General features: G+C 44.5%; 4 protein-coding genes and 2 long non-coding RNA genes across 8 annotated transcripts; 4 read left to right on the top strand and 2 right to left on the bottom strand.

The window, feature by feature from the left end:
• The first annotated feature begins 31,536 nt into the window (after positions 1–31,536).
• On the top strand, positions 31,537–53,204 carry MINPP1 (multiple inositol-polyphosphate phosphatase 1). Its single transcript, XM_064513553.1, has 5 exons — positions 31,537–32,138; positions 32,444–32,632; positions 33,529–33,626; positions 35,493–35,626; positions 49,304–53,204. Exons 1-5 carry the CDS (start codon positions 31,592–31,594, stop codon positions 49,701–49,703), a joined length of 1,368 nt encoding a protein of 455 aa, XP_064369623.1. The 5' UTR covers positions 31,537–31,591; the 3' UTR covers positions 49,704–53,204.
• Positions 53,205–67,208: 14,004 nt separating this feature from the next.
• PAPSS2 (3'-phosphoadenosine 5'-phosphosulfate synthase 2) lies at positions 67,209–100,487 on the top strand. Of its 2 annotated transcripts, XM_026097372.2 has the most exons (13): positions 67,209–67,366; positions 84,396–84,501; positions 85,588–85,823; positions 86,553–86,691; positions 86,966–87,084; positions 87,207–87,320; positions 87,773–87,884; positions 90,294–90,314; positions 91,938–92,143; positions 93,563–93,698; positions 96,213–96,481; positions 97,567–97,796; positions 98,345–100,487. In XM_026097372.2, the coding sequence occupies exons 1-13, from the start codon at positions 67,346–67,348 to the stop codon at positions 98,484–98,486; spliced, it is 1,851 nt and encodes a 616-aa protein (XP_025953157.1). In that variant the 5' UTR covers positions 67,209–67,345; the 3' UTR covers positions 98,487–100,487. The 2 variants fall into 2 exon arrangements, with proteins under 2 accessions (XP_025953157.1, XP_025953158.1); XM_026097373.2 differs by lacking the exon at positions 90,294–90,314.
• A 2,438-nt stretch (positions 100,488–102,925) lies between these two features.
• Positions 102,926–122,881, bottom strand: ATAD1 (ATPase family AAA domain containing 1). Of its 2 annotated transcripts, none has more exons than XM_026097374.2 (10): positions 122,746–122,881; positions 119,296–119,471; positions 117,495–117,593; positions 117,073–117,193; positions 115,231–115,431; positions 113,954–114,060; positions 110,559–110,648; positions 108,073–108,123; positions 104,948–105,084; positions 102,926–104,407 (listed from the first exon to the last, which is right to left on the bottom strand). In XM_026097374.2, the coding sequence occupies exons 2-10, from the start codon at positions 119,455–119,457 to the stop codon at positions 104,287–104,289; spliced, it is 1,089 nt and encodes a 362-aa protein (XP_025953159.1). In that variant the 5' UTR covers positions 119,458–119,471; positions 122,746–122,881; the 3' UTR covers positions 102,926–104,286. The 2 variants fall into 2 exon arrangements, with proteins under 2 accessions (XP_025953159.1, XP_064369622.1); XM_064513552.1 differs by lacking the exon at positions 122,746–122,881 and adding an exon at positions 122,699–122,717.
• Positions 122,882–122,934: 53 nt separating this feature from the next.
• LOC112981628 (uncharacterized) lies at positions 122,935–131,870 on the top strand. The gene is made up of 2 exons (XR_010389632.1): positions 122,935–123,291; positions 124,184–131,870. It is a non-coding gene; the product is annotated as an uncharacterized LOC112981628 (long non-coding RNA).
• On the bottom strand, positions 127,799–133,017 carry LOC135328677 (uncharacterized). The gene is made up of 2 exons (XR_010389633.1): positions 132,823–133,017; positions 127,799–129,520 (listed from the first exon to the last, which is right to left on the bottom strand). It is a non-coding gene; the product is annotated as an uncharacterized LOC135328677 (long non-coding RNA).
• A 392-nt stretch (positions 133,018–133,409) lies between these two features.
• On the top strand, positions 133,410–183,009 carry PTEN (phosphatase and tensin homolog; the record flags this gene model as incomplete). The annotated part of the gene is made up of 9 exons (XM_026097371.2): positions 133,410–134,187; positions 149,914–149,998; positions 153,532–153,576; positions 158,746–158,789; positions 162,226–162,464; positions 167,736–167,877; positions 170,069–170,235; positions 178,271–178,495; positions 179,449–183,009. Coding segments are annotated over 9 exons (1,911 nt in total), but the record flags the coding sequence as incomplete, so codon positions are not given.
• Positions 183,010–261,216: the final 78,207 nt, after the last annotated feature.

Genomic DNA, 261,216 nt, shown 5'->3' with positions numbered 1-261,216 from the left:
AGGGGTGACATTCGCATGGAGGTGGCACTTTGGGAGGAGCTGGGACACCTGGGTGAGGGGTGGCACTTGGTTGGGGAGGTGACACCCCTGGGCATGAGGTGACACTGTGGTGATAACATTTGAGTAGGGAGTGGGACACCTGGGCAAGGGGTTGCACTTGGTGACACTTGGTGGAGGGTGACATCCCTGGGCAAGGGTGACACTTGCAGGGAGGTGACACTTGGGTAGGAGCTGGGACACCTGGGTGAGGGGTGGCACTTGGCTGGAGGTGACACCCGTGGGCATGGGGTGACACTTGGTGGGGGGTGACACCTCTGGGTGGGGGGTGGCGCATCTGGGGGGGATGACATCCCTGGGCAAGGGGTGACATTCGCATGGAGGTGGCACTTTGGGAGGAGCTGGGACTCCTGGGTGAGGGGTGGCACTTGGTTGGGGAGGTGACACCCCTGGGCATGAGGTGACACTGTGGCGATAACATTTGGGTAGGGAGTGGGACATCTGGGCAAGGGGTTGCACTTGGTGACACAGCTGGGTGGACGGTGACATCCCTGGGCAAGGGTGACACTTGCAGGGAGGTGACACTTGAGGAGGAGCTGGGACACCTGGGTGAGGGGTGGCACTTGGTTGGAGGTGACACCCGTGGGCATGGGGTGACACTTGGTGGGGGGTGACACCTCTGGGTGGGGGGTGGCGCATCTGGGGGGGATGACATCCCTGGGCAAGGGGTGACATTCGCATGGAGGTGACACTTGAGGAGGAGCTGGGACACCTGGGTGAGGGGTGGCACTTGGTTGGAGGTGACACCCGTGGGCATGGGGTGACACTTGGTGGGGGGTGACACCTCTGGGTGGGGGGTGGCGCATCTGGGGGGAATGACATCCCTGGGCAAGGGGTGACATTCGCATGGAGGCACTTGGGTAGGAGCTGGGACACCTGGGTGAGGGGTGGCACTTGGTTGGGGAGGTGACACCCCTGGGCATGAGGTGACACTATGGCGATAACATTTGGGTAGGGAGTGGGACACCTGGGCAAGGGGTTGCACTTGGTGACACAGCTGGGTGGACGGTGACATCCCTGGGCAAGGGTGACACTTGCAGGGAGGTGACACTTGGGTAGGAGCTGGGACACCTGGGTGAGGGGTGGCACTTGGCTGGAGGTGACACCCGTGGGCATGGGGTGACACTTGGTGGGGGGTGACACCTCTGGGTGGGGGGTGGCGCATCTGGGGGGGATGACATCCCTGGGCAAGGGGTGACATTCGCATGGAGGTGGCACTTTGGGAGGAGCTGGGACACCTGGGTGAGGGGTGGCACTTGGTTGGGGAGGTGACACCCCTGGGCATGAGGTGACACTATGGCGATAACATTTGGGTAGGGAGTGGGACATCTGGGCAAGGGGTTGCACTTGGTGACACTTGGTGGAGGGTGACATCCCTGGGCAAGGGTGACACTTGCAGGGAGGTGGCACTTGAGGAGGAGCTGGGACACCTGGGTGAGGGGTGGCACTTGGTTGGGGAGGTGACACCCCTGGGCATGAGGTGACACTATGGCGATAACATTTGGGTAGGGAGTGGGACATCTGGCAAGGGGTTGCACTTGGTGACACAGCTGGGTGGACGGTGACATCCCTGGGCAAGGGTGACACTTGCAGGGAGGTGACACTTGAGGAGGAGCTGGGACACCTGGGTGAGGGGTGGCACTTGGTGACACAGCTGGGTGGACGGTGACATCCCTGGGCAAGGGTGACACTTGTATGGCAGTAACGGGGGGGTGGGACACCTGAGTGACCTGGGCAAGGGGTGGCACTTGGGGGTGGGGATGACACACACCTGGGCAAGCAGTGGCTCGGGGTTGGCAAGGAGACACCTCTGCAAGGGGTGACACTTGGGGTTGACACCCACCTAGGCGAGGGGTGACACTTGGGTGAGGGGATGATGCTCAGTGGGGGGTGACACCCCTGTTCAAGGGGCGGGTGGCTGAGATAAGACCCCTGGGTGAGAGGCACCTGGCCACACGGAGACGTCAGGATTGCAAACATCCCTCCTGCCTCCTGCTTTGCCCTACGCAAGGGAGATGCTTTTTCTCAGGGCAGCCATCCTTTTAACATGACAAAACATAATATTTTTCTTAAAATTATTGCGCTATCCTGAAGCTTTTTTGAGAGTATGTAGCCAAAAAAAAAAAAAAAAAAAGAGCACCAGACATCAACATAAATAATTTATTCCAGGCAGTTGAGGGAAAAGAAATCCTCATACTGGGATGTGCCAGGCACCTTACTAGTAAATCTTGCTGGAATTGCAACGGAGCTTAACCAGGCTGGGCTTGTTCGTTCTTTTAAAGGTGGTGCTGATCTGCACATACCGCGTGGGAAATCCTGCCTTTTAGCAGGGAAAATGCAGTGCAGATACCAGGGCACAGGACACATCACTCGTTTCCTACTCTTGCCACTTACAAGACCAGACGCGTTGGTGTTGGAGCCAACTCTGCAGTCTGCTTTTATTCCACTCTCATGGGGCTGTTCCTAGGCATTTGGCTTCTGCTCACCTTTTTCATTATAATCCCAAGATCTTTGGAAGATGTGAGAAGTCAGCTGCTGCTAGAAAAATCTTAGTTAAAAGAAAATCACAGAGTATTTTAGGTTGGATGGGACCTCCAGAGGTCATCTGGTCTAAAACAGGTAGGAAAAAAAAAAAACCCTTAGTTTAATGAACTCTAGTACTTCACACCCTATTTCAAATCTGTACTTCAAAAATTGCTCCTTGCTAATATGACAAAGAATGGTTTGGGGTTTTTTTTCTACACAGAAAAATAGATCAAAACCATTTTGCAGTGACCAAAGAGGCAGGCAGAATACCAAAATGAGTAAAACCTGGTTTCCTGCAGATTTGTTCCCCAGCATGGGAAGATCTGCAAGTTGTGATTACTTTTCCTGTACTTCAGGCATTTGTTACCTGTCAAAGGTGGTTAAGTTAGCCAAGATTGCATAGATAGTGGAGCAGCATCACATCCCTCTATCCCTCTCCCAGTCATTAGAAGGATGAAAACACCAGGGAGGTACTGGATGTGCCAGCATGTTACGTTAGCATCAAGCAAGAGGCATTTTTTGCTGATCCTGGCTAGTGAATATACAAAAATCTAAAAAAAGGTCGATGCCTTATCCCGGTTCATCAGGGATTGCAGACATTGCCCATGTGAAATCAAAATAAAGCATGTATAAATACTGTTTTATGTTCTCAGGCAGGTGAAAAAGCTTCTTCCCTCTCTTCTGGCTTTTCCACGTTGAGCTTCTCTCCACCTGGTGTCCTGCTCCTCTGTAAAGAAATGCCGAATAGTGCAATTTCTTAAAATGTAGTTTAACTGTTCAGAGGGAAAACTCAAAATTTACAGCCTGTGTGAAAAATAAACTTTGAGCTCTGCCATGACCTGAAGCTTTCTAAACCTTTGCATCATTGCTGGTTAACAGCGAATGATTATTGTTCAACTCCAAAATCCAGGCAATAGCTTTCACCCCCTGCAAACCGCCCAGTAGTTAGGAAGGGAAACAGATGCAAGAGGATGACTTAGAAGAGGGGCACTGGGAAAAGGGAGGAGCTGAGGAAATCCAATGCTCCTCCATGAGCCCAGGATCCTTCAGCATGAGAATGCATTTGACTTTCCTCCCAGGCAAACGATTTACAACACGGTAGCTACAGTGGTCATTTTGTGCAAGAGTTGGTTTTCACCCTGTTATGTGTGCCCCACACTCATGGGCTAGTTGTAACTGTGTCTTTTTCTTCTGATAGGAAAATAAAGTCTGAGCATTGTATTGGCCATTATTTCACCACTTCGCTTAGCATCGCCTGGATGTCATCACGGTAAATCAGGGAGAGAAATGCAAGTACGTTGTTTGTCTCTGGAAAAGTCTGCCTGCTCAGATGCCCAGCTCTGTGCCTGCTCCTTGCTGCTCCCAGGGTCTCTGCAGTGCTGCCCACGTGCGTCCTTCTCCATCTGTCTGTGAGCAGCAGCTTTGCCCCATCCCCACCCCACTTGCTTGGTCTCCTGGGAGGACCTTCCCTTTGTGGCGTAGGATTTAGAGTAACATTAGTTTCGTGTTCATTGGTGTAACACCAGGCCATCTCCCAGCCAGGCCTCCTGGTGTCTTTTGCTTAGGAGAGGGGCACACCGTATCCCCTTGCCCATCCTCAGAGGTGAGGTGACCTACCAAAGCCCAGGTCTCCATGCTTTTAATGCAGTAGCTCTGTCTTGGCTTTTGTCACTGAAGACAACCCACGTGTCTACTGCTTATATGAGTTGACCAGTGTCATCCCAAAGAAGGGATTTTTTTTCAGTAGATTTAATACAGTCTGCTCAGTTTCTTTTTTCCCAGGTTGACCAGGCTTCAAATCTGATTCTTACTAAAGCTTTGCAGAGTTGGCTTGCATGAGTGTGATCAAGTTAGGAAGAGTTTTCTGCTACAGTCATCTCAAAGGTGACAACGGTGTTTTCGGGGCTCACTGCTCTGCCTGCAGCTCTAGCTCAAGGGGTGAGAGAAAGGAGGACAGTTCTGCTTGCCGTTCCCATTCACAGTCTAGCCTGGGCTTTGCCACATGCAATCAGCTGTCTTCTCCACCACTGCATTACCATTTGCCACTGTGTTTCAGCTCTCCTGCAGTCTGGATTTCTGCTGCTAAGTTCCCCTGTGAGCCCAGGAAAAAGCCATGCCTAGTCCCTCTTACACACTTACCTTGGGGTACTGGGTATCACCTGAAAACAAGGCTCACAGAGGAGCTCACACAAAAGATGCTGCACTGTTGGTGAAGGAGAGCCCCATTCTCAGGCACACGTTAAATCAAGGCCCTCTTCTCCGTCAGTTTGCTTCCAGGTGGGGATGCTTCGTTCTCCCCCATTCCTTGGTACATGTGCTTCCCCTTCAGTACATACAAAAGCAGTGGTTTCATGGGACGTTGCAGAGAGAAAACTGATTTCAGCCGTTTCAGAGACTGATCAATATGGTCGCTATCCAGAGAAGGTGGCTGTGGATGCAAAGGGGTCCTGGTGGCTTCATGTGCTCAGGACTGTCTCTCGGTTGCATCCTTTGGGAATGGGCTCACATCAGACAGCCGGTTCCTCCCAGCCACGTGGGCTTCCTTTCCAAGGGTCTCTCTGAGGGTTACAGCTAGCACACATGAAGCCTACTAATCTTGTATATTAAAAAAGGATGCTCTTAGCTGTCCTTCAGAAACCGTGACGTGTTCCCGCCTGCTTTGGGAAATACAGAAGACTCAGAGCAAAGGCAGAGGTGACCTGCTGGAAGCAATGCCAAGGCATGCCATCACACGAAACACCACGTACCCGCCCAGCCACCAGCGATGACGGGACATGTTGGGAGTGCTGGTGTGTCCTCCGTGTGATAGCTGAGCCTACGGAGGACTTCATAATCCCCACCGCAATGTATCTTTTTATTTGCTCCTGTTGTGCCACTGTGATGCTATCAAGACATGTATGTTCTTATCTGGGGTTTCTGCTTTTCGGCAGGACGCTGTTTTCTAGTTGACTGCCATTTCTTGTGACCCTCTCCTACTCATGCTGTAATAGGATTAATGTTGTAACTGACACTTTCCCCAAGGGTAATCATATAATAACCTCCCCCTTTCTGGGACTGTTCCCCCGGCACGGACATTTTCCGGCGAATAATACGAACCTGAAGGCTGTGCAAATTGATTCCCGGGGAGCCTGACCTCCCCGTTGGGAGTTACAAAGCGCCGTCCGAGGGGCTTAGAAAGAGCTATCCCAGGCTGCCGCCTGGTCTTAATCCTGCAGAAACAAATCCGTTCGTTTCTGAAAGCAGCCTCTCCCGCGAGAGCTATAACCATTCCCAAAGCACCAAGGGCAAGAAAGAAGCTGAGAGATTGCACTGACAGCAGACTGTGCACCAAGAACATCATTTTGGGGGGGCTTTCTGAGGACTGGGGACGTTCTTGCCCACTCGTGTGAGCAGAAGGAGACGACCTCCTGCTTCACTCACCGCTCTCCTGTCCGCGCTTTGAACGCCGCGTTGGCCCCAGGTCTCAGTCTCCATGTGCCAGGAGGCAGATGATGCGTGTGTTAGCTCTGACTCTCATTAAGTGATGATAAGAGAGAAGCAGCAAAGCTATTTAAATCATAATCAAAGGTTGGAGGCATTGTTCCATGCAGATATTTATTATTAGCGTTGTATACTCATGGAGATCAGGTGACCATCCACCTGAGAGACCAAAAAACAGGAGGGATCTGAGTATTTGCACTTTCCAGCGGCGACAGGAGCTCATAGTCTCCCTCAAGAGGAGAGCTTCAGGATGCTAATCGGGTTATCAATTTTGAAAGAGTTCATTTGTCTGAAATCCTAAATAACATTTTACTTAGATAAATCATACTGAACAAAATCCTAAGGAAAGCTTTTCTTCCATTTGTCGCACTTTCAGATGCTTATTTTCAAGAGCCTGCCAGGTATGCGCATGTGCTAGAGTAAAAAAATGGGTCACATGTAGGGATAACTCAAAGGAAGGTCTGATTTTGCCTATACCCATAAGGGTATATATATGACATACATCTGGGTCATAGGCCCACCTGGGCACAGCAACATCCACGCCTGAGTTGTCACCAGCTCTGGTGTCACAACAGGGGTGTGCCAAGAGAGCGTTAGTTTAATTGATGACACTGTTTGAATTTGCTAAACTTAAAAGCTCGGTTCATACAAGCGGCCCTAGGAATTGCACTGCTTTCACCCCACAAAATTCACCATAGGTACATTTTTCAATATTACAAGGACCATTTACCCAGTGTCATCATTCACGACATCACTTGATACTATAGGACATTGTTTACTCACTGACTTTATTTATGATGTCACTTGATATCAGGTTGCATCATTTACTTAGGTTGCAGCATTTGTTTAGTGACTTTATATATTCTATCATCTGCCATTAAATGACTCATTTACTCAGTGGCTTCACGGTATCATTTTGATATCACTTGATGTCGTATGATGTCATTTATTAGCGACTTCAGGCTAACCATCAAGGAAGACAGGGTTGCAGGGACTGTGACAATTTAAAAGTCCTTAGAAATGTGAGTGGCAGACGTGGTTGTTGCTCTGAACTCGTACAGCAGGTAGCACAATCCCACAGGGTATTCGATGTCCCCTGATGTGGGAAACGCTATTAAAGGCAACAGCAGCAGCAGCACAGTGACAAAGAGGAATTAAATACCCCATTAATGTCGTCAAACAAAGGGCACGTTGCATTCAGATGCCATGGTTATGAGATGCTGCGGAATAGAGTCGTGCGCTCTTAGTGCCATATAAATGCTAAAACACAGCAAAATATGTTTCCAAAGAATGCAATAGATTCCAGTTCAGCTGTTTTTGTCATTCTATCAAATGATTAATGGTGAGATGGTGTCATTATCTCAGATCAGCAGTGGTATTATCCAGTGATCTGTTACAGACAAACAGCATTATAAGTGGAAGATTATAGACTTTTCCCCCTGCTTGTTTCAGATCATTAGAAAAAATATACAAACTCAGATCATTAGAAAAAATATACAAACTCATTTTTTTAACTAATCTGGCTTCAATGGATGATTGCTACTAATTAAAAACAGCATGTGTCTTTGGGGGAAAATGCTTCAAAATTTGAAATGTAAGGAGAAATGCTTAACAGAGGCAGGGCAGGAGCAACCACTTCCTCAACTTAAGAGAGAAAAAGAAGAGGGAAGAAAGATGAAAAAGAGAGGAAAAAGACAGGTAAAGGAAGAAAAGAATACTCAAGGGAGAAAACAAGCAAATAACTCAAAAGAGAGGGCACACGGGGTTTTCGACAGGCCAGCTGTGGTCTGTGGAGAGCTGTGACTGACTTTCCCAGAGCATCCCTGCATTTCTGAGGCACATCTGGGAAGACCTCCTCCCTAATCCCGCACAGAGAAAATCGGGCTCCAGCATGAAGATGCCACACTTCCACCGACAAACCCACATACTCCACCGCTCTGCTCCCTGGTGTGGCCAGCCAGGACGTAAGAGCCTTCGCCCGAAATAACTCCAAGTGATGCTTTATTCACTTTAAGCCCAGTCCAGATCAATGGCTGTTGTAAAAATAGGTTCTGGCTTCAGCAGGGGAGAAGATAGCAAACCTGGTGTTTGTTTTGAACATGCATTTAATATTACCTGTTCCTTTGCAAGTGGAGCATCCAGGCTGGACCAGACCTGGAGCCACTGCTCTCCCTGGGATCTTGGGAATCGGACGTGTCCTCAGGCTTAGGGAGCAGGCAAGTACGAGAGCTCAAGGGCACCACCGTATTTCCCCTTCTGTACAAAACATTTTCTGTAGAAATACGCTACTCATTTCCCATTGCTTAAGAAATGAGGGGACAGAGGATCAAGTAAAAATGTCTAGTACATAAAAGCTGCAGCTCAAACTTGCTGGGTCCATCCCACCTCCTCCGTTTACCTGTGTATTACCAGAGGCTTCGGGGTAAAGACCTTGTGTTTCTATTTCCCCACTGCCGACTGTCAGAGGAACAGGACGGTGGCTTTTAATCCGGCGAAGCAATCGGTGCTCCCACGCCTGGAAAAGGAGGCTGTCTGTCCCCTTATCAGTAAGCACAGGCCCACGCGGACAACACTAAGCAGCCATGGGGTTGGGAGCAGTGCTCCTGCCCCCATGGGTGTTGCCTCTCCAGGTCTTCTCCATCCATCCATCCATCCATCCATCCATCCGCTTGGTGCTGCATCCCGAGGCCGCAGCGGGTTGGGACCGCCACTCTGCAGAACAAGACAACCAAGGGAAGTTATTCTCCTTTTTTTAGGTTGTTGCTTCTGTCATTGCTAAGTGGGTTTGCTGCTCTTGCTAGGGGAAGACATTTCATCCTCAGGCAGCGGTTGTATTTCCTGAGAGCAGATGCTCCCAGGCTTTCAGTAACCGTGTTGTTACGATGGGAGCTCTACAGGGGCAGTTATATTTATGCTCTTGCTGGCTGTGGCAGGAGTTTTGGTCTGATTTTCTTTGAAACTCTTACAGAGGCTGCACTTCACATGCTGGAGCCTTTATTTTTCCAGCGGTGCTAGCATTGCTTATTCAAACAGCATTTTCATAGGGACCCCTAACACCAGCGGGTCAAAGCTACAAACGAAGGTAAAGGAGGCTTTAAAACACTGCTGTGTTGCATGGCGCAGGGCAAACTAATCCGAAAAAGTCCGTTTCTTTGCAAAACCCTGTCATCATCCCCAAAAGGGCAAATCATATTTTTTCCATAAGCGCAGGCAGTCGCCCACCTCAGCTGAGCCCGGGGCAGAGCTGACCCGCGCAGAGCTGGCGCGGGCACCGTGGCCCTCTGCCCCGTCCTCCTCCCCGCAGACAGTGGCTGCGTGCTCAGGCAGGTCCTGCCAGCATGCATGCGGCTTTGTATCAGCTTAACACATACTCATTTCAGAATGGTTAAAACTAAATGATCTCGATCAGGCTTCAGATAGGAGTTAAAAGAAGAAAATGTTACCCTAAGCGCCCAAGTGGTTTCCCAGTTGAGCACAAAAATCAAAATGCTTTTCCTCTGCTCCGCAGGATGTGCAAGTGCCGGTCACGTCTATTAGCGCAGGCAGGCTTCTAGGTTGCACGCACAAATGCTGACGCTCCACGGAGATCACATAGTTCACGAAACCCACTCTGGATCAGACAGGAAAAATGATAAAGGTGGAATTTCAGGGGCAAAGTTGCACAGTTACATCTCTGCAATGACTCAGTGAGTCATGAGTGCAGTCTCGGAAATTCCTCTCCGATGAGTTCCCGGCTTTCAGCAGAGCAGAAACTACACTGCAGATATTACTAATATTCATTTTGCCGGCAGGTTTATTCTCAGAGCAGCGTGCCAAGCTCTTAGGAGGACAGGAGGAAGCCTCTATGCCACGCTTAAGGCTGAATTTGCAGCATGGCAGGAGGTAGGAGGAGCTGCTTTCATGAACCAAAGCGGTGTAACAGCTACATTAAAGGAACACTAATTTTGACAGCGCTTTAGGAGTTTGCAAAGTGCTAGTGCTCAGGGTCCAAGGATGCAGAAGCCGTGAGGTCTCTGCCTCATCCCACCATATGCATTAAGTTCCCAGTCCCATGATGCATGTACAAGGAATAGCTCCTTCTGAGCACCCTTCCTGATACCACTTCCAGCTCCATGCATGCCCTCAGGCCGGCTACCATCAGCCACGGCCTGCCTGCGGGATCATGGAGCTCAGAGCCCACCTGAGGAGGTGGGTCAGTCCCCTGCAGCCAGCCCTGAGCTCTGGGCACTTCAGCGAGTCCCAGGGCTGCTTTCCTTGAAGCCAGCGTCCCACCACAGGGTCAGATGTGCTCTCACAGCCAGGCTCAGGCTGCAGGTACCCCTTGGTGGGGGTCTCTGGTCAGCTCACAGCAGGGCCAATGTCGCAGCTACAGCAGGTTGCTCAGGGCTGTGTCCAGGCGAGTCTGGGCAATCCCTGAGGATGGAGATCCTCCAGTGCTACCCACCTGTCCCAGGCAGCAGCACTCACACGGGAAAAGACTTAGGGCCAACTGGGATTTTCCATGTTGCGGCTCATGCTGATGCCTCTGGTGCTTTCGCTGTGCTTCTCCGAGCAGAGTCCATCCCTGTTGTCTATGTCACCCCTTTGGGCACTGGAGGATGCAGATGGATCCCCCTTTGCCTTCTTGTCCCCTGGCTGAACCAGCCCAGCTCCCGCAGCCTCCCATGCGCCCTGGCCTCCAGCCCCACCATCGCCGTGGCCCTGCATGGGACTCACTCCAATTTGTGGATGTCTGTCTTGTACTGGGGACCTCAAATCAGTCACAGGATCCAGATGTGGCCTTGCCAGTGCTAAGCAGAGGGGAGGGCTCCCCTCCCTCAACCTGGGTCATTTACCCACGAGGCTCCTCAGACGCTGTGGATGCTCAGCGAGATGCCAAGCTCGGTGCCGTGATACAGAGGAGTGCTTGGCCCAGCGCAGGGGAAGGCCCATAGCTGCATATAGTTTAACTTCAGAGAGTTTCCTCATTCTCCAACCAAGACAACCCAAAGACAGTCCAGAGGCATCATCCCCGTTTCCAACTTGAAAGCACTGTGGGGTCTCCCTTGGCAGCACCCAGACCCTTTGCAAACCCACCTCACCTCCCTTTTTGCTACACAAGGGAAGCTGTGACTTCTTCTGCCTGGGTTTTTGTAACTAAAAAGTAATGCAAAGCCCATTGCCTGTTTTCCTCCTTCCTGTGCACAAAAATTACCTTCCTTTTTTCCTTCCTAGTCAAGCTGCTGTGTTATTTTCTGCTCTGCCCAGAAGTTTTGCAGTCTCACAACGACAGCTCTTGTTCCTGTTCATTTACAGCATCAGATCCTGGAGGCTTTTTCTGGTTTCACTCTGTATTTATTCCTCGCTTTATATAAGTTTTGGAATTTCCATGTCAAAATGATTTTGGGATTGTGTCTTCTCGTGTTCGTAGCACCCCAAGAAGGCAGAAGTTTCTTTCTCAAACCGGATTTTCTCAGTCTTCCCTGTAGGGGCAGCACTTGCCTTTGAAGCCAATCTAAAGAAGGAAAAATATCTGCGTTTGAAAAAATAATTCCTGTTCCTACAGAATGCCAGTCTAATAACAGTAGCAACATCAAGGCATCAGCACAAGCCTGTACTAAATGGGTTTAGTAGCTATCATTTCCCTTTAGTGTTTACCTCACTGCTTAAAGTTGCTTAGTGATTCATGTCCTCTGTTGCCACACAAGCTGTATTCCTCGAAGTAAGCTAAGGTCTGTAAATCAAACATCCTTTCTTTTGTAAGAGTAATAAAAATAAATATTACGACTGCCCGATCTAGGGCAGGAGATAGTCTTGCTGTGAGCAGGAGGCTGGATTAGAGACCTCCAGAGGTCCCTTCCCACCACTGCTGTGATGCCACAGGCACCACTTCCAGGAAAATTAAGGATACAGTTTAGACAGAATACACCTCTGCCCAAATTCCCCTGTACCTTTTGGGGAAACACTGGGTCCTCTCATAAAACAGACTATAAGTTCCTCTCACCAACCTGGTGTATTCAAAGAAGTCTACAGGGCACCAGGTGATCTACATGAGGACACTTTGGGCAAGCACCAAACTTTATTCCAGTCTAACTGCAAATACAGTCTTTACTGTAAAAACCTCCAGACATAATAACCTGACACTGCCCTTATGGATGGGAGAAATGAAGAAGCGAGGGCAACAGCTGATGTTTAGGTTCTCATTTTGATGGCATATTTTGGTAACTTGAAGATTTACAACCAAAATTAAAGCGTGGGTAATGTACATTACTTCAAGACGACCAGATAATCATATAAACCGTATAAAACACCACTCCGTATCAAACCACTAGCTATTGCCAAGCATGGCACAGTTCCTAATCCCTTTTGAGGCAGCCACAAAATTTATCACCGTAAAAAAATGTTTCTTGCGCCTCTGCTAAATAAAGAAAAAGCAACCAAGAAAAGCAAAATTGTCTGCTAGATGGGTTCAAACCTTATCGCGTCTCAGACCTCCCCCAGCCCTGGGAGGACTTGATGGGGCTGACGTTTTGAGGGAAGAATGCAGGAACCGAGGCAGCTCCCAGTGAATTCAATGGGAGTTTTGTCCCAGAGCTCAGGTCAGATGTGTCAATCCTATTATCAATATTATCCACGGGTCGCGGCTCAAGGGCTGAAGGTTGAATGTGTTTGTTCTGCAAATTGGACTAACGTTGTGAAGACCGTAAAAGAGGATATGTATCGTGTTTGGCCTCTTGCTGGTATCTAAGATCTCAGTGTATGACATTTCCTTGAAATTACATTAGCTGAGATCCAATTTTATGGTAACTTACAGATAGGAAAGACTCCAGTTTCATTAGTAATGGCCGCTATCTTTTTAACATTTAATACAGCATAAATCATAGTGAGCAAGATTTTTTTCTCTTGATTCAGAACGAGACAGAGTAGGAATTAAATTATATCTGAAGACTCCCAAGCCAGCCAAAGCAAGTGTTTGCTCCTGAAAGGTGTCCGGAGCGAATGGAGCGGTGCCGTGACACCCAAGTAACCCGAGAGCCAGCAAAGTGAGAGGCTCCAATAGATTTTGCCAAGCGTGGATAAAAATGTAGATCATGGAGACAGCATCATGACCGTGTCCAAATTTCAGGTCAACAGGTAAACCCAGTCCTAAAGCTGTGAGTGCCTTAAACGCCTCTTGATAAATGGGCTGCCCACCTTGGTCGCTGGAAAGTCAGGGCACAGCTTGGCACCGTTTGCTGGGGGACGGATGCAGAGCAAGGGGCTGTCACATCAGTATAACAAACGCCACTAAAAGTACAGTTGCTTTGCTGTCAGACCTCACGGCAATCATTTTTTTGCTGCACTCACTTTGCGGTGACATTGCTGTCATGACACATTTGAGTCTCTCTGCAGTCACGGTCTAGGAGAATTACTCTGCAGCAGCAATTTGATTTCAAGGCTTCTGTGTCACCAGATGTGATATCTCAGACCTACAGTATTTGCCTCCTTGGTGCATTAGACATCACAGATCACAGTGCAGTAGTCTTTTTCCATTGGCCAGACCCCAACATTTTAAAATGCCAAATTAGGATTTTTTCTAGCATTTTACAGCATAGCCTCTGCTATTCATAATGTACAGATGCCATACTCATGCTGTAAAGAAGATAAGGTTTGTCCTACTGGTTTCTTCCCTTTATAAAGGCAAGGAGGAGAGGAGAAGATAAGACTTACAGGACTGCTATCTCCTGGATCCCCATAACTGTACTGTTCCTTGGACCATGCCTTTCTGAAGGCCAAAGATAACTACTAGGCAAGATGGAAATTGCATCCCTATCTTTTTCCCAAGGGTGATCAACCAAAAGCGAAGGCAGGACAGGAGACTAGGCTGAACTGTATCCGTGAGCAGCTGCACATCTGACCAGAGAAATGGGATGAGGCCTGCATTTGTGATGGCTCGTCTGAAACGGACTTTTCTCCTACATCGGGGATTGCCATTTGCTTAAAGACAGCCGGGTAATTTCACAGCAGGGAAAACCAAGATTATGTGGATGAACAGCTACTACAAGAACAGCTGGGCATGCCATTCCTCTGCTCCTGCGCCAAGGGCCGGCAGCCTGCTACCAAAACAGGGTTTACATGACAATTAATGGCCGTATAGATCCTGCGGACATATTCTGAATACTGCTGAGGGAACAAATGCACTGAAAGACATAGCTATCCATAAGCCTCACCCAATCCACCCTTCTCCACAATGAACATGAGCCAGTGAATGGGTCATCCTGCTTCACCCGCTGCCCTGCACCACGCAGAGTCCAACCTTGTGTAGAAACAGTTGAGAACGTCCTTCAACGCCTGTTTAAATAAACAGCAGTAATAACACAGTGCTAATAAAAATAGTATTAATCTGAGTGTTAAAACATGGTAAAGCTGTTTTTAACTAAGTGCGGCACGGTATTTTTGAAGTAGGAAGGATGTTTGATGTAAATTTTGCAAGAATAATTCATGTTCGATATGTACATGAATACAGATGTAATTTGGATGGAACGCACAGGACATTTAGAAATGGAAATCTCATTATCCTAGCAGTAATTCAGGACTATTAGAGGGAAGCTTTGGGTCTTTAATCAGTAAGACTGTATTAGCATAACAGAGTTAATTGCAATAAAGTAAAAGATGCTGATTAAAGAACATTTTTCTCCACATAAGACGGGCTAACTACTATATGCAAAAACACCAGCGAGCCAAATCCTGCCTCTGGTTTGTTGTGCACTTTTTCTTCTCACTTAGTCAATAAGAGAAAAGGTGGTTTTGCCTCCTGTGGGACCGTCCCTTGAATGTGTATCTTCAGCCTGATGTTGCACGGAGATGAACACATGATGAACACAGACCGCCCTTTGCACTCGCACAGCTTCACGCTCAGGTTGGTGGGGCTTGAGGAAGTGCAAGCATCCCTCCACTAAGGTCAGTCTGCAAGACCAAGCCTATTCCATGTGTAAAAATACCTTACGCAAGAGAATTAGCAATCATTGCAGTAGTGGAATAAGCTACTAGCTAGGAAGCTTAAAAATAAGTCAGCTTTCTGGTTTTAGTCCGTAGGCATGTCCATAACGCTTGCTGGAGCACAGCATGGAGAGTCCCAGCCGCATGGACCTGGCTGCAGACCTGGAAGTGGTACAAGGACAGCGCTGAGCCCAGGCTAAGGACCCCTGTCTCCTTGTCTGGCAGCAATATGCTCTTCTCAGAGCTCATTTGGGTAGGAATCAACTGCTTGTGGCGTAAGCCCAAATGCTGCCTTTGTGCTGTTGCTTTTTAGGAGAAAACTACAGCGATACAGATGTGCCGACTGAGCAAACTCCTTTTCAGCACATATGGGACTAGGAGGGCAGAGGCTAAAGCTATGGGTGAAAATGCACAGTCAATGCGATAAAACCCCCCGTGGGATAAGTATGCTGAATGCTGCTGGCATGGAGCTCGTGAGTGGAGTGGGTTGCTCTTTCTGAGTGACTTCTGGAGGGCTTGATGCCGACGTGCTCTGGACGGCAGTGCATGCATGGTCACCAGCCACACGCGTGATGGTGCTGACAGAGCAGCTACGGTCCAGGTTGTTCCCTCACACCTCCTTCTTCTGCGTCCAGCACAGCAAAAGCACGGAGCGCTATAAGACAACATCCTCAAAACTGGGAGTGCTCGAGCTCATTTTGCATTTAAAACAACACTCTTGCAGTGCTGACCAGCAAAGAGCACTTGTGACACCAACATAAAGAAACAGAAGGACTTGGCCCTGCTATTCAAATTCTTTGAACAACTGCAAGAAGGCAGTAATGTAATACGCAGCCGGGAACTGCTTTCTGTTAACCCAGGGATGTACCCAGCCTCGAGGACAGCTTGAGCTGTAGAAATAGTGACACCTAGTAGCGCAAAAGCAACCGGCTGCAAGGTGAGCGAGGGAAGCAACAGCCGCAGGGCTGTACCTGAGACCAGGAACACTGCTGGCCACACTGGCGTTCTCCCATCCCAAAGCAAAAATACCATGAACTTAAATTTGCAGTAAGTTCTGGTAGAATAGCTGTCAATTTTTGACACAGCACTTGCAAAAACAGGATTAGGGTTTGAAGTGAACTTGTTTATCTTTTGTGAAGTTGCACTGTGAGGGGCCATGTGCTGCAGTCACAGTGGCATTACTTATATTCATGCAGAATATCCAAGAATGAGACACAGTTTGTTCTAGACTGTCTGGTTTGGATGAGAGTCATGCATCTAACAGTCTCCTTCATAGCATTACAGCATCACCACGGACTCAAGAGGTCCCTACTCCACCTCCCGCTCACAGGAGTCACCAGCACTGGGTCAGGGTGCCCATGGCTTGGCCCAGCCAAGCCCTGAACCCCCAAGGATGGAGATCCCCCACCTCCCTGGTGACTTGTCCCAGGGCTGCTCCCCTTCCCGGTGCATCCCCTCCGTTCCTGCCTGTCCCACCGTCGGGGGCTGCTCACAGACCCACCCGGCCTGTTTCCAGACCCGACAAGCCCAGCTCCTTCTCATTTCCTTGTGGGTTGGGTGCTCCAGGCCCTGACCAGCTTGGTAGCAGGAAACAAAGCAAAAGACACTTCTTCTCCTGTTGGAAAACACTGTATGGCTTAGTGGTGGCTCAACAACTTATTGTCACACGGTCAACTTAATGTCAATTGGTGGCTCAATGTCAACTTAAAAGCTTGTGTCTTTTCCTTATAAAGGCATTTCTGTAGGTGATTTTGAGCACCAATAATCTTGAGATGTCAACAGCTTTATTATCTTCATGCTTGGGGGCTATTCTGCAAGAGGTGTGGCAGAGATTGGTGCTGTAATTCAGAGTTCACCATTGCAAAAATTCCCTTCAAAACTCTGTACAAATAAAACTGCATCTCTTCCTTGCCCTCAGTAGGAAGCCTCCTTAAGGGCTTGATGTGCATTTTCTTTTCTTTTGCTGCCTCTTGAAGCCTTCCTCAGTAGTCATCTGAGCCAGTTTCTGTATCCTCCTCTGCCAGAGACACGAGCCGTGCTCTGAGGAGGCAGCTCTCATGCCGCACTGGCCAACATCTTCCATGGCTCAGAGTCACTCTTTGCCATTGCGGATACCAAGGACATCTCGAGATTAATCAGTCTATTTACTGTCACTTGTCCTTCAGACCCCATCCTCATGCCAGACTCCTGACTTGGGAAGATCCGTGGGTTCCCATCGGACCAGGCATTCCTGCGAGGGTCTAAGTCAGCCTGCCCTCCTTGTGATTCTCTCAGCTGTGTCACTCGGTTCAGTCTTAGCTCATTTCCTCGGAAAATGTGGCTCATAACTGTAACATTTCCTACCTCAATGACCACACGTTTTTCAGGGTTGGTCTGTTTTGCAGATGCCTTCAGTTCAGTAGAAGCACCAGCCCTGTAGTCATGTGTCCAGCTGCCCTCAGCTATTTCTGGGCTCGCCACCAAGCTTTATATATAACCTTTAGAAAATTGCTTAGAATAGGTTCCTTTTTCCTCTTTCTGGAAAATAAAGCTGTATATAGGTAAGATGGCCATTTCTATGGAGAACAGGGAATGAACTGGAGCAATTTTGCTGACTCCTAATTTTTTTTTTCTCTTTCGAGAAATATCTCCCTTTTTTGTTTCCAACTACTTTGAAAAAAGGTAATTAAAAGGGATAATTTGTCTTCCCTGGGTGACACAAGTGTGTCTAGTTTTGCATAGGAATGGCCATACAGAGTCAGACGTGAAGTCCTATACGTGTCTCCAGTGCCTAAGGAATAAAAGCTGCTATAGCGAGACTTTCCTGGTGTCATGCTCGATGCCTCAGGGCCTCTCTGCGTCTCAGGTTTGCTTTGTGTTTAATAGCCCGTGATTATTTTCAGCTAAAAATAAGGTGCTCTTAGGTCCTGAAAGAATTAGCTGGCTTTCCCAAGCCAAGAAGAAGTGCTGACTTTCTGTGTCAGTTCAAAGTTATCCTCAGTAATGAATGAGCCCTTGTTCAGACCACACATATTTTAATGGGCTCCTTGGTTCTGCCTGCCCTGCTCACAGCATCTTCAGGAGCCAAATGTCAATATACACTTACGAGTCAAATGCTAAAGGTGGAATGATTTCAGAAGGGAAAACAAAATAAAACCTATCCACACTGCAAAATTATCCGAGAGGACATTTCAAACCCTGGCTGACCTATTCAAAGCTTTTGCAAAGTGTGGTCTTTTTACACAAAATTCATGCAGGCTCAAAATCAGTCTTGCAATAGCGTGATAGTTTCAAATGCAATCATCATGTTTCCATATTAAATAAACAACTTATGAGAAGATACTTGTGCATTAGCTGAAAGATTTAGGATGGCTACACTTGCTACAAAAGGATATTCCAGCTGTCCTCAACAGCTTTGCTATAACCAGAAAAGCCTGGGCAGCATCTCGAAATACATATACCACAAGTGTTTTGTTCTGTTTTACTTAGGTCAAAGCAAAAATACACTGACAACAGAGGGAGAAAACTGATTAAAAAAATTATCCTCAAGATACTCCTCAGCTTTGCCTGTGTACAGCTGGCTTATTTTAAAATATAACCTGACATGATGTTGTTGAATTTTACCTTGCAGAGATTTAAAGGTCTTTTTCGAGTTAAAGGGTGACGAAAGTGAGGCAGAAGTCAACATTTCAAACGAGACGGTTCGGTAAACTTTCGCTGCATGAACAGGCGAGGTCTGTGTGCAGTAGGATGTTCTCCTTTGACCTCAAGATTCAGGTGGAATTCCTCAGGCCAAAATTACGGGAAAGCTAAAATGGAGTTTTCGTAAAAGGAACAAGTTGCAACCTTGTCTGTGGAGAAGGGAATATTTTACAGTTAGCAACAAAATCAAGTTCACGTTTTTTATTTTAATCTTATTCCAACCTCATGATTTCCCAAAAATAGACTCACCCTCTGAATGAAAGGTTTACAAGGAAATGTCACATTTATCTTGATTCAGCTGATGATATTTATACTCTTACACTGGATGGGATTAATTCTCCTATCCTGTTAATGCAGCACGTGATTATTAAATCTCTTTACCTTGAGTACAGACATATATTTTCTGCATCAGGAAGGGATGCAACTGGCATTTTAAGCTACTGAATGAGAACTGCAGGTGGCTGTTCTCTTCATAAAAATTAAGGAATTCCTTTTAATATGATAAATGTGTGTAAGACTCTCTTTTACACTAAATCAGTTCACAAGTAAATTTATTCTATAGCCACAGATCTATTGAAGAACAGTCTGCCACACCCAAAGGTATAGGTGTTAACGGAGTGAGTGTGCGTAACATCATATTATGCAGCAAAGATATTGAAACCTGCCAGATGATGGTTTTCAGTACGAATATTAATCTCTAAGACTTTGTACAACTCATGTTACGGATCAGATCTAGCCAGATTTCAGCAGCTCTATTTTTGTAGCCATATTTAAAGAAGTGCAGTCAGTTGCCTTAGCAAAAGGAGAACCAATGACAAATATTTAAGCAAAGTAAATTATTATCCTGGCATTTTAAGTAAAAGGTTCTGCAAAATCAATATGCAACCATGAGCTGTTGACATACTGAATTTGAATGTGAATTCCAGTAAGGGAAATCTGTCCTACAAAAAAGATTTTAGGCTAACAGGAGTGAATGAATCAAAGACACATTCATTCAAAGTGAATGTGAACAAAGCCAAAAGAAATAAGAACTCCTGTTCTGCACAGTATTATTTCACCAGTCATAAAAACAATGACTTAAAACTATACTTTTGTATCAATCCAAGGAAAATGAGACTGTACTATTTATGAAACTCTAAAGCCTGACTTTGAATGGACCAGCAAAAGTTCACTGGCTTTAATTAAAATACGACATAGACATTTGAAAAATATTTATAGACCTTTGAAGAAGAGATGAAGAAAAATGTTCAAGTTTGACCATGTTATCAAATAGCCATCCACCACTTGAAGCTTGTTTTCTCTTGTAAGAGCATGCACAAAGACCCATTACTCCAACCACCTTAAAAATAACAAAACCTTTTCTGGGTTGTTATTCTTGCTTGTGTGCAATCTGAGTCATTTGAGTAATATCTTCCCCTGCTTTGCTTCAAAAGAAGCTTTCACTATTATATTTATCTTGAAAAAAGGGAAAATGTTAAGGCTAGCAGTGTTTTGGTAGCCCACGACGTAATGCCCAGCTGCACTGTTTCCCCTGGGAAACACAGGCGAAGGTGATCCCCAAGGGGCACAGAGATGCAAGGGAAGCATGTACCCTTCCGCTAACTGCCACCAGCATCTTCAGCAAGTCAGGAGCTTGGTTTCTGTGGCTGCTGAAGCACTCAGGCTCCCTTGTGAGGATTTTAAGCAAGTTATTTAAGATAACAGGTATTATGGGGTTGTATGGGTCACTCCTTTCATTGGCTCTAACGGAGTGTTACGCCAGTCCCTTCCAAAACAGGGCGCTTTGGAGAGCAACCTAGACCTGCAAAATTTCCTAAATCATTAATATCTTTTATTAACAATATCATGCTATCACAGCAGCACTGGTAGGAGAAGCCATCTGGGGGTCTCTAGTCCAGGATCCAGCTCACAGCTGGACTGTCACCAACCATGGCTTGGACCAGCCGAGCCCTGAAATCCTCAGGACAGATATCTCCTACCTCCCTGCTGACCTGTCTCAGGGCTGCTCCTGCTTTGGGGGAAGGAGGGCTTCCTCACATCCAACCTGAAAACAGCACAGGTTGTTGCAACTGAAGACACTGGACAAACTCTGCAAGCAGATGGGAACTTGAAGAAAGGTAAAATATCCCAAGCACTTTCCAGATTAATTCTTCCTTTTTTCCTTTTGAGTGTAAGTGGATTCCTTATAAATGTATAAACAAAGTAAGAAGACTCTCATATTTTCTACCCGTTCAGCACAGGACTCAAAAGGCATTTTTTTAACAGGCAATGTTAGCCCTATTTCTCTACTCTCCTTCTCTCTCAGCCCATGCCCCAGGCACAGTTTTTGTACAGTGCAGCAGTTTTCAGCCCTGTATAATGACTGGTAAATGAATCTAGCTTAATGAAGGGTAAATCCAACTTTCGACTCCTTTTTTCACATACAAACTACAAGCATTACTGACGTGAACTAATTCTGCTGGGAAAGTAGACAAAAGTTTTTAATTTGTTACAGTGGGTTTCAATGGGGAAGCTGAGGATTTTCTAGACAAAGGACTAAGACTCAGCTAACCAAATGTGAATGCCTCGCGCTGTTCATTTTCCTTTTGTGTTGCAACTGCTAGCTGTGGTGAAAAGAGACCCTGATGACCAGCACGCTGGTTCATTGACGTTATTGAAATCCACATTCTGAAATGCAGTCGGGATCAGCTGAGCTCTGTGAAAAGCTGCAGAGCAAATCACCATCTCTCCTTTGCAAGGAAAGCCTGCTTTTGGATGGAGAAAACATTTCCAAAAACGCTTACGGATTATATGATTTGTTTGCAACCCATGCTTAGCTGGAAACATCAAAACAGCTAAATACACAAGAACTAAACCTAAGCAAACCATGAACTTGGAGAACAGATTTATAGTCTATATGGGTGAGCTTTACAACAGGCTAGGATCTTGTCCATGTTTTCAGGAAAGTTCAGATCTTGATTTGAATATGAGACCCACCAAACCAGAGGATATCCCTCAGTTCATTACAGGGTACTTCAGTGCAGATTACTGGGGGTACAAACCCCAGTACAAGAGAAACCTCTGCTAACTGGAGCAAGTCCAGTGTAGGAGCATGGTGATGGTGGGGCTGGAGGCCGGGGTATACAAGGAGAGGCTGCAGGACTGGTTCAACTGGGAGACGAGAAGGCGAAGGGGGATCCAACTGCATTTTCCACTGCCCAAAGGGGTTACAGGGACAATAGGGCCAGACTCTGCTCAGAGGGGCACAGTGAAAGCACCAGAGACCATGGCACAAGATGCAACATGGGAAATCCTAGCTGGTCCGAAAGAAACCGTCCTTTCCCATGTGAGCAGAGCCAACTGGGACAGGCCTCCAAACGATGGGGGATATCCATCCTCGGGGACTGCCCAGACTCACCTGGACACGGCCCTGAGCAACCTGCTGTAGCTGCGACGTTGGCCCTGCTGTGAGCTGGGGTTGGACCGGAGACCCTCAGGGATGACTCCAGCCTCAGCCTGGCTTTGATTGTATGAAAACAAAATGTTAACATGAAAACCACTGAGCTTTTAGAAAACTCACAGCAGATTTATTTATTACTCTCCGGATACCAAAGATTCTGTTTTCTTTTTAGCAATTCAGAGGAGGATTTTCTCGTACCTAGTGATCATGCATGTACTTTAGGGAGGACTAATTAACAGTGGCATGAAGTCTAGCAAAATGCTGTTCATAAGAAATCAGCAAGAATAAACCACATTTACTAAGAGGGGAATGTAAAAGAAAAAGAGCCTTTCACAAGAATGGCTTCTTGTTTAAAATGGGTGTTACCTTCACATTTACAGACAGGGATCTGCAGGCTCAGAACTCCTTGCAGCTGGATCTAAGGAGGCAAGAAAGAATATCGCAATAAATCAGTAATCAGACTTCCAAGAGCAAGGAAGGTTAAGAGAGTCATGAACACCTGAAAATGGACATCAAAAATTGGAGAGGAAAGGGATTTCTCAGTTTCTGCGAGGCCCTGAATGACCATGTCGACGTATCTTCATTTATCCTCCTGCCTCTCCTTAACAGTCTCAGCAAGGGAGAGAAAAAGCAGGAAATAATCTAAGGGTGAATTTAATTAATTTTAATATGCATATGATGGAAACCTCCATATCAACACCTGAGCCACATACAGTGCTCTGTCCCGTGTCTTGAAGCTGCCACCAGGACCATCCACATAGCAAGGGGACAGTGGTGAGTGTGTCTGGCCTCACGGACAGTTGTGCCGTGAGCTGTTCTTTCAGGGGTTCCCTTTGCTGTGGAGGGCTGAGATGGAGGAAATGAGAAAGCTCAGGCCTGCTCAACCACATCTTGCAGCCCATGGTGCAGACATAGGACAATCCCCAGGTTGTTTTGTAGCTCCTTCAGTGGCACCACAAGGATGAAGCACCCAGAGCGTTTGCAGTCTCCCCAGAGGACCTCACTTCTGCAAGACCCACCCAAAATATTCTGGAAAGATGTGCCATGTTCCCAAAGAGGGCAGCTCTTCTCACCCGGCTCCCGCAGCCTCTCCCAGTACATCCCAGGCTCCAGTTCCACAATCTTAGTGGCCTTTGCGGATCCCTCTCCAGTTTGTGGAGGTCTCTGGGGGGCCCAAAACCTGGGCACAGTATCCAAATGTGGCCTCACCAGTACCTAGCAAAGGGGAAAAAATCACTTCCTAAGACCTGCTGGCTATGCTCCTGTTAATGCCATCCTATCTGGAAGAAAGCGAACTTAGTTGCTTGGACTATTCAATTTTTAGCCCATCCACCAGATTTATCAACGACATCTATTGACTGCCCTTGCTACTGTGACCACGATGTACTTCTGACACTGCTGCAGACTTCGGGCAGGGTAGAACAAGTACCTGTCTTCATTTTCACTCTGAAGTGACCTAGGAAGTAATTATGGCTATTTGCTGCTTGTCCTCCTCTGTGAGTATATCAACAAGTAAATAAACTGAGGCTTCCTAATGTCTGAAATCTAGATGAGAAGCAAGCTAAACTTCAGGTCAAAATAGGGCAGTGGAGAGCACACAGAGAAGAAGAAATGTGAGACAGCTGTGAGTTATTACTTTTCTTTGTGAGGAAAAAAAAGCTACTGGATTTGGGCTGACTACATTAACTAGTCCAGATTAGAAAGAAGTTTTGAGTGGAATTTAAATTTCCTCCAAACCCCTTGGAGGCTTTAGGAAATGTCTGTAAAACAGCCTCTTACATCCACTGGCAAGTAAAAGTTAATGTGGCATACCTTTTTCTTATGATAATGTAAGTGTTCAACACTTTTGTAAGGAAAGACAGTTTACAAGAAGTACTAGAAAATGTAGGGGTTGAGGAACTTAAAAGCAATATCATAGGGATGGATTTGGCGAAAATGTTATTGGACAACATTTTATTTACTGAGTCTACTAAAAAGTTGGGTTGATCATGGAGAAAATCTGCCTTCAGAAGACTGTTCTAATTTTAGAAAGCTGCTAAGCAGCCCTGACTGTACATCTGCTGAATAAACTGGCGAACTGCCCCGTCTCCAGTTCTTCAAACTGAATGATTTAACGAGATCTGGCTTTGGAGGCCATGTGGTACAATTGGATTTGTTTCACACTGACTCCTGACGCTGAATTTTTGTGATGCTCTTCCAAAGCCTTTCCGCCACTCCTTTCAAAAAGGGTTGACTAACACTGGTCAGAGGAGATCCCGCTAGCAGCATTCTCGGGATAAAATCCAGGTTGTTTTGCACAAGAAGCTTGTCTGTAAAAGCGCACTGTGGGCTTGAACCAGCCGCTTCCTCTCTGGTAGGAAGCAGACTGGGAGAACAGGACACAGGACTGAAGGATCCTGTCTCACTGAGCTCAATGCCTACCATCCCAAGCAAGAAAATCACCTCATTCCTTTCACAGAGCTTGATAAATTTATCCTGAGGTTAGCTAGGTCATCTACACCCACTCCTAGAAGGCTGTTCCCAAAGCTGCCATTTCCAGATTAGAAACTTCCTAACTTCCAGACCACATTTATTGGTGCCCAGTGGCCTTTTATAAGACATGTGTGCTGCTCCCAGCAGTACTTCTGTGCAACTTCGAACATCCATGAATACGACTGTGGATGGCCAGCACTGTATACAGATGTCCAGATGTGATCGCAGCAATACCCGCTGTGGACAGCATTAATCTTTCCCCATCTATACTGCTAACACCTCCTCTGACCTAACTTAAACTCACATTAGCCATGACATGGCCACACTGCAGAGATGGCTCACAGCTGCCTGAAGATCACCTGGGCCGTTCAAGTCTTTCTCCTCCTCTCTCATTTTGAGCTGCTGAGTTTATAGCAGAAGTTCTTGTCATTAGCTTCCAAGAGTACAGTCTTCACTGTTAAACTTCAGCCCATCTCCAGCTGTCTTGTTCTCAGCACTCGTGTCACTGCCAAGCTTCGTGCCACCAGCAAGCTTCATTATTATGGTCTACTTTTGTTTTTGAACCAGCGTCGTCAACAAAACTATGACATATGGCCAGGTCAAAGACCAGTCCTTGAGAAATCCACTAGTATTATTCCTTTGTGCTACTACCACCGTTTTAGCAATAAATCTGCCTCCTTTACCCAGCCTCATTTCCTCCTTCCTAATAATATAGGGTACCATATAAAAACTATAAAGTACATAAAATCATTTTTTGTGTTATTCCATTCTGCAAATACTTCAATTATTCTTTGCTTCAGAATTTGCCAGAGAACTCACTGTAGAGGACAGAGGAACAGGGTCTCAGGCCCTGGCAACTTTTCCCTTTTGCTTTATTTATTTATTTTTTTTTTATGATTCCTCAGCCATCCAAGGCCAAAACCAGAGAGAATTACTAAAAACCTTTGCCATTAGATTATTTACTACACTTGCTAGTTCTGTCAGTGTTCAGTATTCTAACTAACACCTTGCCTTGAGCACATTAAGATCTTTGAGTTTTGTTTCTGCCTTTGCTTTGGTGAAAACACAACCCAGAAACTTACCTTTTTGATTTATTGATCACACATCCGCATAGTGTAGTTTCTCTTCCCCTCTTATGTATATGGAAAAAGATTTATTTTGACAGCCTTTGCAAAATCCAGCTCTGGATTTTGCTCTGCCGGATCCAGCACTGCTGAATCCAGCTCTGCTGGATTTTGAGGGCTTCTGAATTTATCTCTGCATTTACCAAACTCCAATACCTTTTATGAGTTGAATGTGTGTTTGATGGATGGGATCATGCTGAGATCTGAAAGGGCTTGACACATTCCAGAAAGACAAGCCACATAATTATGAGGTTGTAATGCTGATACAGTTGCCTACACAGGCTGAAACCACAATGCAAGATCAGAAACTCTACTTGCCAAGAGGTCAAACCACGTAAGATCCCAAAGCTCTCTATATTTTCTGGGAGAACAAGCCATATGACATACAGCCTCATTACAACATGGTCACACTGATCAAGCTGTTTAAACAATATACTGCCAGAAGGGAGAGACCTGAGCCATGACCCCAGGCACTTGGAGCTTCAAAGAGCTCCATGTCCCCCCCTACATGATCAAAGAGGGCTCATACCCCAGTTGCTGGGCAGCTAACTGCAAGAGCAGAATGGCAAAAGGCCACAAGAACAGAGACATAGGCAAAGTTATGGAGATATAGCCCTACTTGAGGTTAATGAAGGTCAAGGATGGTGTTTCCCATCCACAGGCAGATGGTGGCTCCACCCTAATTATAGGCCATTCAAACAAGCTAGACCAGGCTTGGGGAGCCCTGGCAAAACACTTTGATCCCAACTTCAAGGAGATCATACTGTGAGCAGCTCTAAAATAGCCACCCTTGGCAACTGGAGGGAGGGACAGGAAAGGTGATGCCCAGAACATGCGGCCCACTCACAGACCTCCAGCCCACTGACAGCTGGTGACAAGCTGCAGGGCTACGAGTCCCGTAACTGAATGATGTGAAAGTTAAACAGCAAACCAAAGTATGAGGAGATGGTCCCTCTCTCTATTACAGTAGAAAAGATGAGATCAGAGTTTGACCCTTTCTATGTAAAACAATATATCAGTGCATGCATCATTCCTTTTCCAGTTCTCAGATTGCTAACCAAAATGTGGCATCAGCTAAAAGAACCTCATCAGTTTTCACATGAGTGACAAACATGCTTCTGCTCCCTATACACAGCAGGCAAAGGACTCCCCAAAAGAACAGAAAGTGTCTCTGAAGAGCCTATGCTTCAAAAAGAAGCAGAGGGGATCAGGTGATGCCCTCAAATTACAGCTATGAGTAGCTATTACAGCTACTTAGAGTGCAGAAACATGCATCTGAATTGAGCACGGCTCTGCTGACATGGTTTCATGCCTGAGGGCAGAGACCTGATGGCGAGGGACAGAGGATCAGTGGCCAGGATTTCCAGACACCTCCAGCTCACTCAGCAGTGGCAGAACGATGAGTTGCTCATTGCTTGAGGAGCACAAACACAAGGACCTGCATGTGAACCAGAGAGGTTCACAAGGAAGAGGGTCATCCTTCTCATGGCAGAAAGAAGAGTAGCTCAGTTGCCACTGACATTACAGAGCACACAAGGAGCTCCTGAAGCTGATGTGCCAACGTGACATCTCTAAGTGTGAAGATGTGACCCAAAGGCAGATTGAATTGCTCCAAACCAGCAGCCTCTGCCTGCTCTGAATCCCCACCATACTGCTTCATCTTTCTAACCCACTTCACACTGTATCAAACCCACTGTCAGCTCATCCTTATCCTCCCCTGCTCCTGCCAAGGCCAAGAGCCAGAACTGTGACACATCTCATATAAATCTTCATATCTGGGCTGCCTCTCTGCTTTAGCATCTGAGCCTGGCCCTAGCCTGCAGCCTTCAGCCACTGCCAAAAGCCAGTCACAACCTATCCCCAGGTTTCTTCTGTTTGAATAACACAGAATTTGATTGTTTGCAGCATGGTTTGGATCTTGTGCCTTTGGCTCTTGTTGGTTTTGCTTTTATCCTTCAAAAGTTGCAAGGGTTCAATTACTTAAACAAGTAAGGAGAGGAAATAAAGAAACGCCAAATGAATAGTGGAGATCTTTCTGCTCTGAGCTGAAGGTTTGCTGTGCTGAGGCCTATGAAGACCTTGTTTTGAAGATGACACCCATTGTTGAGGCTAGTGTGTCCTTATTGCACTGTTCCTGTTTCTTATATCCCCATTACTTTGGGGCTGTGGAGCTCAAAGGTTGACAACAGCTTCTCTTGTCTCTCCTCCTAAAACCATGCTTAGCCATCTGACAAACAGGAATAGTTGGCAATAAATAATGAAATTAGAGGCCAATACTTCTTCCACCCCGGACTGTGTAATTAATATTGTTGGTTTTAAAAACACTTTAAGGAGAGCCAAAACTCAGAACCATTCTTCAACAGCTTTTACTGCAGGCAGTGAATTCTGTGTTACTTGGAGGGACTGCTCAGAGCGGCAATAGAACCAGTTTCTTCACTCCTGAAAAGACCAGCTAATACAGTATACCCAAATGGGACCACCTTGAAAGATTTTTTGTAAGTCCTTTGGCTGCTAAAGAAATGTGCTGCCACTAATGTTAATTACAAGCCATCAAAATGAGGAACAAGAAGCTTTCGTAAGAAAAAAGTGTTTTCAGAAGAGGTTGGTACACTAACTTTCTAAGTTGCATTTCAAATAGTTTTGGTTTTGAAAACTGATGTGCTTCTAAGGCAAATCCATAAAATAAGCAGAAATAAGGAAATTGTTCTGGACAGTTCTTTTTAACCACCCCCACAATTAACCACAAGCATCACCATACTTTTCCCTGAAATGAAACACTGTGTGAAAACTAAAGGAGAAGAAAAAAGGTAACATTTTGATATGGTTATAAAAGCATCTGAGACAAGCATGATTGCATTTTTTTGCTTCCTGTTTCACTATAAAAGAAACAAAACAAGGACCAAAAAGAGACCTCACAGTAATTTTGGAGAGTGAAAATGGTAACTTGATTGCGAGGTGAATACTTTGTCCAGAGTGACTGAGTATGAGAGTACGACCCGTAGGTGTTCTCAGGAAAGAAGATAATGCTCTATGAGATGGTAGTGTAAGGTGAAGATTTGAAGGAAGAAAAAGCAGTATTTTCAGCACCCACAGTCAGGTTGCACTTGACCAACTGGTCTACCCAAATTCCAACTCGCTCAGCCTGTTTGACACATCCTGGAGCCACTTGAGCAATGATGTTCCCATACCCGGACTTAGACGCGCTATGTGTCCAAGTCATCTGGTCTTTCTTCATTTCTAAAGGCAGCAATCTCCTTGCACAGAGGTTCTAAAGAGAGCTCAGCTTCACCTTCAGCCATTTAAATAATGCAACATTTTCAACAGAGATCAGCACTCAGATGTTTCCTTTGGGAGCCCATGGGCAGCTTTTCCAGAGATCTACATGACCTATCCCAGGGAACAGAACGGGCCTCTGTGGACTTAGACTTCATCAAATATGCAACATAATAGCAGGTCTTTCTCTCAATGTTTTAAAAAACATAATAAGAAGGGGAGAGAATTACAGGTTACTCTTCAAATACAAAACAAACACTCCTTAGAAATAAACATAGAAAAAAATCATGTGAAAGCCAGCCAAAATATACAACCGAACGTTTTAAAGCGATATTCCCAGAAGGATGCAATAGGAGCAAGTAAGGGATCACAGTGGAATGTAACTGTCTTCATTATGAATTCATGACACAGAACTCCATTTCCAAAAAGGAAATTGCCATCGCGAATCAGTTTTTATTTAATTACCTTTTAAATTCCCACCTGGTATTGTCAACCTTTGAAAATCTGAAGCATATAGAAAAGCAAGCCATAGAGAAAAACTCGGTGAATTCTCCTTTTCTGTTTCACATGCACAAATTCATATGTACCCCACTGTAATATGCAAAGTCACTTCCCAGCTAAAACCAATTACACATTGTTACACTAAAGAATGATGCAGGAGAGAGAATTTATACTTTTTCCTGGTATTTTATAAAATATCCACAATAGGTTTCAAAATAACCTCAGACAGTATTTTCTGAAAACTGTTCTGTATATAGCTTCGTGCTGATTTGACTTGTGGTTAGAGATGCATAATATAAACTAAAGAAGATAATCTGAAAAGATGACAGAGGATTTGCATTTTTCTCCCTCTGGATTTCTTTCCAAACTGAAAGGCACATTACTGCACTAGTCTCGAAACGCTTACTTACAAATTTGGACCAGCTCTGTAAAACTGGAAAGCTCCCAGGAACAATTTTTGAGGAATCATTTACATCGAAAAGAGCTGTCCTAGACAAATGATTTTGTTTGTCTTGCTGATTCTGAATTACCATTGTGTTATGGAGCAGACAGTGTGGGTTTCGTGTTTGTTTTTTTAGTAATAACAGCTTCTGTGCCTCACCTTCTCGCACAAACCGTGTTTAACCTGGGCACTTTGCAAGGCACTTCCATGACCAGCGAAATGCATCCGTGAGCATTAAGAGTTTGTTTACCTACTTAATGTGCAAGCAATTAAAATGAAGCGCAGTGGGTGTTCCACATTACTGGGGAGCTGCTCTTCTGAATCACCATCCGGTTGCTCGTCCTTCTTTCAGGTCCTGTAAGAGCAAGAAAAGCAGCACACGGTATGAGACTCAGGTGAACCGGCCATGAAGTGCCGTGAGCGACGACGGAGATGCAGCTGGCGCAGAGGCCCCGCCAGAATAACTACCTGCATTACTGCTCGAGCGAGGTTGACTTGCTGACAGCTGACATACTTGCTGCTAGGTTTTAAGAGACCACAAATCCGACCCCTCGGGAGACGAGTCTCTACAAAACCCGCAGAACGCAATCCGTGCCGTCAACCATTTTTGCTATATACCCTAAAAGTCTCCATTATGCTGGGTGAGAAGTAACCTTTCACTCTAAAGAGATAACCCAATTTTGGCCCAGCCAAAGTCTTCGACGTGGTAATTTGCTCCGCAACACTACACTATTTCTTCCTCCGAAGCCACCGAGAAACACGCTGAGTGGCCCCACACAGCATCGCTGAGGAGCATCACCCTGGTTGGACACCGAGAGGCCAGGACTTAGCCCAGACGCTTAAAACACTTGTTTACCCCTATGCTTTGCTTTCCCCTTTATCAGTTTTAGTCTTTGCTTACCCCAACTGTTCACCCCTTTGCGCGTCATTATATCAACACATTGTTTCGCTTATCCGTGAGGTGGGAGACAAGTCAGATAAGCACTTGCCAACAAAATTTCACTCGTTGACGCAATGTACCATGAAAACCAATTTACCCAGGGAAATTTCTCAACTGCAGTAAGTACTATGCACATGAAGGCAAGGGGGGTAAAAGTAACGTAAAAGAGCTTTTGGCACATAAAAGGCAGGTCTCCACAGGACACGTGCTGGGCCAAAACATGAGGCTTGAACCGGTTTTGTTGGCCTCACTGCTTGGTTTTGTTACGGATCGTTCGCTTTCCTCAGCTACCTACTGATGCCTCTTTGTAGCGACAGATTCCCCGGGAATCACATCGCGTCGGTGCTGGGAGATGCTTTTTGCGTAGGTCTTCGCTCTCCTCCGAGGCGTTTCGCAGCCCGCTGCGCGCTCAGAGCTTCCCGGCGGCCGCCTCCTCTGCCGGAGTCAGCGCGGGGAGGCCCTCCCCACGGGACGGCCCCACACGCACGCTTACGGCCCGCATCCCCCCGCGGCGGCGGAGGGGCCCAGGCGAGGCGCAGGCCGAGGCGAGGCCCAGGGCGGGACATGGCCGCCGGCGCCTGAGGGGGCAGCGCGGGGCGGCGGGCGGCGGGCGGGAGCCCGCGCGGGGGCGAGGGGAGGCGGGCGCCGCCCCGCTCCGCCCCTTCCTGCCCCGCCGGCCGCGCCGCGCAGTTGCCGCCATGGCGCTGCGGGCTGCGGCGCCGCTGCCGCTGCTGGTGCTGCTGGTGCTGGTGCCGCTGGCGGCCGGCGCGGCGCTGAGCGGCTACTTCGGCACCAAGTCCCGCTACGAGGAGGTGAACCCGCACCTGGCCGAGGACCCGCTGTCGCTGGGGCCGGCGGCCGCCGCGGCCCGGCCGCCCGCCGCCTGCGCGCCGCTGCAGCTGCGCGCGCTGCTCCGCCACGGCACTCGCTACCCGACGGCCAAGCAGATCCGCCGCCTGGGCGAGCTGCACGGGCGGCTGCGCCGCGCCGCCCTGGCCGCCTGCCCCGCCGCCGCCGCCCTGGGCGCCTGGCACATGTGGTACGAGGAGAGCCTCGACGGGCGGCTGGCGCCGCGGGGCCGGCGCGACATGGAGCACCTGGCGCGGCGCCTGGCCGCCCGCTTCCCGGCGCTCTTCGCCGCCCGCCGCCGCCTCGCCCTGGCCAGCAGCTCCAAGCACCGCTGCCTGCAGAGCGGCGCCGCCTTCCGCCGCGGCCTCGGCCCGCCGCTGCCCCTCGCCGACGGCGGTGAGAGCCCGCCCGCGGTCGGGGGGCCCCGGCCTGCCCGCGCGGCCCCGCCGCCCCCCGGTCTCGGGGTCCGCAGGGTGGTGGCCGCCGGCGCCGGCCCCGGCCCCGACGGAGCGGGGAAACAGCGCGGGGTCAAGTCGCATCTCCCCTTTCCCTTGAGGCTCCTCCGTCCCTTGGGCCCGTCCCGCCGCTCGCCTTCCCCATCCATCCCCCTGGCACCCTCTTCCCCGCTTTCCCCGCTCCCTGTTAATTCCTTAACCTCACAAACAGAATTTGCCACTGAGAATTGTTTTTCCTTCTTTCAGAAATGGAGATCGAGATCAACGATTCCCTAATGAGGTTTTTCGATCACTGCCAGAAGTTCGTGGCCTTCGTGGAGGAGAACGACACGGCGATGCATCAGGTGGATGCCTTCAAGGAGGGTCCGGAGATGAGGCGGGTTGTGGAAAAAGTCGCCGATGTTTTGTGTTTACCGGCGGACGAGTTAAACGCAGGTAAAGATGGGCCTCTTTCAGGTTACTCCTCTTCTGCGTCTGCATGGAAACAGTTTCCTGGACGCCTTGTAGGTGTGTGGAGTTAATTTAACATGCGCTCTAAATTAGAGAAGCAGTCATGAGGTATTACATACGTGAGGTTGCAAACATATATCGATGCTATGATAATGAGTACTTGTTACTTAATGGTCAGAAGAAAAGCACGTTTGAAAGAGTCTTTCTTACTGTAGTGACGCGGACTTTGCCGTTGCTTTGAAGGATATAAATAAGTTACTTTTTTAGCTCTGACTTGGAGAGTACGCGTAGCTTTTGTGTCCGTGTTGTAGCTTCGCTCGTCCAGAAGAGAAGTGCCAGGTTTCCCTGTGTTTGTGTATGATCTGGAGGTTAAGTATTTGGGGACACGGAAATAGGTGCTGCTCTTGGTTCCAGTGACAAGCGTTCCCTTAAAGATGCAAAGCTGGAGCTGCAGCATGCTGCCACTCATATTCATCCCGTAATGCGGAGGCTGAGTAGTGGTAGTCAAAGAGAGGTCTGCACTGAGCAGAGACGTCTTGATTGTATTGACTCTTCTGTCTTTTATAGTTAACGCATTAAAAATCAGAATCTATAGCACATACATCAGCAGATGTATAGCATTTGATATGATGTTTCTTTCTGTGCACCAATGTAATGTGAAAAGCTTGCAATCCAAAACTTCCCTTTTGCACACTAATTCTGTTGTTGAAAACTGTTTATTTTCAGTGCTTGGCCTTTGGACGAGCAATTATTTATTGGATCACGCTGGTTGTTTTCATCATTAGATTCTAATTACCTCTCATCTTAGGGGAAAGTTGGGAGAAAGTCGTTGGTTCTGTAGTGGTTGTTTATCTTTTGCATGTTTCTTGGATTTATTGCAGATCTCATTCAAGTAGCTTTTCTCACCTGCTCATACGAGTTGGCAGTAAGAAATGTGACCTCCCCGTGGTGTTCGCTCTTCAGTGAAGAGGATGCCAAGGTAAGTGCTGGATGTTAAGGGGGGAGAGATTTGAGAAACATTGAAAAGGTGGCTTGGTGTTCAGATACAACTTCCAACCGTGCAAATAATAATTATTAAGTTCTGTGCCTGTTATTCTTCAAACTAATGAAGCACTTTGTCTGGTCTCTGAAGAGCTCTGGATTAATCAAACAGCAAGAGAATTAAATACTGCTGTGGCCTTGATTTGTCCTGATTAAAATGGTCTTTTACTGTTGCGTTTAACTCATATAATGCTTTCTTTTCCTGTAACTTCTGAAGTGCCCTGGACACATCTGTTTCACATGTAGTCTCATATGATAAAGTACATTGATTCCTGAGGATTAGAGGATGGCAGATGAGGTCTTCTAGGCCCTCTAAGACCCTCCCCCTGCCTTTTTCTTTTAGAAACAGCTCCAGGGCCCAACAGATCTCTTAACTTGTTAATAAAACTGGTCTGTTCATAGAACTAATAGAGCCTGGATAAAACTGGATTCTCCTTTGTTTAAAAAGTACCTTTCATCTTGGAGTCCTTTGAAGGGTTCAAGAGAGATAGGGATTTAGGATGTTTTCATTAGTTTGGCTTCCCAAACTGTGTTCAGTGAGACCTCTCAGGCTTTTAAGGAAGCTTGGTTGGCTAAAGGGTAGGTGTTGGAGTTAATGGTCTCCTGTCAAAGTGCTAGAGGGTCACCGTGGAGTTCTGCTGAGACCTGTGCTGTTCAGTATATTCATAAATAACTTGGAGAAGGGGTTAGCAGTGAGGTGGGAAAGTTTGCTGATTATATGAAGTTACGCAGGGTATTAAGGATATGGGGCGCTTGAGAAGCTTTGCAGAAGGACCTTATGAGATTGACCCAGCAACACAATGACAGATGATGTTCAGGGTAGGAAACTAAAGCGATGCACGTGGGATAAGTTGAAACTTCGCACGTGGGATAAGTTGAAACTTCGCACGTGGGATAAGTTGAAACTTCGCACGTGGGATAAGTGGTGGGCTCTGAGATCCATTGTGTCCCTTAAGAGTGAGATTTTTGGTGCTATTGATCCATGAAAATGTCAGCTCAGTTACAGTAAAACTAATAAATAATAATAATAAAAAAAACTTTAATGCTAGGACTTGTTAGAAAAGGAGAACATCAAGGAGAGCATCACTGTGCTGTTGTATAAATCCAAGGTACACTTCCATCTTTTTGAGATGTGTGCAGTTTCGGTCTGTCACATCTCAAAAGGATAGAGTTTCCTAAAAATGTGATTAAGGGTGTGGCATTGCTTCCATTTGAAGAATAACTAAGCTAAGGATCTTGGACCTCGAAAAATGTTTTCAAGTATGAAATCAGAAATGACACAGAAGTAGTGGATAGTGATCTTTTTGTTCTTTTTTGTCACATACTGTAACTAATGGGTACCAAATGAAGCTAGCAGGAGACAGGTTCACAACAAACAGATTGCTTTTTACACAGTGCATAGCCAAGCCGCAGGATATTATGAATGCTAAAACTTGATACGAGTTCAAAGGGCAAGTTGGATGAATTTGTTGGAGAGAATCCACTGAGGTCTATTGAATTTGTAGAAAACCACCTTGGGGCTCAGAGTCCTAACCTGAAAATTACTGGAGCCTGGGAAAATGTGTGCGTTGTCTCTTCTCTAGGCCTGGTTATGAGCATGATTAGAGACAAGATGCTGAACTTGGATCTTTGACCTAATCTGTTGTGTCTGCTTTTATGCAGCACATAGCAGAAGCCGCTTGAGCTGGAACCTTAATTTTTTTGTCAAAGAATTGTTGATTTCATGCTGTAGCGTCCTTGCTTCGGGTTGTGTTTTTCTTTTCCTCTGTGCAATAGTAAAAGCTTGTGAACTGTGTAACTGTAGGTACTGGAATATCTGAATGACCTGAAGCAGTACTGGAAGAGAGGATATGGCTATGACATCAATAGTCGCTCCAGCTGCAACTTATTCCAAGATATCTTCCAGCAATTGGACAAAGCAGTGGAAGAGAGCAAAAGGTAAATAAAAAAGCTTTCAGGCTTTGGCTGGAAGCTTTCTGTGGTTGATCTTGAATTGGATTTAATGTGAATGGAAGTTAAGCATTTCACTTCCAAAGATAACTGAATGGTTGAGCTCAGCTAGAAGAGTTTGTAATAGAGACATTCCAACCCTTGATAGAGCAATATTACTCGAAAGAGCGTGGTTTTTCCTCTGTTGATGCTCTTGTGCCCAGCTAGTTCATTTCCCTATTTTAACCTATTGATCCACACAGGCCTTCAAGGGGCAGCCAGCTGCTGCATCTGATAATGCTGTTTTCTTCCTGGTCAGTCAGAGGAGAGACAGTTGGGTTAAAACAATTAACTTTTTGTTTAAAATGCCCTTGTTTTAAAAACTTCTGTGATAAAACAGAAGACTCTGTGATGAAAAATTCTCCGTGATACGTTCTATTATCTGATTACTTAAAAATCTTGCCTTCTTTCTGCGTGTGTTTATTTGGAGTCTATTGCACTATTAAAGCTCTCTTTTCACGCTAACGGTGCTGAAATGAAATTCTGGAAAAATAATTGTTCCAGATTGGTCCAAACACTTAGTGACTCTAGACCTAAAATAAGTGTTGCAGAATCCAAGAGGCCTGTAACAGCAAATCAGCCTTCTTCACTGTAACTAAGGAAGGGCAAGCTTCAGGTGGTCTACGCAGTTCCCTTTACAAACTGGGGACGGTAGACACTTCAGTTAAGAAATTGTTTTAAGTGCCTTGTTACATGAATCCCAGATCAGTGGTTTGGGAGAGGCGGTTTAAGAATACTGCCTAGGATATTTGATTTTGCATTCTTCTGCAGCAAAAGTGTAGTTTTAGAAACAGTGTAGCAGCAGGAAGATCTTAGGCCTTAAAAGTAACTATTAGTAGACTTGAAGATAACTTCACCAAGTGTCTTCAAGGCTGACGATCTGACACAGTGGTTTGTATTCAGCTAGTTGCATCAGCTGAGAACAGTCACTGGTGGAATAGTGACTGGTTGTTTAGTCCTCAGAACTGCTTTTCTAGTGTCATGGAGATAACCGTACCCATACCTCCTTAAAAGTAAAAGATGAGATGCCTGTGCTGTTTTTCATAGTTAACTCCGATGAGCCGACGTCAGCAGTAGTGATTCAGTATCTGTTTGGTCTTGATCTTGTCCTGTGTGAGCCCATATGATGGGGAGAACTAAAACGGAAATGAAACTTAAAGGATCTGTTGTGGCATGGAGAAAATGACAGAAAAAACAAAGGCGTCAGTAGAATTACAGGATGGGACGTTTTTATGTTGCAGAACTACGTGCATGTACTCTTGTGTGCCAGTTATCTAATTTTTTGAAAGCTGCTTTTGGCTCAAATACAGTGTGTTCATATGAGGATCAATTTCTAATTCATGTGAATGTTCCTCATGCAAATTCAGCAATTGTAAATTCATAGTTTAGCAATTTATCACATGGATTAAACATTTCCATACTTATCTGCTAAGGTTTTATAAAAGAATACAAAATCAAGGTCATGATCTTCAGATTGTATAGATATTGTGCCTTTAAATATTTGATAGAAACCATTTTTTAAGTAGCTAACTTATAACCAGCAAATTCAGCTTTGATGTTAATATGTAAACATCAGTTATATGTGGTGGATCTTTGTGCATTCCTAGCATCCTTGGAACTTCACTTTTATATTCAGTATATTAAAGTGGATCTATGTAACACTCAGCAGAATGGTATTAACAGATTTTTAAATTTCAGAAACAAAAGTATGACTCATTGATGCTCCAGGCTGCTTAGAATGATTTTTTTTAACTTGGTTAGCTGTTTAAAAACGGTATTTTCCTTTCAGTTGGCAGACCAAAATTAGAAATAGCATTCATATTTTGGATCAGAGGAGTAACTTGTAAAGTTGGTTTTTAGCTATTTGCAGCAGAGAAGACGTCAAAGAAGTTGTGTTCCTTAAAGGCTTGCTGAGCGAGGAGGATCTAACTTAGACATTAAGAGTGATATAAGAGCTAAGTATTGAGACAGTTAAAATGTAATTCTCAAACACTCGTGCAAGTACTATGTATCTTAAAATTACCTTTGGGGGTTTACCTGGAAAATCAGACTGATAAGTCTAGTTTTGACAGTATCAGCTCAGTATGTGAGAAGTTAAATGCATTTAACTTTTGCCTTTTGAGGTTTACATGGAACTTGGAACAAAATCAGTTGGGATGAATTTGTCAGCCTTTACAGAAATCTTCTGCCAAAATACTGCATAGTAAATGGGCGAATAAGAGGAATGGCAGTTCAATTTGTCCATTTTTCATGCGTTTAAGCTTCTGCCCTTCATATCTGCTTATTGATTTTTGCCTTGGGCTTTGCGCAAATACCAGTGAGACTGCGTGGGAAATCAGGCTGGAGCGTAATGTGAGTTGCTGCTAACCTAGTGTGTGCCTCCCAGTCCCCGTTTGCAAGGCTTTCATCCAGCCCAGCTCCTTGGTCCAGCTCCAGTGGGGCAGGAGGTATCCGGAGTTGGAAATGAGAGCTGAGGATGGGAGCGTACGGGACTGCTGCGTTGTGTGGCAGCACTCTTCGCTGGCATTTCTGAGTCTGATGTGGCATATGCCAGCCAGCACAGAGACAACTCTGCTTATTTTGCCATGAATGAGTTAAAAGCTGGTGGTTGCAGACACTGAGTTTGGCTTTGGGGAGGAGTTGCTGTGAGTGAAGGGTGGGCAGGAAGAAATGGCTGGTGATAAGAACCTCTCCTGCAGCCAGGTTGGCTTAAGAAATGGTGCTGTGAAATGATCACATGGGTTTTGGGGAATTTAAGGCAGTCCGGGGATGATTCCCCCTCATTTTAGCAGTGTTAGAGCTGTAGTTGTGCTAGATTGTCCTTTAAATTAAGGTCCTCACTACATCCTTTCTTCAGCCTACTAGGGAGCTAAGTAAAAAATATATTAGGCCACAGGTCATTAACACTGAACTGTGAACAGACTGTCAAGCACATTGCTGTGATTGCCCATCATACGCTCTGTCTATCTCTGCGTAAGTAAAATGAATACAGAAAATAAGAACCGTGAGTGAGAACAGAAATAAAAGGTTAAAAGAAGCAGACAAGCAAGAGCCCTAAAACCCCTCTGTCCTTCTGAAATCTGAAAAATAACCTGTTAGTGTAGCTTGACTCAGGGGAAGAGATTGATGTTTTCAAATTTGTTTGCTTTTAGTGTCTTTGCTGTTTGAGCAGTGATGGCCTTGCAGGTTTTAATCCCTATATTTTATAGCCTAGCCGGAAAGCTCTGTTTCTTAACTGTGTATAAGATATCCCTGGAAGTTTAATAGAAATATACAGTGGTTGAAAAAATCCATACCTGTACTTTTGAGTTAATGAGAACTCGTTCAGCAGTCCTTAAGTTATAAGGTGGAGCGGGCTCCTTGGGAAGAGCAGATGCTGGAGGCAGGGTACTGAAGGACCACGGTAGTTTCATCCTGTCTCTTGGCTCTAGCCCTAGAAGTTCAGCTCCTAAGTTGTAGAGGGAAGCAGGTAACAAATTTATGCACCTATAGAAAGAAAGGGGACACTAAAAATCTTGCCAAGTTTGGAACTGCGTGAGCAGTGTGTTCACACATGTGTCTTCCTAAGCAGTAAATAAAAGCTCGCAAAGTGTTTTGCCTTGTGCAGGAGGAGCGTGCTAGTCCATCCCACAACGTAAGGTGGCAGTCTTAAAGCACTAAAGACCGAGCATAATCTGAATCGGGTAACCTGGTGCATTTAAAAATAAGTGGAGATCTGCCACTGCCGATCGATTAGAACAGCTTGCGTCTCGTGACCTAGTGGGTGGAGGTGCAACTAATGCTTTCTTGTCTATAGAGAGACTTGTCCTGGGTCTCTTGGTAACTTAAGAGTACAGCTGAGAATGAGAAGCCATGCAAATGACAAGTATACCTTGTTTATAAGACTAGAAAATGTTTGGTCATGCATATGTGTGTACATGCATGTCTTTTTTTTTTTTTAATGGTGTAGCACAGCTCCAAGACAATGGGTAAAGTGCTTCTGCAGCAGTTCGTTATTCAGAAAATCAACCTTTGCGATGATGGAACGTCTTTTAGTTGAATGTTGCTTCAATTTATGTGTGTTTATTGTTGATTTGTTATTGGCTGTTTTGTTCTGGAAATTTGAGGAGGACAGATTTACTTATAGAACCTTATTTTTGGTCCAAGTGCTCCTTTCTTTTTGGAAAGTTTAGATTGGGCTATCCAAAAGCAGAAAGGGGAGCATTTGTTTGTATGCTCTTTCGTCATACCAATTCAGATGGAAATAGCTAATTTAAAGTACTAATAGCCTCTTGTATGTAGATCTTGCAGTACAGCAAGGTGCTTTTGAAGGTGAAAGGGATTTTCTCCTTGTGTTTGCTTTTTCCAGAGAACCAACGGGAAGGTATTGGTATCAGTATTCAGGAACCTGGGCCTGACATTGAGTTTAGCCATAGTTGTATTAGTGACCTCTTACTGCTAGCACACCCATTCATGGACCCTGTCCTTCTGAACCCACTGCAGCCATAAAATGTAAGTGTCTAGTAAAGGTTAATTTTTAGGTAAAAAGCATCTCTTGGACCTCACGATAGGTGCAGTGAGCCTTCCAGGACGACTGTCTTCCCTACCTTCTTGCCTGTCTGATGGTAAATGTAGTGGTCACATTTCTAGGGAAAGGTGGGGGCCTCATAGGCTGCACTAGCAGGACTATCTTGTATGTAAAAAGTTTCTTAATTACAAAAAAGAAAAAAAGTATCAAGAAGAGTTTAATATGTTAAACCAGGTGATTTGTTTTACTGAAACGGCATACTCAGGCAGTTGCCTGAGTCCAGAGAGCACTTTATTTTTGTGAAGACAAAACAATTGAATTTTATCTCAGTCTTCCTTTTATGGAAAAGGATCTGTGATTATGGAATAGGATCCATGCTTATGGGCAAAATACAGTCAAGCTATGTAACTATGTTGCAAAGAAGCTAATGAGGAGCTCATCTTCCCCAAACTGATGTTTCTTCCACTGGAACCTAGACCTTACTGAAGTTATCCCTGCTCTTCGTTGTACTGGTAAAACTGCCAGATGACAGTGCGTGCACGCATGTCCACTTGGCATTGTGCTAATATGGAATAACCCCTGAAAGGCTGCTCTTACCAGTCAGCACTTGTTTAAACGGATAGAGAGGATCCAGTTTCCCAAAGCAGCACTGTTTATGGCAGGATGTAGAGGAGCGATCAGGGAATAGCACCTTACCTAAGAAGAAGCTGGAGTTCTTTGAGACACGTCCATGTGCCACAGCGTGTCTCCTGTCCTTGCTGCTGCCTACTGGGAAGGTAACGGAGTGGGTCTATCTGTGTTGACATTGTCTGGAGCCAGAGTCTTCGAGAAACGCCAGTGAAGAGCAGTGTCTGGAGCCCCACAAGTGCTAAGATAGGTGGAGAGCATCAAAATAGTAATTACAAGATAAGTAATTTTTTGCTTGGGGCATACTTTGAGGATATCTGCTATTCATTAAGCTACTTTAGACTTCTAGCTGCAAATATCTAACACGTCTGCCCTTTTTGCTCTTGAAAGAGAACATGAAAATACCTGTTTTCATTTGTGCTGGCCAAATGGTTTACTAGATGGATTGAGATGGCCCTTTTTGTGCAGTCATCTCGGTATTTAAAATACTTGGCTAATGATTCAAAATATTAAACTAGCTGCATATACATATTGCAAAATACTTAGTGGTTTCCTCTGAAAGCATGCAGATTCTAGGTACTAAAAAAAAAAAGACTAGTTGAATTTGAACTTACTCCAAGATCAAGTGAAGGTGAGCTTTGTAGCTTAGCCTAATACAACTATCATTTAAACATTCTCCCTTCCCAATTTATTGCTAGCTTTTATTGTTTTACATAATTTGCTTTCCTCTCTGCGGTTCAGCTAACAAAACAATTGCTAAACTTTATGTAGTTGTTCAGTAGTGAATAGTGTGTCCTAATCATTCCTTTCAAAACTATGATTCAGCATACAAGAACTCATGTATGACCTAGAAACAATTAACTGTTCAAAACTTTCCTGTTGTGGTAAGTACAAAGGGAACAAAGCAAAAGGGTTTCCACGTATTCAGAGGAAATTATATGATTACTGTATAAAACCTTTGCTCAGATCAAAATCTTCTGGTCATTTCTTTTATCAAAACTTCTTTGTTAACGCTGGGATCCCATGTTTCCACAGTGCACGTTCTTGGCTTTCTGCGTGCGTCAGCAGGTTCAAGGCATCCTGCATCCCTTTCTGGGAGTCATAAACCAGTGTTTTTGATCACTCACTGACCAGCAAAGCAGCTATCACGTGCAAACGTAATGTTTCAGACGTGATTGACATTATTGGAAATGCAGAGCAGTTTACAGCCAGATTTGTATTATGGGGGGTAACTTTAAGGTGTGAAGTGCTCTTGCAGAGCCAGATCAGAAGTGTCTGTACTCCCCAAAGGGTCCCTGTCCTGGATCCATCCATCCATCCATCCAGGTGCAGGTGACTCCATGTGGCTTTGTCTGGGTCGGCTTCAGGGGTATCCTCACCTTGTTCCTTTGCTCTTTGGGGTTTTGGAAAAGCCTCCAGTGAAAGCTTCTGGACTGGGTGATTGTCAGCTAATCTGCTAACAGCATAGTGATATATAATTTACCAAGATAGAGTTGTTTGACTTCCAGTGCATCTGCTCAGAGAGGAGAACAGGCCATGTGCATTTGATGGGTAAACTTATCTCTCTCAGAAGATGTTCATGTATTCACAGAACAAAGTGCCAGCTCTACAGTTTAATAGACCATAAAGCTAGTATCTGTACACCTAAAAAATATGCAGGTCATGTCTTAGTTTCCAGATGATCAGAGAAAAGAGATGACTTTCACTGAAAAACTTAAGCATCTCAGACAGCTTGACCTAGGAACGTCTTCATACCATGTTGTATGTTTGTTTTGATAGCTCCATCTTCCAAGGATGGGCCTTCTGACATGATTAAAGAGTACTTTAACCAAGTAGGAAACCAAGTAGAGCCATGAGACAGAATTACACAATTCTCTAGAGGTCCTTGCAGCACATTTTAGTGGCACAGCTGTGTCTGGATTTCTGAAGCGTGCATGCGTGTTTGCAGACTTCTGCCACATACCTGGGGATATGTGCTTAGGGATTTCCTCTGCAACGGTGTGTCTTTTTGTGCATTTGCCTAGAACTTGACATTATTGTCTGTGCCCTTCAAACCTCCCAGAAGGTAATTAATCTCAATGTAATTGCCTAATACTCGCTTACTTAGAATTGCTCTGAAAAGATAGCTCAGCAATTTTTATAGAGTCAATATCATTTTATCTAAAGAATTAAAAAAAAAAATCAAGCAAAAGAATACCTAGACAACTAACATACACCAGTGAACTGGTCTAACCAGTATCTAACCTTACCTTGGGCAGTTAGGGTTTAGCAAATGCAGTGATGAAGTACAGTGACTTTCTTGGTATGATTTGTTTCTAGCTTATAAGAATTACAACATTTAGCATCAGTGCCTGAGCTGCTACTGTGACGTATTTAATTCTCTGAAATCGATAAGAATGTAAGAGTTTGGCTGATTCGGAAGGGAGCACGTGAAACTGCAACTAGGAAGTTAAATGCAAACAAATCTAGGTATCTTTGGGTAATTAACTCACGTGATACTGGATAAGAGCTGTGGCCTTTTAATCAGGGTTTTAAATGAGTTTTGCTTGTTCTTATCACCTTTCCAAGTTGACCTTTACAAACAAGTTGACCTTGTTTGGAAAGGAAGAAAATGTTGTTTTTGTCAGTGTTTGTGGGGATGTACTGTTTTGTTGATACTGATTGCGGAAACTAATGAGCACAACTGGGGTCTGTTGTTTTACCGTTTAAGGTAGAATTTTTGACACATGAGTTCTTAATACCATTTGGCAGATTTATTTTCTTCTCCCCACTGGTAATACACTGAGCAGCAACACTGCTCAGTATTTCTACTGTGCTCTGAGTCCTACCTCGTAACACCATATTCCTTGACCTCTGCTGTTTCCTTGCAGATCTAGGGTTCCTCTGCCTGTTTTCCCAGAAATATTTCACTGGACAAGCTGGGGGGGAAGCAGAATTCGTTCCATAGCCGAAAACGGAGATTTTTAAGTCCTCTGTTCTGGCTCTTATCTCAGGGAGAAAGGACAATGTGCTCTAAACTTTGTTGTTTAACAGTTGTTAAACTTCTCGTCTTTGAAGTTCTCAGAGGGATTTTTACCTTAAGTGAGAAGGTGCTGTTTGAAGGTTGGCCAGTTAAGCGTTGCTGTAGGATATGTTTCTTTTTATCCGATTATCTCTTGAGGTTTTGGTTATCTCTAGCTGAAAGTCATTTTAGTGCTTAGGAAATAAACTTTGGTTAAAAGAACGTGAATTTCTTCCATATCTGGGGTGATATATCAGTAGTCCTAAAAAGGTAGGAACGAATCCCCTGTTGAAGATGGATGTGCTGGTGCAGGAGGTTCAGGGTTAAACCCAAGTCTACAGAGATCAGGGAGGACTAGAACTTGGGTGTCCGTGCTTCTCTGTAGTGCTGCTTTTGCGTGATGAGACTTAATTTTTGGGGGTCGTGCTGAGGAACACTGAAAATAACTTCCCCATTTTTAGCTGTGGTCAGATTTTCTTAAAAGGTTACAGCTGAAATGCACACATCTCTTGAATGAACTCTGCTGCATCTTCTGCCTGGTGGCAGCCACTTCTGCTCCTTTCCAAGTGTGCCATAAAACAAATATGAAACCAATAGCCAGCAATCATTTTCAGACAAGTGGTTAATATTGCATGGTGAAGTTTTATGCACAGTCTCTTCATCTCATTTTTAGGTTGGAAATGAGGTTTCTTTTTAGTGGTCAGTATGTTTTTCCTAGCCATTTACTGCTGCTACAAAACTAGGTTAATTGAAATATCATTAGCAGTTGTTCAAGTAGGATATCGAGAACTTTGACACTCCTGTGCAAGGCTGAGTCACACATCTTTCATGAAGATTGACCGTGGAAGTTTCAGGCCTTTGGTTTAATATTTTATTAGCTTGTGCTACTGTTTTGAATTTATCAGTATTTTGTTGATTGTGTTATGTGCTCCCAGTTTGAATTTATCAGCACTGTCTGAGCAACAACAACCTTTGCCTGTGTCCATGCCTGGAGGAGGCAATCCGTCCCAATTTCTCTGTAATTAAGTGGTGCTATTGCTGTTTTAACCTTGATGGTAATTTTTATGGTCATTACTGTATGATATCAGACTTCAAACTGGAGTGATGACTGCAGAGACTGAACAGAGGGTGCTTCAACAGTCTTAGACAGAAATCAAATATCTGGCGCTGGTGAGAAACCAAGCAGGTTTTCAATATATTGTGTTAAAGAGACTAGCAAAAACTTGTCTGTGTATCGTATAAGGAAACAGTCTTAATCCTTATGAAAACAGTACGGTGGGAGAGATTTCACTCTTCCTTCTCCGAAGTGGTTTGACCTGTCAGCATTAGGATTTCAGGAGACTAAAGAAATAAACTCGGGTTTTCTTTCCTTATTCTTTAGAGCTTGTCTGTGTGTGTATGCTATAACACGTCTTCTGTTCTGGAAACACATGTTTTGCTGCTCTCTTAACTAAGTTAATCATGGGGTTTTTTGTGATTTACTTCTACTCTAAAATTCCTGCTAGCATCAACTGGAAAATAAAGCCAAATCTTGCTGTAAAGTCAGCACCGATGGCCAGAATATTAAATCCATCCTTTTCCTTAGCATCTCTGAATCTTTTGTTTTTAATTTTATGGGATGTAGTCTACCTGGCTGTGGAGTGAATGATGCCTGTGTGCTATGTAACACTTCTTTTGGAGACTCCAGTGGTACATTGACATTAGCTCCCTGTTTAATAAACCGTAAGATTAAAAACCACCCCATTTAAAAGCTGTTTGATTTTGGTCTAAGTTTGTAATTAAATGGGATATACCAGGGTGGTGCCAGTATGGCTCTTTTAAAGGGAAGCATCTCTTGGAGCTCTTGAGAAGGATCAGCAAGCATACAAATAGGGTGATCTGGGGTAATATGCTAGATTTCCAAAACTCTTTCAGCAGGTTTCTATGTGAAAAGAAATTGAGCAGCCCTGGATGAAGGGGGAAGGTCAGTAGGTGGGTAAATGGTGAACAAAAAGAGGGGAAATGGAGGTGGGACTGGTTGTTTTCATTGCAGGTCACCACCTGCAAGGATCTGGGCTGCTCAGCATGTTGTAACTGATGGAGAGAAAGAGGTGAGCAGTTAGATGGCAATGCAAATGCAGCATATTTATTCAGGGCAGATAAGATAAGTAAATTCTTCCAAACAGTCTCATACGGTCTTTCTACAATTCACCCTAACTCGGCTTGAAAATTGCAGATGGACACATCCACGAAGTGATGCACATGGAAAAAGTGATCTTAGTCTGTCAAGTGCAATCAGAGATAACTATTACTGCTCAGGAATGAAATTTTGAGGTTCTGCTAGTTCTCCGGAAATAACTTCTGATTTAAGAAAATAGAACTGACAGCATCATGGATGTAGTATGGATTTGAGAGATGGCTTAATGTCTTGAATTCTGTGCATTTCCCATACTCTGATCTTAAAAAGGATATAGTTGAGCTGGAAAAGGGTGGCAAAGTCATGAAATGAGTAAGCTAGGATTTATCAACTTGGAGAGAAGATGACTCTGAAGTTATGAGTAAAAAAGATCAAATTGTAGGTGGCCTCTTCAAACAAAAAAATTAAGAGCTAGCCAGAAAGCAGTGTATGAAGCTGTGGAACTCCTTGATGCAGGATGTTGTGAATACTAGAAGCTTATATGGATTCAAGGGGAGATTTGGCAAATTTGTGGAGGAAAGATGCATTGAAAGTTCCTCTCTAGAAAGAAGCCATGTGTGACCTAGGAGATCCCTGAGCTGGAAACTGTAGGTGGCCAGAAGAGTATCCCATTCTAGTTGTCGTCTTCTCTTCTTTTCTAGGCATCTATTTTTCCCTGCTGTTCCTATTTGTTGATTGACAGGAGGGATATGAACGTGTCCTCAAACCTAAAAAGACTTCCCAAAACTTGGTTGGGGGGGGGGATAGAAAGTAATTCAATCAAAAGAATAAGAAGAGAACAAAGGATGGAGGGGAAAGGAAGAGGAGTCAAAGGATCCAGAAACTTTGCAACTTTAAAATGAGGGAATCAGAGCAGGGAGATTATATATAAAAGGGGAGAGATGCAGCCAGAATCTCTGATTTTGGAGGAGCTGGAAGAGGGGCTAAAGTGTGGTGCATTTGATGTGAATGCAAACCTCTCGGCGCAGCAAATTTATAGGGTGAAAAAAGTGTAACGTCCTCCATACAGAACCTTTTGGTGGTTGTAACACTTCTTTTGGCTTTTTTTGAACAGGAGACGGATGCAGGTTCCTAGGGGTTTTGAGGGGTGGGTTTTGGGTTTTTTTTTGTTTTGTTTTTGCAGGTGATGTTTTGCCTAAGGGCAGGGAGGAGTATGTGTGTATATGCACATATGTGTCTAAGGAGTATAGTCAAAAGACTATAGGCTCCCCAGGGACCAGGATTGTGCAGGGCGTATTTCAAACTGCACAAACACTGTGGCTATACGGAGCCAGTAATACAGTACCCGTCATGTGCTTGTACTAAAATACTGTTTATCCGAACAAAGTTCTTCTGTACAGGTAAGTCCCTGGGTTAACTATTTTTCAGTTGTTTCGGGCTTTAGGTTCAAGCAGAGGAGACACCTCCTTTTCAGACCAATCAAGATGTGCCGCATCTGTGGGTGGACTTTACTTGCCCCTTGGTGAGCGCGGGTGTCGCTAAACGTCGCCTTTTTCTCGGGAAAGCTAAATGTGTATTTACACATCCTGGAGTGACCTGGGAGAGGCGCCTGGAGATGGTGCCAGGAAGCCATCCTCCTCCTCTGGAGCAAGGGGCAGATAGATACTCCTCTTGGCTGGTGCTTCCTCGTGCAGCAAGCCAGCTGTTACGTTTCCTTTGGTCGAACCATTCTTCCAATGCGTAACCTATTGTCCGAAAAAAATAGTCTTGCTTTTAAGCCGCGTTAGTGATGCGAATCATTGGCTTAAGTTGACAGGAGTCACCACATTTATAACTTGAACTAATCATTTGTGGAGGGAAAGCTGTTTTCTCCACCGGCTGGATTGCTGGTTTCAGTCTAGCCTTTGGTATAAAAATATAGTGCTAATGTACTTTTCAAACAGATGCACCTTATTATTATCAAAATACTTCCAATTATTATTTTATCAAAACATGATTGTTGTTTTAGCATGATGCACAGCTCAAAGTATTGGTGGTCCTAGGGACAGGCAAGAAAAACTCTCCTTAAAATTCTGCGCTGGCGATGGTGTGCCAGGGAGGGAAGCAGTTTGCACGTTAAATCAGCAATTTGTTTGCTGTGCAGGTAATCATGTGGTTGTGGTTATGTCAGAGGGTAGCAGCGTTTGCTGTAGCTTGTTAATGTGCCGGTAAGTTTGTGATTAGACTTAATTTACATCTTGAAACTGAATTGTCACCTATCCTTTATTACAGCAGTTGAAAGAAGTTTTTAATCCTCAATTTAGTAAAATTAATGCTGAAAACTTTAAAACTTCCCAGGTCGAAGAAGGTGACAATTTGCGGCCTTCCCTTCACCACACCTTGGATTAGTTTAAGCAGAAACTTAATAAGATGACTCAAAAAATTTTTAAGTCATTTGATGTATTTAGAGAGACTGGAGAAAAAGAGTGTGTTTTAATACTAAGTCATTTTTCTTTGTGAAGAGGATTGAGTCCTGAATGAGCTCCCTTAATCATTCATTATGCTTTGTCATTCGGATGCTTTTTGCTTTTGGTAGGGAATAACCAAAAAAAAAAAAAAAGATTGACTCTAATGATTCATATTAAATGCAACTCTGAATTCTGGGAATAGCTATGTTGTATTTTAGTCATAGCGCTGTACTGAAGCAAGTCTATACCTCTAGTGCGTATTTGGCAAAAATCTCAGGGAGTTTTCTAAACACAGCCCACGACGGGAGAATAACTATATGTATTTGCAATGGATCTGAGTTATGGGAGTTATGAGTTAGCAGGGTGTCCTGATGCCTTCCCAGATGCCGGCAGTGGAAGAGAAGTCCAGTCATATAAGATGAAGGGCTTGATTTGGTTTGTGTTTTAACAGAGCCTTGCAACTGGCTTGGGGATTTGCTGCTCTTACCTGCTGATGGGAGGAGGCAATGCTATTTTTAAAAATGTTATGTTTAATCCCAAGCCAGTATATTAATTTTAACATGTTTATTGGCGCTTTCCATAACTGAGACTAGTACAAGTAATTGGGTTCACACAGGATGTCTGAGAGGTGCACAGGGTATGTGGGTGCACACCATGAATCTGGTCTTTGCTTTTGTTTGCCATATTCCTTCGTATCTAGCTATATTTATTACAGCATATATTACAGGTTCTTTAACTTGGATGCTTTTAAAAAGCCCGTTACATACTGAAATTCCCAAATAGGCTTTTATAGGGCACCAGAGTAAAATAAGTTCAAAATCTACTTCTTTAAGCTTTTGCTACTGACCGCTGTGCAGTATGTTGGTATGCTGGTTTTGAAGCATGGGCTCTTCCTGATCCTTTGCTGTTGTTTTGGTTTTTTTTCTAGTTCAAAGCCCATTTCTTCACCTGTGATTGTACAAATTGGACATGCAGAGACACTTCAGCCGCTGCTCGCTCTTATGGGCTTCTTCAAAGATGATGAACCTCTCAGGGCAAACAACTACGTCAGACAAATGCATCGGAAATTTCGCAGTGGCCGGATTGTGCCTTACGCAGCAAACCTGGTATTTGTACTTTATCACTGTGATCAAGCGAACAGCTCTAAAGAAGAGTATCAAGTGCAGATGCTGTTGAATGAAAACTTGCTGCCGTTTCATCACTCAAATAAGACCATCTCTATTTATGCAGACCTCAAGGACTATTATAAGGATATCCTTCAAAACTGTCACTTCAAAGAAGAATGTGAATTACCAAAAAATAATAATACTGCTACTGATGAACTTTGAGGAAAATAGAGTGGATTTTGTGCAAATAGATCTCAGTTCTGTTCAGAAGATGTTGTGAACAAGCACTTTTGATTTGCTGCTGCTGCCTTGACTTTCTAAACTTGCAGATTTGATGGTCGTGACTTATCCGGCTGTCTCCGTTAGCTAAGTGAAATGTTTGCGTATTACTTAAGCAGAATTACAAAAGCACATGCAGTAACAGGGTTTTTGCTTTCTAACAAATACGTGATGCAAGGTAAAGCGTGCCTGCATGTTTACATGTGAGAATAAGTAATTTTGTAGGTCATGCCTCTTACGAATATGTAGTAGATGGATTTAGGAGCTGAGGCAACTTGCATTTTATCAGAGCTGGAGTCGATTGGACTGATTCAGTGTTGCTTTGCGCTGGCTGTTTTGCTTGCTTTTTTTTTTTTTCTTAGGTCAGGCATGAGATAGTTCCTGCTGACAAGTTTGGATTTTTTGTTCCCTTTCCTGAGCGTTGAGGAGGGAGAGGGTGCATATTCCTTCCCTGCAGCTACCCATCTTTTGCATGGACAGTACTGCATGAACATCTCTCGTCTCAGGCATTTAAAGCAGGAGGAGTTGCAATGTTTCTGTGTACGTTATCTGCCTGAAAAGGGTCAAGGAGTTAAAATTCTTACAGGCATCAACTCATCCAACATAGCCAGTTAGCCACTGAGGTAAGTAAATTCTCTTTAATTAAAAAAAACAAAAACAAAAACAACAAAAAAACCCCAGCTACTCTTCCTTAACGGCGCTCTGGGAGATGCTGCGGTTCTCTGAGCTATCTGGTGTGTCTTTTCCCTTGATACCATCAATTTCTTGTGTTAATAGTTTGGGCCAGGGCATTCCGGTCAGGCTGTGTTGTAACTTTGAATATCTTTGTCCTCCTAAAGTGCTGACAGTGTTCCTAGAAGCACTGGTTGGAAGGGACCTCTGCAGATCTCTAGTCCAGCCTCCTGCTCGGAGCAGGATTATTGCCAACCCAAAATGGGAGTAGGTTTCGGATCGTAGTAACTGTCCAACTGAGACTTGACTTTTGCTAGCTTTAAGGCACTGACCATGGTATGACTTACATAGGCCTTAGACTTTTGACGTGCTAGCTTGTTCTTGAAACAAAGCTGGTTTTAAAGAAATGTATTGCATACAAGTGCTGGTGTTTTAAAGCAACTGCACTTAAAGTAGGTTTTTTTGCCACTAAAAGAGGGCAAGTATTTTAGAGAGAGCTGCAGTGTAGCAGAAGAGGGAAGAATGAAGATAATTGTCCAAAAATGTATGAAATACAGTAAGTCAAATGAAAATCCTCCCTTGTCCAAAAGGGAATGGAAAAAAATTGTCCCAAAGCAAATGAGGGTGTCGTTTACAGTGTTGGCAGCTCTCGAAGCGTGTACTTGCACCCTCTCATGAGTGCTCTGGAGCTCACCCTGTAACGTGAGGGGTGGTTTGCTCCATTTATTGGGAAGGGGGTCCAAGCCTGGTATAAGCACTTACACTGTGTATCTTACGCACTATAAACATTTATACCCTTGTTTGCTTCAAGGTAAGTAGTTCTCGTAGCCTCACCTTCAGGCAGGTTAGACTGACAACGTAACTGCTGCACATGCAAAAAAGGAAAGACAGACCTGGACTAATTTGAAGCTGAGAAATAAAACTGTGAGTCTGTAATTGATTTTTATTGAGGATTTAGGCTTCCGTCACTTCATTGTTTCTTTAACACTGCTTGTATAAAAAAATATTTTGGGTCTGTATACCTGGACGTTAAGCAGAAATGAAAAAAAATGTTTCTTTAGGATATCATAGTGACATGAAATCATTGCGACAGCTCTCTTGATGGAGTTTGATCTGTTTCTTCTATGGAGGCAGATCAAAACTGGTGGTTATTTTAGCATTAATGCCTTAGTGAAATGCTTGACTGTGTTAACTATTGCTGCCAGTCTTTTCTGAAACTTATGAAACGGATAGGGAGGAGTATCAATACTGAAACAAATGCAAAAAAATATGTTCAGGATAACTGTCAGCACTAGCACATGACTTTTACTGCTATTTTATATCAGCTTTGCATGTGTCCTTTTTTGCGTGATCCTATCTTGAAAGGAAGTCAAATGATCATAAAGCCCATAATAAGCATCTGTCACAGAAATTATTGTAGGACAATAGTAGAGGCAAGTTATGAAGAAATCGGCCTTTGCTTAAAGACAGTTAAGTTTGGTAAATAGCAAACATAAGGTTGTGAAAATTCACCTTTGAACAAATAATTTTTTCCCTGGGAATGAGTCACCTTGTGTTCACAGGATCATGATTTGAACATAAGGGATGAAATCCTGACTCTGTTGGAAATGAATGAAAGATTTTGTTTATCAGTGAGATTATGATTTTACCCATCATCATTATTAAAAGATATTCCTCCATACAGAAGGAGGCCATACGTTGCCCTTAACTACTTTTTTGATCATGTGCCGGATGAGCTGGAAGAACCAAATAGTTCATTTTTGTATAGTGAAGCATCATTTACTTCTGTGTTACCAGGTTGATTGTATTATAAATAAAATCTGTGCAGTGAACTTCAGGGATGACTCTTCAGAGATGATTTAATATTTTGCTTTGGAGTACAGTTCAGTCATTTCCAGCACGACAGATATATCTTCAGTGGCTGTCATCAATTAACTTAAGAAAAATGTGCTATTTGGTTTCTGATCTGTATTTAAAGGATGTGCTGATTCACTCAGTTGGCATAATTAGAGGCTGAATGTGGAAACTTTGCACAGTTGTAGCAACAGAAGTGTTTGCACATGTATATGTGCTAGGCACGCGTTACATTAATAATGTGACTAATTCTTACCGCTTGGGAGGTGACTTTAGTATTACTTGCTTGTTTAAAAAAAAGAAATATATATATGTATTTGTGTATGTACTGGAAAGGAAAACCAAAACAGATGGGAACACTTCCATAAAGTTGGGCACTAGCTCAGTGAGCGGTGCTTGGACACGTGGCCCCATCTCATGGTATTGCAAGCTACCATATCCTGAAAAAGTCCTGCAAAGAAAATGATGCTTTCTCTGTTCGTATGGCTCTGGACAAACTGCCTCATCTCAGTCATCCACTGGAGACTCCATACGTAATCTTTCTGCAACTGGAAACTCTCATTGAAAAATACTGACAGTGTTCTTCGGTGCTGGCATTAAATGCATTTGATATGTATTTTGTTTTGTTAAATGTCTGAAGCTTAACTGATCTCTCTGGCAAATTCATTTTTCCTCTGTGTGGGTGCCATAGCTATAATGCTGGTCAGCATAAAGCTGCCTAATCATGGTATGTGATACAAATGTGTGACAATACAATCCTAACGGGATGAATTTTGTGAACTTGTTTTGGATTTTGTGCTGTGAAATGTGAGAAATTGCACATTTTCTTCATCTCACTCTTGTGTACAGTAATAATGACATGATCTTTAGTAGCACAGCTGTGTTCTGCTTCAAAATATATTTAGTAGCTTGCCATTACTTGCACTGGTGTCTCTGATTATTTTAAATTCTCAAATTGCTCGGTAATTAATATAAAATACCTCGATTGGGTCAAGACTTTCACTTTTTTGAGGTGAGTGAAAATTTATTCGTGTTTCCAGGAGCCTTGATTTTTTTAAAAACAGTAGTCATGGTCTGATAAGCTTCTAACAGCTATAACAATAGTATACAAAACCTCCAGAAATGATGTGCATTTTGAAGTAGAATGAACAGTACACACATGTTTTTGAGCGATCCAGAATCGATTGCAATAGTATTTTCTTGAACATTATCAATTTCTCAATAAGACTTAAGTTTTTGATTTCTAAAAAAGAGTTAGAAACATGCATAATGCAATACTTTCTAACCTGTCATTTCTTGTAGGTATTTAGCAATATGTCCTCATTACTGAGCATCCAGTAATTACTTAGTTACCTTTAGTTTGTTAATTCTGTAATTACCTGTACTTACAAGTGAAGCTTTGCCTACAGTATATTCACGTGCTGAGGATGTAGCACTTTGGGAAGTGTGTTGTGACTAGATTGACACCATCTTTGATGACGGGCTGTTTCATTTTCAGATATGTTGGTCTCCAAGACAGATTAAAGCAGAAAAGGATTGATGCTGCTTTGTTAAAAATACCTGTACATGGGAAAAGGAGGGAACTGTCTCTAAGATACCATGGTTTATCGTTGAGCTGTCGAATTCCTTGCTTTCTCGCGCTTTAAATTAGCACAATTCCTCCCGATTCTGAGTCCTTTCAAACGTGGCCGTCCCAAGAACAGACCTCGCTGGATCAGAGTGAAGGTCTCTCTTGCCCTCCATCACCTTTGAAGGGTAATCAGTCACGGATAATGAGCGAGAGGTATAAAACATGCAAACCATATGCCGTGGCAAGTCCACCAAAGTATGGTGCCAGCACTCGGCACATCAGGAGCTTGTGAGCTGGGGAGAGCTTGTAACCTTGTTCAATATATTTCTGGAGAGATTTTCCCCACCTTTCCTCCTTCTGTGAATTTGTCATCTAGAGCCCAGCTGAGCTTTCATCACCCATGCGATGGTGAGCTCAAGGTTTGTATATATGTATGATGTAGAAGTGGTTTCGTTGTTTTAAACTTCTCTGTTTTTCTTTTTTGTTGTTGTTGTTTTGGTTTGGTTTTGGTTTGTCCGATGGCAGTGCTGTTTAGCTGGAGCCCCTTTGTACGCTGGTAATGCAGAAGGGGAGATCTGACCCTCTTGCACCAAGAGGGCACGTGTGCGTTTTGTCCTTTCAGTGTGCTGCTGTCTTCAAACTCAGCTTTGTCAGGAAGACTCAGCGACTCCTGCGTATCAGTTTTAGCTTTTGAGTGCTGTTTTTTGCCTGACTTATGAGGATTTGTGGTCTAGTAGGTAGAAAACTTTTTTTTCTAAATTGCTTTGTTTCTGATGTTGATAAAGTTTTTGCAGAGGGTTTTTTTTTAGGTTAATTGTGGAATATATGCCAGGTCTAAACTAGATCCTGCTTCCAAATCTCATTTATAGTGGATGTTTTTGTAAAGGCAGTAGGGCTTTTTCCTCTACCCCCCTCCTTTGTTTGCTTCCCTAAGTGGAAGATGAAGATTGTATATATGGATTAAGCTGCATTAGGGTTTTTTCAAATGAGTCTAACACTGTAAAGAGATATTTTTATATATATATTTTTATACTACAGCTCAGCTATAAGCTTGATGAAGGACCCGCTCCTCTCATTTGATTTGAACCTTCCACCTGCGAGACTGGAAATGCAGTCGTGTTTCTAGGAGCCTTTCTGTCACAGTACAAGACAGGCTTGTTCGCATCACGATGCGTGTCGGGCAGTCCACGCAAGCTGTTACTCATCTCATCATTGGCTTCTTCGTGCCTACAAATAACTTGATAAATTGTTCTGGTATTTTTCTGGAAATTAAAACCAAGCTGCCCTATCTGTAATCCCTGTTTCTTCTTACACTAGGTACTTCTGCTAAAGCACAGCCAAAATGCCTGGCTCTTAATCCTCTCCAACCAGTCTGTTGCGTTCACTTGTTTCAATGCTTTTAATTAGGTGTAGTTATTTAATGTGTTTTTGAAGCATCACTCTTCAACTTTCAGAAATATATAATACTCTTACTCAGACAACATGCTGTTCTGGAGGACGCTGCCCAATTGTCATGACATTGCAGAGCAGGAGATACCATAGGCTGTCACGTGTCCTCTGCAGCCACCATTTTACAGAATATCTTTCGTAACCATGTCCACCTATTGATTAAAACAAAACAAAAACACCCTAAGCTACTAGTTCCTGGAATATCTGCCAAAAAGCAATTTAATAAACCTTTGTCTTTTGGTTTCCAGCCTAACTTTATACCTGGCCTTTGTGTACCAGTTCTGTTTTCCAATGTATACTTACCTGCCTGCCTGATGTGTTTGGAGCCAGCACTTACATCCCATTTCAGTCTTTGTTTGCCAGGTTTAATAAGTCAATCTTTTGGTCTCTCTTCTCACCTGACTGATTTATTAATTCTTCTGTGTACTGACTCTTGCTTCACTTCAGTTCTTTTGAACATAAATTATAACAATTGTGTTCGGTTTTCCAGATGAGGACTTGCAAATGGCTCACTTGTTGGCAGAGGCATTTCCCTTAGTTTCCCTATTGGGAAAGTTAATCATTATGCGAGTGAGGTTTTTATATTTGCTGGTTTGGTTGAGGCCTGTTTTTGTGGTGCCACAGAGGTTTTGTGCTTTGACTCCCATCTTCTGCTAGATAAATTTTCAGTAGTTTTCACAGATCACTTCTTGTGCAGGGGTTTGGGTTTGTGTGTAACTGCACATCCCCTCTCCTGGGCAGAGTGTTGCTGGTGACATTCTGCATGTGTGAGTTGGAAATTTGTCCGTTTGTCTGCACGTCCCGTCCACTGATGATCCAGGGCCTGCTGGATGGACCCCAGTGCCTGGGGCCTTGTGCCTCCGGGCCTCGCAAGCATGAAGCAGATGCAGAATCCTCCTGTGGTTTGGCCTCACAGAAATGCCTTTGGTGTTTGCATTTCTTTGCACGTACTCCTGAATTACAGGGCTATCACTGGCCTTTGCGTGGTACTGAATGGCAGGTCTTTCCTCTGCAGTCTGTGCAGGCTGTCCGCCTAGTCAACCAGCGTAGACGTTTGGGTTTACAGCCAAGCTCTGCAGGGTCTTTTTACCATTTGAACAAGTAATATCAGAACATAACCGCTTTCCACCTGCACCATTCTTCTTTCGGACCTGAGTTCAGGTGAGATGGGTACTTGTGTGTTACCTTGCAGCGGATCTCCCGCTCCCCTTCTTCCATCCATGGGTAGCATGTGTGCTTTCTGCTTCTGGAACCTCTGCTTACCAAATCGGTAGTGAAAGCTAGCTCCAGCATGACATGACAGCTGTCCCGTGCCCATGTGCCTCCAGTCATGTGGCCTACTTCCCTGGTAAATCAGTAAAGAGGTGGTAAATCAAAAGAGTTCTTGGTCAGTTAGTCGTCTACTGTGCTAGTTTTTTGCAGAAGGCGTTGCATCTGCTGATGCAAATCGGCTCTTGGCATGGGACTCAAGTTGGAGGTAAAATCCAAATCTGGAGGTTACTCTTTGAACTGCAGGCTTCCGGTTGAATGAGGCAAGACAAAATTAACCTCATAGGCTTGTGTGACCTATTCCTTAAACTGTCGTGTAGCCTTTGGATAGGAAAGCTAAACAGGAGGAGACAGCTTTCATAGTAAATGAGAAATTATTTCCATCTCTTATGACAATAGGGAGCTTCAGATTGTTTTTAACTGTACCATGGTTAACGGGGCCACTTAGTTTGCTGTAGCCTGAACATCAACAGATGTTTGATCCTGCTAAAATTTCAAGGGCTGTTAACCCGTTTTGAGAAAGAGGCTTTTCTTTACCTCCTGAAGTTCTTCCTAAGCAGTTCTGTCTGACTGACCAGGTTACCTGGGTGGCACCAGGTATCATCAGTGCCTGACAACTCTGTTTTCTTTGTCAGCAGAGTAAAAGGGTAGCTCAGGGTGGGTACAGGGGGGCTATGGGCCTCAGCTGACTTGCCGTGCAAATCGGGTGGCTGTGTGTGCTCTCCAGGGTGAGAGAAGGTCACTGGAGGCCAAAAGGTTCTTCAAGTCTGGGTGACCACTTGGATGCAGGGTGCTTCATAAAAGCATGGTAGAAGGTGAACTTTGTGTCCGAGGAGAATGGAAGAGTCCACTGTGGCCTGCGCTACTTCCCGTTGCCTTGGATGGAGAAGGGATGAGGTTTGAGCTGATATCTGCATGCGTGTCTACTGAAATCCAGATAGGAGACTAGGGATGCAGAAGAGGTAATGTCAGCACAACAAAACAGAGGTAAGAGAGCTCTGTCTTGTTTAAATACGCACAACTTCCTTCTCCATCTCCCTGTTTTATACTGACGACAGGGCTCACGTGGCTGGTTCGGCAGTGTAACTCCAGGCAAGGTGCTCTACTGAAGCCTAACTAAAACAACTCAAAGAGCAGGAAAGCTGCTATTTAATCAAGTCTTTCTTAGTCTTCCAGCAAGCAGAACATGCCTCATAGTTTTTGCTTTGGTTCAGTGCATTGTAGTCTTTTTACTTACAATGCCTTTTTAAAGGTGAACTTGAATAAGAGCAGATCACTGGAGCATACCTAGAGTGAGCACGTACCTCCTCAAATGCCACCCTAGACAAAACTTCTAATTGCAGCAGCCCTCTGCTACCCCAGCATGTTCTCTTTAGAGAACTGAGCTGGTGTGGACTGCTGAGCTGCTATTTTGGTTGGCGCTCCACCTGGATGTGGGGTGAGTTAATCAGTAGAAGTGTGCTCAGGACATGCCTTCAGCCGGTTGCACAATTTCCTGCTATAATGTTGATTCTGTTGGGTTTGGCCACTACAAAAAAAAAAAGCATTCAGGGTGTCTTTTCTCCAGTGTGACAGCTGCCAGAAGAAATGTGGTTGTTTGGTCAACTCCATTGAGTTAAAGGTGCTGAAGAGGTGCTTGTTCTTATGGCTCTTCGCTTGTGTCTTCTCTTTGTTCCATTGATTCATTCAATGTTTGAGGTTAACGGGATGGAAGATCATTTGTGGTCCCTTTACCAATGGACTCCTGCAACACAGCTGGCAGTGTAGGCTTGGGCTGTTTCTTAGTGACTTGATATGGGAAGAACACAAAGCTAAGGAAGAAAGAAACATTCTTTTCTGGTATGTCCTTGTATGCAATATACATTTTGGAAGACACTAATTATCTAGTGGAAAATCCATGTGTTATGGTGTTTGGATAAAACTTTTGGTTTAAGAACACCTGTTTTTCAGCAAGTACCCAAAATATGTTTCCCAACAAACACTGAAGTTGTAATTTCTTAAGTTAAAGCATTTTCTCCTATAGTTAAAGACTGCTGTTCTAGGAGACTGTTAAAATAATTCTAAAAATTAGAAACTTAAGATAAACCTCCCCAAACCTGAAGGCTCACAAAAAAAAATTTAAAAATCTTCTTTAAGATGGTTTCCTGTAGGAGTAGTCACTTACCTTTTCTAAGTTGGTGGCAATGTATGTCCTTCATGGCTAGGCAGCCGCCCTGGTAACCCCTGTACTTAAACTACACTAGAAAAGGACATGGAGAGAAGGTATGACTACAGTGAGGTGTAAAATTCAGTAGTGAATTGCAGATCCTAAGTCATCTATCTTTGCACAAGAGTGAAGATGGATGAAAACTGGTGAGAGATGAAGCCAGCAAATACTGTGGGGTTGTTCATTTTGTATTTATTTGGGGCTAGCTGAAAAAGTGCTTGGTGCTAGAGAGCTTGTGTCCATAACCGCTCTGAGTTAGGAGACTGAGGGCTGCTATCTCGTAATGCTGATTTCCTTGCAAGACAACTAGGATGAACTGACACTTCAAAATGTTGTGGTAAGGGTTGACCTGCCTATGCTTGCCCGGCTGTAACACTAGCTGGCCCTAGAAAGGCTGGGTTTGCTTGGCCTTTCTTTAAGATCTCTCTGACTCTTCTTTGATTGTGACTACTTTGGTGACAGAGATATCAGCCTGACTTTCTTGTGCCTTTCTCTGTGTTAACTTTCTTTTAGAAGATGACATTTGTGGCTTGTAGTGTCCTCACCTAAGCTCCCAGATTGCAGCAGTCAGTGGGGAAAAAGAAGCTGTGAAAATGAGCCTTTGGGGTAGTTTGGGAAACTGGTATCTTTATTCCAGCATGGTGGAGGGGACAAGGGGAGGAGTACAGGCCAAGGTCTGTGATGGGGACAAGAGATCATGCAGGGCAGAGGCAATGGATCTGGGGCAGAAAAACACCCCCAATAAAAAATGTTTACTGCAGTATGACACATCACAGAATGATACCAGCCCTTGCCTTGCCTCTAAACAGATTTATAAAGTTGATTGTTCCTGAATCGCTATTCAAGGTGAGAAAAGGACACGCTCCTATGAGCAGAGCAAACTGCAGCAGTGAAGACTCCTCACAGCTGAACTCCTCCATGATTGGATTTACTGTCTGCCCTGGTGACCAGCTGTGGAAAAATCAGTTAGACAGAAATTGTTGACTATTTCTGCTGCCGTTTTGTGGAAGAATACCCCTTATCTTGTAGACTGTTGTCCTAGCTCCAGTAGGGATATATTTGTCTTGCTGAGATCCCACCTAAAGATGAGGCAGTGCCAGCAGTCTCCCAGGCAAATGAAAGCCTTGCCAATTCTCATTCTGCATTTGCTTAGTAGCTTTTTGCTAGTACCCTTTTTTGCTGCTGCCCGGCACCCAAGTTGAGACATCGCAGGCGGGGGTCACAATGCAATTGAGCCATTGGGATCTTGGTCCAGAGCCTGGCTGGGTGATGGTTTGGGTCTTTAATGCACGTTCTGAATTGCCTGTTCTTTCATGTGAAATCCTTGGCTCGTGTGGTTATATCACCCACTCCTCTCACCTCTGTACGACCGGTAGAGCAATCTCCTAGGCATCGTCGGATTTTTTCTAAAAACAGACAGAGGAAAAAGAAATAGGAATAAAGAGGTCAGTGTGAAGAAACAAGGCTCCTGTCAGAACTGAGTTTGGAGATCTGGGTATTGAACAGTGCTGGAAGGATGAAGCTAACATTTGTACCTGCTCTAAAAAGGAGGAAGGAAGAAGCAGCTGTGGTATTCCACATATTTTCTTTATCACTGTTTCTGTACTGACTGGGGAAATTTCCCACACGTGGCTAGCTGTGTGTGGATGCATCCCAACAGCTGGACCAGTTGTGCTGGGAACCTTCAGAGCTGTCGGTTACAAGCCGGAGAATGTGTAAGAGAAAGTAAGCGTGTGATGATCAGCGCTGGTGAGCGCATCACCAGGGAGCAGAGATTCAAAACCATCCTGGAAATCCCAGAACCTGCTTCATTGAAACTGAGCTTTTTAAAGATACAAAAGCCTACATCAGTGCAAACCTTGCTTTCTGGCTCCAGCTGATTTCTGCCATTGTGAAATCTTGGCAAACTGGTTTTGAATATATAATTTCTGCCTCTCTGTAGCAGTCCTCAATAGCAGTGGGTGTTGCTGATGCTGGAGGTTTCTGTGGCTGATTTGTCATAACTTCAGGTGCTTTTGTTTATCTTGAAAAACTTTCCAAAAGTTGGAGATGTTTCCGTATTTTCGAATTACAGAACAAGAAGAGGAAAAAGAGCATTTCCTCCTTTCATTAAAAGATCTAGTTGCTTATGAAAGCAGCTAGTGCCATACAAGCCTGTATCTGTGGTCATGATTCTGACATTCTGTGGTTTACTTTGATTTTGTAGTTTTTAAAACCGTTTCTGATTTGATGTTTCATGAGGGGTCATGAGGGCTACAAATCCAGACTTGGCTTATATATGGGATTAAAATCTGCCTATTAAAAGCCATGGGTGAAAGGTGAGGTAGATGAGCAGGAACAGCTTGTTGGGGCAGTTCAGTATCGGAGTTGGTATCTCTAAGGGTATAACAAATCCGGGGGTTGATGCTGAAGGTAGTATGTGTGTTAATTTGGGAGATATTAATTTTGAAAGGTGCCAGTCTAATGCATTCATTGGTGATTGAATGAAGCTCCGTTAATTGGGGTGGTAGGCTCCCTTCGGACCTCGTTGTCTGCGTTCTTTCTTGGATCCAAAGCTGGTGAACCTGAGTCTGCCTTTCTTCTGCGTTTCTTCAGTGATTTCCCCTGTGTGCTCCCTCCTGAGAGTTGTCTTTATGCTGTTTGTCTTCTGCATGATCTTCTCCTTGCTGCTTCCAGGCTAACATGTCTTGCCAAGTACCAAAACCACCTCACCAAAGCCGTACTTACTGTGCTTTCCTCCCTGCTTGCCTTAAGTTGACCGTAGTACTAAGTGTCTATGAATGGCACGGCAGTTCTTCACGGGGCAGCATGGAGCTGCAGGCACTTGACTAAGCACGTAGGGGATGTGTCACCTAAACAAACCTAGAGAAGCCTGGAAGAAAATGGTGCTGACTACGACAACTTTTTGTGTCTTTGCCAGCTAGAAACTCAGCAAGCCACTGAATTAGTGAGGCCTTAATTTGCAGGTTTCCTGATGTTAGGGAAGCAAATAAAACAGAGAAGAGACAATCTAATAGCAAAGTAGTTTGAACGCAGGGAGAATCGCTCGTTTGGCTAACATAACCCACTGCATGTGGGGATGCTTGACTTTCATGGCAGGCAAATTCAGGCTTGGCAATCCGTTCTGTTTTGTCAACCCTTTGCTTCTGCTTTCATAAATGTATAAAACAGTTGTGAGGGAATGGTGTCAGTAGTAACATTGCAACTGATCTTTGGGTACCTTCCCCGAGGTTGCAATGTTAATGTGGACATGGCTTTTCCAGGCAGATGTCAGCAAGGTAAGGAAACTCATGCAAGGAATTAAGAGTATATGGTTAGTTATGCAAAGTCAAGGACAGTGACCCCCTTCATAGCTTTTATGTGGGAGAACAGTGTAAAAGACACCCATCTCCTTCTGTGCCTCTTGCCAGAAGGCTCTAGTCCATGTAGGGTTATTACAGTCCTATGAGCAGAAGTGATGTAGCCTGCTCAGTTTCCACCTCAGCCATCCTGGAGGTGGGCAAGGCCTGTGAATGTCAAAATAGTTCATTCTTGGTGGTGAACCTGTTATGCTAGGCATGTCGACATGGGTTGCATCTCTTCATGGACTTCAGGAAAGAAACGGTCATACTGGGCTTGTTAAGAACAAGCAAGCATTTGCTTAAGTATTGTCACTTTTGGTTAACTTCTTGGGTTAGGCTCGGATGGGATTTCCAGCTTGGAAGATGGCTGTAGCAAATGCCTCTCCAGCAGTCTCACACCTGGCCTGTTTTGTAGGGTTATATATAGATTTTCCTCTCTGTGGGTCCTGTTAGTGTAACAGTAGGTTGCACAATAGGCTCCTAGGAGAGCTCTTTGTCTAGAGATTTATTGCTTCTTTGAGATCAGAGTGTCGGGGCAATATAAACTTTCCAAGGGAGTGCTGAATAATCCCCATTCGGTGTTCACAAGGACAGATACTCAGTAAATAACTTTCTTCTGTTGCTCCCAGTAAGGAGAACAACAAAAGTCTGATTCTGTAAGCAGAGGCAGTGTGAGAAAACCCATAAATATAAATATTCCCTTTAATACTTTAGCCTGCCTATGTAATGGGGTCTGAATGTTGCCAAATCACTCATGAGGCTGCTTTTTGCCAAGCAGGGAGGCTGCTCAAGTGCCCTTTCCTCCGTCTGGAGAGATTTTTGACCTCCTGTCTGCACTGCTGTGGTGCTGGTTCTTTCACTAGCTGGGGTAGGCTGAAGCTCTTAACAGCTTGTTAAATAGCCCGAGAAGTCCTTTAAGGAAGATTAGTCAGAGTGTTGCTAACCAAAATCTCTCTTGAGGTAAACTTATCTCTCTTGAGGTAAACTTTCTTTTTGCTTAGAAATTCTATTTCTTCGATTATTTCCTTGAAAAGGCGTACATAAATTAAAACTTGAAGCATTAGCCAAATACTTTTAGTTATTGGAAGTTCATATTAAAGAAGTTCATATCATTTTCTGTGTTGTGCTTGGGCAAATGGAGGAGAAAAAAAAGAACTTTGAATCTTTTTTGCACAAAATAATTCTTGTGTGTGCAAATTCTCAAGCAGGTTACCAGCAGTTAATTTAATTCCTAGAAGGGAGCTATCTTTGATGAAGCAAGTGAAAAATGATGCAACAAATGCAGATAACATTGACTCATTTTCTGTCTCTCTGATAGATATCTAGGGGAATCATGGAGTTATTACATACACCTGATGCTACTTTTTCTGTAATGAACTAACGTACGTGCCATTTTGCTGTGCACTCCCTGAATTTCAATTGTGTAAAATGTCCTGCTCCCCACGTCCTCCACGGGAAGAGGAATAACTTGTGTTCTGGCTTGGCAATGGTTGCAGGAGAGTTCCTTTAGCAGTGCCATTGTACCAGGATGTGCTTTTCCAATGGATATTGTGTTTGTGCCTGTTTGTCTGTTCTTCCAACCATGTTATATTGTTTTTATGTCAGGAACTTAATTACAACTGGGCAATTGAAAAACCAATCTGAAGAAATGCATGAAAGATGCTAAAATGTGACCCTGGTATTATTTAGCCAAGTTAATCCCAAATGTAATACTGTGGATTTAATTGGAATTACACAGGGGATTCGTTCAGCTGATAATGATCACACTAATAGCTGTGTGGCTTCAGGAGGTGGCTGAATTGGTGCTACTTAAGTCCTTCCACCCTTCCAACCCCCAGGCCTGTTCCCTTACCTCCATGTTTTACCTGCTCCTCCTTCCCCACGCTGGCCCCCATTTCTCCTCCAACAGAACTTCATTTGAGGGACTCTTTCTTCCACTGTCTCTCCTTTTATCCCCTCCCAGGGTCTCCTATTTTCTGTTTTGAGGGTCCTTCTCCTATTTATGTCAGGAGCTCTGCAAAATCCCACCGTCTCTTTTCCTTTTCTGTCTAGGGGCTTCATTCAGGACGCCAGCATTTTAAACTCCACAGGAAAGAAGGGCAGAGATGACAGGAGTATTTTACCGTGAAGGACACGAATAGCTGCTGTTGACTGTGTGATAAACAGTTTCCAGGAGATGCCCACAGCTCCCGCTACCAAAGCAGGCTCTGCTTGCTAGACCTGGGGGAGGGTCCTTGCTCTTCTGGACATGATCAGGAGTTATCTCCTCCAAAGGGAGAAATAGCAGTGTTTGCATAGCCGTCCTCACGGCAGTTAGCTAGGTTTGTGGATGGATGAGTAGGGATCAGAAAATGGGAGGACATGATCAGAGGACAAGTGTAATGCTGCATCAAGCTGTGTTTCAGCAGAGGCAGATAAGAGCCCCTGACCATGATGGACAGAGCTGCACACCCATGGGGCGCATTTCTTCCTTCACAGCTGGTTCGCAAGTCATCCCAAGGATGCTTTATGCTTTCCCTCCACATGAATTTTCAGTCCATCTTCCAGTTCAGCAAAGTCCTAGGATCTAACTTTTCTACTAGTGGAAAATTCCATGGGTTGTGGATTTTGTGAAAAGCCAGAAGGCTTTAGTCTGTGCGTGAAAAGCCAGAAGGCTTTAGTCTTTCCTCTGCAAGTCATCTGATGAATTTTATGTGCTGGTGGACGCTGTATTTCTTTTCAACCTTCTTAGCATTTTTGGAGCAAATTCACCAAACAGTTGCAGGCTACCCTGCAGGGCCGTTTGGTTTTGGCAGTGTAGTTATCCTTCAGAGATGATCTGTTCGTTACGGACTCTTTTGTGTGGAATCCCGTTCTCTTTGGCTTCGCCTGTTCTTGAATGTACACGTTGTTCCTGGATGTGAGCGGGAAGCGTCGTTACTATAGAGGACAGGTCGCTGAGGGGAGATGAATTTTACCCTAGAGGCACAGTCGGGCCAACCACCTATTTAGGCAGCAGCAGTGTTTCAGTGAAATAGATCTTTTGTTTCTGTGCCTGGGCTACAACTCTCTGACAAGTCAGTAAAGAAGCCAGGCTGTGTACTGGATCCTTGTATGAAGGGTGGGTTTGATGAATGGAGCCAGAACTAGCAGGGTGAGTCCCAAACAGTCGACCTGAGTTTATAAATAACTAGGCTTCAGGGAATTTCAGGTTTGCATCTTAACTTGACGTTAAAGGCCACAAGTCAGAGCACTTAGATGTTTTGTGCAGCAGTACAAGTTTTTATTGACTGTCACAAGCTACTGAAGGGGTCTGAAATGCTCTTTCTGTGCTGACACATTCTTCAGACATGCAAGGTAGAGAATTGAGCTATTGCTTAGTCTGAATCTAAGATCTTTACTTCATTACTTTACTTCAGTGCCTCATAGCAAATACTGTTGAGCTGAAAGCTACTGTTAGATGGGGAGTTAACATCAGAAATGCCCAGCTACTTCATGTGGAAAGTAAAAGGAAGGCTATCGGCTCACGTGAAATTATTTTAATTTGCAGGTCATTCGCAAGGTTCGTGAACTAGGTCATGGCTATCATGCACTATGAAAAACAAGCTCCCAGCCTATTAACTGATTAATTTATCATTTTTATATGGGCAATTGGAAGCTATATGGCCCCTAATGGGTCCGGTTCACCCATAAAAACTATCAGACAAGATTGCTACTGTTGGCAGTGGGCCTCCCCTTTGACTTGTACTTTGCCATAGACCTTTTCACCCAAAGGAGATGGTGAATGTGCTCCATTTCTAGCAGCTCTGCCCCCAGGGCTCCCTTATCTGAGGTGCTGCGCAAGGCACAGCACAGCGCTGTCTTGTTGTTTTTCTTCTCTCATGCACAGAAACGCGTGAGAGAAGTATATGGAGGTGTGTGCAAAGAGACTTCTTTGACCCGAGCGGTTCAGGCTGGGTTTCAATGCCTTTTCAGTGCTCTGACCTCTTTCGTGATGAACAACTGAGGCCGTGGGGTCCCGAGATGAGAATGGGTGGTAAAAGCTGACGGGGCCTGGCCTTGGCGCGGGCTGTACGACCCCCTGTAGCTGACACAACCACGGCTTTGTTTTGGCACCAGCGTGCTCGTGCGCCCCATCCCCGCGGAGCGGGGGGCCAGGGCCTTGCCCTGTGTGGCCCCAGCGCTTGTGGGACCGGCCACTGGGCTGGGTCACTGGTCCTGGAGCAGAAACATGAGGGGCTGGTGGTCCCAAGGGTTAGCAGGGGGATAGGGGGGAGCTGCTGGCCCCTGAGGGGAGCCAGGGCCTCGGGCAGGAGCACTGGGTGGGGGGTGTGGAGGCCAGGCCCTATGGCCACAGTGCCCCAAGGAGCTGTTGGCCCCTGAGGGGAGCCAGGAGCACTGGGTGGGGGGTGTGGGAGGCCAGGCCCTATGGCCACAGTGCCCCAAGGAGCTGTTGACCCCTGAGGGGAGCCAGGAGCACTGGGTGGGGGGTGTGGGGGGCCAGGCCCCATGGCCATGGTGCCCCAGGGAGCTGTTGACCCCTGAGGGGAGCCAGGAGCACTGGGTGGGGGGTGTGGAGGCCAGGCCCCATGGCCGCGGTGCCCCAAGGAGCTGTTGTCCCCTGAGGGGAGCCAGGAGCACTGGGTGGGGGGTGTGGGGGGCCAGGCCCCATGGCCGCGGTGCCCCAGGGAGCTGTTGGCCCCTGAGGGGAGCCAGGAGCACTGGGTGGGGGGTGTGGGGGGCCAGGCCCCATGGCCACGGTGCCCCAGGGAGCTGTTGGCCCCTGAGGGGAGCCAGGAGCACTGGGTGGGGGGTGTGGGGGGCCAGGCCCCATGGCCGCGGTGCCCCAGGGAGCTGTTGGCCCCTGAGGGGAGCCAGGGCCTGTGGCGGGACCCTGGGCACGGCGGGGGGGGCCGGGCCCCATGGCCGTGGGGCTGCGGGGAGCCCGGCCAGGGGCCGAGCGCGGCCGCCGCTGTGGGGCGGCACCGGCCCGTGAGGGCGCCGCTACCGCCGAGGGCCCGGGCGGGGCCGGGCCGCGAGGGGGGCTGCGGGCCCGCGGGCGGCGGCGGGGCGGCGAGGGCGGCGGGAGGAGACGGAGGAGGAGACGGAGGAGGGCTCAGGGCGAGAGGGGCCGGTCCGGGGACGTGCTACGTGTCTCCGGAGCCCTTAATAGCGCCTCGCCGGCCGCCGCCGCCGCCGCCACCGCCGGAGCCGCGCCTGACCCGCTTCGCCGCCCCGCAGCGCCATGTCGAGCACCGAGAAGACGGTAGGGCTGCGCCGGCCGAGCCGGGGGGACCCGCGGCGGCGGGGCTCGCCGGCCCCCGCCTGAGCATCCCGCCGGGCGGCCCTTTCCCCTTCCGCCTCGGGCCCGGCGGTTTCGACGCCCCGGGTTGCGCTTTGGGGGTTTGGGGAGGTTTCGGGGGGTTTGGGGGGGTTTCGGAGGGTCGCGCCTCGCCGCCGCCACGGCTGCCGGCCGGAGGGTCAGCAGGCGTCGCGGGGCACACGGGGAGCCGCCGGGGCGGCAGCCGTCGCGTCCCCCAGGCCGCGTGCGGACAGCGCGGCCCGTAACCGAGTTCGGCAGCTGGGAAGGCGACGGGAGACGGTGGCACGCGGAGAGCCGAGCCGCGAGGGACCGAGCGTCGACCGCGCTCCCGCTCTGTAGATCCCGAGGACGTTGGCGGCGGCGAGGGGTCTTTCGCGCTCCGTTTTCCCCGAGCTGGGAAACACGTAGGTACGCGCGGGGCGAGCGGCTCCGCAGCCGGCGCGGGAGGCTCTGCGCGAAGTCCAGGTGGCAGCAGCCCCGCTGCGCTCGCCCCGTTTCACCTCGGTGAAAACGCATCCGTGAGTCTTTTTTTTTTCTTCTTTTTTTAAACCCTGTCCTCCGATCCGCGTCCCAAGGGCCTTGCTGGTCCTCAGAGTAGCTAGACGTCCTCCTTCAAGCGCTCGGCCAACGCGCTGCCTCTACGCGGTCCGTGAGCCGGGCCGCCGCACGGAGGCCGAGTCGTCGACTTTGCCGCTTTTCCTTGCAAGGAAACTGCCGTCCTGGCAGCTCCTGCGGCGAGGCCAAAGGCTGAGGCCGTGAGACCCGGCGACTGCTTCGCCCTCGGCTGTTCGGGCTTCGCCTGCCCCGATCCCACCTGGAGCACGTGGAGGGAGAAGGCGAAACGGCCGCCGATGCTTGGCGCGCTCCGCGTTGCCGCAGAGCTAGTTTTCCGGAGGGAAAAAAAATCCATGAAATAGAAAAAAAAAAAAAAGAGCAGAATTCAGTTAGAAAGTGGAGTTGCACAACGCAGTCATAGACAGAACTCATTTTCCGCTTGCCAGCTGCACTTTATTGTTTCTGGGAATTGGGGTTTGAGGGCTGAGTTGATCTGACTGCACATACGTTTTTCTAGCTTAAATCGGAACCATAAAAAAAATCTTGGTGCGAGTCCCTAGGGTTTATTTTGCCTGTTGATTTTCACCTCCTTGTAAATCCCGCGTTTTTCAAAGGGGTTTAGTGTATTCGTAATACACTGCTAATCTGTTCAGATGGGAATGTAACCAAAACCACAGAGCGCACCTATACAGCTGTGTTTTCTTGGAAAACGTGAAAATGTTGGTTTATGGATTGTTTCAGGGAGGGGAGGTGAAATTTGAGCGTCGTCTATTGGAATTCTGCTTCTTTCTGTGATAGGAGAGAGGTGTTACTAAACTTTCCAAAATAATGCCTGTGCTTTGCTTCTGCCTTATGCTGGAGAAATGACCTTTATAAACAGGATTGTAAATGACCTTTGTACCATGGCTGTCAAAACAAATGGTATCTAGTTGACAGTAATAGTCAGATTTTTACGTGGTTATCTGCCCGGTGTGTTACGGAATGAAAAGCCCCGTGTTTTCCCTCAGGCTTCCGATTATGAGATTCCCTCGTTGTGCTGAAACTGCGGTATTATCCCACTTGTGATTTTCCCAGTATATTGCCACGGAAGCGCGTCGTTGTGTAAAGCATAAGCTGAAGTTCAGGCTCATAAAATGGATTCGGTGGCCCCTAGGTTTCAAACATATCAAATTGATTACAGGTGTAGGGTAACGCATTTCACTTTGATAAAGGTCCTTTGACCAGCAAAAGATATGAGGAGTTACGTACTAACTTGAGATTATTTTCGTACGTACATGGCAGGTTGGATTCAGCCTCGGTGAAATTACCCAGCGTGGCTGAGGAAAGCTGAGACGGTTGTAGTTTATCAGAGATTTTGTCTAACAAAGAACAGGCAACAGCAAAATGCGCCCCGGCATCTAGCAGCCTAAATATTGCAACTCAGAGGAGGTTTAACACAGTGATCAGGTTTTCGTGATATCTTTTGAAACCAGAACGGCTAAGACAGGTCCAGGTGGAAAATGAAGACGAGATGCAGAGAATAATTGACCCTTTTGCCTCTCACTTACTCCCCTTTTTTCTTTTTCCCGGTAACATCGATCCTTGTTACTCCTAAAAACTTGGTTTCTGCCATTTCTTCTTGATGTGGATGATGCATTAATCTTTTTCCTTCAGACAATGTTTTGTGAAGCTTGCATGATGCACTCCTGAAGGAGAATGGACGTTTCCAAGGATATTCAGTGTCAGAGAATATGTCAGAAATGGATTTTTTATGTGACGTTGATTAGCTAAGAATTGTCCCCTTTTGAAAGGTGCGGTAATGCTAGTTGCTAGCAGGTGAATTGGCTGTATAGTTTGATGATGCTCCTGATGATAAGACCAGGATTGAAAACTCAAATTCAGCCTGAATGTTCTCTAAAGCTCTAGTCTGAGGATATTTTCACTTAACGCTCATGTATTAATGTAATCCGTGGTAAGGCATGAAGAAGAAAACTTAAGATTTTAGACTTCTGCATATATTGTCCTTAACAATTAAAAATGTGCCTTAATTCCAAATAAGACGCAGGACTTGATATGCAGAAGAAGACAGTCTCATTCAGTTCAAAGACCTGATGGAAAGCAGAAAGCATTTATTTCTGACAGCGTTCAGAACTGACTTTTTTTTTAAGAAGAATACTCTTTAGTGATGACCATAACGCTTAGCATTCCTTACATAAATCATCTGTGTCCGTATGGTGAAATCGTACTCTCAGGAGCAAGTACACTTTAAAATAATTGCTGTGAGTAACGTGTAGCTGTGGGCCTGCCCTTGTTTATTATGTGGACTATTGCACAGTGAAGCATTCATTACCGAGCAGTGCTTTCAGCGCCATCAAAATACGAGCTTGTTCTCTGTACACCTGAGGTGTCACTGGCATTTCCTCAGGTCGTTACCTCTCAGCATCAAGCAGGGTTTTTCTTTTTTTCTTTAACGAGCAGAAGACTACAGATGGTACAGTGTGCTCCTGAAAGACAGCTGCTTGTAGTGCACAAACCTATAGATATGGCCCTGTTCTTAAACGCCGGGCCCCTCGCTGGCCTGGCTTGCCTCTAGCCCTCATTTGCAAATGTTTTAACAAAGCATGGGTTAGTGGAAAAATGCCGCTTAGTCGAAACATTTCATGAAATCAAGATATTTGACAAGTGCTTCTTTGTGGGAGATGCCCAACCCAATGCAGTCTGGTGGTTAGGATGCTCATCTGGGACGTGGGAGAAGAAGACCTGGTTGCGAGAGCCCTGCCTCTGGCAAGGGGTGGATGCCTGTCTTGCTGGCTCTTGGAGTGAGTATCTCTCTGGATGTACTTTCAGATGCTTAGGGCAGAACGAAAGCCCAGCGCCGAAATCGCCTCTCAAGTTAAGTTACAGCTTTGCTCTATCATCTATTGTAGCAATATCTCCAGAAAAGTGGGTGCTGGGGCACGTGGCACAACTCTGTTTTGTGGAGATACTGTTTCAGTAGGTCAGTAGATCACAAAGCTGCAACTTCTCGATTATGTAGCACTGACCTGTGCGCAATTGCAAATTATTGATCTTATTCAAAGGCAAATCAACATACAAAAAATATTTTTGATATGTTTAATTTTTTATTTAAAAAAAGAAGCAACACCCAACATTAGAGGACAATGCTGAAGAAATATGAAGAGGCATAATTTCTTGTCTAGCAAGTATGTTAAAAAGGCTGCGACCACAGGGCAGAATTTGGATGGACTGTGATATCGCAAGCTGTGCAATAGCTTATATATAGTTTCGCTATTTTATCTGCAAAGCAACGCAAGATAAAAAAATCGAGTGAGTTTTTTAAAAAAAAAATATCCTCTCTGTTCATCTCTCTTGCATGCTTCTTTCTTGTTATTGCCTCGAATATAAAGAAAAAGACTAAAACATCTTTAGGGATGTTTATATTCAAAAGAGTTATGGATGGCTCAGCACAGTGAAGCTTGCACGGGAGATGGTGCAACAGTTGTCAAAACCCTTGTTTTAGTGAATTGGCATGTTTTGGCCTTAGCTCAATTCTTAGGACCATTATTCTCGTGATTTACCAGACTTTTCAGAGGTCTTGGGTTTACAGCAATGATTTATTTTGTGGTTGTGAAATACAGTGCCTTACTCATTGCACCGTGATAGTAAAAGGCGATTGTTTGCTAGTTGCATGTTTGGTATTTCTGATATCTTTTGTATTTTTTTGTTACTATCGCTTTTTTTTTGCTTTATATCACTTTTCTTTGAAAACCAAGGAGAGGTTATCAGGATCAGCTATAGCAATAGGCTGTTATTTTGAGTTCTGTCGTTACCTGTTGTTGTAACGAGATAATTAGCTTCGTGTGGTCCAGCCTCAGTAGCTGCAAGCTGAGGACCTTGTTTTTGGGAAGACTTTTCCGGTGTCCCCCCGGTGTCTTCTGCCCTGGGCCCCAGTCGCAGGAGCAGTGGGGTATGTTCTCCAGAAGGCCGTGCAGGCTGAGCAGCTCCTGGGTCTGCACAAGAGTGCACGCGTCAATATGGAAGCATTTTTTTGCCAGGACCTGTGTTTCCTGCCTCCCTCCAAGAAGAGCATCAGGTAGGTCAGATCTGATCTGTGAACTCCCTGTTGGAGTGCTTGGAGTTGATTTTTTTATTCCCCTAACCGGGCTAGTGACCGTTGGGGGCTTTTCTTCATCTCACAGGGGACCTGTCCTCTGTTTTACAAGCGCGGTTCAACGCCAGGCTTGATAAAGGTGGTTGGCAGGAGTGCTCTGGGCAGGTGGCTGAGATGAGGTGGACATGAAAACTGAACCATCCTTTCTCTAGACTGGAGTCGAAGCACTTTGAATTGGCTTGTTTCGGGAGTTGTTTCCTGTACTGCTGCTTGACTCATGGATAAATCCAGCCTCTGGCCTTGACTGGTTTTTGGGCAGTACCGGTTAAGTCACGGAAAAGTTGCTGGCCAGTAACACATCTATGCCAGAACCCATAACTCAGGCATGGATTTCCATCCGTATTCCTGGATAGCCCTTACAATTAGACACCATTGATTTTAGACAAGGCAGTGACAGATCTTTGAAGAGCCCAGGCTCTCCAGACATACGCACTGCAGCAGTAATTCAGATTTAGGCCACAGGGATTTTGTTTTTCCTAAGGGTTTTCAGGAGAAGCACTGGCAAGCTTGCATTTTTTGCTGGACCAGTGTTGGTCTTGGGAGGTTTCTTTAAATAACCTTTAAAAATGGAAAGACTTTTCATATCTGAAGTCAGATATTTCTTGATAAACTTGTAGCTATGCATACCCACAAAAGGTAAGTGGCATTTAGGGCCCGTGTTAATGCCTCTAATGATATGCTTTGCCTTGAACTTGTACTTTGGTCAGAGTTCTATATCTTAAAAGTCCATTAAGAGAATGGCATGTAATTCAGCTTATTATTTATTAATTCACTATTATCACGAGTGTAGTGAATAACGAATATCTTTGATTTAGCTCTGAATCACAGTTGTAGGAAGTGAGAAATAGTTCCTTAATGGCCTTACAGTTTAATCATTTCTAATTAAATATCTACCTGGAGTGTATCATTAACAAGAGGGGGGATGCAAAGAAAGCCGTTCAAAGCATTCAGTGGGAATGTGCGTCACTAAGTAGGATGCTGGAAAATTAGGATTTTGCCCAAAGGGCTGGTGGCTGGTTGTTAGTGCCTCATGTTTCCTAGCAGAGCAGTCCCTTTTTGTTTACTTACAGCTTGGCTCAATTATAACTATTTGTGGCAAAAGTTTTATCTACTGAGTAGGTGCCAAAATATTTTTGCCTATTTGGAGAGCAGAGCTCGAGAAAGATGCCAGTTTGCTTAACTTTTTTGTTCTTTTTTTTTTAATGTGACTTTTATTTTGAGATGCAGAGCTTTGGAGTTTCTTGAGACGTGTTTTTTTTTGCCATCTGCATGCCAGATTGTGCATCCTTGGCAAATGACCATTCGTACCTACGTTTTCAAGACTTTTTGACCTGGAGAGATCTTCATGGAAGCAAATAAGCCTCTGGCAGAACAAAATGTTTTATTTGATGTTTCAGCATTTTGTTGTGGTGCAAAAAAGTGCATACGGGGGGGAGAGAAGAGGGGAAACGAATCATTTTTCAGGCCTTCCCAGCCCTTTTGATAGGAAGATCTGTTGTTTTTGTGGCCAGAGGCTCTGGGAAGAGAAACAAGCCTCATATTAGGGGAGCTGCCCGCTGCCATGGGGGGCTGCACTGCATATGTGCTTCTGCCAGCAGCCTTGAGCATGATGCTAGACGAGTCACTTAACCTTTGGCGGGGATATGCCTTCGTCCTTGCAAGGCCCATTTGACACCCTATCTGATACCACGAGGATGGATATGCAGAAATGTTGTTGCAGCCTAAAGTCAAGGGAAGCTGCTCTTTGAAGGTGTGTAATTTTTACGAGGCTTAAATAATGTGGGAGCTGAAGTCCTCATCTACCCTTCTTTGCCTTACTCTCTTCTTCTCCACTGTAGCTGTAAAAGTGGTAATTCCACCCTCAGAGAGAGACTGAGCGTTTGCATTGAGTTTTTTGAGGCACCAGGTAATAATCATCACCAAGGGAAAATGTGTAACTGTCCTTCAACCAGCCTTTGAGTAGCATATAATAAATAAGGCCCGTGGTGACACTTGGTTTAGGGAGGAGTGAGTGAAATACTGAATAGCTGCTTGTTCAGGAAGAATCTGTCATTCTTCGTGTTGACTTGGGCAAGGGTCTAGAAAACCCCAGGTGTGCTCACAGTTAAAAGCCTGTATTGCAGCTTGTATGGGTTGGGGCAGGAAACCTTCATCCTGGCATCCCCAGACTTGTGAGTCCTCCACTTGGAATCCAGCTCATGCAGTTCAGTGTGTAGTGCGACGTGTTTAATGGTAGTGTAGTGAAAATAAGCCATTGTTTGGCCAAAAAAATACTGTGGGGATTGTGGAGGTACTGAACGAGTGGGAAGGTCCATTTTGCCTAGTCTGCTCTCTCCAGCAGCAACCGTGAGTGGGGACCAGGGAAGAGTTTAAGGCTAGGATGTGATGGTAGTCCCTCAGTGTCTTGTCCTAGCTTCCACTGATTGTGGCTTGAGATACCAGAGGCTTGAGAGTTTGTCAGGCTGCCAGCAATGTCCTGTAGAAGAGAGGTGAAGCCAGAGGATTAGTTCTTTTAGTGAAATGTATATTCGAAAACCTGATGGAGCTTCTTGAAGCGTAGCTCCTCTGTAGCTCCCACTGCTTATGAAATTGCTAGAGCTCCTCAAAAAAGTCATGAAATTTCTTTCCTGATGGGATATGATGGGCCTGCTAACAGCAGGTATCCTGTCCCCATGTGAATTGGAGTCATCTTTGATCTGTGCAGAGCAGAGCATGGGTTTGTGAAGGCATAACTCATACTGCTTTTCAGGAGAGCGGAGAAGTGGCTGCTGTCTAGAGCCAGACACAGTGGCTTTTTGTGTCCACTCACGGGCTAATGTGGATGGACTGAGACAGGCTCAGTTCAACCTGCGTTAGTCTGGGGAGAGGAGAAAGAATCTGCTTTCTTCTTTATCAGTAGATGAAGCTGGTACTTTACCTGCGTCATCTTATGCACAGTTAAACATTGGCCTCCAAGTTTAAAAACCTATTGCAAATTCAGAGAAGCCAATGAGGACATAAAACTGCTGAATGTGGCTCACTGTATTTTGTGTTTGCAGCATTGCTAACTTGTTGATTCAGCTTTTAAAGATAAGTTAATCGCAGTCCAAAGCCCTGGCTACATTTTGTGTTTTCTTGTGCTTATTGAACTGGTTTCCTGAGCTCTTAAAGTAAATGATTTTGATAAAGTAGGATATTGCTCTGGCTTGTTGGCTCACTGTGTTTTGCTAGACTGCCCTCAGGGTGAGCAGATGACAGGAGTTTTAATGCGGTTCCCTGATGATCAGGCCTGATGCTCTTGACATTATATCTGGCCCATCTGCCACAGGAGACTTGGGCGGCTGGGATGAGAAGGTATGATCCTAGGAAGGTCATTTATTCACTACGTGTCCCTAGGATCAAAACCTGCTAGTGGCTCAGAAATGTGGGGTTTCAGTCTGCCTTCATAGTAAAGCATTTTGCAAACAGAAGATGACAAGGAATTAAGGCGACCTTGAAAAAAAAATACTATGCCTGGACACTATCATTCAGATCTTTGGATATCTATAAAGCTTCAAATGTGAAATTCAGATTTGCTCTGCTGTGGGACAAATTCAGCTTGGGGATGGCTACAGTGAAAAAAAGGTTAAAGCCTAGAAGAGGGTACAGCAAACAGCACAGTTCATATCTTTTTTTGTCTTATAACTGAACAAAATTTAGCTTAATTTTTGATCTCCTGACATTGTATTGCAAGTTACTCTTTACGTGATACTTGCAGGGATCCTGGAAAGGTCTAGTTGCGCGTCTTGCTTGTTCTAAGGGATGGGGCGCGTAGCCATGGTAAGAGATAGGATGTCTACAGTGGTTTGTTTACCTCAGAAAGCCACAACCCATTAGTTAAATTCCTAAATCTCACATTCAAGAAAAAAACAAGATTACATGCAGGTAAATTCCTCCCTGGAAATCTTTAGATACCGAAGCTACTGTGTAGTCAAAATACATACCTTGACCTCCTTTCCGTTTTTCCCTGAAACCTGGGGGATTGGTACCTCGTTTGCTCTTTTCATAAGCTGATATGTTCCCCTGAAAGAAGACAGGGAAACCTGGCCGTATGCTTTTGGTGCCTTTTCCTGGTAGGGAAGCAGGTTTCCCACGCTGCTGCAGTTGCAGCATGCAAAGCAGCTAGACCGGCCATCGATCGTGTCTCTGCACCCCTGCGACCTGGACGTGCTGGCGGTTTACCAGGCTGCACCGTCGGTATGTTTTTAACGATTAGTTGCCAATCTTCTGGTTGTGTAATTCCTTTCGTTTTTCTTTTATCAGAGGTTAAATAGACGTGCTTGATGAATTTTTTGTGGATATTCAATCCCGATACTTTCCAGTAATGCAGTGAGAACACGATTTATGTTCCTTATTTTTGCAAGATAACCACTTTTTGCGTTGTCAGTAGTCCTGCGGCACCATCAGGTATCTGTTGGCATGAACCAAAACAGCCTTGGAACAGATCCCAGACATCAAAAGCAGACTGGTTCTCCTTTTTCCATGTAAAACCTATTGTTTGTAAAATGAGCGTGAGCCAAACTGTCAAAACGGATTCATTTATGGGAGGTAATTTAGCAGAACTGCTTTGAGCGAAAAAATGGGGAAAACATGGAAGGGTTTCTTGTTACATTTGTTGCATCTGTGAGTAGCTGAGGAGATGCTCTGTTTGTCAAATATTTGTTACCCATGCAGCTGTCCGTTGTGATTTTTGGAAAGAGGACAGGGTGATCTTTTTTTCTAAAATAACATCTGTCCCAGCTTTCCAAATTCATCATGAGAACGTAGGAGCCCAGCATGACTCACTACTTTTACTGTGTTAATTGGAGTAGCGACATCATCTTTCCAAAGGAAAAAGAAAAGCTTGATTTGGGTGACTTCAGGAAAAGAGATCTTAATGCCCAGTTTTCACCCGCTGGTTTGAAGTCATATATTGATTTTAGAAATCAGTGTCTGATTTGCAAGATTGGGTTTTTTTTTTTTCAGGGTTTTATCGAGCTTGATTCTGGGAACCTGAAACTCGTAAACTCATACCAAAACAAAGAATATTTTAGCTACGCTCAAAATTAGGGTCTCGCTAAGAGCTCAAAAATTCCTATGGGTTTAAAAGAAAAAATTAGCTAACTCCACCTTGAAAACCTCGCGTGTTAGTAATCTTTGGCATCTCAAACCGTCTGTCTCCAAGCTGAAAGACCGCTTGTTTCAGGTAATTAGGATGTCTCTGCTAGTCTCCTTAAGGTCTTCTGTGTTACGTTCCTGGCAGAGGAACGAGGCTGATGCAGCAGTGCCAAAATGAACAAGCGTAGAAGTCAGCGTGTGCCAAGGAGCAAGTGTGGTCTGCTCTGGTTTATTCGGAGCACTGAATGGAGAAAGGGATCCCAGTTCAGCGGAGAAGGGGGAATAGCAAGGGAAGCAGGAAGATCACGTGCGGTGCTGCACAGCTCGACCTGCTCTGTACAAGTGCCCTGAGGCGACTGAGACTTCCTGACAAATACCGGAAAATCTGGGTGCTTGGAAAGTCCTGTCCCTCGTTCCCCATCCAGACCTGCCAGCCCTCCTCCATGTCTTGGTGGGACAGGCAAAGCTTCCAGGGTAACTTCATCTCTTTGGGGGTTTTCCCTGGGCTTGATTTTGAAGCACTTACGGTCTTAGCCCATTCAGCTAATTACACTGAAGTTTGGGAAAAGCCTGTAAGCTTAGGGTTTGGAGAACTAAACTGGGACTTCAGAGACCCTGAGGTTTCTGCATCATAGTTGATTATGAATATAAAGAGTTGACCTTCCGCAGTAAACCCACCCCTTTACTCTCTTCCTCGTTTTCTTCTAATACGTTTAATATTCTGCAGCAAATGGGTGTTCTGCAAAAAGCTTTTTTCCCCGTATCGAAGACGGGCACTTTCTCTTCTCAGAGATGGCAACTTGCCCGTTTTCGAGACCAACCACGGAAACTGCCCAAGTAGAAGAAACTTACTTCCCCTGAAAGTCCCATAAACTTAGTTTTTATGCATTATGTTCAACTGATATGACAGAAGACTCTTTTTAGTAAGATGCCAGGATTTGGGAGGGGATTTTAAAAGATAGATTGGATCAGTCTGTGGAGATTTAAGCATGTGTTTGACTTTAAACTTGAAAGCTTGCTTAATCATTTCAAAAGTCTGCTTTATCATTTGTCAATACAATTGGCTGAAAATGTTTCAAAGCCTCTCTTACTTCTTTTTGAAAGAGGTAAGACTGGAGTACCAAAATAGGGCATATATTAACTGCTCAGCTGGAAAAAACAAATGCTTTCATTCCTAGTGATGGGAGACAGTCCTATAAATAAAAACGCGGCTGGGGGAGTCCTGACTCTACCCTTCCTGTAGGGTCAGAGTTTCCCCAGAGCTGCCAGCCACCGTCAGATGTTAAGTGTATTCTTACAAGGTTGAGCCTTCTGTTAAGTGAGCTAAACGTGTGACTAATGTGCTCTTAATAACACCGTGCTGCAAGACTATTTCTTTGTTGGCATAGTTCTTCGGCAGACTTGTAATTTATTTTCACGAGGGAGTTCCTTTTTGGAGCAGATTTGCCTGTAGTCTGCCATGAGTTGTGTTTCTTACCTCTTGGACTTTTTCCAGGACCAAGCCTGTGCAAGATGCACTAGAAAAAACAGACAGAGATACTCCCCAATGAAGGGCAGTGGTAGAAAGGAGGGGAATTAAAGGGAAGGATAAGAGCATTGTTTTAGACCTTACTGGTCTTTGCAAAGACCAGCAGTGCTTTCTAATGACAGCTCTTTCCTCCGCAGTGGAGGAGAGCTCCATGTCCTGTGGACATCTCAGCAAGTATTGGCCTGAGGAGGTTGTCCACGCTTATGTGATCCCTTAAGTCTCCCATGAGGGCTGCTGCTAGACAGGCAGCCTTGCTCACCTCGTGTCTCTTCTCATTCCTTCCAGCCCCTCTGCTGTGCCAGCCATAGCGTGTGGCACGCACCGGTAGTTCTCCCCATGGTCCTGCTCCTTACGTAGCCCCATGGGTGCTGGCTAAAGGAGTGGGTAGAAAAGGGTAGGTGGGGGCAGGAGGAGATACTGCCTTGTGTCCAAAGATAACTGTCCCGTGCGATTGAGGGAGTTGGAATTGATATATATTTGAATTTCTAACAAAAGATGGCAAATCATCTGTGTAGTTAGTTGGGATGATGACGACCCAGATGTTTGTCTAGTGCATTTTCTGTTAATTGTGCAGTTGTGCAGCCCCTAACAAATGTCAGGTCTGGTTGGAAAAGGTCCTGCAGATACGGTGCTGCAGTATCAGGTAAGAAGAGAAGATAACACCTCTCATTCAGCTGGTCTCATGCAACCTTTGCAAATACCTAAGGAGAGCTGAGATTAATTCTTTAGACCTTGTAGACTGAGAAGTGGTAGCTCTAGGAGCAGAGGACACTGATAGCTCTTGACTCCCAACAGAGCTATGCTGTGATGGACTCTCTTGTCTGAGGTCCCATCTGTTTATTCAAGAGGAAAAGCCTCTCACCTCTGCCCGCACCTTGCTTTCACAAATCGGGAGCATCTTGTCCTGCTGGGGTGGCCTTGACTAGTGCCACGTTTGGAGATGTTCGTGCTGCTAGGACAAGGTCTGTCACAGCTGGCTTGGTGTGCTTTGCTTTGGCTAGTGCTGCAGTACCATTACAGCTAATTTGGTTCATTGCAATCCTATTTGGATACCTGGGTGTTTGCTGTAAACAAGAGCAGGTAAAGGATCTGTGTCCTCAGAGATCCCTTGCTTCTTGCTCTTAGGCTGTGCTGAATTTGAATTAAGAAGCTCCTCTCCCAAATCTCACTTCTGTGATCTCGGTTGCTGCAGGAAATGCTCGAAATTCAGGCGTCATTCTGTTGCAATGAGGATCGGAAGCCCTTATCTTTTAAAAGTATTTTGAGGTCTTTGTCCCCAGGCTCGGTCTGTGTTTGGTTCACAGTTAAAAGATTAAAACTGAGAGCGCTAAAATTATCAGGAGAGCCTTGGGTCTGATTAAAACCCATGCACTACTTATCTTTGCATCACAACGGTCTTACAGTGTATTCTCGTTTCTAGATGAAATCTCTCCAAGGTTTGTTCTCAGGCCGTCCATGATTATTTTTGGTGCTGACTGTTTTGGCTTCGCCCTGTTTGCTCCCGTTTCAGAGCTGGCTTCCCAAGCCACTTGTGAGATTACGACTGCTTAGGTAGGAAGTCAGTGTTTCCTGGTGAACAAACTGTTCTGTTTGGAACAAGCTGTCAGCCCATCCATCAGCAAAAATGTTTGCGTTTCCCTTCGCCTTTTTTGTTTTCTGCATATCTGACCACACGAATTTGAGATAGTGTGTGTCAAACTATTGCGTTGGGGGTCAGGAAGAGTTTCAGGTACGTGATGTGGAAGAAGTCTTGCCTGTTTAACAGTGAGATTACTAAGAACACAGAAAGAAAATCGTAGGGATTTAGTATCCAGCTGGAGTTCCCTGCAGGTAGGGGAGGTCTGAAAGTGCTGCAGGATTTCGAAAATGCATTCGATGATGTTTTCCTGAGCTCGAGCAGCCCAGTATGGGGGGAAAAAAAAAAAAAAAGCTCCAAGATGCTTGCACGGTGCAGATTTATAGTACGCTGACCTGCACTTCTAACATAATAGTCCTGTTACGTCAGCCTCCAAGGAATGTGCTGGTTCCTGAGTCTTGCTCAGGAAGAGACGCTATCGTGGTTGACGCGATGCAGGAGAGACCCAGCAGATTAACGCTTTAGAAAACCGCTCACGAAGAAGTAAGTGTGCTGCGGCACTGAAGCGGGGGGAAAAGGATGAAGAAGCGCGTTTCGTTTCTCCGTGCATAAATACCTGCCTTGTCTCGTGCGGTTTGCAAGCGCATTGCAAAATACCTGCTGCTTGGGTTGGAAAAGGAGCGTTTGCACTTGAGGACTGCGTCGTTATCATCTGAGCCTCATGCAGCAGCGATGATTTTACTGCAGGTCTGAGCAGTGGCAAGCTGTAAGAACGGGGTGAGTTGAGGATAGTGATTTACTACTTGTGCTCTGTTGATTGATGGTCCTTGACCAGTCAACGTGTAATTTCAGAATGGTGCCAGATCTTAATTGGCAGAAAAACATGCAAAACACACCTTTGTATCTTGGGGGCAGGGATCATTCTGGCAGCTGTATCTTCTGCACGTATTCCTTTAATCCTGCTTCAGATGCTGAAGGCTGACTCTGTGGGACCACTGAAAATTAAACTGTGGTGCTGCTGTCTCAGATTTGCAAGCTCAGCAAGCTAAAACAGCACATTCGACCTTCCCCCTGCTGCCCCCTCCCAAACCTTGAGCTGTTTATCTTTGCCTTTTATTTTCTGAGTCGTCATGATGCGTTCAGCTCAGTCCCATCTCCACTTTCCTCTGAGGGTCAGGCCTGGAGAGGTTTTTGTTGTGCAGGGTAAGGTTGGGATGCTTTCCTAACCATTTGGTTCAAGGAGCGGAGGCTTTGGGGAAACGGCAGCACGTCGCAAAGCTCACGGTAGGGTGGCAGGATTTGACGAGCGCTGTCAGGGTACACTGGGGTCTTGTATTTCAGACAGAGTCTCGGCTGTCCAGCTAATGGTTTCAGGTCTCTGAAGGGCTCTTTCTTCGCCTCGGAGAAAGGCGGTACTGTGTCGGTACTGGCGTTATGAGAGGTGATGCTGGATGAGAGGTTATTACGGGGAAGGAAGGTGTTTCCTGGGGGCGGGAAGCAGTTCGGCGCTGGGACTTCACCGTACACAAGCACGGATGTGTTGGGACTTGTCGTACAGAGATGTTTGCAGTCTCCTGCTTCCCAAGGGGCAGGGAAGGGCTGCCTGAAAAGAAAGGGAAAAAGAAACAGAACTACCGTACCCGCATAGCAGCAACCCAGGAAAAACCCAGACCGTTGATTTTATCCTCTGAAATGACTGTGGAAGGGGGAAGCAAAGTCTGGGATCCACTGCGCTGGCTGCAGCAGCGAAAATGGGAACCGAGAGTCCCAGAGCGGGTAAATGCGTCGCCTGGGATGAGTGAGACAGTAGTCCTAAAGCCCTTTTTAGTCCGGGACTTCCCGTCAAGTCATAAGGTGATGACACAAGTCCAAGGATGGGAATCAATCACATTGTGGTAATTCTGGAGGAATTATTTTTCCATCCCAGAGCGTTTTCAGTCCAAGTTTCACAGTAGGGCGACTGACTTTTAGGCTTGCTTACCGTTAATCTTGGAGGCAAGATTTATGCTAATGAATCTTTGGACAGGGCTATTCTTACCAGGACATTAAAACATCCTTAAATTGGCTATCTGTTCAATGTGCCCACAAGCCATTGCAAAGGGAAAATTACACCTCTCGCTTGCAGAGGTGAAAGAAGAGGCTGGTTTTGGAACATTTAGCTGAAATTAAATAGAAAACGGGCATGAAATTCTGAATATAATAGCTAAATCTCTGCGATGGGATCTGTTGGGATGCCGACCTTTCTGAAAAAAGATAATAAAGGCAGGATAGGAGAGGCAATTATTTTTTCTTGTTCTGTTTGGGAATGATTTTTCGCCCAGATTTCTGTGCAGGCAGAGCCCTCCGTCGCATACAAAATACCAGTTCTCTAATGAACGCTTGTTCCTTCGCTGAATCCTAAAAATGTTAATGGCCCAGCAAGCACAGGAAAAAAACATCGGGCTATTTTGCTAACACAGTTAAAAATGGCCTTTTACTTTCTTGTCTCTCCCATTCCTCTTTTTTCTTTTCTTTTATATATATATATGTATATATATGGTGCTGGTGAATTAGGAGAGGTACGCTGGAGCCCTGAATCCTGCTTAAGAAGAAACGTGTAAATGTTTCGCGTGCAAAAAGTCTTTATTATAGTAACGTTATCAAAGCCGAAGGGAAAAGGAAGCCTGTTTTAATCCGTGTGTCGCTGGCCAGCGGGGAAAGCGGGAGCTGCTGTGCCGGCGCAGCAGTCGGATGTCCGGGAGCGCCGAAATTCAGGCTGCCGGTCCAGCCAGCGTCAGGAAGTTCGGGAGTACAAGTTGCCTGTTGTTTTCTCTGCTTCCCGCCCCACCGTCTTCTCCCAGCAGATCCTGGCATCGTTCGTCCCGTGGTCGGCTGAGGCCGTGACTCCTGGTCGCCTCCCAGTTCCCTCTCTCTTGCCCCAGCCTTTTCCTTCTGCCCTCCGTAACCTGCATCTCCTTGGCAGCTGGGCTGAGTCCGGGGGCCCCTCTCCTACCTCTTATTCCCTGCTCCTCGCTGGCTCCAGCTTCTCCCGACTCTTTTTCCGGTCCGCTCTCCCCTCCACCCTCCGTCAGCACCTTGTGTCCAGTCGGTCCCTATTCCCGACCTGCGGCTTTGAGACAACCGTGTCTTTCGATTTTAAAGAAGCAGAGCACACGCGAAGGGCCGTGGAGGCGAACTCGCAGCCGTCTCTGTCCGGACTTGCAGGCTCCTCCGCGCGGCACAGCCGGCAGCTCGCTGCGGTAGGGTTGTTCGTTGGAGCTGGGGGGTTGGAGCCGGAGAGGGGGCCCAGGCACAGCCTCGAGGCCCGGAGACGCTGCCGGAGCGGCCGCGGGGAGGTCACGCTGCCTTCGCTCTCGGCGGCAAGAGCGGGCGCTTTGTGTTCCCGGTGCTTGCGTACGTGGGACTCACAGGCGAGGTGAAGCTTTCCTCCCCGGCGAACACGGTCACGTCTATTAGTAGCAACGTTACGTTCAACGCGGCAAACAACGAGGCTGGAGTTGCTTTTGTTTTGCAAGTGCAATTAAAACAATGTGCAAGTCTACCTGTATTTTAAAATGTAGAAAAGACAGGGAGGGTGCTGTCTGTATCTCCACTCGGATTATATGTCCTTCCCCGGGTGCCCGAGGGTGTATCCGTCACCTGACAGCACCCCTCCTCTAGCAAAGCGAATGCTCTGTTGCTGTCAGCTTGCAGGAGAGTCTCTTCTCCCTGCAGCAGCAGCGAGAGATGCAGAGGCAGTTTTGCAACACAGGCTTTGAGCTGGGAAGAGAGAGTCAGAGGTGAAACCTGTCTTCAGAAAATAACCCAAAGACACATTGTGCAAAAGTAAATCCAACTAACGCCAAAGACGAATCTCTTTATTTGTTATTCTCCCTTTTCTAACAAATTACCAGTGTTTGCCGCTGTGGTTTGCACTGAGAGCTTTTTGAATGAATTTTTCCCTCTCTCATATTAATCCTTGCTAAAATTTTCTTTCGTTCATAGTGCAAGAAAGTAACAGAAGTGTTTTGTGGGGGGTGTTTTTTTTTTTTTGGTTTATTTGCATCAGAGAGCAACCAATGTGATTTACCAAGCCCACCACGTCAGCAGAAGTAAGAGAGGACAAGTTGTCGGTACCCGAGGTGGATTTCGAGGCTGCACGGTTTGGCTAACAGGTACTGTCACTTACCACGGGAAACCCACTTGCGTAAAGGAGTAAGACAAGGCGAGAAGTTTAGATGTGGAGATCTGGGGTTTGCAGGAAATGTCAATGTTCCCTATGAACTGGAAATTATAATTTTTTTTCACGCGGGAAATACTGATGTATCGTGTTTATGAGACAAATTATTCTCCCTGACAGCTGCTGTTTTAACATTATTTCTGAAGCCAAAAATCTATCCAGGCCAATTTCATTCTCTTTCTAGTATCACTCAGAGATCCCACGTGTGAAAGGTTTGAATTTCTCTTGCCGATAATTATTCTTTAAAATATACAGTTGTCTCCCAACTGTCTGTTTAATTTTAAGAGACTATTTGGAAGGAGATTTCATTTCGTGGGCTATATGGGCTAAACAGAAGGACACTTGAGTGCTCTAGATAGCTCAGGAAAGCTATCTGTTAGTCTATCGTGCTACGAAAAGAAAAGGCAGAGCAGCAGGCATCTGCTCCAGCCAGGTTTCCTCTCCAGCACAAATGTGGCTGTTCTACATTAGACCGAAAGTCCACCCAACTCAGGGTGCTGTCTCCATCAATGATCAATAGTAGGTGCCAAGGAAAGGGTATAAAAACGGGCGAGCAGAGGATGATACCTCCGTAGGATTTTCTCCAAGACTAAGTGTTTCCTGGGACAGGCAGGAGGTGGTTGGAGGTTGCTTGGAGGTGGTGTCTCTGCTCAGTCAAGAGCCTCTTGTATCTCGAGCAGTTTTCAAGACATGGATCCCCACCTGAAAGAAAGGAGTTTGGTGCCTCGGGTGCACTTGCCTCTCCCCAGCACAGCCAGTAGGCATTTTTTTTTGTGCAAGCAGATGGAGCTGGGATATACCAGCTTTTCTCAAGGCATTAATGTCACCCCTTGACTAAGAAGGGTTGGTCAGAGCTCTGTGGCAGTAACTAAAAAGATGAATCCAACTTCCCTACCTCACTCTTTTATAAAGAACCTTAAGATAGGAGTTTTGTTACCAGTGTCCCTTGAGGGATTATGTTACAGTGTCATTTTCAGTCTTTTGAACTCTAACCTAAGCCTCGCTTTTCTGTCTCCAACAGGTCTTTCTGGAGCTGGTAAGACAACCATTGGCTTTGCTCTGGAAGAGTACTTGGTCTCTCATGGCATCCCCTGCTATTCTCTGGATGGCGATAACGTTCGACACGGCTTGAACAAAAACCTGGGTTTCTCGGCTGGGGACCGCGAAGAGAACATCCGCCGCATTGCGGAGGTGGCCAGGCTGTTCGCTGATGCTGGGCTTGTCTGCATAACCAGCTTTATTTCTCCTTTTGCAAAGGTAAACTCATGGCATCATACTTTGCCCTTTCCTGGGCAGCCTTAATCTCATGACTTTTCCTAGGCAGAGGTATTTATGTAGGGGAATTCACATATCAGACCCTCCTTTTAATTTTTCTCTATTCTTTTGTAACATACCACAGCTGTGCAGAACTAAACACCATCAGGACAAGCTTCTGGAGTGCAGTTTGGCATGACCTTATTGCTTTCAAATGTATTAGAAATTCAGAATTGGTTAAAAACTAAATGAAATTTAAAATCTCACTGAAGAGCCTCCTACCATTAACTCTCTAGGGGGCAGAGAAGAGGCATAAGAACAATATCCTTTCATAGTGCTATAAATGCTCCATTTGAAGAAGTATTATGTTTTTATGCTTCCTGAGAATACCAAGTAGCTGTCATTATCGAGCCAATGCAAACACTTACTTTTTTAACACAGGGTAGATAATTATTCACATTTTAAACTTCTGCTGTCCTACTCAATGAAGATATTTTATTGCTGTTTCAGATGAAAAAGCTGAAAACAGATCTAAGTTGTAGAAAGGGAGATGGGAGATAAAAGCCCTTATTAGAATGAGTTTAAACTTAATTCTGTACCAGAGATGAATTTGCCTGTGTTGAATTCCAGGGGGTGTCATGCAGTAGGAAGGTGCTAGCTGCAAGTCAAAGTCTGCTAGGCAGCCCCATGAACTGTGGGATTCTTTACAATTTCTCTTCTTTCTTCTAACAGGATCGTCAAAATGCACGGAAAATTCATGAAGTGGCTGGACTTCCTTTCTTTGAGATCTTTGTAGATGCTCCTCTAAATATTTGTGAAAGCAGAGATGTGAAGGGCCTGTACAAAAAGGCAAGAGCTGGAGAGATCAAAGGTATGGAAGAGCAAACTCTTATTTTGCCTTTTGCTTTCAGGAGCATTAGATAGCTTATCTTTGCAGCTCTGCAGGTAGAAAAGCTCTGAAGGTGGGTTAATAAAGACTGTTTGTACCACACAAGAATATCCTGTTTCCCTAATCTTACTGGCACAAGCGTCACTTACAGTGCTCAGTATGACTGAATGCTTCCTGGCTGTTTGTACGGTGTTGTCGGCTCTAGGACACTGAGTATTACGTTAAATAAACTTAGTTTGGGTTTAATTGTCCATAGGATTCACGGGGATTGACTCAGAGTACGAGAAGCCTGAATTTCCTGAACTAGTATTGAAAACGAATGTTTCATCGGTGTCTGAATGTATCCAGCATGTTGTGGAGCTCCTACAAACACAAGTAGGTCATTTTTTTACCGCCACTGCTGGCACCTTGTAAACCTAATTTCAGATACTAACTTTTTGGTGTGTGTTTAAAAACCAGTGTGTTACTTAAAGTTGCTATCTGTCTTTCTCCTTCAGAACATTGTCCCGCGGTCGTCAATTAAGGATGTTCTCGAGCTGTTTGTACCTGAAAATAAACTTGATTTTGTCCGAGTTGAAGCAGAGATGCTACCATCCCTAGAGATCACTAAGGTATCATCGCATGCGAACACCGCACAGTGATTTGATAATTGCTTTGCCATTTGGAGGACAGACGCTCCAACACGGGCAGTTTTAAAGGGTGTCCCGTTCCTCTGATTGCTGTGTCCTCTTATGGCTGGGTTGTGTGTTACGAAGAGCTGAAGTATTGTCCTGATCTTCAGCCCTTTCCTCCTGCCTTGTCTCTGCCCTGTGCTGTAGCAAGGCATCTCCCTGACTGTGTTAGTGTGGCCCCACAAACAGTTGTGCTGCGAAAGGATCCAGAGCTGATCCGGCTTTAAAAAACAAAACAAAACAAAGCTTTTTTTTTTCCCCTTTATGAATCTATTATTTTTAAAGCAAAGCAGAAACAGCTTAGTGAGACTACTGTTGTAATCTAGGGGAAGGAAAAACAACGTCTGAGGTGTGACCTAGTAACAGGAGTGCCGTCTGGGTTTGTTTTGCAGCTGGATCTGCAGTGGGTGCAGGTGCTGAGCGAAGGCTGGGCCACTCCGCTGACCGGCTTCATGCGCGAGGCAGAGTACTTGCAAGCGATCCATTTTGGCACCTTGCTGAATGGTACGGTTCCCTTCATTTTGTGTTAACGCTGGCAGGCAGCCCACAAACACTGTGATACATGATGTTTAATTTAAATCACTGTGTCCTAGCAGTCAGTGGTATGGAAAAGGTTCATGCTCAACCCTTTTTTAATCCTTCTTTCCTCTCGAATGTTAATTACAAGGCCTCATAAAGGACCAAAGGAATAAGGAAGCCATGCTCTGAAATGCTTTAAAGAGTATGAAAGGTGACAAAGTTCATTGTGCTGTGGCCAGGCACCGTGTCACAGGTTAGATATCCAGCACAGTGCTGTTCAAACATTTGAGCAGCCATTATGTAACTCTTTTCGTGCCCGGTTATACTAGAGTAAATACAGATGCAAAACCAAAGCCAAATAAGCAGGGAGATGCCAGACTGGATTTCTGGTGGGAGGAAAGGGGAACTGCACCTTGGAAACAGGAGCAGAGTCTGATTTAACATTTTTTTCCTATTTTCCTGCTTACTTATTGCCATAACTTGAAATAAATCAGATTTAGAGATTTACTAGCAACTTAATAAAGATCTTTTCATCCCTGGCCATGGCAAATAGTGTTCAAGCAATGACAGTGAACAACTGAGACTAGAGCAATAGCTATTTCTGTCCCATTTCTCAGATGTAGATGTTGACACTGTGACTTTGAAGCCATGCATGCAGCGAGGCTGCATGTGTTGGTCTCTGTAGACCTAAGAGCAGCATCTAATCTTCAGGGTTTGGGATCTTGGTGAATGACTCCCTGTGGTGAGTCTCATCTTCCTTTTACAGGATCCTGATTCTGCCTTGCTCACACAGAGAAGTAGCTCTCTGCTGCTGTTTAGGACTCAGACACTACACAGTGTGCATAAAGCTAGTGCTTAGCTCGGGAGTGCTTGCTGTTGGGCTGTAGCCCTGTCTGTATGCATTCTGTAGTGCTTCTACGCTCTCTGACACATGGTAGCCCTTCTACCACCTTCCCAGCGTGCAAACAATGTTCAAAAGTCCATTTCCTTGTTATCAGACCCAGATCTATCATCTCTGAGTTGTCTGTTGTGCCTGGTAAGGTCTGAGAGGTGCCCCGTCAGGACTGTTGCCCCAGAACAGGATGCTTGCTATGGAGGGCATTGACGTCTGTCCCAGGTGCACAGTGTCTCCACGGAGCTCCTCAGACTCAGGATCTGCTCTGTTAGTTCCACAGGGAGATGTTGGATAGGAAGTGAACAGCTCATTTAATTTGACAAGCTGTCTGTCTCTCTCTCTTAAAAAAAACATGAAGAGTTTGGTGTCATCTGTAAGCTCGGGCGTGGATACTGGGCTGGAGACACATTGCCAAAGAGAAGTTTGACACTGATCTTTCCAAAGTCGGTGGGCAGTCATTCTGCCTCAGTAACGTGGAGGATGTTAGGCAGCTCTGCAGGGACAAGCTGTGTCTGGAGCGGTTGCAATCCGTTTTGCTGAAGCAATGCACCTATCAGCTCCTACTTGTGGTAATACAAGTTAAGCGTTCCTGTCACGTGGTGATGAAGACCTTTTCCATGCTCTCAGCAGTAAATCACACCATGGTATTGCTATTAGTTGGCTAGGTACAAGAACATTAAAAAAAGTTATTCTTATGGACATCTTCCCATCCAGAGTGAGGTGCTTCAGTATGATGGACGTGGGGAAGAAATGTCTGTGCTCTGTTGTATGATGCTCATGTCATGTGCAGACAGAAATGACCCACGGTAGGACTGAGTCTATCGGTGCTTCTCAGGTGTTGTATCATCACCACAGCTCTGGTGGAAGGGACCTTATGGGGTCCCTACTCCACCTCCCACTCGCTGCAAGAGTCGCCAGCGCTGGGTCAGGGCGGCCATGGCTTGGCCCACCCGAGACCTGAACCCCCTCAGGACTGTCATCCCCCACCTCTGTAGTGACCTCTCCTAGGGCTGCTCCTCCTTTGCGGGAAGAAGTGTTTCCCCATGTCCAACCTGAACCTCAGTAAACAGAGGCTGTGCAGCTGCTGTCTTCCTTGCCTGCTCCCTGAGAGGTACCGAGCTGCAAAGCGATCAGGTTATGTTGGAAAACAAGAGCCCTAGTTCAACTGATTGAGCGTTTCAGGAGAAAGCTTTGGCCGTGATACCTCTACTGCCCCTCGGGACACCTCCCAGCCTCCACCCTTGGTGGGTGCTGAGGGCACGGGGCTTTGCCTGTCAGGTCTGCTACGTGCACCTTCGTCAAAGCCCGATTATGGAGAACCTCCATCCTGTGGAGGTTCCCGTCTGGGATGTGTCGTGAGGGCACTCGAGGAGACGCCCTGCCTCCAAGTGCGCAGCGTTCGCCTGAGGTGCTAAACGAACAGCTTTGATTCTTGGAACTGTTACTGTAAATGTTGTTTGCAAGAATTAATTATCTTAACTGTGTTTGTATTCTCCCAGGAAAGAATCACTCCCTAGTTGGTATGTATATAACTGTTTTCGAGGTTGTGTGGCAATTACTACAATTATAGATATACAAAAATATACAATTATATTTTCCTATACAGTAATTTTTTTGCCATTTTTAAATAATGAAAATACTAAGAGTAGAAGCAACTGCTGCCTGTCTATGATCCAATCAGTTAACCCCATGTCCTATGGACGGGTCTTCACGATAATCCTAGTAGTGTAATTTTGTTACTATTCACCTTCACTGAAGCAGTTGCTACTCTGCATATTGCATTTAGAAATGAAATATGGAAATCCTCAGCTTCATCATCGTTTGTTGGCTACACAGTCTGTTTTTCCATGCTGACTTTATTGACTGATTACTGGTTAATATTATTTAAATATATAAAGTCGATGATGATTGCATTCTAATCTTTGTGATTTGATTCATCACACATTTGTAAAATTAATGCACTATGAGATGGAGTAAAATTAAGGAATATTTTACCTGATTGGCTCAGATGTGACTATACTTATAGGTATCTGATTATTCACGAAGGTGCTTGAAAATTGCTCTCTTGCAGATGAGTGATACCTAGTCATGAATTGGAAGTAAATATAAACATTTTAATAAAAATGGAAAAATCTACCTCACAGTAAAATCATCAGATTAAGAATCTCAAGGGTCCAAAATGATTTCAGTCAGATCAGAGCAAAATGAATCAGTGATTTGTTCATTCTTGCTTATGATTGGAAACCCAGGAGAAACTGATTATTGTATATTAATATTGGGATGTCCCAGGAGAAATGGGAAGATTTAGTCACAGAGTGGGAAATGGGGGAATAAAAGCAACATATCTTCAAGATATTTAAAGAGAACACTGAAACAAGAAACTACACATGCAAATATAGACTCACTCTACACACACACAAAATAAATTAAAAATGGACTCCACAGAGATAAGCTAAGAAAAGTAACAGTATAGACATCAAGAAAAAAAAGAAAACAAAGCAAAACATGACTGTTACTTCCCTGTTGGAAGAAGCAATTCAGGAGAAGTGCAGACAGGAAAGGGCAGTGAATAGTCTGTGTTGTGGGAGAGGTCACTGGTGAAAATCAAGCCAGAATGCTCTTAACAGAGATTATTGTCTTGGAGGAGAAGATAGGGATTATATCCGTGATTATATTTCCGAAGCATTTTTCAGTTTTTCAAAGAGACTTTAAGAAAAGTTAATTGGAAAAGAACAAGTCTTTCTGGGAGATAAACAGTAGCAACCAATGAGTCCAGAGAATAATGAAATATTCCGAGTGTCTTTGAAGCATCTCTGGGGCTAAGATGTGGAGCTTTCTTACTCCACTACCATCAGTATTTACTAGTGGTGAGAAGAAAATTGGGCAGTGAATAAATCTACGTGACCGATGGTGAATCCCTGAACTAATCATGGGAAATTTGGCCTCTTATTCCCCAAGGAAAAACTTTATGCTACTGAAAACCCCTGGTTGATGCATCAGCTGTGCTTTGTGCCCTGCCCCATCCAGCCTCTTTCACCCTCCTCTTGCAGTCAGGCCAGAGTAGTGTCAGGGTGCTTTCAGAAGTGCCATTTACCTTGCTTTAGGTCTTTAGAGAAGGCTAAAATCTGACCCTCTCTTTCCAGATGGCGTTATCAACCTGAGCATCCCCATCGTGCTGCCCATTTCCGTGGAGGATAAGCAGCGCCTTAGTGGCTGCAGTGAATTTACGCTCACCTACAAAGGGCGGAAGATCGCGATCCTGAAGAGTCCCGAGTACTTTGAACACAGGAAGGAGGAGCGCTGCGCCCGGATCTGGGGGACCACCTGCACGAAACACCCACATGTCAAAGTAGGTTTGTTCGTTCCCCCTTCTGCCCTCAGAAACCTGGTGAGGATTAGAAATGTCCATAGGGGGTTGAGGAATTGAGCCTTTTTCGGGAAAGTGCCTCGGGTGTCCTGTCTGCTCTGAGAACGGCTCTTTGAGAGCCACCACTTCCAAAGTGTGCAGGAGAGGTGGACTCTCTTGGCTTGCAGTTGTTAACACTGTACTTACTGCCTCACGAGAGCATCCGTCAGAGAGTGAATGCAGTGTGAATGGATGAAGGGGAAAACAAGCATGGGGCAAAGGAGCTGCTCCTTTCATTCATTTTATCTTCACCAATGTCCAAACATGTTTATGGTGTTGGTTTTGTTTTTTATCGCTTACCTTTTCCCACTTATTCTATATGGCAGTACAAAGGACCTCTTCTCTTGCTAAGTGAAAGGCCCATGTGCTGCAGCTTAGACTGAATGACTTGAACTAGCTGCTTTAAAAAAGCCAAAGCCATATTAATTCTTTTTCCCCGCCTTAAAATTACTGTCTTAAAAATAACTGCTCCACAGTGGTTGCTCTCCTGAAACAGGCTCATTTTCTTTGAGTCATGAAAGTAAAGCAGGTAGGAAGAGTTAATATAAAGCCTTGTGGTAAGATCCTGAGCTGGTCAGTGCAGAGTAATGACTCTCGTTTGTCCTGGATAGGGAGAAAGGCCAGCGTAGGAGGGGATGAAGGGTGGACAGCTGACAGCAGTGGCAACACTGCCAGATCAGTGCTTACTGTGTGGAAAGGCTGCGCAAGAGCAGTGTTAGATGGAGGAGGAACTTGTGCTGTGACTTCTAGACACGTGGCCTCCAGAGTGGGGTCCAGCACCCAGCAGACAGGTCCGATGGCAGACAGGTCCCTCCCCATTAGCCGATGTCTTACTTCATGTGATTGCAGGCTCAATGCCTGAAATCCACTTTGGGCATCCTGGGAGCTGCAAAGCAGAGCTGGTTTTTATCTGGTTTGGTTGTAGCATGTATTTGGTTGTGCTGCTGGGGGTTAACTTCAGCAGCAGCTGAAGCCAGGTTAACCCAGGTTAAGGACGTCATGTTCTCAGCTTTGCAGTCTAACAGGGCCCCATCATCATTACTTGGCAGGAGGCTATTGGAAGGGATCCCCTGAACCCAGCGTTTTGGGTCGCTCCAGCAACATGCCTTGCACAGCGTCATGCACTCTTCAAACTTTGTTGGAGGAGATGGCAGTCCCCACTGCTGCTTTCACCTCCAACACCAGGCTGCACAGCTCACATCATAGATTTCACATCGTCACGTTAACGATAACCATATAAGCAGACTCATGCCTAAATAAAGTGCTTTTCAGAGGACACTGGGAAATTAAAGATGAGACGAGAGGAGATTTTTTGCTATCCTGAAATATTCCCTCGCTAATGCACATGCATGTAACTTGCAGATGGTGGTGGAAAGTGGAGACTGGCTGGTTGGTGGAGATCTCCTTGTGCTGGAGAGGATCAAATGGAACGACGGACTGGACCAATACCGCCTGACACCAAAGAATCTCAAACAGAGGTTTAGAGAAATGAATGCTGGTAAGTGTCTTGCCTTTGCATTACCAAGTTCAGCTGGCTTAGCACCTAATGGCGCTTCTCTTCTTACCAGAAAATCTTACCATTGATGCCTTTATTTTGTGACCGTGCAGCTCTGTCATCACAGTGTGAAGGCAAACTCCTAGGAAGACGGAGTTGTTTTGTGCTATATAATTAGAGCCACATGATGCATCACAGCCTCGTCTATGTTTCTGATGCTTTCCAACTATTTTCCTGCTTCCTGTGCCTGTCTAGTTAGATAAAATGCAGTGTCTGCCCTGCTGCCGTCTTTCCTGACGCAAGGAAATACATGTGGTGTGCAATGGCTCCTCTCAAACACTCAGCACTTGCTAGGATGGTTTTTTATGCTCCCGAACAGGCGATGCACAGGTGGGGAGCCCAGAAACAACACAAAAACTGGTGTGGAATATCCCGAGTTAAGAACAGTGCCTGTGATGGACTGTTTCCGAAATGGGCTTTTCCAGCCACAGGGCTGAGAGAAGGTTGACTCATCTGTCCTCCCCAGCAAGTCAGATCCTCTCTTTCCACACCTAGAGCACTTAAAATAGAGGCACCATCTGCTTGGCCTTCATGAGTGAAAGTAAGCATAGGTGAAGAGCTGATGAAGAGCTAAGCCAGGCTGGGCAGCACTGAGGAAAATTCCTCTGGGATTTGCTGTCACAGCTGCTCTCCTTGCAAGCTTGTCCTGGCCTCTTGTGGTGACTGTGGATCGTGGTGGTGCCTTTTGGGGGGAATTGTAGCCTGGGGATTTTGTGGTCACTGGAAATCCCCTGGCTGAGCTGTTAGACGTAGCCTTGCTGATGACCAGAGAATTGACCAGATGGAGGCATTTCACTAACCCTTAAGATAACTTCCTATTTTATTTTTCTTGCTGCACTATCTTTTGGGTAATGTTGCTGTATGAAGCAGCATCTGCTTTTCTGTTCTGAAGCAGGAGTTTAAAAGACCCAGCGAAGAGTTTCTAAACGTGACCAGCCTTCAGTCTGCTTGTGAAGCAGTTAGTGAGCAGGCTGAAAGACACTAAGCAGTTTACCCCATTAAGTCAATCACTTATTTATGAACTGATGTTTCTGATGACCTCTTTGGAAACAGCTCTCGCTGCCCCGGTCTAGGCTAAAAGGCACTTCTACAAAATAAGGTTTTAAATAAACAAGTGCGATCTGGTGAGCTCAATTCTATAAATCAGTCTGTGTAATTAGAGTCAGTAAATCTCCTGTTACGTGTGACAGCTCCACCTGGCTCGGTTCTCACCTCTGCACACAGGCCAGCATGTAGGCTTTGTAGTGTTCCTCCAGGATCAACACGTTAAGGCTTATTAAGTTTCGTGGGGTGAGTGTGACGTTAACTCTTCTGGCCCTCGCCTCCGAGGCCGAAGCAGTTGCCGTGCGGTGCTGCTGCCTCTTTGCTGCATCCCACGAGCAGGCCCAGGATCGAAAGCAGCAGCAGGGCTGTGCCGTGGCCAGAGGATGTGTCACCAAAAGGTATCAGTCGGGGACTGTAAGGTCCCCCTCCTTCTTTCTTTCTCATAAAAAGATCCCTCGTTTTGAGGCTGACGTGGCTTGAAAGTTCATAACCTGAACTGTGTGACGGCCCGGCCAGAGGCGCAGTCTTCCTCGAGTGTCTGCCACTCCTCCGCGTTGCCTCAGTCTGCTCGTTTCCTGCTGCTGCCGTGGGATTTTGTTTGTCGTTGTCAAGGGCGCGCACACATGGGGATTTTAGATTTGATTTTCTTTCGCAGAGGAGGTCTCCTTAGTCTATCGCAAATCCTGCCTCGCCCACCCAGGCAGCTTCACACTGTTTTGCCAGTTCAGGGACTGCAGAGCTCATGGCCTCTCACGCAGTGACGTCTCTGTGCGCTTGGCTCACTTATTTTGATGACCAAAAAATGACTCAGACGGCTTAGCCTGGGCTCGTAAAAAATCTGTGACATTTCCTAAGCGCTTTCAAAGGAACTTTGAAACAGCTTTGGCAATTCAGGTAACTTCCCTGTTCTTCCCCATGCTCTCACAGTGGCCGGTTCTGCACTGAGTTAAGGAGCAGGGTTCTTGGATTGGAGCTCCACCTCATTACTGGAGCACTCTCAACAGTCATTTCATCTCAGTGCTAGGGAGAAAGCTTTGGCCTCCCTGAAGATGCCACTGAAGTTGGAGAAGTCACAGATCACTTCGGAAGTCAGGGAACTTTCTATAGGTTTAAATTTGTCCTCAGTGACATCCGAAGAATATTGTAGGAGAGCTGATGGGACTGCAGTCAGCCCCAGAGAAGAGCTGTGCAATGAAAATAAATTTTGCAGAGCGATTAGGAGACATCACACATATATTAGACACTCACCTAAGGTATTTAAGGTCCTTTTCATGTGAAGATAAGGTATGGAAGGGATCTGCTGTCTTATGACCACATAAAAATGTATATGGTATGTAAATGAAGCTACTGTTGTTTAGTGCAGTGTCTAAACCTCTGAGCAAGCCTCTGACCTTCTGAATCTTTCCTTTTTAGATGCTGTCTTCGCATTTCAGCTGCGTAACCCCGTGCACAATGGGCATGCCCTGCTCATGCAGGACACACGGCGACGGCTTTTGGAGAAGGGCTATAAAAACCCCGTGCTTCTCCTGCACCCCCTGGGGGGATGGACCAAAGACGATGACGTCCCGCTGGAGTGGCGGATGAAGCAGCATGCGGCCGTGCTAGATGAGCGTGTTCTGGACCCCAAGTCGACCATCGTTGCCATCTTCCCCTCTCCCATGCTCTACGCCGGCCCCACAGAGGTAATGTAGCGTCCGGCTGCTCGCCGTGCGCTGGCACTTCTCAAACCTTCCTGCTTGCAGGGAGTGAACTCAGTCTGCAGGGAGGACCACTGCCCGGTTCCCAGGGCAACTCCAGAAAGCCGCAGGCCAGGGCGTCGCTAGTCATTGCCTTGCTGTTAGCTCCCTCCTCGATTCCTTCAGCAGCCGTCTCAGCTCGGCGAGCTGCCCTGCTTTTGCAAGCTGTGCAAAGAGCTGGGGCAAAGGGGACTGGGAGAAGATTTTTACCCCTATGACCCTTTGCTCTGTTGGGCAGGACCGCTCGTCGGTTTGGTTACTCCCAGTGGTTTCCCTTCTGTCCCTAAACCGGTGGGACAAAAGCAGTTGGCTCAAAACCTCCCTTGCAAGCAGCCCAAGCCCATCACTGCCAGCTCGTTTCACTGCAGCTGTTCACTGGCTGATAAAAACTGAACGCAGTGTTAGGTCCATTCAGCAACAAGTGATCTAAGGAGATGAGCAGGCATGGAGTTAATTTCTTAGATGGCCATTCAACGGATGTTAGTGTTATTCTCACAGCATCTCAGAGGGGTGGGGTGGGAGATTTGGTGACTGGATTTTTGCCTCAGACAGACTGTCTACATTTCTGCTCAACCACAGCGCAAGCAGCAAATAAAAGGAGAAGGGAGTGAAGCTGAGCAGAGGCCACGGGTGCAAGTAGAAATAGGTCAGGCAGATCCTTTGCTGTAGAAGAAAAGAGGGATGCGTGGGCAGTTTTTCCCTGCCTTTGCACAAGTGGGGTTCAGTGGCTGATGGACACTGTCTTTGTGTGCTCAGAGAGAGCAAATCACTGCCTTGGTTCGCTGTAAAAATGGAACAAGATCGGTTCCCTTCCCCAGCCTTTCCACTGAAATACGTGTCCTTAGCAGAATTGCAACGTTACGCAAGGTCTGAGTAGTGGAAGATGAGTGTGTCAGCCTCATCATTAATGAGAAAGTGCCGAGAGGCTGATGGAAAGTGTCCTTCCTGCCTTTCCCCCCTGTACCTCAATGCCAGGTGGATCTGCTGTTGCTCAGCACGTGAACGGTGCTCTCTGTGTCTCTCCTCCGCAGGTGCAGTGGCACTGTCGGGCTCGCATGATTGCTGGGGCCAATTTCTACATAGTGGGCCGAGACCCTGCAGGCATGCCTCACCCGGAGACCAAGAAGGACCTCTACGAGCCCACGCAGGGAGGGAAGGTCCTCAGCATGGCGCCAGGCCTGACGTCTGTGGAAATCATTCCCTTCCGGGTTGCTGCTTACAACAGAATAAAGAAGGCGATGGATTTTTATGACCCAAAAAGGTAACCCAGACAGCATCTACTTTTCTTTTCTCCTATGCAGTGTCATTGGTTTAAGATTGCTTCTGACTTGCAGCTCACCTGAGGCAAGGGAAAATCAGTGTTCCTAGTAAAATAGCTGTGAGAGAAATCAGAGAAGTCTTATCTGTGAAATCCATCCACTTTCCTTTCCAAGACTTGGCACCAGATAAAGGATTGATCACATGGCACGAAAGATACACCGTCTTAGCCAACAGAGAGGATAAGAAACGCTCTTTGGGGAATAAGTGGCAGTAGAAGTACAGCCTCTTGCTGCTGGAGAAGTGTTTTATGTATAATCCAGAAAGAGCAGCTCCTTTCGAGGATCTCATTGCTGCTTTGTGCCGATCATAAATTCACACGTGAAGTCGGAAACTGGTGCCACTGGTGCCTGCAGAGTTAATGCTGAAATGGGGCCAGGAGTTTTCAGACTGCCTTCTTGGCATGGCAGAAGAGCTGCGTTTGCAAAGACTCGGTTTGGTATGCGTGAGGCAGATTGCACTGATTCCATCCCTGTCTCTGTTTTGCCTTAGGCACGACGAATTTGACTTCATCTCCGGAACACGCATGAGAAAACTTGCTCGGGAAGGTGAAAATCCACCAGACGGCTTCATGGCCCCTAAAGCTTGGAGGATCCTAACTGAGTACTACCGGTCACTGGAAAAAAAGAACTAACACTACTTCTCCCTAGAAATGTGTATATTAAGAATGAGCAGTGATTCATTGATTTCCTGTGATGCAGATCAGTAACTTGGCATTTTCAATATTCTGACTGTAGGATTTTCCAAACAAGGTCAGAATGTTTTTTTTACTAATCAGAAATATTTTGAGCCTGATCCTTTTCCCCTTGAACTTGCTGAGAGCGTCCCTGTAGTGCTGGAAGAGGAGGGGAGCAGGCCCTTCGTTCCCAGCACAACGTGGCTCCGGAAAGCAATTACCCCGCACGGGATTCACGTTGGCCAGTTGGATCGCTTCGTGCCGCCGTGGCCGTGCACCGGTCCCTGGTGCAGAGCTGGGACCTCGTCACTGGGATTAAAAGTACGTCCCCCCTTTGTGAAGCAGAAATGAAGAAGTGACTTGCCGTTACCCCTCGCCCCGTGTGGCCCCGCTGCTGGCCAGAAGAGACGGGGAGCAGCTGCTGAAGCGAGGAGAGCTGCTCGTTGCGGAGAGGCAGGCTGCAGCCGGCAGAGCCTGGGGAAGCTGTGGTTGCCGCACCGTGACAAAATCCAAGTGCCAAGTGGGCCCAAGTGACTGTACCCACAAGGAGCCGGGCAGAGAGATGGCTCAAACGCTTCCCCTCTTCCTTATGCGCCCTGCACCTGAGTCCAGAGCCTTAAGCAGGCACAGATGAGCCAGTTTTACTTCACAGCTGCAGGATGGCCCAGGCACTGCTGTGGAGAGGGTGGCGGTGCCCAGAAGTGAGCGTTTTTCCCAGATCTGGCTGATGGAAAGTTACTGCAGAGTCGTGTGGTTTTGTTTTTTTTCTTTTCGACATGGACTTTGCCATCCTGCTTCGTGCTTTTGTGCTGACTCGCAGTTATTGCAGGGAACGCGTACGTGGCCGGACACTGCAGATCTAGTGACACGCTTTACCTGGTCTTATCTGTAGCCTTGCCGTGAGCGTGTCACGCCGGTACGCTGAGGCCTTGCCAGTGCGTTTCCAGGTGGTGCTGAAGGTTTGGGGATCTCAGCGAAAATCCCAGCTCCGCCTGCTTTCCCGTCCCCGCGCCTCGGCGGGCCGCTCGCAGGCGGCAGCGGCTTCCCCGGGGCCCATCCTGCGCCCCCGCGCCTCCACACTCCTGCCTCCAGCAGCCCCAGGGCCAGGCGCTGCCTCCGCGGCCGCGATGCTCAGGTGTAATATTTCGGTGGGGGGGAAACAGCTATGCACTTGTTAGTTATCGCAACAATGAGAATTCGTGATTTTTTTATACTTGTCATTTTTTTAGCCCCAGAACCAGTCAGAATGTGTTTTACATGAACTGGAAATAGTGTTCGCCTACGCCTTATATTTCAGTTTTAATTACAAATGGATCTGCCTTAAGTAAAAAACAATCATGTCGTGCCTTGTCATTTAGCCGAGTGAAACCTTTTTGCTGTGGCCATGGTACAGCGTCCAAACCTATGCAAGCAATTGGAAATATTTTTGCAAAAATGTTTTATTTTTCAATGATGTCACCTGGGGTTTTTCTGGTAATTTTTAAGTATTCAGAGTAAGGAGCCCAAAGCTGTATTATACCTCAGAAAAGCTGCAAGGACAACGTTGTTAGCTGAAAGCATACTAGCAATAGTGCCTTTTATATTCAGCCCTCTGGCAGGGACCTGAAAGACAAAAGCAATACTCCAACTTGTAATTGTAATATTTGCCATTTTTTAAAGTAGTGAAGTAGTGCTGTTGTATCTTAAAATAATCAGATGGTTCAAGAAGATGCAGTAAATCCAAGTGGTTACAGCAGAAGATAAATGTTGTATTATCCTTTCAAAATAGCGTAGTAGGCTGATTACCTCTGATTAAATCAGAATACATCATTGACTAGTTTTTTTTATAGGGTATTTATTAAAGACATGAGACTGGAATCTGTACCTCAACTGATGCATCTCATGATTTAATATATTCTGAAATTGATACTCTGCTACGAAACACTCACTTTTAGTACAAATAAATATTTATACGTATAATTCTTACTTTGCGATTGTGTTGAAAAACGCGACCTTGTACCACCGCAGACTTATTTTCAAGGGTGGTGGCTTCGTCGGTGGGACTCCGAGGGGCTCGGGCAGGGCAGGCGGGGGCTGCTGCTGAGCACGGGCAGGTTCCTCTCTCAGGTTGCCGGTGGCCCCGGAGAAGGCGGCGAGCTGCGGGAGTGCAGCGGCCGGTGGAGGCACGGGCCCCTCTGTGGGCCCTGCTGTCTCGCGGGGGCTCCCACGAGGGACCGTCACGGCAGCCCCTCCGCGCCGTGGATTTTACCGTCGCTGCCCAAGCAGTGGGTGAAGAAATGGTGGGTGGATGGGGAATGGGACATCCCTGCCCAAGCCAGTTTCAAATACGGTTAAAACCCCCTGTATTTTGCAGAATTCAAATGGGGACACGACTTGTAAAGGTGACAAACGGAGTGACAAAACACAAAAACACTTCATTCATTTAGCTGTTACTTAAGACTATTCCAAAGGTTTCTGTTTGTGCTGCAGTATGAGACGGGCAAGATTAGCTGCTTTACAGCCTGAGGACAATTTAGGTACAGGCTGTACTGTACACGCTGTCTAGCAGTGCTGTGACTGAACAGGGCCTAAACAAAGGCTTTGCTTACTGGGCCTGTCTATGCCTTTTCCTGCCAGAAGAGTCAACCTTTAAACCTCAGCAAGGCTCCTTTTCACACTGGGTATTACAACTCAGCGCTCAGGACTGGCACCAGCCTCAACCCACCCCTATGAAAGTCATACTAGATTTGAGCAGCTGGCTCAGATTCTGTGGGAGATTGGGTCAGTTTACCACCGCTTCTCTGCACAAGCCTTTCCCACTCTTACCAGATGCAGGCTCAAGCAGCGAGGGACCTGGGCCAGACTGAGACAGAAATGAAGTTAAGGGTGGCAGTGGCTGAGGTCTTGCATGATAAATCATGCAGCTTCCTCAGCCATTCTAGCAAGCTACAGTAAGTATCCTTGTTTTGAAAAGAACTTGCCGAAGCCCTAGCAGCAGCAGCAAAGTATGGAAGGGGCCTTGAATAGTGCAAATTACACTTTAGCTGCAGTAACTTTACAATTACAAATAATTAATTATGCTTCTTCAGCATCAAATTTATCTCTTAAGCCTACAGTGATGCATTTATAGTGATAGGCGCAACGAAAAGGCAAGATACAGCTAGTATGGAAACAGTCGGTTTTTAGAGAAACACATAAAAAGGAGGTGAGAGCTCAGCTGGTGGCTAGATGATGCCCCTGGCAGCTGCAGTTAGGCTGTTTTCCTATTCCCATGCGTCAGGCTGAGCCTGACATTCAAACCTGCTCAAAACCCCATTTTACAGTCCGTCTGACTGACAAGTAAGATGAGAGATGGTATTCTTCAAATGCCTACGCTAGATCTCTACCAAGCAGCAAAGCGTCCTGAATAAAGGAAGGAGACACAGGACTGCTTACAGGGTGGGTTATTCTACCAGTCTGCAGCTTGGGATTTCTCAGGTGTGACAGCTACTGAGATGTGCTGGGAGAACTTCGAAGTCAAACCTGCAACTGAAAAAGGGGTCACTGCTGAAAGGAACCGAGTAGCTGAAGTACTTAAGCTGGCACATGCATAACTTAAATGTTTTAAGAACCCAAGTTGAAGTAAGCAGCACTGTTCACATGTTTAATTTCAAAGCAAGTCCTTGAACTTGATCAGATTTTCACAGAGCTAGCACTGACTTTTGATTTTCTGAAGTAGTAACAGGTAGTCATAGAGTGTATCATTTAATTTGAATGTGGAAAAAAAAAGGTGTCAGCAGCATAAAATTTCCTCTCACTCAGGACCAAGGGAATGGGGAAACATGTTCTTAAGTTTACCAGAACTGCTGCACTCCTGCTGCATTTTCATCGTTCACTACCATAAGGACAGCTACGCTTTGCTGATAGTTACTCTTTATAAAGCACTGCTCCTTTTCCTTTAGAAACTTTCAAGCTCTCTCACTACTCTTTCAGTTATTTTTGTACAGACTAAATCACCTTCCCTCCCTCCCTGTTGAAAGAATACAAAGTATTAGCATCTGCAGTACTGCTTATGTAACTTTTTTTCTCCTTATAATGAACATGACTTGTGGGATTAGAGTTCCATATCCCAGACCTAGTATTTCTTTGCTGTGCCTAATTTCCTATGTGCTTGTGTCAGACTAGTATGTATTTACCATATAATTACTTCTCTTTTTGATATGGGAAAATTCTAAAGCACAAAACAAAAAACAAAACCACCCTCCTCCCCCAAAACCCCACGTTCAGTACTCAGAGATTAAATCACCTCAAACTAACGTGTATTGTGTAAGAGGCATTACACAGCTTGTGTGCATACGGAAGGGACTCCAGTTACAAAGCTATTCTGTGGCTATAAGCTTAGTGGAAATTGTCATCAGAACCTGATATTGTGCGATGGCTGGCTCAAGATGTCTTTATTTTACTTTGCACCTTGTCTCATTTTACACTGTATCTGGCTTTCAATGCCTACCTTTCTTCTACAGCTAAGATACCTGTGACATAGCATATCGTCTCTTAGGGTTTAAGAATCCTCGTTACATATTTATGTAAAATTAGTCCACAATCCATAGTACTGAGAAGAAAATTAAATTATAAAAACCTATTGACTAACATTAGCAAAAAGCTTTGCCACTTACATTTTTTTAACCCTTTGCCTTTATCACATAATTCTACATAAATTTATTAAACTGCTACCAGCAAGAACAGCATAACATTGCTAAATTACATTAAGTCTAAGACCCATTCCCTTCAGTTTTGCAAATCAGAGCACGTGACAAAGCAATACATCACAAAACATATCCTCTTGCCTTAGTCAAAACTACACATATGACACTTCATGGTACAATGCCACAGTGCTGCAGTGGGTCTTCTAGAGAAGATTAAATAGCAGCAAGCCCTCATTACAATGCATAATAGATCAGAAAGCCACAATTTTTCAGAGAGCTTAAAATATGTGGGGCTTAATGAAAGACCAGTTAAGATTCTACTCTATAATTGCTCATATCAGAGGGGAAAAAATATAAAAATAGCATTAAAGGCATTAAATATCCTCAAATAGCAGGATTCATACAAAACAAAGAGTATTCAAACATTTTTACAGTAGTTTACTATCTCCACTAAATGGCACCAGACTTCAAGTGGTAGTGTGAAAGAAAAATCTGTAATATTTTTAATTTTGCCTGAAAATTATTCTAGAAGCAGAATTTCTATCTTCGTATTTGCTGTTAAAAGGAAGAAGTAAATGTGAATTGAATATAGATGAATCTTTAATCTATACATCTTCTGATTTGGTTTGATTCAGCAAGTAGAAAAGATTTTCCATACTCAAGTTATCTACAGATTATGTCTATATATAAAAAATGTGTGGATATATACATTTCATACATACACACACGCTTGTACATATATACACAAACTGGTAATGGATCATCTCCCCTCCACACAGGTGACCCACTGAACCCATGCACCACATCAGAACCTGCTTTAAGGCTACACAGTGTATCGCTTATGGGACAAAACACAGGCAGTTGCTCTTGGTCTGGGCTGTAATTGTTCCACTTCATGATCTATTGGTACTTTTCTAATCGCACAATACTAAATTTCAATAACTTAGAATTTGTTGTATAAAAACAATTCCAGAAACATAACTCCCTTGTTCAAAGAACATCCCCACTCCCACCCCCTTTCATTGTTTTTACTAACCGATTACAGAAGTCAACAAACTAAATCACATCGGAAACTGCAAAAACACTCTTCGATCTTAATCTAAACTAACATGCATCAAAACATTCTGAAGTGTGGCATCCTTTGATTTTCTCATCTTTTCAATTGCCCTGTGTAGATCCTGCTGCTGCACAGGCCGAATTTCATCTTCATCATGGCTTTAAAAGAGGAAAAAAAGAAAAAAAAAGCAAAATAGTGAGTCAGGTGCTGCGTAACAACTACTCAGACAATGAAAAGCAGTCCTTAACAACAGCAGCTCTGATGGAGAGTCAGCATTACGGGAAACATATGCCTCTATCCATGCACGTGGTTTACCTTCAAGAACGGGAGATAATCAGAGGAACATTACAGCAAATAAAGTTACATGCATACAAGAGTGTTTCCAGCATCTAAGCTTGATAATATAATTTAGTAATACAGCTCTCTTGTTAGTGCATGACATCTCAAACTTGTCACTTTGGAACAAATAATCTTATTTTCATAGTCAGAATGAATAAAGGTAACTTATTGATATTCTTTTGTATAGCGGCAATTTCTGAAGAAAAAAAGAGAACCCACTTGTGAATCACAATGTTTAAAACAACCCTAAATTTGCAATGCAAATCAAAAGACACAAACTCATAACTGCACAATATGTAGCACCAAGAGCATTCACAGTTGCTGTTCAGCTATCATAACACAGAGGATAAAACACCTACTTCTCTTCTTCGCAGGCAGAATTAACGTATTCCCTGACACAAAGGAGTGCTGCATCCCGGCACATTTCTTTCAGGTCACTTCCTGAGAAACCATCGGTTTCTTTAGCAACTTCTAGGAGATCTACATGCCTGTCCACCTGTCAAAAAATAAAAGGTAAGAACATAATAACTTTGAAGGCATTTACACTATTCTGCTAGAGTACTCACATAATCGCCTCTAAATATTTTTACTTGCCTTAAGACTTTTCTTTCAGTCTTGCCTTCTAAAAGGAAATTAATTAATTGTCTTGTGTTTTGAACTCTCCAGGTAGTTCATTTCATTAAATGAAACTGATGCTTCATTTAATAAAACTGTAGCTGATAAAAATGAGCAGGCAACTGAAAGCAAACTGTCATATTGGTATATTCTGTTACTTATAAAGTTCCTGTGGGGTTTTGAGAGTCTACTAGATGACACGAGTGGATCGCAGAAATAATGACCCAGTTCCCTGAATGCCTACACAAGTTTCCCGTAACAGCAAAGTTTTTTTGGCTAAGAGCTATTAGACCCTAGTGCATCTTTAGATCTGTAGACAATGAACACTACCTATTGGGCCTCCTTTCACAGCCACAGCCTTTTTCACAATAATGTTATTTGAAAGAGTATATTTTATTCTCATAAACACTTATTTTCACCGGTAACACATTAAGACTGGAAAAAGTTCCTGTTACATTTACATTTTGCTGTTGCCACCTTTCAATGCAAAACAAGAACTCCAAAAACAGTTTTCTGCTGAGTTACTGAACAGCTGTGCCTATTTTATATGACCATGACATGGGGAACTCAGAGGCAGAATAACATGTTTAACTCCATGCATTGGATCAGAGACAGAACTCAGACAAGCAGCCAGAAGAGCCTATATGTCCAGTCAGGACCCAACATTTATCCAGGTCTTTCCAGTACATTTTCCAATGCATCTGTATTTCCTTTTTACAAAAGTTAAAGCCAAACTCGTCTAATGAAAGTGAGGGGGCATGTTTTCTAAGAGGGAATCTCTTCCATGAAATTCGCTAACTGTTCGCTAAAGGCAAAGTCCCGTATGTAATCCATATTCTTTCTAACTATCAGTTCAATTAATCAGCGGACTCCCAGGGAGAACCTGAGAATGCGCTGACATCCACTGAGCACTCTTCAAATTCCCCACCTTCCCTCCGACTTTTCTTGAAAGACAGGAGTTAGAGTGATACTGTCATGTTCGCTCAGATCCTGGACTTGCACTTGAGCCTGGGCTCCCTGATCACCACATTACAACTCTACATGCAGTGCCCTGGTTTAGGTCTGGAGTGAGTCATCTGAGTCCCCAGGCATGGAAATTCATGCAAAATTGGCACCCGGATTACTCTGAAGTGTTCTCCTACAGACACTACAGCCTCGCTGTCTTGATGTGCTTTGCTATAACAACTCCAGCATGATCCTGCACACAAATGCCAAAGCCAGGGATGGTCAACTGTCAATCGGCGTGTAATTGCCTAACCTGGGGCTGAAGGTCATCAGGAACTGAATGGAGCAATGTAGCTGGCTAAGAATAAAAAGCAGGCACTTTGGATACCATGCATTAACAAGGATTTCCCTTGGAGTGAAAAGGAGAAACAAGATCTTAAGACAGGAAGGGAAAACAGAGGGCATGACTACACCCATCATGGGAAAGAGTCTCCCAGAAAGTTTGTTACTCTGGCTGAAAATAAGCTGAGCTTGAGAGATCCGACTCCTCCTCCTATTGGATAACCAATACAGGCTAATTTGTTTCTTAAAACAAGTTACTTTGTGCTGCTGTGATTCACTGCTGGATGCTTGGTATCCCTCACTTTTTTTAAAGTCCTTATTCAGGAGGTGATTTGTGTCTCTGTTCAAGGCCATACAGCCCAGGTGCTGCAACTCAAAGGCCCAGCTGCCAAGGCAAAGGAGCCACAGCGTTCACTTGTACGCATGGGCTGGCTGTTTGCAGATATTCAGGGAGCCAATATAAAAGTCTATCACTTGGATCGCCTCCCTAACAACTCCTGAAAAGAAATTAAAGTCACCATTTGCAAGAGAATTTTAAGTTGTTTGCAATCTTCTGCAAAGAAGCCAGTATTTCCTGCAGGATGCCTTTGGCATTTAGGTGCAGAACCAGAATTGATGCCATGTCCAGCATTTTGCCAGTCATACTATTCACACAATTCAAAATGACCAATCGCAAAATCATTTCCTCAATATCTCAGCCATTCACAAACGATCAACTCACATTAAGCCTCTTAAAGGTTTAAGTTGGTTTTACTAATAAAAGATATCTACCTTTAGGATAGACCTCAATCAACAAATACTTTACAACATTAACGTAATGAGAATTAGTGCTGCCAACTAAGTTCTGTAGAACTTCAGTGGCAGGAACCTCTGTGGCTCCAGGTTCAGGTCCCCAAAAGACCAATAATACTGGTCAAGTTCCACATTCTGCCAAGATACTTCCACTTGCACGCATATCTACTCCTTCTCCACATCTTGGAATACAGACTGCAATATAAACACCATCTAATATTAGTAGCAACATGCACGGAAGGACTTTTCCTCTAAAGAAAATACGAACTTTGAATCAAAATGCAAAAGCAGCACTGTCAAAAAACGTTATTCTTCCTTTCTTAACTAGAGCCAATAGACTACAGAGTTCAAAAAAATTCAGTATCTCTTCTTCCTGAATGAATGCTTCATGATGGCTTGAAATTTCTTCCACTCATCAAAGTGATTTCAAACATGATTCATCTTTGGCAGCTTCAGGGAGACAAATATATTATCTTGTTATATAACAGGGAAATGGAGACAGAGAAATTAAGTAATTTTCCTCAGAGACAGTGTTTCACCAAGAAATCCAAGACTACTACTGCTCTAATACAAGGCTCGTGCTTAAACCAATACACAATTCTACTGCTTTAATTTGAAGCCACACCTAAAACCACAAAAGATTCCCAAATTATAATCAGAAATACTCTAGTAGATAATATATACCTTGCTCCAAGAAAAACAATTATAAAACACATTTTCCACAACTCCGGAGTTTGCGTTCATGACCACAGCAATTCAGGAGAATAATCATTAAGAGAAGACTACTTACGTTTTCATTTTTCAAAATTAGCTTCAAGATTGCTTCTCTCTGTTTCAGAGCCTTAAACAAAAGAGATTAAAGTTATTAAAGGACAAAAATAAACATATGTAACATTTGTCTCAACTTTGCACTGATTGGACCTTCAGTCAAATTTCAGTGACAGACTGATCCCTCAAACGGGAGACAAGGATACACGCTAAGGAAAGCTATCCGATCGTACATGAGGCAAATCACTCAGCAGAAACAGATCTAGGATACTCTGATTTCAGGAGCACATGAAACTAAACATTTGAGCGCATGCATTTATATTAACGATAGGAAAAGAAAAAAAATGCACTGACAGACATTTAGTCTCGCTTTGCCCTAAGCAATAGCAGCTTTTGTCTAAAGTTTCCCAATCATTTTTAATAGAGGATTGACTCCCTAGATCTAGTGGGTGGTTTCAACACATACTCTGCAAAATCAGATGAAAAGGATAAACCACCCTGCTTAAAAAGCCTGTTTAAAAAAATAAATTTAATTCAACAAATCATTATTGGGAAATTTTAAGCAATATTAATCACACACTGTAATGAGGTTATTAAAAGAAACAACTAAGTCCTAAGCATATCCTTACTAACTAAGTAAACAAATCACTACCTGTGTTTTATTTCCCCCAATACCAAACTTGTCCAAAATTCACTTTCCTTAAAAATGAAAAAAAACCACACAGGGCCTCCCCCCCCCGGCCAAGACTCACAGAAATACTTTGTACCTGAACACTCTATCTCAAAAAAACACCTCCAGCTGTCATTTCCATGTGCCTTGCAGATAACTGAGTAATTCTGGGGTGTTCTCATTTCCTAACCTTACCCTACGTGTGAAATCTGCAAGGCTTTAGCCACTCTACGGCAATACTAGGTGTTCAGGCTTTCAGTCCAGAGCACATACGAATGATCTTAGCCCTCCATAAAAGAGACATAACAAAGTACTACAGACAAGAACAAGAGACAAGCGGGCTATAGCAGAATAAGAAAGTTACATGTCCATGCCCTAAGTGATATGCTTTCAGTTTTAATTCTAGCACTCAAGAGAACCAACTCCTGTGGTAACATTCTGAGGAGTATCTGGAGATCATTCATCCTTTTACTCACAGTTCTTGATAGAAAGATGTGAGTAGGTACCAGAATAAACTGCTATTGCCCTTACTAATTCAAGGAAAACTTGAAGGTGAGTTAAGGTTTGTGCAACCCTATGAAGAGGCATCTCAAAAAAGCAGTTACTAGGTTTTAAACACCGTTTCAGCAAGTATCTGCCCCTGAGGACTGACAGACAGTTCTTACAAGACAGATCTGGGAACATGACTTCTCTCTTGCACAATCAGTACTGAAGGAGTAAAACATGCAAAACATGAATAAACAAGGTTATTTCAGTAGCTAGAAGGGAACACTGACAAACACTACTGAACATTTTACAATACTGATACAAAAACGTCTTGTGATAGCACTAAGTGTGCAAATGCTATTAAAATACTTTGACAAGGATGACAATAGCAAAATTTATAGAAAGAATAACATTGTGACAGCTGGCATAATTGATAAAGACATTAATTACTGCCTATTTGGCATAAGTCACGAAAGGTACAAAACCAGTCTTCCAGACTGACTGTTGTGCCCGACTGTAGAAGAGCTTGAGCAGAATGTAAGCTTTGGGATGCAGATTTCATTCCTCTCTTTTCTTCTTGAAAACTATATATTGTGTATCCAGGAACTATAAACAGTAGTCAACACAAACCTGCTTTTTGATACCATCCAACCTAGGTGTCACTGTCCCCAACAAGCAAGTATGCGCATTAATTAGTGTGCTTTTGTGGTTGTTTTTAAGTTAAAACTAAGCTCTCTTCAAAAGGCAAGTATCTTAAGTGCACTGATGGGGAAGGTGAGTTGCGAAGGGCTGAAATAACTAGCAAGACACCCACACAGACTATGAGAAGTGAGCTGCCCCTTAATTTCACAGTGCCACAACCTCTGAATTTCTGTGGTTTTTTAATATGTTGTTTTCTAAAACACTGCTATGGAATTGGTCCTGATACAGATGATGCACTTTTTCGTGTGTCTGTAGCTACCCAGTATCTCCTCACATAATACAGTTAATTGCATTACCTTGCACTAGCGATGAGAGAGCTAAGGGTATGAGAAGCGCAGTCTGTGTTCAGAAAGGAGACAGAAAGGTCAATGGCAAAGCTGAGCCGGAAAACAAAATAGTAGTGCTATTGACCATGGACAGTATCCAGCACTAACTGCCATGAGCTGACACAAGATACCCCCTGGTTTTCTATGAGAAACTTCACTGTAAAAAACAGAATTATATGCACTTCTAAAAAAAAACCTAAAAACAGATCAAAACAGTACCTCATCTCTATTTCTCTGAGAAACGAAGACATACGTTTCCTGGTTGATAATGCACCTGCTTATTGCCCCTAGGCAAATTGTTTAAGCAGAGCTGGCCTGACTTACAGGTTGGTTGATGTGAAACCGAGTCGGCATTCTTCTCATGATTGCAGAGTCAAGATCCTGAGGACGGTTGGTAGCTCCCATCACTATTACCTGTATATAGCAACAGAGAAAACCAGTTAGCCTGAAAGCAGATTTTAAAAACATCATTGTATTGGAGTTTCAAAAACAAACATGTGACTCTTTCAAACTTTATCAAGCACATTAACATTTAAAGAAGTTACATAAGGCTTCTCGGTACTGATTTCAGCAACTGGATTTAAGCAGACAGCTTAAGAAAGTATTGGTACCACAGAGTACCATCCAGGTACAGACCACATGAGTCTGAAGCCTTCTGAGCCTAATTTCAAAGTTCAAGAAACAATCAGTAACCCAAAACTTCTTTTATATAGATGTTGGTGATGTCTGTTTAGTTCCTACTGGGAACTGGGTATAGGAGGAACTTGAAGGGAAACATTTTGTTAAGGTATGAAAAAACTTTGCATTTCTGTGCTGTGTTAAAAAAAGATGCAACTTAACAGCAGTGCATTAGACATGTGTAAGCCAAATTCAACACAAGGAGAGTATTTACCTCACTTGACTGGAATCCAGTTGTTAGTTTAAGAACACATTTATTTCTAGTACACATCAGCCTTGTGTTCTTATTTGTTATTTTAAGTTATGTACAGTGTAAATAATCAGTCAAGAAAATGAATAATGCCAGAGAAATTAACATCCTATCAATACAGCCTCCTGACACACTTCTGTTCTTTCGTTTTGGATCACTGCTCCGCAACTGGCTCTAGCAGCTTCAGTAGCCTGTGCTCAAGCCAGGCTGCATGTCCTGGATCAGAGTGACTCTGCCATCTAGAGGCCTAATTATATGGTGGCAAATTGCTTCAAAAACAAAAACGAGCCAAAAGGCTCATTTTTTAGCCAGGGCTCCGCAATCTACCAAGGCTCCTTCTAGTAGCAGTTATGCACACAAGTTCTTTGCTCTTGCATGTAACAGATCAAGCAGGGGACAGCAAAGATGGTTTGAAGCTCCATCCACGCTCCCTTGATTGTTGAATCAACTGGGTAACAGGCCAGTCTCTGGGGAAGTTAAAGAAATCTTTATGTTCAGCCTGCTTCTTTTTCCCTACCAAAGGCAAAGGAGATAGTGGAACTATGCAGGTACCGGGGAGAACGGCAGATGCACTGAAGAGGCTCCACATGGGGCCTCAGATGACTGGGGCTGAACACATGCTAATGGTTTGGCCGAGCCTGAGTTGCCTCTTGCAAAGAGACATCACTATACCCATATTGTGCTTCCCCGAGGCCTGTGTCAAGGCCAGTGTCGGATCCAAAGTGTTTTTCCTCTGTACTACTGGAACTGAGGAGCCTTCCCAGAACTCAGGAGAAATCCGCCCAGAACTGGCTCGGTCTGCAGGTTCTGCTAACCCGGGCTCCCCAAGGAATGAATGTAGCTATATACTGCTTCCAGACTTGAACAGGCCCTCAAAGCAGCACAGCCTTTTTTGCCAGGCACTGTGCCTGAAGCTCCTTCTGGACTCAAAATTGTGTCCTTGGCAGGTTTAGCCCACCCACAGACAACAGAGCTGAACACACTTTTCAGGTGCAATCAACACAGGAACAAATAACATCCATTACAAGACTTATTTACAATTTCCTCCTAACATTTGGAATTCTTGTCACAGTAACAAAAGCCAAATTTAATCCTTAGTCGAAAGAAATTTGTTTGGCAAGAATCAAACAAGCAACCCAAAGCTCCCGAGGAAACATTTGTAATTAATAAAAGAGTCAAATGAGCTGGCTGTCAAAAATGAGACAATACAGAAATGTCAAAACCACTGTTTAAAGAACACTTCCTGAATAGCAATGACATCTAAGGGAGGAGCCTAAAAATATGGTATTGAAACAAAACAGCTTCAGTTCTTCAGCTGAACCCCCGTCCAAGAAACCTGAATTAACCACAGTGTCTTCAGCCAACTGTTAGTATTGTATTTTATTTACTCCAGTGACCGCCCACTATGCAGAGACATATGAGTAAGGGACAACGATGACTTGTTCAGGCTTAGTATACTGAACTCAAGAGATGGATAAAACCACATATTGTCTTACTGCAGGGAATGAACAGTTTGACTTGCTCCAAGAAGTTGTTGCTATATCGGAAAAAAGATAACACATTAAAATTCTAGAAGGAGTGCGTGCTTGCAAGATCATCTCAACTTCCAGTTAAGTGTTCATACCATTAGCTTCCTAATAACAGTATGCAAACACTCAGATTTAAAGCCCTTATGTATGTATCTTGAATGTGTTCTAATCAGTCCCCAAATCAACTGAAAAGAAGTATTTAGTAGAAGCTGAAGAGAGCAAGAAAAGCAAATTTTATAAAGAACTGATGTACATCACAGGATCAGAACTCATTCACAGAAAATACAGATTTTTACTTCTCAGGTACCAAATTTAATTCAGAGACTACTGCAGCAGTCATTCACAGATACTAGGTCTAAACAAAATAATTATGACCAACCATCCGGTTTTAAAATCAAAGAGAACAAGCAAACAAAAAAACATAAAACCAGAAAAAACACCCCCTCCCCCCAAAACATGCTTCTGCTTGACACTTGCAGAAAAAGGCTGAAAGCTTAAAACTTGGAGAATGAACACCCTTTTTAAAGGCATTAGAAAAGGGTGCTCCAGGTGATAGCTCAGAAACATACCAAGAGGTATTTGTTCTACCCTAGATTGGAGTCAATTGCATCAGTTTTTTTTTTTTTTTAAGCATCAGCAGCTATATTTTTTCCAAAATATAATATTGCCGGTGAGGCAATGAAAGGGGAAGATAAGCAGAGGGAGGAATACAGAACTGAAGCATGGCTCCATTTAGCAGAATTTGTCTTTTGATAAAATCAGTTTTCCTACCCCTTCAAATTAACTCAAATAAAGGAAATTTGCTAGTCTACTGCTTTTCTGAAGAGAAAAAAACCCTGCAACTAGCATACATACTCAGATCTTTCAATAGCTTTCCTGAAATCAAGGATTCACTTCACCTGGAAAAAATACTGTTGACAAGATTTTTTTCAAAGCAATTTAAAATTCCTAATTTTGACAGCTCAAAGTTTACAGCTGTATTATTCACGCTTAGGAGACTTCTGAAAAGAGTACCTCTTACATTAAAAAGCAAGCAAAAACACTCAAGAAAACCCCACATAAAAACAGTCTTCTCAAGAACAGAAAGATCCATTAAGGTAACTCATCTCATTCCCACAATACATGGTAATCACTAGCATTAACAGGTAGACAAACTCTTGGCAATTACTACATGCAGTATGCTACCCTTTCCCAAATACTGCAATGCACAGTAACTTAGAAGAAAGGATTATATTACTTTTCATACCATCCTCTCTACTTACCTGACAATTATAATCAGTGTCCAGACCATCCCACAGACTCATGAACTGAGCTTTCATCATAGCTGTAGCTTCGTGGTCAGAACTTGAACGACTTCGTAAGAAGGAGTCTGTATTAAAGGATTCAGTAAAGCGGTTTACTTTCAATCAAGCCATAGAAACTGTGCACCGTTTTATTTCTCATGTGCAGACCTACGTTATTCTGTCTCTCATGAATATTTTTTTAATAAACATTGTCAACAAACGAAAAATATTTCTTATGACAAAGGATGAGAATGTGGAATCTTACTACAGTTTTAAACACTTTTTCCAGTCACGTTACTTAAGTATGTACCTATCACAAGAAATTGTCCCAAATCTTGTGTTTATTGCAAGAGCTTCAAATTTTCACTTTCCTGAATTCATGGAAAATTCAACTTTCACCTTAATTGCTCATACAGAGTTTGAACACTCAGCATAGGCAAGCTAGAAGACACCAAAGCACAGGAGAAGAGCAAGTTGCTGTTCTCCTGAACAGCAGTGACATAAAGTGGACTCTACAGTCTGTTATGCAGCACTCTAATTCGCTAGTCGTTGCCTAAAGAACTTCCAACAGCTAGCAAAAACCCACATTTCTCATATCTGTATGAAAGAAAAAAGCATCTGAAGAAAATAACCTTTTCGTGAACTGAAAACAGGGAGAGAGTAAAAGCTTCAACACATTCTATTTCTATAAACTGCATGACTGATTCTAAGAAGAACCAGTGCTAAGGGACAATGAGCAATTTTCACCGAAGTTCAGAGCAACTTAAATAGTAATGTGACAAGTCTACATGCACTGAACAATTGGCACCTTTGCTGTCTTCCTAACTGAAGTTTTCCTGCTATTTCTTCAGCCTTATTAGACTATTACTCCTGATCCCATATTTTCCCATATTTACTCCTAATCCCATATTTTCTTCTCTATTATGTTCCCTCTTGGCAAAAACTACTCAGTGTTAAAGTATATTTGGTGATGAATTTCCTGAATAGACAGTTACCTTTATGGAAGAAAAGCTTCCTGCAAGAACCAGCTTAGCCCAACCAAAAATAAGCAGCAACCTGTTCTACTGTAATTTCCTCCACTGACACTAAAAAGAATACACTATTTTTCCTATTTCGTCATCACTGCTTTTCTATACTATTCATACGACTAAACCTGGTTCTATTATCATTCTTTCTGATGAACAGGTGGCACTAGACAAATACACCCATCAACTTGAGCTTTGTTACAGTTACTTACAAAGCAGATAGATTTTTACCTATTTCGTCAATAAAAATGATGGACGGTTGGAGTTTTATAGCAAGGGAGAAGACAGCAGCAGCCAGTTTTTGAGACTCTCCATACCATTTGTCAGTCAGCGTTGAAGGCTGCAGGTTAATAAATCGACAACCTGCTTCCTTTGCTGTAGCTTTGGCAATCAGTGTTTTACCGCAACCAGGAGGGCCATAGAGAAGTACTCCTGAAAAAGCAATGGTGTTAATGATCTCTCATCACAGTACGCAAAACACACTTTGGTATAATAGACATGATTGTGTATGGGCTTGTATTTTACCCAAGTTTTAAAAGATGTGAAAACAAGTACGTAGTGTTCCATCAAATCAAACACTTTAATGTTAGTTTTTTAAGATACCCTTATGATAAGATAAAAATAAGAATATCTAAAAACGGATGCAATCAAATCGAAGAGAGACATTTGTTTGAAAGATGACTGTTCTATTTCTGTGCCTGTAAATTTAAGATAAAATTGAAAAAATACCTATTTATTTTCTATGAGCGTTTGATAGGCCTTTTTTACAGTCGGCATCAAGCTTGCTAATAAAATATATCCCAGAGGAAAAAAGAGGGAGCCCACATAAATAAACAACCCATTTTTAAAATAGGACATCTCATATTCTTTTAAAATTTGTCATACTGGAACAAATTACACTAGTTCACTTCTAACACAGATGTAAAGAAAACAATTTAAAGAAAAAAAAATAATTCAAACAAGCCAGAAACAGAGAATTACTAGAGTTTTTTTTCTGTTAATGTGACTGATGACCATAAACAACACAATCTCTCTGAAGTGACTTTCTATTAACACATGATGCAAGCCACTAATAAAAGTGGGGACCCTGCCCTGTGTGGAAAGTCTGGTTAAAAATAGATGAATAAATAATAATTTTTTTCCTTCAGCTTATTAGATCATGACATTAAAGTAATTTTCCAGATGGTTTCAATCTGTGACTTAAACAGAAAGTAGTCTGGAAAAACTAAAGCAACTACAAAAGTGCTTCAGTTATTTGATTTAGTACATGAAACAAAGAAGAGATAGTCATGGATATACGTAGTAATTAACAGTATTCAGAAGATTTTCAGAAGACAAAATTCCAAGGATCATAGCAAAAAAATAAAACTTTGTCATTCTGTCCAACAATTTAGGTTCAATTTCTGCTTGTTTTCAATAACATACAGCAAACAGGGCATTCTAGTAGAGATACTCCAACTTCTGTTTTACTATTGGAAAGTTAATGTCACCCTCCAGTTTCCCTCCTGCCTCAATACTGTCCAACTAAATTCCAGGGAAAGTCAAAGGATCTCCAGAATAAAACCGATATCCCTGTCTGTATGAACAACTGGAATTTCCAGGACTAGAACAGAGAGATATCTGCAAGATTAGCTGACAGTGAGTGCTCATATTTATGACTTTTGTTTCTATGACACAATAGAAATACCAACAAAGCGTACAAATATTTCTAACTTGTACAACAGAGTCACAGCTCACCTGAGCCAAAGGGCATGATTAGGTATAAAAAGAAAAAAGCCCGAAATTAAAATCCAATTAAAAACATGGACTACATAGATTAATGCAACAAACAAATTGTAACTTCAATAACTAAAGAACAATTATTGCTTCATTATTAAGATGAAACTTATTCACTAGAATGTTACTTTTTTACCAAGGGAAGAGGGATAACCATGACCTCGAGGATTTTCCCTGGCAATCAGTCCTAACTGTTACTTTGGATAACCGTTAACCCATTTCCTCTTTTCTTTTTGGGTAATCATAACTTTTTTTCTTTTAATATCAATAGATAAGTCTGTACCATTTCCTTCCTACCTTTTGGTGGCTGTAAGAGTCTGGAATTCTCAAACAAATATTTCTTTTTGATGGGCAAAATGACTGTGTCTTTCAAATCTGTAATAACATCATCCAAGCCTGCAATATCACTCCAGGTTACCTGATATGGAAAAACAGTATTAGAAGTGATCTTTATAGTCCCTGCCAATAGAAAATACACAGATTTTTAAGGTGGCCTCATAAAAGCTTCAAAGTAGTGTAAAGCCTCGAATTAAGTGATTAGAAAACCCACTCTGTAACGATGCAATTTTAGTATCAAATTACAGAATTACTTTCTGTATATTTTCACACACATACATATGTATGACACATAAAACCATCCAAGGTCAAAACCAAGATCTTCTATGTCTGAAGTGCTCGTATGGGAAACAGGGACAACTGTGCAGAGAACAGTCTCTTACATGCATACTAAGTGGGTCTACGAGATGTGCAGCAATGCTCATTTCATATTCGGTAAGCTTGACATTTTTCACTCCAATCTGCTTCATTAGCTTTTCAGCCTGGAGGAAGAAAAAAAAAAAACAAAACCAAGAAAATTAGACGAAGAAATTGGTTAGCTAATTCAAAAATTTGTTTTTAAAGAGCTCCTATTTTGAGTCTGAAAGTTAGAAATGAGCTTCTCAGTAAGTCACATTTGAAAATAGCTTAAATCATTCTAAAGTAGAAGGCTCTGCTATTTCCCAATGACTTACTAGTCACTTGTGTGAAACTAAATCACGTCTAAGTTCCCGTCAGATAAGTGTCACACCAACTCCCCTCATCCCCTCAAATCTACAAGTCATATATTGTGACCTGAAAAGCAATCAAAACAAACATTAAAACACTGTTTGCTGTCCAAAACAGGGCTAACATATAGGTAACCCCAGCACAGAACCACTTCCATAAGCTGTGTGGGAGTTTCTAAAGCTGATATAGATATATTATTAAAGCCAATTAGTTCCTACAAACTTTGTATAATATTCAGACAGAAAGCCTGGAACTTGTCATTAAAGATAACTCTAGAGATCTTTCACATTTCTATGTTACCTTCATTCACAACCCTGCAAATAACATAAACACATTTTTAAGGAAAATACCATTTGTGTTATTCTAAAAAAGACTGTATCAAGGAGAGAGTCATATATTTTTAAGAAAAAAAGAAAAAAGATAATACATAGAAGTTAGTCAATTTTTTCCTCTGTATTCAGTATTTTCTTTCGCTCCATTTAAAAGGAAAAGTCATTTGTTGTGTCAACACACTTTCACAATTCAGTTTCTCTTTACACTCAATTTTGCGGTTAAGTCTGACATGCTTTTGGGATATTGCAATCTCTTATATAATTGTTGGCATCAGCACAGATTGTGAAAGCTGACTTTTCAAGCTCGGCCAAATTTTTAACTAAAGATTTCATTAAAAAAAACAACCCCTCTCTGCCCCAGAAGAGAGTTAGGTTGCTCAAAACTGCTGTTTGAATCTGTCAAGTTTGATTCGTGTCAGCCAGAAAACAGAAAAAAAAAAAGTTGCAATGTTTCAACATTTTCCGAAGGAAACACTTGGAATTTTTTCTGAAATGCACCCAAATCTTTTCTCAAAGCATTAACTCCCATGAATCATTCTAGTTCAGTATAAAGGATGAGGCTTTTCACTTTTTTCCCTCCCCTTTCCAGGGCATTTTGACCTCTACTGGGAAAGGTGCAGGCAAGGTGCATGCTACTCTTAAAAAGGAAACTGGAAAGTAGAGTTCCTTTTTGTCATGAGTAACTACAATCTCTGCTTTTGCCATTAACCTGTAATTGTGAAAAAGCAGCACAGAATTACGTCGCTTCTGCTCAAGGTTTTAAAATGCATCCAAGAGACTGATGAGAGCATTATTTAATGCTACTGCTGCTTAGCAAAGCTGTCAAAAGCAGAAGAGACACTGGGACCACACATCTGCAGATGCTTCAAGACAACATCACACTACAGTTGAGCAGTTTTTCACCACTGCAAGCTACACATTTCATCTTATTACAAACTGTAAGCACTGAAAATGCTAATAGTGTAGATCCTGACATTTACTAAGCAACATCTCTTTCTAATTTTTTGATTTCTCCACATCCACATGCTTTTGTTGATTCTTTTGCTGGTTATTCCAAGTCCAGTTTTCAGCTAACAAATTTCTGTGTATAAAGAGTAGTTAATGAGATAGCATTTTACAGAAATATTTATGTCGAAAACCCTACCTGTTTCTGAGCTTCTACTTTTTGCTTTCTGGTTGGATCAATGGCATCTACCATCCATTTAATGGTAAAATACGTTACGGCACCAAATATTGTTAAACGAAAAATTAAACCGACCACTTCATTCCGACTCAGGGGACGTGAAAATGCTTCAGCGTGTACCATTTTGCCTCTCAACCCTAAATGTAAAAATGCAAGATGGAATGAATGAATGAAAGAAAGAAAGAAAGTCATTAAAATTGAGAAAATCTCTGCCTTATATTTAAACATCATTTTATAAAAACTTATTTTCCATGCAGAAAGTGGGCATAAAGTTTACCATGAAGTATCTCAACGGTAGCACAATGCCAAAATATTAAATTGGATAAGATTAAAATGCACAGCACTGAGTATATGATGATGTGGTTTCATTTCCATTTTTCTTAAGCAGAAAGCAAACAGCAGTAAAAATTTGAGGCCTTACCTCTGTGATTGAATAAATTCAAAAAGGTCCTGATTTCAGTCTTCCCTCAAGAAATCTACATTCCTTTCAGCTCTACAATACCTTACTAAGAAAGATTATTTTATTTCAGTGCCAAGTTTATATTCTCATTAAGGCTGAAATTTTATCACTATTATTGACTTCACAATGCAAAGTCACGGAGACAAAGACAACTACATTATTTAAATACGGAATTCTTTTCCCTAAGAGGAAACCTAAAAGGAAAGCACCGAAGTGTCACATTCAAAAAAGATTTATGACATGTTTTTGGGTATGACAAGGTTAAGAGTTGGAATCTGCATCGAAGAGCATGTATCTCTAGTCTTTTGAGCTATTAATATCTCTAGAAAATTGAAAATGCTGGATGTGGCACATAGCTATCAAGGGAAAACTCTGACTGCTGTAGGAGCCAAAACCAGAAAGTATAGCTTCTTCAAATTAAGGGAGCTTGCTAGATGTGAAGAAAAACTCTTTCTAAAACATACAAAAATGAATTAAAAATTGAAGTCCTCTTTTGATGGTCTACTTTCTACTGAACTGGCAGGATCTCCGTTTGAGAATCGCAAAAGCCCTACTCATTCGCTGCCTGATTTTTCTGTGGCAAGGGCAAAATCAGTGACAATTCCTTTGGCAGCTTCAAACATTCCCTGGCTGATCTCCAAACTGAGCTGTCAGCCAGGGAAACGCTGGACTACCTACAGCCAAAATATCCTTGAATTCCCTCTCTCTTGGCTGGCAGTCATGTTATGTTGACCCCACATTCAGATAAATGCAATAGTAATGCCATACCATAGATTTGATTTAAAGGGATTCAGCAGCCTGAAATTAGAAGGAGCACCATTAAATGTTTTTCAAAAGTTTTCAAGAGCTCGCTATGATATTCCAGTGTTGACTGTTAAAGCACTTCTGGTTCTGTATCTACAATTTACAAATTAAGAATGTTTCTGTACATTAAGAATGTTTCTGTGGAATGTTTCTACTTGGAAATTAGTTAATCTGTTTAGGCATCCAAAAAACTAATCAGAACTAGTAGATTCAGCATATTCTCTTAAAATTCATTGGTTAAAATAAAAGAGATAAACATTCACTGACGAAAACAGCTTCAAAAAAATTTCTTTTGCAAACCTTGCCCTGAATGCTAATTGTAAAAAAAGCTTTAACAGAAGAGACTTTTAAGCCTTTCTAAATGTTTTGAAGTTCTGTTTACACTGAATTAATTTTAGCATTCTTCTCTACACAGATCACTGAAATAACAGCAAAGACGGTTAACTGAATGCCAGACTACAGTTCTGTAGAGCTACCGCTACATTTTCATTATATATTAGAATAGTTCATTGCTGTTGTTTTTTATATAGTTCTGCTTGTCTGCATACCAACATTTCAAACAAAAAATGGAGAAGCTGTGCTGGTTCCTTTTCTCTTCTGTAGCATGACTAGAGGGGAAGTTAGGTAACTTCTAAGAATTTCTTGGCTCCCCTTGAACACTTAAAAGCAAGAGCAAACGCTTTGTTTTCAAGTCTGTAAGTACACATAATAGCTGAAAAAGTCCTGGTTGGAAATACTCGCCCTGGGAGGAATCAGAGAGGAGAACTGAGCTGATACAACACTTGCAGTCCCTATCCTAGCCCCATTGCTCTTGTGCACTCCCCGCTGCTTCCCTTGTGCCCGCTCTGGTGCTTGTTTAATACCCTCCCTCGCCTTTTGGCAAGCCAGTTCAGCTCACCAGACTAGCGGAAAAAGCCTGAAAAGGATTACATTTCTGCAAGGTGGGTGAGATGAATCATGCCACCAAGGGTCTGATGAGCACCCAAACCGATAAAAGGGAAGGGGCAGGATGGCAGGGGCAGGAGAGGGACCACCCTTTGTGGCACCTGTGAACACTAGGGTGCTTCCGCTGTCCCAGGGCGCTCTCCCCGAAGGGTGCCTGCGGTTCTCCGGCTTGCAGCCTGCCAGGCCCGGCCCTGGGCTGGAGCACCCGGTGCCAGGGCAGGGGCAGGAAGGGGGTAAAAGAGCAAATGCCCTTTCAGCTACAGCCTCGCAGCCAGCTGAAGGCTGTCAGGCCTTGATCGGGACCGGCTTCTGCCATCCCGGTGACCCAGGGCCGCCAGGGCAGTACGCTGCCCCTCCGCATGCTTCCCCCCCTCGGAGGAGCAGGCCTGAGGCCGCCGCTGAGGTGAGGGGCGCCCGCCGCCAAGGACGCGCAGAGGACGCGGCAACGGCAGAGACAGCCCGGCCGGGACGGGGGGAGACAAGCACGGCCGCCCCGGAACGGCCTGGCGCGGGGAGGGGAAAGAGGCCTCGCCGCAGCCGTTACAGCCAGGGCGAGGGGTCGCGCGCCATTTAAAGGCGGGGAGGGGCGGCGGAGCGGCCGTTACAGCCGGGGGAGCGCGCGCGCCGCGGCCGTTAGAGCCGGGGGAGGGGGGCGGGGGGAGCGCGCGCCGCGGCCGTTAGAGCCGGGGGAGGGGGGGACAGGGGGGAGCGCGCGCCGCGGCCGTTAGAGCTGGGGGAGGGGGGCGGGGGGAGCGCGCGCCGCGGCCGTTAGAGCCGGGGGAGGGGGGGACAGGGGGGAGCGCGCGCCGCGGCCGTTAGAGCTGGGGGAGGGGGGCGGGGGGAGCGCGCGCCGCGGCCGTTAGAGCCGGGGGAGGGGGGGACAGGGGGGAGCGCGCGCCGCGGCCGTTAGAGCTGGGGAAGGGGGGGACAGGGGGGAGCGCGCGCCGCGGCCGTTACGGGCAGGGAAAGGAAGGGGTCGCGCGCCAGCAGAGGGCTAGGCCGGGGGTGGCGACGCGCCGGGGCCGCGCCGAGGCGGCCGGCGATGCGAAAGCGAAAGCGGGCGCTGGTTCAGGGCCGGCCCCGCCGCCCGTGACCTTCCCGCGGCCTGGCAGGTGCCGGCGCGGGAGCGGGGCGCGGCGGCCGGCGGACACTCACTCCTCCTGCTCCTCCCCACCCGCCCCCCTCCGCGCCCGCTCTCTCACATGGACGCGCTAGCCGGCGGGTCGCGGCGGCCGGACGAGAGGAAGGCGGCGGTCAGCAGCCCGGCCCCTGGGCGCCTCGCTCGGCGGCGGCCGCGTCCCTCGTTTCCGGCCTCCGGCCGGCTTCCGCGGCCCAGCACGAAGGTTCCGCCCGCGACGGGGAGCGGGCTGGGGCGCCGTCCCCGCAGCGGCGCGGCCCGCGGCTCCTACCCGCTGCGCGGGGCGCGTTGCCGGCCTAGGAGCTGCGGGCGAGCGGCCCAGGCGGCGGCCCGGGGGAGGGTGTTTGACTCGGGCCCCGCGGGCTCGGGGCGGCTCGGGCCCAGGGAAGGGACCGAGATCGGTGGCGGACGAGGCGCGGGAAGCAGCGGCGGTTGGGGGCGGAGGGGAGCGGGGGGGAGGCGGCGTGGGGCTGCCCTGCCGCTCGCTCTTCACCGTTTCAGACGGAGGGAGGCCGCTCTTCACCGTTTCAGTGAGGCCAGGCTCGCAGCTCGGGGCATTCCTGAGGCGTCGCTTGACAAGCTCCCGCAGATCTCCCTTCTGCGCCCTGCAGTGAGTATTGCACTCTCTGGACTTACTGTTCAGCCTCTTCTTCAGCCTAGGCTAGCTTACCCCAAACTTTAGTTTAGACTAGTCGTGCTGTCATTTGTCTGCTAAAGACAACCAAAAAGCCCACGTGCTACCAAGCTGATGTCTTGGTCATCACAGCAGTGGGTTTGGGACGTGGAAGGTTTGGATCTTTCTCTTTTTGCGCTGGTATCTTGACTGTAATTTCTCATTGTTTCAAGTTTTTAGTTTAATAAATATAAGCAGAGGGATTTAAGAAAATAATTAAGAAAAATGTCTGTTTTCCATCTGCTGCACCAGCAGGTTATGTACTAAGGTTAAGCAGGATAAAAGTTAAAGGATTTAATACATGTATTTATTATATTAGTAATAACTATCGAGCAGGTCTTACCCCAAGTAAAAAATGGCCGTGCTTCTTAGATAAAACTATAGTATAACATTTTGTCAAGGAAATATGACTACCCAGTAAAAATCATCTTTCTTCCATCATACCGATGTCTTGTTCCAGCCTTCTCTGTCTTTCTCGAGCATAACTTTTTATAAACGTCTAACATCCCAAGCCACATAACACAACAGGTATCAAATCACCAAGACACTATAACATAATAGGTTGTGACCATTGTGCACATAATAATAGTATGACTGTTAAGTGACCAATTCTACATATGCACAAACATAACAGTTGGCATGGCCAAAAGATATTTAAAACAATATGGATATTGAAAGGTCCTATTTATCTTCTGGAACTATTTCCTGTTATTTAAATAGATGTTTAATACTGCCTGCGTAATCAATTTTAATGGTAATACAAAGCTGTTTTTACCAGTTGAAATTACATGATCACAATGACAAAAGCTTTTATTTTATTGTTTCTCAGTCACAAACTGTTCTCCTTAAAATTTCAAGCCATAGTGTGGTTCTAAGATGCACTACAAGACTTGTCAATGCCAAACTATTTTAAGGAAAATAAACAGCTGTGAAAACATGGGCTTCCAGCAAAATGTTTTTTGTCTCTATAACGTGTGTAGATATATCTATTAATTACATTTTTCAGGCAATGTAGGTGATGTACATTCACTTTGTATATGTAGTTTTATATGTGTATGAAAAATTGTGTACTTTTTTTTAAGTAAAATCTTAAATACACCTACTTTCTGGGGAAGAATGGTATTATGAGCTCGGGTCATAATGTAAAGAAATATACTTTGAAATGGTAATTCTCAGTTCCCATCAAAGCAAAATGATAGATGAGACATTAAATAGGTCAGTTGCTGAACTGCTCCTACTTTCTCTGTCTCTGTAACATGGAACTATATCACTGTAGATAAACCACCTGAAGTCTGAGATCTACTTGTATCTGGAAAAAATGGCTTTGAGATATCTGGTAACCAGGAAGTACAAAGTATCTACAGAAAAAAAAAATGGTTATGGAATGCTATTGATCTATTAGTCAAATAGTAAGTGTTGAGGAATTTTAGCACTAGGGGAGCATTTTAGTGCAGGGTAGAGACATCTGAGAGAGCTTTAACAAGCTAGTTTGGATATGCAAGGAAGTCTGTGGCATTGCAAATTCCAGTCAGGTTAATATGTGCTGCTTCAGAGAAGTAACCTAAACATTTTACATGCTGAAATGTCATTCATCCATTAAGAAGCTACAATGGTAGATCTTCCCATTTATTCCTGGTAATATGTTTCCAGTTGGTTCCAGGGGAATTACTTTTTATGTCTTTTTTTTTTCTGTTTTTCCTTAATACGTCCTGATTATTTTTTTCCTTTCCTTTACGTGTGTTACTTTATGTTCTCTCGTATATGGCTGTCCTCGCCTTCTCTGACTTCAGGCAAATGGCTTTTTTCTCCAGTACTTGTTTTTTTTTTTTTTTTTTTTCCTGTCTCTTAGAAATATTCTTTCCAAAGGATCAGTCCAAGCTCCCGCCATAGACCTGGCAGAATACCTCAGCCTCTCGGAGCAGAATCTTGTTTTAAAAGAAAACCACATATTTGTCACTAAAGTCTTAAAACTTTCATAGCACAGTTATATCTTAATATTGTAGAAATGTTGATTGGAAGGGACCTTTGGGGGTCCACCTTCTACTCACAGCAGGAGTCACCAGCACTAGGTCAGGGTCATGGCTTGGCCCCCTGAGCCTGGACACCACCAGGACTGAGATCTCCCATCTCTGTGGTGATCTGTCCCAGGGCTGCTCCCTCTCGGGGAAAAAGTATTTCCTTACATCCAGCCTGAACCCCCTGGGCTGTTATCTGTGCTGTTGCCCCCTTGTTATGTTATCTGTCACTGCCGAGAAGGGTTTGGCCCCATCTGCCCCCTCTGTCCCTGCCCATCCCACAGCCCGGGGCTGCTTGCAGGACCCCCCCTGCAGCCTCCCCATGGCCAGATCCAACAAGCCCAGCTCCCTCCCATCTCCTCATGGATCAGGTGCTCCAGGCCCTGACCAGCTTCCAGTGTGGGTGTATTTGGCATCCACCCACTCCAGCACCATGTAGCAGGGATAATAATGTCCTTAATATCATTGAGGCTGTACGGCCAAAGCCTGCATTAAGGAAGGATGGCCCAGACCTCCGGCAGAGACAGGCACACCTGCATGGGAGCACTCTCTGGGCTGTGTAAGGGCAAGCAGGACACAGCAGCCACCTGGAAGGAGGCACATTGGCATTAGAGCCTGCAACAAGGCTGGGAGCACTGACCCACCCGCTCTAAGTTACCTATCTGACATACTGACACCAGCACAGAGCTTGGCCCAACTTGTATGATATATAGAGTGCAAGTCTAGCTGTTCTTTCCTTTAGCTTAGCAGTCATATGCAAGTAGAACAACCCCAATCAAGGGACTGGCCAGGTCTTAACAGATAACTAGAAATACTCTGTACCTCACAGTTATCAAACTGTGATAATATAATTTTAGGTTTTTTTTCTTCAATGATTGCTGTAGAAGAACAAACAAACTGAGCTCCAGCTGAGAAGCAGCAGCATTTCAGAGGCTAATAAGGCAAGTTTGGAAAATACAATAATTGGCTGATTTGGGATGCTACTGGGATCCATCAAAAGGAAAATCATCTAAATTTAAGAATTAATCAGTAGTTTCCTAAAAGATGTTGAGGTAATGGACTTCAAATTTCAACTTACATTGTAAAAGAAAATAGTAACTTCAAACAATACATATTAAAACAGAAAATTGTCCAAAAAAGGTTAAAATAGGGGTTCTTTCTAATTAACGTAATTACTCAGATGTCTTGGCAACCTGTCTGCTGTTTTCTTCAACCCTTCTGCTCTTGCATAAACGTCACTGAATTTTTAAAGCATTTTAGACTTAGCTTTTCTCTGAGACAGACCCTTATGACTTTATTTTATTCTTACTTGTAATTTATATATTGTTCAGGCGCTTGATAAAAAAAAAAATCAAACAGCTCACTTGGGAACCTGCTCTTCAAGAGCAGTTAACTTCTTATGCAACATCAATTTTACTACAGGATGGGACATTATTAAACATGATCCCTTGTCTACATAAGCAGGAGATGCTTCCCCTACAGATGAGTCAGTTGAGAATTTTGGTAGCTATTAGATACAATAACTTGTGGAACAGATCTGCTGCTTCTGATCTATAGTTTCTTCACTGTACCTGTTCCACTAAACATTACTTCGCAGGTAAAAAATAGATACAAAATTTCCTTCTTACACCTGATCTAGCTCATGTTGAAATCCAGACAGTCTCTCCAGTGATCCAAATAGGATCTACTCATTTCTCCAGATCTCTCCAGTGATCTACTCATTATAATCCATCCATCATCGCATCAGTGATGTGGTGTTTTTGTCATTAAATCTATGCACAAAAAATACTTAGGTTCTCAAAATTACAATTTTACCAAGGTACTCTACTGGCAGTTTTGGGTTGGTTCCAGTTAGTGGATTAATATAACCTCCATTAAAAAAAAAAGAAAAGCTTAAAAATGTTTGGAAACAACTTCAGTTTCTTCAGCAGTATTGCAGGTTTCCCCCTTTTTCTTCTATGTGCTTCTATAGCTCTTCCAAATAAAAAATGTATTTAATCAATGAATAAATATGTGTCAATGGCTAAATACACCTATTGATTTATAGAAGGCCTTCCTTTTTCTACTGCTCCTTCAATCTTTCATGGTAAATAAAATTATAACTTTTTAGGCATTTTTTAAATCTATGTAGAATGTGTCAACAGTTTCTCTTTGAGGCTTTATAAAATGAACAAGATATAATCAGCGATGCTGACAGCTTTTGTTATTAATTTGAGGCTTATACTAGTTTTTGTAATCGCCCCTCTGGAATAGAAAAAGAATAATCATTCATTTTACTGTCTGCATTTCATACACTAGGAAAATGCTATTGTGTTTGAATTACCAATGCTTTTGGAAAATATTTAGGACCCTTCTGTTTTTTCTCCCACTCTTAAAAAAATGACATCTGTTTTGTTGCAATTAAGGATAAATGCAAGCACACACACAAATAATAAAAAACTTTAAACCTACATTTTATTACTGCTATTTGACAGCTGTGGCACTAACCTTCAAAAAAAAATCCACTGCTCAAAAATACTTACAAATTTTTTTATGGTAGATGCAATTGTTCAGAAGCCAGACAGGGTCAGTTTAGAGGTAAGGCTGACACTTCTGTTTTTTAACTGTGCAGAATGCAAAACTTAAATTGGGCCTTAAATTCTCACAGTGTTGAAATACGGTTATTTCTTGAGCAAATATTTACTTAAAAATGGCAAGAAATATCAATTTCATCCTGTTTTACTAAATACACAGCTAGTTTCATAACCTTTACATTCTTGAAGGCTTAACCCAGGACTTACAAACTCTAAAACCTGATCCTGCAAGAGTCTCTGTGAGGAAAGACTGGTCATCTTACTGGAGCTTTCCGTGTTTGCATAAATCTAACCACAGAGAGGGGCTGCTCTGCCATCACTGCTGACACACGTGAGCTCATGCTGCCCACACACCATGCTGGTCAGAAGCTGTAGTAGCCTGGTGCTGAGCCATCAGAGGCTAACAGCCAAACTATGCAAACTGTGTACTTGTTTTCAGTGGTAATGTGATTTGTGCCTTAGTTTTCAATTCATTTCTTCTATGAAAGTATCTGTCTGGAAGAGAAAGGTACTGGAAATCATGAAAAGAGAAGGTCTTTGTGGCAGCTGCTGTCTTTGCCCATGAGTTTCTCATGCTTCTGAGTTCCCATATCACAGGTACTGTGGATCTCAGTGTCTGAAATATGAAGAATGTATATCCAGCAGTAAAGGAAGACGAATCTTTGTCTTTTTAGTTATGTTGGTAGTTCAGTGGCTTCATTGCAGTAGTACAGCTTTCTGGCTGCATAGGGCTCACTTTATGGAAGTGCTGCAACTGGCTGGATCACTCAGAAGGCAGCCAGGAATTTGTAGGAAACTGGAAATGTACGATTCCTGAGGACTCCGTTTATGTAAAGAGAATCCCCAGATGAGAGTGAAAACGAGTAGGAAGTGAATCCTCTATCAAAGTCTTGAGACAGAGTTCTTCTGGGAGAAGTGAGTCAGAGTTCCCCGAGCATTTGGCATCCCTTAGCTACTGAAATAAATCAGCCGAGTTGCGTGCAGTTATGCGTGATGCGGAGCATGGGCTACTGCACTCCAGGTGGCAGGGTCAGGGAAGTGCAAAGGTGTTGGAGAGACAAGCTACAGGTGATAGGTATGTTCCACCTGACCCTGAAACCTTGCATCATACATTGTGCTTCCTAGTTAAGGACAGATCTAGAAATTGGCAACATGAATTGATTAAAGACTTTCTGAGCCAGAGGTTATACTGTATTTTATAGGCAATTCTTTCATGAATCTGTCTAGTCTCCCCTTGAACCCATGTAAACTTCTAGCATCCATGTTTTGTAGCAGAGTCCCACAGTTTAACTTTATGTCATATCACTAACTACTTCTCTTGGCTGTTTTGAACCTGTTGCCAGCTAATTTCTGGTGTCCCTACATTTTATATGGAAGAAGATGTCAAGGAAATCAGTCTTTGTCCTACCTTTTCAGTAACTTACGATTTTATACATCTCTTGCTAACTCTGCCAGGATGAAAAGTTCCAAACTTCATGGTTCCTCACCAAAAAGCCGTTCTGTAGCTTTCGTCATCCATGCTTCCCTTCACTGAATCTTCTTCAGATGGGCTCTACACTTTTTAAAGTGGGACCTGAACTGTAGACAGAGTTCAAGATGGAGGCATAGCATCAGTTTAAACACAGACATGATTATTTTCTGTCTCCCTTTCCTACTAATTCCTGGCATAGTCATGCAGCTTGGATAATGGGATTTCAGCAGTGGTTGTCATTACAAAGATTGTCACCACATAGCTTGATGAAAATCTATCCCAGGACTTGCTGACACAATGGCCATTGATAGAATATTTTCTGCTCAGATTGCTTTTTGGTCTTGTTCTGACTTGGACTCAGGAAGCTAGCCAAAGGAGTCTGAGCCATATCAGCTTCCTAGCGACATGTTATGCAGTTGAACATTAGAAAAAGATGGACAGACTTTACACTCGTGGGACCTTTGGAAATGTTTTAAAAGATGGTCTTGATTTGCTAAGCATAAGTGTATTTGCCTATGGATAACCTCTGAGTCCAGGGTCTAAAAGTAGGTGCTGCCATGAAATCTTTTCATGGGTTCATTTCATACATTTGTAGGTTGGAAAAGAACATTGTGTAGTTGATCCCAAAATAACTATGAGCTGCCACTGTGAATAGGAAAACAGGGCCCTAAGACATCTTAGGAGCAATGTTTCTAGCGGAGTTTGGAAGGGATTAATGCCATTGTCCTTGGCTCTGGCAAGATACCATCTAGAACACTGCATGCCATGCTGGTCATGTATATTGAAGAGAAATGAATAAAACTGAAACTGGAGCAGAAAGCCACTACTGAGATGAGGGAGAATGGAAAGTTAGGAGCGCTGAGCTAGCTTAGTCTCAGACAAAGTCAGACAAAGGCTAAGATGGACATTTCTGTCTGTAAATGCACAAAGGGTAAATACGATGGAGTAAGAGCTATTTAAGGCCAATGCTGGCACAAGAACAAATGGATATAAACCAGTCACAAATATATTTAGCATGAAAATCAGAAGAACGTTCTGGGAACAGCTTCTCAGTGGGAATTATGGTGGCAGAGGATCTTAAGATGGAACTTGATACATTTGTGAAAGGAATTACATAATGTAGCATTTGCAAAGGCTGGAGGCTGGAGTGACTCAGGAGATCCTTTTACCTTACATTCCAATTTATTTTGACCCCGATAAGGCACAGCATAAAATTTCATGCTTCAGTTCCTCTATCTGTTCTAACCATCTGCGACTAGACTTCAGCACCTCTCTTAAAAGTCATTTAAAGATTGAACAAGACAATGAATTTATCATATCCTTTGGAGTATTTGAAACATGAATTCCTGTTTGCTGTTCCTTAGAAAGGAAACAGTTTTAGAAAGTATTGTCTAACATATATATACAAAATAATATTTATTATCTTTTTATACATGGAGTATTTTTTATCCAATCTTTCCTAGTTGACAGTGTTGCTTATCAACAAATTTTCCATAGTATCTAACCAGTACGTAAGAGAGGCGTTATGATTTGAGTTTCCTGCTGAAACGTATTTGATAACCATTCCCTAGATAATACACTTACTAAATGAACCATGTAAAAGTTTCCCGCTTCTGTCCCTGGGAGTGCTGTCTTCACTGTGGTCTGATGGTTCTAGCAAGATACAGACTTTCTCAGGCAAGGCATCTGTCACTGCCAGCCTCAGAAACATTTGACTCACATGTATGAATGAGAACCAGGATCTGGTCTTTAGGGACATTTCTGTCTGGCTTACATAATCTGTTTTTCATAGGGAGAGGGAAAAGGAATGCACAGGTTCTCTTCTTCCCATTAGGCTGGTTCTTTCCAAAATGTCTCTTTAATATACTGGGAGTGTTTTCTCTTCTGTTTTTATTCCATGTGGATTTTTGGAGATGTCTATCACTCCTTTATAAAACTAACAACTGCTTTCTCCTTCCTTTTAAACAGGCTTTCTTCAAAGGTATTTTATCTTTGATCTGCATGGAGTATCCCTCAAGTTACTTACTGTCCACCAAAAGAACATTGTGAAGACAGTGTTTTTGAGAAAGGCAAACTTGCTTCTGCCTAGTAGCCCTGTTTCTTCCAAGGCAGGCAGGCTCTCCTCTGTTCCCTCAGTATTTGGGGCAGATGCCCATCTCCAGCAGTTTGCATTCCTGATGCTTCATATGAAGTCAAACATTCTAAGTTGCCTTTAAATGTGTTGTTTTGTATTACCTCTATTACTGTTTTGTAACCTTTGTATTACAGTTCACCTGTCTGCATAACAGAAAAAGACATATCAGTTTCTTTATCATAGTTTGATATGGCTAACTGAGGCTCCAGCCAGTTTTCATACTCAGAAGTCCAGCTTGGGATGGGCAACTCGATGGTCACTGTTCTGCAAATCATGAACATGGGCAATCCTCACTGCCTTAATAAAGTATTTTTCAGACCAGAGTGTGAAGAAACTTTTTGCGATGGTGTTTATCTGTAAAAGTTGCAATGGAATTTTCCCATTCCAGTGAAAGCTGGTTTGGAGATTTAGAGATAGCACTTTTCATGTGTCAGGATAATCATTTTTGATCACCCAGGGTGCGTGGGGTGTTTACAAGTGAGATTTACCCAGTCATCAAGGTAGTGGATAAGCTGAATGTATTACTCAGCTCACTCACCGAATCCTGCAGCACCAGAGCTAGAGGCCTTGTAATGAAACTAAGAGATCAGGTTAAAATGGATAAAAGACATTACGGAGCGGGAAGTGAGCTTCTAGAACTTGCTGCCATTGGAGGTGGAGGAGGCAGCATCAAAAAGGGGTAAGACGAATTCACAGACAACACGTCCACAAATATAACTGAACACCTGCAAATGCCGAGGAGGTACGCGGGGACAGAGCGCAGCAGGCACCCCGGCTTGCGTCCTCCTCCAGAACGGCGCTGCCGCCGCTGGAGAAGCAGCACCGAGCGAGCTGGGCCGCTGGCGTGGCCCAAGGGCCCCGTCCGTCCCCACCTCCGCGCTCGGCAGCGGTAGCGCCGGCAGCAGGTGCCCGAGGCCGCGGCGCCGAGACCGCCTCCCCCGGGACCCGGGTGGCTGCAGGGGGCGGTAGGCGCTCGCGCACTGCGGCTGCGGGTGGAAGACGGCAGCTCCCGAGGGAGCTCGGACGGTTCCGTGTCGCAGGCAGCTACCGGCGCCCCGGCCGCACGCAGAGGGGCAAACGGGTCCCTCCGGCGGCCGGGGCACCGGCGAGGCGCGGCCGCCTCCTGCTCCGCGCTGGCTCCGACCGCCCCGCGGCCCCTCCGACCGCGAGCGGCGGCGACAGCGGCTCCGTCCCAAGCCTCCCCTCCCCGGCGGCGGTTACGCGGGCACAGGCCGCACCGGGCTCCCCGGGCGAGCGCGGCCCCCTCGCACCTACCCGCACCGGGCTCCCCCGCTCCCGCCGCGGAGCGCAGCGCGGGCCGCGGCCTCGAGGGCCGGGGAGGCTCGTCCCCGCCGGGAGCGGCCCGACGCCTGGTCGGTCCCCCGGCTGCGGGAGCCAGGCCGAGGCGCCCCCGCGGCGGGATCCCCCCGCTCCGCTCCGCTCCGGGGCGGGCGGGAGGCGCTGCGCCGCCGCTCCCTCACCTCCGCGGCCCGGCCACTTCCGCCCGCGGGGGGGGGCTGGGGGGGGGGGCGGGGGGAGCCGCGAGCGCCGCGGGCCGCCCACGTGACCCGTCGCAGCACCGCCGCCCGGCGCGGCACCGCTCCCCGCGCCGCCCGTATCCCTCCGCCCGCCGCGGCGGCGCCCCCGCGGGGCGGCGTGAGGCGCGGGCGGCGGCGCGGCGGGGCGCGGCGAGGCGCGCGGCGAGGCGCGCGGCGGGGGCGGCGCGGCGCGGCGGTGGCGGGGAGCGGCGGGCGGCGGCGGCGGTGATGTGGCGGGACTACTTTCTCGGGGCGGCGGCGGAGGAGGCGGCGGCGGAGGGGGCGGGGCGGCGCTTCCTCCCCTCTCGGAAGCTGCAGCCATGATGGGAGTCTAGCGCTCGCGCGGCGCTGCTGGGCGCGGACGAGGCCGGGGGAGATGAGCCAGGCCGGGCCGGAGCCCCGCACGCCCTGAGCCGCGCCGCCCGCCGCCGCCCGCCCGCCCGCCCGCCCGCCGCGGAGCGCCCGCCCGCCCGCCCGCCCGCTCGCTCGCCCTCCCGCCCGCCCGCCCGCCCGGCTGCGCGGCCCCGCCGCGCGGCTCCGGGTCCGCCGCCGCCGCCGCCGCCCCGGGCGGGGAGCGGGGCGGAGCGGGGCCGGGCCGGGGGGGCGCCCCGCGCCGCTGTCACCATTGCTGGGGCCCGGAGCGCCGGAGAGCTGCTCTCTCCGCCTCCGCCGCGCTCGCCTCAAAGACGGCGGCGGCGGCGGCACCCTCAGGGACTCGGCCCGACTCCGAACCCGCCCCGCTCGGCCGCCGCCGCCGCTGCTCTCGCCCCGCTCGGCGCAGCGGCGGCAGGAGGAGGAGGAGGGGGCAGCCGCCGCCGCCGGGAGCTGCCGCCGCCGCGGGGGGAGGCGGGCCCGCCTGCGCCCCCGGCGCCCGCCGCGGGGCCTCGGGCTGAGCCGCGGCAGCACCAGGCCCCGCGCCCGGGGCCGCCCGGCTGCCGCCGGCCCGCCGCCGCCGCCCGGCCCCGCGCCCCGCCGCCGCCGGGCCTCTGCGCGCTGTCCCGGAGCGGCCCCCGGCTCCCAGACATGACCGCCATCATCAAGGAGATCGTCAGCAGGAACAAAAGGCGCTACCAGGAGGATGGCTTCGACTTGGACCTGACCTGTATCCGCGCCGCCGCGCACGGGCCCCGAGCGCCCTGCCGCACGTACAGCTATTGCATCAGACCCCGCGCCGCGGTTACCTAACGCGCTCCCGGGGCCTCTGCGCCGCCGGCCTCCTCTTGTCAGCGCGGCCAGAGGGGCCCGGCGGGGCCCCGGGCGGATCGGCGAGGCGAAGATGCCCGGGAGGGCTCCGGTGCCCGGCCGCGGGGCGCCCCGAGCAGCGCGAGGCCTCCTCGGCTCCGCGGCCGCGCTGGCTTCCAGCTCGGATGGCAAATACGCCGTCCCGCCGGGGCTGGGGCGCTTCTTGGTGTAGTAACTCCTCTTGGATGGCGACTCCCACTGCAGCGGGCCTATGGCTTCAGTCGCGGTTGTAGGGCCTGCGTCCTCTGCCCCGGTTTCCCTGCGTTAGGCGGGATATAGCCGGCGCTCAGCTGCAGCGAGGGGTGGCTAGGTGCGCGGTTACGGGAAGCAGCGCTCAGCGGGGCTCTCCTGGATGAGAAAATACTTCTGCAGCTAGCTGGAGCGATGTGTAAACCGTCCTTTGGCCTAATCTTAGATACTGTAAACATGAGGATGTATTGCAAATGCGGATACATCAGGGCTTGCTGAAGAGGATGGCGAGGAGTGTAATTCTGGAATATGTAATCAGTATGCAATTAGAGCTAATGAGTCAAACCATAAAGAAGCATTAGAAGCGGATAGTTTTGGTGGCCTTCTGGACAGATGTGCTGTAGCAGCAGCAGACAGATGTTGAGCTTTGAATGCCTTGCAGAGGTGATAGTACGTAGGGGCAGTGCTGTGGTTATACCCTTCCTTCATGGTGGAGAAGATCATTATGGTGTTTGAGAGGTTATTGACTGAGGGAAGAGCCTGATGCAGTCTCACTTAAAAGTTGAAACAGTATTAGGAAAAATGGATATTGACAGTAGTATTTGGAGCTAGACTTATGTTCCCTCGCAGAATGAGAGTGTTTCTGCTCTGCAACAGAGTCAGGGCAGGCTTTACTGTTTTTCAGAGCAAGTACGTTTGTGTCATAGCAAATGCTACAAATACAGTCAGATTCTTGGGCAGGATGAAAACAAGTAACTGCTGTAACTGGTGTAGAGCTCCTGCTGTTACTCTGAGACTCGGCCTAAAATTTTGGTGGCTTTAAAATAGCTTGGAAGCTTTTTGACATTAGCAGGTGACTGCTGAGCTTGAGTAAAAGTAGCAGCTCTGTGTAATTCTCGTGCTCTGTGTGTGATATTGATAAAATATAATTTTAGGCTTGTATTTTAAATGTTTTCGGTCGGTCGCTTCTCTGGCCTGCAATTTGGACGGTTGTGACACTGACCTAGGCCAGTGCAGCACTTAGCTTATTGCTGCCTTGAAGAGAGAAGCCTGAGCTAGATTTTTGATTCTCTAAGTAATGTGCTAGCTGGAACTTCTGGCTTTAAAAAAAGTGTTAAGCGGTGACAAAATGATTAGTTTTTGGCTTTTCAGTTGTGGAGCAGTGTTTCAGATATCTTTGCCCAAATGTGCAGTTGGTCAGGAGGGATTTTTGACACAGACAGATCTTCAGATCTTTTTAACTAGTAATCTGCTTGCACTTATTATCTGCCTCTTGGCAAGAAAATTGCTGAATTTTGGTTGATCCTGGATTTTCTTACTCAAGGCTTTTAATGATATGCCAAATAGAATTTATTGCTTTTTTTCTTTTCCTTTTTTTTACTTTTTTGTCTCATTAATTTTATTCTTAGATTTTTGCCTTAGAAGTAGGTCGCTGAAAACTGGACTTAGGCTGATTTTCCTAAAAGCAGTAGCTGGCTGCAATTCTGTCATGAAATTTATGGGAAAAAAAATGTATTTAGTGATTGCAGAAACACCTTTGGAAGAAGCTTATGCTCACGTTGGGTGCTGTTTTTCAGTGTTATTTGTTCATAGATGCGCATTTTGGGCAGATAATTAATGAATGAAGACACTGCATGCATGATGATGGCTGTCCTGGAAGGCCAACGTTGCTACAGTAGTGAAAGTGTAATATTTATCATTTTGTGCAGGCTTCATGGAGATGCTCTTTTCTCATGGTTTTGATGGAATAGTTACTACCTAATTCTTGGAAAATAGCCTGCTTATTTCTAATATGTGTAGACAGAGGACCGAACTTGGAGCTGAGCTTTCCAACCATGCAATGTTAGATGAAGAAAGAGGGAAAAATTGAAACCTAGATGAGCTCTTTGGGGAGGTATTTGGTGTATGATAGGAGAATTGGGGTATAATTTCTCAAAGAAGTTTCTTGCTGTGCGCTGGAGTTCACAGTTCTGAGACCGAATCAAGCTTGCATCTAGATTTCTGCTGCTGGTTGGCTTTGCTTCCCTGGCTTTACGTATCTGTCAGAGCATCCTCTGTTACAGATTACTGGTTATTTCAGGGTGGTTGCTTCTGTCAAAAGAGAAGGTCTGAGAGAACTGTGTAGCCCGGTGATTTGGCCTTTAAGCTGGGATGTGGGAAACTGAAGTGTGAATTTCTTCTTCCAGTAAATATTTTTGTACGGAGTAGGTCAGTGTTAGCAGAGGTTTCCAAAATACTCAGTAACTGGCGGTTACTTAGACTGTAGGAGACGCAGAGTCAAATGTCACCAAACTCTTCTTTGAATTGGGATGCATGATCTGTCTTTTCTTACACCTATTTTTGAGGGAGGGTTCGTGTCTTGGATTTGCAGGAGGACAAAGACTTGTAGTCTTTATGTTTCAGTCATGGCTAATTCTCCCAAGTCATTTTAGGGAATATGAGTGCCAAAGTGCAGGCTAAGTTAGATACTGGAGTGCTAAAGTACCCTTTGAGGACCTGGGCTGGAACATCTCTCTTTTTCTTCTTTTGGGCCATGTCAAGTCCTTTTAAAGCTAACACAGATGTATGGTAGAGTATGTCGTGCTTTCCTGAATGGGACTCAGTTCCTCGAGGCTTGATTAAGAGTTCTTCTTACATGGGCGATGCAGAATTTTAGGAATGAGAAATTCTGACTTCTTGAAATCAGTAGACTTGTCTATACAACATAAAAATATCTGTATATGCTAATCACAAAAAATGCATTGACGGTTTTCGTCTAGTCAGATCTTCTTTTCTTTCTGACGCTGTTTTTATGCACCTCTTGGTTTAAAAAAGAGAGAAGTTAGAAGAGGAAAGGGTTCTGAAGGTAGGGATGTCTAAATCAGCTTTTTAATAGTTTATTTTAGATGCTGTATTTATTCCTGATTTACTTGGTTTTCTTTTTCATTTTTATGGAAATGGCTTTCTTCTGAGACGTCTGCATTTCTTTATGATGCGATGACCATTATGTTTTTTGAGGCACTATCATCTTTGACTGGTATTTCTGAAGTTACGCAGCTCAGTTGTAGATCATTTTACTGCAGGGAGCAGTAAAGAGAGAACACTTGCATGCAAGTCTTAACTTACATTGATTGCATGTGTCTTATGTCTGTACATAACTGAGTTTAACAAGTGAGGCTTAACTACTTAAAGTGAAGTAAAAAAACCACATAATCGTTTCTTGTGCTTGTTATAACTTTGGTTAAACTTTCTCTCGTATTTCCAGGTCTTCTGTTATGCATGAAAATGGCCATCTAGCCTTAGCAGAGGATAGAGCATGTCTACCCTGCTGTTCAATTGGAGCATGATATCTCATGACCTATATAGCCATATAAACTGCAGTAATATTCATTAAAGATCAGATGTTGGATGCTATTATATTTAAAAAATCTTGTGAATGTTTGTATCCTATAATGAAAGGTAGAGAAAGCTTAAGTTGTGAGCAGACATTTCTTAAAATATCCTACTGCTTTATGCTATTTGCAGTCCTAAAGCTTTTTGCATTTTTAATGAAATTTTAAATTATGTGACTTCACTCAAAATGGCTCAGCTTCCAGGAACAAAAATGAATTAGAGGCATGAGGTACATACCGAGTTTAAAAATAGAGCGTGAGCTGGGAATGCCATTTGTTTAAAATACATAGTTTCATTTTAAAATTGAAGTTTGTTAAATGTTTTGTGACAGGAGTTTTTCTTGCGCACAGGCACAGTGAGGGCTTGGTAAAGGTTTAGAATGAGGTAGAAGAAACCAACTGGCAGAGCTTTTTATTGGTAGAGAAATACATTTTTGTTCAGGCCTAAACCTTGTTGCTTTGGGATGTTAAGAGCCCGGCAGACTCATTTTGCTTGTGAAGACTGGGAAGATCTTGGGTTTTGGACAAGAAGATTAGTTTTTTCCTCTGAATTCATTGAAGAAATCTATTTAAATAGATGGCAGTAAAACGGTACTGACTGGGGACTTCTCAGAGTTTGATTCAGTTACCTGCTTGCTGTAGACCTATCTGGATCCCAAAGAAAATCACTCTTTCTGTACTTACACAGATGATAAAAATTTTTGAAGTGTCCAGATAGAGAAAGCAAGGTGTTGATAGATGCAAATGCTTTCGTGCTTTTTCTCTTTTGAGGTTAGAGACTGGCTGGTCAGGTGATCCCTTAGTTTTCCTCACATCCTAAAAAAAGAACATTGACATATTGCCGTAGTACATGCATATTTGTGGCTCGCATTGTTTGACAGCTGAAGCCTACACACAAAAAAACATACGAGCAAGTGCTCTGTTGTGCAACCCTCTCTGCATCCATTCAAAGAAACTGCAGCCCCTTTCTGCCCTGTTTTTCTTCCGTAATTGCTGGAAGAAGGGCTTAAAGATGTTTGACAAATTATAGCTCATCTCTTTGCACTTTCTTAAACGTGGTGCAGGCTTCATAATGAACTACTTGATCTTGCATCATCAGAAAATTTTAATCAATGTGCAGCGTTGCTGGAGACTGTTTGCACAAGCTAAACAAGAAGTTAAAAAATAACCGCTTGTGCACACTTCTAAATCAACAGAAGCTGCAAACTAATTCTCTGTTTCACGTTGCTCTGCTGTTAAGGGATGGCTAAATGTTCTTTTCCAGTTGAGGAAAGAAATGAGTAGAGATAATGCGAATACTTTGTGAAAATTTTCTCAGGTAGTGAACTTAAGAAAAAACAAAAATGCACAACTGAAGCTGATCTTTATTGAAATCTATTTGTAAGTTTAGTTACGTGTATGATTTTTAGGACGTCCAAAGCTTTTCTTTTAAACACTGTTAAAAGGGTAATGCATAAAGTGCAAGGATGACCAGGTTTTACTAGAACAGATGCTGTTTGTGAGCCCTCTGATTTTTAAGCAAAAATCAAAGTACCTCTTCATTAACTCTTTTACCATAACATTGATGCTGTGTTGTCACTTGAGGCCCTTGAAAAATTATCTTTGTTGGTGCTGGTCAGTGAATTTGGTGAGGACAGTTAGGTCAGTGTTGAGCACTTGTGAAAATCCCACTTGTTAAGCCCTTTGTTTAGCTCTCGGTGTAATTGCTTGGCCATGTGTCAACACTGGGTTAAACTTGGTTCTTGAAGGAGGTTGATGAATTTTGAAAGTGAATCTTTCTAGGAACTTGTGCTAGTCATTAAGGCCTTTCTGTCCTCAAGATAACTGCATGTGACTTCCACTGACTTCATGAGATGCTTACAGTGTATTTAGGGGAAGAATATAGCCTTGAGTGTGGAGCTTACGCAACACTTGAAATGGCTATTATTGCCACAGCGTAATACATGCGGAAAGATTAGTTGGCTCTTGGTGGCTGCTAGGGTAGTGATCAGCAGATTTCTTGGGGACTAAAACGTTGCATTTTCTTTCCTGTGCTATCCAGTGCTACGCTTCATACACTTCATTTAAGAACTTCTTTTGTTGCCAAAAGGTTTTCAAGTACAGCGAGTGCTCTGGAGAAAGCTAGTACTTACTAAATGATGCATCAAAACACTGTGTAGGGGAGTAGAGAATTTTCTAGTTTTCCCCCCAAAGCAAAGGGATTGTATTTTGCATTGTTCTCCTTGTAGGATGGTTTGGGCACCTAAATCCTCTTTGTTGTGGTGGAAGCAATTAATACCATTTTCTTTAGTAATAGTGTTACTGAAATAGCGTGTCTTGAAAACCCTTATGCTAAAAAATGTAAAGCCATGCTGAAACTAAACTTCAGAAAATAATAAAATAACTACTAAATTGAAATTTTATATATTAAGTTTCTGGCTACAAAGCTGCTTTTGCCAGCTGTGAATTTCTGAATAGTTTCTTAAATGAAATTATATTTTTAATGAATTATTGTTGTTGCCCTATTAATACTGTGTAAACTGACAAATTATACTTCTTCTACCTTAGCCTAGACTGTTCCATTACAACATGTTTAAACAAGAAAATGGTTCTTGTATAATGATTTAAGGGACAATAGCTGTGTTCTAACAAACTGGAAAAAGGGGAGGGAATAGAGAGTTGGGCTATCAAATCCCTTAGTTATGTTACAGACCCAATTGCTGTCCTTAGTCATAACTAACTCCCCTTAAAAGCCCACCGCTTTTCCACATAGAGTACCCAGCTAGTAACCTTGAAGTAGGAGCTGCATGTGATTTGTGTTCATTTACTTTGTCTAATGTAGGAGGGATATTGAAGATTAATTATTATTCCACAGCTTTTTCAGGGGTGTAAATGGGATATGGTATGGGATTGTGAATTGTGATTGCAGGGTATGTCTGATGTGGTGGGATCTTTTAGTTTGGCATTCCTACGAAGATTTTTGGGCTTAAAGCTGTGCAAGTTTGTGCATCCGTGTGAGCTGCTGGGATGGTGATTCCTAGGCTGTAGGAAGGGGGATTATCCTAGAACATGGGAATGTCCATACATGGCCCTGTAGAGCACGATCTCTTCTGAAACAGGAATGCTGTCGGGGTAGATGACTCTACTTTGGATTCAGAGATTGCTATTAGCTTTTAAATGTATGTTAATCCAGATTGATATTTCAGATATAAACAAATCCTCGTTCCAGTTTCTAATTCAGGCTAGCATCCTCTTTGCTCCTGCAGTCATCTGCCTCGCTTGCTGTCTCGCCTGTGAAGCCATTAGAAAGAAGTTCTGTAGAGTAGAAGTACGTAATCATGCAATTAAGCCCTGTATCATACTGCATAAATCTAGGTTATCTTAATAAAGATTTTTTTAGGCAATGTAGCGAACGTAGTGGGCTCTGTGATTCAAATGGTAATTGGCTGTGCAGCTAAAAATTTAAACTCAACTGCTGTATATTTGGGATGATGATTATTGCAAATGCTGGCACTGTTCCCTTTAAAGATGAAGTCCCAGCTTTGCAGCCCCAACATGAAAACTGCTTAATATTTGGGTTTTGCAGTGAAGTGCTTAAGAAATGTCTTTACAAACTTAATTCTGCCTTTGTGTAGATGTAGTATAATAGCTTTTAATTGCATGATTAATTTTTTGAGAGGCCTGTGCTTAATTCATTGCCTTGCCTGGATACGTATGCAGATAGAACTGAACTGGTTGTGTTTTTTATTCTTTAATTTCTTGAGTGGGTGACTTAGAGAAGTAATGCCCCTTTTTTTTGTGTGTGCGCTAACGTTTAGAGGAGGAAAACAATAGATCTCATTAGAATTAAATGAATATAATCCACTCAAGGCTGGCTGATTGAGAAACAGCTTATTAGGATGGGTCTCCCTTGTATTGCTGCTTGTTTTTATATTCTCGGGGGGGTCTCGGGGGGGGGGAGAGAGAAGGTAAGGTTTCTAATGGGGACAAATTCATATAAATCCTGTTTTTTTAACTTATGTTTCACAAAGCTTTTTGCTGCAACATATTTGTCCTCCAGACTGATAGCTATTTTAAATTCCCTTGTCTCTGAAAGTTTTGGATGTCCTTTCAGACTTTCATAAAGTTGACACCGAGCCATTTTTTACTTCCTGTCAGTAAATATCAAAGTAGTGACTCTCTGTGCTGAATTCTTTTACTGAATAAAATTCTTGTTTTTTTCTGTGGGTGTTTGAGGTTAGGATATGCTTAAGTACACACCAGTGCTTCTCTAAAGGAGATGCTGCAAAGTGTGGCAGTATTCTGAGAGTGTGCACCAGGGAGATTCCATATTTCATCTTGAGTGAGTTCATGTTGAATTTGCTTCGTAGGTTAAAATAGGTAAAGTTGGCAGTTAAAGTATCTCAGATTGAGATGTGAAAGTCAAGCTTCTTTTATATGCTACCTACCTACTGAGAAGATGGTGTTACCTGGAGGACAGCTAGCTGTTCAGCCTAGCACCTATGGTTGTCCTTTGCTGCTGGTGCAGCTCTTTGCATCCTGTGGCTTTCTTGCTGCAGCTGGTTAGGATGCCAGGGTATATATAAGGGGATGGGATGCAGCTTCTTCCAAAGGATGAGCAGAAATAAGTGTTCTTCACTGGACTGCCGCACATTTTCACCTCTAGAAGTTGTTGCGGCACCTTGCTGGGGATGGTACGTTTGCTGTCAGTGCTGTAAACCTGACTTGAAGTGAAGTAAGGAGTTAATGCCCTGTTCTTGGTTTTTGGCCTGGAGAGTTCTGTCTTCCTATCGTATTTTATCTGAATAATGCCATGTGCTGTTGCTTCTTTTTTACGCAGCTGTTTATTCTTGGCTTTTTCTTAATGCTGAGGGCAGCTCTTTTTGTGTCCTGTAACATCATCAACTATTTTAGAGGGATTTGCAGCTCTTCACAACATGCTTGTTTTCTTTACTATCTGCAAGTCTTACTATCTTTGTTTGCAATTCGAAGCCATGTTGAAATGGAAGTTTAATGCCTCTTTTTCTCAGTCTTTGTCAGAACAAGTTCTTCAGTGGAGCAAGCACTCTCTTCCCTGCTTCTCTCTCTATTGATCATTTTATGTATTTATGCCGTGAAGTTTATGTGATGGCTGATACCATGTTTTGCAAATTTGTTTGGTGTCTGCCTACTATGTAGATCATGTTTTTTTTTTTTTTTCAATCTTCTTGACCCTATTAGCTGTATAACAAAGCCTCCGTATGGCTGAGAGCCCCAGAACACATTTCATAAACTTTACAGAGCTGAAGGGAGAGGTGGTTGCTCTGGGAATAATTCCCAAGTGCAATACGGTCAGCTTACCTGGATCCAGCAGCCACATTATGGGATGGGACCGAGTTGAGGGTATAGCTGGTTCCTGTGACAGCTTGGCAGTATCATCTTCTGGCATCTTCTGATTTGCTTCTTCCCACCTCGCTGTATTTACGTTATAAGCTGAAAGATTAAAAAAAAAAAAAAGTTAACACTTGAAATACTGAGCACGAAGGGGTTAAATACATTTCTTCTAAATGATAAAATGTTTCTCTCAGCCACATCTGAGTTGGTCTCTTTTCTTGTTCTTTAAGGCACAGATGGTAGAGTTGGCAAGTGCAGCTGGCTGGCTACAAGGAATCCTCCTTTACTCTGAAGAACTTTCTTCCTGTTCGTTTCCTTTATACTTCCTGATTATCCAGAGTCGCAGAAAAATAGTAAACATATTTGATGTTTCATACTGGCTCGTGGAAATGCAGCCTATTTAAATAGGCTATGTGTGTGTACAGGCTAATAGTATATATTCTAGGAAACTTCTCTAGATTTGGCTGGGCATATTTTCTTATGTCCTTTTTTTTTTCATAGGGATGCTGTCAAGAAAATGGCACTAATAAGAGTTTGGCCATTTGTCAGGACACTTAAATCTGTTTGAGGATGGAGTGTGGACACTTTTAGTAACACTCTCTCTGTAGCTTCAGGCTGTCAAGCTGTCGAACAGCTAGAACAGTTTTTTCTTGCCGTTGCTATACGGCCTTGTTTAAGCTAGAGTTAAAAGGTTTGAGGTTAGCATGCTAACATTTCATAGCTGTTAAGGACAGATGTGCTGCTAGACCACATTGCATGGTTACTGAAGTCAAAGTTCCTGAAAATTGAGGACAAACTGAGAGAACAAAGCGACTTTCAGAGACTTCAGAGTCACGTTGTTCCTCTGCTCTTCGTTGTTGCTGTCAAGTGGGGGTTTAGGTAGCGGTTGGCAGCTTGACCACCTCGTGCTAGAGGCTGGTTTCCTTTGCCCTCTGGGTCTCCAAGGCTGGTGGTGGATGAAGAATAAGGAGGCTTCCAAAGTGGAGCAAAACCAGCAGCAGTTTTCACGCAAAAGGAGGAATGGGCCAATTAGGAGCAGATTGTAATAAGTATATACCTTACTTGCTTAGACTGGAACTGAAATTTGCATTGCTGGCAGGTTTCGGAGCTTTTTTCGGGCTGTAGATTCACCAATTGAACTGTGTTCTTTGTTCAGCGAGCTTCGTATTCAGAAGCTGGGAACTGTGAAGGTCACAAAAATGAGACTCTTGTCCTTATGTTTGTAGGGGGCAGGTTCAGATTTTGCAGAGAAGTCCTAGCTTCAAAGTATAACTTGAACAGTGGCTATCATTCACTGGGGCTGGAGCGTTCAGCTTGTTTTAAACTTCCTTTTTAAAGAAAACTGGAGTCTGACTGGTAGATCTTTCTGCAGCCTTTGATTATAAAGGCCTTTGGAGTAGTAGCTTGAAAGTTGTTTTTTATTTGTGTTTTAATTTAAATCTCTTTAGTGCTGGTTTAAAAAGTAAATCTATATGTAAATTCTTATGCGGAGCATGCTCTTGCATGCTTGTAGGAAGATTAGGTCATTTGATTTTTGTTATTTTCTTATAGCTGCCTTCATGAGTGGAGTGAGGGTAAGGGATTAAATGCTTGCTTTGTTTGAAATGGGACTTTATAAAGTTACTTAGAAATTCTATTGACTGAAGTTCTGGATTTTAATTGAGAATGTTGTTCATTACAGGAAAGGCTTTAGCTGTATATTTTTGCAGCTTTCTTGTGGCTGTTTAAGAACTTGGGAAATATTTCAGTATGGGGTTTTTGGCATGCTTTTGTTTTTAGGAAAAAGCGAATTTGTGAGAAAAATCAGTCATCCTAAAGGACCAAGACAATAGTCATTTGTTTACATAAATAAGTTAAATTAAAAGTTAGTATGTACAGCCTATCCTTTAATTTGATCTTGGCATAATGTGAATATATAGACAACTGTTTTTGAAAATGATTCTAAATGCTGATTTGCATAATATCCAGGATTTTTCTCATATGGCAACTTTAAAGAATGTCATCTTTAGCGTGTGGGAATGATTTCAGGGATTAAGAACAGTATCTTGTTAAATCTACAAACAAGATTATAGACGAGATGTTCTTGAAGTGGTGTATGGATTATTTACTTTGGTGCATCTTAAATATTGAAGAAGCATCATTTTTTTTCATTGTAGTATTTGATTGTTAACATAGCAAACTGCTGAGTGCTTTCCTTATAAGTTTCTTTGGGTATGGAGTACTGTAGTCTTACTCAGTTGAAAGCTGAATATGCTGTTTTGTAGTTAGTAAGAAGTATGAGCTTGTGTAAAGGACAGCATTTAAGTGTTCTCGTGTTGTGTATTATGAATGAATACATCTAACTTTTTTTTTAAATTATAATCATTCACTAAAATCTCAACTTCCATGTTTACAAGGTTGAGAAGGGAATGAGTGCTTTAAAAGCAAATGAAACCATTTCTGCAAATGCGGTTCTTTAGAAGGAGTTAATTTGGCAGTTAACGGTGTTTTTTTGGAAAGTCCGCTTCAAATTCTTGATAATTCATGATAATTTGCTTAACTTTGTCTTGCGTGTTAACCCGAAGGTATTACAGAACTGCTTCAGTAAATGGCTGAGGCTTTATCCGTTTTCGTTTCCCTGTTCCTAAAAACAAACCGACCAAGTCTGGAATTGGCAATGAACTTGTTACATACGATAAATCATCAATTCTTCCAGGTTTCTAAAGTTATCAGTATCATTACCAATTTCACGATGACTCAGAATTCTCGCTTTGAATATAAGCCCGGTTTCCCAGCTCCCTTGTAAGAAGTCTTGTCTTGGTAGTGAAGAGCAGTATCTTAATCTCACCTTTGCAAACCAATTTTTAATTTACTCAGGTGAGAAAAGCAGCATCCCTGAACCACTGGGCATGACTGATCGTAGGAGAACTTGTTACAGAGATTTGCTCCCGTAACTCCATCAGCTCGCTCCTCTTCTGTGCGGCAATCACAGGCTGCGTAACATTGGAAAAAAGCAAGCTGGTGCAGATGTGGCACTTGATTTTGGGCATCTCGTGGGGAGGGGAAAGAGTGGAAGAGCTTGGTTTATAGGGCGTTTTTTTCTATTAAGTGATAAAACTGCTATTTCTGGTCACAGATTAAGATAATCTTTGCAAAGAGGAACAGTTCTTCCGCGCCGTCCTTCCATCTTAGTGCTCCATAGTGCAGAGAGCATCGTGTTTGGACCAGCAAAGGTTTCCAAGCATCGCGCCGCTTCAGCGTGCTCGCCAGAAGCGCGTGTTCAGAAGCCATAAAGCGATCTTCGGCAGCAATACGAACGCGTTTGCTCTAGCTGTCACTTTCTTTTGTTCCGTGCAAACGAAACCCGCGGGTTCACACGCGTGCTGTGCAAGAGGATCGTTTGCTTGCTGCGGCTGCTGTCCTCTGACGCCCGGTCTGGTGCAGACAGAAGCGTGAGTCAGCAGGGGCACGCGGATTGCATTCCAGCGTAATGCTTGGAGATGATAAAGTAAGGTACTTCAGGACACCATTTAGGCGGAGGAGAAGTTGGTTCGCCTGTTTTAAAAACAGTAGTGTTTTCTTAAAAGCAACCCTTTCCCCCCCCCCGCCGCCAGGCGCACTGTTGAATAATTGTTTTTCAGTCACACTTTGGTTTTTATTCTGTCAGGTTCCAAAACCTCAGAACGTACAGTACTTTTATTGAATCAATATCACTTAATTGATGTGTGCTCTCTTCTTCCAGCTGAAAATTGTTGGCTTTACTGCTGGCATTTTCTGAACTTCTCTTGCAGTGCTGCAAATTTAAAAATTTGTGCTTCTGACACGCAGTTAAGCTCCAGCATTAGATTTTGCTGGGTTTTTTTCCCCCCATGCAAAAGAGCAAATGCATGTTCAGTGTGCATGCCCTGCGAGCTTATCACTCTTGAGGAGGGAGGGGGGGGTCACACGAGACACCGGAGCCAAAAGGGGGATCGCGCTTTCCGAAAGTGTGAGACTGCGCTGGTTATTTTAGAAGTTTTTCTCTCTGCCCGTGTGTTTGAGACTTTGGTGTTTGGACCAATCTGTTAGCCTGCGAACTGGAAATAGCGTTGCTAAGATGCTCTGTTCCCTTAGCCTGGTGTCTGCCTGCCTCGTTTCCATCCTGTACCAGCTGGGAATCCTGGAAAGTATCTCATTCCTTAGCCTGTCTTAGACTAAAAGCGAACAGCACAAGGAGAACATCTCAGCATAAACTGCTCTCTCAAATACGTGAGGAAAATGTGTAGTAGAGCTTGCTCTTGTATATACAAAATTGAGCAAGTTAGGTGGCAATTTCGTGGAGTTGGGGCATCTGTGTCATGGATGAAATTATAGTTAAAATTGAATTTTGGTGCAAAGGCTTGGGTTTCGACGTGGTGTGTCAAAATGAATTTATTTTACCCGTGTTGCTAGCTTAAATGCCTGTCCTTTATGGAGAAGTGCTGTGTAAAACAGGCTAATATATTGGATTATTTTGCTATGGTAATTTTATAGCCTTGCTGCTGAGTGCAGGATGCAAATGGAGGTACTTTTGAGCAAATACTCTGAAATTGGCAGTAGATGCAGGCTTTTGAAATCGGGAACAAGAGAGTGATTGGGTGTGCTAGCTTCAAGTCAGGTAATTTGCTGTTAGGTAGTAGGCATAGAGCAGGTGTGCATGATTTATAACTGTTTTCTTATGCTTATGGCAAGTAATAACTGATAAAATAGTAAATACCTAGCTAATTATATGGCACCTTTTACTAATTTAACAAAAAGGTGTGGACTGCTTGCAGAGTAAAATATGTTCAGAATGAGGTTCAAAGTTTAAGATTTATGTGGTTTGATAGTATCTGAAATTATCGCAAGCTCTGAAAGTTAAGCAACTTAATGTTTTTTTTCCCCAAGATAAGCTTTTTTTTGGGTTTGGGCAAGTTCAGAGTAAATTGGAAACCAGTCATAAAACCCCTTTCAGTATTTGTTTTCAATATTTGAATTTCTGAAAAGCTTTCGTTCTAATTACCATCTGCCTAAATTGTCTTTTGGTTGGTCCAAGTAGGCAATGCTAGATTCAGTTTTTAGGTAGGAAACATAAATCTGTGTAGTCAGTTCTTAAAAACTTGTTGCCTTCTGAAGTCTTTTGGTTAATGAACTATGTAAATACAGAAGTCTCGAACTTAGTCCGTGCTGCTTCGATATAAGCACTTAGATGGATTTTGGGGAATTCTGCAATGACATAGTAAAGCAGTTTGTCTATCGTGTACCCTGTTTCAATTTTTTCTTTGTATACAGATAACTTGAATATTCATCTCTTGGAAGCTGCTGCAGTTTCGTCTAGCCTAATGATTACTCTTCTGCATATTGCTATATTGCTGATATTTTAATCCCAAAACTAAAAATTGTCCTTGGGATCGTACCGTATTTAGGTTGAAAGGAACCTCTGGCGATGACCTGTTGCAACCCCCTTGTTCGCAGTGGGGCCGACCTCTCCCTCGCTGTGCTTTGTTCTTGCTCTTTCTAAACTTAGGCTGAGGAGGAGTATGTTAATACGGTTGGGCACGGCCTGTTTTCAAGCTGCTAGTTTCATTTCTGTTTTGCTTTTCAGTGAAGCTGCTTCACTGCACTGCCTTTTTCTAATAACCCTTAAAACTGAGTGTTTTCTTTTTGTGAGCTCTGTTGGAAAAAAAATCAGTGTATTGTGACACCACCAGGGAAATAAATACTAATCATTGTCTGGGAATTAATTGTGCATTCTTTGCCGCATCTGTTTCGGACTTAAACTTTTGATTTTCGCATTTGGCTTTTTTTCTTTTTGTTAGGGACTTTTGCTAAGTTCTTTCCTCAGTTTATATTGCTTTATGGTGTGTGAAATACAAGTAGTTCAGAATAAATAATTAGAAATTTTGGCCAGAAATAGGGAATTGGGGCATTTTTTAAACAAACAAGTTTTTATAATCCTTTTCAGAGCCTCTAAATTCCCATTTCTTGGAGTGTCATACATTTAGGCATTCAGAGCTATCTTAGTAGCTGCTATAACGGTCCAGTATGTAGAAATCATGGAAAGTGGTAAAAGCATTGTTTGTGTAGCATTGCCAGGGCTTGCATGCCTGAAATACAGATTTGTTGCTTGTTTTGCTGTTGTGTGTGGCATACATGTTTTGGGATCATCTGGGGCTTTTGCATAGCTTTTATTTTGGAACATTTTGCAGTTCAATCACATAAGACTTTAGTAAAATAAATTCCCATTGGATTTAATGTCTCTCGGAAACTGTAGATAAAGACCAGTATTTATCAGATAAGCAGTTTTAGTGAGAGCAGTTTAGTATGAGGCAAGTGGGCTATTTGATTTTGCGTCTGTGGTGGATTGCCTTCCTAATTGATGTTAGCATCGACTGTCCAGCAGCACACGCTTCTTATAAGTTATCTGTTCCCGCATTGCAAGGAGGCTTCTATTACAGTAGCCATTTTTTGGAAAAGTTTTTGAAAAGTTGCCCTGCGGATGTTTCTTCTTGACACTTACTGAAAAGTTCCCTTATTACTTTGCATATAAAGCTGAATTGAGTGTGTATGGAAGTTGCTCTGAGCTGTTGCTCTGACTTTGGAACAGGAGTATGTAAATGTATTTTATTGGTGTCCATTTTATACTATTGTAATAATTCCACCTATTTTACCAATGTTTCCTTAACTTGCATATTCAGATATTTATCCAAACATAATTGCTATGGGTTTTCCGGCGGAGAGGCTTGAAGGAGTATACCGGAACAACATCGATGATGTAGTAAGGTAAGGCTTTCTTTTTCTTAACTTATTTGTGTAAATCTTAGGTAGTTTTTTCTGCACTCATTTATGTTCTGCCAAGGAAAATATGTGCGATCCAACTCCTAGAAATAGCAAAGTTTATTCCTTGTAGATACAGCCTTGTTATCTTGTTGGAAGCAACAGAAATCGTGTTTTCCAGGATTTTAGCCCTGGCTGCACTTCTGTGCTGATTTCAAATTCACATAATCTGCTTTTTCAGGTGAAACTTTGACCTCAGCCAGTTGCATTGGAGTAACAGCAGGTTCTTTGGTTTTAGAAAGATGTGAATCTCAGGCTCTGTTCTCCATACAGTACTGAGAGTTTCCTTAGATAGCTGATGGCATTTCGGACTGTATTTTTGCCCATATCCTTTTTTATTCGATTGATAAAGTGCTTGAATAAGTTCATTTGGTTTTAAAGTAGTAAAGGGGGTTTAAGATAAAGGCTTTTGCAACTGGCTGTGTTTCAAAAACTGTGGAAAGGAATTCCTTATCATTGGCCGCATTTTATAGTCCATCTTGTCAAAACCTGCAGTTTTGTTTTTAACCTCAAATTATCTACTCTGATATACTGGATACGACTTTGGGAGGTGTGCTGAGCAATTTAAGAGCATAGTTGTAATTTGCTTACTTAACATCCTACCTGGAACGTGTAGCATGAGGGATTCCAGTAAAAATTAAATACCGAGAGGAAGAAGCTGCCAAGTGCTAGTGTTTCGAGGATCCTAAGTTCTGGGTTTGTGTTTTTAAGTCGCTTGTGATGCTTTTGAGAACTTGGCCGTTAGAGGTCATAACTTCAGGAGCTCTCGAAGGGACTTGGTTTTGGGGATGGAGGGTTGCTGCAGTAGGGGTGTGATTATGCAGTAGCGTTAGAAGTAGCTGGGCAAGAAGATGCTGCTCCCAGATTTGAGATGCCGCAAAGAATTGCCTCTAATCGTTGTCAGGCACAATTAGCAATGCTTGCATTATATTGGCAATTAGTTTCGTCCAACTTTGTACTGGACCGAGTTAAGACCGCTCTTCGGTTCCCACAGTTTGAGGAATCGTAACCTTTGAGAATGAGTCGTGACTTCCTTAAACAGCTGCAGATAGATTCAGAGGAGTCTGAGAGGGTTTCATTTTTGCATATTTAACCAACTTGACGAAGCTTGCTATCCATGAATAGTACTGAAAATGTCAGAGCCTGGATTTGACCACGTGTGCAGCCGTGACCTTGTCTCGCACTGCAGGAAAGAGAAGTCACTTTTCCAGAGCTGGTCATCTCCGTGAGCTCCAACACAGCAATCTGTAGATGTGCCTACATCTCCACTGGGGTCGTCAGTGAGGGCATGAACTCGTGTTTTCTAACTGCAAGGCTGGTATAATTTGAAACAGGTTACGCACAAACTAAGCTTCCACTGTCCTTTTGGGACAGCAAAGGGCTGTCCCACCAACTCAGATTATCTACCCAACTTCCTTTACTGGCTGTCAGTGATGACCCCCCATTAATGACCTGGGCATTGCATTTACTCTTTGATATTAGTGGTCCCTGTTGGGCTCCACCTTGGCAACTGTCCGAGCCACGGGCTGGAGTTGGAATAAGAATGGTTTCTAGGTTGGCTGCAGAGGAGAAGAATCCAAGCAGGGGGCCTGTGATTTGCCCCGAATAGATAGTCAGTCAAAATTAATATATTGGTCTAATCAAATTAATAATAACGTGCAGTAGCCTTTGAAGGTCCTTCTCAGTTCAAAGTATTGATTTCAGTTGCTTGTATATGAAGGAAAACATGTCTTTTTGGTTTTCCTGGTCAAGTGTGTACTATAATGTGTAAATTGGGCTTTTGAAAGGGAATTGCTGGCCATTATTTTCAAGTTGTCCATAAATGCTGTGTTGGTCAAAAGAAATGTCTGTCTTTCTGAGCAATAGCCTAAGAGTGTCCTCAACCAAATGAACGTATGAAGAGGTATAAATTCAGTGGCTATAGGGATCTGGATGCTAAAGTTGTGTAAATGTTGTGTTGCCTGTATTTTAAAACCCCAAAATACACACGGTAAAATTGTGCAGCATTCTGCCTGTTTGTAGTAATCAGCAGGTCCTCATCTGCTTCTGTAGTCTTTTCGTTGTTGGACTGGAATTTTTTTGAAGAGGTTTTTGGGTGGAAATTCAGCGTGTTTGAAATCTGGAGCCATTGGTTCTGAGCCATGGGGATATGCCAGAGAACTTTTGCCGGATAGTTGGTATCCGGATAAATTTGATGGTGATATTGTATCAGAAATATAATTTTGCCTGCCGGTTGTCTTCTGTTACTTGTGCTTTGAGAGGTTTTGCGTGGAATTGAGTCCTTAGAGAAATAGTTGTACGAAAATTCATACGTAGCTTTGTGGATATCATCGGCAGAAGCGCAGTGGTGGTTTTCTCTGCTCTCCAATGCGCTTTAAACAAGTGGGGACATCTCCTAGGATAAATTGCCGTGTCCCCATGCTCCTTAATCTCTCAGGCTGCCAACAGGGGCGCCAGTGGTAGCCGTGAAATATTTTTGCAGACGAAATTGGAGTCTCGTGTTCAGGGCTGCACGGGGAGCGTTCACATCTGTTCTTATTTTAACGCATCAATTTAACCACAAAGTTCTTCTAGGTTCTTCTGGAATATTATGACTGATAACCAGAGCTTGTTTTTGCTTGAGCTTTCCAGGATTTTAGCAGCTAGTGTTTCTTTTCAATTTGAACAGCATGTTCTGTCATGGCTAATTAAATTCCTTCTGGCTGATGTGCAGATACACACTGTTGATGATGTTAAGTGTAAACATTTGTATGTTATTTCTTCTTGAACATTGCCAGGTGACACATCATATATAATCATGGCAATTTTGATGAATCATGTTTGCAGTTTGGCTCTCGGAGGCTTCTGTATGGGAAGCTTTTGTTGCAAAGTTGGCATAAAAACGAAGCGAGTGCAAGTGTGAAGAAGCGGAGTGGTCTCGCGCGTGCTTTCTGAACCCGGGGTATCGTTTGGCACTGTGCTAATAACGGCTCTCTTAAAAACCTGTTTTTAAAAGTAAATGGATGTGGCTGTTTTAACTGACTACTGGTATATATAAGTAATTTTAACAGCTTTTTTTTCATCGGAAATACCACTGTGGTAAAATATTTTGCACAGATGATTAAATTGCAAGTAACTGTTTACAGATACTTCATGTAATCGATGACCTTCTGCTTTAAAAATAAACAGCCCTGCCTCAGCTTAATATATTGATGTGCAGATCTTTTATAAAAGCAGCACAGACTGGTGCACGCAGTAAATATCTCCGTTGCAGATCAGATCTTGCTCTCCTCCGTTGCATAAGTAGTCTTGTTCATGCTAACGGCGTGACCGTAGCAGCGAGGTTTGCAGCATGATGCCTCCTCGACTTTGAGGTATTGCAGAGCCAGCTGGAACTTGGGATGCAAAACGGCCGATGTTGGATGATATTTTAATGATGCTGTGAATTAAGGTCGCTATTGCAATGTATATTAATGTGTTCTTTTTTTTTCCTTTTTAAGGTTTTTGGATTCAAAGCATAAAAACCATTACAAGATATACAATCTGTAAGTATGCTCTTATAGCTGCGCTTTCCAAAATAATTCTAAAATTAGCTTATGAGTGAAAGTGGCTTGGTCCTGTACTGAAGCAGTTAGAGATGTTTTGCAGATTTCTTAAAACAATTAAGCCTGATTGAGAGCACTGTTACTTCATTTAGTGAGGCTGAGTAAGGTTAAATGAAATGCTGGTGTATATTCATGTTACTTGAACGCCTTTAAATGACTTGGCATCTAGCCCATCTAGAGCTTGTGCCATGTGACGAAAAAGTGAAAAGTAATTCACAGCAGGCTTTCTGTTAATGTATTAATGTCTTCAGTGAAGAAATTGCCAAATGAGTATTTTCTGTTTCTTTTGTTTTTTTTGTTTTTTTTTTTTTGTAGAACTGTATCAATACCCAGGTCATTTGCTTCTGGGATAAGCTATTGTGCCAATGAGTAGCTTTATGGTTTCCCACTTTTATAAGTGTCACGTTTTCCTCTGCAAATCCAGTTATGCAGAAAACTGTTCTTTTTAAATAAAAGGGAAATTTTTTTTCTTCCTTGGTTGTCTTAATATGTTTTCTTGGCCAGAATTCTTCTGTACTAAATGATTTGGTGATGTCAGTTGATATTGAAGGGTAGGTTCTGTTCCCTGTCCCCCCCCCTCCCCCCGCCACCCATTTTGCAAAAAAATTTAAGTGTAAGATTTATTGATTCTCTGAACTGTTAAGGCTTTTTGAATAAATTAATTTCTAAATATCTTCAGTTAATAGAAAAACTACTGTAGTATGGAAATACAAGAAATGTATTGCACTGTAATCTGTGATATTTTTTAAAAAGTATTTAAATCTACCTCTGAAGAATTGTGCATCAGTAAATCTGTTTTCTGATGCTGAAGTGAGGTGATCCTAGAAACTGAGAAATGGAATTCTGGTTTAGAAGTTTTGAAAAGCTGTCTGTAAAGACTGGAGTGGGATGGGACAGACAAGGATTTGTAACCAAAATATTCATTCCAATTAAGCAATTAGACGACTTTGATATGGCCCAATAACAAAATTACCTTTTCCAGCCTAGAAACAATGCAGAAAGCTCTTTAATATAGCTTTTCAATAAATGCTATCTTGATGGCTTTCCTGGGTGGAAAGGGTGATATTTCCTGGAATAGCTGACGGTTGCTTTTGCATGTGTGTGCAGCAGTCGAGGGAGAAAACTTTCCGGATATCTTTCACCTCTGAAATCTTCTGGAGCTCCCTGATAGACATCTACAACGTGTAACACCTAACACTGTTGTCCTAGTCCTTCCCTAAAGCCTCTTTGTAGGTTTTTCTTGGATTAGGGAATAATGCGGAATAGCATAGATAAAACTTAATTTCCTCCTGCTTCTTAGGGCTGGGTTCAGCCGTCAGTTCAGTGAAGTATGACTGGTATCGTTTACAAGATCAGAGATTGCTGAGCTGCTTGATACTGAGCTTGTCATTTGAAATTGGCTCAGAAGGTGACAGGTAAAAACAGAGAAGCAAAAACAATAGGTTACTGTGTGTTGACTTCTGGACTCTGTCAAAAAGTAAAAGTTTAATAAAACTTCTCTGCCTCTTAGTAAGCAGCTACTGAAAAAGGGGAGTGATGTTGAAAGGTTTCTGCCTTGCTGTATTCTAGCAACCTCCTTTTGCTTTATTAAATAGAATTAAAAACCCCCATAATCCTGCACAGCAACAGCTTTGGGGTTTTTAAATGAGAAGAGCTGTGATGTGCCAAATACTTTTCTTATTTACAGTGTTGATGCATGTTTTCTCAACTGTGCAAAGACCTTGTTCAGGTGCACCAAAGCGTTTTGTCTTCAAGTTCTTTATGTAAAAAATTCAATTTATTCTTTTCAGTTATAGTGCAAGAAACGCCCTCCTGTACAGCATCAGTTTTGCTTGTGGCTAACTCAATACAATTTCGAGGGAAACTTCCCAAAATTTCTTTATTAACCCACAGATCAAAACTTTCACAAGAGAAAACGTACTTTTCAAGTGTGGGGTTTTTTTTTCTCCCCAAAACAAAGATTACTTGAAGGTGAAATTCAAATTCTCACTCCGTAGGTTGGAAAACATGGTTTGTAAACTTTGGATATCCAGCTAGAGAGCCCAGGCTACCTCTTTTTCCTTACGTGTGCAAAATTTGTACGCATTAAGTAAATAGATGCCATTAAGTGAATTGGTGCAATGTTTGCTCATGAGAGTGAAAGAAATCATAGCCTCGAAGTACTTCAGAGAAAAGCAGCTCTTTAGATTAAGTTGATCTTTTGCAAATAATCAAGTCCTTCTATGTGTTTAAAAGAAGGAGGTAGGCGTTCGTGGGGCGGGCGTTATGTGGTTATATTATTCAGAACTGTATCAAACACTGACATGGGATTTGAGTTCCCTTAAGGTAGTTTATATAAAGTTTATAATAATGTGTGTATTCAGCAGTTTCATTTAAAAGGATTTAGAGACATTTCCTTCTCAACCGATGCTTAAATGATGTCAGTGATGCTTTATCCTAACGTCTGGGCATTTAACTTCCCGGTGAATGTTTGCGCACGTGATTTCGTTTTGTTCCTCATTTATGTTCTTGTCATGTGTGCCTTGAACCCTTTGCTCTTTCTCTGTATTCTTTCTTGTTTTAACATGTTCTTTCACTTTCATCTCCCCAAATTGTGTTCTTCTCCATTGTAATTGCCACTTCTCCATTTTCTCAAGTATACTTTACCTCTCATACAGTCAGGTATTTAAAGGAAGGACCTTTAATGAACAGTGCGGATTTTCTTGTGTGCGTGCTTTGTATATCCGTGTGTATGTGGGGTTGGGCTTTGGCACAGGCTGCTGTCTTGTCCTTAGCCTTTAGTCCTGCCAGCAGTGAGACTGTGGTTATAATCAGAAAGGCGTCCAGCTGGCAGCAGTAAGACCTGAGTTGCTTTAAACTTGCTACCACAATTCCTGCTCACAGGTTACAAGACTCTTGGAGGGGGAAGAAAAGAAGTTCAGGTTTCATTTGGAGATCTAATTGTATTACAGGTCTAATTGTATTATAAATGCTTTTGAAATGCTAAATGTGGGAAACACTTAACACCCAAAATGCATGTCAGTGGGATCTCTAATGTAGACGTACAGGTGTTTGATGGAATGAGATGAAAGTACGTAACAGTGTATTTTGTACAGCAATGTCTGGGGCTCTGCATTTGCCCTGTGTTGCGTAAAGATCCGATACGAGGGCATAAAGTGTGGCATGGCTGTGCTCTATGCTCAGTTTCTACCCCTGGTATCAACAAAACTATTTTTTATTCTTTATGGTATTCTAGTTGCTGCTCTCTCAAACTTCAAAATTTGTAGGCTGTTTTGCCCATATGTGAATTTTTGTGCTTCGAGGAGTTCCATCTCTTCCCATTCCTTTGAACTGCTGTTTCTTCAAAGGGAAGAAGGGAACTTTGTTGAAGAGCACAGTTGGATGAGATGCTTTGTGTTAACTGCTTTGCTTCCTAGCAGCTCAACTTCCAAAGTTCACATGCTGACTAGCTTATAGCAGTCCTTTGCCCAGCATGGCTGATGGCTTTTCCAGGTGTGGTGACTACATCTTGGGTGTTCGCACTCTATCTAATCTTTATTCTTGAAGACTCAAGTGCAGGTACTCTTTTGTCGTTGATTGATTTTTTTTTTTTTTTTTTGGTTTTGGAGAGTTTTTTTTTGGTTCCATCTGCTAGCTCAACCTGTGCTGTATCACTTCTGATCCACAAAAATTGTCAGCCTTGTGATCAGAGCTATAAAGGTTGACTCTGGCCAGACTTTTTCATAGCAAAGGCTAGACTGGAGATAGCTCTGGAATTCAGCAAAAGGAAAGCAGAGAGCGCATGAGCAATCCTAGAGGGTCGACTTCTTTCCCTGGTGTGTGAGCCTGGATGAAGCTGGATGCCATGCAAGTGTGGCTCCAGTTCTGTGGAATAGTCGTGGAAGTAGGCTTCTAAAAACTTGCATGTCTGAAAGTGTCAAGTGAGCCCTATGTGGCCCCAAAGGCTGCGGTCATAACATACTATATTAAGAAAAGATAACTTGGTACCAGTCCTAGTGGGTATTTCGACCCTGTGACAATTGTAGGTTATAATCAGAGCAGAAGACCTAGATATATTTTGTCTATTGAAATGATTTCCAATCATTTTGTTCTAATTTAGAGTTCTGTTGTTTTGAGGAAGAATTACTCTCTCTTTCCTTTCTGAACTGCATTTTTGCTTGCATCATGTAGGGAGACATCGTCTTTCCTGCAGAGAGCAACATGAAGATGACAGAGGTCCTCCTGTTCTTGGCTTCTTTCCCCTTACTTTCCCAGCATCTGATCTAGTTACTTTCCTTAAAGCGTGCCGTTTTGGCAGTATTGGAGCCTTACTGATCTTTATACCTGGTTACTGAAGCTTGTACATAAGTAACACAGCATGTTTTGCTTTGCTGTTAGCTAGCTACAGTGAGTCTCTAATGGGGTGGCAAGATAGACTTTGCAGCTCTAGTGTCTTCAGCAACGTGCCTGTTCCCAGAGTCTGTGTGTGGGAAACATGCTGACTGGCTTGTTTTTTTGTTTTGTTTTTTGTTTTGAGTTGACCTGATTTCAAGAACATATGCCACGTTGGAGAGAGTAGTATCACGATCGTTGTTTGATACAAGTGATATTCTTCACTATGTTACGCAGTGATGCCTCTCAGTTACCTGTAGTGATCCTTGTTGTCCTTGAGGTCTGTTGTCCTTGAGGTCTCTTGACCTGTGGTTTGAGCTCAGAGTCAATTGGATGATGGTCACCGCCATCTACTCTTTATGTGCTTTTGTGGGAGCATAAACCTGCTTGGGCAGCAGGAGTAACACTATTCTGTTAAAAATTGTATTGTATTGCATTAATTGCGTTAATGTCTACATTGAGATCCACACTGACTAAAAAATACTGATGGACCACAGTTGATTGTCATAGGGTAAGTAAATGTTTTCCGGTAGAATCACTGGTATTTTATTGAGCAGCTTAGTGCATCTGCAACAAAATAGTTTGATTTCTGCATGTAACTTCTAGCCATAGTTTTGAATCATAATGGTGATGGGAATATGGGGAATTTTTTTATGTTGATCTGTATGTTTCAAGGTGTGACGGATGTTAGAAGTGCCTAAGAGACTTGTCTTGAACTCTGATTTTTTTTCTTTTCAGATGTGCTGAAAGACATTATGACACCGCCAAATTTAACTGCAGAGGTATGTTTGTACTGTCTAGTGTGTGTGTGTTCATCTCTAACTTTCTCTACTTCTGAATGAAGGAATAAGTAAAGCTGCTAAATAGTAATGTAGGAGAGTTGGGAGTGAGGAATGGTGTCAAATATCTTCTGATTCATTAGAGAAACTTGCTGTGCTCTTGATGCTCTCTAGAAAGTGTGATCCTGACAGTTAACTAGATCAAGGCCTAATAGGGCAATCGTAAGAGAAATCTACTGATTTCAAGAATTGTTAAAGAATGGGTTATATGGAAGTCTCTGTTTAATTTGATGGGCAAACAATGTAAAAATCTATCTGTGAAGTTTAGAGGAAAGCCCTTTTTTATGCAGTAGTATCAATCGCAATAAAGATGAAGAATACCATTAAGCCACTGTCGTTGTTCATATAAGATTTTTGAAGATCTGGAACAAGTCTTCAGCTGGTTTAAAAAAAAAAAAGAATTCCCCACTTGATGCCTCTTTTGAAATAAGTTGATTCTTGGACACTTTGCAGAGCTACCAGAACCTGGGGGAAAACTTTTAGGGCTCCTAGAAATTAGTCCTTTTGCATTATCTGACTATCAGGTGGATGACAGACTTTTGATCAGACCCTTGGGGAGTGGAAACTGAGGTACCCATTTTGTCAGTATTAACTCTCCAGGTAATAAATACAGACTTATCTTTATTCTTTGTGCAGAGGAACATCTCTGTGCATAAGCTTGTAGTTCCTCTTCACATCATGCTTTAAAATGGGTGAGTAGATGAGGAGTACTTGTGCATACGCTCTGGAGTAATTACAGAAGATGAATGAATTTTGGCCTTACCAGTTAATGCTAGGTGATGGCAAGGGCTCAGCTTTTCTTTTCCTTTTTTTTTTTCTTCTGGCCCTTCTCGTTTTAAAAGGGTGTTTACAACATGACCAAAATATAATTGGTTGCTGTAATATAGAGGGACTGAAATTTTCATTTTGAAGTCATCTTCGCTCCTGATATGCTCTTAGGATGTTGAATGTCAGTGTCCTGAAACCCTGCTCAATACACGCAAGCCAGAAAAAAAGTATTTTAAGATCTGCTTGAGCAATTCTTTGGGTAAGAGGAGAAAAGGTGTAAATGAAAAGGACAAGGCTCTAACATCATGTCCAGAATGTATGCTTGCTCTAATTTATGCTTTCTATTGTGGAGGTGCTCAGATTCCTTCACTGTCAATCTCATCCCAAAATGCTGTTTCTTTGACAGAACCTTTCACAGTTCCTCTGTGTAAGACAACACAGTTGTAGGAAGCTACATATTTTGTTTTTCCTTTTCATCCCCAAATTAGTTACCTTAGATAACCAAATTTGTGACTCAGAACTTCTCTTTCCTTAGCAGAAGAGCAGTTGTACTTAAAAATCTTCTGAAGTGAATTAATTTCCAGGGTACTTCTCATTTGTATGCTTAACATGAAACCCCATAGTAGTTCAGTATTCAACTGGAGATTCTTGCATCAAATTCAAAACCAGACAGTGAAAGGTCTTCGTTCTCTTTGGGCAGTACCTTTCTGACTAAGGCTTGTTTAGTTTCTGAAGTACTTCCATGCTGGAAATTGGCCTCTGCTTTGCTACAGGTTTTTGGTTTTTTTTTTTTCCTTATGTGCTTTGAGATTTTTCTTGCTCTTTGTAGGAGCTTGGAGAGAGGGGTCAGAGCAGTTCCTCTTGCTGTATGCTTCAGTGTTAGGAACCTTAATCCATGGAGTACCTGTCTCCTCTAAGCTCAAGACTGTGCAGCTTAACGTTTCCCAAGATTGCTTCCTGACTTTTAGTCCCTCTGCGTCATCGCAGGGGACCCATTTTACAAGCTCCTCATTTGCTCTTTGCAGAAGGTCCTGCAAGGCTTGATTTGGAGGGCATCTTCAACAAGCTATTACTACGTTGGATTTTTCAGGCTGTTCTTCCAGGACTGCTTTGTGTCTCTTCTTCACAGGAGCCTTATTGGATGTAATTAAGGTGGAATCAAAGTGGTATAGACAGATTTGGAGCACTTCCTGAACGGTTTCTTTTCTGAGCCGTTTCTAAGTAAACTCCTCCTTTCTCTACATCTATTGCAAAAAGTGAAGTCTGTGCAACTTGACATACAGTGATCATTTTGGGAGTCTTAGGATCTTCCATGTGGAAGAATTTATTAGTGTGTATTCATATTCGTTAAGCTTTGATTCTTCTTTAATGAAGATTGTTCACTCTATCAGGGTTCCCTTTTTGGTCTCCTCAAAGATGAAGCAGACGGTCTGTACTGTGAGTGAATAAACTGTCCTTGCAGTTCCCTCCAGAAGGCTTCAGACTTCTGCTACAGTGATTTAGCAGTTCCATAACTTCATCTCTCACTTCTGCTCTTTTAAGTCCTTGGGGATTCATCAAAAGGAGCCTTGCGTGTATGACAAGAGAGTAGTACTTACAAAACAAATACAAACACTTGCCAAAAAATGAAATGTATTCATTTTTAGACCAGAAAAGGAAATGGTGTTTCTAGCTGAGAATATTTAAATGAACCAGACTTAAAAGTTCTGGTTCTTGTAAGAGCCCAAGTCTGAGAGTCAAGAATTGGGGCATGTACTTTGTGTAGTGCAGTTCCCCTGAACAGGCCAGTATAACTTTATATAATACTGTCAATCAGCATGGCATTAACTGGCACTTTATTTGATGTATCAGGCAGAGGCTTGTTTTTGGGTGCTTCTGTCTGCTTATTGCTTATTTTTTGCCTTTTTTGAATTTTCCTTTTATGTCTTGCATACTAATCTGAAATTCTTTACATCTCTAGATGGAAACTCTGTGTGTGTGTATGCATATATATGAAAAAAGGACAACTTCATTAGGTGATTTGACATTTAAAATCCATAGGTACTTACAGGTGCCTTACATGAGCTTCTCTTTCTGATTACCGTTTTTTAATACGAAATTTACTGTTTCTTTTCAAAACTCCTTTGAGAAAATTTTGAGAGTTTGTCCCCATTGTGGAGCCAACTGTGCTCAGAAGTTTTGCAGAGAAGTTCCTGTTGTCTGTCAGTGAGTGAGGTCTAGCCCTGTTTTCTCTGAGCAAGTAGTTCAATTACTGCTAGAGTAATGTATTTTCACTAGGCTATTCTTTGTGCCAATACACCCTTAAATTCCAAAAAAACTCATGATATAAGATACAGAGCATATGCCACTCATTTCAGTACCACTGTGTAAAATAGTCTCTTCATGTAGCAGCATGCTTGCTTATTTATTACTAGAAAAATGTCTGTGATGCATTTAATATGCAGTGTGTTGCTAAATAACCATGGTTTCAAAGCATTTACATATCTATATGTAAGATGGGTTTTATTTAGAATGTTAATTTTTTGCATGCTTGTCACAAAGTTGACCTGTCTAGTTGAGCTTGCTGAAATACTCTTCTGAGATGTTGATAAGCTATTTCTTCCCGTTGCAGTTGCACAGTACCCTTTTGAAGACCATAACCCACCACAGCTAGAGCTTATCAAACCTTTTTGCGAAGATCTTGACCAATGGCTAAGTGAAGATGACAATCATGTTGCAGCAATCCACTGTAAAGCTGGAAAGGGACGAACTGGTGTAATGATATGTGCATATTTGTTACATCGAGGCAAGTTTTTAAAGGCTCAAGAAGCCCTAGATTTCTATGGGGAAGTAAGGACCAGAGACAAGAAGGTGAGTATTTCTGTTCTTCCATTCTCCTGCCTGTATCTTAGTGCTTTTCATAGTTGAGGTGAATTTGAATGGTCAAACCTGTTTAGAAGTGCTTTCATCAGTTGTGATGTATGGTTTGATTTAGCTTTAATATTATTGGATCAGTGCAGTTTTTCTGAACTAAAAAGCTTTCTTAGGCAGCAGTAGCAATTAGTCGCAATACTGAAACTGTATGTTTTTTCAGTCTCGTGTTCAAGAAGGTCTGGACAGTTTATTTAGCCAGAAATACTAGTCTGCCTTTTAAAGGGCATTCTGCTTTGTTCTGCGTCAAATGGGTGGTTGATGAGTGAACTTTCTCATTCAGCATTTTCAGCCCAAATAAGAGGATTGTTCTAGCTTGTTTTGCCTGAATGGAAGAGCTGTTCAGATCCTCAGGTTCTCTAACTTCTGTGGTGATGTTACGAGATGCTTAGTCATTTAGGTGCTTGTTACAGCTGAATATCCCTTCCAGAAGAGTATATCTAGTCTGTCATGGGATTCCCTTTTTCAATAAAAGAGTAGTTAAGCCCATACACTGGCTGCCTCAGAGCCTGATTCATGAGGTGCTGCCGTTTAATTTCTTGTGCTTGCATCTCATGAGAAGAAATGGGAAGATCTCATTTCAGAGAAATGATGCTAATGGCTACAAGAACTTTCGGTTAAGGCCTTGTCAGTAGTAAGGACAGACTTGGCAGTAACTACATGTTGAACCTTTTGGGCATGATTAAGCCTTGTTAATGGGAACCTAACTTCCTTATTTCAAGTCCTCTCTAGATGTATCAAGGTGTGCCTTTCAAGGTCGCTTCAGCAAGCTTCCCTGCTCATCTTCCATCAGTTCTTCGTATACGTTGTTATAGCAGCCTAGGGAGATCATCCCCGCAGGCCAGTTTCAGCCCGTTCAAGTACAGAGTGCTCTGACTTCCTGTAATATTTGCCTAAAGTATTAATTTCATAGTGTGTAGACCTCTAATAAGTAGAGTTTTGTGTTTGAAGGCCCTTGAAAGTAGAAGTATCACATAAGGAATTATAGAGTTTGGCTGTCAATTCATTAGGAGTAAATAAATTCTTAGTTTGCTCTCTTTGTAGGATGGAGCTGTTATTCCGTACACTGCATAGAAGGTAATTATGGTGTGATATGGGAAAGGAGACAATGTCAAGGTTTCCCACCAAAACTTACTGGTTTTTGTAAGAGTGCATGATAGTGAGTAGGAATGAGCTATGTGATGAATAAACAGTGTACATTACTATTGCTGATAAAGACCATCTAAAAGGCTAGAAAAGATGTCACAAAAATTACAGAACAAATACACGGTGAAGCATTCTGTGCCTCGGTTTCCCTTTTGTAAAGAAGGTAGTATTTCTTTGCATGAGTGTTTTGAGGATATGGTCAGTTAGGTGTTCTCTGATACCCCGGTGGTACCTCCAGCATGTTCGGGGTAATGGGATTTAGCAAACGGGAATAGTGAGAGCGTTGTTTAGCTTCAGTGTAAATACTCTCTGTAACCAGCAACTTTGTTTTGGTTTCAGTGTCTCTTCTATAAGAGCTGACTTTTCCATCTCCACTTAACCTGGTTATCTTTATTTGGACTATAGGCAGTATGTGATTTATGTGATCTTAACAGTAATATTTATAAACAGGTATTCCAGCGTAGATCCTGAAAGCTTTTTTCCTCCCTTTTGGCCCATATTTCAGTATTATATCTCAGGTACTGCTCTCTGATTTGACTGTACCGTACCTTTATATCACTGACTTCCTGAAAGCACAGTAAAGGAGGCAGCCAGAGACAAGTAAATGCCTTTTTTGTTGCTGGATCAAGATAGGCATGATTAAGGATAACTGGCTTTAATTATAGATACCAAAATTTTCTTTGTTTAAAGCAAGCTTGTGAGTAGCCGCTCAGAACAGCGCAACTGAAGCGTGCGTTCTGCTCCGTCACTGTTGCCGTTAATGTGCATAGCAAATTGATTCTCGGGAGGATTTAGTCCAGGCAGGCAGGAAGTATGAGTCTAATTGCAAGAGGAAGTATGACTAATTGGTCAAGAGAACAACCTCGACTGCTTCTATAGCGAGCGTTTCCCAAACGCCTGATGGGAGAAGAGGCCTTCGCAACATCGAGTGAGAGTTGTTGTACTTTAGGCTGACAGTTCCTGGATAGTCTTTTAATGTACTGCTGCCTGTGTCCTGAGGAAGGTAGCGGGGGAATGAGGCATTCTCCGAACTGGGACCGAAAGTCTGTCTTTGACCAAAAAGTGATCCCCGCCCCCCCTTGCCCCGACTGCCTCTTTTCAACTTCCGTAACTCACAGAGGCAGGGGGAACCCTCAAAAAAATGATGCAAATACTTTATCCTTTTCAGAAGAAGGGACTGGGAAAGAGTAGAAGGTATTGGCTAAAATACTGCGAGTATCAGTCACCAGCACATTTGTAGAATAGGACTCGTTTCTGTTTTCTCTTTGAACAGAGGGAGACAAACTGTTTTCTGAAATTTGGTATAGAATTGTAATTGTACAGTCAGTTTTCAGAGCTGGGGGAAAGGTAAATCCAAAAAAAGTAAAATCCAAAAGTCTTCTTAAAGGTTGCTCCTTCTGCTGAAATTGCTAGCTTATCACCCATTTTTTCCTGAAGATGGGCACTCTGAAACACTGTTGTGATGATGAAGAGTGGCAACATACCTTTCTATGGCTGGAGAAGTTCTTCCCACTGCTGCCTTGAGTTGGTTTATGGTGGAGGGTTAGTCTTGGAAGGAAATCTGTCTTGTGGTCAGCTCCTTAAAGAAAGGTGTCAGTTGGGAATAACTGTTCAAGCCCTTGAGTGGGAGATGATCCATTCCAGACCTTTGTATTGTATTTTAGAAATGGCCTCCAGTAGTGGTGATAGCAGCAGTTAAATGTAACTGAACAGGAATTGAAAACCAATTATTTTCTGCAAGGAAGTCTCAAAATGACTCTTTCAGCGGGGTCGAAACCCAGTGTCTGCTGTGTCAGAGCTGATGGGTTTTGATCCCTGTTTGGTGGACATCCTCAGATGACAATCCCTGTTAAACCTGATGCTCTAAACTTAATCTGAGGCTGCAGCTTTAGCATTGCTCTCCCAGTTGGGCACTTCAATGATATGAATGTGGGAATGCAACTTCCAGAGATGTTTTTTGTTCAAAATACTGCTTGGATGGTGAGAGGAGGACCATGAGCAGCACCTGGCAGTGCTTTTGTGATGGGTATTCAGCTCAGCAGTATACCCCGAAACTCTGGCACAGGGACTGGAATAAGTTATCTAAAGTCCATTTAAAAATGATGAGGTTGTAGTGAGGAAATGTAAGCTTCTCAAGGAGAAAATATTTAAAGTGTTTTCCGGTTCTTTATTCTTCCTTGAATAAAAGCGAGGATTGGATTGCACCTCTGAGTGTGTTACCTTGTTATAAAAGGTCTTTGAAATCAGACCTTTGAAGAATGAAGAACTTTATTTAGTGTGGCTGACTGCTTGGGATTCCCATGTAAAGGCTCTGCCTCTTGGGAGTCAAAACTGTATGGCTGGAGGGATAAAATTGCCCTTTTGGCTGTGCTTTGGAGATCATCTGTCACTTTATGTAGCCACGTAAGTGAATGCTTTCCCTTCGTTCTGGTCCCAACCCTGGTTGCCTTGGTAAGGTTTGCTGGGGTTTATCTATAGGGCACATCCATTCAGGAATGGAGACACTATGGGCGGAGAAGAGTGTTTTCTCTACCTGTATGACTGTATATCTATATGGCTTTCTCTGCCTATGAGGCTCTGCTCATATGACCATCCCGGTTGGCAGCATTGGCTGATTGCTTGCTCTGAGGTTAAGATTGTCTCGGTTGTGAAAGTTAGACTCCAATGAAGAAAACCTTAAAGCTCCCTTAAGAAACAGGTCTGATTACTGAGACGACATGCGAACCAAAAAACATTGTCAGCATAGAAGGCTACTTAAGAAATTGGTTGTACAAGTCATATAGGGAAAAGTCTTCTGTGTAATTTAGAAGCAGTTGAAGCAGTGAGGAGACATAACTATCAGCATTTTTTAAATAAATGCAAGAAGGTATCCAACCAAATTTTTTTCTCATGTATAGAATTGATACTTACTAAAATTAGAAGTATTCTGGCCACTCGGAGCTTATGGCTGCTGTAAGATGAAGCAGACGTTAGAACAGAGAGTTTACAGAAACACTGTGTTCTAGATTTGTGACCAACGTGTTTGTAGATTTATATATGAAAACCTTTCACTATCTCCAGTTTATTGCCATTTCACATTTTGTTTTAATGTGAAAGTGTACCTACTGACTCTGCAAGTATATTGTATGAGCTGCTATAAACCATATAACACATTTCCTAGGGAATAAAATGATTTTTTTCATCTTTGTCACTTTCTCCTGAAAATATTATCTATGAGAACTTTAAAACTATTCCTTCACTTGAAGTTTAAATTGGTTTAAAATCAGTAATAAAAATGTTTTCTGGTTATATGTTCTCACAGCAAGTGTTTACTTCAGAGCTGTAATTCAATGGAAAAGCCCTTCGTATAACAGTTTGGCCTATCGGACCACATATTAATGCAACTTTCCACTTTGGATTTTTTTGTAAAACAGTTCAGAAGTATGTTTTGTAATAGAAAATAGTGTGCCACTTGGCTACAGTGATATTAGCAAACAGAACTGGAATCTTTTGATTTCAAATGTTGTAGAAAGGCGATTTCAGCATCGGTGCTTTAATATTACAGTATATGCAAGGGGTCTGCTCCTAAAAGTGCTGCTGGAGGGACTCTGACCCCCTTCCCAGGTCCTCCCCACCCCTCAAAAGCAGTCTCATGATACCATCTTCTGCATGACCCTCAAAGCCTCCGAGATGTTTATATTTAAGATACGGAAGAGAGAAGCCTGTATTCCTTGCCTCGTCACTTGTAAGATGGATGCAAGGAAGTATGTACAAAAATAAATGGAAAATCCATGTTCTGCTTGTTCCAGCATTGGGACGTGGTTGGTAGTTGCCTGGTTTTACACAGTGCGTGTAAACAGCTTCCTTTGCAAATAAGGTGCCAAACAAGTCAAAGGGATGTGGAAACATAGAGGAAAAAGGGGACACGTACAGAGGGTTTTTCTGGGAGCCGTGCACTTTAGCCACCTTTTTATTCTTGGTTTATTCACCTATAGTTACGTTCCGAGTTAATGGGCAGAAGCTGCGTTAGTGACTGCTAATAAATGGTTTTGATTGCTTTTGAAGTTTGGTTTCCCCTCTGTTTAGGGAGTAACGATTCCCAGTCAGAGACGCTACGTGTATTACTATAGCTACCTGTTAAAGAATCACCTGGATTACAGACCAGTGGCACTGCTGTTTCACAAGATGATGTTTGAAACAATTCCCATGTTCAGCGGCGGGACTTGCAGTAAGTACCAAACGCTGTTGTGCTCTCTGTTCGCCCTCGCGGTGAAATGTTTGGGGCATTTGAACCTGCATTTGGTTACGTGACCGCTTGTGCCTAGCGCGAATAGCTGCACATAGAGCAGAAGATCATATTTAAATACTTCAGGTTCCCAAATCTGCTGGGTTGCTATGGTCTATCCCTTTGCATCCTTCCACGTGTGGTAACTTGAGGCCTGTTTCACTACAGTTTTAAATGGAGAAATACTTAATGGTTTGAAGATAAAAACGATGCCATATGTATTTTTGGATATTTGTTAGTTACAAATGCAGTAACGACATTCTTCCCATGATGGTTTAAAAAAAAGTCCATTCCACTGGGTACATACAAATTACCTCTGGAATAAAGTTTTCTTTAGATGGAGGCTTATAAGGTAGTACATACACATGTACACGATTAATTTCCTGATATGGTGTGCTAGCAAGGAACAGCACATTCCTTGAAACTCATTTATTAGTGTGAAGAAGTATTTGCCTCTGTCCTTGTGTGGATTGCATTACAAAGCAGTAACCGCCTAGTGCTGCGTGCTCATTTTCTATTATTGCGGAAAAATATTTTGTATGGTTTTGCTATGGGCGCTGCTGCAATGTGTAATTAATTCCAGTGCCTCCTGTGGCTTTGGTTAAAATTGCACTCTTCATGTTTTTGTGAGGCAGTACCTGAACACGCAACACACATAAGAAACAACTGAGCACCTTGTCAGGCTAGCTGTATTTACAAGGAGGAGCCTCTGCCAAAAAACCTCTGCCTCTAGGGTAGAGGTGTGGAGGTTAGAGATTTCTGCAATTAACACTTATTTAGTGTTTTGGATAAACTGTGATGTACTTGCGAAATCAAGCTACATGATGTATGGATTTAACTCACATGAGCACTGACCTGTGTATCTAGACTATGCTGTTAGCGTGTTAGCTGTAGGATATTAGGATAAGCAGATAATTGATAAGCATGTGAAAAGATGTAATAACTACCAAGTGGTCAGCACTTGCATACTGTAACATTTTACATTTCTGTGGAATTTTCAGTGACTTTCCAAATGCAAAACCAATGATCACTTATAACCCGCAGTCACTGCGCGTTGACTTTGGTGGTAGTAAATTTACCAACGTGACGTCTTCACATCTTACTTCCTTGTCATGTTCCTTCTGTTTTAAAGTCACTGGCTGAGCAGTCCTGTGTCTCAGGCGAGGAGAAGGGATAACAGGGTTTCACAGCTCCGAGGATTTGTGAGGGATACGTAGCAGCTTTACAGAGCAGGCCGTTCAGCAGTGTGGTATGGATGTGCTAGGTATCGACTTCCACAGCTCTGCAGGGGTGGTTTCAAAGCGGCTTCGCAGGATATGGTTCAGCGGGTATCATCTAGAGAGCGGTCTAGAGCTGATACTAACTGAGAAATCAGGAATAAATGCAGCAAGATTTCTTTTAATCAGTTGCTCCTTTGAAAAACCAGCTGTAATATTTCTGGCTTTTGTGCTAGTTTCTGTTGGTAGCTTCCAAAAAAAGTCTGCTGAAGCTGCAACGAAAACCCTCACAACTTGAGCTGTTACCCCTGAAGATTTAATTCTGAAAGTTACACTGTGGCTGGTGCTTTTTTTCTTTCCTCCTGGTGGTAGGGAATTATAGGACAGGCTTATGGGCTGTGTCTGTATAGTCTGTTGTCAGCGTTGGTTGGTTTGTATGTTAATGTTAAATTTTGTTCCCGTTTTGTTTGTGTAACGGTTCTGTTTGTGTAAGAGGAAAAATCAGTTTGTTGTGACATGACCGCCCACTCTGCCATGCAAAGAAGAGAAGAAAGGGAGAACAAGACCCCTCAGTTATGTCCATAATACAGAGATGAGAGGAATACACAAGGAAAAGTCAAGAAGTTGTCACTTTATGTAGTCATTTTCTTAATATAGCTTTATTAAAAAGATGCAGCAACTCTTTAGGAATCTGGTTGTAGGCTGAGAGTGTTGTTACAAAATACAGAAATCTGTTACGCTGTTTCCAGTAACTTCCAGTGAAGTTTTCTTGATGCATTGCAGTGCTTAATGCTTAATATACCTTTTTTTAAACCTTTTAAAATATTGTAGCTGATGGTTATGATTCTGAAACTGATATTATGTTTTTGACAGTTAAAGAAATTTCTTTTGAAGTGACACTCTGTTTTGCCATGCAGATCCTCAGTTTGTGGTGTACCAACTAAAGGTAAAGATATTCACCTCCCCTTCAGGACCCTCAAGACGTGAAGACAAGTATATGTACTTTGAATTCCCTCAACCTTTGCCGGTATGCGGTGATATCAAAGTGGAATTCTTCCACAAACAGAACAAGATGTTGAAAAAGGTTGGTTTTCTCACTCTTCTCAAAAGTGCTTTAAAGCCAGCCCTGATGCAGGACTGGGATGTTGATTATTTTTTTGGTGATGTGTAATCACAGGATTTAATTCTTTGATGCCTAGTTTTCCCAAGCAGGCTATCTACCACAAAATGAAAGCTGGATGTTTTGAGATTCAGTGAGTTTCAGTACAAATGTTGGATAAAAATTATACTAGATATGTACTGCAGTAGTTAGGGTAGTAGTGAGTAATCTAATTGAGGAAGAAACATTCTCATCCTAAAAATAGACTTGCATACTGAGCAAGTTAACTCCAGATGTTTTCTTCACTACATTTTCTTAAAGTTTTAGCAGGCACATAAGAGCTTGATGTCTGTGTGCTGTTGGCTGATTTCTATCCATCTGTCAAATTTGGTTGAATCTTGGAGATAATTGAGTTCCTACGCACTTTGTGAAAATGTCTTTGCATCTATTCAGCCCTCTCCTGGGTTCATATTGTAGCGTTTCCCCCAGCTGGAATGCCTTGACAGACAGAGAATCCGCTCAGAACTAAGACTTCTATCAGAGTCCTGATTGTGGGGGAAAAAATGAATTTGGAACTTACTTTGGCACCAGGATTGATCAGTTCTTAAAGAAGAATGCGTTGTCACTGGGTTTCATTAAATCTGGTGCTTGCAAAGCTAGTTCACACCTACCTAAATGAAGGCTGTGGATGAAACCGTGTTGACTTACATTCTGCCTTTGTATTTGTCCCTTAATTCTGATCATTACAAATAGTTGTTCACTACTTAATGGATGTTATAAAACTTAAGACTATTCACTGAGCAAGTCTTCTGCAAAAATAACAAAACACTGTAATGGATTAGGAGACAAACCTAAGTGTCTGAGAAGGTCATGCAGTCTGTTATAACCGCGTGTGCAGGTTGTACCTGCTAGATGTGTCTCTATACACATACCCACTCTTTTGTTTGTGGGCTTGTTCAGTTACAAAATTGTTAACGATTTAATGATAAATTTTCGGAGGCTGAAAATGTACTCTTCCATTGTGTGTATTTGTCCTTTGCTAGTGCTCGTGAAAGTTTAAACTGTTTCTCAGTGGGAATATTTTCTTCCTGTCTGTTAATTTAGATGTCTTAGTTGATCAGTACAGCTATGCAGTACACAGGACTGTAAAACAGATCACTTTTAAAATAGGAATTCTAGTTTAAGTCCACAGTAAAGTCGTTTAAATTTAGAACCTCAACACACGTGAGTCAGTTTTGAGAAATGACTTTTACAAGAGCATCCAGATAAGAACTGTGGGCTAGACATGAGGGATGTAGGGAGGAGATGAAACAAAACCCAAACATCTGAGACAAGGTCCTGTTTTATCTGGTCTCTGTCCTATCTTAGCTGGATATTTTGTGGTTTCTTTACTGTCTTCAGTAATGCACGGTTTATGAACAGACATCATAGGAAATTTTCTGCTGCCCTTCCTCCCGTAAGCTCTGAGCGTCAATACAGAGTTCTGATGCTGATTCTCAGCCCTTTAACACCAGCAGCGAACTCCTGTATTTGTTTGCTCTCTGCAGAGAGCACTGAGTTCCAGTGCTAACACAAACTCATTGTCACAAATCCTCTTTGTCATTCCATAAAATTTTTGCGGTGTAAATTCTGTCTTTAAGAATGCATCAAAACATTTGTTTAGAATTGTCTGTGGAAAGCATGCAACTCTGCTGAAGTTTCATTTCATAGTGGTGGATCAGCCGTGGTTTTATTCCTTAAGGAACCTGATTTTACTTGCTGAGGTTTTTTAATCCCTTTTTTCCTAGGTTGGTTTTTTTTTTTTTTTTTTTTTTAAGTACCCTAACTGTTTTGGTCTGGGGATTACAGATATTGTGGAGATGCTCCTTTTCTCAGTCTTTTTGGACAGCTGGGACTAAGAAATGCTGAGATGGTGGAAGTTGTGCTTTGCACAACTGTAGGCTTTTCTGAGAGAGAAAAACTTTCCCTTCTCCAGACAGAAACACTGTCTTTTGTGAGTCTAGGAGAAGCCACCTCGATAATCTGCTTCAAAAATCTATTGGATCGAATTCCTGATTGCCTTCAACCTTGTGTAAGAATTGATGCCAAAAGTAAGTAGGTATATGGTGTAACGCAAGTCTAGTAAGGAGATTTCTGTGAGCACTGGTATCAGTCCAAACACCCAAATTCTAGGGCATCTGGGACTGAGTCTGTGGTTCTGTCAGGTGTAAGCATCTTAGTTGTTAATTTTGTGAGCCCACTACTGAGTTGTTAATATTGAGAATTAGTGCAATACTCTATCTCTGACAACTTGCTTTGGCACCAGAGACACTTCTTCCACGCTGTCTTTTTGACAACTTGTTAAATAAAGTGACTGAGATGAGAAAAGGGCAAAGGGTGAATATTTGTGGCAGAAAACCTGTCTCGGCGTAAATTTGAACACATTTATCAGCACAAGTGTTTCACATCTGCGAAGCCCCCTGTGACTCAGATAGTGAAGTCCATTTCTTTTCTAGATAACCTCACTCTATACTGCCTTTAATCAGAACCCAGAGAGTGCCTTCCACCATGGAGGTTTCTCACGTCTTAACATCACCTCCCTGCGGTGACCATCTAAGCTATGAGGAGTAGCTTAGTAGGAGTAACAGTATTTTTTCTGAGATTCTGGCTTATTCACACATTTATGGAAGTTGGAACTACAGGTCTGTTGCCGATTTCTGAAGTTTTCGGTTGGCAGATTTGTAGGTAGCTGAACAAGCTTTCTTGCACATATGTAGAGGCATCAGATATCTACTACTCAGCATTTTAACTTTCTATAAGAAATCTAATCAAGAAAATAACATGAAACTGTAATTTTTGATCCCTTCTGGGCATCAGGCTGGAGTATGGCTATATCTCATCTCCAGAGATAAAGGTAACTTCCTTGTCCTCTTGCTGGGTCTTTTCTGGTGCTTGATACCACTGAACTCAGCTGAAGCATTCTGGATTGGCTCACCTGTATTTGCTCTCAAACTCTTTAGTCCTTTAAACAACAGTAGCATTGTCTGCAGAGCTCTCTAGTATGGAGGGTCCTCTTCAGCTTCGATGAAGCTTTCCTTGGACAAAGTTAGTTTGGATGAAACAGACTTGAGTGGCTGGGTGACTTTGACACTGCAATGGTAGGTGCTTATTGTAAAATTTAAAATAGTCACGTGTCCTGCTTTATTTAGTAGCAGAACTTAATTTAAGCAAATTCAGTGGCTGGTGAGAGCTGACCTCCATCAAAGGAATTATTAGTGCTGGTGAGATGATGTTAGTAAGAGGGGTGACTGTGTTAGTAAGGGGCTGATAATTTGTGTCACATGGCAACAGCTAGCAAGTCCACAGCTTTTGGTCTTCGCTTGTCTAATAAATTTGTTGATGGTATTCTTGGACCACTCCCTCAGTGTGATGTAGCTGCTTCCTTTTACTCTGCGTGCTTCCTCAAATGAGAACAAGATGGCTTGAGAATCAGGTACAGTTACTAGTTTCGAGTACAAATTTCTGATGGATAGAATTTAATAATTTGGTGTGGGCTTTGCATCCATGTACCTATTTTGAAGCCTTTTTCTCCTGGTTATTGATGATGACAAGATAATTTAAAAGATTTCAGAGTTGTCTGTTTAATAATAATACAGGGAGGGATTCTCCCCGTGGAGCCTTGGGTAGAGGAGATCTTTTTCAGGAGGGTTACAGTGCTGGGCCCTCTCAGTACTGATATGAGAGAAACACTGTTGTGGGTTTTCTATAACAATAATTACTGTTTTATACTCAGAATATAGTGTAGGCATTGCTGACAGCTGTTGGGTATGCTATTTTGTCTCCGAGTCTGTATAGATGAGAAATTATGCTACATAGGGAAAGAGGACTTTGGGTGGTTGCTGTTTAGCAAACACTGAACTTGCTCTGAAAATGTCAGAAGACTTTAACTTGTTGAGCTAAAAATGGTACCTAGGTTCCATCAGCCGTAGTGATGGGAAGGCTGTAAGGCTGACCTGGAACAGGTTGAAACGTGATCTCCACCTTCGGATTACTGGATAGCAGGACCAAAACCCTTAGATGTTGCACCAAAGTGATTAAAAGCCTGTAGGTTTCTCTGCAAAAATGCTCGGAAGCAACTCCTAACCGACAGCTTAATTGATTTTGGTTTTGGATTTCAGGTTGAAGGCAGAGGCAGGGATCGGCTCTAGAGTGAGGGTGTATTTTTTTTGTCAGTCTGAGAACTGAAAAACTGTACAGGATAGGGATAAGTATTATGTGTCAGAGCAGTACGATTAAATCGGCGTTTGTTTCAGGTGTCTGATACTGCAGCGTAGATTGTATGATATAGATTTGGTTATGAAAAGAAATATATCTGTGATTTTTAAGGCAGATTACTGTGTAACTGGAAGTGAAGCAAAACTTTCAAAAAAAGAAAAAAGCTACCAGCTAATACTAATTCTCAGAAGCCTATTAAGTAGTGTTGCTGTGAATGCTTGGTCCAATACACTGATCTTCTGTAGTTTTCCATGTAAAAACTAAGTGAAATTCATGCCTTGGTTTTTAAAATTCCTCTCATTCACCCATAGTAGAACTTTCTTCATCGTCTCCCATGGAATATCTTGGAGCCTGCCATTTTTGCTGAAGCTTGGTAAAGCTGATTGAATTCTCACTTGGAAAAATGGGCTTTGTTTTTCAGTGAAAGCAGTGACACAGTTACCAGCTTTAAGAGCTAATTCCAAAAACGTGACTAAGTCTTCTCTCACTTTTTGTAAGCGTGCCGTGTTCTGGTACCCAAGAACTTAGTTTTTTAACCTCATTAAATTAGTATAGCTGGAAAGGAAGAAAAATAACTGGATGCTTTAGAAAGCTGGAAGGTGATAAGAGCAGAAGTGGCCAGCTCAGCCGAGGTGTATTCTTTGGCTCCAACGCCTGGAGAGCTCTGCAAATTTATCCTGAAGGGAACAGGTTAAAAGATGTCTGGTGAGAAACTCTTCATTTTTCTTGTTTTCTCCAGACAGTATCGGTAAAGCTGAGTCCCTGCAGTTTCAGTTCAGGTTGTCCCTTAAGTGCCAAGTAAATACTTCCTGGTTCTGCTCCACCTGACCGAGATTAAGCTGAGGCATGACAAGACCATGCTTTCTGCCTCCACTGGCATTGGTTTGCATCCAGTTACCTTGTTTGCTTTGGCACTGCTTTCCTGCAAAGCTGCTTCAGCACTATTGATATAAGCTATTTTCCATTTTTTTCCATCAATCATCTGCTGCAGCGTGTTCATCAGCTGCATCCTCTCCTCTGCTGATGTCACTGGAGGCATCATTTGTGGTACTAAGGACTAGCACCAAAGTGCATTGCTGCTTCTGCAGTTTAGTACTGAAGAAGATGCAAGACTTCAGTAGTGCCATCACCCTAGGTACAAGAAGTGGGGTCTGAAATTCACTTTCTTCTCTGAATCCTCGCTGGAATGATGGCCTCTCCACCAGTAGTCAGGCTGCAGGTGGTATGCCTGCCTGCTTGCAGAACTGTTGAGTGCTGGAAACACCAGCCCCAGGCTTTCCTTCTCACCCTGTTTATCACACATTGCACCTGGAAACAGTGTTGTTCCTGTTCTGTAGCTGAAGGGTTGATGCCCTTCGTTGTTTCTCTGTTTCGAACTGAACATGTCTTCTAGCTTGAGCAGGAGGAGTCATCTCATCTCTTCTGAGGACCGTGTGTCTTCAGGGGCTCCATCTTCTGGGCACTGGAGAACTTTAGACCCATTCATGGGGGTTTTGCCTACTTGCACTTTCTCCATCAGGCAACAGTTTAGACTCGTACGTGGCAGACAGGCTGATGACTTGTCCGAGCTGGAACATTACAGAAGAGTAAATCCTCTTGCCTGGGGCATTCAGGCTCTACTTCCAAATCCCAAGGATGTGCATTTTTAGATTGTTTCTGGGGCAGTGTTAGTGAAGAAGACTGCTAGGTATATGAGCAGGTTGTTCCTGACAAGAATCTGGTGATTGCTGTAGATAGGATGACATGAAGGGACCTGGTGGCAGTGGCAAACATCTGTTAGCATCCCAAGACAACTGCATTTACAGCGTGTTCTGGTAAACTAACTGTTGATTCACAAAGGTACTGGTGAGGCATGTGTTGGAGTGGGTAACTGCCTAACCACCATAATTATTTCTGACAGATATTTAACTTCCTTCTTTCCCCTTGGACTTCTTTAAAGGTTAGGCTCCCTGTAGTGCTTATAGAAGTGCACACCAGCTGGAAGCTATTTTGTATGCTTTCATAAAATACTGAAAATGGAGCTACTAAACTTTGAAGGAGAAGACATATAGAAGTTGTTTCATCAGATGCTTTTGAATTCCCTATACTTGTATGCTTACAAACTTCTGTAATTTGTAAGAAAAAGAATGCGTTAAGCAGTAGTCCTTCTCTTTGCCCCCCTCCTCCTCCCTCTGCCCTGACACCCCAGGAAAATGTTGTGATGTTTTGCTGGTGCAAAATTGCCTCCAAGAGGGAGGGATCCTGATGTGATATGCATTCGAACCACTTCTGTGTCTTCTCTGATACTCTCAATTGCCAGTAGAGGTTCATCGCTGGGAAGATTGGGCAGGTCTTGGATTTTTCCAGTAAGAAAATTGGAATTAGATCTGGCTGGCTGGTAAGCACAGTACCTAAATTAGCCTGGATGGAGTTGGTCCACATTCTGTTCCTGTATAACATCAAGAGATGTTAAATTCTGGTATGTGCTAGCTTTGTGTCATCCTCCCCTCGCCAGCTTTAGGGAAAATGTAGAGATACTGAATGATGTGGGAAGACTGGCTATTTGCATTTTGGATCTTTTGCCATAAAACTCAAATGGAGCAAACCAGAAACCTTTATTAGTAAAGAGGAAGTAAATATAGCTGTGATTTTTGGATACAGAAGGGTTCAGTGTGCTAGTCAAGGCCCAACCTATTAATAGTAGTCGATCTTGGAAACATCTGCGCTTGACTGACAGAAGTGTGGCAAATGATAGAGAAGTATTACAGGAATCTTCAGTACATATTATGCAGCTGTTTACCTGAGAGCTTACAGGTGAAGTTCCTGAGCATCTAATCTTCAGCCATTGCCTAGCCAACAGCAAAACATTTATTGCTCCTGCTTCAGCAGCACGTATGAAGATAGCCGTGCACGACAGTATTCAACAGTGGTTCTAGTGGTCATGAAGGATGTGAGGTAGTGGCTGGTATCAGCTAGCACTCCACTGACTTTTTAAAAACATGGATATATTGTATTTTGCCTCTCTGTGTGTGGCTGCATGTGGCAGTATTATATTGGATAAGCTAACTTGTACCTTTCCAGATAGCTATTCACCGTCTCTGGTCTTAAACTGTCAATGCCAGTATGCTTAAGCTTCTGATTAACAACCTACTTCCTTTTGTGTGGAAGAACAACAGACAGTTTCAGAGTCCAACTTTCTCTTAATAATTGTCAGCAAGCATCTGACTGTTAGAAATCGCTGCTGTAGAGCAATGAGTCCACTAAGACAGCACATCTGCGTTGTAGGGTGTTTGCTCAGTACTATTTCTGTATCAAAATAAAAAAGCATTCTTTTATACAGGAAGCTGAGGAGAAAGATGTTCTCAGATAAAAGTTACTCATCCAAGCTCGTTTGTGAAGTTGTCTATTAGGTTTGGCTACTGCTTGGAAGATATATGCAAGAAAAATCTCTTTATGCCTTGCAATTACTGATTTAACACTTGTTTGATTTACTGCCATCTGCTTTTTTGTAGGTATGATTGTTTTAAAACCACCTTTTAATAAGGAGTGACTTCTGAAAGCTTAATGGGTTAAAATTTAGTGTAATTAATGCAGAGTTGTGTGTATTGTCTAGGGGAATTGGTGAAAATGTCTTTGCATGCAATGTAACCAATGATGTACTGTTGTCCAAAAATGTTTCATTTGATATTGCTGGTTTGTTTGTCACCAAACGATATATTAGTCAAATGAATATGCCATTAGTGAGTACTAAAGCAAGCTTGTTCTTTGTGTTTTTTTCTTCCCCCAGGACAAAATGTTTCACTTTTGGGTAAATACATTCTTCATAGGACTGGATGAAAATTCAGACAAAGTAGAAAATGGAAGTCTAGTTGCAGATCAGGAACTTGATGGTATTTTCAGTACAGAGCGCTCAGATAATGATAAGGAATATTTAATCCTTACATTAACAAAAAACGATCTAGACAAAGCAAATAAAGACAAAGCCAACAGATATTTCTCTCCAAACTTCAAGGTCAGTATATATTATGTGTAAACAAAGCTGAAAAGCTGCATGCAGTTGTCTGACTTGTCTGTCTTGCCTTATGGAAGAACCATTTGAAACTACTGTATATGGAGAAACTGAGTTCACATGAGTTTTCCACCATTTAGCAAAGGTTCTACCTTTTTAAGTTTGTTTTTTCAGGCAGTCAATACATGGTATTGGAGTGCTTATGTTAAGATGGTGGAAGGCTGGGGGTAGAGGCTTTGTGGGTTTTTTGTTGTTGTTTTTGGGTTTTTTTTTTCATGTAGTGTCTTTAAAGTTGTTAGAGACCGGTGGCAGGAAATCCAGAGACCCTGGTAGCAGTCTTTGTACCAGCAGTCCTCTACCAGCTGCCTTGTCATTCAGGAAGCTTTGCCATTAGCCCTGTGGGCTCCACACAGTAATTCCTCAGCTGATTCGAAGAGGTGCCTGCTTCAAAGGACTGCCCAGTGCTAGCCTCCTATAACCTCTGCGTTTAGCTTTGAGGAGTGTGAGCCCTTGCCAGCATTGCTTAAAAAGAAAAAAATATGTATATATATATATACACCCACCAAGAAGGAATTTTGGGGTATTCTGACTTGCTCATAAAATATCACTTGTCCACAGCAGTGCTGCATGTTTTCCGTATTCTTTCATTTCAAGGTAGTGGTCATAATTACCTGAACACGTGTGCTATAACTCGGAGTGCAAATTGTTGATGCAGATATGCAGGACTCTTTCTACTGGGCCTAGAAAAACTGTCGTTTTGCCATTTGTTCTTTCTTTTGCTGGGAGTGGTGGAGAGGGTTGGCCACCCTTTCAAGAGCACCTCCTTTCCCGAGTAGAGAGGAGCACTTGAGTGGTTCAGTGTAGCAAAAGGAACCGTGCTGTTCAAAATTGCATTGTTACCTCTGCTCTGTTAATGTTGAGGTTCCCCTTTTAAATGTTGTTTTTTCCTTTCCTAGGTGAAGCTATTTTTCACAAAAACAGTAGAAGAGCCATCAAATCCAGAGGCTAGCAGTTCAACTTCTGTAACACCAGATGTTAGTGACAATGAACCTGATCATTATAGATACTCTGACACCACTGACTCTGATCCAGAGAATGAACCTTTTGATGAAGATCAGCATACGCAGATTACAAAAGTCTGAATATTTTTTTTATCGGAGATAAAAAAAAAAAAAAAAAAACACACACACGAAGAGTGACAAACTTGAATAAACTGAAAAAAGGACCTTTTTAAATGGCAATAGGACATAGTGTCAGATTACCAGTTATAGGAACAATTCTTTCCTGACCAATCTTGTTTTGCCCTATAAATATACAGGGTTTGACACTTGTCCAGTTGGAAAAAAAAAAAAAAAAGGTTACGTAGCTCTGATATGTATATACCTTTTTGTGTCAAAAGGACATTAAAACTTCAATTAGGAACTATAAAGATGGCACTTTCCCATTTTATTCCAGTTTTATAAAAGTGGAGACAGACCTAATGTGTATACGTAGGAATTTTTCCTTTTGTGTTCTGTCACCAAACGAAGTTTCGAAAAAGCTCAAGTATACAGGTTCACATCCTGCCCCTTTTTTTGCACTTATGTGGCAACAGAAAAGTCTGCAGTTGGCTAAGAGAAGTTTCTAGAAGGTTTTACTACATTCTAATGCATGTATTTTGGATGGGGGATGGAAAGTAATGCTCAGAAAGGAATATAGCCTGCTGGAGCTTGGCCTGTGTACCATATCCAGCTATTTACATGCACCTTTCTTTAGCATGCTACCGTAATTCATCCTGGACAATTGAAGAGTTGGCCGCTGTCACTGCTTGTTGTTTGTGCATTTTATTTTTTTAAGTGTAATGGTGCTAGAAAAGGCAGCTAGAGGGAGTGATTCTGTATAGGGGTACAGGAATGAACCTTCACAACATCCTAAAGACCCACAAATGAAGGGATAAAAATTACTGGGGTCACAGAAAAAGAAAACACACAGCAACAATGACTTAACCATACAAATGTGGAGGCTATCAACTAAAATACGGGCTTGAAACAAATTGTTACAAAATTTGACAATGATTTATTAATTGTTTTTCCGAATTGTAATGGCTGCTCCATCTCCTGTGTAATCAAGGCCAGTGCTAAAAGTCAGATGCTATTAGTACATACATCAGTCAACATCTTACATTTATATTACTAGTTTTTCAATCATATTCCTGCTGTGAATACTTCATGTGCTGCCTTGCAAGCTTTCTCTCATTAATATAAAAATATTTTGTAATGGTGCACAGGAAACTTCAATTGGAGATTCTCCAGGTTAATGTTTATTTTGAAGATTTATGATGCATTTATTCAATCAAACCTCTGTCAGCTGTTCCACCCCTTTGACCTTACACATTCTATTACAATGAGTTTTGCAGTTTTGCACACTTCTTAAAAAATGTCATTAACTGTTAGGGAATTTTACTTGAATACTCAGTACCCACAATGTTTTAAAAAGAGACATCGCACGTGATACAGAGGAAACCAGTGTTGCAGTAAGTCCTCAACACTGCACGTAAACGAAGATGTGTACTTTTTAAAACCAGAACTTGTCCCAAATATATTGTTTGCTATTAAAAAAAACAAATTAGATTTCTAACTGGCAATGTTGTATCATTTGTTCCTAGGGATATAGCCAGGAGTAGGGATTTGAGATTCACTTTCAGTATATAATTGACATGCCCAGACTGCAGGTGACTTAAGAGTACAACTACTGTTGTATGTAAATGTGAAGTAGCTGACAAAATTGTTTGCTTTGAAGTACACCATGAATAGCTGTCCCCAAATTTACACTTTCTTTAGGATGTAAACCCCCCCGTTTAATTAACTTATTGGTGCTGACATTGAAGTTCGTTAGCTGTGTTCTCACCTAGATAACAACTGTTTATGGAATCAATAAGAGCCCTGTACAACAGCATTAATGGTAAGAATTTGGGTAAGACAAGGCAGGATTTCCCTTAACTACTCTTGGTTTAAAAAAAAAAAAAAAAAAAAAAAGGTATAAAGTGCATTTTTGGTATCTCTTGGTCAGTTTTGCTCATCAAATTCGTGACTCTAACTTCTAACAAAGCTGGTAAATATTTTCTGACTTGTAGGTTTAATTAGACTTTAATATCGTAACGGATCAAGATCGCTGGTTCCAGCACTCATTATTCCCGTGGTTATTGCCGAGCAGGAGGTGGTTACCTTGAGACGTGACACTTAACTCGTACCCTTTGAATCATGTTTCACCCTGTCTGTTTTTAACAGTTGAAAGTTGTGTTGGCTAATAAACAAAAATGTTCATGCTTTAAAAATCCTTGGATATTGACACTGTTCTGTGTCCCGCTTTTGGACTCATGATAAGAAAATTTGATTGGAGAGGTTCCAGTATGTAACACTGAGGGCCGGATTGGAAATAATGACGTGATGGGCTTTTGCACTGTTATTTTTCCTTTGGAATGTGAAGGTTGGAATGAGGGTTTTGATTTTGAATGTTTCGATGTTTTTGAGAAGCCTTGCTTACATTTTATGGTGTAGTCATTGGAAATGGAAAAATGGCATTATATATATATATATATATTATATATATAAATATATATTATACATACTCTCCTATACTTTATTTCAGTTACCACCCCCATAGAAGTTGACAAGAATTACTATGACTGAAAGGTTTTTGAGTCCTTATTAAAACTTTATTTATGACAGTATTCATAATTAGCTTGAAATGCATTCTGTAGGTAATCTCTCCTTGAGTTTCTGGACTGTATGCTTAAACTTTTGGATGTGCAACAGCTTACATGTCTGAAACTACTTGAAGGCATCACTTCTGTAAGAGCTTACTGTTCAGGCCCTGAAGCATCCCTAGTCATTGGTAGCCCCACTCAAAATATTTGCCACAGCTATTAAAGGGCAGTTGTATAAATAGCATCCGGATTCCTTCCTGTGGCACACGTTGTAAACTGAAGTGGAGTTTACATGCAGCATCAAATGTTTCAGCTTTCAAAAAACATAAAAAAAAAATAGGATGCTAGTGTGCAAGTTCCATGTTTAGTCATAGCAAATGTGTGCAATATGTTAACGATGCCTGTGGTTGCCACGAAGTGCCTCGTTTACCTTTTAAATACTGTTAGAAAGTGTCATGCATGCAGATGGATGGGGTGGAACTGTGCACTAAAAGGGGCTCCAACTGCAGCGTTCGGCAGAGCTGCCTTTCTCTGCCAGTTCAAATTTCCAGTCTGTTTTCCTATAGCATATATATATATAGATACTAAAAGAAAAAAAAAATCAGTCTGTTAAGCAGCCTTACTCTGATTCAGCCTCTTCAAATACTATTGTGCTGTGCAACAGTGGCTCTGTGTGTAATGCTATGCACTGAGGATACACAAAAACCAAGTATGACATGTACAGGATAATGCCTCATACAAATCAGATGTCCGTTTGTTATTGTGTTTAACAACCCTTTATCTCTTAGTGTTAAAACTCCACTTAAAACTGATTAAAGTCTCATTCTTGTCACTGTGTGGGTGTTTTATTGAAGCATTTTGAGCATATGGTCAGATAATCTTGCTTTTCAACCATGAAATTTTGAGCATGATCATTAGAGCAAAGGACACTTCTCTAGAAAGAGCTCCTTGTATGTAAAAGGTGCATCTTAAGAGAGCTGCAGTTTAAAACCCTTTTGTATTCAGAAGCTTTAAACAAATTTAAAACAATGTGCAGTGACTTCTGAAAACTTTTTTTTTTTTTTTACAGCACTGATTCCCTGGGGAACTAAATTATTTTTAGTCTCCAAGTAAGAAAATTCTGACCAAAATGTTTTACCTTACTTTTTTTATATAATCTGGCACACTTCCAGCAAAGTGAAATACTAATCAAACTGAGAAGGCTTTTCTGAATCTCAGAACTCCAGTAGCTTTAAATTGAGAATAGGATATCTCTTTCTCCCCCCTCCCCAAGTGGAATAACATGCTTTACACATTAAGTACCAGGGTTTTTAGGGGGGAGTGGAGCAGGGGGGCTGGGGAGGTGCTTGATTTTTGTTCCTCTTCTATTCTCAAGGTAGATTTCATACCAGCGCTTAAGCAATGCATCTTCTTTCCCATCTGCATTAGGGTTACCGTTTGAGCCTTTAGAGAAGACAAGACTGATAGCAGCCTCAGTGGAGAGCGTGTGCACTTCCCGTGATTCTGGAAAAAGTGGAGATAAAGTAGGGTGCTCTTCTACACTTCTGAGTTCCTGGAAGGTGTTTGGAAGTCACTTAGCAGAACTCTGAATAGTTGAGATAATGAGTTATTCCTGCTTCCTTATCTTTATTTTAACCTTAGATCTATATGGCATCTGACTGAAGGTCTTCAAAACCACATGTGCCTTTTTAACTCATGTATTGGGTAGATATTTGGTACTATGGGCCTTGCTCTTCTTTGTGGTAGGAGAAGTGAAAAGTGTTTTTGCTGCTTGTAGGTGTGGAATTTTTTGCCTGCCTCTTACGTGAATGAGAAGTGCTTAATACTGGTTTAATAGAACAGACAGTCTGTTAATGCACACTTCTTTCTTTGGTACGTATTTTTCATGTAGAAAAAGGGAGTGGAGTGGGCAGCTTTAGAAATGAAGGATGGAAGTTTTAAGGAAAACAGTCTGGACAGCATTCAGTATGTGTTGAGTAGCTTCTTTGAGGAAAATATGTGTGTTTGTAGAGAGAGAGAGAGAGAGAAATACACATATCTCTCCACGTTTGCTTATATATATACACACATATAGGATTCTAGTGTAAAGACAGCGATGGTCTTTCTGTGCCTTTTCCCTTCTGTGTGTGTATCGTTAGACCAGTTCTCTGCGCAGAACAAAACCCTTAAGAGATGTGGTGACGGCAAGCTGAAAGTTTAGAGATGCGTTAAGCAGTCTTTCAAACTTGTATTTTTGAGTATTCTGCTGAACCTTAGGGATCTCTACTGGGTGCTTGGCCTTCGTCTCTGCTATGTTACCGCTGTGCCGTGGATACAGCTTGTTGATTTTGAAGTGCTGTTACTATGCGAATGGAATATTGTATTTGATTTATATTCCTGTCCTGTTGAAGCTAGAAGTTGCATGCTCCAGTACTTTCCAACGGCTAGAAGCTTCTCTATCAGAAATACCCATGTTAATTTTTTCCAGTTATGGCTGTACGCGTGAACGCTCTTGTAACGCATGTGCTAATTGTGCTCTCCAGGACGATGCTGGGTGGCTTGTGTGGAGGGCGCTTGTGTGCTCCATCTCTACATCTATTATTTCTCTGGTCTTCTCCTACTGACTGTCCTGTTGAGAGCTTCGATGCTGGTGGCTTTGTGAGCACCTCTTCTCTAGTGGCAGTAGCAAGCAGCAACTTAGTTTATGCAGATGCTATAAAGCGATTGTCGATAATTAATTGGGTTTGTTTAAACTGCTCGTAGTTATAAATTACACTTTTCAGAAGGAGTTATGTTGCTAGTGGACTCTGTGAAAGTACTTTGAAGTTAGTTGGCATTTTTGTTATGAAATGAGTGATGTGCTAGTCCAGCTGTTTCTATAGACCACGCAGAGGCCACCGCTTGTTGCTCTGCAGAGTGGCCGTCCAAGCCGGCTCTCGGTAGTTCCCCTTGCCCTGTTGTACTTCTCAAACTCCAGAGCTCTGAAATAATTTTTGTCTCAGTTTGGTTTATTTTTTTTTGATTTTCAGCATGGGGACAAAAAGCGGTTCCTCCAGGTTCAGGAGGAACGTTAGCATGGCACGAAGATTGCTTCAGTGTCTGACGTGACATGTAAGATGCCCATGTCTTCACTGATGCCAGCCAAGGCAGACTGGGAATGATGCTGAAATAAAAAGAGGGAACGTCCAAGGGAACACATTTGACACCCCTGGATATTTTATCCCTAATGGGACTAAAATGTGACTTAGCTAAGTGAAATGACAAGCAAGAAACTTAAATATTTTCAGGGCTTTTTTGGGTCTCTTCATGGCCAAGACAGAGAGGAAGCCCTAGTTTGATGGAGCATCCCCCTTGAAATTACAGTAACCATGTTATGAGCAGCCTGTGCCAGTAAAATGAGTGTATTTCTAATGTTGCAATTTGTTTTTGATCATATGTGTGGATGTACGCAGTGAAAGGGGAGGGAAGAAGCGATAGAGAATCTAGGCAGAGTTATTTCTCCAGGCTCGAATCAGTTTAAATTGGGCTGAGGCTATTGATGCAAACGGAGATAAGGTAAAATAATTAACTGGCTTAATTTTTAGAAGATGTTGTTTTCTCGAAAATGTAATTTGAATTGCGTGCTAGCTCTGCTTCCACCTTTTTCTTGTGGTTGTTCTCACCCCCCTCCTCTTTCCACCGCTGTCCTCCTTTGGTAATTCAAGTCCTTATTTCATGCAATTGAAAACATCGTGTGCTAGGCAGGCAAGAAAATACATTTATTTTGAACTGATGGATCTACTGGAATAAAAATCAATACTTGTTTTTTGCCTTTTTGGCATCTCTTGCTCCTTGTGTTCTGAGAATTTTTTTTTTCCTGGCTGAGCTTTTTTGGTGTTTCATTATCTTTTGTGGTTTTTTTCCCTTCATTTTCTGCTTCAAACTTTTTAGCCACTGGTGTCTTCATTGAAGCAAAGACCTAGATAATTCTTTTCTGTCTGTTCCCTATTTCATTTTTTATATATACACAAAAGCTTCAGTCCAAAGACATAGCAAGGAGAAATGCTTTCAGGTTGCTTTTCTTAAAAGAATGGCTCTGAAAAATGTCAGGGTTGTGCAAGTTCAGCAAATGTGTTTGCCTCAATGAGCTGCTGATGCACTGTACAGAGCCAGCGTGCATTTCTACCGCCTAATGGGAATGATGTGCACATGTACTTGACTTGTGTTGAGCAACCTGCACAAAAAATCGTGTTAATTAAATGCAGTCTAGCCCGGGCTATGTTTTCCAGTGACAAATCTGTCTGCGTGGTTTGAACTTCTCCTTATGGCAGGGTAGAAAAGGGTTTAAAGATTTTTTTTTGGCCTTCAACAAACTAGGGATAATATGGGCTTGGAAGATGAAGGGGCTTGAAAGCAGGTGAGAAATGTTAGGAAATTTGAGCAAGCTGGACAGTTATTAGCAGAGAAGAAAGTTTCCCCTTCCCCCATAAAAGTTGCGTGTCAGAAAAAGGAAAATGACAGTTATGAAAATAGGAAGGATTCTGTAATGGAAATATGTGCATGAGTGAACATTTTTTTAATGGAAATTAATGAGTTCAGAGGATAAGAAAGCAAAGCCTTTGATGTAAGGCAGGATTTGGTAATGGGAGAAAGAAATCTCATGAGTGGAGTCAGGGAACTTGTGAGAGAAAAGGGGCGATGGAGCATATTTAGAGAGATTTTTCTGAACTTTTGCTAAGGTGGTAGTAAAACAGCTGGTGAGAGGTGTCTGAGAGGCATCTGGTGAGCTGAGTTCAAAGAGGAGGTGAATTTGAGATACTGGCTTGGGGATAGTTTGTGTTAAAGGTGTGCAGAGATCGTGGAGCAGTGGAAGAAGACTGATAACATCCACTCACAGGCAAAAAGGAGAATTATTTCCGTTCTTGGAATATGAGCCCTAGGGAAAGACATGGCTCTTCTTTTCATATGTATATGTGGATCCACATATACAGCTCAAGTAAAGTACCCTTGGTCTATGATTTTTTAGTATCTAAAGGCTCAATAAGGTGATAATGCTTGGATCTGATTACTGTTTGGCCATTGAAATAAATGCATTTGCAGCAGAGACGTTTGAGAGGGCTGAGGGCCTCATAGCTGTGTAGATAAACTCTGCTGTCATGCTGAAAGATGAACGAGCTTGAAAGGAAGTGAGAAATACTGAGTTAAGAAATATTAAGTAATAATAAAAGGTAGAAGAGGAATTTAAAAAAGAAGTAAAAAAGAAGTAAAGAGAAGGGAGGTGCTTCTGCTAGGTTGGGATTATTTGAACCCCAGAGGGCTTGTCCATCCTGTTAGCATCCAGGAGCTCTTATGTGTAGAAGGGAAGGAGAAGCTTTGTCGAGGAATTCGTGCTGATATCTCATATACTTGTGCCCTGCCTTATGAACCTGAAAGCTTGTCCTTGTAGGGTCTTTCAAAGATGGTCCTCTCCTCTCTGCCTGTTAAGCATGTGGCATGTAACAGGGATCCTACCTGCTGCCATGCCGGTTGCTTTCCATGAGTTGAGTGGGAATACTTTGCTGCTCGATTGCTTCTTGATACGTTGCTAGCTGTTCATGGCCATTTGCTTCCGATGCCGCCTTCAAAGGCCTCTTTTTGAACTTCGTGCTCCGTGTGAAAGTTGTATCCTCTTCCAAACGGCACTCCTGCTGTTCTTCTTGCCTCAGAGACACCTCGGTACCCCAGATCTGTGGCCATTTCCCAAGTGTTAAACAAGACGAGAGCTTAAGCTCTGCATCTTGTTGCTTGAGTGTGATGAGAAGACACCCTGTGACCAGGTCAACCCCAAGCATCTCATATGTGGATTTACCCTGAGCAAAGATGTTCCTAGGGAGGTATCTGCCTTTCTCGCTTAGCACCTGGCGTGGCTCCAGACTGATGTTGGTCCTGGGCCCATGAGGTTGCTGTGCAGTCCCTTTCCAAAGGCCGGCTCCCCAACCTTCCTCCTGCATGACCGTGGTGCACCTGACACCTCATGACAAAAACCAGTGTCATCTTTCCACTTTGCTGCTTCTCCTTTATTTTTGCTCCTCCTTATGCTGCTGGAGACACTGAGCTTTGAGACCAAGAGATCAGGTGTTGTGTACTGTCCCTCTGTGATTTACCTCTGATTTCTTCTGAAGTTTGTGAATAGTCTCCTGCTCTGAGTCCATCCAAGGTTTCTCTTCCAGCAGAGGCTGTTTGGCAGCTGCCAGCTTCTTGACTTGTACTCCTATGAAGCAGGTGAATGGATGGTAGCCAAGGATGAAGGCAGTGTGTCCTCCTCTTGTTGGGTATGTGCTTCGGCACTCCAGAGGACACCCTTGCTTCCCCCAAAGGTTGAAGCAAAGAAGCAAGATGCTTGAAGGAACAAGTGTTACCTTCTTCATCTGGCAAACTCATGTTCAAGGCACATAGAATAAAACCCTGCCCACTTGATAAAATCTTAGATTTGCAGAATGTCTCCTGCCCAATACGAGGAAGATGATTTGATGCTGGTGATGAAAGTATGGACTGCTTTATGCCAGGCACTGAAGCCTGCTGGTGACAACTGCCCTATGGCTCATGGTTGCTACATTAATCTGCCTGGTTCCTCTGCCTTGTTGTAGATGACTGCAAACTGCAGCACACCAGGAAGTCAGGACCTGTGTGCTAGTTCGTACCTTCTGTAAGGGTCCCAACCCATGGTGGACCTGATTGCAGCCAGTGGGACACACTGTGGGCTCTTTCCACTCCAGAGGAAGTGGAAACAACTGCAACTGCATTGCAGTTAGCTGTGGGCTAGCTGGCGTTGCTTGCTCGGGTGCATAGTTTTTGCATAGCATGGTTTGACTACGAGAGTCAACACTGCAGGTCCCAGTTAAATTTTTGGCCTTGAGTTTTTCTGCCTTCTGAAACATAGGATAGCTGCAGCTAGAAGCAGGACGTGTAATGCTCTCAGAAAATATAGCATTCCTGTAGGTGGACATTTTGTAGCATCATAGAAATGTTGTTTAGACAGGCTCCTTAGGGGTCTGTAGTTCAACCTCCTGTTTGGAGCAGGACTAATGTCAATACTGGATCAAGGTATATGTGGCTTTGTCTAGCTGAGTCCTGATAACTTCTGAGGACTGAGGTGTTTCCATCCCCACTCCCCCCTCACCTCCCTCAGTTCTGCTCTACGCTCCTACCAAAATGTGTTTTATTCCCAGTATCAAATAGGCTTTGGATTGGAGAAAGTGTTCTGGTCAAACTGGTAGACGCCGTTGGTGGGGGTATTGCCCTGTATTGCACGGGATTGGCCCCTTGCTGTTCTCTTGGGATATTTGCACCTTGCAAATGCAGGCTGTTGCAGGTCCATCATCTTTGCCTTCGTCCTTGGTCTCTCCTGTGCCGTGTGCTGTAGGTACTGCTGCTGGTCAGAGGTGGACTGGAGTGCTGGGTAGCCCTTGCCGTCATACGAAGCAGGTCTTACGGTTTTCCTGATAAACCAGGCATCTTTCACAATTTTCCGTAGTGGGAAAGGGTCTAGATTCAGGGACTTGAGGAATCCCTTCTAGACCGATGTGCCAGTTGTAGGTTTAGTTTTGAGGAAAGCCAAGATGTCAAGCAAAAGCTTGACAACATAGAGCTCAGGTTTAGTGTGTCCACGTGAAAGACAGTGCTTGCTAGTGGGCAGAGTCCTACCTTACAAACTTATCATCCTTTCCACTCTGAATAAACTTTGGAGTAGGAAATCTTGATTATTTTGGTTCAGAGCAGTGCCGGAGCACAACTTCAGGCTCCTCTGGGGAGATGGGACCCAGGGACCCATTCGTTAAGGACCCGACGCTTCTCACCTAAACCAGAGGGGGGATGAGTGGACGCAGTCGTGTGCCTACGCATTCCCTGGCAGTGGTTGTTTTGTTAGTGCTCACAGCTGGATGTCAGTGAGGAACTAGGAAGATGTGTCACAGGGAGACGGATATGTCCTGGAGCCACTTTTATTGGCCAGAGAGGGGCTGTATGAAGTAAGATGCCTGGGAAAGGAAATTAGTTTGGGATCTAGTAAGCATAAGACAGTCTTCCGAGAGCAGTTTGGGACCCTTTACGTTCATCTAGATTAAGGTATATCATCACTTGTACCTTCATCTGCTGCAGAAATTCTGCATAACAGCAGGATTAGGGGAGAAGTAGCTTGGCTGACAGCTGAAATTACATGAATGGGAGAAACCTGACAATAGTTTTTTCTTAAGTTTAGTGTTTAATCATTGAGTTTCTCAAGTAAGATGATACACGTCTCAGTGACTGGAGAGAAAATGAAGTTCTGGCCACCACGAGGGATGGCAATATAGCCAAAGTAGAAGGCTCAGCTAAGGAAACTGCAGGTATTTGATCTAAGTAATAGTTGTCGAAGAAACCAGCTCCCTTTTATAAGTGGGAAGAGGAGGCAGAGTAGGAGAGCTCAGAAAAGGGTTGCAACTATTCACATTTAAGAGAAGGGGACAACCATCTCCCTCCTTTCACGTCAGATGGAAGACAGTAACATCTGAACATATGGGACTGGGACCCAGAGTAGTGGAGCTGGACCGGGTTCAGTTGCTGTCATCAGAGTGGAAATATGGGGGCATTTGTGATGGTCCTTACTGGACTCAAAAGGGGAGGTAGGTACTGAGTGAACTGTAGAGCTATAGTCAGGGGCTGAAAAAGTGAAGACTAGAGTCTTTGATTTTTGGAAACGGTTGGAAGTCCAGGAGCGGCTGTAGGAGACTTTGTAATAAGAGGAAGGAATGATTTGTTGGAAGGTGCCAATGTGACAAACAGAAGAATGAGGGGGAATTTTTAAAGAAAACCGAGTAAGTGAATAGTAAGAGAAAAGAATTGACCAGTAGTCCTTGCAACCATGATAAAAAAATATATTTATATAAAATAGATGCTTCAGCAGGACAAGGCAACAGTCTATCTGAGCTGTCCACAAAGTATTTTCCATAATCAAGTAACTGTTAGTGTTAAGATGTCTAAGGTATAGTTTGGTGTGTTAGCAAGCAGCAGCTTGATGTTCTTGGTTTGATACTTGAATACCTTAGAAGAGTGCATTTTTTCTAACTAAGTTCATGACCTTTCTTTTCGATGAAGCACTGTGCCCGGTGCATCTGATCTATGGCTCTATCTGAACTTGTTATTTATAACTCCTTCCACTTCCTGTGACAGTTGTACACGATCTGGTTAGGTCGTACCCAACTTTGAGTCTCAGAAACTGGTAGTCAAAGCGTCTGCTTTCTTCCGTGCTTCCAGCGCGATGCACTGTTCTCACTTGGTGCCTTCAGCTTTGGGCGATTTCTCTCTGCAGAGCTGCAAGTAAAAGTGACTCATGGTAGAAATGGGCCTGCTGCTACTTGTCACTTCCTTTTGACAAAACCATCGGTGTTTGGTTTGTTTGCACATCTGTTTGTCAGGCCAGAGTGATTTATTTAAAATCACGCACGGTTATGCAGAGCACAGCTTGTGAAGTGCTGTCCAATTCCTCTCTCGCGTCTTTCCACGTGGAGCACTTTTTTTTTTTTTTTAATGAAGCAGAATTAAGAGACCTTAGGGATTAAATGTGACTTGATGATGGAAAGAGTTGCATAATAGCATGTTTGATTAATGCCTTCTGGCTCTTCTGAAAATTATGGCGTCCTTTAAGCAAAGCAAGGATAAGAAGGTAAACTTGAAATAAAGAACTGAACAGCTCAGTGGTGACTTCTTGCTTAGTCTTAGTTTTTTGGGTTTTTTTTTTCAATCCATGTCTTGCTGTAAAGCTTAAAATATAAGAATATCAGTTCTGATTTTGACTGTGTTAACCATACAACCGTTTGGGTTTTTGGTTTATCTAGCTTAGTGGCCTGTCGCTGTGGCTGTAGATGGGTGTTCAGGGATGAGTAAGAAGAGGGTTACATGTATATGAGAGTAGCCTGTAAACCAAAAACAGTTGGTGGCCAGGGACTTCCTGAGCCCGAAGTGCTTTGTCTATTTAGCAGCCTTTGGTAGATTAAATTTGAAGCACTGGTGCAGTTTCCCGTCAAACTGATGTGTGACCTCTCGGCATCCACTGCATCTTTTGGCAAGGGGGTTTCACAGGTCCTGTTACCTCCTGGATGAAGAAGCACCTCTTTGATCAGTTTTGCTCTGAATTTTAGTTGATCACTCCTAGCGTTTGTTTTGGAAGAGATGGCAAATTGTCGATCCTGCCTCTTCCTTTCTGTCGCTTGTGATTTTGTAGATCTCTAGCAAAGACACCTCTTCTCCAGGCCAAAGCCTTCTAGTCAGAACTTCACTCAAACAAACTGAAAAAAAACAACAAAAACCCCCAAACAAAAAAAACCCTGCCCCCAAAACACACAAAAAACCATTCCAGGCAGAAGAGATGAGGGGGAAAAACCTCTCAACTTTTATGCAATGGCAAAACCATCCTTCAGGGGTTATTCGCATTGCAACCGTATTTCGCCTTGTCACTTAACGTGCAGCTGGGACTACTGGACCTGTGCAGAGTTTACATTTCCCAAGAGATCGCGCAGTTTGGGGCCATCCTCTCTGTGCCCGTCGTTAGCGGCTGAGTAATGACAGTCGGGTAAGACGATGAGTGCAGGTTTTCCCCGTGGGGTTTGCGTGGCAGAAGCCCTGCGTGTTTGGCTGTCATAGGCGCATGGGTTGCCGCTTGTGCCCAGACCACCTATCACGAAGCAGGTGACACAGTAGAGTCTGTTCACTACATAATCAGCAAAGTACTTTTTTTTTTCTATTTGGACGGTGTATTGAATTTAAAACCACGAGAGCGTAATCATCGGTTTCTATCTTGAGCATATGCTTCCTTTTTTTTTTTTTTTTTTTTTTAATTGAAGCCCATTAAGCAGTTTAAATAGGAGACCGTTGCTCTCAAATAAGTGTTTTGAATAATCAGATGGTTTTGCAGTGCTTGGGCTTGATAACTTTTTTGTTTAATCCTGAGCTAGGCCTGGTGCTGACATGTCCTCTCTCTCAGGCCTTTACCGCAGCTGGAAGGTAACCCAGGCTTTGATTCCTGATGAGTTGTGCCTTGGAAGGAGGCACCACCGCAGGACGTGGCTCCTCTCCGGCCGGGGAGATGCTTGGGTGTTTCTGTACCCTTGCAGCCGTCCTGGCTTGAAAAGGCGTCGTGCCCCACCAGCTCCAGCCCAAAAATGGTTAATCCTGCCCATCCCCAAAAGCACGCTTAGATGATGCTGGTTGTGCTCTCTGCTGTCAGTGCCCTGTCGAAGCCCAGCAAGGGTTTCACAGCATCCTTTCTGCTCCAGGTCCCTCAAGGTGCTGTGGAGCGCGTCAAACGCCGGCGTAGCCGTGCTACAGCCCCGAGACGCTTCGGTCTTGCCACAGTTGCAGCTCAGCCTTGGGTTTTGCTCCATTGATTGCTGAAGGCTGATTTTTATCTCATCTGTGGTCTTTCACCACTAGCTGATGTGGCGCCTGCTCTGATTTCTGTTTAACCGTGCAGTGCTTTCCCACTGTGCTCTCTACAGGGGGGAAAGCTGCTGCAGTGCAGCTGGGATGTTGCAAATCTGTTTCCCCTTTTTCTTTTCTTTGCTGCAGAAATAAAAGCAATGCGTGTGCCAGCGACTGCTCTTATGCTCTTTGTATCGATCCTTACCTCTTTAGGGTCGGGAAAAAACAACTGTAGCCTTTAATCTGCTGTCCTCCGCAGCAGAAGTGACTTCTGCCTCCTCCCATAACCACAGGTTGAGGTGAGACTTCTCTTGAAAGATTTTCTATTCTAAATATATCTAGATATTGGGCCATCCCACCCTCGAGGTGGCAGATATTCACTCTAAGGGGTTTTATTGTGGGAGCTTCTACTAAGACTGTGGCCCTATTCAGTACCGGTGAATGAAGAACCTCCACCGCTGCAAACCACGTGCCGATCCGTAACGTAGGTACGAACAATCTGGTGGTCCTCAGCAAACGCCGCCATTTAGCACAAGGTTTTTTGGTTTTGGTGCAACAGCAGAGGCCAAATAATGAAACCGCTTCAAATTGCCGTTATTAAAAAGTTCTCGTCTCCCATTGCATGGTGCGTTCTCCCAGCGTGCCCTGGGAATTTACTCTTCATCGGTGGTTTCCTCTGCACTTTTTTGTCTCCCTCTTTGTAGCTTTTCCTTGTATCCATCTATATCTATATAAAAAATATACTTATATTTTTTGTGTATATATATATATTATTTATTTATTTATTTTAAGCTAGATTCCCGGTAATGTGCCCAAATACAAAGCTTGTGGTTCGTTCTTTCGCACCAGTATGTGTTAACATTACTCCATATACTAAAGCTGCTATTTTTAATATTAAACACATTGTTCTGATCTTGGGCTCTATTTTGGTTTTATGTAACAACTGTTTATGCAAATCAAAGCTTGTAACGTAAGTGGAAGGGAAGGCATTCTGGGTTGAAGAGATAGTAGGCCAACTCTGCTCTTATAATATAACACCCGCATCATTGCTTTTTTTTTTTTTGCAAGATACTAAATAAGCCACAAATCCCATGAAAAATTAGAGGATTAAAAACTCCCACCATTTTTTAATATTAGGGCAATCCACAAAAACATGAGAAGCTTCCATGTTTTAGCATCCTTTCATGGATGCTAAGGTTGCAGCATCTTGTGCATGATAGTGCTTGGGATACAGGTGTCTTGGGTTCAAGTCCTGTTCTTGAAGCAAAAGAGATTTAAACTGAACTTTTTCCTCCGTAGCCCAGAGTAGTGCTTTGACCACCAGACAGCTGGTCCTCTCCTCCTCCTCCTCCTCTCTCTGGTGGGATATGCCATCATGAGCAAGGGCCTTGCATGACGAATCATCAATTGGAAGGGATGTTTTCCCATGAAAAACTTTGCCAAGTCAGTGCTTTTCCAGCAACAAAAAACCCCCTATTATGAGCTGGAAAGATTTCTCACCTGTTCAATTTAACAGCAGTGAGCTTCTAGGCTTTGCTGTAAAATCTGGCTACAAGTATATTTAATAGAATTAGGAAATGATTTCCCCCCTCCCCATGTATGACTGGATCAAGAGGGTATTTTCACCTCTCCAAAAGATCCCACGTGAAAGGCGATAATCCTGGTTTTATCCTAAATTCCGTTCGAACGTGAAGGGACCAGGGAGAACGAGCAGGTGTAATGAAGTTTCCATTGGCAAATGGGTGGAAACCAACGTGGTAAGAGTTTAGCCTAGAATTAAGTTGAACGTGGCAGCTCGGAGGGAGCTGATGGTGTTCGAAATTGCGGAGACTTATCCATGCACATCTGCTTGACCGACACAGAGGTCATGGCGTTGGGTTTAAGGCTGGTGGTTTGTTCTCCCTGTTTGCTCTCCGGAGATTTGAGAGTGATCAAAACCGGGCATCAGGGATTTCTTGAATATGCTCTGCCTCTCTTGGATTAGAGGGATGTGTTCATTTATCTCCGCGACTGTCGAGAAATCCTTTGCTTTCTTAAAGATGGTATTTGTGCTATTTGTTAATGATGTTCTGCCAAACAAAGGACTGGAGTTTTCTGCTTCAAATACAAATCACTTGAGTTGTCAGTGTGGTATTTGCTGCTGGCTCAGGTTTTGTGACCCTTATTTGATTAATGAAATCATCAGTAAAATTTCCAAGTGTCCGAGTCTGTTTTGAGGTAACCAGGGTTTTAAGTATATCTGAAGGTCGATGAAACTTGGGATTTTTCCTGCCTTTTGCTTTCAAAAGAGAGCCTGGAGGCTCCTAAAATACTCTAGATGCCTTTAAAAGTGGAGCTCCCTATTTGCATCAATGTAACCAAAATCCATGTTCCTAAGCAGATTCGATTAAGCTGAGACAATTTCCCAGTGAAATTCAAATTCAGTGGGTTGCAACTAATCCTGTGAATGCTGACATGCTGCAAGAGGTATTAGTTGCAAACCTACTGGGTTTAGTTGCTAACCTTGTAATATTGCCTGAGTATTAGGATCTCTGAAAAATTTCCTGAATAAATTTAAAATTATCAGAACTTCCCCATTGTACAAACCTTTCCTCAACTGTACGTGATTTCATTGTATATATTCGCTATTACATATTACTCTTATACCTGTGGTCATGTGAAGTACTGTGTGTTTTCTAATTGGAAATCTAAAATGTAGGCCTTGCTAAAAATACCAGTGTTGATTACTGTAGATAGTGATGGCAGTATAAGGCTTGTGCTCTAAACTACATCAGACTTATTCTGGAGACATTTCTTCTTTAAACAAACAAACCGGAAAAAAAAAAAATCCCCCTGGAGAGCAGCAACACTTTCTCATGGAGAAGGACATAGCAAGTGGCTTGCCACTTCTGATTTTATTCTGTGTAGTGGTGGAACGGGGCTACCAAACACTTTCCCGCGTCGGAGGACATCAGAGCAAATTTGGGATGTCGCAGACTGTACTGGTGTCTGTTAGAAATCTTCTGACCAACGCTGTTTGTCTGAATTCCCAGGAATGTTTCTTGTTCTTCAGAATGGAAAAATGTTCTATTTTTGGCCATGACAGCTTTTTTTCTGGGAAAAAAAAGTATTAAACAAAGCATGGCAAGGGTTCATGTGTGTGTAGGTCTTAATAGCGTGTAATGGGGACTGAGAGAGGCTTAACAAATAAGCTTCAGACAGATACATGAGGAAGTTATTAACGTTCTAGTTGCGATTTAAGGCTAAGAAAATGTATCATTAAGTGGATGATCATGGAGAGCCCGTCGCGCTGTAGCAGAGGCAGACTTGAATATGTGGGAAAATGTCTCTGACCAGAAAAGATCAAAACAAATGGATAAATAAACACAGACGCATATGTCTCGAGACTGAAAAAGATGCATCGTGGATCAAAACCCGGTATCCTTCAGGAACCCAAGGAAGCCTTAAGTGAGCAAGGGACCAGCAAACTGGCTGATTCCTGAAACGTTTTTGGGCTGGCAGCTTGAGGCTAGAGGTGGCTTGAGCCTTCACTCCGGTTCCTGTGCGTGGTTTCTCCTGGCAGTGGGGCTCCTTGTGCCTTTCCACCCGGCCCTTGGGGTGTCACCGTGGCGGGAGTGACTTGCTTTTAGGATGCGGTGGGATGCTACGTGCTCCCCAAATGAGCAACGGTCCCTTCTTACTGTGGGGCATTGCTCAAGAGGTTGGTTGAGTTGCTCCTTGTTGGATGTTCTTGGGGCAAGAAGTGTTTCCTCGTGCTCAACCTGAACCTCCCCAGGCTGCGATCTGTGGCCGTTGCCTCTTGTTATGTCACTACTGAGAAGGTTTTGGACCCATCTGCCCCCGCTGTCCCTGCCTGTCCCACCACTGGGGGCTGCTCGCAGACCTCCCTGGCCTCCCCATGGCCAGACCCAACAAGCCCAGCTCCCTTCCGTCTCCTCGGGGGTTGGTCCTTCAGGCCCGGAGCAGCTTGGCAGCCTCCACGGGGCCTCACTAGGGTCTCCACGTACCTCCTGAGCTGGGGGACACATTTCGGCAGAGCCACCAGATGTGACCTCCCCGGCGGCGGGTCGAAATGAAGATCAGACCTGAAGAAAGGACTCCAACCAGTGCCATTTAGCCAGCAGCACGTACAAGGTCAGCTGGGTTGAAAATTCAGCTGTGGTGAGTCCACTGCAAACCCCAGTATATGTGCTTTTAAACCACTTCAACCGTTGCGAGTAAACTGGAGTTTGACACCAAAGATAACGTTACTAAGAAGGGTTAAACTCTCTCATACGTTTCTAGGTGATGGTTTGGAGAAGGCTTAGGTTGACTCTGGTTTAATCTGGTTCCTTTTGCTCTGCTGGATGATGCCATGCGTTAGAAATGTTGTGCGGATATAGACTTTTTCCCTCCTTTTTAACTAAAAACAGCGTTTGGAGTAGTTTGAATGCGTTCAGGGTCTGAGACGAAGGCGCCTAAAACCGCTTTCCTCTAGAAACTGCCCTACAAAAACTCCGGTTTGCGATCTCTCAGAAAGACTTTGAAGTACTACTAAAACAGGAAGTTAATTAGAACTGCTTTGATATCTTACGGCGTGTTTTAACAGCTGCTTCGGAGACGGCTCAGGCAGTAAGAGCTAGCGTGGTTTGGTGCACGCTTGTGAAAGTCTGCATTGTCCGCGCTGAAACGGCTCCGCGAGTCCCCGCCGCGGCTTTCTTTTTTTTTTTTCCTCTCTTTTTTCCAGGGAGTTCAAACTAGCCTGCGCAGGGACTTGGGAAAAGAGAATGTCTAAATGTTGCTATAATCATGACCTGCTGCTTATTGCCCTCGTTTGAAAAATAAAATAAAATTCCCTTAATGTTGCGGTGTCGCAGCCACGGTCTGAAAGTTCCCTGTTCCTCACTTCTGTTTTTGGTTGTCGTTCTCTCAAGTTCTCCGACAGGCTAACTTTTTCCATGGCTTGTTTGCCTTTAAATGACTTCCCTGCATATTTTAAGACGAAATCATCGCAGGGAAGAAGTGTGAGCTGTCTGTCCTGGGTGGGGAATCTCTATTTAACCCAAATGCAGAGGTTTGACCCCGTTGGCCCACTCTCTTGGAGAAAAAAATCCCTTATATCTGCTGAACAACGTGAATCCACGCGACAAACCTAATCTGGATAAACCTAATGATAATTAAGGGCTGCAGTGGGGCAGTGTGCTCTGTTGTGGAAGGAAATAGCCTTTTCTAAATTCTGACTTTTTTTTTTCTCCTGCTGTGACTGTTACTTTTATGCTTCTTTTTTTTGTCTTTTGACTGATCTTCAAACTATCCATGACTTTAGTTTTGTTAGGTTTGGTGTGATTTTTTTGGTGGAACGACTGATGCTTTCGAGTCTCCACGCAGTATACATCAAGCCCTGCCTGTTAGTCCTGCTTCAAAGCTGGACGCTTATCTGTGTGTCCTGACACAAAGAAGAAACCAAGGGGAAAAAAAAGATATTATTGTGTGCGTATGTGCAAATCACAGTGTTGCCTCTCTATTGTGCTGCTTTCCTTTTAACGGCTTTATTGTTAAATAAGGATGTAGCATTAAGGCTGACGAGGTGACTTTATGCGAAAGGCTCGGGTCAGCCCTGCTGCCTTACAGAGCCGCTTTTCGCTACGACTGCGTCGTTCTGGGCAGCGTGACAGTCTTTGTCGCCAGCCTAATAGAAAGGACTGCACCTTTTCCCAGGACAGCGATTGCTCGGGGTGGCATTTTACACCGGGACCTGAGGTCAGACTTGCAGAACAGCCCTGGCCTAGCTGGTGTGCGACAGCGTTAGGCTAAACTGGGGCTGTTACATTCTCCCCCGTTAGTCTGCCCACGTTAGGCTGACCTTAAGCAAGGTCAGCATTTGGCTGGGGAGTTAAAAAGCAACGATTTTGCCGACCGCGGGAGGACGGGTGATGCTTTCAGTAAGAAAAGGGGCTTTCCAGAGTGTGTCCTGCAACAGATCATGAAGCGATGTTAAGCCCTGGCATAGAGGCAGCCTACCGCCCTTAGCTTTGTGCATGTGTTCCTAAAATGGGGAAAAACGTCCATGTTGGTCACACAATAGGACTGAAAGGAATGACTAGTTTAATCATGGACGGGGGGAGATATCCGGGCTCTTTCATTACTCTTTGCTCCTCCCCTTTTGGCTTTGTATTAGCTTTTAGGAAAAAATCCAACACTAAGAAGCCTTGGACTGTAAACATAGGAGCAGGTCAGCAGAGGCTGCAAACCTACAGGGTTTCGGCAAGGCTGAAAAATTAGGCTGACCCAGAGCAACAGAAAAATCTGGCTTTATGAAGTTTGCCATAAATACGACGGATGTGTGGTTTAGCTAATATTCTGGATGTTTGTCCTAAAAAGCGAGTCCTTCCAGACTGGAGGCGACGAAACCAAAGCCGTCCATAGCCCCGGCAGCCGTTCCACCTTGCTGCGCTGCCGAGCGCCTCTGCTTTCTCCATTCGCGGGGCCGGATCGGCATCGCTTACGCTAACCCTTGGCCCTGGGCCTGTCCGACTTTGCAGCGACTCCAGCAACATCTGCTTTGCCCATTAGAGTGACTCTCCGCTCCTGGCCTCCAGCCTCTGCCTTTGCTGCAATTGATTAGCAGCAATTTCCTTCCCAAACCTGAGCGTTCGCTGAGCGCCAAGTTGGACCGTAGTCTGCCTGTCGTCTTGAAGCCTCTCCGTGGGCGTGGGTGTGCGTGCCCGGGCGTATAAATAGAACAAACCCGCTGCCCCGCCAGACGTTTCGGGAACGCTTCTGCTCCGTTGGAGATTTGGATTGCCTTTCAGGTGGCTCCTCTTCGAGCCCCTGTGCGTAACTTAGTTAATGCCCCTCCTCCTCCGAGTCGTAAATCCAGGACCATCCTTACTTTCCTCTAATACAACTTCAGGAGTCTGTAGCGCTGAACGCAGTCGCTCAGCACCTACTTCTGCTTCCCTGGAACTATCCCATCACCATGCAAAACTGCTTGGAAGAACTTCCCATTTGGTTCCTAGGTGTAGAACAAAGTTACTTCTAAAGCCATAAATCCTACCGCTGATTTGAAGCTGCGGCGTGGAGCTGGCATTAATTACTTCTGGCAAATGAGTGCTCGTGACCCATCTATTCAGCTAGATGTAGTAGCTTCTCATTTCCTGCACGGGTGAGTTTTTCTGGGAGGAATGTGATCTTTCCGTGCTGTCTGCTACAGGGCTGCTTTCAGGCCAGATGCTTCAGTTAGGGGTGAAAAGCGATGCTTTTCTTGCAAGAGTCAGTGGAGCCTACGTGCTGCGGATGGGCCCCTGCTAACACACTGCAGGGAGTGGGATAATAAAAATACAAAATATCTTGTAGATCATCATCTGATAAAAAATTATGACCGCTGCTGCTGCAGTCTTTGAATTTATTCTTATTGATAGTTCTACTTACTGTTTTATTTGTGTTTTGCAGGAAATATCACTGGTTTCTCCTGCCATGGAAAACTAATACCTGTGCTACCATCCACAAAACGTTTACCTGTCTTCACTGTTGAAGTGTGACAGTGATTTCCATATAAATGATCTCTCGCACCTTAAAACCGCTCTCCCCCCTGATCTGTGGCCCTTTAAAGCTGGAGGAAACCAGGTGCATCGGAACATTTTGAATCAGCTGTGAACTATTTCCTCTGCCGTGAGGCCCCCTTGTATGGTGCAATGGTGGCACGTGTGACGATATTTCTTGTTTCCAGAAAAAAATGATGGGACAGCCCCTGGAAAAGCTGCTACTTTGCCTCAGTTTGTCATTTGCAGGCTATCAGGTGCCCCCGGTTCCCAGTGTGGCCCGGAGACGAACATCAGTGATGCAGAGCTCGCCGAGGCTCTGGTGCAGCCATGCAGACCGGCCCCGTTGCGGTATTTCCACCGGTTCCCACAGGATTTTGGGATGTGCAGTGGGTGGGTTGCTTGGCAGGAAGTGGGGTTACGGCTCCCACCTCTGCAACAGCTCTTGTGCTGCAAAGCTTGGCTCTGACGGCACCGGGAGCCCTGGCGCGCTCCCCACGGGCGCTGGGGGGGTGCAGGTCTGTGGGCCTTGCCCCGTGGCCAGAGCTGGGACCCCGGCTGGGACTCATCCCCTTTCCAGCTCGAGGCTGTAAGAGCCTTCCCGCCTACGGACCACGAGTGGGTGGAAGAAGGGATAGGGAAAGCCAAGCAGGATGCTGCGGGAAGCCGGAGGAAATGAAATGTTCTTGGACACTGAGGCTAAGGAACGTCCCCTGAGGGTGTCAACGCGGGAAGGTGGTGCAGGAATGCTTTTATGCTATACTGGGAGTGCTTTTTGCCTCTCCCACCTCTTGGGGTATGGAATGCCGTCCTTGCTCACCTACTCGCTTTGGGGACCTTCCCACTGGAGACAGCTGGGGAGACCTTGCTCCCTCCCACCCAGACAGCAGCATCGCTCAGCTCCCGTCTCTCCCTAATGCAGAGATGCTGGTGGTTACCTCTGCTTTTCTGCCATCTCTGCAGCTATGCCCCGTGCAAAAATGATGGGGGGGGGAGGGAGTTTCATCAGCTATATCAGTGTCTCATAGTTCCCTCGTCCTTGGGTGCCAAGGTGTAGGTGGACATCGCGGGTGCGGAGGTATAGGGGATGTCGCTGGCATGATGCCAGGAGCAAAAAAGCAGGATACTTGTGGGATGCCAAAGGAAAACAGAAGCAGGTTCCTCCCGAGAAGTTAGACTGCATCCTCAGAACAAGAGTTTCCAGTAGGTTGGGGGTGGTATGTGAGGTTTGAAAAACACGCAGAGCTGAAGTGTGGTGGTTGTCAGCTGGACAAGGGCAGCGCTGCAGGATATTGCTCAGATTTTAGACAACTGAAGAGCTCAAGAAGAACATGTAGGTGAGAACACGCTTCCTGTCTCGCGAGGAAGACAAACCCTTCACCAAAGGGAACCGCTTCTGGGGCAGGAGATATACCTAGGAGAGCCTGGGTTCGTGGGACGTTAGTTGCTCTTCTACTGAAAGCGCAGGTTGGGCTGGTTCCTGTGGAACATGACTGCATTAAACTACCTCCAAAGGAGGAGACTAAGGGGATGACATGCCTCTGTTTAGCATCGTGATGTGCAGACAAGCTAAAGCACAGAAGAACATGAAGAAATAATTTAGTGGTGTATATAGTGGAGGAGGGAGGATTGAATTTAGGATCAGGAAACAATTTGGGTCAGAGGGACCTTCTGGAGGTCTCTAGTCCAACCCTTTGCTCAATGCCAGGCCAGCTGCGAAGTTGCCTCATATTAATGCTGCTAAATTCTGCCTACGAACGGCACGGCTGAAATCAGGTAGGCTGGCGTTGCTGGGACATCTAACTGCTGATTATGCTCTGGTTAGAAAGGCATTTTGCCTCCAGGATCCTTCCTGTTGCAAATGGTATCTGTCACCAAGCTGCTGAAAATGTGGAGAGGAAGGGAAAAATTGCCTTGAATGCCTGCAGGTCAACATCCTTCCAGGAAAAAAATGGAATAATGGTGTTTGGCTCAGGCTAGAGAACAAACACAAAACCTCTCTGACTGCCTAAATTGCCATCTGCAACAGAGGAAAAGGGAAAAGCTTGTTTACCATGGCAGACTTAAGGGCGATGCAGGCTGTCAGAGTTATAAAATATTCTTGGAATTGCTAAATATTATAGATGATAATTCCACCTTGGAAAATCTCCCAGCGCAAAGGAAATCTATTAAGTGTCGGCTTGACAGAAAGTGAAACTGGGCATAGAGGCAGGAATTAGCTGTTGCTTGGTCTCGGTTTATCATGACTTGCTCAAGGACGTTTTACCAGATGCTTCAAACCCTGTAGCCCAGTTAGAAAGTCTGCGCCGGCTAAAAAGCCAAGCTGGCATAGAGGGGAAGTCAAGTTAGCTATTTAAGACTAAACCCAACCTCAAAACAATCTGTAAGAATTGGAAATAGCAAACTGACAGACATGAATATGAATGAGATGTTAGGAGCTGTTCAAAACTGATAAGGAAGTAAATGAGAAGACATTTCTGGCCAGCAGAGTTAAACCTAGAAGATAAATGCCACCTTCTCCCCTTCTCTGTTGTCGTCATTTGGAGACCTGAGTCTTCAGGTAAGTAGTTGGTTCATGGAGGAAAGGATTAAATGGAGTAAGATGTAGTCAGCGTTAGACCCTAGAAGATGAACTACACCAGGATAAATTGACCAGGAGAGTATTAGAGGTTCTTAAAATCAGAAAAATCTCTCTTGGAACTTCATGCAAGCGTAGCTGGTGTGGGAGAGGAGGGGTGATGAATCACATCCTCCCTCATTACTATTTGAATGAAAAAGAGCCAGGAGAAAACTAGCTGCTTCCAGATCGCCTTTAAGTAAGCAGCATCTGAGAGCATTGAAGAAGTTTTAGGCTGAGGAGCTCTCAGAGCTGTTGAGTTACCAAACCTCAGTACTGAGATGAAGAGCGAGGTCCCAGAGAAGCCGAAGGAAGACAACTCCAGCCTTCATGTGTGTGCAGCTATGAGAGGGGACTCTGCTGCTGCAGAAGAAAAGAGGATAAAGTAATTAATACTGCTCAACGGGTGGCCATAGGAAAATATCTAGTGAAACCTTTTCTGCTCCTGATCTGCAAGTTTTAAACACTGAATCTGGTGTAGATGAAATACATTTGACTTCTGTAAAGGCATCATATTTGGTCTTGCAAGACGGCCTGAATAAGGGATGACTAAAAATGTGCATGGAACTCATTACAGAGATTAAAAGCTGGCTGGCTGATGAGTCTGAACATCCCGCTAAGCAGAAATAATTGGTAGGTATGATTCTCATAGCTAGGGTCTTGCCTGGACTGATTCTTGGACATGTGTTATTTTACATTAAAAAATATATATTTTTCGATAGTCTAGTATGAAACACGAAGTCTGTGCCAAAGGCTTTTTAGTGAAAGAGGCCAGGAGAGCTGCAAATACAGGAGTGTCAGTCATGCCTTATCTAGCCTCCAAATTATGGAGCTTTGATAACGACCGTGTTCTGAAGTGGGCCAAAACCTCCTGGCTGAGTCGTTCAGTAAAGCGGAGCGGATATCTGTGTTACACATCTGTGCTGCTTTGTGGGAAAAAGCATTATCAGTATTGCTTTCATGCTTTTATGAACTTGCATGCTTATGAGTTTTCCCAGTACTGGCCGCAGTCCCATGTCAGAAATACAGTTTCGTTATGGCTCCGGTGTTTGCCGAACCGCGTTCAACTCCGCGTTGCACCATGGCCGTGCGACTGCTACCCCGTCTGCTGCTCAGATTTCCAGTCTGAATGTGCGGCTTATTCCTGCGTCCCAGCGCTGATGCATGCGTGTCTTGTATTTTTATTTTACTCTGCCAAATGGTTATTTTGGAAAGACTGATTAAAAATGCTCTACGGAAGTTGTCGTGTAAATAGGAGGCTGCACACACACAAAATGCAAATGGAGTTTGGAAAGGCCAAGTAACCCAGAACTTGGATAAATCCTGCTGAAGCCGTCTGCTTCGTTCTACTGCCACTACCGTGGCCGGCTGCGAAGCTAAATCGTAGGCTTGGGAACAAGCCAACCAGATGCTAGTCTTAAAGGGGAGGAGGGAAAAAGAAAAAAAAAAAAAAGCCAGAATTCAACATCTGTTAGCGGCCTTAGAGTTACGTGCTGACGTTTGCAGCATTGCAAGGAACCAAAGTGGAGGCTGCAGCCTCCACTGTCCACAGGTACCGTGCGATCCTGCAGCTGCCTCTTGTCTCGACTTGGGAAATCTGTTGGACCACAAACTGTGGTGTCCCCATGGGCCCTGCCACCTATGGAGAGAGACACGTCATAGGTGGGCTGGAAAGACTCAGTTCTCTGCTTCTGGGGGTTGGGATTGAAATTAGCACTGAAGATGGGGAGTGAAGAAAACGTATGGTGGAACAGATGGCCTCAGCTGACCCTACAAATGGAAATTGCTTAGGCAAAAGCCCCACTGGCATATGAACTTTAAATGGACATTGAACAGGCATTACTGGATAGAGCAAAGCTTTAATGATTGTGTCTATCCTGAAAAAAATGCAGTACCTACCAAGACATGAGCTTGCACACAGCTTAACGTAGAATGAAAAAGATTTTAGGTAGGGAGGCATCCTTGGAGGGCTTAAAGCCGATGCTGCATCTAGAGCAGGTGCAAAGTTGGCCTGGGACCCTGGCCCACCGCTTTGGGTCCTGCCCCAGGGATGCACCGCTTGCACGGGAAGAACATGCCTCCCCACGTAATGCTTAATGCACCCAGGTAACACACCAACAAGCAGAACTGTCAATGCTTAAATTCATGGGCTATCTGGTATAGATTAAAGAGTCTAGAGGTCTTGCTTCAATCTGGTCTCCCTTCGGAAGAGCAAATCCTGCCCATAAAGTGATGCAATATGGCCTTGCTGAAACACCATTCCCTGAGAATGACTAAACCTCTAATGATGGACCTGTGACTATTTTCGGATGCTGAATTCCTATTACTTGGTTTGTTTTTAGGTTTTCTTGAGAGCGTTTGGCTATGGAGATCTGTGGTTTCTTTTCTGGAGTCGATAACAGGGATCGAATTGAGGCACTCAAAGCATCAGCGTGGTTTGCCACTTGATTCAACAGGCTTCTGAATAATTTTCTCACAGAGGAAATTTTGGGGAAGTAAGGTCTGAGCTTTCAAATGTAGTCGTAATAGGGGACAAAAAAAAAAAGAACAGTGGCATACAGAAAAAAACAAAATGTTCAGAAAATCTATACTAAATGCTATACTGTCTGGAGAATTATTCCATTCCTTGCTAAAATATAGTGACTTAGCCCTTTTCTTTGGTTATGTCATGGGTGCAGACTGGATTTTCTCTTCAGGAGCTAGCCTGATGCAGGATAGCAGATATAAACCTGACTGGGATGTTTCCGAAAAGAGTTTGCCTTTGGCAGAAAAAACTCTACTTAGTGGTGAAGACAAACTGTGATGTTCTTGCTGTTCTGGATGGGTCACTGCTAATTTGTAGGAGAGGGAGCAAAGATGGAAAATGCTCAGAAGACTAATTTGAGGTGTGGGATGCACCTAAAAAGGAGCAGCACCACGGAGCGGAATAAAGGGATGGGAAAGCAGGGGAAGGAGAGGGCGATGCTGGAAGGGCTCCGTGGATCCCGGGGACAGCGAGCTGGCCCAGAGCCAGCAGCGTGTCCTCACAGCCGTGGGCTCTGCTGGTCAGGGCAGAGCCAGCAAGGCGAAAGAAGGGCTCCTTCCCTCTGCTCGGCACTGGGGAGCCCACGTCTCCGTACCGTGACCGCTTTAGAGCCCTCAGTGCAAGAGGGAGTGCCAACAAGCTGGAGCAAGTCCTCTGTAGGGCCATGGAGGTGGAGGAGCTGCAGCCCAGTAAGTGGCTATTTTTCTTTTTAAGGTAATAGACACCGGATTTTGAAATGGGTCCAAGGAAATCCTCCCTGCAACAAGCATTTCTCTTCCACAAAATCTAGGGATATTCTATGCATTTTTTTTCTTTTTTTTGGTCATCTAGAGGTGATTGCAAGCATTTGCACGCAGCTGCAAAGCTGAGACACTGTGGACTGACTCAAAGCACAGAAGTCTGAATGACCGATTTTATTTAGAAAGTTTCAAATCCACTTACTTTCCGACTGTACTGGTTGTGCTCATTTATTAACTTCCTTCTCCACCTAATTTACTGTGGGTCAGATGTTCACACCCAGGAAATGTATGCTTGCATAACTGAAACTTTTGCAACTTGAATGTTCAGCGGTAATTTCAGCTTCTAGCTTTTTAAAATTGTACTTTGCAGCCTCCATGGTGCGTGCAGATTTATAGTAATAGCGTGCTGTTAATTCCCAGGCTGAGTAAAACAGCCCCACTCTCTTCCTCTGATAGATGATAAAAGCTCTGAAAAACAACTCCGTGTAGCGTGGGAATTGGCTTCGGTGTAAATGAAGCACGTAACGTGAAAATGTGAAGCAATGACAAGAAGTCCAGCCGCACAGATAAGAGCCACCTCTGCTCCTGTTTTAATTCCTGAATTCTCCTGTTCTATTTGGGTGATCGGCAATTTAAAGCATTTTAGATAAATACCTGTGGTAGGCAGGTGTTCATTTCAAGATCATTTATTGCAAATTAAATTAGAAAAAAGTTGATTAGATCTGCATTTTAGTTAATGCTGAGGGAATAATCTTGCCATATCCCCATAATTTCAGCCAGGGGCTTCGTTATTTGGAGAACGGAAGTAGAATAAAAGAAGGAACACACATAGCATCCTATAAAAGTGTTGCTGTTTTCAATCTTCGATTTGCAGCTAGCGTTTCCCAGGGCATTACTGACTCTGCTCCCGTATCCGGAGTTGCATATTTGGGAGTAGGGCTCTAATCCCCCAGTTCCTCTGTTCACCGTCTTGCCCCGTGCTCCCCCGGCTCTGCACACCGCGAGATCTCGAGCCCAGCCTCTGTAACGAGGTCAAGTTACGCATTCGTGCGCCCCGAGCACGGTTGCCTGGATCATTCGGAAAGGCTCGAGCAAATCACGGCTGCCGCGGTGCCGTTGGGAATGGCCGCGGAAGCGATGTCCCTCAGCCATCCCGGCAACTGGCTGGGTCTTGAACGACGATGACCGTCGCTGCTGCCGAACTGCTTCCTATTACTGATCTGTCAGAGCATCATGTACCCAAGTGCCGAGGGAAAATCCTCAGCGTTGCTTATGCAGAAATCACAGGACCTGAAGAGTCTCGCCTGAGCGTTCTGGCTTGGGACAAACGTTATTTGCAGTTGCATATACGTGGAGAGAGCCTAATTACGAGCTAATAGATGTGCGTGGGCGCAAGCCCTGTGCGCCGGAGGGTAGGGAGGCTCTGCTTCCACCTCTTGGCGAAGAGGGAGAACAGCCGCAGAGCTGCAGCACCCTGACGAGCGAATGCTCCGGTGGAGACCTTCAACCGTCCTAGCTGATGCCGAGAAAGCAAAAAGGGAGGCATGGACCGCACGACCCCTGGGACAGGGCACCAGGGAAGGAGGATCTCCCTCCAGAGGGGCTTTCATCCGCTGGCTGGAAAATGCTGGTCTGATGTTGGCAATAGTCCTGCTGCTTGGAGGACTTTTGGGGGCACGTTGAGAACGTTGTGTCAGAAGCTGCTGAGGAATTCTTTGGGATGGAAGATGACAGTAAAGTGGGAGCAGCCCAGATGAGGTGGATTTTTGCAAGAGCTGCACAGCCTGTGATGGAGCAATGCTGAACTCTGACCAATTTTTGCATGTGAAGCTGCTAGAGGAAAAACCTATGTGAGACCATTTGAGAGCCAGCATGAACAGCAGACCTTGGGGCAGGACTAAAGACCCCATTCAATGGTGCGGTTGCCCAAGTGCATCTTGGGGCTCTCAGGCTGTAATTTGTGCTCATCCATCTAAACAGGGATTAGCAAACTGCAGGAGAGGGTGACATTTGCCTGTTGATGCAGGGAAGCAACAAATGTCCTGGGGTCTAGGTCAGCACAGACATAGCGTGGGAGCTACAGAGGGCCATCAGGCAGGACAGCCCCTGCTCCGGCATCAGAGTTAGCATGGAGACATCATCAGTTGTTGTTCTTGTAGAGCTTGATGTTGCATATGGATGGAGAAGCTATCTGAATGAGGCTGTCAACATCTGCTGCAAGAACGAAAGAACGCTTTCCTACTGCACCTTCTCTAAGCCAGAGAGCAGAGCAGAAGCTCCACTATGAGCCTAAGTCTTTTTTGAGACACTTACAGCTCTTTCACACTGTAAGAACAAAATTATTTCCAGCCTAACCATACATATCTGAGGTGTTATCTAGAGCATGTATTTCATTGCTTTAACTAACGTGCTTCTTAGGCAATCTCAAAAAACAGATGCACGTAAAGATGTGAGGTGAGATGAACTAAGATTGTGATCTAGTGAGGTGGTGAAACACATGTGCAGCAGTGAGAGAGTTGCGTGGACTTTACTGGCTTCTGTATTTGATAGTCATGCAGATAAAACTTTCCCTCTTCAAAGAAAAGAACTGACTTGCAAAAGTCCTCCTCTTTACTAAGTAAAGCTGCTATAACAGAATCCTGCAGTGCAATGAACAGGCTTGTATCTACTGTATGGTCACACATGTTATTACTGCGTCACCTCTAGAAAGTTGTGTGTGGTTCTAGAGTGACCCTTGAACTGGAAATTATGGTAAATTGTGTTCCTAAATTTACAGCGATATTTTATGGGAGAACAGCTTGAGTATTATCTGCATATGTAACATACTGAAGACCCTATCCCAAAGCACAACAGCCCTTGAAATTAAGTTTGTGCCCTGGCAAAAAAAAAAAAAAAAAGTGGAAATAAGAGCTTGTGAGTCCTTCATTTAGGATGTTAAGGATGCAGTGCTGAATTTGCTGTGATATATAAATATCACACTGAGAAACAATGCAAAAGTATATAGATGGGATCAGAAATGCATAGCAGTGGGTGAAGTGACACTCAGTATTTTGTGATTTACAGTCTGGGTTCGATGACAACTGATTACTGATGAAGTTCAGGCTTGGCTGCTATTTGGCAGAGGGTTTAGCTCGCCATTGGAGGAAAAATGTGCTGCGAAAGAGCAAGGAGAGCAGAGAGAGAGCAGTTGCGTGTGAGTGGTTTCCCAGGTGAAAGATTTTAAATCTGGTGGGATCGACAGCACTTGCAGATGATAGCAGAGCCTGAGGGACTGCGGAGGTGGAGTCACAAGCTTGGAAATGGAGCTGGAAGTAGGGGTCACCAGCGGAAAGGGTTTGGGAACATCTGCTCTCTGATCAGCAGTGGTGGCCAGAGAGCCCTCACGACGTGCAAATCCCTCTAAGTGAATGTTTTAACCACCAGGTCACGTTACCCTGCCAATCCCAATAAACCAAAGGTAACCGCAAGGCTCAAGAAGGGGGAATCTCGGTCTGGGAGAAGGACAGAGCTATATCCCAGAACAGTCAATAAACTGGAGGCAGAAAATCCAGATTCATTAGCAGGAATTTACATCTGTATGTCCTAATCCCACAGAGAGTTTTTAAGTGCCAAGCTGCTGCTTATTCCTACATGCTTCTATGAAAAGTTTCAGTTGTAATAAATCTAAATTTTCCAGGAAAAGCTTTTTGTTGTGCAAGTTTTGTTGTACACATCTGCAAAATTACCTGAAATCACAGGCTTACTAAGAAAATGGGTATATTATTTCCAGGGTAGTGGGACTTTTTAACAAGCATTCAGCGACTCATTGAGATGTGAGAGTTTGTTAGCGCATAAGCACGCACTGACCACACAGGTCTTCTGGGCCTCGTATTCCTGAAGGGAGCCTGGTCTCCTAGGTTGTGTGGGGCTGCTGCGGAGATTTATGACCTACTCTTGCCCTCGTCAGCATGAGGGTTTCATAAGCAACCAGTGTGGTCTCCATGTTCTCATACTTCCAACTTTTTTTGGGAAGGGGGGAGACAATGACAACTCCCTTCGTGAAATCCCAATGCTCGCTGATGCTATCTAGCATTTTCATGGTATCGTTGTTTCTCATCATTTTGTGATCCAGTGCAAGCCTGCATCAGGGCATGTTCCTGTCCACCAGAAACATCATCTGCTTCCGAGCTGCCAATAACTTGAGAAAGGGTGTCTAAAATAAAAAGGACCTACCTTGCTACAGAGTAAAGTGTATTGCTCCGAGACGGGGGGAGCTGCTATTTTCCCTTTGAGTGGAGAATGGGGATTTTCAGAACTTGCTTGGGATGCAGTTGGGTGGTGTTAGAAGTCTCTGGTTTTGGCTTTGGTCCCAGGTGAAATCAGCTTTGAGCCACCAGCTCTACAGAAACTCCCTATTTATTTGGTACATTTATTTGTTTTTAACTCTTTTTTTTTAACAGAACTTCTATCCTTTTCTTTTTGTGTCTGTAGCAGAAAGAACTGCTTTTATGGCAGCTACCAGCAGAGCAAGACATGCAGCGGAGTGAACAGCGTGTTCTTCCTGCAGTGTAAAGCCTGGCTCTGGTGGTGCTCCTGTATTCAGGTGGCTACGTGGGTAGCGTATATCCTGTGAAGGACTCAGACGACTGCAATTCTTAAAACATGTTATGAGGGGTTGATCTGAGGTGAATTGATAGAGGAAGGAGAAATCATATGGTTCTGTGGACTTATTCTTTGAGGGTGATGTAGAAGTCATTTACCTGCAAAGAGTTCTCCCTCTGGAAATGCTGAGTATTACAGTAAAATATTTTCAGAAGTTCTGCTAAACTTGTGCAAGCCAAATGAAGGAGGGCAGTCTCAAAGCAATACAAGATGACCAACGTACCCTGAGAATCAGACCTTTCCTGATGTGTGTGTGAATGCAACCCAATAACCTTTTCTGATATGCCAAACTGCTGTCAAAACTCCTCCAAGTCTAGGATTTAGCTTGTGCATCTAGATCATCCTAGACTTGTTTCTACAGGAGCAACTTTAGGTCTTCAGGAGCCCTACCTTCAAGCTTGCCCCATTCCGAGTTGCCTGCCTCTTTTCTGGGGAACCAGAAGAGCTTCAGAAGAACTGATTGAGATTCCTGTAATCATTAATATATTTCTGTCTTGCTTCAGAGGTGCAGTTCCTCCGTCCTCCTGCTCTGATGTGATTGGAACAGGTGAATTAATTCAAGAAATGCTGAAATGGTGCACATCCAGCATCAAATAAAATTTTAAGCCTTTACTGGTTGTCACTAGCCCAGACATTTAAGCATGCTTGTTAGCTCATGAGTGCTGCAACAGAAGAGTCAAAGATTCAAGACAACATTGGGGGAATGAGTTTGACTCAATGTCCTTATTACTGAGCTGTTGATGGGCAATCTGTGCATGCAAGTGAAAAATGCAAGCAATGAATATGCCACGAATGCTTGAGTTCCTCCGTGTCCTGGGGCAAAAGCTCTGGAGATCCCAGAGGTTCAAGCAGCCCTGCACTTCCTGAGATCTAAAATTTGCATCTGCCTTCAGTGGCTTGGACTTAACGTTAATATAAGCAACCACTTTGGCATGCTACACTGAGACTCTGTATCTGGATGGTGTTGCAATGTCCTTTGGGCTATGGGAGAAGACAGCACTTGAAATATGCGTGTTTGAGCAAGTTCTGTGCAGCTTGCCTTTGCTGGAGCCTGACTTCCTTTCTTGGATGTAGCCAGAGATTTGTGGGCTCTAATAACATGGCAGCTCACCAACTTGGCATATAGAAATGAGAAGGGTGCGTCCCTGTTCCAGTTACATAAAAATGTCAAAGCGTGTGGAGAGCAAATGAAGGTAGCATGAAGACCCGATTTATTTTCCTTCTTTCAAAGTGTATTGTGTTTCTTGCTGCTCAGAATGGTTTCATAATTAAAAACATACGGTGAAAATTTCTGGGTATCAGTAGAGAGTCGAGATCTGAACTCAGGTCTAGTACGGTCTAAATCCTACGGCTGTCAGGTGAGGAAAGCTTCTTGTAGCACAATTTTTTGGCATTTAAACATAAGGAACAAAAGGAATGGAGATAAAATTATGACCAGAAGAGCACTGGTATAGGTTATTTCCTGGGACGGCTTGTTCCAACCTTTCCTCCGACAGATACGCCACCGTAACGTCTGCTCTCGATATCAGGTCCATAAAGTGTGCCATGGAGCTGGTGCATAATCCAGGTTCATCACTGCTAGCCGTGTGATGAACTGGCTAACCCACTGCAATCTCAGAAAACTCAGACTATCACAGCACGGGGTATTCTTCATTTTCCAGCTTTACCAACATGCGCTGGATCGTGTTTCAGAGCTGTTCCCTGTAGCCCTGTGGACCAGACGTTTCCTTCTGACAGCAAGGAGGATTGAGACTATTGTAACTACTGGTTTTCAGGAGTGTAGGCTTTAACACAAATCATCAGAAGTTGCAAAACTTGTAAAGCTGAGTGTTCATGTTTTACTTATTACTGTTGTTCCAAATGTAAAACGGGAGAGCGCTTCAGCATCATTGTTACTGCACTCACACCATGAGGAAAAATGCCTTTGGCCTGCTGGGAACAGCAAACAATACTGGCAAAAGGAAAGTCAACAAGGCTGAAATCAAAATGCTTGTATTTATAATTGCTTTTAGCGTGGTCCCTAGAAGGCTCCTGTAAGAGATGCAGGGTCCTGTAGGGTTAGGTGCTGCTCAGAAATTGAACGGAGCTCAATCCCAGTCCCTGAATGGTTTGAGTTATGTAGGCGTTCTCCACTGGCCAGATGACATCGATATGCTTGGAGGCCACGTTACAGACATACTGGTTTTAATTGGCAATCATTTTTAGACTTTTTTCAATTGCAAATTAAATCTCTTCCATCTTGTCAACGGCTCATGGATGGCCACTGCAGAAGGTTCCCTTCTGTGAGACAAGAAGGCTGCAAAAATAATAGAAATGAACGTCTGCAGCTGAAGAAGTTTGGCTCAGACTTGAAATGTTTGCTTTGGGTGGGATCCAGGCCCTGCTGAGGTCTGCAGGAGTTGTGCTCTTGGCCTCAGTGGGGCCAAGCTTTCACCCTTGGAGATCATGTCCTGAGGAAGAATTTAGTCTAAAACAATTTTCAAAACTTGTATAGTTTGACTCAAACCCAAGCATTTTTTAAGACTGAGTAGCTTTGTGTTTCTGATTGACTCAGATTGCTCCCTTTAGCATCTTCCATCAGTGAGCTCCCAAAGAAGGGAAAAGGCTAACCGTGTTCACCAGTGCAGCCCAGTATGTGTGCCCAGCAAGTTGACGGGAGCGTTTATGCCCCTCGGCCCTGGTCAGGCCGCACCTGGACACTGTGCCTTGTCCTCAGCCAGCGAGGGCAAGAAGGACATCCACAGCCTGGAGCAAGCCCAATGCAGGACCACGGCAGTGGTGGGGCTGGAGGCCAGGGCGTACAAGGAGAGGCCGCAGGAGCTGGGCTTGTTCAGCCGAGACACAAAAAGGCAAAGGTGGATCCAGCTGCATCTTCCAGTACCCAAAAGGGCTGCAGAGATGATGGGGCCAGACTCTGCTCAGAGGGGCACAGTGAGCACCAGAGGCACCAGCACAAGCTGCAACATGGGAAATGCCGGCTGGACCTCAAGAACCAGTCCTTCTGCATGCGAGTAGTGCTGTTTGGGACAGGTCCCTGAGCAGTGGGGGATCTCCATCCTCGGGGATTGCCCAGACTTGCCTGGACGCAGCCCTGAGCAACCTGCTGTAGCTGCGACATTGGCCCTGCTGTGAGCTGGGGTCAGACAGGAGACGTCCAGGGGTCCCTTCCAGCTTAACTCCGTGATTCTAAAATTATCAAGATTTATGTAAATCCTTTTTTCCTCAAACTAGAAATATATTGTTAGTTTCTTTAAAGACTTATCATCACGTCTTAATAATGACACGGCCTCACTGAGGAATGCCAGTGCGTGGAAATAAGACTGGTACCAACCACCGAAAAAATAAATGATAACAGGTTTTCAAAGAAGACATATTGATTTGGATCAGGTGTGAATAAACCTGCTGCTAGGTTCCTATCCTAACAGCTTCTGTGATCATGTGAGCATAAGGCCTTTTTGGATGGCTACAAAAACCACATATATTCTTGGTGCGAGATGCACCTTGGAGCAGACATCCAGCACAAGAGCCACCCAGACGTCACGGCTGGGATCTGGAGCATGGCTTGGAGTGGGGCTGTCCGGAGAGGACTTCACCTCTTCTGGCCTCCTCCAGTGCAACCCACGTGCATGAAGCCGTTTCAGATCCCTAGGAGTGGGGCTGCTCTCAGCTTGCTGCTTGCCCAACCCCATCTCTCTTGCATGACCCATTACGGCATTTATGCTCTTATTGCTAAGCGCGGGGATGTTTGAGAAGCTGTGTTGAAAAATCCTTTGGCTCGCACTCCTGGGCTGCAAACTCTCATCCACGCCAAGCTGGGGGATGACGCCTTTGGCGAGGTCCTTCCGTCCCTTCTGCTCCTGCCCTTGTTCATATCTGAGCTCTCAGCTTCAGGAAGGGCTGTACTCACGGGGATGCTCCTGTGGGACTAACGACATTTTGAAAGAGGAAAAAAAGAAATAGTAAAAAGCATTTTAATTTCTACTGCATCTGCATGCTCTTTTCCTGTTTTGGGTTATTTTTTCCCCCAGGTCATTTTTTTTCTTTGGATCCTAGAATCAGTGACTATAAAACAAGGGCTATCAACCATCAAGAGTCATTTAACTCTCTACTGAGCTGTGTTATCTAAAAGGTGGGGGGGGAAGGGCAGAAAAATAAAAGCAAATTTGCAAAAAATTGTTTTTTTATTATTACAGAAACAATTAATTTTGGATAGGAAGTTTTTTTTAATATATTCTCTGATTTAAAATAAAGCAATGAGAGGTCCTGCTGTGCTTCAGGCTGTCCACTTAAAAAAAAGAAAGGCTAAAAAGATGGACCATCTGGAAGCTTGTGCAGAATGAGTATGCCAGTGCCATTTGACATGTAAGCTCATCCTTCGTATACATTTTTGAACACTCACCACCGATTTTTTTGTGTGTGTGTGTGTGTTCAATTAGTGGGAAAGTCTCAGAGCATGTTGCTTCATTTGATAGCGCTGGTCACTTCCTTCCTATTTCATTAGAGACCGAAAGGGAACGCTGGGAAGTTGCATTTCTCTCTAGCAGCAGCTTACCTCCTTGTGCTATGATTAGCACCAAAACCATCTCTGCGGAGAATAGAGGGTGAATAAAAGAGTTTTCTCTCTCTCTCTCTTTTTTTTTTGTTTCCCTGGCTGGTTTCCTCTGTAACCAGGACAGCACTTTGCATAGCTGGTTTCACTGTTTTGATGAGTGCCAGTTGCGCTTCCTCTCTTGTGCAGGGGGTGATGGATGGTCTGGCCCGTGTGCTCTTCCCTCAACCTTGCAGGGCTTGCTGCGGGCAGCCCTGCAGCAGCTGCTTTTCCTGAGTTTTTGGGCTGAAACTGCTGCTGGGCATGGGGACTTCTCTAGGCGACCAAAATGTCAGGGGAGCCAGGAGGCTGGTGCTAGCGAGCTGGGCCTTTAACCAGCAGACAGTAAGTTCTTTCTTGTCTCCCAAGATTTCTCGGGAAGTGTGGGATCTCCTCGTTTCCTGCAAGCCCAGGGAGTGGAGTGGGAAGCTGGTTACTCTGTTGGGTTTTTCAGGTCCTGTTTGGCAGGCTTGGCTTCAGTGCTGCTTCTGCGAGAGGCAGAAGGTCATCCCCCTTCCTGGGAAAAGGGATGAATCCAACGCACGTGTAACGCTGCTCTTCTTAGGTTGTGTGCTCAGACCTTGAGGTGCCAGACCCATACCTGCTGTTGGCTACATTTGACTTTAAACCCCGCAAGGTGCTCTGTTGCTGATAATTAAGAGATTTTTCAGGCACAAGGAATTAGAGCCCCATCATCATATGCATCCATAGGGAAATAAAGCAGCTCTTACATCTCAAAAATGTTGGCTAAACCTGTTTTTTTGTTGGAAATTCTGGTAACACAAGCAAGGTCGACTCTGCCTCCTGAAAGAAGCTCTCAATGTCCTATGCAGCCTCCATCAGGAGATGACTCTTGGTTTTTTGGGTAAGGACATTTGAAAGCCTGTGCAGTTTTCAGAAAAGGACAAGTGTAGGCAATTTTCCTCCTCTCAATGTGGCCCATGTAGAAAGAGATGAAGGACTAGAGGACGTCGCAATGTCGTGGATGTTCATGCCGCTAACTGCTGTCGCTTTCGTCAGCCATATGTACAGCTGCGTTCTTTTTATAGCGCTGCATATGGTACTATCATAATTGAATTTTTCACAATAATTGATCTGACCTGTATCGTTCTGTTCGCTTTAGCAGAGCTAATTCTAACAGATTGAGATTAGGACTGAAAAATACGGTCCGGTTAGCAGAGGAACCGTAAAGAGCCTGACTTCACAGTAATGATGATGCACAATCTGTTTCACCCAGTTAAGCGCATACTATTTATATGCAGCAAATGGTCAAGGCTGGTATCATTTTTGCTTCCATTTATTTCTTCCATAAGCTGTGGTGGAGGCCCCATGCTACAGACCACGTCAGTGCCCACACTCTGGGGCCCTCCCGTCTGTTGCTGCCTCTGGCCAAGGGAACGCTGTTATTGCCTTCAGCAAGGTCAGCAGGGCTAGGGCTCTGCGGTTTACGACTACATCCACGTTGTAATAACCCTACGGAAAACAGGCATGCGAGAGATTAGTTCTGTAACGCCCAAACCCTGCAAAGTGGGACCTGAAAGGCTTTCGTATCATGCAGTTAGCGTCATACAGCGACCTACAGAAATATCCAGGAAGGAAAAGCTTGGAAAGCTGAGTGAAGTCTGGCCTTACATTTAGAGAAAAAAAATCCTTTGGTGGTCTCTGAATCTTCCCTTGTTGAAGCCGAAACATGGCTCTTTGGTACAGAGTCTCAAATGAAGAAATGGTGGTGGCAGGCTGTGGACAACTGAGTACATTAGAAGCTATCCTACAAGATTAGGAAGCTGAAAACATGAGCTGCAGCTACTTTCTCCCTCAGAGCTCTGAGCTGCAGCTGAGAATCTAGACTAGACTTTATTTTTGGCAAGGGGAAAAAAATAAATCTCCTTTGATGCTGTGCAAAAATTGAAAGTAAAAGTTGAGCCCTGTGCCTTGGGCAAGGATCTCTTCTGTCGTGTAGCAGCAGTGTTTTAGAACTGAAATCCACTCTCTTTGATCACCGGTGGAAAAAAAAAAAAAAGGACATAAAAGGGATTTATTGTGAAATAATGGATTTGATCCCCAGTAATCCTTTCTTTGGGATTAAACTTGGAATATTATTTTTATGATCTCTGGAATTAGTCTCTGCTGGCATAACATACCAAAGCATGTGAGTTTAACTGCAGGATGAGGCTGAGCTGTGAATAGAGCTGAAGGAATTACTTGCGCAGAACAAAACAGCTGATGAATTTACAATTCTATTTTTGATTGCGCAAGATCTACAGAGAAGCACGAAAATAGTGGAAAAAACCCCCCCCGAAACCCCAAAATGAAACAAAAAGGACTGCGGAACCTCATTTCTTCACAGCTGCAAGCACATCCCAGCTGTTGGACTTGCTGAAGATATTGGCTCGAACTTCTGTTTTAGGTATTTTCTGCCTTTATGAACTATAAGTTGTATCTGCCTCAGATGGTGTGACTAAGGATACGAGACTTTAAAATGTCTGTGCAGGCTTGCGTTGTGCAGATACTTGTATCTCCTCACAGTGCCTTCCAGAGAGACTTGGCAACCCTGAATTTCTCTGCCCAAACAGTGCCCACATACACAAGTTTTAGGTCTCTCCGCTTGCAGTTAACTTGGCCAGATAATTGCCGAGAAGCTTTCCTGAGCAGTTTGTTTATAGGCGTATTAAAACAAAATAGGTACAAAATGTACTGAGGATACTTGGGATGTAACTTGGAGGTCCCAACTCTTTCGCAGAGAGCTACTCCAAGGAACTTGTCTCAGTGGCCCTGCCAAGTTTTGGCTTTCTGCACTGGAGGTGGGGTTGCAGATGGTTTCTAACTGGGGGAGAGATCTTCCGTGTTACGCTTTGGAAGGGCTGATATTTAAAAACCCAAAGGCTGTGGGATAGAGAGCAAGCTATGAAAAGGGGAAAAAATACTCATTGCCAATCCCGTTGCTGGTTTTGCTGTTGGGCTAATATCTTCATTTCTGGTCGCATGGGTCACATCTGCAGCTGAACCTTGGTCACGCTCCCAACTTCTCCCTGACCTCGGGAACCGCCGTCTTGCAGTGACACAGGAAACGTACATGAAGAAAGGAATGAGCCCTAGAAACCCAGCGCGCCCTTTGGGAACGGGGGCCATGTTCATCTGATAGCCTGGCTGCTTTTCCAGGATCCTGGCAGTGATCTCCAGTAGCTGCATTGCTTTGAGAGAGACTTGCGTTGCTAGAAGCCATTCCTTTGGGATTTTGGAGCCTTATAATATCCAAGTTAACTGTATAACATCCTAAACGTTACCTCTTCTGACATGTCAGTTATACTTCTCAGGTAGCAAGATCCTAAGCTTTTGCATGGAAGCTTGGAGCCCTTTTGACCCATACCACTAACTCAACCCACTTCTGCATGTTTCAAGCTTGATATTTTGGTCCCTTAGGGCCTTCCTGCTGTTCTCTCAAAATCTGCAGACACAAGACCGCCTGCTCTGCCTTGGGAGTTGCTACTGCCAATGGTGCTGTCTTTGCCCTCCCGAAACCTCCGGGCGTAGAGCTGCAGTGCTGGCTCTCTGCACTGGGAAAACCCACGGGGTGGATTCCCATTAAAACTCATTAATGGATTCCCATTAAAACTTCTGCTGCTAGCATGAGCTTCCATATCAGAAAATGTGAATTTGGGCAAAGGCATGCCATACAATCCCCTAGGAGGTAGCCAGTGACTACAGGAAATTTTCTAAAGCTAAAGTAATGCTGTGTTTCTTTTGCAAGACAAAAGTGTTAATTCTCTCCATTTTTGGTTCAGAGAGAGAGAGATTTACTTTTCCTTGCAGCAACGTATATTGAAGGGTTACAAGTGATGCATGAGGAGTTTGGAATAAATCCTGCTTGGCTGATATTCAAAAGCTTTTCTTGAGTACACTGTGTCTGATTATTGCTGCTGACAGCCTTGTACACAGTGTACAGCAGACACCACTCCAGTATAGCACCATTATATGCCACCTGGCAAAATTACTGGTGTGAACTACTGAGTTTTGAAGGCTGGCGTGTGAGTTTCTCCCTTGAAGTTCTTAAGAAACGGCGTTAGGAATGATTCGCTTGTAGAGCTTGCTGCTCTGGGGTAGATGTGTTCGTGTGTGTGTCTTTGCTGCAGTTTATACGAAGCTGATAGCTTTTCGCACTGCTGAGGGGAGCGCCCCGTGGGACCTCCGCGCCCTCGTTACGAGCATTCCCAGGGCTTCGGTGCTCCGCCCTGCTTTTATCTGTACTGCCTGAAAATGCCTGGTGGGGCTTCCTCTCTTCTCAGCCCCGCTGGGCGATGCTGCCCGCGCTTCTCACTTCTTCACCACAAAATTCCGCTCTTGAGTATTTCCCGGCCTTTCCCCATTCCGTGCGCCTTTCCCCCCGCCTCCCACGCAAGCCCTTTGACAGAGCACACCCTCAGCAGCTTTGTGGACAACGCAAAACGAAGGGGAGTGGCTGAGATGCTGAGAATAGCAGAGCTTCAGTCCGGAGGGATCTCGAGAAACTTGGGGATTGGGCCAACGGAAACTTCCTGAAGTTCAGCAGAGAGATGTGCAAAGTCCTGCACTGGGGGTGGAACAACCCCCTGCACAGATGCAGGCTGGAAACCAACTGTCCGAGCAGCTCTCCTGAAAAGGACCTTGGGGTTATAGCAGACGCTGTGTTGAAAAGGACCCAGCATCTTCTCTCACTGCAGAGAAGGCAAACCGCATCCTGGGCTGTGTTAAGAGCAGTGTGGACAGTAGATGGGAAGAAGTTATTTTCTCCTCTATTCAGTGCTGAGGAGGTCACATCTGGATACTGTGTCCAGTCTTGGGTATCCATGTTCAAGAAAGGGGAAATCTAAGAGCAGATTGAAGGGCACTTACAAGGTGGTGGAGCCATCTCTTCTCAATTGTGCCAGACAATATAACAAGGGGCAAAGATGTGGCTTGAGACATTCATGCTGGACATTAGGAGAAACTTCCTCATTAAAAAAAAACCTGGAGTGATGAGGTTTGGAACAGTTTCCAGCTGAGGAACAATTAAACCATCTTGGATTTTTCAGCCTGGAAAAAAAGATGGAGCAAATGTTCACCAGCTCTCACAACACAAGAGATACTCCAGAGCAGCTAGCAAGTGGTGGGATCAGCACTGGCAGAGGACATGGCTGGTGCTCTGAGTAAATCTGTGGAACTCTCCGCCAGAGGATGCCAAAGGTGCTAGAGGTTTACACGGGCTCAAAAAGAGGTGGGATGTGGCCACGGAAGAAAGATCTGCTAGGAATATACTAAAGGAAAAAGAAATCTGCATAGAAAGCTGCTAATTATGCTGATACCACCTCTAATTCAGTGAAGTACTTGAGCTCCAAACTGATGGATCCTGGTAGAGCTTTCTGGGGATGGATGTATAGCTACACGCTTGCTCTGTTCTTTAGTAGTAAGTACCTGTTACTGGCTGCTGCTGAAGGCAGGATAAGGATACGGGCTTGGGCCGAAGGGATTATTCCATCGTTCAGCATCTTCCTGGGAAGCCCTTCTTCAGTGAGAAGGGTGGCAGATGGATGGAAATGTGCCCAAGTTTGCACAAAATTCAGAGGAGCTGTTGGAGGTGGAGGCTTGAGATGGTGCACAGGAAAAACTGGACGACAGCATGAGGGCGTTAGCCCCATGCCCTCATCTCACACTCAGCAGGGCTGGGATAAGAGCTGTTTTGGAGAACTTCCTTCAAGATCTCTCCCCCTGCTGCCAAATCTCCTGGAAGTCAAACTCTAACTTGGTGGCTATGGATGGGATTTGTTCTTGGTCTTCTTTTGGCTCAGTAGAGAACAGTTTGGCACTTGAGTCTGTAGGAACCCTCCAGTGAGCTTCGTTGCCTTTTCTCTTGTGGTCCTCTGTTCTTTAAACCTACAGCCTTTTGTACTTTCCCCTCAAAGATAAATGAATGCAAAATGTGCAAGCAGCTTCCCTGGAGCAGAGGTGGGAATTTCTCTTTGTATGGCAGAACCAGGCTCTGTTTTCTTGGTCTTGCAGGTCTTGTCTGTCTTTTCTGCGCAGTCCCACTTCAGCAGGAAGCTTTAAGACATTTTCTCAGCTAGAGCAAGCTGTGTGTTTGAGTACCATAAGCTGAGATGGGAACTGAATCTTGGGCTTCAAGGTGAACACCCCATGCGGTAGGCCGTGGTGGGAAAGGGACAGCCTTGACTCATCCTGTGCTCCTGTTCCCTAGGCAGGTCCCTATAATGTGCATAAGGGACTGATATTACCTATAGAGACACTCAGGTCCCTTTCTTGTGAGGTCACCTTGCACTTCTGATCACTTTCTAGAGGTCCTGGGAGCAGTCAGGCTAGATATGGTGATGCTGAACACCTCGAGGTTATAGCGCGCATCTTGTCCGTTGGTCCCAGTGTGTCACAGGCACATCACACCAACGATCAACACGGTATGTGCTGCACGACTTGTGCTACGCTTGTCCCGTGCTTTGTGGGCAGGTGGTATGGCTATTGGAGGGCTGGATCTACACCCAGAGAGATTCTTGGCCTTAGTGTTCATAGCAGAGAGCGCTCTGCTGTAGGAAAACAACGATTTTCACAATCACTGGCAAAAACAAAAATGTGCCAGTGACTTTTTTCTTTTTGCAAAAGATCCCTATTGCTCTTTTACAAAAATTGCTTCCTAACCTGAGCAAGCAAGCTGCCACCAATGCCGCTTAAATTAGCCCGCTCAGATGAAAACTTTGGGTGAAATCCCAATTTGTCTGAAATCAGCAAGAGAAATGCATGTTGAGCTTACTAGGAAATATGCATTATCGCAGGCTTGCTGCACAGATATTTCAGCTCTACTAATTTGCTTTGGAGATATGGACACCAACTCTGCAAGCTGATCTTGTGACCAGAGCCAAGAGGACTGAAGAGCAGGAGGAGCTTGTCTGCAGGTCTTGGATGGAGGTCACGGAGAAAAAGTGTTGGTTGCTTTCTTGCCCATCAACCTTTTTTTTTGGTAGTGGGAAGGTGGTTCTTAAAGGTAAACATAACTTATTTATCTAGTGAATTCTTGTTTGAAAAAAGAAAAGGTGTGAGAGGAAAAAGTGGACCACAAATACTGCCTTTCAAATGTCTGTGTCATCAAATATTTGGAAGCTTGGGGACTGAAAGTAAGGACTGGAGCTGTGTGTTTTCAATAGCAAACACAGCTTGAAAGACCAATGCACATACAAAGAATTCAGTAGCTGGGCTCAGTGGCAATGTCAAGCTCCCCTCATGTGCTAGGCTGTATTTTATTCACAGTATTATAGAGACGGTACAGATTCTTCAGCTTTATTTGATTTTTCGAATTGGGCTCTTTGATCCAAAATTCCTTATCAGCAGAGTGCCGAAGTTTGGGAATTTTGCTGGAGCTGATGAGTTAGTAGTATACTTGCATTAGGGATTTGTGCCAATGTAAGCACGTTTGTAATGAAGGGTCTGCAGCTCATGGTTCGGGATTTCCGGAATAAAGACCACACAACTATCAGCTCCCAGGGAAGTCACTCTTTATCGGAAAACACAGCACACAATTGCCTTGAATTCAGCTTAGGCAATATTAATAGAGGAAAAGCACACTTACAGCTGTTGGGGAGAATCCTGTGGCACCTCTTCAGATTTTTGTGGTGAAGCTCTTCCAGCTTCCCAACCTGGCATCCCAGCTTTTTAGTATGTGTATCTCCAGCAAGTTTGTGTCTGGCAGTCTACTCTAGATTTACAGGGCTTGGCTTATAACCTAGCGGTACGATAGGTGTGCTCTACAACCCATCATGACCTTTGCCTGCAGCGAAAGGATGCCATAATTAGATGATCTAGGTTCATACCTGGTTGAAGGAGACAACGGTGGTGTTTGCAGTGCATTTTGCATGTCTTTTGAATATCTCTGCAGTTGTCATTTTTGAGTAGCTGGGAAAAACTTAGCCTAGGTACTGTTATGTCAAGAGGCAAATGAACGATGTACTTATGGTAAGGGCCCTTGTTTGTCCCTTAAAATACCAGTGTGCACAATCTTTCCATATACATAGGACCTAGGTAGGAAGCTCTTTTTTTATAGCAGGTATTGAATATGCAACTGGTGAGAGCATGCACAGGTGGAACTCTTCAAGTTCACTTTTAATGTCAGATTTCTAATTGTAAGCACTCTTGAGAGCGAACATATGGAAGACTGAGAAAAACGGGGCAGACTGTGGATATTGAATAATGTGAATAAAAAAGGCCATAGAAAACCTGGAAAACTGTGCATATGAATCTGGGAAAATACATTCTGCTGTTGAGAAAACTCAGCAATGATTCCCAAGTGTACTGTTTTTCTGAAACATAAGGGCATTTCTCATGCTTTTTTTCAAAGCATTGTGCTGTAAAACAGACAAAGTTCAGTTTTGCTTTTAAGGTGCTAATGTATGCAACAAAGTTTGTGCAAGTGGAACATAGTTTGTACCTGTAATATAAAAGCCACTGGAACACAGGGGTTTTAAAACCCTGGAATCACATATCCAGCCATTGCATCTACTATTGATACTTATAATAGCAAAGAGAAGCATTAAATAAATTCCTTTCTTCTTCTCTTAGTGGGAAATCTCCACTGGGTGACAGTCTACTTCGTCCCAAGATTTTGCCAGATTCACTTCTGGCCAAAGACCTGTTTGGCCACACAGTGCTACCTCAGTGGTGTTGGGAACTGGAAGACACTGACCGTTCAGAAGACTTTTGAGATGAGAACTCTCCAAAAGGATAAAGGTCTTGTCCTTCCAGGAGCCCAAAGGAAGGTACAGCAGCTCTGTTCCCCTGCCTTGTTCATCCTGGTAGTCCAGCCTGCAATGCCTGCCCTTCTCCCCAGCGTGTGCAGTGGCTGTATTTCTGTAGGCATCAGATGTGGTACCCACAGAGATGCCCTGGGCCAAACCTTGTTTAACTGAAGGTATTCCACTAGCATAGGGCAGCTGCATGAGAATAAGCTCTGTTAGCCATATGTGGAAGGAAAGGAGTGGATAAAGCCTTCAATTTGTTCTAGCCACCATGAAGTGTCTAGAACCACTAGTGCCCCTCACGTCTGTTCTTCAGCCTCTAACAGTCCTTTTCGGCGCCGACTGCTTCTGTGTCAAACGAAGAGTTAAATACCTGAGAGAAAAACAACACTCTTCATGTCATGAGTTAAAAGGAGTCTGGTGACCTCTCAGTCTTTCTTCTGTTTTCTTCATAGCATTGCGACAGTGTTGCTGGAGCAGTCCTCAATATGTTCCTACTCCAAATCCTGGTCACAGCAGGAGTCACCAGCGCTGGGTCAGAGCGGCAGTGGCTTTGCCCAGTCAGGTGATGCAGTTCTCCAGGATGGAGATCCCCCACCTGCCTGGTGACCTGTCCCAGGGCTGCTACCCCTCTGGGTGCTTCCCCTCTGTCCCTGCACGTCCCACAGCTGGGAGCTGCTTGCAGACCCTCCCAGCCTCCCCATGGCCAGATCCAACAAGCCCAGCTCCCTCCCAGCTTCTCCTGGATCAGGTGCTCCAGGCTCAGCAGTCTTTCTACTGCCTCCGTTTCTGCTTCATGTGATCAGTAGGGGACTGATCAAATGAAAAGATGCACATTTCATTATGCCAGCACTTACTAGTTCTGGGCATTACAGCACAAAGACATCCACGAGGATCTCGCTGAAGTACGTAGGTCTTTGCTTGATTTTCTTGGATGCAAAGGAGAATTTCCCCTTCTAGCAATGAAGCCGGTATTCCCCAAGTGCTGCACGCAGCTTAGAAGAACTTTAGAGATCTCTTAGAGATCTTTTACACACTGTGGGCTTGGTAGGCTTCTCATTATAATCATGCAAATCTCTCTGCACTGTTTCAGCAATGCCTCCTGCACCGGTTGTGATTATCTCTCAGGGTGGCATCTTCTTTGTGCACGCCTGAGCCCTGGTGTCTGCCAGACACGCTAAATGTGGTTAGCTGCAAAGAAACTTATTGTTCTCTCACATTTACTGTTTATCACAGGTAAGATTTCAAACGCTTTGAGATGATTGTGGTTTCTGCCTGTCTAAGTGATGTTTTAGCTAATGATGTTGTGGAGGAAGACAGTGTATTTTGAAACTGGCTAAGTCTCACTTGTCTTCTGATTTGTGGTTCTTGGAAACCCCTTTTGATCATTCCCCTCGCCCTGCCTAACAGACACAGCGTTAGCTGTGGTAGGCAATGGAGTTGCAGCTGATGATTGCAGCTGGACTAGCTGCACCCTCTTTCTACCCTGTTTCTCTCTCTTTCTGTTTTAAGCATATCCTGCTTAGGCATGTCTTTACAAGCGAATCACCCAGCCTCCAGACCCTCTCTTTTCATTGTGGGAGCTCCCTGCGTGGAGAAGCGGTGTTGATCTGTTTTTCTTCTCAAGTTCCAAGATGGTTTGAAGGAGTCATGTACATGCACTTGACTGGACTGCAGATACTGCCTCTTTCCTGCCCAAGAGGTTAAAAATAAGCCCAAAACACCCCAGACACAATCAACAGTTGAGTGCCAGCTCTTCTAGGGCCTCAGCAAATTTGGGACCCACAGGCTGCCAATCCTCGAGGGAGGGCTTGACCTACAAGGATGCATTCAAGGCAGTGACATTGCCGTGAGCTTCCTCTGGTTTATGAATTTGTCCCCGCACCATGCCCCGCATGTGGTTTGTAGTTTACACTGACATCTCACAACTCTTTCCTCCCTCCCCCTTTGAAGAGCAGGGAAGGGGCTGACCTGTGCTTCAACCAAGCCACTCTGGTGACTGTGAACTGCTTCCATGTGTTCTCATCTTCTCAGGGCCTTCACACTGGTGTATCCAGATTTCTGGATAGGAGGTGCTGAGGTACAGGAGAAAGGATGGGAGGTGGCTGTCCCCAGTGCAGTGACCTCTGCTTGCTTCCTACTGCAGAAGTGAACCAGCTAGGATTTAGTTCTCTGAATGTCAGGCAGATCCTTCCTCCCTTGTTAACTTCATTTGTTGCTTGTTTATCCTGCCAAACGTCCAGTTTAGAGCAAGATTTGGTGGAGGGGTATGGGAAGGAGGGAATCAACTTGAGAAAGACACAAGAAGACTTTTTTGCTTGGGAAAAATGAGAACATCCCCTTGCCTTCCTCCAACCATCTTTTCCAGGTAGGGATTCCTATTCCTCCTCTCCTTGTGTGTTTGGACTTTGGTGCATGAAAGCTGATCCTTTCTACCCTCCTGAAATTTCCTCAGAGCATGTTTGTAAGCTGGACTGCATATAGCCATGAACAGCTATCCCTGAACTCAAGGGAAGACCAGGTAGACTCTCCTGTCCATCGTCCAGTGGATATTTATCATCTAGCTTGGGGAATCACCACACATCATGGCAATGGGTCATTTTTGGAGTTCAGCCATATATGTAAATCCAGAGATGAGGGATTGCCTCTGTAGCTCTTCTCCAGTTTAGGTATGGCATCAGTTTTGAAGTTAGCCCAAGCTCTCAGAAAAGGGCTGGATGCCAGAGTTTTCCCAAGAGATTGGAAGAAATCAGTAAGACTAAACTTTGAGAGCCCTTTTTTATGTGTAGGGTCGGCTCATTGCTTCCTCACAACAACTGTGAGGAGCAGATGGGAATACGGACCTTTGGAGGTGGATGTGCTCGTGCTACTGTGGATAGCCCCTTGCAGTACACTCCTGCTCTCCTCAGAAGATGAAGGAGACAACCCTGCCTCTTGTGGTTTTATCTCTCACAAAATTTTGGGAGATGAAGTCTCGAGAAAGACTTCTGTCATTTCCAAAGAAATCTTGAGCTTTGGCTTTATTTCTACTCACACTTGTTGGGCTCTCTGGGTTTCTCCCACACAAGAAGACTGTTGCTTGGACCAAATGCAGAGGCCACTGCTTGCTCAGAGAAAGAAGAGAAGAAAAATCTGAGTGTTGTTCTAGGAAAAATAACATTTCAACATCATTAATAGGCATCTACTGTTTTCCGTATCAAAGCTCTAGTTCCATTTCACTAGATCCAGGACAAATTAAATACCATGAGCTGTATGCAGTTACTTTGCGTTCTTTGCATCCTTTTCTTTTCCATTGAGAGTCAGAGTGCTGAGGGTCTCGGAGAGGCTGAAAAGACAAGAGTGCTGAATTTCCATGGGCAGACAGAGTACCAGCATCTGGACAGAGTTATAACAAGCAGAAACTATATGTAGTGTTTATGGTTATAAAGAATCTCAATTTCTTGACCATATGAGGCATTCACAAATTCTATAAGAGAGAGAAAAGGCTAAGCTTTTCATTAAAAGTGACTAATAGAAGAACAAAGAAAGACCAACATCTGGAAACATATCATCAATGTTAACATCAGCTTTGCTGGCTGGAGCAAAGCTTGCCACATCAGGTGTGTGGACATATGTCAAGATCAGTATATGCCATCTCAGATTTCACCTGCTCTAGAAATCATAGAAAAACATGCATTGTTTTGGTGGCAGGACAGAAGAAAAATCAGAATCTGAAAGGATGAAGCTTGTGGGTGGATCTGTGGGTATTACCTCTCCCTTTCAACTCAGGGTAGAAGAAAATCCTGGAGGTTTGAGAGTCTAGGTAATTTGTCTTGTTGAGACCACTGAGAATTTGCTTGGAAATTTGGGTTCAGACTACAACAGGAGATGCTATTACCAGCAGTTAATAAAAAGGACACTTTTGTTTTCCAAAGCAAAGGCCCAGTTGCACTGAAGGAAAGCTATATGGCTAACCTTCATCATCTCGCAGCAACTCTACTAATGGGCAAGTCCCTGCTCTTCCTAGCAAACTTGGTGTTGCTGCCCCCCTTTCTCACAGCTTTAAGCCATTCTCACAGCTTTAAGCCATATCAGATCATCTGTGGTGGGAAGTGCTGTTGTAAGCCAAGCAGCGTCACCTCATGTGTGACTGTGCATGAGAGCACTTCTCGAGGGGGCTGCTGCAGGTCATTGACTTTCCAGCGTGTATCACAAGTCTTTCCGAGCTGCAGGCTCTCAGGCTCGCTAAAAACTGGCTGCTCAGTTGAAGGCTTCATCATGGACGTGGAAAGCAACCAGACCACCTGCAGAATGTTTTTTGCTGGGCTGTCAAACTATGAAGATGTGTTAGAGCCTGGTTGGACTCCATCTTCCTAATGGTGCTGTTGTTTTCGGTGTGCCTCTTTGCTGAGTGGCTCCTGCGTGCCCCAGTAAGCTGGACGTAGGTCCAAGGTATCTGCATGACTTTGACTGGGGTGATCTCTGTGGGGACAGACATGTTATGTCTTGACCAATCAACCTCCTGTTTTGTACTTCTCCATTATTGCAGAACGAGTCACATTGACCCAGCCAGCAAGAACCACGACCAGTTCCCCTCCTCTGTTATTTTTAGCCTCTTCTTGCTGCGTGCACTAAAAGCGAGATGCCTTTGGTATTTTACCTATGGTGCATTTCCTTTTTTGTCTCATTTAAAGGCTGATGTTCTGGTTTTGCCTGCAGAAACAAGACTATCCTGTTGCTTTCACTCTTAGAAGTGGTCCACTTGCCTATTTTTTTAGGTTACCTCTGAATTTTTTGTCACGTTGCTTAGCTGAGTGGCTGAAATGTTGAGTATTATCCTGTTTTCAGTAAATATAGCTCTGGTATGTACTCTACAAACATCCAAAAGGAACTTTCTTCATTAAAAATGACCTATCAGAAACAGAGCATGGGCACCCATCCCAACCAACAGTGTCTGTCCTAATCTCTTGCATGTTCCAGAGCATAGATACCACATCTAAAGGGAATACAGAAAGGCAAAAAAAAAAAAAAAAAAAAAAAAAAAAATCACTGTCAAGTAGACTACTTGTCCATAAGCCAAGGGACTTCTTGCTTTAAAGAGTCAGAGCTCTGTGCAGCATCAGCTGAAGAAAATTCAGGGGAAGAAAACGGGTGCTCCTGTTGAACGTACAGTCTGCAGAGTAAATTGGGAATGAGGCCTTATGTGCAGGATGCATGTTATCTCTATAAATATGAAAAAAAGCTGTCACCTTTGATGGTGTCAGGCTGACAAATGGCCTCAACTGCATCAGCGTATGAAACCCAGGAGGGTCCTTGCTGCACTGGAGAGGTTTGGCTTGGCTCACGGCCAGCCTGGGCAGCCCCCTTCCCAGCAGGGCCAGGGTGTTCTGATGGCCTGGAAGTCCCTCAGTGCTGGTGTCATCCCAGAGGGAGCAGGGTGTCCCAGCTCTCTGGGATGCCTGGAGCACCATAAGGCAAACGGGAGGTAGCTGTCAGCGAGGTGGAGGCCACAGCCAGCTTTCTGCAGACTTGTGGGAGATACTGGATCTGAGCCTCCTGATCTCAAGGTGTGTATTCTTAATAAATCATATTTAAAATCCTCCACAATAAATAGCAGAAGATGGAAAGCACTTCTTCCTTCTCACAAACCATTACCTCATGTACGTGTTTTATGCAGTAGAATGTGGAAACCTGAAGAGTGTGCAACAAATCTTAAGTTTTGTTTCCATTGCTCATTGTTTTAGTTTTACACAGCCGTTTTTCTTGCCTGAATGGAGCAGTCTTTTGCTTAACTTTGCATGATGGACCTAATTTCTTTCTGTGGCCTGCTGACTTTGGAAGCAAGATCACAGCTTGCTGATCTATCAAGCCCTGACTTTTCTTATCCCCGCCCCGATCATACAAAATAATTCTCATACAGTCCTATGTCATGAACTCAATTTAGATAATCAGTTTGATTAAAGGAATAGTTTTCACAGAGAGAAAAATGCAGCTACAGGGTGATTCTGCCCCTTTCAGCCCCGTTAGCACAGTAACAGAGCAAACCACAATGTGCAAAGCACTGCAGGCAATCAGAAGTGTGATGTGAAGCCCTCTGAAACGAGCAGCTGATCGAATGCAGAAATCTAAGGGTGGAATAATTGCACGATAGAAGCAAAAATGTTCATTCCTAGGTAAGTACCTTCCTCTGGACTGCAGCGGAAGGGTTGGCTACCTGTCAAGGGGGTTCTGAAACTGAAACAAGCTGTTTCTTTGTATGGAGGTGGTCTCTGAACTCCTGCATTCAATATTCAAATGTTGTGGGTCTAATTCTGTTTCCATTTTGTGCAAAAAGCTTGTTAAAAGAATAAAGACCAAAGAGTTATGTGTAGGAGGTCAAGGAATTGCTCTGTGTAAATCTTCAGGGCCCAACTGGAGTCAACAGTTTTATGTCAATACATCTGTGGCAGAATGTTTTCTATGCCTCCTTGTCTCATTGACATATATTTGTCATGTATTATGCTGCTCTCTAGTTTAGTTTATCATGCAATAAGGGCCACATTAAATAGCGTCAAGACTGAAAATGTTATTCAGGATTTGTATTTCAAAAGCTCATTGCAGCCCTTGTCCAGTGTACTTAGAAGAGCAATGAGGTCTTGCTGAAGAGGTGCCTTGTGGCAATTCTCATGAGGGTGTTGTGCACAGTCACGTGAAACTGGAATATCTTCTCTTGCTGTATCAGTAAAGGCTGCAGTCCAGCCTCTCTCCTCTTGCTTAGTCAGTGGAGTGTAAAAAAAAGACCCCAGCCCTCTTCTTCCCCTTCAGCATCCCCACACTGTTCCAGGTCCTCTTCTTCCCCTGTTGAATTGGGGCACTCTACCACTTGGTCTTTCGTGCTGAGTAGCGCTTTTCTCTGCTGAGCTGGCTCTTCTGCCTTCCCTGAGGACTTTGTGCTGTTTGTGCAGGTGATGATGTCAGCTTCGGACCCAGGCTTGGCTGCTGCCTTTGAGAGGAGCATGTACCTAAGGAGTCCTACTTCCACCTCTTCTCCAAGCTTTGGATGAAGTGTGAGGTCTGAGATTTGGCATTTTTTTTTTACTCAAGCAGCTGGTGAAGGCTTCCTCCAACCGTGGAGCTGGCTCTGACCATGAAGCTCTGGGGAAGATCATCTCAAAGCTTTCCTTGGGGCATCCATCTTTGGAGGGTGTTGTAAAGCTGGTATCTCCAGGACCTTCTGTGGAGTGTCACCCAGCCGTTTGGGCTATTCTTTTCATGCAAAGAAGTCCTCTTTGGTGCCTGTCTGTCTGTTCAAACCTAAAGCAAAGTGCTGGAAGGTGGCACTTTCTGTGCCTTTTAGCACTGGATTGCTCTGTGAGAACTTGGGTTACAAGGGAGCCAGTTCCACCACCATCTTCCAGCACCACCTCAGCACCAACCAGTGCTCTCAATTTGCATTGGCAGGTTGGAGTGGGGCATTTGCCTTCTCCCCCCTCTCCTCCTGGCTACAATGAGGCTGCTTGGTGGGACACTGAAAGCTGGAAGTGAAGCATGTTACTGCCTCTGCATTTTTTCCTCCCCTTTTTGGTGCTTGACATTGGTGAAGATTTTTGTCCTCATTCCAGAGGGCGGCCCAGCTTCGCCAGTTCTCATGGATGTGGTTTTCTTGGACTGCTGAAGGAGACACAAATATCTGCTTCCTACAAAAGGGGCATCTTCCATGTCTCTGCTTGGATCCAGGGGGGATGTAATCCTCTTCTCTTGAAGTGACATTCATCTACATAGAATTAGCATCTCCTGTAATGCCACAGAGAGAAGCAACCACTGTAACCTTTCTCTCCTTTGCCTCTATGGCTGTCTCATAGCTTTCGACTCCCTTTCATGGTGGCAGTGCTGTGGGTCATGCTCAGCATTTGCAAGTTCGTGTCTTCCCTGGTGACGCCGGGTGCAGCTTGTCCAGTAGCTGTGGAAGGAGAGACTGGTTTGTGTTCCTAAGTCTGCAGGACCTGCTCCATGCAGCCTGCTAACATGCCCACCAGTGTCATCACTGGCTGTTAACCAGCTGAGTGTGTTCCTGCCTGGTTGCACATGGGCTCATGGGTATCCTAGACGTCACAGAAATAGGTTATAACTATCTTTAGTGACAAATGATCTTGCTGCTTCCTTACCTTGATGACTGGTGAATGGCAGGAGCATCTAATTCTGAGAGGCTACACGCATCTGGGCAATGATCACCATCTCTAACGAGCTTGGCTTCTTCATCAGAGCTGAGGAGCTGTCTCCTGCCCCTGTGAGTCTGGCAGAGGTCATGGGAGCAAACACTGGTTCCTGCAAAAGGATGGCTCTCACTCTGAAAGATAATGTGTTGATGTCGAAATTTGAGTCAGATCCCACTTGTCCTCAGGAAAACCCTGTAGAAACAAATTTTTCAGACTTGCTCAAATCCTGCTGCTCCTATTAAAGCTCACTTGACGCAAAGGAACACAGCAAGAAATTTCCAGGTCAAGTCCCCCCAAATCTGTAGCAGTTGCTTGAAAACATCGTGCAGATGTGAATGCATCCATTCTCACAAGACATAGAGATGAGAAGGAAATATAAGATGCATAGTCATAATTTTCATGGTTATAGGTTGACATGGAAGTCTTGTTATGTTACTGACTTAATAGTTCCTTATTCCCATATGGCTTCTATACAGGCTTTGGGAGATGCATTACTGACACGAAGGGCGGCTTTCTGTTTAGTCTCAGGTAAGGTAGCATCAGTTCGGGCCCTTTCTTTCACCCAATCAGTTTGTTCTTCAGCAAATTTTATTCTTTCTTTGACTGTAAAATTCACTTCTCATGTCGTATCCCTTTTTAAAACGCTTCGAGTGAGCAGGCTGAAGAATAATCTTCTTCCTTCTGCAAATTTCTTCAACGATAGAAATCACTTTATTTACACTCCTTTGCAATTCTCCTAAAAACTTTCCTCAGGAAAGAAATAGAAGGACACATAGTTTGGGTCAATAAACTAATTTTTTGCTGCTTGCAGAAGGTATATTGTGGTGAACACTTTCTGCTGCGATTTCCATCCATGGGGATCTGGATGGAAAGCCACAGTCCAGCCCAAGTGAAAGATGGCTTGGGACAGAATTTCTTCAGTTTTGAGGCAGGCATCGGGAGAGAGATTTCCAGCCCCACATCATTCTTCCCTCCCAGTAAGTTGTGCCAGTGCTTTCCAGGCATGGCAGTGGTATGCCCTAAAGGGAGCTTCCTCTGGAGGCCAGCGGGTGCAAAAGTGTCTTTCTGTCTGGGACAAATGCAAAGAGCTGGTGAAAGATTGTTGCGGTTGAGCAAACACTATGTTGTGAGTTTGTCTGCTTTGGTTTTTTTTTGTTTTTTGTTTTTTGTTTTTGTATTTTTTTTGCAAGCCAGTAAGGTGAAATATCTCCAGGAGCTACACGGAGACAAGTTCAGCGCCCAACATCTTCAGGTGGGCAGGAGCATCCACTCATCCATTCACACAGCCAGAGTGTTTAGTAACGTAGCACTCAAGGACAGTGGCCCAGGAATGTCTAGGGTGCTAGATCATGGAAATATGGGAAGACTTCTTTTTTTCTTTTTTTTTTATTTTTAACAGAATAACAGTACTGGAAGCAGAAGAATTAACAAGTGGCAAGAGACATAAGACAAGTAAGTTCACACTGATTCACCTTTAGACATCTTGGAAACATCTTTCTTTTAAACTGTAACCTTCAGATCCTTTGTTGTCTGATGAGGTCTCAAAAAAGTAGTAAAATATAAAATCCCCTTGGATCCTGTTTACACAATGTCTCTTCATGCTAGCTGTGAAACATCTGAAACAGGTCAAAACTTACAGGCTGTAAATGACAGAGACAAATAGAAGGTTTTTAAAAAATATTTTAAAATATTAATTGAATTACATTTTAAAATTAAAAAGGTGTTTATTTATTGATTTTGTAAATTTTAATGCAGTATTAGTCCCTGCATGAAGTTTCTATTCTTTGAGTTTTTGTATGTACCTAACTTTCCAGATTTATTTAAGATGATGTTTCAGAGCATGCTCTCATCTCTCTAAATCATTGTATAGTGATGTCCGCTATAGGAATCTGTGCTTAAAATTGAACGAAAATTCACTTATCAACAACATAACCATCAAAGCATTATTTGAAAAAAGTAATTAAACCATTCTGGGGAGGTCCTATCCACAGGCTGAAGAAGAGTCAGGTCCTGCTGCGGCTCTGGGCCCTTCTTCTGCAATGTGAGAGGGTCGTTGTGAGGACAGCTGGAGCAGATGGTCAAGCTCTGCCTTGTTAATGTTAGTTGCAACAGGTCATGTTACTGTTGTGAACTAGTGATCCCCATAAGTGTAGTCAAACCTCAGCTTAAACACATCATGACAGCTTGCTGGGCACTCTGAAGACCATGGCCTAGAGAACTAACTGTTGGGCTTGAAAATTGGAGCATTGCTTTGACTGATTTTCCAAAGGCCCTGCTTTAATTTTTTTCCCATCACCTGTCGTAGCAAGATGTACCCATTTCCAGATGCCCCTCTCCCTCCTGGGGTCCGCCTGCCAGCGCATTCCTGCTGCAAAATTCCCAGGAAGCCAGTGGTCCCCAGGCAGCACGCTCCCATCACACTGAGGTGCAAGAGGGAAATGCAGGATCTGGGTCCGTGAAGTGTGCTGTCAGGCCCCTGACGTTCAGTATTAAACCTGCAACTAGTCCTTATCCAAGGTGACGGACCCATAGAAACCATCCTCAACTTTGGCGTCCTTAGAAGGAGGTGATAGAAAGAAATGTTTAGCAGCTTCTTGCCATTTGCCAAAATGTTAACACAATCCATATGTTCATACATGAAAAAGCAACAATATCTTATGGAAACCAGCTGTCCTTCAATGGGGAACTGTCTTGGCACTTTGACATTATTATACATTTTTTAAGTGGGGTGTAAGGTTAATTAAGGAATCCTTGCAACGGCTCTTTGAAGTACAAACAGCCAGCTGAATCCTTCCTTTTCCTCCAGCTGCACAAGCCCCTGAGGCAGGACAGGTGGGACTGGAGGCAGGATTTTATGACCGGGGAAAGAGGATGTCACAAACTGCATGGGAGTCCCACCAAGAGGAACAGGGTTTCTTACACTGGAGCACGTGGCTGGCGACTGCCCTGATGGAGGAGTTAGCTGAAACTGCTGGCGATACCAGGGAGTCCTGGGACCTCAAAAATTTTGGGTTGAGCTCGACTTGAATAGGTACTCCTGTGTTGCTTTTGCTTTTGCTTGGGTTTTAAAACAGGCCCTTTGCAAAAATGTCTTTCATTAAACATGAAGCAATGGTTAATAAATAAAAAAGTACCAGGATTTCAGTTTCCGTTTGCTGAACTTCAGCGTATTCCCAGGCATGTTTCCAAAAAAGCACAATGATGGAGTGGTTAAACCCATATACTCTACAATAAATGCTTTGCTGTCCAATATTGGATACTAGAATGTATCCACTTCAGCCTACTAGCTATAAAACACAGGCCTAATCTCCCCAGATTGATGTTGTCTCGGTTATTTTAGTCCTAGCAGGTTTATAGCTTTCTGAGGAATTGAGAACAAACTGCTTCTGATGTAAAATAGAAGGTATCCTACACTAATGAGGATATTTATCTTATTTGCATTTTAGCTCACTAACTAGGGTATAATTCTGTCTTGCTGCCTCTGTGAAAAGGATAACCAAATTGTTTCTTTCTCATTGCAGAGTTTAGGAGCTCCAGGCTTGTTCCTTAATTCTTAAGTAATATTTGAAGGATGTCTGGAGATGCTCATCACGAAGGTGTCCTGTTCCTGATTTCCCCTTCCGGGCATGGAAAGACCAGGGAAACCAGGAGCCCTAGGGAGGACCAGGGGCTGATGTCATGGTCATGGTGTGGCACCACCCTGGTTGCCGCACGTCATGCGAACACCCTGCTTGAACGTTTCACCTCCGTTTCCCTGCAGAGCTGATTAATGGGCTCCTCTGCCTCCTGCAGAACTAGGCACTTACAAATCTCTCTGCTGTTGGATGCCATATCCATACCGAGGTGGTGTTAAGTATTAAGTACCTGGGAGTCCCACAGCACTGCTTAAAGGAGACACAGTGGCTTTTTCCCCAACGGAGCTGTGGTTTCAGGTTGTTTCAACAAATGAGTAATTTTTAGAAGAGTTACTGAGCAGGTGGATCTCAGGGACCAGCCAGACGCATAGTTTAATGCATGGTTGCATCTATACACATACACACCTATACATACCTACTTTCCTATTCAAGGAGTAGTTCCGTATGTTAAGAAAAGCCTCAAACTGAATCAGGTCAATGAGGTCACTTCATCACTGAGTACTGCAGCGTTCCTGAGCCTTGACCTTCCAGGCCAAACAGACGTGCTGGCTTTTTGGGTGTGTGTTACCAGCTGTTTGACCAGGAGAGTGACTGGTCACTATGCTAAGTGGCATCAAGGAGTCTGTGAGGTCAGGAAATGCAATGGTAGTTGGAAACGTCACCTCCCTGTTATGCACCTTGTGGATGTCATTCTGGGGACTTTTGCAGAGACTTCATGTTTAGAGGTCACCAGTTGCTTCTTCCTGGAATAAGGAGCCAAAGGGAGGAGAAGAAATGCTTGCCCTGGTCCCAAGTGACATGCAGAACCTGCAAAGTGTCACCGTCAGCTGCCCTGCAGCAGCTGTCACAGCATCTCAGCATCCCACAGCACCCAATTTCTAAAGGGGAGCTATAGGAGAAAGAGAGAGTTTGTCAAAAAGAAGCTAAAGGAATCAAGGGTGAGGAGGGGAGGGAGAAGAAATTGATCCTTGCAGGAGCCATGGCAACTATTGGCCACATGCACTGGCCAAAACTAAGTCTGATGAGCCATTGGCCGAGGTCTCAAAACTGATAGTAAATATTTATTTGTATGCAGCAGGAGCAGATGTCTGCACGGCTGACACGATCAGGGTGTAATAAGGACATTCAGAAAAGATAAGGCCATCACAGGAAAATTAAATGAACTTTTTTCACCCCTGTAGACTATATAAACTTTGCGGGGAATCATCAGGATATATCACCTGTCGCTGCCAAGGAGGGTTTGGCCCTGTCCATCCCCTCCGTCCCTGCAGCCGGGCGCTGGTCTCAGATTCCCCGAGGCTCCCCGTGTCCAGCCCCAGCAAGCCCAGGTCTCTCCCATCTCCTCATGGTTCGGGTGCCTGTGGGTCCTGGAGGAGTTTGGAGGTGACTTTACTGCAGAGCTGGAGCCTGGCACATGTGGTGCTGATATTTTTAGTGCTTCCAGAGAGAGCTGGGAAGTTACCAGTCTGATAACCTGAAGCCTGCACCAGGGAAATGGGTGCAAACTGTGACAAATGCAAGAATTAGAGGCAACGAGTTGTATCTGAGAGAAAGGACAAGCCTGTCTCCTAAAGTTTGTGGAGTTTTTCAACAAGCTCATTGGGTGAGTAAGTATAAGCAAATTTGCTATACAGTCTGCCTGGGTTTCTTAAGAGATTTTGATAAGATCTTTCACTGAAAGTGTTAGAGGAAATTAAGTGAGGGGGGGTTGGAGGCCAGGGCATATGAGGAGAGCTGCGGGAGCTGGGCTGGTTCAGCCAGGAGGCAAGAAGGTGAACGGCGGGGGGGATCCAGCTGCATCCTCCACTGCCCAAAGGTGTTGCAGAGACGACAGGGCCAGACTCTGCTCAGAGGGGCACAGTTAAAGCACCAGAGACCATGGCACAAGACGCAACATGGGACATCCTAGCTGGACCTCAGGAAACAGTGCTTCCCCATGCAAGCAGAGCCAACTGGGACAGGTCCTCAAGCGATGGGGGATCTCCATCCTCAGGGATTGCCCAGACTCACCTGGACACGGCCCTGAGCAACCTGCTGTAGCTGCGATGTTGACCCTGCTGTGAGCTAGGTCAAACCAGAGACCTCCACCTGGGGTGCCACCAGCCTGAGCCTGACTGTGACGGTATGGAGGGAGGTCTGGAATGGCTTCTGTAGGAGGAGTGACTGCATGGGGCAGGACTGTTTGGCTCTACATGGTCTCTTCTGATAAAAAAATTAGAGTGTATCAAATGAAGCTAATATCACATGAAAGTAGGTTCAGAACAGACAAGATGATGAGGTTCCTCACAGGACACATAGTTCACTTGTAGGGTTCCTTGATGCATGATGTTGGGCACGTGGCAGGTCTTCATGGGTTTAAGGGGTGGTGGAACAAGTTCATGGAAGAGAAATTTTTCAAAGGTTGCTAAACACTGCCTAGATGACCTGACTTCAGAAAATCCCTGACCAACAACCTACCAGGAGCCGTGCGACTGTTCAGGTGAAATTTCCCTGTGTGTTATTCTTTTGCCATTCCCTAGGTTTTTGGCCATGGTTCAAGACAGTACGCTGGGCTTAATGGATTTGAGCCAATATAGCCATTTTCAGGTTGTTCTGACACAGGAAATCAAAGAGACATTCCCTTGTGAAGACGGACGTAATGAGCAAGGCATCGTGCATGAGTGATTTCTGCTTTACATCCTGGTTCAAGTTAAGCATGTGATGATGAAGCCCAGGGTTCAGAAATTGACAGATGGAAAAAAAAATATTTGCGTGAAAGTGTAAAAATGCGTTCTGTTTCAGAAAACTTGTGTTATTAGACCTCTGAGTAAAAGAACTACTAGATATCTAACGTGCAATCATTCATGACTGAACCAGTAAGCAATATTGACAAGATAAAAGCTGCCTATACCAAAATGCTGCATAAGCAAAGAAAAGCATTCAATTTACAATGTGTTTGCAGCTTATTTGCCAACAGAAAAGGGTCTTAGATTTCTGAGTGATTCACTTACTGCAACTTGGCTCAACTTCAGGGGTGATGGTTTCAGAATTACTCACAACCCCATACAAATGACTCGGAAGTCATACAACGCTATTGAAATATGTTGTGGCCTTGCCCCCTTTGAACCCACAGAGGTAGTGTGCAGATGACTTAGAAATGAGACCTTGCCACTCTTTTTTCCAACTTGATTAAAGTTTCATTCCACTTCTGTGCTGGTCCTTGTTTTAGACATATTGGTTTGCTCATTGCTAGTGCTAATGAAGTATCAGGAAAACAATCTCTGCACTTCACTCTAAAGAGACCAGTGGGCTTTAATTATTGATGATACAGTTCTATTTGTCATTATCTAGGCATCACAGAAAGCCACAGAGGATTTTCCATAATAACAGAGCTTCCCTTTTTTAATCCAACTCATAAAAGGAGCAAGGAGGCTTTCATGGGAAGTGTTCGGGGCCTGGGGTATAGGCTGGAGAAAAGGGGACACAGTAGGGGAGGAATGGAAGAAAATTCCTTTCTCCAGGGCAATATTGCACAAACTTCTAAAAAGTTCGACCCTCTTCTGACTTGTCTGTCTCTACAGATGCTTCTCCTTCCCTGCCTCTAGCTCCTTCCCAAAGAAAAGGGGCGGAAAATGAGGACATGAATTTATTGCGGGGACATGGTAACTGAGGCGCTGCCAGCAATCAAAGTAAATTTTCAGTCCCCTGGCTAGTGTCAACAATTGTGACCAGAAACTTCAGCCACTTTTGACAACCTTGCTGCAGAGGAATTCAGTTGCTGGTGACTAACTTGGGTTTAAATCCGAGAGTATTAGAAACACCTCTCTGAGAGACCTTACACTCAAAGGAAACACGGGGGTGTCTGTTCTGCTCTGCATTTTGCCAGGGCTAGGAAACCTTGAATCAGAGAGCGGAGACCAGCTCTCTGTTGTGCCTGAGGAGCCAAGTCATAGCATTGCAACCTCACTGATGAGATGTGGTTCTAGTGGGGCAAAGCAGTGGAAAATTGCTAAGTTTAAATTGCTCTAACTACAAACAACTTTTTTCCTCAGTGTGTTTTTAGCTTGTCTTTTCTTATCACGTTTTTCTTATCCCTATCCTTATCACATCTAGCCATGACTTTTACGGTCTTGGGATACCTATAGCCATTCGAATTGGATGCTAGCTTTCTGTGATCTTGAACAATTTCAGTAAAAGAGAAGTGTGCATTTGCTGTTAGAGTTGCATTTACTCATGCATAAGCACAGTGCCTCTGCTAAAACTAGAATCTGCCATGAGAGGTAAAAAACAAAACAAAACAAAACTCTTCCTCTGTATATCTAAAACACTTGTAATGCAAAAATTTGGGAGCCAGACAAAATTATTTGTTGTTGTGCCAAATGCAATTATTTTTAAAGCCCCCCAAATGCATGCTTCTTGCAAGAGACGTCTCTGATCTAGCCTCAGTCTTGCAGGGTTGGGAGCTGTCGTGGAAGATGCACAGGGGGATCTAGTTCAATGCAGTTGACTTTACAAGGTGACTGTGGCTATGTAGCCACCCGAGGCATCCCTGCCAAGCCAAACCCTGCTTCTGGGGGGTGCAGGCTGAGCCCCAAGATGGGTCCCAGAAAAGCTCCGGCCTGGTCCTTCTCTCCTGCAACAGGGAGGTGTGATGGCAGCACAGCTAGGTGCGTCCCTGTGAGCTTTCCTCCAACTGGCTTAGGCATAAACAGGTAAAATGGAAACAAAAGGCTTTAGGGTGGGTTGAATATATTCACGGCGAGCCCTGGCTGTGTCTGTGGGTTGTATCTGCCACTGCTCCTGCCACTCAGCTTGGGCTGCAGCTGGAGAAGGTAGCTAGAGGCCTGCAAACAGACTTCCTGACTGCAGCATTGCCTTGTCCTCAGCCTGGTTTGGAGGATGCTTCAGAGGGAGAGAAGATTGTCCACTTCCCTGTCAGTGAAGCAGCCAGAGAGTGCTCTTCGGGTGAAGACAAGGAGGAGCAACAGAGGTGGCTGGACACCGCACTCCTTCCTGCACGCCAGCAGCTCTGGGAAACGGGGTGAGATCCTGGCTCGCTGCCCTCTCCCCCATCTCCCTGTTGCCGTCTCTGTGCTACTGTGGTGCCCCACTTTCCAGATCCCAGTGCGGACGTTACAGCTGCTCTTCGTGCTGTCCTTATGGATGGAGCCTCCGAGTCATCTGGCCACAGCTCTCCAAGCTGAGCCGAGGTGGTGCGAGGCTCATCTTCACTGGAGGTTGCTCTTTATCAACATCGGAGCTGTCTCTTTGTGGGTAGTGAGGAGGAAGAGAGGCTCTTGCAAGGAACTGTTGGTTTTTCCAAGGCCCCTGGCTGTGTCCCATGTGGGACCACTGGGGACAGCCTCCCCCGTCCAGGTACTCTCTGCTGGAGGAAGCTCAATGCTAATTTTTCTCTAGTGTTCAAGTACATGGCCTCCTTCATTTGCTCTATGGAGCCTCCTTGCCCAAACAAGTATTCTTATTAATACAAAACATAAACAGGTACTGAGTTTTATGCACAGTCTCAGTTCTGATTATTTGACCTTCAGTTTCTATCGACAACAGCAAAGTAAACAATTTCTGCAGCAACTCAATGCTGATTTTGGCCAGGAATAAACAAGAGCATGAGATGCACACAGCGAGCTATAAGCTATTAAACCAGAGACCTAAAGCCATCAAAACCGACAGTTGTGGGAAAAATATTGATGCCAATAGAGCAATGATTCTCTCTTGCAAAAGCTGGTCTCTGCTCATCTTGCAGGCAGAGAAGGGTTTGATTAGAGTAAATCTGCCCAATGGTTATAGACTTCAGCTATTTAAAAAAGTAGCTAAAGGAAACTTGAAACAGGCTTCTTACCTCCCGACCCTCTTTCGGGTCAGATTTTCAGATGACCCCTGGAACCAGCAATTCCTTTTAGGAGCATAAATAGGGAGTGAAGTTTCTGGGAAGTCCATGTAGGTACCTTGTGGTACAATATAGATACAATAATTACCTAGCTGGGTGTCCAGATCTGAAAACAGGGACAGTCCCCAGAAGCTCTTAGTGGTTCTGAGGTTGTTGCCCACCAGCTCTTAAGGCAGTCTGGGTTGAGGTAATACTCATAAATGCATGCAATCAAATTGGTTATGTGCCAGAGTTAGCACTGTTCGCACATGCCAGGCCAAACTCTGCCCTTGGGGCTTCCCTGGTGTGTCCAGGGACACATTGGTGATGCAGGCCAAGCCCTGAGAGGACATCCTAAGTAATGACCAGAGGAACTCTCTAACACTGCAAAATGGAAAGTGCAAAGCAAGTTTTCCAAAACCCTTCATTTTGGAGAATACTGGTTATTTTTCAGTGCCTTTTATGCCATTTGAATTTCATCCAGGAGTAGGTTCTTGGCCTCCTGTCTGAACTTGCTGTGTTTGCTGTGGATTTCTGCAACCTACCAAATCCCCCCATCAAGCCCAACTTGGAGTGTCTCCATTTTGGTCATATCAGTCAAATGACGGTTGTGATACAGATCTGTGCAACAATATTGTCCTTAGAAAATGATGTCCTTGCCAGATCAAAGTGAGTCTACGAATGCCAAACTAGATAATAGTCAGTGTGATTGAAGGCTAACTCTTGACTAATCAAATAAATATTTTAAATTTAAATCTTCAAAACAAAACAGAAAAGCCCAAGATCTGGATTCTGAAGGGTCTTGCAAGTCTTCTATATTTCAAAACTTACTGAAGCTGCACATGTAGGTAAGTCTGAAAGCTCACAGCCCAAATCATCAGTGGCATGTAGCAAATATAGCTGCAATACATAGAAAGCGCCTTCTACAAAGCCTGCAAAGTCAAATTTCAGATTGCAGGACAAATCATCCAGGCTTCATGTCCATCTCAGAAGTAGACTTGGGTTCTTACAGACTGATGAAAAGAGGTGATCATGAAAGGGAGGTCATTGGACTTCACTACTAAACAAGCGGTGCTGCATGATGGTAACCTGCCTTTGACAGGCCTAATGTTGAACTCTAATGGAAATTAGCATTCGGGACCTTGAAAAAATTTGGGACCAAAAAAATTGCCTCATTGAGAAAAATGATCTGTGGTTCAGTTAAAAACAGGATGAGAAAAGGTATGAAAGCTTTTGTTATAGATACCATAAAGCAACTTGCAATTTATTTATGTTTCTGTTTCACCATTTTGAATGTTCTTCTTCAGGAACAGACATTGTCTGTCCCTGATCTAGCTTCGGAATCAGCTCTGCTTTGGGCAACATGTTGGACTAGAGGCCTCCAGAGGTCATCTAGGATTACGTGATCGGAGTTTTATGATTATTTGACAAGACTTTTGGGATGGTGCATGTCTTTTGTCTACTGCATTGTGTTGGCCCACAGAAGCCTCTAGACCCAGCATCTGCTCTCTGCCACTTTGTGAGGTCACACATTAAAATCTAGGGAATTTGAGGCTCCAGCTCTTGCCAATTTTGTAAGTGCTTTTTGTGAAGTGCCACATGCCTGCTGGAGAATTTATGGGAAAGAGAGCTGTCTCTGGAGGTTTTACTGAAGAAATCTTGATACTAAGTTCAGATCCTTCAGTAGATGAATGCAAAGCGCCTGTTAAGATACCAAGCAAGCAACGATCATTGTGTTGGCTGCTTGCGGTCAACTGCTTCTTTTTTATCTAATGTGGCACTTAGCAGTTCATAGTTTGATTCTGTGCCATGGGACTTGTTTGACGTTCTGCCATCCTAAGACCGCAATGTTTGCAATACATTTCAGGTTTGCTCTAATAAACAGATGCTTCTGATGCTGGAATCAGAAGAACGGCTTGCAGGAGGCCAAGTTTGGAAGCCCAGAGCTTATCTGCCAGCATGACCCATAGAGAACCCAGTTTGTATGAACCCTCATTATTTAAACTAACCAGTCCTAAAGGGCAGCATGCTGGTCAGATTGAAGCAGGATGGACAAGAAGTCAGTCGGTTCCACACTCCAGACCTCTTCAGATATGCATTGTCCAAACAACATTACGCAGACAGTCCCTAGTAGGGAGATGTTCAGCGCACAGCGGTACAAGCTCCTCTTGATGGTGTCTTCCTGTGGGATTCACCTCTCCCTTGCCAGAAACAAATGGTGCTCTGATGTCTGCTGGACCCACTTGCCTGGGCCTTGAGACTCAATGGCTGTGCCCCAAACTGGGATGGAGAAGTCCTGTGATCTTTGTGAGCTGTCTAAAAAAAAAGCCCTCTCAGTTCGACTGAGTCAAAGTGGCTGATTTCCACTTACGGCATCAGAAGGAAAGACTCCTTCTGCTCTTATGCTTTTCAGGATGAAATAGCTCATATTGGCTCTGAAAGAGTCACCATAAGACCTGAGCTAATTTGCTGTCCGGCTGAAGACAGACCTCTTTCTGAGGTAATGTCCTGATGAATTTATTCCGGTTTTTTTTTTTCAGCTTCCTTTTCAAGTTGAGAGAGACTGTTTCTGACATGCAAGACAGCATACTGGCCCAATGCAAGCTCTGGTTTAAACTGAGAGCAGTCACCGAAGTGTCACTAGTAGTGAGAAAGAAAAACTCCAAACAACAAAGTGGAGGCATCCAGTGTAAAGATATCCCCCCAAATGACACACACAATCACATCCAGGGCTGGTTCACAGCACGGGGTGTACCAGGGTTGGATTCCTCGGCTTGCTTTTCTCCCACTGAGTCAAGCAGATGCAGTGTTAGTACAGTTTAGTTTCAGGGTATTATTTAGGGCTGACCAGAAATTTTCCAGTGGAGACTTTTTCCATGAAAAAAATAATAATTAAAAAAAAACCAAACCCAACTTTCTGAAATTGAAACAATTTTTGGAAAGGAGGAAGTGTCTACAGATCTTTTGTCGGAGTGGCAGGTGGCTTCGCAGCCGGCCTGGGAGGTGGGTTTCCACCAGAATCCCCCCAGATTCCCCACTACTCTCAGGGATCCTGGTGGGAGGGAGGGACCCCAAAGGCTGCAGGTATTCCACTCAGCTGCAGGCCATGGCAGGGGGGTGCTGGGCCCTCCAGATCTTCACCGAGGGTCCTAATGGGAGGTGATATGGCCACCCCTCTGGCTCTGCGATGCCACCGTGCCATGTGCACTGAAACCTGGGGGTGGGGGGACCCCGGCTCCCTGGGGTCACAGGCAGGTGGTGGTGGCCCAGCTCGCAAAGCTGAAGGAATTGGAGATTCAAAAGGCCAGGGAATCGGCTGGCGTGGTGGCTGGTCAAGGAGGTCTCAGCTGCTCTGGGGTGAGCAGCCTGGCAAGAGTCCCATCCATTGCAGACAGCAGCTCCGAGGGATCCCGCAGTGTCTATTTCACCCTGCGCTTCTGGATTTCAGGAAGGAAATATTGCAGGATATCTGCCCAGGGGTGGGGGGAAGCTGAAGAATTAGGAAAAAAAAGAAAAGAAAAGAAAAGAAAAGAATCATTTTTGACTTTTTGCTTATCTCAGAGCTGCTCCCTTTCCGGGAGAAAAAGTGTTTCCTCATGTCCAGCCTGAACCCACCAGGCTGTGATCCGTGGCTGTTGCCCTCGTTATGTTGCCTGTTGCTGTCGAGAAGGGTTTGGCCCCATCCATCCCCTCTGTCTCTGCCCGTCCTGCAGTCCAGGGCTGCGTGCAGCCTCTCCATGACCAGATCCGACAAGCCCAGCTCTGTCCCATCTCCTCGTGGGTCGGATACTCCAGCCTCTGTGGGGCCTCACCGGGGTCTCTATGTCCCTTCTGCGCCAGGGGACACATCTGGGCAGAGCAACCTCCCTCGTGATGCGTAGAGGGAAAACCACCCCCTGGCTCTGCTGGCCATGCTCCCTCTTTTGCAGCCCAGAGTATCCAAGCGTGGATTTATGGACGCCCAATTCTTTCAAGGTTGTTGAGACATGAAGGCCAGTGTTTGTCACGGAAGCCTTAAAACCAGTTAGTGAGTGTCTTTTCAGCTCTGTCTACTAGTTTTCTGGCTTTATGCATGCCGAAAGACTATATTTCTCTGAGGTCTCAGTCAACTTTGGGCTCATTTTTTTTGTGTGCCAAATCAGAGTAAGGAGGTCCTGAATAACAGAACTGCTGTCTGCTTTGTGGTACTGTTGGTGGGTATTTAACAATGCCTGTACAGAACTAACTTCACTTCGCTTGTTTTTTTGGAGCCATTTTTTACTCCGGACTCCGGACTCAAATCCAAGCTCGCCGCACATAAGCCAGCAGTCAGCGCCTCTAGTCGTTTCTGCATTTTGATATGAAGGTTTCTCAGGAATAACTCTCCGAAAACATACATCACTGTCCTGCTCTCTTTAGGATCAGCTGGCTGAGAAACACATGCTCCTGCGTGGCCCATGGCTCAGCCCACAAATGTGCTGGTGTGACTAGCATTGCCCACCTTACTGACAGGTCGTGATGAGCTGCTGGGGCTATTTCCTGATTCCTGTGGTCAGCCAGTAGCTAAAATCTTGCTCTTCACTTCCCATACAATATTTTTAAATAGCTGATAAGCTGAAACACCTCTAGGACCATGAGAAAACACTGATCATTGGCTCTGCCAGGTAGGTTTTCCATGGGAAATTTTAAGAGTAAATTTGCCAAGGAGAGTTAGGTGTCTGTGTCTAAAATACAAGCCCTCTACCCTCCACCCAGAAGGCATGTAGATATTCCTGGCATGTAGTTTTCTTCTAGGAAATCTGCCTAATTTCTGCCTTGTGGAAACAGTTAATTTCCCCATGATGTTTAATAACCAACTCCCAGCAGAAGGTCTTTGCTCCTCCTTTCAAAGCAGGCTGATAAAGCCAACAAGCTCTGAGCAAGCCTTACACCCTGCAGAGCACATCCGCAGAGGGAGGGAGCACACTGGCCTTGTGGCATGTCTGAGACATTTGTCCTACACTCATGGAGGGGGAAAAGAACCAAGGTTTGTCATGGTGGAAGACACTGCTGCCTGGAGAGCAAAGCTGTTTGTAATTATTAATGCTCTTCTTTTTCAACACGTGGAGAAGGTATAACTTGGGGTGTCTCTGCCAGGTGCAACCAGCATCTCCAAGGAGGACAACTGCCTCTGTGAACATCACAGCACTCATGCTGCCGCTCCGAGAGCCTGTGGTATAGTACCAACAAGCACCTTTTAGTTAAGACCGAGGAACATGGCCAGGTGAATCTGTACTTCAGTCCAGACCCTTGCGTGAAGTTGGTAGCCATTCCCATTTCCCTGGGAGCCCAAACCAAGAGGAGCACCCCTCTCATGGGGGCTGACTCAAAAGTAGGAAGGGCAGTGGCAAGGCTTGCTCAGTGACCCATGGTTCAGGTTTGCCTCGCAGTTCAGGAAATGACTTGGGTAGGTTTTAACTGGCTCTTAACCTGTTTGGATAACGCTACTTCTTTCTTTGGGTTTTCTTCCATGCATCTTCTGTTCCCACTCCCACCTAACTTGCATCATGCCTTTCCTTAAACACAGCTCTGTGATTATATGCAGAGCAGGGAAGTAAAACCCCATTGGTTTATAACCAAATAGGATAATGTTAATAATTTACAACTAGTCCAAAAGAAACCTCAAACCCCAAAGAACCCACAACTAAAGTGAATGATTGTGAAGCCTGTGCAAAAAGACCCGGTTTGGGTATTGCTATTAGCAAAGAATATTGTGTATGTCCCAGCTTAATGTTCTTATCTAAGCTGGAGATGACTAATCATCAGACAATTCGATGCCTGATATAGTCCGAGAGTTACGGTAGCCGCCTGTGCCGCGATGACCTTTCGGAAGCTGCAAACTGGCTGGCTCTCCCGTCCCTCCCCCACAGGCTGGGACAGCTGTAAACATGCCCATAATAATGAGACAATTGTAATATTCTACTTATTTTTCACGAAGAACCAGCCCAGTGCAGACTTAGGTGGCCCGAGGGGGCTGGACAAGGAAAGTCCATCTAGTCCTTCCTACCGTGACCCTGTCACTGCTCACCCTTGCACAGATTAGACCACCAGGTCCTATTGCATGTGGAAGAAATTGTCACAGACTTGTAAATTCATGGCTTGGAGGCATCCTGTGGGTCTCCGGTCTGACCCAGCTCACAGCAGGGCCAACATCGCAGCTACAGCAGGTTGCTTAGGGCCATGTCCAGGTGAGTCTGGGCAGTCTCCGAGGACGGAGATCCCAGGTAGGCACCACGTGCACGGAGGACAACCATTTCCCTAGTTTCAGCTGGGATTTCCCATGCTGCGGCTTGGGCTGGGGCCTCTGGTGCTTTCGCCGTGTCCCTCAGGGCAGAGACCGTCCCCGTGGTCTGTGTAATCCCTTTCGCTAGAGGAACATAACAGTTATATCCCCTCTTAGCCTCTCACCAGCTCTTCCCATCCCTGATTTTTCCCCTGGGTGTAGGAGCGAATGGCAGGGAGGAGGACAGGAAGCCGCCAACGCCTGTGGTTAGATCTCAGTTTGAACGCGGCCCAAAAAGGAGCACCAAATATTAGTAAACAGTTAAGGAAACATTTCCGTGTTTGGTGATAACTCCGCTTCTCCATGGCAGCAAGCTTCAGTGGTTTTTCCACTAGAGAAGAAGACCCGCTAGGTCTCTTGGCTTAAACTAGAGCTGCTCGGGGAGGCTCGGCACCTCGCCCCGGACGCCTGAGCTCTCCCGGTCTCCACAAGCCGACGTCATCCTGGGATTCGTGCCTGGGTTTCAGTGCCTACACGTGCACTTTGACACTGCAGCTGGGCTAGCCTCGTCTAATCTGCTGCCAAAGGGACGGTCCTACTCTTTTGCAGATGGTCCTACAGGGACCGTTTGTTGTAGAGCTTGTTTTAGCTCCTGGGGTCGGATGGCACGAAGGTGGGGACAAAAATGCGTGGCTGGGACTGAGGGAAAGGAGCAGGCTCAGGGCTCTGGGGCAAAAACTCAGGATCAGCTTGGCTGAACTCAAACATTAAGCAAGTTTCCTTTCACCAGGGTAGCAAGCTGTCACGCTTTGATTTTTAAAAGATGCTCACACTGGTCCTTCCCACCACCTAGCACGGTCCCCTCTCGCCTGCTTTTTCTAGCCCAGTGAATTACTTATTTTTTTGACTGGAAAGATGGAGCCAGATGGTGGGTGAATGACAGAATATGGATTCAAACCCCTTCAAATCCTGACCTTCAAATTCAGGTCTTCCCCACTGAGGGCACATGCTACAACTCCCGACATTTCACGTGGAGCCACGTCCCACAGAGAAGTGTGTGCATGCTTTTGTGCAAGCCCAGTGGATTACAGGACCCTGCTGGCAGGTACAGCACCACTGTAATGATCCAGGATGAAAAGGAAAAGATCAGGATAGTTGGCCTATTTTGTTCCTCAGAAGAAGATTATGAAATGGTTCCTTGCCATGTGTTAAAGAGGGAGTTACTGTATACCAATGGGCTCTTCAAAGCACTAGAAAAAAGTGTATCAAGTCACGTTGGTTCAAGTTGAAGCCAGACAGCCACAACAGGAAAAAAGGCCTGGGGATTAATCCAATATCGAAGCAAGCAGCCAAATAGTTTCACCATTTCTTGACATCCTCAGGTCAAGCCTGGGAGCCCTTTTGGTAAGAACACAAGCTACTCATCTTGCTGTAACTGGGGGAAATATAATGGTCAGTGATTTCAGAGGACCGAACTGATGATTCTCTCTGGCACAGTGAAATACACTGTGTATCTGCTTTCTTCACTGACTTCCACTCAGTGTGGTCAAATTTAAGTCCTTGGATGAGAACTGGAGGGTCTTGGACCCTTTCTGGCTTCTTCTCGAAGAAGATCTCTTCTTGTTTTGTGCACAGCACCTCCCACAGCAGTTGGTAGATGTTGTTGTGACTGGAGGTGCTGCCAGCATCAAGAAGAGCAATTGAAAGTGAAGTGGTCAAAATGCTGTCACTGAGGCTTGGAAGTGAAAACAGTTGCTGGGACAACCCCTATACAGAACAAAACACAAAGATTGCCCTGCTTGTCCCAGGCAGTGACTCTAAACAGCGACACTAAATATGAAGAAGGAGGAGAAAGAATGAGAATCTGTGCATTTTCATGTTAAAGGTTGTGAGATGGCATGAGAAACCATATGATCTAATGGTCTCGCTGGCTTTGAAACCTCTCATCTCATCTGTAGGCTTAACATAGCTAACTGCATTTCAACATGCTCCCAGACTAACTGGTTTGTATAGCACCTGATTGATATAATGACAGTAACTGGCTTTGGTCAGAGAACTGCCATTAAAGGCAAAACTAATGTTTAGGTAAACTCTGAGAGCTGGACCACTGTTGATATCCAAGCTGGTGTGGCTACAACTTCTCTGTGTGCACATCAGATCATTATTATGTAAATAAATAAAACAAACCAATATATGTGGGTGAAAATACATCAGACAAACCCATTATCAGCTTGAGATTTTTTTGGTTTTGTTTCCTCTCCTTCCAGCTTTTTAACAGGTGGGAGAAGAGAATCTGGACTGAGAACTAGATCCTGCTGGAATGCGAGGGAGAGGGGCTCTGCAGAGGTGCTGTACTCTGCAGGCATCACCCTGCTCATCGTGTGGTTGCTCTCCTTGCTTCATGACTGGCTCCTATAGCCCTCAGTCACTGAACTCCGAGTACTGGAGTCCCTGTGGCTGTGCAGCCGGTAACAGCATTTTCAATTTCTAACAGATAGGAGCTCCTACAGTACCCTTTTACTTTCTTGGTCTCTTCTGCTTTTGAAGCTAATAGCTCTGCCTACTCATGAGTGAAGAGAATGAGAATGAAGGCAAAATAGCGTGCATGGTGGTGAAGTTAGGAGAGCTTATGTGGGGCCAGCACTCTTGGTCTTCTCTTAAATGTACTATTTTGCATTAGGGTTAGAGTTAGGGCAAGCAACATCTTCATAGTATCACAGATAGATTTAGTCTGCAAGGGATCTCTGGAGGTCTCCAGTCCAGCTCCTTGCTCGAAGCAAAGCTAGCTTCAAAGTTAGATCAGGATGCTTGGTTTCCCTTCTTTTTTAAATACTTCTTTTTGCTTTTCAAAGTGAATGTTTTACTCCCAGCTGTGACCTTAAAAAGCAGCAAAGGGTGCTGCAGCCAAGTTTCATTTCATGTGGCTTTCCCAGTCTCATCAGCAGTTCTGTCCATGTCAGTGAAAAGCTGAGGAAAGCGGAAGATGTTCAAATATTTCTTGGCCAAATTAGCAATGCAAGTCAGCAGGAACAAGATGGCAAATAGCAATGTCTTCCAAGGAATATGGTTTACTGAAATAAGCACCTTACCTTGTCCAAAACACTAGCAAAAGCCATGCACCTTCGAGTGACTGGAGGAGATGGGTGGAACTTCTGAGCGCCACTTGGCATTGAAGGAGATTCTGGCTCTTTTTGAAGACCTACTCCAAGACAACTGAAGTTTATGGGACACTGCTTGTTATTCCAAAAACTGTTTCTACTCCTTCAGGGGATATTGCATCAAGACTTACATTAATATTCTGTCTTCTTTTTGGTTTTAAGTGCACCTAGCAGTGGAGCGATAGTGGAAAACCTTGAAGTTAAGCCTGCAACAGATCCCACTGAGAAGCAACCATGCCGCTCCACAGGAAGGACCTTTGCAACATTGGTAAACCTTGTCTTAACACAGACTAGAGTAACACTACTCAGAGGAGTATGGGCCAGCAGCAGCCTTGTTCTGCAGGTTGGGGAAGGTTTCAGCCCTTCTTGTTTCTCCATGGTGGGCTGAGACAAGAAAAGTTATTGGATAGGGGTTCACCTCATCTCAGGTCCCTCCCATTTATTTGTGGGTTGGGTGCTCCAGGACCCGATCAGTTTGGCAGATTCCATTAGGGCCTTAATTTCCCTCTTGGACAGCCTGATAGTGGTTTGCCAGGTTCTCCTGAGAGTGGCAGCCAGCTCCCATCCCAGTGGGCTCTTCTGTAGCCCAGGGCCTGCCCTGACCCAGGGGCTGGACTGCCCCAGGACAGGACCAAGCTGTTCTTGGGTAGCTTTGTAAGGTAGAAACCCACTGGCCTACTAGCTGGGCTGCTTCAGGTGAGACCAGTTCACAGAATCACAGAATGGTTGAGGTTGGCAGGGACCTCTGCAGATCATCTAGTCCAACCCCCTGCTCAAGAAGGGTCACCTAGAGCATGTTGCCCAGGATTGTGTCCAAATGGCTTTTGAATGTCTTCCAAGGACGGAGACTCCACAACCTGTCTGGGCAACCTGTTCCAGTGCTCTGCTACCCCTGCGGTACAGAAGTTTTTCCTCATGTCCAGATGGAACTTCCTGTGTTTCAGTTTGTGCTCGTTGCCTCTCATCCTATCACTGGCACCACTGAGAAGAGTCTGGTCCCTTCGTCTTTACACTCTCCCTTCAGATACTTAAACACATTGATAAGATCCCCCCTCAGCCTTGTCTTCTCCAGGCTGAACAGTCCCAGCTCCTTCAGCCTTTCCTCATACGACAGACACGCCAGTCCCTTAGTCATCTTATTAGCCCTCCACTGGACTCGCTAAATGATCTCTAACCCAATCCTCCTCGACCGAGGGAAAGTCTTCTTTTCTCCAGAAATTGTCCCAGACAAACACCACATTTCTCCAGTGACTCGAAAGGGTGTGCAAGTAAGGTTCCCACTGAGAACCTGTCGAGGTTCTCGCTGTCAGAGGACATTTGGAGGCCATGGATCATCCGTCGGTTGAGCCAACCACACTGGCCCACCAGCCATGATGCTATTATTAATAGCAATTACTCTACTGCTATTATTCCTACTAATAATAGTAATAGTAATAATAATAGTACACTTCTAGTAACAGCAGCTTTGTGGTTGATGTACATACGCTCTGTAACAGCCCTCTGGGCTGGAGAGCGGGGTTCAGTTGCAGCCACTTCGGTGATGGATAACATAAAGAATATAAAGCACCACCTTTCAAAAGGAAAGACTCAGCTCTGCACATGCCAGCACCCGAAACATGTAGAAGAAATCCTTTAAACTGACATGCATGAGACCAATAGATTTGAAGGATTTTTCCTTTACAGTCTCCCCCCCATTCCTATGTGCACGGTCAGTAGGTATCGCCCTGCAGAAGTAGGCAAGTGGGATCTGTTCCCTTGATGACAATTACTTTTCTCTCCATCTGGAATACATAGAGGTGTGTTGTCAGACTGTCTTACCTGGTGGCATACAAGGAGGGTAAAGGAGCTACTAAATCCATTTACAAGCCAAAAAGTGGTGCATCAATTGGTGTGAGGACAAGGTGCACCAGCCATGCAGTTGATACGCTCCTACAGTGACACAGCACCCATGATGTGGGACTTTTCTGGTTTGTCACCAAATATACAACATCAGTGGTGTTTTAAGCTGATGTCATCAAAGCTGCCTAAAATAACTATCGAACCACGAGTCCATTTTGGAGCTAGGACCTCCAGTGAGATGTCATCACAAAAATCAGCTTTGGCTTTTGCATTTGTGTCGCCTTCTGATGCGACACTCTCCCGTTCGCCTGAGACGGCACGGAGGCTCCCCCAGCCTCCGGGCCAATGAGCACTGACACCAATATGAGGATGCTGCAAATGGCGTTTATTGTACGCATGTATTCGCTTATGTACCTACAAGCATACTGCTATCTCTACGTCATATCCTTCCTCTTCCTTCCTCTTTCCGTGCCATCGCGAGATCTTCCGATCGCCGTTCCCTACATCTCCCCCTCCCCATGCTTTGACTATGCTATTTGCTTTAAATTGCCGTGTCGCGGGTTAAGCGTTCATAGTGTGGGTGTGGGTGGGACCACCCCTTTTCTAGCAGTTGTCTTACCAAGCATCTAAACACTAGTCTACATACTAATATGCCTAGCACGAGCATCAGCAGCAGGTGCAACTCTTCTATTAGTAATTGCCTGGCCCATGGTCCTAGCCCAAGCCAATTACCACTACTGAATCCAGAAGGTCAAGCTCTTGCGGGTCCCAGGGCAATGACGCATTCAGCGTGTCAATGCTCTCTCAGCTTTGGTAGGTCTACGGTCAAATTCAATGGGACCCCTATTAAGCATGTCTTAAAAGGGCTGCCCCACACCCACCAACGTCAGGCAAAATTGCTTATTTCCTGTCCGGTTTGCCAGGTGAGTCATAGATTGTTACTACCCCATTTCGCTAACATTGGTTCGCCTTTCACCCCTTGGAGTCCCAGTCCCAGCATCGCTACAAGGAGAGCTACTTGGGTTGCTCCCCCTGCCATCTTCTCGGGTTTTCTGGTTACGCGTTCTTCTTGTGGCTTCACGCGCCTTTTCTCATCTGTTCTTCTTCTCCTGTCTGTTGTCTTTGCTGCTAGAAGGGATCATCGGCTTTTCAGGGTGGTCCTCCCCTGCAATAAAACTCAGACATTCATTAATTCACCTGACTCTCTGCTTCCTGTCTTGTCCTTGCCCTGAGGTCTGGGCGCACCCACTTCATAGGGACCCATCTTACCATTTCTCCCTGCCTGACCGCTGCATACCCTCGTCCTTGGGTTACCAGCTGCCACCCCTCTTCCCATTCCCCTTTTTCCGGGATTCGAACCTTTACGTCTGGTCCCTCGTGCATCGCTCGGACCACCCAATGCTTTTCCGCTGGCGTCTTGTTCTCCTCCCCCCTGATGAACTGATTCAGACCGAATAAGGCGCGCATAATTATTTCTGATTGTTTGTGCGCGGGGATTCTTTGTGTATATCCTTCCCCCTCCCCAAGAATCTCGATCCTTTGCTTTAAAGTGCGGTTTGCTCGCTCGACAATGGCTTGACCTGTGCTATTATAGGCAATACCGTGCACTAGCTTAATTCCCCACCGTACGGCCCATTCTCTCGTGCTTTGCGCTGTGAAACACGTGCCGTTGTCTGTTTTAATAGTTTCTGGGGCACCCAGCCAGGCCATTGCCGTGTGCCAATGCAACTGTGCCGCCCGCGCTGTGACTCGTTTATGTTGGGTCGCAACGATGATACCGCTGTGTGTGTCTACTGTGACAGCCAGCCAGGGCCGTGGTCGAAGTCGCTGGCACATTGTGAAGTCCGTTTGCCATATTCGGTTTCCTTTCAGCCCCCTGGGGTTGATGCCGGCGCCCCACAGGGGGGTTTTTTGGCAATACGGGCAAGCCGCAACCACTTCACGAGCCGTGGTGAGGGGGATGTTGCAGCTTTTTGCCAGTGCTTTTGCACCAACATGGAGAAGGTCGTGCACCTGCCTTGCTTCTGCGACTGTCCACACACCTTTGGCCGCTTGATCGGCTTTATTGTTGCCTTCTTGGTACACTCCTTGGATTGCCTCATGACTCCGAACATGAATAACAGAGGCAGTGGCCCGCCGTTGTTGTAGGGCTTCTTCTAGCATTAGCGCAATGGGCGATCCGGCCCATCCAGGATATGACATGTTGTGTAACAATTTAAAGACGAACATGGAGTCTGTCACTACATTCAAATGCTCTTCTGGCCACATTTGCAATGCCTGCACCACAGCTCGGGCCTCTAAATGCTGTACGCTACTGTCCGGCTCGCTGATCTTCACTCGGTGCCATTGGGCCTTTTGATCTTGCCACACAACAACCGCTGCCCTGGTCACCGATGACGCGTCGGTGAACACTGTGCGCCCTGGTGCAGGTCGCTGTAGCACTCGGGCTTTCAGATGGGGCCGAAGGACGGTGAGGTGTGTATACATCTCCAGCACAGGTGATAATCTGATTGTTCCTGGGAATCCTTCTAAAGCTATTGCTATACTATCTTGTTTCTGGACCACGCTGTCCCATTGATTCCTTTTTACCGGCAGGTAAATGGACTCAGGCTCCTTCGCGAAGTGCCGAACGGTGGCGGTTCGTCCCTTCTGTATCATCTGTGCCAACGCTGTTACGATTGTGACGTATGCCGTACTTATTTGGTTTGACACTATCCACCATACGACTTCCGGACGCTCCGGTGTCCCTTGTCCTAGAACGCCTATGGCTCCTGTTCTTGTAACTGCCACGTACAGATTGATAGGTCTGGCCGGGTTGTATCTCGTTACTCCGCCCTTTGCCATGAGATCTTCTATTTTTCGGAGGGCTTCTAACGCGTTCGGTGTCATCTGCCTCGGTTCCCATGGTTTGTGGCCCTTGAGCAACTCGAACAGTGGCTCCATCCACTCCTTGGGAATACCTATCAGCCCTCGCAGCCATTGGAGAGCTCCAACCAATTGCTGTACATCATGCAACGTTCGTATCTCTTTATTGAGCTTTATCGGCTGTGGGACTACAGCTCTGGGGAGGATGGTGGTTCCCAGATAGTCGACAGATTCTCCCCTTTGCGTTTTCGCTTTCCGGACGTACAATCCCGCTTCATTTAGGCAGTTAATTACTGCCTGTTCTGCCTGATCGGTTTCTTGCTGGGTCTCTGCAGCTATTAGGAGGTCGTCCATGTAATGGATGATAAGCGCGCGCGGGAACTGCGCTCTTACTGGCTGCAATACCTTAGTTACTACCGCCTGACAAATCGTAGGTGAAATTTTTTATGCCCTGCGGGAGGACTGTCCATTGATATCGCGCTGCTGGCTCCTGCAGATTCTCTGAGGGCAGTGTGAAGGCAAATCGAGCTTTGTCCTGAGGGGCTAATGGTATAGAGAAAAAGCAATCTTGGATATCCATCACCACCACTGGCCAATTCTTTGGTATTGCTGATGGTAGTGGCAACCCTGTTGTTTGATACATTCCAACATCACTGCTCCTTTTGCAGCGTCTGGTAAAGATGCAAGTTCTACTGCTGCCTGTAGCCTGTCACAAAACTTGTCAAACGGCTCTCCCACTCTCTGCTTCACAGTCGTCCATGGGTCTGTCTGCTGCACCAGTGGCCCAATATCATCAAAGGCCTTTTGAGATGCTTCTGTTGCCACCAGTATCTCCCGAGGTGTCAGGCCCGCTGCCTGCTGCTGGGGTGTAGCCATGGCCGCATCATTTCCTCTTAACCGCGGTAGGGTGAATTGGCCCAGTGGGTTCTGCGGGTCTGCCTGTGCGGCCATCAACGCCTGCTGTAAGCGCGAGGTCCACGCTTCTTTCCACATAAGGACCATCGTGGGTGATAAAACCAGTCGCGCGAGGGCGCGACAATCCCACGGTATTAGGCCTCCCGCGTGCGCCGCGTCCAGCAATGTCTGTGTCACCGGGTGTCGCAGGCCCTGTTCTTGCACTGCTCTCAATAGCTGTTATACCGTCTTTGGATCGAGGGGCATCCATTCCACTGCCCCCCCCCCCCCGGGGCAACTCGTACTGGGAAGGCCCCTATTGGCGCACGAAATTTGAGGCCACTCAGGGCACATTCCGTCGCTATCAGTTTCCAGTCTGTTAGGGGAATTTCTTTTCCCCCTCCCGCTTGGGCAGAACCTGCTGTCTCTGATGGCCCTCTTTGTTTAGCTGTTGCCTCTGATAGCCCTCTTTGTTTAGCTGTTGCCTCTAATAGCCCTCTTTGTTTAGCTATTGCCTCTGATAGCCCTCTTTGTTTAGCTGTTTCTTCTTCCAGAGCTGTAAGCAGCATAAACATCTGCTCCATATCTCTTGTGACTTTCCTCCTCCTTTTTTTTTTTTTTTTTTTTTTTTTTTTTTTTTTTTTTTTTTCTCCTTCGCCTCTGACTGCGGCGGGGGAACTCCGCCCTAGTTGCTGCACCTGAGTCTTCAGTCTCCTCCTTCCGCAATGCTGGTCGACACCCACTCCTCTCTCGGCCAGCGCCATTTTTTCCCGGGTGCGGGACCCTCGGTTTTTCCCCTGCTTCTGGTCTTTCCCCTGCTTCTTCTCTTCTTTCGTCCTCCCACTGCACCCGAATCATGGCCCCCGGTAGCCAGTCTCGGGGATCATCCACTATAAGCAGTCTTTCCTTTTCTTCTGCCTCCTTCACTTTCACCTTGCTTTCTTTTCCTCTACCCGCCTCTGGCTTTTTCATATCTCGGTCTCCACAAAGGTCTCCTGGTTCTCCTAGTTCTCCCCCTTCCATCGCCCTCATTTCTTTCCACGGATACCGCGGCGGAGGCGGAGAAGAGGGCGTTATTGGGTAAGCCTCTGGAGTTTTTGCCTCCCCCTCTCCCTGCTCTGGATCTTGATTAACCGCCTCCTCCTTTATGTCTGTTTCCACACTCTCCGTTTTCACTTCATCCCCTACTATCGTCTCTCCCTCTATCGCCTCCGTTCGCTCCTCTGCGTTTGCTGCTGTCTGTGTTGCCATTTCCGCGGACATGTGTAGCGCCGCGCGGGCAGCCTGCCAGGTCTCAAGCTCCTCCCTAGTCCTTTCTAAAATGATCGTTATATCTCCCCACGTCTTAAGCTCTGCGGCCTTCTTAGTGGCCATAGCTCTCTGAGCAAGTGCTCGAGTGCACTTCTCCCAGTTAGAAGGGGAAAAAATGTCCCCTGGTCTAACTATCGCTCCATCTTTCAGGAGCCGCCCGACGCAGTTCGCAACTGCATTCGCTCTCATAGAGAGCACCCATTCCCGGGCACCCACGCGTACAACCTTAAGTACCGCGTCCATGATCCGGATCCTCTCGACCGCCTGCGGTCCGCCGTCTCAGCTATCACGTCGGGGTCACCACTTGTCGCCTTCTGATGCGACACTCTCCCGTTCGCCTGAGACGGCACGGAGGCTCCCCCAGCCTCCGGGCCAATGAGCACTGACACCAATATGAGGATGCTGCAAATGGCGTTTATTGTACGCATGTATTCGCTTATGTACCTACAAGCATACTGCTATCTCTACGTCATATCCTTCCTCTTCCTTCCTCTTTCCGTGCCATCGCGAGATCTTCCGATCGCCGTTCCCTACAATTTGAAGCCCCCTTTCCATTTCCCGGTCCTACCTTTTGGAGCATTGCTGACTTACAAAATTCTGGAGATTTGGGCACAGAGAAACTGATAGAAATGCAACTTTACCCCCAAAAGAGAGCTCCTTTCTATGGCTTTGTGGTCTGGTTCCTATCCGAAAGGGCTTCTTTACAAATCGCTGGACTGCCAAAGTGCCTGTAGCCCCTGTCAACCGTGCGCTAAGGTTAGGCCAATGCATCCAGTCACCATTTGTGTCTTTCCTTGGACGTTAATGTCTTTTGGTTTTCTAACCACCAATAAAGGGAGGAAATGTAGCATCTGAAGTCTCAGCAGTGCCCGAGAGGTGAGACCGCTCCTGCGGTTTTATTTCAGCAGCCTGCACAGCCATCTGTCAGTGTGACTGTTACCGAGGAGGGATTAGACGAACTGCTGTAATAAAAGAAATAAAAGGGGAGAGGCCCCCCTCCTCCTCCACCTCAGGGTCTGGGCTTGTGACCCCATGTGTTGCTGTGGGTGCTTTGAGGTTGCACGTGCTTCACGAGCTCCCGCGCCGGCGCGGAGCAGGGCAGGACCCCTGCGCTGGGTCGGGGTGCTGCTAAGCAGCACCGACGCCGACTGTGCAAACTGCAGCCAGAGCACAGCAGATGCTGCCCGGAGTTAAAGCGGTGGATGCAAGCAGCAGTGCGGCACCTCAGCAGTGTGCATGGGTGGGTATGGCACAAACAGCGTCGCTCCTGTTGCGGAAATACTGGCTGGAGTCAGGCCAGGGTCCTCCAGCAAAATGCTTGTTGAACTCTACAAAAGGCCGGTGCTTCAATGACCTGCAGTTTCAAAGGGGGGAACCTGCATGCTGGGGTGATTTTATGCTGTATTAAAACTGTCCAAAATCAGTTGTGGGCAAAAATAGGCAGAATTTATTTCTGTGACAGTTATGTCCTTATGGAGAGTGATGGGTGCATGGTGGGAGGTATTTTCCTTGCACTGGTCCCCACAGAGGGTTTCATCCTGTGATCCTTGGTCCAACAGTGAGATTGGGAAGAATTCACACGTGTAGCAGGATCAGACCCCAGATTTCCCTTCTGTGATGCTTTATGATGCAATGAAATGCCTACAAGTTTTCCTAGCCCTACATGTGCTCTGATTCAGATGCTCCTTGTTAGCCGCATTCAACCTTCAGCTGGTGTTTGGAGACACCGCTGCTAGGAGCTAGGAAACGAAAATATCCCCTGGCATCCTGGGCAGCATTCATCCCCAGGAGCACGGGATCCTGAATTGTGCAAATCTGGTGTCTTGAGGGGAGTCTGCAAGACTGGTTTTATCACAAATCGCTTATAATCAACTCAGAGTGTGTGTGACTGTAGGGAAAAGTCATGTTGGCAGCGAGACAGCGCTATCCCAGTCTCCCGTCAGACTCACGAGCCACCGCTCTGCTCTGGCAAAGCTCGAGCAAGGATTCAGAAGGAAGCCAGAAAACGCAGCGCCCACAAGGGACAGAGCCCAAAAAGGAAAAGTTGTTCCCCAAAGACAGAGCACTAGCAATGACTTCTGGCAGTCGGCTCCCAGCCCTTCTCGTGAATTCAGAGCTGAGGCAGAAAGACAAACCAAAAGCAGCCCGAGGAAATTCCTTGTGCAGCCTCTCTGCACATCTGCAGCCACGACTGGGAAGTTAATGTTCGACTAATCTGCAGTCCATTATCAGCAAAGCCCCTTAAATCTGTGCATTCACTTTTTGCAAAGCTCATCTCCAGTTCTCGTTCA

This window comes from Dromaius novaehollandiae, chromosome 6 (assembly GCF_036370855.1).
Source record: "Dromaius novaehollandiae isolate bDroNov1 chromosome 6, bDroNov1.hap1, whole genome shotgun sequence".
Taxonomy (NCBI): domain Eukaryota; kingdom Metazoa; phylum Chordata; class Aves; order Casuariiformes; family Dromaiidae; genus Dromaius; species Dromaius novaehollandiae.
Note: the sequence above shows the minus strand (reverse complement) of the source record. Positions and strands in the feature narration are given on the sequence as shown.

Bases quoted from the DNA above. Each gene is read 5' to 3' on its own strand.
- PAPSS2 (XM_026097372.2), top strand. From the start codon at position 67,346: ATGTCGAGCACCGAGAAGACG. The intron at 84,502-85,587 runs GTACTGTCACTT...TGTCTCCAACAG, and splicing joins CTGCACGGTTTGGCTAACAG to GTCTTTCTGGAGCTGGTAAG. The intron at 93,699-96,212 runs GTAAGTGTCTTG...TTTCCTTTTTAG, and splicing joins GTTTAGAGAAATGAATGCTG to ATGCTGTCTTCGCATTTCAG.
- MINPP1 (XM_064513553.1), top strand. From the start codon at position 31,592: ATGGCGCTGCGGGCTGCGGCGCCGCTGCCGCTGCTGGTGCTGCTGGTG. The intron at 32,633-33,528 runs GTAAAGATGGGC...GATTTATTGCAG, and splicing joins GGCGGACGAGTTAAACGCAG to ATCTCATTCAAGTAGCTTTT. The intron at 35,627-49,303 runs GTAAATAAAAAA...TTTTTTTTCTAG, and splicing joins GCAGTGGAAGAGAGCAAAAG to TTCAAAGCCCATTTCTTCAC.
- ATAD1 (XM_026097374.2), bottom strand. From the start codon at position 119,457: ATGGTACACGCTGAAGCATTTTCACGTCCCCTGAGTCGGAATGAAGTG. The intron at 114,061-115,230 runs GTAAAAATCTAT...CCTTTAATACAG, and splicing joins CATTTTTATTGACGAAATAG to ACTCCTTCTTACGAAGTCGT. The intron at 104,408-104,947 runs GTAGGTGTTTTA...CCTCTTTTAAAG, and splicing joins TCTGCCTGCGAAGAAGAGAA to CCATGATGAAGATGAAATTC.